The 288,358-nt window shown below is 40.5% G+C and overlaps 2 protein-coding genes, 2 long non-coding RNA genes and 2 pseudogenes across 7 annotated transcripts in view; 5 read left to right on the top strand and 1 right to left on the bottom strand.

The window, feature by feature from the left end:
- LOC112607533 overlaps window positions 1-16,158 on the bottom strand; it is a 119,147-nt gene extending 102,989 nt beyond the window's left edge. The window contains exons 1-4 of the long non-coding RNA XR_003115863.1: window positions 15,764-16,158; window positions 14,741-14,807; window positions 9,503-9,619; window positions 4,877-5,058 (exon numbers count right to left, since the gene is read on the bottom strand). This is a non-coding gene — a long non-coding RNA (uncharacterized LOC112607533). The remainder of the gene's footprint in view (window positions 1-4,876; window positions 5,059-9,502; window positions 9,620-14,740; window positions 14,808-15,763) is intronic.
- Window positions 15,893-130,740, top strand: WARS2 (tryptophanyl tRNA synthetase 2, mitochondrial). Of its 3 annotated transcripts, none has more exons than XM_025358570.1 (6): window positions 15,893-16,002; window positions 83,597-83,683; window positions 115,736-115,816; window positions 119,352-119,437; window positions 127,744-127,862; window positions 128,600-130,740. In XM_025358570.1, exons 1-6 carry the CDS (start codon window positions 15,913-15,915, stop codon window positions 129,046-129,048), a joined length of 912 nt encoding a protein of 303 aa, XP_025214355.1. In that variant the 5' UTR covers window positions 15,893-15,912; the 3' UTR covers window positions 129,049-130,740. The 3 variants fall into 3 exon arrangements, with proteins under 3 accessions (XP_025214355.1, XP_025214354.1, XP_025214356.1); XM_025358569.1 differs by having other exon boundaries at window positions 83,597-83,854; XM_025358571.1 differs by having other exon boundaries at window positions 83,597-83,854; window positions 128,571-129,285.
- On the top strand, window positions 28,975-29,764 carry LOC112607501 (annotated as a pseudogene).
- Window positions 56,215-74,816, top strand: LOC112631252 (annotated as a pseudogene).
- A 23,530-nt stretch (window positions 130,741-154,270) lies between the features above and the next one.
- Window positions 154,271-155,331, top strand: LOC112613511. Its single transcript, XR_003116956.1, has 2 exons — window positions 154,271-154,407; window positions 154,783-155,331. It is a non-coding gene; the product is annotated as an uncharacterized LOC112613511 (long non-coding RNA).
- Window positions 155,332-165,821: 10,490 nt separating this feature from the next.
- Window positions 165,822-273,843, top strand: TBX15 (T-box 15). 2 transcript variants are annotated; one of them, XM_025370369.1, is made up of 8 exons: window positions 165,822-166,321; window positions 223,330-223,543; window positions 228,867-228,968; window positions 230,653-230,824; window positions 231,870-232,037; window positions 242,542-242,606; window positions 257,770-257,867; window positions 271,373-273,843. In XM_025370369.1, exons 2-8 carry the CDS (start codon window positions 223,443-223,445, stop codon window positions 272,155-272,157), a joined length of 1,491 nt encoding a protein of 496 aa, XP_025226154.1. In that variant the 5' UTR covers window positions 165,822-166,321; window positions 223,330-223,442; the 3' UTR covers window positions 272,158-273,843. The 2 variants fall into 2 exon arrangements, with proteins under 2 accessions (XP_025226154.1, XP_025226145.1); XM_025370360.1 differs by lacking the exon at window positions 165,822-166,321 and adding an exon at window positions 167,345-168,059.
- Window positions 273,844-288,358: the final 14,515 nt, after the last annotated feature.

The following is a 288,358-nucleotide window of genomic DNA, read 5'->3' as shown; positions in this document are numbered from 1 at the left end:
AGTTTACATAGTACAGATGTCTATGAAAGTAAAAAGCAAAAGTTATTCTTTAACTCCAGAGGTAACTTATAATAGTGTTTATATGTTTTTAAAAAAATCTCAGTGAGGGAGCAGTTGGGAAATACACTGTCTTGCACTGTTGCTGGGTGTATATGTTTGTTAATATCTCTGGAGATGCACATAATCTCAGAATTAGTGATTCACTTTCAGAAATCTACTCTGCAGGTATAAGATTTATTCTCTTATATATACAAATATATATTTACAAAAGTTCACTGGAAGCATTGTTTGCATTAGTAACTATCTAAACGCAAGCCAAATGTCCACCAAAAAGAGGTTGTATAAACGAATAATAATACTCTTACTCAACAGAATACTATAAAGCTTTTTTTTTCTTAAAAGACAGGGTCTTGCCAAGATGCCCGGGGTAGATTAGAATTCCTGGGCTCAGGGGATCTTCCTGCCTGTCTGCCTCCCAAATAGCTGGGACTACAGGCATGCACCATTACACCCAGCTATTGATTTTTTTTAACTGAGGTGTATATGTTTACTAATATGTAAAGATGCTCAAAGCACAGTAAGGAGAAAAATCAAGTCACAGAGCTTGTAAGAAAGCATGTGGGTATTTGTGACATCTCTGTAATATGCATAGAATTCTTCTAGAAAGATGCACAACAAATGACTGTTTCTCTTGGCAGTGGGATTCAGGAGTTGGGGTAGTAGGTTGGAGGGCAGAACTTTTACTTTTTATTTTGTATTCTTCTTTAGTTTGAGGGTTTTTTTTAAACCATGTGAATGTATGACTTTTAAAATTGAAAAAAAATATATTTTAAAGAAGCAATTTCCATGGTCTGGACTTGACTTCTATTTACAGTCCCCTGTTAAGCAGATCATGATGCATTAGTTTCCCACTGTTTCCTGAAAATTTTTTTTCTACATCCTTTCTTTTTAATAGCCACTGTACATAATGAAAGAAAATGGTTGAATTTTGTCTAAGTTATAGTACAATTGGTAGGGAAAAGAAAAACAAGTTGGGCTTTATATTACATAATTCTTTGTTCTGTTGTGGTAACACACGTAAACTCCCAGGCAACATACCAAGATATGCTTAAGCAAAAAGGAAAAGAGCAAGAAATCTGAAGTGGAGAGCTTAGGCTGGAGACGTGTAGGACATTTGACTATCCGATACCACATTCCTAATTGTTTGTTACATGTTTACTTTCTAGATCCTGGAGACCAGGAAATAGTTTTCTCATGCCAAAATTACATTATAGTTGTAAAATGTGAATGCTTAGTTACTTAGTTTTTGGGAAAGATTTGACCACTATTTATTTGAGAAAGATCAAGAATGATTAGAACTCAGTAGATTGAGGTTTTATGAAAGAATATATTACCATCTTAGACTTACAAAATGTTTTACAGTTACACAGAGTGAAGTATAGGCTAAGTCTTGTACAGCTGGCCACAGTGAAAATCACACGGCATTGGACTGCAGGACCATCAGCTTCTGATTCTGAGAATTTCTAGCTCTATCTCAGAGTTGCAACATATTATTGCTGGTCATGTCATTCCACGGTACTGACATCTTCTAAAAGTATTGGATGGCGCATGTAAATTACAACAAAATGAATATTTAATTTCATTTTTAGAATATTTAGCAATATTTTGCAATTCCCCTGGAGAACTGGCGGCTCCATGGGCTGCTGCAAAGCCAGGGCTAGCAATCCCTGCCAGAGAAGACCACTAGCATCAACCGCTTCTAAGAAGTCAGGAATGGTATGAAATGGAAGCAGAATGTGTCACTGTCACTGTTTTGATTTGATTTTTTAAAATCAAGAATTGGCTTTCCCAAGTAGGTACCAGAACAGTGCTACTGTTCAAATATTTCTTAAAACTCTGTACTGTCGATTATGGGAAAGCAAAGCCTGGGCACTTCCCCTGCCCTCCCTGACCAATTCCAGCAAGGAAAACCATCTGTGTCCTGGCAAAGCCCAGAACAACTGAATGCTCTGTGCAACAAGAAACAGTTCCTCCCACCATTCCTCTGCCTCATCCAAATACAGCTGTTTGCTTCAGTCTGCAAGTGCCTGAATGCACAGACGGTTTCTGTGTCCGTTGTGTGAAAACCAACTAACATTTGCAACCCACTTTAGTTTTCAAAGCATTTTTCCCTCTTCTGTATCCTGTGTTCCTTCTTCACACACGACCACAAGTTAGAGGTAAACTGAAGTTTTTATGATGTACTCAAGCTTCCCCCCTCCTCAGAGTGTCAAATCAGGTTGAAAATGTAATTGGTAAATATTTATTTGAGAATTGTAGGAACATTTTTATGTTTTCTGAGAAATAATCGATTAAAATTGAATCACATCCCCGCCTTCCAAAATGAGAGTTGAACTTCTGATGTTTTAAAATTTGACCAAACTAGTATCTGTGGTGTTTTATTCTATTCAGTTCAATGGCGCAGTTATTTACTGAGCATTCACTGTGCACAGGGTATATGCCATACAACCTCAAGCAAGGCTGTTCATGGCTCTAGAAGGATCTTAGGGGTCCGTGGAGAACATTAGACAGTGAGGAAATGGGCTAGGGTGTGAGTGATCCTTTGAAAGGTGGGAGCACAGGGTGCTGAGGGAGCTCCAGGAGGGACACTAACTCCATCTTGGGAGAACATTTCTCATGCAGCTTCACATCTTCACAGTATGTTAAGGAGAAACATACTGTTTGGATTACAGACAGTGGTGTGAAAGCATCCTGTTTGGGAAAAGCAAACAAAAACATGCATATTTTCCCCCCTTGGCTTTGTCCATGTTCATCATGTTTTCCTCCAAGTTCCTCCTCTTATCTCATCATGGGCTTATGACTCCTCACGAGCTGCACAGGATGCTGGCTGTAAACAGAATCTTGGGAAAGGGTCTGAAAAGGCCTGTGTCATGCCAGGGCGTGGGAGTCAAAGAGTGAAGGGTCCAGCCGGGGACACCGGGAGAGAGGAAAAGACACCCACAACACAGCTGACTCTGGTTAGCGAAACAACCAAGGCCAGGGTAGGCAAGGCCAAAGGGCCCGAGGCTTGCTAAGGATCAGACCGCTCAATGGTGATGTTACTTTTGGGAATCTCTACTTGATCCTCTCTACCCCAGTACTGTCCTCCAAGCAGGGTTGGAGGACCCCTCTGGGCCTCTACAGAAACCTTGTTGCTCTCTCTAGTCACAAGAGGTCACAAGAGCTTCGGGTGGGGCAATCCCCTGTTCACTTGTCACTCCTATTAAGCTGTAAGTGTCCAGAGTTCAAGGCTGCTCTTTTATCTCCAGTGTCTTTCATACTACCTGGCTCAGACTAGCTTTCGGAAAATGTTTCCTTTTTTTTTTTTTCCTGAGAAGGAGTCTTGCTCTGTCGCCCAGGCTGGAGTGTAGTGGCATGATCTTGGCTCATGCAACCTCTGCCTCTGGGGTTTAAGCAATTCTCCTGCCTCAGCCTCTGGAGTAGCTGGGATTTATAGGTGTGTGCCACCATGCCTGGCTAATTTATTTTTTGTATTTTGGTAGAGATGGGGTATCACCATGTTGGACAGGCTGGTCTCGAACTCCTGACCTTGTGATCTGCCCACCTCGGCCTCCCAAAGTGCTGGGATTACAGGCGTGAGCCACCATTTTTTTAATTAAAAAAAAAAAAATACTGGGCTGGGTGCCATGGCACACACCTGTAATCCCAGCACTTTGGAGGCTGAGGTGGGAGGACTGCTTGATGCCAAGAGATCAGCCTGGGAAACACAGGGAGAACCCTTTTCTAAAATAATAAAATAAAATAAAATAAATTGCCTGGGTGTGGTGGCACATGCCTGTAGTCATAGCTATTTGGGAGGCTTAGGTGGGAGGACAACTTGAGGCCAGGAGGTTGAGGCTACAGTGAGTTATGATTTTACCTGTGCACTCTAGCCTGGGTGAGGCAGTGAGACCCTGCCTCAAAAATAATTAATTAAAACATGAAAAAATACTAGAAATCTTCAAATTAAAGCACACACAGACACTTAATCCTACTGCTTTTTTTTAAAAAAAATTACATTAAGATGTGAAAGTTCCCCTTTCATATCCTCCCTGTCTTCTTTGCTAAAACAGATATATCAATGTATACAGTAAATGTTGGTTGAGTCAATTAATAAATGAGTGAACAAACACTCTTGTCTGTGTTGAGATTAAATCCTGAAAGGAGGCTCCCAGTTTTTGCATCTGGAAGTCTAAGCATTGGTCTCAAGTTAGGTGCAAATCCTACCCCCTTGAATTCAAGGCTAGCCATTCCCTAGCCATAGCTGTAGCTGCTAGCTAGTAAGCTTCTGAGAGCACAAATTATGTTCTTTACCTCATATTACTACACACAGTGTTCCACCAAAAAAGTGGGGAGGGGTGCTCAATAGCTAATTATTAAATAATGAATCAACAAACTGTCCCCACCTTACCTGCCCAGCATTTTTCTCTGAAGATGTAGTGAATAGAAGTTGTATTAGTTTCCTATTGCTGCTCTAACAAGGTATCACAAACTTGAAGGCTTAAAACAACTCATACGGTTGAGTGCACTGGCTCAGACCTGTAATCCCAGCACTTTGGGAGGCTGAGGCAGGTGGATCACCTGAGGTCAGGAGTTCGAGACCAACCTGGCCAGCACATGGCGAAACCTCGTCTCAACTAAAAATACAAAACAATTAGCCGGGTGTGGTAGGCGCCCGTAATCCCAGCTATTTGGGAGGCTGAGGCAGGAGAATCACTTGAGCCCAGGAGGCAGAGGTTGCAGTGAGTCGAGATCGCTCCACTGTACTCCAGTCTGGGCAGCAGAGCAAGACTCCATCTCAAAGAAAACAAAAACAGAAACAAATGTATTAGCTTACGGTTCTTGGGGTAAGAAGCCCTGAAATCAAGGTGGAGGCAGGGCTGAATTCCATCTGGAGGCTTTAGGGGAGAATCCAGGCTTTTCTTTTCTACCTGCATTCCTTGGCTCTGGGTCCCCTTCCATCTTCCAACCTCTGTTTCCATCATCACATTTCCTTCTCAGCCTGACTCTCCTGCCTCCCTGTTAGAAAAACCTCTATGATTACACTGGAGAATAAACCAGGATAATATTCTCATCTCAAGATTTTTAATCACATCTGCAAAGTTCCTTCTGCCATATAGTCATCTTCAGGGCCCGTCATTCTGTCTACCATAAAGCCCTTGGGGTAGAGACACAGAAAATCTGTGCACGTTCTGGTCCACACTCTCCTAAAGAGCAGTTTAACTTCATTTGCATTCTCTTTGATCTTAGTTTCCTTATCTGTAAATAAGAAAATGTATTTAACAAATACATTACTACACATGCACATTCTGAACTTTGAGGATACGTAATAAAGCAGACAAAAGGCCATGCTCCTATGCTGCCTATATTCTAGAGGAGGAGAAAATAAAGTAAAAGATTTTAGGTGGTAACTGGTGAGCATTGGTGAGGAGACCAGCACGTCTGGAGTAGAGCAAAGCAGGGGGAAGGCAATGGGGAAAGGGCCAGAAAGAGAGGTTGGGATGGGAGATGCAGGTCACTTAGGTCTTACAGGTTTTGAGAACTCTGGATTTTTTCCAAATGACATGGAAAGCCACTGGAGGGTTTTGGGCAAAGGAGTGACCATGACCTGACTTACATTTTAATGGTGGCTGATTGAAAATACACAGAAGGGGGTGAAGGTAGAAGCAGGGAGATGTGTTGGTACCTTATTCTCTTTACTCCCACCTTTCTTTATGCCCTATTCATTTGCATGTCCTTGCTTTCTTCATGCAGTTCTCTGTCCTAAGGGCACCCTGCTCCTCTTTCCAATTCAAAATTCTATACAGACACTCCTTCAAGACTGAACTCAGTATTCATTTTAGAGCAGTAAGGAAACTTGGGGAGCTTATTCTTTGCCCCCATCTTCAGATGAGGACACTGGGGTCCAGAACTCTTAGGAAGCCTGTCCAAGGTTATACGAATAGCAAGCAGTGGGGCTAGGATTGCTCATAAAGTATGATTCTAAGGAAATCGAAAGGGCTTCCTGATACAAAGATGTTTCTCTTGAATTTTTTTCTTTTTTTTTTTTTGACAAACCCACAGCCAACATCCTATGACTTGAAATTCTGTTTGCTGTTTGCCTTCTCCCTAATTAAACTGAGATCTTGAAGAGCATGGATAGTATCCTATTCAGCTCTGTGTATTTAGCACAGTGCCTGGCACAATAGACACTCAATAAGTATTTGCTAGGTGAGTAAATAATGGAATGTCAAGCTCTTGAAAATCTGTTTGTTACTAGTCTCATGACCTCCCCAACTCCACCATTTCATGGTGTTAAATGTCAGTTGGACAGGTCTAGAAACCTATGAGCTGGGTGTTCTAGAAAAGGAGACCTTATTATTGTCTTAAAAAAAAGGAGTGGCAACATGACTAGAGTGGGGATCTTTCCAACACAGTAAAGGTCAGAGCTAGAGACCCTCTTCTTTTCTTTCCCTCCTTAATTCTCAAGCAGTTCTGAGATAAGAGGGATGACTAAGTTCTAAATGAGTGTCACTCTTTGAGGAGAAACCACAGTCCTGTGACCTTCTGTGCACTAGGCATGGTAGTCGTTTTTACTGACGTAATAACTAGCAGTGACAACGTAAGTGATAAGTGTACCCCTGCCTCTTACTTGTGTGGTGGGGTTGTGCACGTAGACCAGGAGAAAGGCCCCAAGAAGTATGTCCCTGTTTTCACTGTCAGTGGTTGTGTGGACTCATACTAAATTATCTAGTAGCTAATATTTTTAAAAATAGGGAACTTGGCTGGGCGTGGTGGCTCATGCCTGTAATCCCAGTACTTTGGGAGGCTGAGGCGGGTGGTGGATCACGTGAGGTCAGGAGTTTGAGACTAGCCTGCCCAACTTGGTGAAACCTCATCTCTACTAAAAATACAAAAATTAGCCAGGCGTGGTGGCAGGCGCCTATAATCCCAGCTATTTGGGAGGCTGAGGTAGGAGAATCGCTTGAACCCGGGAGGTGGAGGTTGCGTTGAGCCGAGATTGCAACACTGCACTCCAGCCTGGGCGATGGAGTGAGACTCTGTCTCAAAAAAATAAAATAAAATAAAAATAATAATAGGGGACTTGAGTTCATATTATCATGCTCATGCTCTGGAATGGCACCTATTTTCCTATTGTATTTCTTAAGTTTATAAGAAATCCTCCCTGCAATACTCAGCTTTTCTATGGTGGGATCCACGTTTTAATCCTCCATGGAGCGCCAGCATCCTAGACACAACCATGTTAATTGGAGTTGGTCAACACATGTGGGCAGGATGGCAGTGAGGGAGGGAGGAAAGAAAGGTGGTTTTCCAATTGCATGTCTCTGAGGTTTTGGAGTGGGAAATAGGAAACTAGAGCCAAGAAAAGGTGATACATTTGATAATACGTAAGAAGTATCGTATGTGGTACTCGGATAACATAAAAATTACCTTTTCAGTGCTTTAGTTTCATGGACATGCAGTAAGAATGCATTAAATGATTTTTTTTTTAAGTGAGTGAACAGTATGAATGAATACAAGTACTAGTGCCTTTGCCTGACAAGCTTTAGTGATAAATGGTTTTCCCATCTCTTCCAGATCTTACTCTTCCCTCCAGGCTCTCTCCCACAATACTAGCTCCCAAACTGTGCCCCCCTCCAATCCCCACCAAGAGATGCATGTAATAATATTAGAAGACTCTTTATTTCTCCTTTATTTTGAATTTATTATCTAATGTTTTCTAACAAAATTTTTTCTTCAAGTTAGTCACAATTTGATTCAATTCCTCCAACGCTAGACTATCCAAGACACGGTTTCTGGGTCTTCCACAAATTCATGATATAACAATCAAAGAATCATTGAGGTGCCAGTGGGATCCTCTATCAAAAGAGCAGGATAATTCCACTCAGTAACCTGTATTTCCAAAGTACTGGGCAGTCCTTGGGTTAGAAATGCAACAACACCTACATGAGCATAAGCTTATATGTTAATGGCTAGAAGGAACCTTGAGAGGCATTTGGTTCAAACATTCTCACTTCTTTTCAGACACATACGTGCACAAAAAGGTTCAAAAGTTGCCTGGGCCCTGTGGCTCATGCCTGTAATCCCAGCACTTTGGGAGGCTGAGGCAGGTGGATCACTTGAGATCAGGAGTTCGAGACCAATCTGGCCAACATGGTGAAACCCCATCTCTACGAAAAATACAAAAATTAGCCAGGCATGGTGGCAGGCATCTGAAATCCCAGCTACCCAGGAGGCTAAGGCAGGAGAATTGCTTGAACCCAGGAGGCAGAGGTTGCAGTGAGCCCAGATCACTCCGCTGCACTCCAGCCTGGGCAACAGAGTGAGACTCGGTCTAAAAAAAAAAAAAAAAAAAGTGGCAAAGTTAAGGACTTTCCAATGTCACTTTACTTGCTACAGCAGTGTTAGGACCGGGAATAAAGTCCCATCTTCTTTTCAGTGCACCCATTGCCTTCTGGGACACATTTTCTCCTTTTCTGCTTCAATCCTCCTAGTGGAAGTTTACCCTCTTAGATTACAACTGATATGAACAGATCCTTAAACACAGAACTGGCACACAGAGAACTTGATGATAAATTGGAAAATGATGCAAGCACAAGGACTGAATCCAGAAATAAATCATATCTTCACATAATGTTTAGAGAAATTGCATTTTGAAAAATTTCCATAGAAATTATTTTACCCACCACAGGAATGCTACTCTCTCCCACAGGGATTTGACCAAACACAAAGGGAAGCAGAATGGAGGAAGAGTAGTAATTTAGATTTATATGTGAAACATTATTTGGAACCTAAGTAATAACCCTTAACTAATCAGAATGTTTTACGCATTCTGCTTTTTAGCAGAAAGAGCAAACCACAAGAAAGCAAGCATGTAGTAGAGAATTAAAAAATGCTTCCAGGGTTTCTTAGGCTCAAAAAAAATTTTTTTCCCAACTCTCTGCACTATCTAAAATATCCCATTGCACATTTCCCTCCTCCCCCTCGCATGTGTTTTGTTCATTTAACCAATATGCCAATATTTATTGAGCTCCCTCTTTTTTTTTCTTAGTTTCCACGTACAGCACTGATGAGTCCGTCTTGGATGTGCCTAGTACTCTAAGTCAGAGATGAAGATAAAGTTCTTTCCTTTAAGAAGTTTAATGCCTGTTTAAAAAGTTATCCTAAGATGATTTTGGTTTTTATCATTTTTAGTTATATTCCTAGTTCTGTAAATAGATAGCTCTACAGTGAATATTTTCATTCGGATCCATTGTCTATCATTCTGCATTTTGTTCTGTGCATCTGGGGAAGGGGCTGGCAGAGGGACTGACCTTTACAGACTGGATAAGTCATACTCCTTTGCTCTGAGGTTCATCAAATGGGAGTAACCAAAAGATCAGAAGATCAAAGTGTGAGAGAGAGGCAGGGGTAATTTCCCACCCACCATCTCTCCAACACACATATACTTTGTTCTCCACACCTACAAGCTGTGGGTAGACAGTGGTTCCATTCCTCTTCTAAATGCCACAGCACCTGTTAGGTAGCCCTCTTCTGGAACTCTCTCTTAGGCTAGCAGCTGGTACACAAATCATTGTGACTGCCGATTACAAAAGAAGAAGCATATTTCTGAGAACAAGCCAAAAGTAATACAGTTGGGAGCTAGAGGAACTGCTACAGAGAACGAAAACAGGTCAAGATATTCTTCCCACCTACCCTTCAAAAAGAGATCTGTGGAAAGCCACTTCATATTCAGGTGGCTGAGAGTTGCATATTCTCTGTCTTTCATAAACGGAAACCTGCTATGCTAGGATGACAAGCAAGGGCAATTTCACTTGGTTGAACATAGCTTCCTGGAGCACAGTCTTGAGAAAAATTTTGAGGCCCATTCTCAGAACCTGCATCTCAGTATCTTCCACAGACATGGGGTCAGCAGATATACTCTAAAATGTGGATTCTGACTATAATACCTATTTCTGTATTTCTAAATGACTGTAATCTGAGACAAGGCAGAAACGAGTGTCTTGAAACACAAGAGTTACAATGGTGTCATGTAGCCCTCCTCTTTCTTCCCCTCACTTTACACACAAGGAAAAAGAGGCACATACACGGAAAAAGAAGCATGTGAAGGGTGAATGGTTCACAGATCAGTAATGCATGCTGATTTTCTCCAAGATCATGCTCAGTTCTACTTACTGAGGAGAAAAAGTGAAGAAAAATATGGTTGATTGCAGTTGTCAATGAATCTGGGGAAGTCCAGTGAAATCTCATGGGCTGAAGTGGAATTTGACTGAGACAGTTAGGTCAAGACCCTATTTTTAGAGAGGCAAAGATATCTTTTAATAATGTTTTTATAAATATCAAGATCTAAGCATTATGTTTTACTTTCAGTAGTCACACCTAGGATCATAGCATCATACTAGAAGACAGGGTGTTGGATGGAATCTAATGTAGTTTGATTACAAAGACAAACAGAAAAGAGCCTATCTAAAAGCCACTCGAGGGAGCTTTTTGGAGATCTTGTTAAAGTTCTTTTTGTAAAAGATAAGCTTTGAATTGCAAACCCTGCTCCCCCAAGTTATAAAGTAGCTGGGAGCAAAGGATGGTGATTTTAAAATAGAGTAAGTGTACAGATAGTATAAGGATCTTGTCTTTAGGGCCATACCAAGTAGAAAAGATACACCATGCAAAGAGAGACAACAAAATAAAATACACTTTCAAAAGTTTAATTTTGCTCATTTTAAAGTTGTATTTCCTCTATGGGATACACGTACTAAGACTGAGGATGAAAAATGGGGATAAGGAACACTGAAATAGTCTTACAATTCTCCCAAATTATTCTCTATTCTAGATCCATAGACAAGGGAGCAATTCTCTGCCTTTTTTAAAGACCTGTTCTCTAATGTTGAAATGACCATTTGTAAGAGTATGGAGAGAAAATATTAAATATAAACAGGAATCCTGGGGCCTGTAACATTGCTATGTAATCAGTATTCCTCCTGGTTCTGCACACTAACAACTCTACACGTAACGGAGTCAGTTTTCATGCATGTTATTCACTTGTATCTGTTCTGACTCTCTACCCACCTTCCCCACCTTAACTCTCATCAAAATATCTTCACTGTTGTGGGGTGGAAAACTGTCCTTAAGGCAAGAAGTCGAACCTGGCAATACAGAGTGTGGCCTTGCCCCTTAATTTTAAGAAAAAAGTACTCTGAGAAAAATCCCATTTTGCTATTCACATCACTTAGTCTCTTCTTGCATTTTGCTCTTTCTTCCAGAAATAAAGTGATAATGATGGCTCCCTAAAAAACCCTTTAAGCCTTCCCAAAGATAAGATGAGCTTCTGATTATTGTCCTTACAATAAGATGCTATAATTTGCTCTCTCCCAAAAACTACTAGGGAAAGACAACATCTTTTTACATTAGGGGTGGAGATGAGAGTATCAGCCTTTAAAAATAGGATACTTGCTTGTTCTGACTTTGAAGCCTAACACAAGGATGTGGCTTTATGTGGAACCTTTCCCCATTTGGACTGGCTCTAGCTTTAGCCTCTTCAGCTTTACCATGGTGTCAAAGTAGAACACTCATCTGGAGATGAAGGTTCTTTTTTTTTTTTTTTGAGATGGAGTTTCGCCCTTGTTGCCCAGGCTGGAGTGCAGCGGCACAATCTTGGCTCACTGCAACTGCTGCCTTCCAGTTTCGAGTGATTCTCCCGCCTCAGCCTCCTGAGTAGTGATTACAGGCACCTGCCACCACAACTGGCTAATTTTTGTATTTTCAGTAGACGGGGTTTCACCATGTTGGCCAGGCTGGTCTCAAACTCCTGACCTCAGGTGATCCGCACACCTCGCCCTCCCAAAGTGCTGGGATTACAGGCATGAGCCACTGCACCCGACTGAAGGTTGTTTTCATCCTTGCTTTTACTTGTGTGATTTTGGTCAAGGTACTTAATATCTGTGGATCAGTTTCATCAGTTATAAAATAAGAGGAGGAACTAAAGTTAAGCCAAAGGTAAAAAAAGAATAATCATTATTACAGCTTCCCACATACTTTAATGACTCTTGGAAGTTATCTCACTCAAAAGCAGGATCTGCCTCACTTTAATTTGGGTCCTTATAACAGGTCCAGCATAAGATGGCATGGTCAGAGAACATGTACAGAGAACTGTACCCCATAATTATGAAGAGAGAGGTTTGTTTGCTTTTATTATGGAATCTCTTCTATATTTGAAAAAACATATTCAATATAAATGAAAGGTCAGGGGTGAATGAATTGTGCTTTAAGTAAGTTTTGAAGACAACTGCCATCTAGTCTTTGCAGTCTGCAAAATTCTTCTTTAAGTGAATAAATGTGTAGGGCAAATCTCCATCACCTTGATCAGCATCTAATACCAACCTGACACTTAGAATTAAATTAGAGAAACAAAATTGGATACTTTGAGACTTGAGGGTTGATTATACTGCTTGAGCTAAGAATGGATTTAAACTCTTCCCTTATCCCATTTAAATCTAACTAGGTATAAACTCTCCATTACTAAGGAATAGAGGTGTGTCTGCAGAGGTGGAGGTTCCCCTTGATGTTCTTGGACAAGGAAACCTAATCCTTTCTTCTGACACACATGGTTGCAATAGAAACCATTTCCCAACTGCCAGTCTGGTTTTAATCTGTTGTTTCTAGCAAGAGAGGATTTGCAGGGAATGTTAAGGAGAGAACAAAATTACCAGAACTTACTATGAAGTAAAACTGTTGATGAGAAATCAAAATTTAAACAAGTGTTCAAAATTGTAAGCATGAACATATGCAGACACATAGTTCATGCTATAAGAATAGGACTATAGAAGTTTTTAATCTTAGGTATGTTTAAAGTCTGCTCTCAATACAACATTTATATCTCACTTTACCAAAGTTCTTTAGCTTACTCAAATGATACCAGTGGTAAAATACTGTCATTAAATACAGTGGTGCTTCATTTAAACAAGTATTCCATAGGAGAATTTTCCATATAACCAACTGCATAATACACACTTTTCTTTCTTTTTTTTTTCTCTGAGACAGTCTTGCTGTGTCACCCAGTGTGGAATGCAGTGGCTCAGTCTGGGTTCCCTGAAACCTCTGCCTCCCTGGTTAAAGCAACTCTCGTGTCTCAGCCTCCCGAGTAGCTGGGACTACAGGCGCACACCACCATGCCCGGATAATTTTTGTATTTTTCGTAGAGATGGGGTTTCACCATGTTGGCCAGGCTGGTCTGGAACTCCTGACCTCAAGAGATCTGCCCACCCCGGCCTCCCAAAGTGCTGGGATTACAGGTGTGAGCCACCATGCCCAGCCCATGATATATATACACTTTTAAATGTTAACCATTTTGTATGAAAACATTTCAAAAGTGTATTACGGGTTTTTTCTTTAAACATACATTGAATAATACATCTTTCCCAGAGGAGTCACGGTTATCATTATTAAAAACTTATTAAAATAAGTTAAATATACTGAGCTGAATATATTCCTCCTCTTAGAAGATGGTGAGCTTTGTAGTCATACTTTCCCCAACACCAAAACGCTTACTGTGAAAAAGTACAAAAGTAGACAGAACTGGTTCATTTTTAATACATCCTGTGTCTTTTCTGTTAACTTCCTTCCAGTGGTTAAAAGCATATCAATCGCTGACAATAAGCTGTGTAATTTGTTCAAATCCAATTTACTTTTAAAAGAGGTGCCTACTCTGCACAAGAGACTATTCTAGGTGCTGGGGGAGATGTTAGAAATATAAACTATAGTCCTTGTCCAAGAAGCAAGGCTGACTGAGTGACACCTGAGAGTTACCAGGTGACCACCAAGGTGCAAAACACAATTTATTACTTCTAACAAAGTCTAAAAATTAGCAAATATTTCTGATTTTAAAAATCAGGATACTGAAGTTATCAAACTTGTGGTCTGAAGTTCCACCTTTTTTAGTGGGACTATGTCTTGGAAATACGTCCCACGAAAATATTATTGGTCATGGGAGTCTGCAGATAAGACTAAGAACTACTTCTTGAAGAAATAAAGTAGGTATACACTTTGACAGCTTTTGGTGCACCAGTCTTATTGCTAGGTTTTATCTTGCTATCTAGATGGCTAAGGATGTCAGAAATCTAACCTTGCTAATTGCTAGGGTCATATAATCTAATTAATAAAATATATGTAAAAAACTGTACTATAATGCTTTGCTCTATGTATGAGTAAAACATGTAGGGCATTTATTAAACTGCATTTTACAAGGGATAACAAACATACATCCCCTTTCCCCTGGCAAGGTTTGTTTCCAAGGTCTCAGTAATACCACATTCTTTGGGTTCTACAACACCTCTTGGCTCCTTTATTCCCATCATCTGGCTGCTTTCATTCCACAAACTCTATCTGGTGGTCTCAAGGATTTCCTTGGTTTCAAGTACCATCTGTTCTGTAGTTCATATCGCTTCTGAGCTTCAGACCCATGTATCTATTTAATGGGCACCACATACTACAAGCACCTCAAATTTAACAGCCAAAACCAAACTGATGAGTTTTGTTGAAGGCTGTAACTTGATTTCCTAGTTTTTTTTTTTTTTTTTTTGCCTTCATCCCTTTTCTGCTCACTTTTCTGCTCACTTCTAAATTACACCAATTATACTTGAACTTCACCAGTACTTTGTATACCTACAAGATTATACTATACGGTTTTAATTTACTGTTTTCTTACCCTGGTAGATTTCAGCTCCTTTATAGGCATCTCTTATCTCCTACCTCTCCTTGGTAATTTTCAGTAGCTGGATGAATTATAACAAAACACATAAAGGAATCCTCATTAATTTCTTCCAGTTATATTTTTACTGAAACACTCGTAAATCTGTCTGGGCGATTTTTAGGTGAATTAACAGAAGCAGGAGAACTGTATTAAATTTTATCATAACCCCAAACAAAACAATTTCTTCCATCAGGTATAACCTTCCTGCAGTCTTTCCTAGATTAGGTTGAAACACCCCAGTCCTAACCACTCCTCCTCAAAACTTGGTGTTTGCTTCTTTAACACCTATTAAGTGTACATCATTTATTTATCCGATACTCTATTAGACTGTACACATCTTGAAGGCAAGATATGTCTTTCTCTGTACTTTCAGTGCCTAGCACATTACGGTAGGGTTCAACAAAGTTCACAGGAAGAACGAAATAAGGCCACATATGCCCAGTGCGGTGGCGCATGCCTGTAATCCTAGCACTTTGGGAGGCCGAGGCAGATGGCTTGGCTTGAGCTCAGGAGTTTGAGAGGGCCTGGGGAACATGGTGAAACCCTGTCTCTACCAAAAATACAAAACTTAGCCGGGCGTGGTGGCGCACCCTTGTGGTCCCAGCTACTCAGGAGGCTGAGGCAGAACAGCTTGAGCCTGGGAGGCGGAGGTTACAGTGAGCCGAGATCGCGCCACTGCACTTCAGCCTGGGCGAGAGTGAGACCTTGTCTCAAAGAAAAAAAAAAAAAGGGAAATGAGGCCACATACGTCTAAAAAGACCACTTACATTGCCCTCTAAAAGAACTGGGAGTTCCTAAACAAACTTTTTTAAGGTTGCCTTCACAAAGCTAAGATGAGAAAGGCTGCCTACTTGACTTTCTTCCCAGTCTAAAGCGCTGCTACTAATAATCCCCAAAGAGATTCTCCTTCCAGGAAGGCTGATGCAGACATGGAATCCAGGGAAAATCACTAAAGCCCCACCTCGTTCCTGTCCCCACCTGCTCGGTAAAAACTGCACTCCGCCTGATAGCGGCTGCGCCGCGGAGCCTGGAGGCCCGGGCCGCGCCCAGCAAGCAGGAGTCGCGAGACTGGGATTGGCTCTCTGAACAGACGTCATTACGAACAAGACGGCTCCGCCCTTCTCAAGATGGCGCTGCACTCAATGCGGAAAGCGCGTGGGTGCTGGAGGTTCATCCGGGCACTTCATAAAGGATCCGCAGCTGCTCCCGCTCCCCAGGTAACCAAAGACGGCCCTTCCCTCCACGGCTTCCCACGCGCGAGGTTCTTCTCATCCCACTGCCCTCTATTTTTCTCCTCCCGCTTCTTAGGGAAAGTACGTGCCTTCTCTCGCCTAAGGTCTACTCGCCTATGACTGCCGGCCTACTCAGAGCGTAGTGACGTTGCAAGGATACGTGATGACGTAAAGGTCCCTTGGTGGAAAAAGCGCGCCGCTTCCTGACGTCTTGAGGCCGCCCGCAGTTCTGGGAGCCGAGCGCCGCCGCTGTTGCCGGGCAACGCGGTGAGGCTACCCTAGCTGTGATGTTTTCAGAGACCGGTTGTTTTAGAGACTGCTCTTCTTATCGTGGTCCTATTACTGTTTTTACCCTCCTTACCCTAACAACAAGCTAAGGGGCTATCGGAGAGGTTAGGGAAGTCTTGTTAGGCGTTGGGAAGCTTAGGTCCGGGCAGCAGATTGGCAGTGTGGTACTTGAGCAGGTGTCAGTGCTTCTTCCATTCTGGTTGCTTCTCGTGACTCCACAGCACTGCTGTATCTAGCAGGTGAAAGAGTGACCGCAAGCTGCCACAGGGTTCGTCCTGTCCTGCGCTTGACAGCACTGCCGTTACCATTAATCTCGTCGTATGGAGACCATGTCACGGCCTGGTCTTATTGGGATTTGTCTTAAATATTTGGAATTTTACCCTCAAAGCAAAAAAGTCAGGTGGAAGGGATACTCTTTCTGTTATTCAGGCTTTTACCAAACGTCTTCCAAGTGCAGTCTCAGTGGCAAGCACTTTGACGTACGATGTCTACGGGAGATAGCTTCTGGGAACTAGAGGGAAAGGAGAGACTGTGATAATGTAATTTCCTGGCGTCGTTTGCATATTCATTGCTATAATGCGTAGGTGTGAGGATGTCACACCTATTGTAACTGATGTGTTGAGAGCTAGACTGGAAGGTAGCCTAGAGGTCAAAGGTTTGGTCTGCCGCTTGATAGCTGTGTGAGGAGTCAATCTCTTTGGGACGTTTTTTTTTCTTTTTTTTCTCATATTGAGTGGAGGAAGAGTTGGACTGATTGACATGTTAATGTTCCTTCAAGCTCTGGGAAATCTATAGTTCCATGATTATGAAGCCAAAACAAAGCCAATGAGAGTAATTATGGAAACCAAGATTTAAGTTCAACTTATTTTTCTAATCATGTCATAAATTTTTTGAACTTCCGTTTTTTATTGATGTGAGCCTCTCAAAATTCTTATAAGCTAATGTATTAATATATTACCAGAAAGCTCCTTGTCAACAAACAACTATTCAAATGTTACTTTAAATTTCAGCAGCAATGTTAGGCAAGACAATTAGATAAATTTATCAAAAATTAGATAAATTTATCAAGAATTCCTCTTCTTGCAATTTGAGGGTTTGATTCTGCAGAAGCAGAATTAGCTGATTATTTATAATTAATAGCACATTAACACCTGTGTTATCAAAGTAGCTAAGCCTTAGACCCAAACTTCCTCTTATTCCAAACTAAAGAATTGAAGATGTCTTGAGAATAGAGAATCAAAGAGAAAAAAGAAAAAAAGAAAAAAACTACAGCCTGCTAAAGACTGCCCAGGGAAGTTTAAGACACTAAGTCATTATAAATGCTAAAGAAAAAATTTCTTAAACCTCTACTATTGTTGCAGTGGCATTTATGAATAGGGCTATTAAAGTTAATTATTAATCTAGATTGTTTCAAGATGTAGAATTTCCAGTACAGATGAATGTTTCTAAACATTTAATTTAGCTTTGAGTAGAATAAGAATTAAATGTGCGAGTATTTTTTTAAAGTGTAAATCTACATATAATTTCAGTCATTGAAAATGATGGTTTGAAAAATTAATGTGGTCTTTCAAAAGACTAAGACACAAAATTGTGTTCATAGTGTTATTACAGTGTTATGTTTATATATGTGTTTATATAAACATATACGTAGAAAAAAAGACTGGAAGGGAACAAACTTTTTTAACTTTTAAATTTTGCTTTGGCCTTCCTAAATAGTGAGTTAAAAGTTATTTGTTTCCTTTTACAGCATTCCATATTTTTCACATGTCTAAATTGAAGACACACTTTTTTATAACCAGAAAAAAGTTTTGAAATCATAAATCTTTATACAAATCTTTAGTCATTCATACCATTTGTGATATTTTAGGTTTCTGGGGAAGATACTTGTCCCACAGTGCCATTATTAAAATGGCCTTAGAAAAGGACTACTAAAAATTTATGGCCACTTTTCCTGTATGTATCTTCTTTTTCTCTTGAAAAGCTTCCTTTGAAGTCAAAGGGATTTTGTGAACAGATGCAGAAATATGTGAAAGAGGCATTGGATTCTTAAACCAGATGCATTAGACATTTTTATGATATCTCATAACCTTTGTAGAAAACAAAGATTATTTTGCAAGACTAGTATAATGGGAAAAAGTGTATATTTATCATATGAATGGTTCTATCAAAAACCAAGAAATAGCCACGTTAGTTTTTATTTGCCTTGGCTGTGCACTTACTCCCTGAGTTGTGAAGCAAAAGTGAATGAGCCATAGCAGTGCTATGTTAGAAACTCTAACTAGTAAAGTATTGTGATTCCTAGGTTGTTTTAATGGTTTTTAGTGTTTTCCTTTTTAAAAACAAAATCTTGGGTAAAAAGCTTGACATAGGGCATTTTTGCTTATCTCAGATGCAGGCTTTTATCTCTCAAGGCCAGATGTAAACTGAAGTTGAAAATAAAAATTAGGGAGAAACAGGAATAACAGCACATCACTCCATACTCATTATGGGATGTCTACAATTTATATGAAAACGGTTTATTTTGCCAGGTGTTGCCTGACAGAAAACTGTTGAAATCTGACAAGATGAGCGTAGTCATAGAGTCAGAGGAATTAAGACTTGACAGGTTCTGTTTAAATGTTGATGGTATTAGGTAAATTTAAGCCTGTCATCATTGGCCAAACACAGAATCCATACTTCTTTAAGAACTAAGTCATGATGGTGTTGTGCAAAGAGTGAAATACTGATGGTTAGATTTTTGCAAAAATATTTGTTGTGATATTCAGTTGAAGTACGATAAAGTGTCCACATTTTATTGCAGTTGAACATGCTTCATTATTAGCAGTTCCTAGCCTGGGTTTGGCCAATATTCACATAATGTTCTTGCTGTTAACAATTGCCAAGTATAGCCATTAGATGAAGAATTATGCCTTTAAAAAAAGCATGGTTTAAAATTTTGGACCCTATATTTCTCACAAGACTTAAATTTTTTTAATTTAAAAATAATTTTAGATTTACAGAGTTGCAAAATTAGTACAGAGAATTTCTGTGTACCCTTCACCAAACTTTGTCTTGAATAATCATAATACAGTTATCAAAATCAAGAAATTAATGTTGGCACAAAAATAGTAATTTAGCTACAGACTTAGTTCAAATTTCACTAGATTTCCACTGTCCCTTTACTTAGTCCAAGATCAAATCCAGGATCCTACATTGCATTTTGCTTTCATGTGTTTTCTAATCTATACATTTTCTCTTTCATGACCTTGGCACTTTTGAAGAGAACTGGTCAGTTATTTTGTAGAATGTCTCTCAGTTTAGGTTTATCTGATTTTTCTTTGTGATTAGACTGAGGTTATGGATTTTTGGCAAGAATACTGCGAAGAGATATTGTTCATAACAAGACCTTGAGGCAGGTATTGCCACCTTATTTTAAACGTGAAGAAATAGTCTTTAGTTAAGTAACTTGCCCAATGTCACACAATGGTGGAATTAGGATGGTAAGATTTAATGTAGGCATTTCATTCCATATTTTGCAATTAGTATTTGTTACTGTAGGTTTCTGCATTGTTAATGACATTAAATTGGGGTAGTGTTCCCACTGACTTTTAGCTTTTCTCTGCCATGTATTGTTCATGCAACATGCAACATGAGCTAATCGGCATGGTATGTGTTCAAGAGCTACTACAACCATCTGGGAATTTTGCTAGTTGATTACTCTGACAATTTGATGAGGTTACTTCATCTCTTGTGGCAAATAAAGGTGTTGCATGGATCCACTCTAAAGCTCCTTTTAATCTCAGTCAGTGAGTCTGTTTGTTTAAAGTGTTCTTGTGGTTGGTTGCTTTTGTGAACTGACCTAGTTTATTATAAATGATAATAACATTTAAATTCTTTGCAAAATAGCTTTGAGCAGCTAATGAAAACTACTGATAGTAACTGTTGAAAATATAGACGAAAGAAGAACTGTAGCTGAATGCTAAGGATTTATGCTAGCAGATAGTATGGCTGCCATGGCCTGGAAATGCTAAAGAGAGTGATGCTGCTGACCTCCAAATTCTTGCTCAGTGTATCTTTTGAATGACTGCAAGTTATAGAAGAGTTGTCTGCAGAATCTTCTGCAACTGTATCTGCACACACACACAGAGACAAAAATATATATATTTTTGTATAAATATATTTATACACATTTATTTATTTATTTAAACATCTATTGGCCAAGCACTGTGGCTGACGCCTATAGTCCCAACACTTTGGGAAGCCGAAGCCGGTGTATTTCTTGAGCTTAGGAATTTGAGACCAGCCTGGGCAACATAGTGAGACTTGTCTCTATCAAATATTCAAAAAATTAGCCGGGCTTAGTGGCATATGCATGTAGTACCAGCTAGTCAGGAGACTGAGGTAAGAGAATCCCCTGAGTCCAGGAAGGCTGCAGTGAGCAGTGATTATGCCACTGCACAGTTAAGATCCTGTCTGAAAAGCAGACAAAAAAGCCCCCCAAACCCATCTGTCTGTCTGCCTGTCTACCTCTCTCTCTCTCTGTCTCTCTAATCTATCTGTCTATCTCTATATTCCTTGTCTTTTAGAAAAGGAACTAACAGCTAGTGCGTGCTATGTGCTAAAGCCTCATGGTATGTGTTACACATACTTTGTCTCATTTACTTCATACAACAATTTGTAAATATTATTCTTCCCATTTTATAAAAGAGGAAACTAAGGTTCAGAGAGTTTAGGTAATTTTCCCAAGTCACAGAGTAGGTAAATAGCAGTAACACAATTCAAAGCTAGTCTTGCCTATGCTTTTCCCACTTTACCAGTAGTCTTTTATCAAATGAAATCTTACATGAATCCCTGTTATATAAAACAGATAAAAGCAAAGCTTTTCTGATTTAAGAAGCAGAGGAGTATTTTTAGCCCTGCTTGTTTGATTTCCCTCTCCCCCATTACCCACCCCACTCCACAACCCATGGGCTCCTGAGACAGTGCCACACAATTTTGGATTTCTTAAGATGTAGTTTGAAAAATACTGCAGCTTCCATAAATATCCAAGTAAGTTTGTTGATCAGGACCACATATGATGGATGGATTATTTTTAAGGAGCTGCACTGTAAATGAGTTTGAGAGTATTTACTTTGATGTGTATGTATTTTATAGCTAAAAGACAGTATTCTATTGATCTTAAGCTACCTGAGAGTACATGAGATAATAGCAGTCAAACAACTTTCTTTCCTTTTCTTGCCTTCTTTCTTTTTTACAGCTTAACTTTCTGCCTAACATGCTGATCTTTGTGCCCAAAGGTAATGCTTTGGATTCACTCTGTCACTGTTGTAACTAACCTAGCCTCTAGCCTCCTCACAGAGAACACTTATTCTCGTTCTTTTCTGGACTCTATTCTACTGCCACCATTCAGGAGTTCAAGACTTTCTCTTCTGAAGATTACAATATGAGGCCTAAATCTTCCTCCTAAATTTCAACAGAGAAATTTACTCCTTTAGGGTAGACGCTGCTCAGCCACACTGTCAGACCCTTGATGCCGAGAGATAATTTATAGGTACAGAGGTGATATGCTGACTCCAGCTTGAGTTAATTTAACTCTGCTCAGGCATTTACAGTTTTCTCTCTCTACCATTTCTTAACAATATCCTATCTTTTTTTCTCCAGTTCAGAGGCTTCACAGATTTCCTTAACTTCTCTGCTTACTGAGCATAGCAAGGTCATTTATAGGTCTTCGCACTGACCCATCACCTGAGTTCTGTTAGGTTTCTACTCATTAACCAAAATTCATCTGTAGCTTTCTTTTTTTCTTGCCATACAGTCTTCTGTTTTTTTCTAGAGCTACTCCTCCATTTCTAATTGAGAAAGTTCTAATTGAACTGACTTCTGGTTGGCTAAAGAACTGTTTTTTGTTTTTGTCTTTGTTTTTTTTTTTTTTTTTTTTTTTTGCCCTTTTACCTCCTAAAAAGCAGAGTGAAGCCAATCTGATTTTTAATTCATGGATATTCTTACAACTGCCGCTTCTACATCCTTTGCATTCTTTGCAGATGCACCAAACAGCATGCAAGAATGTCAGTTTCTTCTTCACATTCTTATCTTCATGTTCTGACTGTGACTCACTGAGGATGGATCCCTGAATGACCTTGGTTAGGTTGCTTCTTATCCCATTTTCTTGAGATGATAGGTGTAGATTTTTCAGTAAGGTAGTTGAAAGTATAAAATAAAATAACATCTTACTTTGTAAAACATTTTAAAGTGGAATCTATTCTCTTTAATAATATCCTATTTTAATACAGCATTTTGTAGTTTTCAGAATGCTTCACATTCTCGTTTACTCTTGAATATAATATACAAAGTTCCTCTGTTTAGCCATCAAAAATTTTTACTCATTGATTAAACTTTTATTGTGCCTTCCCATGTTTTTTAACCAGTTTTGCAATGATGATGAATATAAAGTAAATATCCGTGTTCTTTCAAGTTTTACTTCAGCGACTATTATCCTATTTGTACTAAAATTAATTTAATGTTTAATTCATTTTTGGGCCCTGGTCTGATAGTATTGTGATAATTTCAGTTATTACTAAACATGATGGTAATGGAGGTGGTGGTGATAATAGCAAACATTCATTGGATGCTTACTATGTGCCAAGCATGGTTTTAAGTTATTTGACATTCATTAACTCATTTAATCCTCATAACTCAATGAGGTAGGTGTTATTAGCCCCATTTTGTAGATGGTGATGTTGGGAGGTTAGATAACTAACCTAAGGTTACATAGCTAGCAAGTGCCGGAACCAAAATGTAAACCCAGCTAGCCTGATTCCAAACCCTGTGCACTAACTACAATGATGATAAATTCTGAAACAAAGTACACATGTTAATTTGCTGGTAACTGCCTTGTAACTTTTAAATCTGTTCTATGAAAGCCACTTATATATCTTGCCATGGTGACATGTAGAGTAGAAATTATAAATCATCCTTTGTTGTTGCTATTCTTACAGCCTTGTTTGGCTCAATGAATTATGAGAAAGAAGCAAAGCTGTCTTGTAAATTTATCTCCATGTCTCTATTTGGCTACTACCACTAGGATTACCTTGTATAAAATAAGGGCTTTTAACACATGAGTCCCAAGGTGCATGTAGGAAGTTCTATTTATACACAGTCTATAGCTAAAAGGTCAACCTGCACAGAGCCCTGCAGGCAGAGGAGAGGTGGTGAGAGCTAAAGCTGATGGATGACCAGGGGACCAGTATCTAGGGTCTAGTTGGGATTTATGGCTAGAGTGCTTTCTTCAAGAAGTAGCAGAAGTACAAAGTGAAAAGGTGGGGAATATGAAAATAGTGTTGTGGGCCATTTCTGCAAGGGGCAAGGAAGAATTTGATTCTAAAAGATTGTCCTTTGAAGGAGTTCTTAAAGAGGTCTATAATTCATTAATTATAGAGTATTAAGGTGAGTGTATTAATATATTAGAATGATAATAAGGCTTTAAAATTAGCAATATTGAACAGAATTCATTTTATACATCAAACAAAGAGCTTCTCATGAACTTTTTGTCATGCTCCTCATGAACAGAGACTTTGCATGGAGTGGTCAACTTTATTATATGAATAAAGCCTACTCTTTATTCACCATGTTACTTTGGACCCTTTTGGGAAGCAGGAGAATATAAAAGTGAAGGAAAATGGAGCTGTTTGTTCAAATCCCAGATTTGGATTCCTGTCCTCCCATGGGGAGAATGCTCTGAGCAGCCAGTTCATAAATTTGCTGGAAAAGAGAAGAGGCCTCTTGGGCTGAGGGTGAGTGTGCAGTGCGAAGTTGGAGTCCCAAGGGAGATGTTAAGGACCAGACTGTGTGGAACCCTTGCCAGTCGTGGGGAGAGAGCCAGATTGGCCCCCCGACTATGGCTACTAGTTACCTGGCAAACTTTGGCTTTTCCCATGGCTGGCAGCCTTCTAGCTACTCCCATGCCACTAAGCTATGAGACATCCAGACTCAATAACTTATTAGAGACCCAAGTTCATCGGGGATAAACATTCACACAAACATTGTACTAAGTTGACTGGCTCTTCATTAAGAGGAAGTGTGGGAAAGTAGATCATGCATGACTATTTGGATCAGCCAGGCCTGGCTCCACCACCACATTTTAAATGTGATTCCAGGCAGTTTTTTGACCTCACTAAACCTCAGTTGTCTCATGTGCAACATGTTAATAATAATACTCACATTGTAGGAATTTTAGGTAGATTTGAAATCCTACCATATATAAAGTTCCTTGGCTACAGCACAGCACCTGGTAGGTCCTCCCTGCTTGATGATGACTTCTTCAATAATATATAATTCTATCCGGCAACCTTTCTCTTTTTATCACTCTTAGTAGGATTTTTCCCATTGCCATACTATTCTTTCCCCGCTAAAACACCCCCCAAAATCAGTCTGACTATGTTAATCTCCCAAAAGCAGGGTTCTAATTATGTTGTTCCCTTGCTGAGAAGCCTGTGGGGGTTTCTGATAAAGTCCAGACTTCCCACAGAACGTTTAAAACTTTGCACAGTCCGGATCCAAAATACCTCTCTAGACCATTGCTATCTTACATAGATCCTTTGCCCTAGAGTTCACAAAATTTCCAAGTTTCCTCAGAGCGACTCCCTTTTACTTCCTTATTAATGCCATTACCTCTTCTTGGAAAGGCCTTTCTTCTTATCCTTATCTGTCTGTATTCTATCATTCTTTAAAAACAAAACAGAAATATGTACAGCTTTCTGCAGTATCAATTATACCACAATGAAGTGTTTTAAAACAAACAGCAACAAAACAAATCTCATATATAGGTTCTAAAAACTTTGTTCTGAAGCTGGAAATGATTGCTTCCATTTTGAAATTTTACAGGACATTGTATCTTTCTTATAGAAAAAAAATACATCGTTTATATTCTGTCTTTGTGTATAGGCATTTGCTTTAAGATAGATGGAAGAGCATGCTCTTTTTCATTTGGACCTTTTGTGAATACCTCAGCAGAAAACAGTTTAGTGTGCACCATACCACAGGTACAGCATAGGTTGCTACTCAACAGGTAGACCTCACCAGGCAGTATGTTTCTAGAGGCCACCATCAGTCATGAAAGACAGGAAGATTCTTCCTGTTGAGCCCTGGCTGTGATAACTATGTGTGTGAGAAAATGAATTATTATAATAATAAAGATTTAATTCTTAAATCTTTGGTATAATAACTCCTATTACAGAAGGAGCTCAATAAGTATTTAATGAGTGAATGAATTCAGTGAAAAAAATCAATGAGACAACACATGAGACAGTGCATGGCATTGTCATCAAGGAGACTGCTGAACTTAAACCATACATTTTTGTGTGCATTTTTATTTTTTTAATTACAAAAGATGTGTAATGTTTGCTGCAGTTAATAAGTGATCTTATTGCCCCAAGTATCCACATGTTTATAAATGATTGGAAGGTCATACTAATCATTTAGAGAAAATTTAGAGAAAATTTATTTCAACAATTTTCTCTAAGAGGGTATGAATTTCAAACTTCTTGCTTAACTGACTTTTATTGCCACTCTGGCCCTAATAGTATTTTTCACAGGTACCACTAATTATACTAGGGTTTGCCACCTCTTTATATTATACTGAGGTTTGTTGCATTTGTATATAGAAAAGTGTAGACATACTCAGGATTAAGATGAAAAGATTTTAAGTATGGTTTTGCCTCAAGGAACTGTCTAGTTCATAAATGTGCCATATTATCTATATAACCACTGATGTGGTATTTGCTTTTATAATCCAGAGTATGCTTTCTTCCACTTAAAAAGCAAATAAAAAGCTCATTGATTGTATTGACATTGCCTTTTTTTTTTTTTTTCTCATTTACCTACCTTAAGCCCCGTTTAAGCAACCTATCAAACCATGCCTAGCATTTTTGCTCTGTAGATCTTGGTATGCCCTGCATAGATCAAGAAAACAGCCCTAGGTCTCACTGCACCGTTACACGATGTAGATAGGCCATTTGTAAGCTAATGCAACTTCATTTTTCTTTGCACCTTGATAAATGCAGAGAAATGTGATTCAAACAGATTTTATATCTATATAACTAAGGTTTTGCAAAGAATTTATATTTTCTTCTTTTAAAGTGGCCAGTGATATTATAGTAGTTGGTCAGGAAAGCTTTATTGCAATGCTTGCTTACCAAATTGTCATTACATGTTTAATAAAATCTTAAATCGTGCTATATCATATCTGTTAGAGAGAATGGGATTTTTTTTTTTTTTCTTTTTTTTTGAGATAGAGTATCGCTCTGTTGCCCAGGCTGGAGTGCAGTGGTGCAGTCAGAGCTCACTGCAGCCTTGATGTCCTGGACTCAAGTGATCCTCCTTGTGATACTCACCTTCCTGCGTAGCTGGGACTACAAGCACAGGCCACCACATTTGGCTACTTTTTTTGTTTTTTATTAAATGCAAGGTCTCACTATGCTGTCCAGTCTGATCCCAAGCTCCTGGGCTCAAATGGTTCTCCTGCCTCAGCCTCCCAAAGTGTTGAGATTACAGGTGTGAGCCACTCTGCCTGGCCAAGAGGACAGGTTTGGTTGCAGCACCTATCTGGTAAATCTATGTCTAACTGTATTCAGGCTGCTATAACAAAATACCATAGACTGTGTATCATAAACAACAGACATTTATTTGTCACAGTTCTGGAGGCTAGGAAGTCCAAGATCAAGGTGCTGACACATTCCATGTCTGGTGAGGGCTACCTTCCTGGTTCATTCTCTGAGATCTTTTTTATGAGGGCACTGATCACCTCCCAAAAGCCCTACCTCCTAATGCCATTACATTGGGAATTAGGTTCCAACATATGAATTTTGGGAGGACACAAACATTCTCTTGCAGTCTGTGACTACAGTGGCCAGACATCTTGTAAAATCCAGAACCAGTTATACTTTATAACCATAAATCTTTAAAGTGTCTTTGAAATTTCAATGTTTCAGCATCCACCTGACATCTCCTGCACTGTGTCTCACATGCTAAAATAGAACAAAACTTCTTTAGCAGACCACATTACCTTAACTTTGATTGAAAATATATTAACATATCTATGACTAAAATAGAGACACAGCTTGCCCTCTTGTCTGTCTTTTCCATCTAGCTAGCAGGGATTTTGGTCAGGCTTCCATTATACCTGTCTTTTTGAAAGTCAGATGCTTACCTTTAGACCAACCATGTGGATATAGGGTCAACCAGTTTCCATTTTGACCGCAAGTTAGAAGGAATGGGGAATGAGAGGGGTGGCTATTCAAAAAGGAGTAACAAAGCCATGACCACTGATGGGATTACTGTCAGCTGAATACCATTTAAATTCCATTTTCTACAGGGAGATCATTAAGAATAAAGCATGTACATTGCAGGGGTGGGGGGATGGGAGTGGGTGGGTGGCAGGGAATGTTAAATCAAGCTTTTTAAAATTTCTCTCAGTTCAAACCCTGGGGAGGAAACCAGAGTTGAGGAATTAAAAAAGGGAGACAGAGATGGCAGAAGAATCATTAGAGTGTAGATCTAAGGATTCCAAGGGGGTAGAGAATGTCAAGAAGAAGAAATGAAGAGCAAGATAGTGACATGGTAAGATAAAGACTAAAAATTATCCATTAGAATTTAACCTATAATCCCAGCACTTTGGGAGGCTGAGGTGGGTGGATCACCTGAGGAGTTTGAGACAAGCCTGGCCAACATAGTGAAACACCATCTCTACTAAAAAATACAAAAATTAGAGGCCAGTGGTTGTGGGTGCCTATAATCCCAGCTTCTCGGGAAGCTGGGGTAGGAGAATAGCTTGAACCCAGGAGGTGGAGGTTGCAGTGAGCCAAGATCGCACCACTGCACTCCGGCCTGGGCAACAGAGCAAGACTCCATCTCAAAAAAAAAAGAATTTACAGTTGGTATTATCACTAAAGACATTAGCAAACAAAAGCTTTAGAAGAGTTATTGGTGAAGAAGTTCAGTTACAATGAGAGAAAAGATGAGAAAGTGAGTATTGCTCGTTTGAAGATCCTGATTGAGAAGGGAGTGAGCAGGTGAAGGAAGCTATAAAGAATGGCCTTACCAAAAATTTTCTTGAAGGTAAGGTCTTTTGGGATGAAAGAAACTTGAACATGACTGTTAGAGCAAGTAAAGATGGAGAGATTGACGATACAGGAAAGAGATGGAAAGAAATGGGAAAAAATTTGTCCAGAGCAAATGATTGAACACTAGGAGAGTGGGAGAAAGGTAGAGGTAGGTGTGGGTCTAGGTAAGTTTGCTGAGAATGGCATGGGAAATCAAGGAGCTCCAAACACTGCTGAGCATCATTCTCTCAGATGGCTTTAGTCCTGAGGTAATGGTGTAGGTCAGTGGGTTTGTGTATGGATTCTGCAATCGGTCTCCTTGCATTCAAACCAAAGTTCTTCCATTCAATAAATGGGTATCCTTGGGCAAGTTACTGAGCCTCTCTGTACCTCATTTTCGTTTATAACATGGAGAAGAACATTGAGATAAAAGCTTGAGCTAGACTGCCAGGATTTGGAGCTAGTTAGCTGTACTGCTTACTGGCAGTGTGACCTTGTGAAGTCACTTGATTTTTCTGTGCCTTAATTTTTTTTCATCTGTAAAACAGAGACCATAATAGTATATACCTCAGTTTTTGGCTCTCTGAGCAGCACCATGGCAGTTGGCAAGAACAAGCGCCTAATAAAAGGCGGCAAAAAGGGAGCCAAGAAGAAAGTGGTTGATCCATTTTCTAAGAATGATTGGTATGATGTGAAAGCACTTGCTATGTTCAATATAAGAAATATTGGAAAGATGCTAGTCACTAGGACCCAAGGAATCAAAATTGCATCTGATGGCTTCAAGGATTGTGTGTTTTAAATGAGTCTAATTGATTTGCAGAATGATGAAGTTGCATTTAGAAAATTCAAGCTAATTACTGAAGACGTTCAGGGCAAAAACTGCCTAACATCCATGGCGTGGATCTTACCCGTGACAAAATGTGTTCCATGGTCAAAAAATGGCAGACAATGATTGAAGCTCACATTGATGTCAAGACTACTGATGTTTACTTGCTTCATTTGTTCTGTGTTGGTTTCACTAAAAAATGCAACAATCAGATATGGAAGACCTTTTATGCTCAGCACCAACAGGTCCTCCAAATCCGGAAGAAGATGATGGAAATCATGACCTGAGAGGTACAGACAAATGACTTGAAATAAGTGGTCAATAATTGATTCCAGACAGTAATGGGAAAGACATAGAAAAGGCTTGCCAATCTATTTATCCTCTCTATGATGTCTTCGTTAGAAAAGTAAAAATGCTGAAGAAGCCAAAGTTTGAATTGGGAAGACTTATGGAGCTTCATGGTGAAGGTAGCAGTTTTGGAAAAGTCACTGGGGACAAGACAGGTGCTAAAGTTGAACGAACTGATGTATATGAACCACCAGTCCAAGAATCTGTTTGAAGTTCAGACTTATAATAGTGGCAAATAAAAAGTCCTCTATTTGTGGGAAAAAAACCCAAATAGTATCTACCTCAGAGTGTTACCATGAGTGTGAGAATTCAATGAGCTAATATTTGTAACTATGTAGAACAGTGCTAGGCACACTGTAGGTATATGTAGGTTTTTAAAAAGGGTTTTATAAGCAGGGTTGAGAGCCTAATTGAAATTAGAAATTGCAAATTAGATTTGGAACAAAATTCTGCATTATTTTGAGATTTTTTTTTTTTTTTTTTTTTTCCGCCCAAAACTGCTCAGCTAGTAAGGGGTATAAGTGAATAATGAGTTCTTTACCCTTGATCCACGATTGGAGTTTTTGTCTTGGCTATTGGTACACTGTGGCAAGGGGAGCTGAGGTTGCTCGGAAGAACATAGTCCAAGTGATGACCTTGGGGCCAGGCTGGGTAGGGAAGAAGAGAAGACAGGTAGGGAGTGCTGTATCAGCAAAAAATGGAAAAATCAAAGGCTGTGATTTCTAAATAAGGTTGAAGAGCACATATAGTGGGAATTAGAGAATGAAAGAGTTAAAAGGTAGAAGGTTGCAGACTGAGTAGAATATTGACGTTTATGATTTCAAAAATGGAGAAATTCTGTGTAATGGTAAGGCCCAGGGTATAACATGGGAATAAAGGATTGAGGTTGAGGAGATGCAACAAATGTATTGAATGCTAGTGTATTGGATAGGTAGTCTACCTGATAATTGAACTCTCTTGGAGAATAGAATTTGAGGCAGAGAGACAGCCAGCTTCCTAATCCTTTAATCAGTTTAGAAGAATATTCAAGAGGTGGAAAGATAAAAACAGAGGCCTGAATAAGTGTAAATATCTACTCTTCTCTTGTTTATGTAGTCATGTAAAACTTTTTGGACCCATTGTCTTCTGAATGATTAAAAGACCCTGTTCAGTGGAGGATTATTTGAATATGTCACCTGGTGAATTCTGTCCTCATCTCTAATTCATGAGAGTAATGAAGTTGTGAGTATTTTATAGTATTGATTCAACAAGTATTTAGTGAATACTTATTGTGTGGTAGGTGTTGGAGATAGACCAGTGAAAAACAGAAATCTTAAATTCCAGTAGGAGAGACAGACAACAAGTAATTAAGATATATAGTATGTTAGATAATAGTGATATGGAGAATAAAACAAAGCAAAGCAGGAATCAGGAGGTGGGGAGCCAAAGGGTACCACAGTTGTAAATTGGGTGGTCAGCAGAGGCCTCCAAGAAGGTGACTTTTAATGGAAGACCTGAAGGTGGTGAGAACATGTACAAAGTAGATATCTGAGGGAAGAGGATGCGAGGAAGAGGAAAGAAGAATGGAAAAGCCACGAGGTGGGGGCTAAACTGTCATGTTTGAAGACCAGCATAGAGGCCAGTATGGCTGCAGGAGAGTGAGCATTTTCTATAACAAATACTATATAGCACTTACTATGTGTTGGATACTTTTCTAAATACTTCACAAGTATTAACTCATTTAATTGTTATATCAACCCTATAAGATGGTACAGATGAGGATCTGTGAAACAGATGTTAAGTAACTTGCCACACAAGCAACAGAATGCGCACAGCTAACAAGGGTGAAGAGCCAGGACCTTAACCTTGGGGTGGTTTGCATTATGCTGTTCACTATAGTAATAATATACGAAGTCAGATGGCTAATAGGAGGGTGGACGTGGGGAGGTCAGTTGTATAGAACCTTAGAATAAATTGTAAAGACTTTGACTTTTTCTGGCATTAAATTGGGAAGTCATGGGAAGGTTTTGTGTGGGAGAATAGCGTGATATGATGTAAGTTTTAAAGTCTCACTCTGGTTATCATGTTAAAAATAGAATATAGAGGAAGAAGAGTAGAAGCAAGGAGACCAGGTAAGAGGCTACAGGATTCAAGCAAGAGATGATGGTGGCTTGGACTAGGGTGAGTGGTGAAGATGGTTTCATGAGGCGTGATCAGGTTCTGGATATTTATTTTATTTTTGTATTTTATTTCATGTCATTTCATCTCATTCCATTTTTTGAGACAGAGCCTCACTCTGTCACCCAGGCTGGAGTGCAGTGGCGCTATCTCGGCTCACTGCAAACTCCACCTCCTGGGTTCAAGCGATTCTCCTGCCTCCGCCTCCCAAGTAGCTGGGACTACAGGAGAGCGCCATGCCTGACTAATTTTTGTATTTTTAGTAGAGACGAGGTTTCACTGTGTTGGTCAGGCTGGTCTCGAAATCCTGAGTTCAAGTGATCTGCCCACCTTGGCTTCCCAAAGCATTGGGATTACAGGCATGAGCCACCACAGCTGGCCATGGATATTTATTTTAAAGCTAGAGCAAATAAGATTTTCTGACTAATTAGATGGAAGATGAAAGAAACAAAAGAGTCAATGATGATTCCAAAGTTTCTGGCCAGAGCAACTGAAAGAATGAATTTGCAATTTACTGAGATAGAAAATAATGTAACAGTAACAAGATTTTGGGAGGGAAGATCAGGGGTTATCAGGAGTTAAGTTTTAGGCAAATTGAGTTTAGATGCTTCGTGAACATCTAAGTGGAAATGTCAGGTAGGCAGTTACACATGTGAGACCAAAGCTTAGGGGAGAGATATAGATGGAGATGTACATTTGAGAGTCCTCTGTATAGACTGTGCTGAAAGCCTTGAGATAGGGTGTGATTATCTGTGCAGTAGGTTTAGAAAGAGAAGAGAGGAGTGGAGGGGAAGGATGGGAGGGGAGGGTGAGAGGGGAGGGGTGGTTCCAGTACTGAGCCTGTGAACATTCCAACATTAAGAGGCTGGGATGATGAGAACCAGACAAGATCTATTATCCAGATAAGTATAAGATAAGTAGGAAGTGGTAACATGCTGGAAGCCAAGTTAGGAAAATGTTTTATAGACTAACATTAATGTGTGTGTGTGTGCGCATGCACACAAGTGCATGCTCTTGCACACAGTCAAAAACACCCTCCCCCCAACACACACATGTCTTATATGTAGATGGAATGATGAGGAGTATCAACTACTTTTCTTCAATAATTACCATAGTCTCTACTTGCAGGCAGATTTAATTGGGAAGCCAAATTATTAAGTAAGATAGCTTGATGGGTATGGAATCAGAGCAAAGGGAGTTCACTGAAGTACTTCATTGGCTAAGGTAATCAAGCTATCATTATCCAAAGATCCATCTCCAGTATGCGACACACCTGTTCCTTCAGCAACATATTGCTGGCCTGTGCCATAGTGCCAACTCACTTGGGCAGTTCTTTAAAACCCAAGGCCAAAGTTTTCCCAGTAGAGCTTCTTTTTTAAAGCTTCCACCCCTCAAGGGGACATATTCTTTCTTTAGATATGTTGATGTGCCTCATTTTGTTTCTATAAGTGTATTAAGTCTTGTCCTCAGAGTTCTTACACTTTTTGAGGGGGGAGGGTGGGGTCAGTATTTCCTTTGATTAAAATGTTGACCTCCTATCTTGAAAAATGTGTATATGCATTCTCAAAACTGCATACAGTTTCACAAGTTCATAAACCCAAGTTAAGAACTCCTACATTTTTTTTCCTATCCTCAGCTGATTTTTTCTTCTCAATTTCTCTTACTATTCTTTTTTTTTCTCCCTCACCCTCCTCGCATCCATTTCCCCAAATCCCCAGAGTCCATTCTGTCATTCTTATGCCATTGTGTCTTCATAGTTTAGCTACCACTTGTGAGAACATACTGTGTTTGATTTTCCCATTCATGAGTTACTTCACTTAGAAGAGTGGTCTCCAACTTCATCCAGGTTGATGTGAATGCCATTATTTAATTCCTTTTTATGGCTGAGTAGTATTCCATGGTATATATACCACATTTTCTTTACCCACTTGGTTGATGGGCATTTAAGCTGGTTCCATATTTTTGCGATTGTGAATTGTGCTACTGTAAACATGTGTGCCTACATGTCTTTTTCATAAAAATGACTTCTTTTCCTCTGGGCAGATATCCAGTAGTGGGATTGCTGGATCAAATGGTAGTTCTGCTTTTAATTCTTTAAGGAATCTTCATAGTGTTTTCCATAGTGGTTGTACTAGTTTACATTCCCACCAGCAGTGTAAAACTGTTCCTTCTCACCACATCCAGGCCAACATCTATTACTTTTTGATGTTTAAATTATGGCCATTCTTGCAGGAGTAAGGTGGTATCACATTGTGGTTTTGATTTGCATTTCCCTGATAATTAGTAATTTTTATTTTAGCATTTTGCCATGTGCTTATGGCCATTTGTATATCTTCTTTTGAGAATTGTCTATTCATGTCCTTAGCCCACTTTTTGATGGGATTGATTGCTTTTTTCTTGCTAATTTGCTTGAGTTCTTTGTAGATTCTGGATATTAGTCCTTTGTCAGGTATATAGATTCTGAAGATTTTCTTCCATACTGTGAGTTGTCTGTTTACTCTACTGATTATTGCTTTTGCTGTGTAGGTACTTTTTAGTTTAATTAAGTCCCATCTATTTATCTTGGTTTTTGTTGCATTTGCTTTTGGGCACTTGCTCATGAATTCTTTGCCTAGGCTAATATCTAGGAGAATTTTTCTGATGTTATCTCCTAGAGTTTTTAGGTTTCAGGTCTCAGGTTTAAGTCTTTGATCAATCTTGAGTTGATTTTTGTATAAAGTGAGAGATGAGGATCCAGTTTCATTATTCTACATGTGGCTTGCCAATTATCCCAGCACCATTTGTTGAATAGGGTGTCCTTTCCTCACTTTATGTTTTTGTTTGCTTTCTCAAAAATCAGTTGGCTGTAAGTATTTAGCTTTATTTCTGGGTTCTCTATTCCATTCCATTGTACTATGTGCCTGTTTTTATACTAGTACTATGCTGTTTTGGTAATTCTAACCTTGTAGTAGTTTGAAGTTGGGTAATGTGATGCCTCCAGATTTATTCTTTTTTCCTGGTCTTGCTTTGGCTATGTGGGCTCTTTTTTTGTTACATATGAATTTTAGGATTGTTTTTTCTAGTTCTGTGAAGAGTGTTGGTGGTATTTTGATGGGAATTGCACTGAATTTATAGATCACTTTTGGCAGTATGGTCATTTTTACAATATTGATTCTACCCATTCATGGACATGGGATGTGTTTCCATTTGTTTGTGTCATCTCTGATTTCCTTCAGCAGTATTTCATCGTTTTCCTTGTAGAGATCTTTCACCTCTTAGGGTTAGGTATATTCCTAAGAATTTTATTTTATTTTATTGCAGCTGTTGTAAAAGGGGTTGAATTCTTGATTTGATTCTCAGCTTGATTGCTATTGGTGTATAGCAGTGCTACTGATTTATGTACATTGATTTTGTATCTGAAACTTTACTGAATTCATTTATTAGATCTAGGACCTTTTTAGATGAGTCTTTTTTTTAAATTTTTTTTTTATTATACTTTAAGTTCTAGGGTACATGTGCACAACGTGCAGGTTTGTTACATATGTATACTTGTGCCATGTTGGTGTACTGCACCCATCAACTCGTCAGCACCCATCAACTCATCATTTACATCAGGTATAACTCCCAGTGCAATCCCTCCCGCCTCCCCCATCCCCATCATAGGACCCAGTGTGTGGTGTTCCCCTTCCCGAGTCCAAGTGATCTCATTGTTCAGTTCCCACCTATGAGTGAGAACATGCGGTGTTTGGTTTTCTGTTCTTGCAATAGTTTGCTGAGAATGATGGTTTCCAACTGCATCCATGTCCCTACAAAGGACACAAACTCATCCTTTTTTATGGTTGCATAGTATTCCATGGTGTATATGTGCCACATTTTCTTAATCCAGTCTGTCACTGATGGACATTTGGGTTGATTCCAAGTCTTTGCTATTGTGAATAGTGCCGCAATGAACATACGTGTGCATGTGTCTTTATAGCAGCATGATTTATAATCCTTTGGGTATATACCCAGTAATGGGATGGCTGGGTCATATGGTACTTCTAGTTCCAGATCCTTGAGGAATCGCCATACTGTTTTCCATAATGGTTGAACTAGTTTACAATCCCACCAACAGTGTAAAAGTGTTCCTATTTCTCCACATCCTCTCCAGCACCTGTTGTTTCCTGACTTTTTTTTTTTTTTTTTTTGAGACGGAGTCTCGCTCTGTCACCCAGGCTGGAGTGCAGTGGCCGAATCTCAGCTCACTGCAAGCTCCGCCTCCCAGGTTTATGGTTTCCTGACTTTTTAATGATTGCCATTCTAACTGGTGTGAGATGGTATCTCATTGTGGTTTTGATTTACATTTCTCTGATGGCCAGTGATGACGAGCATTTTTTCATGTGTCTGTTGGCTGTATGAATGTCTTCTTTTGAGAAATGTCTGTTCATATCCTTTGCCCACTTTTTGATGGGGTTGTTTGTTTTTTTCTTGTAAATTTGTTTGGGTTCTTTGTAGGTTCTGGATATTAGCCCTTTGTCAGATGAGTAGATTGCAAAAATTTTCTCCCATTCTGTAGGTTGCCTGTTCACTCTGATGGTAGTTTCTTTTGCTGTGCAGAAGCTCTTTAATTAGATCCCATTTGTCAATTTTGGCTTTTGTTGCCGTTGCTTTTGGTGTTTTAGACATGAAGTCCTTGCCCATGCCTATGTCCTGAATGGTATTCCCTAGGTGTTCTTCTAGGGTTTTTATGGTATTAGGTCTAACATTTAAGTCTCTAATCCATCTTGAATTAATTTTCGTATAAGGAGTAAGGAAAGGATCCAGTTCCAACTTTCTACTTGTGGCTAGCCAATTTTCCCAGCACCATTTATTAAATAGGGAATCCTTTCCCCATTTCTTGTTTTTCTCAGGTTTATCAAAGATCAGATGGCTGTAGATGTGTGGTATTATTTCTGAGGACTCTGTTCTGTTCCATTGGTCTATATCTCTGTTTTGGTACCAGTACCATGCTGTTTTGGTTACTGTAGCCTTGTAGTATAGTTTGAAGTCAGGTAGCGTGATGCCTCCAGCTTTGTTCTTTTGGCTTAGGATTGTCTTGGCAATGCGGGGTCTTTTTTGGTTCCATATGAACTTTAACGCAGTTTTTTCCAATTCTGTGAAGAAACTCATTGGTAGCTTGATGGGGATGGCATTGAATCTATAAATTGCCTTGGGCAGTATGACCATTTTCACGATATTGATTCTTCCTATCCATGAGCATGGTATGTTCTTCCATTTGTTTGTGTCCTCTTTTATTTCACTGAGCAGTGGTTTGTAGTTCTCCTTGAAGAGGTCCTTTACATCCCTTGTAAGTTGGATTCCTAGGTATTTTATTCTCTTTGAAGCAATTGTGAATGGGAGTTCATTCATGATTTGGCTCTCTGTTTGTCCACTACTAGTGTATAAGAATGCTTGTGATTTTTGCACATTGATTTTGTATCCTGAGACTTTGCTGAAGTTGCTTATCAGCTTAAGGAGATTTTGGGCTGAGAGGATGGAGTTTTCTAAATATACAATCATGTCATCTGCAAACAGGGACAATTTGACTTCTTCTTTTCCTAACTGAATACCCTAATTTCTTTCTCTTGCCTGATTGCCCTAGCCAGAACTTCCAACACTATGTTGAATAGGAGTGGTGAGAGAGGGCATCCCTCTCCTGTGCCAGTTTTCAAAGGGAATTTTTCCAGTTTTTGCCCATTCAGTGTGGTATTGGCTGTGGGTTTGTCATAAATAGCTCTTATTATTTTGAGATACGTTCCATCAATACCGAATTTATTGAGAGTTTTTTGCATGAAGGGCTGTTGAATTTTGTCAAAGGCCTTTTCTGCATCTATTGAGATAATCATGTGGTTTTTGTCTTTGGTTCTGTTTATATGCTGGTTTACATTTATTCATTTGCATATGTTGAACCGGCCTTGCATCCCAGGGATGAAGCCCACTTGATCATGGTGGATAAGCTTTTTGATGTGCTGCTGGATTCGGTTTGCCAGTATTTTATTGAGGATTTTTGCATCGATGTTCATCAGGGATATTGGTCTAAAATTCTCTTTTTTTGTTGTGTCTCTGCCAGGCTTTGGTTTCAGGATGATGTTGGCCTCATAAAATGAGTTAGGGAGAATTCCCTCTTTTTCTATTGATTGGAATAATTTCGGGAGGAATGGTACCAGCTCCTCCTTGTACCTCTGGTAGAATTCGGCTGTGAATCCATCTGGTCCTGGACTTTTTTTTGGTTGGTAGGCTATTAATTATTGCCTCAATTTCAGAGGTTGCTATTGGTCTATTCAGGGATTCGACTTCTTCCTGGTTTAGTCTTGGGAGAATGTAAGTGTCCAGGAAATTATCCATTTCTTCTAGATTTTCTAGTTTATTTGCATAGGGGTGTTTATAGTATTCTCTGATGGTAGTTTGTATTTCTGTGGGGTCAGTGGTGATATCCCCTTTATCATTTTTTATTGCGTCTATTTGATTCTTCTCTCTTTTCTTCTTTATTAGTCTTGCTAACAGTCTATCAATTTTGTTGATCTTTTCAAAAAACCAACTCCTGGATTCATTGATTTTTTGGAGGGTTTCTTGTTTCTGTATCTCCTTCAGTTCTGCTCTGATCTTAGTTATTTCTTGCCTTCTGCTAGCTTTTGAATGTGTTTGCTCTTGCTTCTCTAGTTCTTTTAATTGTGATGTTAGAGTGTCAATTTTAGATCTTTCCTGCTTTCTTTTGTGGGCATTTAGTGCTATAAATTTCCCTCTACACACTGCCTTAAATGTGTCCCAGAGATGCTGGTATGTTGTATCTTTGTTCTCATTGATTTCGAAGAACATCTTTATTTCTGCCTTCATTTTGTTATGTACCCAGTAGTCATTCAGGAGCAGGTTGTTCAGTTTCCATGTAGTTAGTTGAGCGGTTTTGATTGAGTTTCTTAGTCCTCAGTTCTAGTTTGATTGCAGTGTGGTCTGAGAGACAGTTTGTTATAATTTCTGTTCTTGTACATTTGCTGAGGAGTGCTTTACTTCCAATCATGTGGTCAATTTTGGAATAAGTGCAGTGTGGTGCTGAGAAGAATGTATATTCTGTTGATTTGGGGTGGAGAGTTCTGTAGATGTCTATTAGGTCCACTTGGTGCAGAGTTGGGTTCAATTCCTGGATATCCTTGTTAACTTTCTGTCTCGTTGATCTGTCTAATGTTGACAGTGGAGTGTTGAAGTCTCCCATTATTGTTGTATGGGAGTCTAAGTCTCTTTGTAAGTCTCTAAGGACTTGCTTTATGAATCTGGATGCTCCTGTATTGGGTGCATATATATTTAGGATAGTTAGCTCTTCCTGTTGAATTGATCCCTTTACCATTATGTAATGGCCTTCTTTGTCTCTTTTGATCTTTGATGATTTAAAGTCTGTTTTATCAGAGACTAGGATTGCAACCCCTACTTTTTTTTGCTCTCCATTTGCTTGGTAGATCTTCCTGCATCCCTTTATTTTGAGCCTATGTGTGTCTCTGCATGTGAGATGGGTCTCCTGAATACAGCAAACTGATGTGTCTTGACTCTTTATCCAATTTGCCAGTCTGTGTCTTTTAATTGGACTATTTAGTCCATTTACATTTAAGGTTAATATTGTTACGTGTGAACTTGATCCTGTCATTATGATATTAGCTGGTTATTTTGCTTGTTAGTTGATGCAGTTTCTTCCTAGCATTGATGGTCTTTACATTCTTGCATGTTTTTGCAATGGCTGGTACCGGTTGTTCCTTTCCATGTTTAGTGCTTCCTTCAGGATCTCTTGTAGGGCAGACCTGGTGGTGACAAAATCTCTAAGCATTTGCCTGTCTGTAAAGGATTTTATTTCTCTTTCACTTATGAAACTTAGTTTGGCTGGATATGAAATTCTGGGTTTAAAATTCTTTTCTTTCAGAATGTTGAATATTGACCCCCACTCTCTTCTGGCTTGGAGAGTTTCTGCCGAGAGATCTGCTGTTAGTCTGATGGGCTTCTCTTTGTGGGTAACCCGACCTTTCTCTCTGGCTGCCCTTAACAGTTTTTCCTTCATTTCAACTTTGGTGAATCTGAGAATTATGTATCTTGGAGTTGCTCTTCTCGAGGAGTATCTTTGTGGCGTTCTCTGTATTTCCTGAATTTGAATGTTGGCCTGCCTTACTAGGTTGGGGAAGTTCTCCTGGATGATATTCTGAAGAGTGTTTTCCAACTTGGTTCCATTTTCCCCCTCACTTTCAGGCACCCCAATCAGACGTAGATTTGGTCTTTTCACATAATCCTATACTTCTTAAAAGCTTTGTTCATTTCTTTTTCCTCTTTTTTCTTTAGACTTCTCGCTTCGTTTCATTCCTTTGATCCTCAATCGCTGATACTCTTTCTTCCAGTTGATCGAGTCGGTTACTGAAGCTTGTGCATTTGTCACGTATTTCTCGTGTCATGGTTTTTATTCCTGTCAGTTCATTTATGGCCTTCTCTGCATTGATTAGTCTAGTTATCCATTCTTCCATTCTTTTTTCAAGATTTTTAGTTTGTTTGCTCTGGGAATGTAATTCCTCCTTTAGCTCTGAGAAGTTTGATGGACTGAAGCCTTCTTCTCTTAACTCGTCAAAGTCATTCTCCGTCCAGCTTGGATCCATTGCTGGTGATGAGCTGCGTTCCTTTGGTTGGGGAGATGTGCTCTTATTTTTTGAATTTCCAGGTTTTCTGCCCTTCTTTTTCCCCATCTTTGTGGTTTTATCTGCCTTTGGTCTTTGATGATGGTGACATACTGATGGGGTTTGGTGTGGGTGTCCTTCCTGTTTGTTAGTTTTCCTTCTAACAGTCAGGACCCTCAGCTGTAGGTCTGTTGGAGATTGCTTGAGGTCCACTCCAGATGCTGTTTGCCTGGGTATCAGCAGCGGAGGCTGCCGAAGATAGAATATTGCTGCACAGCGAGTGTTGCTGTCTGATTCTTGCTCTGGAAGCTTCGTCTCAGGGGTGTATGCAGCCCTGTGAGGTGTGAGGTGTTGGGCTGCACCTAGGTGGGGATGTCTCCCAGTTAGGCTACTCAAGGGTCAGGGACCCACTTGAGCAGGCGGTCTGTCCATTCTCAGATCTCAACCTCCATGCTGCGAGATCCACTGCTGTCATCAAAGTTGTCAGACAGGGACATTTACCTCTGCTGACGTTTCTGCTGCTTTTTGTTTAGCTATGCCCTGTCCCCAGGGGAGGTGTCTACAGAGGCAGGCAGGCCTCCTTGAGCTGTGGTCGGCTCCACCCAATTTGAGCTTCCTGGTGGCTTTGTTTACCTACTTAAGCCTCAGCAATGGCAGGCGCTTCTCCCTCAGCCTCGCTGCCACCTTGCAGTTATATCGCAGACTGCTGTGCTAGCAACGAGGGAGGCTCTGTGGGCGTGGGACCCTCCTGGCCAGGTGTGGGATATAATCTCCTGGTGTGCCATTTGCTAAGACCCTTGGTAAAGCACAGTATTAGGGTGGGAGTTACCCGATTTTCCAGGTGTTGTGTGTCTCAGTTCCCCTGGCTAGGAAAAGGGATTCCCTTCCCCCTTGCACTTTCCAGGTGAGGCGATGCCTCGCTCTGCTTCAGCTTTTGCTGGTCAGGCTGCAGCAGCTGACCAGCACTGATTGTCTGGCACTCCCCGGTGAGATGAACCCGGTACCTCAGTTGAAAATGCAGAAATCACCCGTCTTCTGGGTGTCGCTCACGCTGGGAGCTGGAGACTGGAGCTGTTCCTATTCGGCCATCTTGCTCCGCCCTCCTGTATTCTTCTTGGATGAGTCTTTGGGTTATCTAGGTATGCAATCATTTCATTGCTAAAGAGCAACAGTTTGACTTCCTCATTACCAATTTGGATGCCCTTTATTTCTCTCTCTTGTCTGATTACTCTGGCCAGGACTTCCAGTACCATATTGAATAGAATTGGTGAATATGGGTATCCTTGTCTTATTTCAGTTCTCAGGGGAAATGCTTTCAACCTTTCCCCATCCAGTATAATGTAGCCTGTGGGTTTGTCATAGATGGCTTTTATTACCATAAGATATATCCCTTCTATGCCAATTTTCCTAAGGGTTTTAATCATAAAGGAATGTCAGATTTTGTCAAATGCTTTTTCTGCATCTGTTAAGATGATCATATGATTTTTGTTTTTATTTCTGTTTATGTGATATATCATTACATTTATTTACTTGTGTTATGTTAAACCAACCTCGTGTCCCTGGTATGAAACCCACTTGATCATGGTCGATTATCTTTTTGATATTGTGTTGAATTCATTTACCTACAGAAGATTTTTGCATCTGTTTTCATCAGAGATATTGGTCTGTAGTTTTCTTTTTCTTGTTATGTCCTTTCCTGGTTTTGGTATTAGGGTAATGATGGCTTCATAGAATGATTTAGGGAGGATTCCATCTTTATATTTTTCAATAGTTTGGGTAGGATTGGTACTAATTCATCTTTGAATGTCTGATAGAATTCAGCTGTGAATCCATCTGGTCCTGCACCTTTTTTTGTTGGCAACTTTTTTTTATTACTGTTTCAATCTCATTACTTGTTTTTTTTTCTTTTTTTTAAGAGTTTTTGTTTCTTTCTGGTTTAATCTAGGAGGTTTGTATATTTCCAGGAATTTATAGTTTATATAGTTTATATACTAGGTTTTGTAGTTTATGCACATAAAGGTGTTCATAGTGGTCTTGAATTGTCTTTTGTATTTCTGTGGTGTCAGTTGTAATAGCTCTCATTTCATTTCTAATTGAGCTTATTTGGATCTTCTCTCTTCTTGATTAATCTCACTAATGGTGTATTGATTTTGTTTATCTTTTCAAAGAACCAGCTTTTTGTTTCATTTATCATTTGTATTTTCGTTTGTTTCAATTTCATTTAGTTCTGCTCTAATCTTTGTTATTTTTCTTCTGCTGGGTTTGGATTTGGTTTGTTCTTGTTTCTCTAGTTTCTTGAAATGTGACCTTAGATTTTCTATTTGTGTTCTTTCAGACTTTTTGATGTAGGCATTTAATACTGTGAACTTTCATCTTAGCACTACTTTTGCTATATTCCAGAGGTTTTGATTGGTTGTGCCACTATTATCATTCAATTCAAATAATTGTTTAAATTCTATCTTGATTGCATTGTTGGCCCAAGGATCATTCAGTAACAGATTATTTGATTTGCATGTATTTGCATAGTTTTGAGGGTTCCTTTTGGAGTTAATTTCCAGTATTATTCCACTGTGGTCTGAGAGAGTACTTGATATAATTTCAGTTCTCTTAAATTTATTGAGATGTGTTTTGTGGTCTATCATATGGTCTATCTTGGAGGATGTTCCATGTGCTGATGGAAAAAAATGTATATTCTGCAATTGTTGGGTAGAATGTTCTATAAATATCTGTTAAGTCAGTTTGTTCTAGAGTGTAGTTTAAGTCCATTTTTTCATTGTTGACTTTCTGTCTTGACCTGTCTAGTGCTGTCAGTGGAGTATTGAAGTTCCCCACTATTATTGTGTCTATCTCATTTCTTAGGTGTAGTAATAATTGTTTTATGAATTTGGGAGCTCCAGTGTTAGGTGCATATATATTTAAGATTGTGATATTTTCCCGTTGAACTAATCCTTTTATTATATAATGTCTCTGTTTGTCTTTTTTAACTGTTGTTACTTTAAGGTCTGTTTTGTCTGATATAATAGCTACCTCTGCTCGCTTTTTGTGTCCATTTGTATGGAACATCTTTTTTTCCACTCCTTTACCTTAAGTTTATGTGAGTCTTTACGTGTTAGGTGAGTCTCTTGAAGACACTGGACACTTGGTTGGTGAATTCTTATACGTCCTCCCATTCTGTATCTTTTAAGTGGAACATTTAGGCCATTTACATTCAACATTAGCATTGAGATGTGAGGTACTGTTTTATTCATCACTGCTAGTTATTGCCTGAATACCTTGGGTTTTTTAAATTGTGTTACTTTTTTATAGAACGTGTGATATTTATGCTTTAAGGAAGTTCTATTTTGGTGTATTTTGAGGTTTTGTTTTCAGATTTACTGCTTTTAGCAGTTCTTGTAGTGCTGGCTTGGTAGTGGTGAACTCTCTCAGCAGTTGTTTGTCTGAAAACGGCTTTATCTCTCCTTCATTTATGAAACTTGGTTTTGCTGGATACAAAATTCTTGGCTGATAATATTTTGTTCAAGGTGGCTAAAAATAGGACCCCAATCCCTTCTAGCTTGCAGCATTTCTGCTGAGAAATCTGCTGTTAATCTGATGGGTTTTCCTTTATAAGTTACTTGATGCTTTTGCTTCACGGCTCTTAAGATGTTTTCCTTCGTCTTGACTTTAGATAAACTGATGACTATGTGCCTAGGTGATTATGTTTTTGTGATGAATTTCCCAGATGTTCGTTGAGTTTCTTAGATATTGATATCTAGATCTCTAGCAAGACCAGGGAAGTTTTACTCGATTATTCCCTCAAATACGTTTGCATACTTTTAGATTGCTCCTCTTCCTCAAGAACACCAATTACTCTTAGGTTTGGTCATTTAACATAATCCCACATTTCTTAGAGACTTTGTTCATTTTTAAAATTCTTTTTTCTTTGTCTTTGTTGGATTGCGTTAATTCAAAAGCTTTGTCTTTGAGCTCTGAAGTTTTTTCTTCTGCTTGTTCGATCCTATTTTTGATACTTATCAGTGTGTTTTGCATTTCTGTAATGTGTATTTTATTTCCAGAAGTTGTGGTAGTCTTTTCCTTACCATATCTATTTATCTGGGAACTTTTTCATCCATATCCTGTATTTTTTTTAAATGTATTTAAATTGGTTTTCACCTTTTTCTGGTGCCTCTTTGCTTAGCTTAATAATCAACCTTCTGAATTATTTTTCTGGTAATTCAGAGATTTCTACTTGGTTTGGAGCCATTTATGGGTGTTATAGAACCTTGTTTTGTCACATTACTAGAATTATTTTTTTGGTTCCTTCTCATTTGGGTAGACTGTTTCATTGGAAAGATATGGAACTGAAGGGCTGCTCTTCAGGTTCTTTGGTCCCACAGGGTGATCCACTGATGTGATGCTCTCCCCGTTTCTCTAGGGATAGGGCTTCCTGAGAGCCAGACTGCAGCTATTGTTATTGCTTTTCTGGGTCTAGCCACCCAGTGGGGCTACCAGGATCCAGGCTAGTGCTGTAAAGAGTGCTGTGATGTGACCCATCTTCAGTTCTCCCACCTGCTTTGGTAGCGGTGGCAGGGAAGTGAAGTGGACTCTGTGGAAGTCCTCGGTTGTAGTTTCATTTAGTGCACCAGTTTTCTTGAATACTGGTTATGCTCACAGTGAAGTTGTCACGTGGACAGACTTAGGACCTCTGGTTAGCCAGCGTGTTGCACATGGTAGAATTAGCTGTTGTTTTCTCTTTCTTTGGAGCAGGGTTGTTCTGCTATTAGTTGAGTTGGTTGGCCTCTAGCCAGAGGTGGCACTTTCAAGAGAGTGCCAGCTGCAGTAGTAGAAGGGGGATATAATCTTGCCCTACATTGGCCAGGATGAGTACTCCGGTTTCTCAGGTGATGGGTGGGGCCATGGAACTGCCAAGAGATTATGTCTTTTGTCTTTGGCTAACAGGGCCAGTGGAGACAAACCATCAGGTGGGTGCAGGGTTAGGCAAATCTGAACTCAGACTCTCCTTGGGTGGGGCTTGCTGCAGCCACTATGGGGGATGGTGGGGGTGGTTCTCAGGCCTGTAAAGTTGTGTTCCCAGGGGGATTATGGCTGCCTCTGCTGCATCATACAGGTCACCTGGGAAGTGGGGGAAAGCTGGCAGTGACATGCCTCACCCCACTCCCATGTAGCCAGCAAGGCCATTCTCACCTTCACCATGCCTCCCTAACTGCACTGAGTTTATATCCAGGCAGCAGGAGAGCAGAGCTGAGATCTTGCCTTGGCCTAAAAGCCTTCCAGCTGAGAAAGCAAGCAGGGCTCTCAGTCCTTACCTCCCTGCCTGCCTGAACCTTTGGCTGTGACTTCTGCGTTTATATCTGCACTTCCTGTTTACTCCTCTCTACTCCCCTGCCCTGGATTCTGCTCAGGGAAGTTTTGCTCAGTTGAAATTATTACAGAGTTCAGCTAGGAGCTTCCTTTACCCTGTGGCCTCTCCGCAGTTCCACTGGCTGCCTTCCTTCTCCAAGGACCTCTGTGAGATAAGGCCAGGAATGGCTTCCCTGGGGCCTGAGCTGAAGACTGGGAATGCCTACAGGGCTCTTTCTGCTACTTCTACTTTGATATTTCACTTGGCTCCCTAAATCCATTTTAGCTCTAAGTATGGTTAAATCCTCCTGTGATCTGGATTTTTAGGTTCCCCAGTGAGGATGTGTGTTCAGAGGCTGACTTTTTCCCCTTTCACACTTTGGGACCTCACAGTTTTTCGGCTGTCTTGTGGCACTTGCAGCAGGAAGCCACTTCTTTCAAAGGGTCTGTGAATTTTTTCAGTTTTCCTGGTATATTCCTGCGATGGTTCTTGGAGCCAAAGTTCACCATGTGAGTCTCCAGACACTGTTCTGTTCTTTCTAAGTGAGAGCTGCACGTTAGTCCTGTCTCTTACCTGCCATTCTTCTTTTCTCCCTAACAACTCCTACTTTAAGTTGACCTATCTTTGTTTTATGGAAGAACCCAGAAAGTAAACGTATTTATTTCTTTCAAATGCTGAGCTCTCCTCCTTATTGTTGCCTCCTCCACTTACTAACTATACTTACTCCACTTCCTAACTACAACGCTGGTCGGATGCTGTATACCATAGGACTTTTATGTGAATAACTAGGTATTTCTAGTATGACAGAAAGTCAAATCTTCAATAAGTAGCATCTGGGAGAGTGAGGCAGACTTTATATAATATTTCTTACTGTACAAATGTACTTAGAGTGAAGGTCTACTGTACACAGTAGCACAAACGCGTAATGCTTATGCTAGCCAATTCTGAAATCTGCCTTTAGAGAGGGTGTGAGAATCTTTCTGTAAGACAGTGCTGCCTAAACATTTGGGAACACACAAACACACACACACACACACACACACAATTTGGTTAATGTTTTGAGGGAAATCGTGAAAGAGTAAAAATATTTGCCTGAAGGGAGAGAAAAAAGCTTTCCAGGATATAAACAGTAACACCCATCTGAACTTCACAGAAAGTGTCATGGGTGTCAGTGATTAGAACTCATCAGATATTTGGCTGTCCTTTTCAACCAGAAGATCAATTTAAACCAGATTACCACATTCATGGTTTAGTTTTGAAGAGAGAAAGAAAGAGAGAGAAAACTAATTATTTGTGTCTTTGTTCAAAGGCCTTTTTGTATTGTATATCCCTGAAAAGCTCATAGGGGAGCCAGCCTTCACATCCATTAAGGTTAGTCCTGAAACTGTTGAATTTGATCTCTTCCATTTGCCATCTGGATACAGTAGAGAAAAAGCTATGCTGCATTGGGTTGCTGGACACTATCCAGAAAATAACATGTCAGGGCATCAAAGGCTTGAGGCACTTGGTCCAGTCTGTCTAATGATCACAGGCAGGGTCTGCTCTCCAGTTTTGTAATATGTTTTATTTTTTCAGTGACAGTATATATCCCAGTAAAATAGATCACAAGGGTTACTGCCAACTTGTCAAAACTAGGATACTTCCATCATAGACTTCAAAAAAAGACCATATTTTAATTGGGAAAAGCTTGATTGCCACAACTGAGGAAGCTCCATCTCCCTTATCCTAGTATATCCCCTTTCTTACAGACAGCACATACTGCAAGAAGGGTTTTGATTCATAGATTGTTTCATCCCCTCCCCAAGTCCCAAATTTAAAATCTCATTAATATTGACATTATTTAAAATTGTATTAATTATCCTGTTTGTAAGTGGGCCTAGTATCTGGCTAGTTAATGACCATACTGGCAGCTTTCCAGAAATCTGACAACCACATCTCATTATTCACACCAACTGGAGCCAATTGAAGCTGATTTTTTTTTTTCTGTTATTTTAAAATGTGGATGGGAAGCAACAGCAGTGGCATGTCTTCTAGTCTCCTCTGAGATTCGGGAGGAGGCTTGCATAATAGGACTTATAATATCAGGGAGCATATGGCTACATTTTAAGGTAGCTGGAAGCCATCTAAGCTGTGATAAAATAGGCTTTGGTTTAGTTCTCTGCAGGTTGTACTTAGGAATTCATTTATAGCTTCTGCAGTAAGCACAATTATAGGGAATTGCCATTTTGTCTCTTACACAGGAATGGGATGGCAAGAAGAGTTGCCAAATCCTAACCGTGAAAATTACTTTTCTTGTGGACAGGAATGGTCCTCAACTGTACTCTGATTACTAGGACAACTAAATCTCCTAACCTGACCCAGGAAGCTGAAGAAGCCTTGCTAAATTGTGGCTGGGTTACTAAAAGGGGTGTCGTGTACCTTGTTCAGGTTATCTGGAAGGTCCAAAGTTATTATATTCTGCTCCAAACTAATACTGTCAGTACTCCTATCTTCTCATCATTTATGAACTTTACTGAATAACTTTCTTGTTCTTCTTTTCTTCTTTTAGATCCTGGTATTGAAAACAAACAAAGTCTCCTCCAAACTATAAATCAAGCAAAGCAGTGTTAATTCTTAGCAATATTATCGCTGCTAAGCATTGTACACATACTCATAGCTTTCATTTGGCCACTTTCAGACTAGCCTGTCCCTTTCTATAGGTTGGTGACTTGTTTTTCCTTTAGTGTTTACCTGCTCTCAGATCCCCTCCCTGGTTTAAAAATAAAAGAGGAAAGACTGTGATAAGTCATTACTAGAGCCAGACTTCCTGGCCCCACCATCTCCTACCTGAGTTACTTAAACCCTTCTGTGCCTTAGTCACCTTATCTGTAAAATACGAATATTAATAGTGCCTATGTTATAGGTTTGTGTTGATAGCTAAGTAAGGTATATAAAGAAAAGGGCATAGTGTAGGAGAGTGCTCAGTACTGCGTATATTTACTATTGTTGTTTCTTATTAGATATAATTTAGAATAGACAGGTTTACTTATTTTTACCTCAAGCAAGTATTTAGCATGAATATTACTTATTGTAAATGAAAAGAGCTTCAGGTCTGCTGAAAGAATTACAGAGATTAGCAAGCAGGAGAGTTGAAGCAAGAGAGATCCTTAAAATTATATTATTGTCTTACTACAGTTGAAGAAATAGCAGAAGCATAGAGTGTTATAGTCGAACTTACCTAGAAGAAGGCAAATTCCTAACTTCAGCCTCCTCTAGCCATCCTGTCTCACCTAAGAGGGGGAGAGAGATGAAAAAATAAGCTGAAAACACTTGTGAGTTTCACAGTTCAGGGTCACAGGTTCACCAAATCACTGAGACCTAATCATAAGACTATACAACACTTCATCGCCCCCTACGACTTGCCACTACACTATTGAAAGCCTGTTTACTGAAGTTCCTTTTACCTAGTAGATTATGTCCACCTTTGAACAAAAGGTTACAAGACATACTAATGGGTCAAAAACACAATTTGAAGAGAATAAACAACCTCAGAACTAGAGTCAGATATGTCAGGTATATGAGAATTATTAGACCAGGAATTTTTTTTGACTATGATTAATATGTTAAGGACTTTAATGGAAAAAGTAGACAACATGAAAGAACAGATAGGTAATTTAAGCAGGGAGATGGGAATTCTAAGAAAGAAGTTTTAAAATGCTAGAGATCAAAAACACTATATTAGAAGTGAAGAATGCCTTTGATAGGTTCATTAGTAGGGTGGACATAGTCATTGAAAGGACCTCTGTGCTTGAGACAATAGAAACTTCCAAAACTGAAAATCAATGAGAAAAAAAAAAGATAAACAAGAAAAGAATATCCAAGAACTATAGGACAACTATGAAAGTTATAAATACACGTAATGAAAATACTTGATGGACAAGAAAAAGAGAAAGGAACAGAATCAATATTTGAAGCAAAAATGACTGAGAATTTTCTCCATATTAATGTTAGACAGCAAACACAGATCCAGGAAACTCAGAGACCACCAAGAAAGATAAGTGGAAAAGCAAACAAATAAACAAACCCCCCAAAACTATACCTAGGCGTATCATATTCAAAATGCAGAAAATCAAATATTTAAAAAAAAATCCTGAAAAAAACCAGAGGGAATAAACACCTATAGAGGAACAAAGATAAGAATTACAATTGACTTCTCTTCAGAATCCATGCAAGCAAAAAGAGAATGGAGTGAAATATTTAGTGTTAAGAGGAAAAAAAATCAATCTGGAATTCTGTACCCTGTGAAATTATTATTTAAAAGTGAAGAAGAAATAAATACTTTCTTAGACAAATAAAGATTGAGAGATTTTGTTACAGGACACCTGCCTTGCAAGAAATATTAAAAGAAGTTCTTCAGAGAAAAGGAAATTGATATAGGTCAGAAACTTGGAGCTATATAAAGAAAGAAAAAGCATCAGAGAAAGAATAAGTGAAAGTAAAATGGAAACTTTAATCTTTCTTATTCCTAATTTAGCTAATAGATAGTAATTTGTTCAAAATAATAGCAACAATCTATTTGATTACATATGCATATGTATATACTTATTTATGCTTATATATAAGGGAAATGAATGACACCAATGATACAAGGGATGGGAGGAAGGAATTAGGAATATTTTGTTATTACTAGGTATTCGTACCCCCTGTGAAGCAGTAGGTGTTATTTCAAAGTCACTTGGATTAGTTGTAAATTTATAGTGCAAAGTCTAGGGCAATCACATAGAAAAGTAAAAAAAGTATAATAGATATGCTAAAAAAGGAAAGAGAATTGAATCATATAAAATGTCCAGTTAAAAACTACATAGGCAGAAAACTATGGAAGACAAAAATAAGAACACAAGGCCACAAGTAGAAAACAGTAGCAAATATGGTAGATATTAATCCACCTATATCAATAATAATTTTAAATGTCATTGGTCTAAATATACCAATTAAAAGACAGAGATTGTTGAAGTGGATTAAAAAAACCAACAAGAATCAACTTATGTTGTCTATAAGAAATCCACTTTAAATATAAAGACACATACAGATTTAAAGTAAAAAGATGGAGATATACCGTGATAAAACTAAATGAAAGAAACTAGCTAAAAGGGGATCAACTGTGTTAATTTCAGACAGAACAGACTGAAGGTCAAGGAAAGTTATCAAGGATAAAGAGAAACATTACATAATGATAAAGAGGTCAGTTCTCTAAAAATACATGATAATCCTTAATGTGTATGTATGTGCCTAACAACAAAGTGTAAAAATACACGAGCAAAAACTGATAGAACTCCAAAGAGAAATAGATGATGCACTCTTACAGTTGGAGAAATGGACAGATCTAGCAGGCAGAAAATTAGTAAGGCCATAGTAGAATTCAACACTCCATAAATCAACGGAATACAATTGACATATATAGATGATTTGTATCTAACAACAGTAGATTGCACATCTTCTTAAGCTTACATGGAATATTCACCAAGATAGACCACATTCTGAACCGTAAAACATACCTTAACAAGTGTCAGCGAATAGAAATCTTACAATGTCTGACCTTAGACCATATGGAATTAAACTAGTAGTCAGTAACAGAAAGATAGCTGGAAAATCCTCAAATACTTGACGATTAAACAACAAACATATAATAACATGGTGGTCAAATATAAAATTTCAAGAGAAATTCTAAAATATTTTGAATTCCATGAAATTGAAGGTACAACTTATTGAAATTTGTGGGATACAGTGAAATCAGTGCTTAGAGGGAAAATTAGAGCATTAAATGAATATATTTGAAAAGAAAAAGATCTAAAATCAGTTATTAAAACTTTCACTAGCAAAATAAAAGCACATTAAGTTGAAAATAAGCAAATGAAAATGAAAAATAAATTGGAGCAGAAATCAATGAAATTGAAAATGGGAAATCAATAGGAAAAACCTACAAAACCAAAAAGTAGTTCTTTGGAAAGTTCAATAAAATCAATAACATGCCTCCCCCAAAAATAATAATAAAATCACCAACCCTTAGCCAGGCTAAGAAATAAAGAGAGATGACACAAATTACTTATATCATAAATGAAAGAAGGAATATTACTATGGATCCCACAGACATTAAAAGAATAATAAAGGGATGTTATGAACAACCCTATGCCCACAAATTTAATAACCTAAATAAAATGGGCCAATTCCTTGAAAAGCACAATTTGCTAAAACTCACAGAAGAAGAAATAGACAGTCTGAATGGGTCTAAATCTGTTAAATCAATTGAATCAATAATTTAAAACCTTACAAAATGTAAAGTACCAGGCCCAGATGGGTTCACTGATGAAATCTAATAGATGTTTTAAGAAGAAATTGTACCAATTCTCTGTAATCCCTTTCAGAAGATAGAAGCAGAGGGAATACTTCCAAACTCATTCTGTGAACCCAGGCATTACCCTATACCAACAAAAGACAAAATACAAAGACATTACAAGAAAAGAAAACTATAGATCAGTATGTCTTATGAATATGGATGCAAAAATCATCCACAAAATACTAGCAAAGTGAATCCAACAATGTATAAAAAGAATTATACACCATAATCAAGAGGAATTTATTTCAGGTATGTGAGGCTGGTTTAATATTTGAAAACCAATGAGTGCAATCCATCACATCAACAAGCTATAAAAGAAAAATCACAAGATCATACCAATAGATGAAAAAAAGCATTTAACAAAACGCAACACTCATTCACGATAAAAACTCTCAGTAAACCAGTAATAGAAGGGAACTTCCTCAACTTGATAAAGAATGCCTGTGAAAGACCTGCAACTAACATCATACTTAATGCAGAGAAACTTGAAGCTTTCTGCTCAGGTTAGAAACAAGACAAGGATGTCACCACCCCTTTTCAACATTGTGTTGGAAATCCTAACTAATGTCTCTCTCTCTCTCTTTCTATTTCTCCAGCTATAAGAGTGCATTCATCTAGAGAGAGAGAGAGCCATTATGTAGGAAATAGAAGGAGACTGTATCAGTTGACTATATATGTATGTACAGTCAAAGCAAAGGCAATACAATGGAAGAAAGAGTCTTCATCAAATGATGCTGGAATGATTAGACATCTGCTTGAAAGACACAAATCTAGACATAGACGTTACACCCTTCGCTTAAATCAAAATGGATCCTAATACTAAACAGTAAAATGCAAAACTATAAACCATGCAGGAGACAGCATAGGATAAAGTTTACATGACTTTTGGTATAGCAGTGACATCCATAAATGAAATAATTGCTAAGCTGCACTTCATTACAATTATAAACTTCTGCTCTGCAAAACACAATGTCAAGAAAATGAGAAGTCAAGCCACAGACTAGGAGAAAATATTTGCAAAAGACAAATCTGATAAAGGACTGTTACCCAAAAATATACAAAGAACTCTTAAAACTCAATAATGAGAAAATGAACAACCCAATCAAAAAACGGGCAAAAGACCTGAACAGACACTTCAACAAAGATATACAGATGACAAGTAAGTGTATCAAAAGATGTTCAACATAACTTATCATTAGGGAATTGCAAATCAAAACAACAATGAGATATGACTACACACCTAATAGGATGGCCAAAATTCAAAGCACTAATGCTACCAAATGCCGGCAAGAATGTGAAGTGGCAAGAACTCTCATTCATTGATGGTGGGAATGCAAAATAGTACAGACACTTTGGAAGACAGTCTAGCAGTTTCTTACAAAACTAAATATACTCTTACCATGCAGTCTGGCACTCATGCTCCTTGGTATTCACCCAAATCAATTGAAAACTATGTTCCAAAAACCCTGGATGTGGATATTTGTGGCAGCTTTATTTATCATTGCTAAAAGTTGGAAGTATCCAAGCTGTCCTTTAGTAGGTGAATGGATAAATAAACTGTGGTACATCCAGACAATGGAACACTCTTCAGCACTTAAGAGAAATGAACTCTCAAGCTATGAAAAGATATGGAGGAAATTTAAATGCATATTACTAAATAAAAGAAGCCAATCAGAAAACACTACATATTTTATGATTTCAACTATGTGACACTCTAGAAAAGGCAAAACTATGGGGACAGTAAAAAGCCTAGTGGTTACCCAGGCTTTGGGAAAGGGAGAGATGAATAGCCACAGCACAGAGGATTCTTAGGACAGTGAAACTCTCCTACACGATACTGTAATGGGGGATACATGTTATTATACATTTGTCCAAATCCATAGAATATACAACTCCAACTCCAAAGGGAAAACCCTAGTGTAAACTATGGAGTTTGGGTGATTATGATCTGTCAGTGTAGGTTCATTGATAACAAATGTTCCACTGTGGTGTAGGATGCCAATAGTGGGGAAGGTGATATATATGCGGGGACAGAGGATATATGGGAACTCTATTTTCTGCTCAATTTTGCCATAAACCTAAAACGTCTCTAAAAAATAAATTTATTAATTTAAAAAAACTGTTAATACTTTCTCTACTCTGACCTTCTAAAACAGCCTATTCCAAGTTGGTTTTTATTCCATTCTCTTCCTTCTACCTGTTTCTTACCTATCTTTCTTATTAAAATCTTTAGTAACCTTCACATTGCCAAATCCAGTGGTCAATATTTAGTACTTATATTCTTTGATCATTCATTAGCATTTGCAACAGTTGACTCCACCCTCCCTCCTAATACACTTTTTTTTGTTTGTTTTTGAGATGGAGTCCCGCTTTGTTGCCCAGACTGGAGTACAGTGGCTCTATCTCAGCTCACTGCAACCTCCACCTCCCAGGTTCAAGCGATTCTCTGCCTCAGCCTCCTGAGTAGCTGGGATTACAAGCGCACACTACCACACCAGCTAATTTTTGTATTTTTAGTAGAGACAGGGTTTTGCCATGTTGGCCAGGCTGGTCTCGAACTCCTGGCCTCAAGTGATCCGCTCACCTTGGCCTCCCAAAGTGCTGGGATTACAGGTGTGAGCCAATCGCGCCCAGCCTAATGTGCTTTTTTAATGCCTTGGTTTCCAGGACACCACATGCTCCTATTTTACTCCTACCTCCCTGGCTGTACTTTTTTTGTTTTGTTTTGTTTTGTTTTTCCCCCCGCATGGCACTAATCACATTCTGTACTCATCATTGTTATTTGCTTTCTTATTTTTCACATGTCTCTTTCTGGAATTTATGCTCCATAATACCAGGGCCACGTGTTAGATGCCGAACACATATTTGTTGAATGAATGACTCTCCCACTAATTTAGTGTTCTTGGGCAATTTGTTTAATTTCTTGAGACATCAGTTTTTTCATCAGAAATGTGTTGCTGTTTGCCTTTTGATTTTTAATATTCTTATGTTATATGATTCTCAAAAGGAAGAAAATGGAGGCAAGGAGACCAGTCAAAGGTTATTATAAGATTATAGGTATGAGGGGGAAAGGATCCTAATATTATGGGTATTAGATAGTTTAAAAAGAATTTGTTACATCTATATATATTGACCTGGAAGGATGTCTATGGTATATTGTAAGATGGAAATAAAAGCAGAGTAATATATGGAAATATGGAAATATATGGAAATATGGAAAGCGGAAATAAAGCCTGGCTCAGTGGCTCATGCCTGTAATCCCAGCCCTTGGGGTAGATGAGGTGGGAGGATCACTTGAACTCAGGAGCTTGAGACCAACCTGAGCAATATAGTGAGATTCTAATTAAAAATAATACATTTTTTAATTAAAAGAAAATTTTTTTTCCTTTTTAATTAAAATAAATGTATATTTTTTCTTTTAATTAAAAAAGTAGAAATAAAGTACAGAGTAATATATGATCCCAATTTTGTTTAAAAATGTGCCCTACATATGTAAATTGTTTCATATTTTTAAATAAAGGTGTAGATATATACACTTGAGTCTTAATGTTGATGGCTTTATTTAGGGATAATATGAAGGAAGAACACATTTTTTACCTTTTATTTTATATAGTTCTATATTATTTGAACTATATATACTATATAAACTACCAGAATTATTTGACAGTTTTAAAAAATCTAGTATGGTGAAGAGGAGTAAAAAGACGACATTATGGCCTGAAGTTTCAGTACGAAAAAGTTAAAGTACAAATTCTCCTTTAAACCACAGGATTCCTTTTCCAGAGCTTTTAAAGCAGCTGTTGGGGCAGTGGCATATGATAATTAAAATAGTATATTATTAACTACTAGATATGGGCCTGATATTCCCATGTCTAGCTCTTATAAACTTGATTAGGCCCAAAGCTCTTGACCCAAACCCAAATGTTGGGATGTGAATTACCACCTATCTGAGGTAATGGGTACCAGAGACCAACCTGAGCTCCTGCATGCGGGAAGAACAAGTCAAGGGCGCCAGACCTGGCTCTAGCATAGGCTTATAGGGATAACAGAAAGGGCAAGACTGCTCTGGTGAAAAAGAAACAAACAACCACACACACACATACAAAGAAAAAAACCAACCAACCAACAGACAAGCAAACAAACATGGACTAGTCATGGTCCTTGAAGCTGATCAATTCGATGAGCAATTCTTTGACACAAGTGTTAAACAAGATCAGATAAAGAAAGTAAGCTCTCTTGTTCTCTTTTCTGTGAATATTACCTGTCGTAGCAGAAAAAAAAAGTAGAAAACTGCTGCTTTAGATCCCCATTTACTAAGTAAGAATAAAAAATGAGGAATCAACAAAGACAAAATTAGAGAAATCAGAGTGTAAAATACAAACAACACAGTGTAGCTTCATGAAAATGAGAGGGGAGTGTTTTGTAGATGATAATAAGCAGTGTCAGTTGATAGATTGAAAGAGATCATTGAAGAACAGCAAGACAAAAACAGCCTATTGAATTAAAGGATTAGGAATCATTTTTTTAATTTTAGAAGAGCTTTAGTAATTCTGTGGGTAAGAAAGCAGATTTGTGGAGAGATTAAGGTAGAGGGTAGCTTATGGGGAGTTAAAGTGGTGGTGGCAGGTATGAAGTTCTTACAGGAATATTTGGGAAGAGTAGGAAAGGGAGAAATGACCCAAGATGGAGGTAAACCTTTTTATATTTCCATAGAGTAGGAAAGACTTGAAGGATCTGATAAAGAGATAAAGATTAAAGATGGAAAAAACATAAAACCTGATGGAGAAATATTCTGAAGAACACAGAAAGGATAGAATTAGTAGCACTGTGGGAAAGGGTTAATCTTAGAGGGACCCATTTCTGTGAAGTCGAGAGGATGGTTATCTATGTGGAAATATTTGGAAGTACGAAGTAGAAAAGTTGGTACAACGTACTGAATTCATTAAAGCAAGACCTGAGGTTACCTGTTAAATAGAGAGAAACTCTTGGGAGCTTAAGCAGACTGGAGATTTAAAATTAGTTCTAAGTAAAATAGAACAATGAATTAGGTGTGCTTGGCACGATCATGACTGTACAATAGACTTCTCAAGGGAATTACTATTTCATGACTGTTGTGTTCCCACTCCTCAACACAGTGTTTGGTCATGGCTAGTGCTCAATAAATGTAAATGGATGGATGAATGAATGAGGATTTGGTATTTTTATTTTAATTGAATCAAACTATTGCTCCCCCTCCCCAACCCCGGCCACTGCTTCCAACAAGGGCTTGAGTGAAGTTAAATGTAATCATTAAACTAAGTCCACAGTGGTCTAAAGTTTGTAAACAGGACTTGATACAATAGATGATATCTTTTTGATAAGCCCAAAATCGTGTGTGTTAGCTTTCTTAGGATAAAGGGTAGCAGTAATATTTTATTTTGGCAGTGCTGGATAAAAAGGGGGAGTTGTTAGATCTAGCACACATTGTTCTGCGGCTAGTAGCTCTGGAATATTTGTGGTTTCAGTGGCCCCTAAGGAGCCTGCTCTTTCCTGCTCTTGCGTCCTCATCAGAATATTCCAGTAACTTTGAGATCATTCAGATCTCCCTATTTAAAACTGAAGAAATGACTAGTATGTTTGTTAGGCTTGGGAGCTTGTGTTCAGGAATCCTGTTAGAGGTCATAAGTGAACACCAAGATTGCAGATTTGAGCACATATGGGTTTACTTCAGTAAAAGATTTTGATGAAAAAGAGGACAGGGACAGACACTGCTTGAAAACAGAAATAGGCTTATAGTCTTTTATTTTTCTGTGAGAATAAAGAAGAAAGTAATTATGAAATTTTATCATTTAATCATTTATTTAATAAGTATATATTAAGCACCTGTATTATGCAGAGAAAAATGTTAGTAAAATGTGATTTGTTAACTGGGAAACATTTTGAGTATCCTTCAAAAAAAGAATAGCATGACTCATATTATTTTTATTTTATTTTTATTTTTATTTGTACAAATTTATGGCATACATGTGAAGTTTTGTTACGTATATAATATATAATGTGAAATTTTGTTACATGTATATAATATGTAGTGATCAAGTAAGGGTACTTAGGGTGTCCATCATCCAAGTACAATGCATTTTTGTTAACTATATTCACCCTACTCTGCTGCCAAACATTGAAAGTATTCCTTTTATCGAACTGTATGTTTGCACCCTTTAACCCACTTCTCTTCATCCTCCCCTCTCACCCACACTCATCCCTCCCAGTCTCTGTTATCTATCTTTCCACTCTCTGCTTCCATATGATCAAATATTTTAGCTCCTACATATGAGTGAGAAGATGAGATGTTTGTCTTTTGGTGCCTGGCTTATTCCACTTGCCCCGAACGTGGCTCACACCTATAGTCTCAGCACTTCAGAACGCCAAGATGAGAGGATCACTTGAGCCCAGGAGTTGGAGACCAACCTGGGCAACATGGTAAAATCCCATCTCTACAACAAATACAGAGATTAACCGGGTGTGGCTGTTCAGGAGGCTGAGGTGGGTGAATCACTTGAGCTTGGGAGATCAAAGCTACATTAAGCCGAGATCAGGCCACTGCACTCCAGTCTGGGTGACAGTGAGACCCTGTCTCAAAACAAACAAAAACCCCCCAGTTCTATCCACATTGCTGTAAATGAAAGGGTTTTATTTTATTTTTTAATGTTTGTGTAGCATTCCATTGTATATATGTACACATTTTCTTTATCCATGAATCTGTTGATGAACACTTAGATTGATTCCATAGCTTTGCTATTGTGAATAGTGCTGCAATAAACATGCGAGTGCAGGCATCCCTTTGATATATTGATTTCTTTTTCTTTGGGTAGATATCCACTAGTGGGATTGCTGGATCAAATGCTAATTCTATTTTTAGTTTCTTAAGAAATCTCTGTACTGTTTTCCATAGCAGCTGTACTAGTTTCCATTCCTACCAGCAGTGTATAAGAGTTCTCTTTTTTCCACATCCTCACCAACATCCATTATTTTCTACCTTTTCTGATTTGGATAAGATGATATCTCATTGTGGTTTTAATTTGCATTTCTTTGATGATTAGTAATGTTGGAGATTTTTTGAAATACCTGTTTGCCATTTTCATGTCTTCTTTTGATGAATGTCTATTGATTTCCTTTCCCCACTTTTTAATGGGATTGATTTTCGTTTGTTTGTTTTGCTGTTGAGCTGAGTTCTTTGTATATTCTGGGTATTAGTCCCCTGTCAGATTAATAGTTTGCAGCTATCTTCTCCCATTCAACAGGTGTCTATTCACTCTGTTGATTATTTCTTAAACCAAAATTAAGCTTTTAAGTTTAATTAGGTCCTATTTGTCTATTTTTGGGTTTGTTGCCTGTGCATTTGAGGACTTAGTCATAAATTCTTTGCCTAGACCAATGTCCAGGAGAGGTTTTCCTGAGTATTATGCTAGTATTTTTATAGTTTCAGGTCTTATGTTTAAGTTTTTAATCTATTTTGAGTTGATTTCTCTATATGGTAAGAGATAAGGGTTCAGTTTCATTCTTCAATATGTGGCTCTCCAATTTTCCCAGCATTATTTATTGAAGAGCATGTCCCTTCTCCAGTGTAAGTTCGTGCTTATTCCAAATTTATTTCCTAATGAAAGTTGAAATAATTCTGATACTAAACCACACATTTATCCTCTACTAACTAGATGACATTAGGAGTTTGTTGTTTCTTCCTTACTGCTTAAGACATTAGTAAGATCAAAGCGTTTTCCTCCATATTGCTTTTGGTTCTTAGGAATCTCTGCAGTGGAAGGAAACTGTGACCCCCTTGAACCATAGCAGCAGCAGGTGAGCAGAAAAGGAACTCGATTTCAAAATATTTTGTTTTAAGATGTGTTTTGTTGTATTGAAGTCATCATACATCTGATATTGATTTTGAGATTCTTAATTCATTCTTTTTAAAGATTGAGATTAAAAAACCTAAACACATTTCCACTCAGTTTTCCCATAAATCCCATCTATTACCTCAATTCAAAACATCCTGATCCTGCAGTGTTGTGCTATGTTTCAGCCCTTGCTGAATTGGGAGTGCTCTTGGGTGTCTCGTGGGGTATGTGCAGTACTGTCTTCCAGAAAAGAGAAAATGACATTGTATTACAGGTTCAATGTATGCTCTAGCTAAGGGCAAAACTAGTCAAAAACCAAACTGAATTTATATTGAATTTCCCTATATACTTGTGAATGCCTCTTTCACAGAACATTATTAACATAAATATCAGGGCCGGGCATGGTGGCTCACGCCTGTAATCCCAGCACTTTGGGAGGCTGAGGTGGGCAGATCACCTGAAGTCAGGACCTCAAGACCAGCGTGGCGGACATGGTGAAACCCCGTTTCTACTAAAAATACAAAAATTAGCCGGACATGGTGGCATGAGCCTCTAATCCCAACTACTCGGAAGGCTGAGACAGGAGAATCACTTGAATCCAGGAGGTGAAGGTTGCAGTGAGCTGAGATCACGCCATTGCACTCCACCCTGGGTGACAGAGCAAGACTCTGTCTTAAAAAATAATAATAAAGGCCAGGCACGGTGGCTCACGTCTGTAATCCCAGCACTTTCAAAGGCCAAGGCAGGTGGATCACCTGAGGTCAGGAGTTCGAGACCAGCCTGGCCAACATGGCGAAACCTTGTCTCTGCTAAAAATAACAAAAATTAGCTGGGCGTGGTGGCAGCCTGTAATGCTAGCAACTTGGGAGGCTGAGGCAGGAGAATCACTTGAACCCAAGGGGCAGAGGTTGCAGTGAGCTGAGATCATGCCATTGCACTCCAGCCTGGGCAACAAGAGCTAAACTCTGTCTCAAAAGAAAAATAATAAAATAAAATGAAATAAAATAAATATCAGGAAATTATCACATAACATCTACTCTGAACTTTAAAGTGAGATTGCTTGCACTCTAAGGAGAGTTGAGGAACTTTATAAAGAGTTTATGAGGTAGCTTTTAAGCACTTATTATTCTAAGAGTGTTTCATTAAATTAATTTTAATGTATTAGGCATTTTTTTTGTTTCGTTTTGTTTTGTTTTGAGACAGTGTCTTACTCTGCTGCCCTGGTTGGAGTGCAGTGGAGCAATCTCAGCTCACTGCAACCTCCACCTCCTGGGTTCAAGCGATTCTTCTGCCTCAGCCTCCCGAGTAGCTTGGACTACAGGCACGTGCCACCATGTCCGGCTAATTTTTGTATTTTTAGTAGAGATAGGGTTTCACCATATTGGCCAGGCTGATCTCGAACTCCTGACCTCGTGATATGCCCGCCTCGGCCTCCCAAAGTGCTGGGATTACTGTTCTGATAGTTGTAGGTATTGTTACCTGAAAGATGGCCAGCATTTGGATAGGCAGTCTGGGAAGGGATAATTTTCCCTACTCATCTTGGCAAATGGCCCGCCTCCATCTTCATCCATTGTGGGGACTCTGAGTGTCATGGGATTTAAGATGAGACTTTAGCTCCTGCATTTCATAAGCCTCATGTAGTATTCATTTCTACTTCATTCATATGCATATATTGAATCCCTGCCCTGTTGGTGTTAGGGATAACAGCATGGTTCTTTCCCTCGAGGATTTCACTGGCTGGTGAGGGTAGTGAGCATGTAGGAAAAGTGAGTTACAGTACAACTATGTGCTATAATAGAGGGAGGACAAAGCATTGTAGTTGCTTACAGGAGCAAGTGACTCATCTTGTCCTGGGGATTTGTAGAGTGCTCCACAAATGTGGTAACAGCTGCACCGGGTCTTAAAAGATATGTTGAAATTTGTTAGGTCAAGAAAGGGATGCCAGGCAGAGAGAATTGCAAGTGCAAAGTCTTGGAAGTTAGCAAGAGTATGGAAGTAAAAGAAGTGTACAGTTCATGGAGTGGAATGGTAGAAGAAAAAGGCTGAAAAAGATAGACTTGATTCTTATTAACCCAGTAGTGCTGGTGGGGTGGGAGGTCAGCAAAAAAGTTAAAATTGTTAGAAATATGAGAAAACTTGAAAAATACTTTGTTATATAAAACATTGGATCGGTAATTGGGCTCTTTTTTCTGCTGCAGTATTTTTTTAAAAATCACATATTCCTCAAGATAGAAAATAAAGAAAATCACTTCAGTATAACTCAACTGATGACATTTCAATAGCATTGTTCTTACCCAGCTGGGGTTCCACCTGTCCACACAAAACAGCTCTGTTCCACTTGGTACATACATTTCTCACTGTCCTTTACTGTTTGATGGTCCAGACATGAGCATTTACAGTTACTTTCTCAGTAACTATAATTATTTGATAGTAACAGCAAAACAAAAGTCTATGTTATTTTTCCCAAAAATGTCCAGGAGTTTACCAGTTGAGGCAAGCAATGGTATCACCTGTGGTACCAAGTGTTTTATCATTAATAACTTTTCATGGTACAGTAATTTGTCATCTAAGTAGATGAAAATTAATGCAATTTCAAGATACATTTTCAAACCACGTGTTTGAAATTGTCAAAAATAAGAGCACTATTTTATTTTTTAAAAAGAAACATTGTAATTGTACATATTTATGGGGTGCAATTTAGTATTTTAATACATATGTATATAGTATAAAGAGCTATATTTTATTTATGCTAATTATTTTATCTGTTCAAATGTACTATAGAGAAGAATTATGTACAACATGTAAAAATTTCCAGTTGGGGAAGAAGTCTCAAAAACTCATAAGTAAAGGCATTTAAAATTTTTACAGTTTGAGTGTGAGTGTTGATTTTATGTTGACTATTAAAAATTATAAGTTATTGACTTAAAGCATATTTGCAAAAGTAGAATATACCCATATAAAGCTGTAAAATATATAAAAATCAGAATTGAAAGTGTATTGTTTACTGCAAAAGGGACATGGTAAATATTTCGCTGGTGAATAAAGTAAACTTGTTCCAGTTGTTAGAAAAGCAAAATAAGGCCGGGTGCAGTGGCTCACCCTTGTAATCCCAGCACTTTGGGAGGCTGAGCGGGGCGGATCATGAGGTCAGGAGATCCAGACCATCCTGGCTAACACGGTGAAACCCCGGCTCTACTAAAAATACAAAAATTTAGCCAAGCGTGGTGGCGGGCGCCTGTAGTCCCAGCTACTTGGAAGGCTGAGGCAGCAGAATGGCGTGCGCCCAGGAGGCGGAGCTTGCAGTGAGCCGAGATTGCGCCACAGCACTCCAGCCTGGGCGACGGAGCGAGACTCCATCTAAAAAAAAAAAAAAAAAAGAAAAAGAAAATATAAAGAAGAACATTATTTTGACCTTTACATTTACAACTTGATTACTACAAGAATGCTCATATTCCAAATGAAATAATTTACATTAGAGAAACAAAACTATGGTGCTGCATTACTTTACAAGTGAAATAAATATTTCCTCAGTGTATTAAACAATACATTATAAGCTAACTTAATAACAATTTTAAAATTGCAATCAATTTATGCAAGCAATCAGGAAACGAAAGGCTCTCTTAATTAAAGAAATGTCCTTGAATTTTATTAGGCACAATAAGACAACTGACTAGGAGTGTAGAGTTATTTTATAAACATACAGACACACAGATACACACAGAGCAAGTACAAATTAGAACCATGATGGTGTCACTAAACATGAGTGGAAGGTTCGATGTGATGGTAAAATTTTAGAGGAAGAACTAAGTACTTGATTGTGTCAAATTTTAAGGTTTACCAGTAAGTTTGAGAAACTTAAAACTCTTCAGTGCCCCCCAATACTGACACTTCCTTGATAACACCCTCTCTGCATCTCTATATAGATTGCCAGTTTCTTTAAAACTTGTATAAGAGACTCAAAGATATGACATGCAGTAAGCTGTGTGGTGTGTCAGAAATATATTGGACTACTGGCCGGGTGCAGTGACTTGCTGCTGTAATCCTAGCACCTTGGGAGGCCGAGGCGCATGGATCACAAGGTCAGGAGTTCAAGACCAGCCTGGCCAAGATGGTGAAACCCCGTCTCTACTAAAAATACAAAAATTAGCCGGGTGCGGTGGCAGGCTCCTGTAATCCCAGCTACTTGGGAGGCTGAAGCAGGAGAATCCCTTGAAACTGGGGGCGGCGGGGGGCGCGGAGGTTGCAGTGAGCCTAGATCGCCACTGCACTCCAGCCTGGGCGACAGAGTGAGACTCCATCTCAAAAAAAAAAAAAAGAAGAAAAGAAAAGAAAAGAAAGAAGTGTTTAGTTTACAGTGAAAGGAATGTTGACTTTGAAATTATGGATTTATATTAATGTCACTGTAAACCAGTGGGAATGGTAATTTTTAAACAAACTTGCTAAATATTGAGAGACTAAACTACTAAGTTAATAAATTACATATAGCAGTGTAGCTTTTTGCTCTAGATGGTGTCTCACAATGGATTTCTGTTGCTTGACTATTTTCTTAGTGAGTAGTTAAACTAAGGTAGTGACTGAGATTTAGTGATCTGGCTAAGTATTTTGAAAGACATTTTGAATAATATAGTTTAGTGTTAACAGGGAATTAAATATGATTTTTTTCTTAGTCATTTCACCTTCCCTGTACTGTATATTTGGAATTGATCATTAAAAAAACTCCAAAAGAAAAATTAATATATATAGGACTATTTGTTCCCTAACCTTATAGACTGTCATTCAGAGCTTCCAGAGATTACTGAGATGATCTTTTAAACATAAAGAGGGATAGTGAATTAATGATTGGCTGATACTGGTTTGCAAATTTGGATTTTTCTTTCTTTTTTCCTCTGAGGTTATTTTATTACATACAAGAATTCTTTGTAAAGGATGAAATGGAGAGATGTAGGTCAGAGGATACAAAGTAGTAGATATGTAGGATGAACAAGTCTAGAGATCTAAATACAACATGAGGACTATAGGTAATAAAATTGTACTGTATTTGGGATTGATACTAAATAAGAATTTAACTGCTTTTGACATAAAAACAAAAGAAATCGATAACTATGTAGGATGATGGATATGTTAATTTACTATAGTAACCTTTTTGGTATCTGTATATATCCCATAATATCATGCTGTATACCTTAAATATACACAATAACATTTATTTTTTAGAAAAGAAATTTTTATGAAGAACTTCAAAGAAAATTTAAAGGCATATTTACTTGTTTTTTTAAAGTAAAAGAAATAGTTTACTGCTTATTTAAAAAAACAAACACACACATATCTCAAAACTGTTTGGGCTGGGGTAATTATGCCAAAAAACAATCTCAAGGTTTCAAAGGGAAAAAAAAGTCCTTTGGAGAGCAATAATCGATCATGGAAGTTGAAGTAGCGCATGCCGTACTGCTTCATCTGGAAAATGGTATACAATCAATTTTTTTTTTTTTTTTTTTTTTACCAAAGGACATAAGTATTTGCGAAGTTTAAATTTACATTTTTGTGAGCAATTACAGCATAATGAAAATTTCAGGAGCTACTGTTTAAATGAAAGAAATAAATGGAGCAAAGTCAGCTATGTGCAGTAATTTTACGGAATCAATGCAAATGTGATCCTAGAACTTTGATCCCAGAACAAAGTAACAGCAAATTCATCTATGATTACAGCCCCTTAGTTGATGGCTGTTTGTTTATTTGACATGGTCTATGTAATAATGCTTCCTGCCTCTCAGCACCTCTACCTACATACAGTTGTAGTTGTGGTTATGTCAGTCACCATAACAAACAGTGCAGAATACCTTTATTCTACTCTGCATTGCCCCAGGGCTTGCACAGTCTTGGAAGAGAAGGCCAGTGTCCTGGATGTGAATTTCTTACAGAAATAGTAACCAGATTACAGATCCTGAACAACTGACCTTACTTACCTTACCAGTTTAAGACATTAGTCAAGTGTGCTGTTAATAGTTTTCTAAGGCTGCCATAACAAAATACCACAAACTGGGTGGCCTGAAAGAACAGAAATGTATTCTTTCACAGTTCTGGAGGCTACCAGTCTGACACTGAGGTGTTGGCAGGGCATGCTTCTTAAGACTTTAAGGAAGAACCCTTCCTTGTCTCTTCCTAGCTGCTGGTGGCTCTTGGCAATCCTTGGGATTTTCTTGAATTGTAGCTGCATCACTCCAGTCTCTGCCTCCATCGTCACGTGGCCCTCTTCCCTCTATGTGTCTGTGTCTTCTCTTCTTTTAAAGACACCAGTCATTGAATTTAGAGCCCACTATAATCCAGTATGACCTCATCTTAACTGATTACATCTGCGAAGATCCTATTTCCAAATAAGGTTACATTCTGAAGTTCTAGGTGGACATGAATTTTGGAGGGACATAATCCAACCCACTACACCAAGCAACAGAAGTACAGTACATTTAATTTCCTCTAGAATAATGACATGTCATTTTGTTTATGTTTTAGGCTTTAATTTATAGATCCTGAAGATTACTCAGTGGTTTTTCGGTGAATATGATACTTACTCTAGTGTTAGGATAATCAATGAAAAATAGCATGTTATAAAATGTTAAATGTAAAACTTGAACCCTGAATTTCTCATAAGACTTCTCACTTGCTTAATTAATGTTGATTCATGGGAATAATTGCCCTGACTATGTCTCAGTAATCTACATGTATTTGAAGTCAGATTATGAAGGATTTTGTACACTAAATTAAGGGTTTGGATTTGACTCTGTGAAAAAGGAAGAATCAGTGGAGATTCATTACTTTTAAATGATAGTTCAGGTAGTAGTATAAAATAAACTCTGAAAAAAGCTATTGAAACAGCACAGGTGAGATGATTGTGGTTTAGATTACATTGATGGAGATGGAGAAATGAAATTGTATTGAGAAATATTTCTGATGATTTAGTACTTGATTAGATGATGAAGATAGCTAATATTTATTAAGTATTTTCTATATGCCAGGCACCAATCTAAACACTTTTTATGTATTAATTTAATTCTTGCAATTCTCCTATAAATCAGTACTATTAAAATTTTTATTTCAGGTGATGAAACTGAGGCAAAAATACTTGCCAAAGATCACATAGCTATAATTGGAGGAGGCAGGATTCGAACCATCAGAATCTGGTAAGGGAAAGGAAGGAGTTGGAGATGAATCTTAAGGTTAGGAGATTAGGTAGATGGTTGTATCATTAGCCAGAATTGAGAATACAGTGCAGAATAGGGGAGAGTTGACCTGAAGGTCATGAGTCAGTAGATTTAGTCTGGGATATAGTATTAAGTTTGAAGAGCTACTCATGAGAAGTAGGACAGGTGATAGTAAGTACTAAAAATAATATTTGATGTTAATTAATTTTTTAGATTAATTTCCTCAATAAAGATAACATCATTTTAAATGTATACATTATGCAGCTATGGTAAAACGTGAAGAATTGGTGATGCTGTCTACTAGTCCTGAAAAGCAAGAGTGCTTTAACGGTGCAATTCCTTGTGATAACGCATTCTCATATCATCCCTACATTAAGTTAGGTAGGCAAATAACTATCTTACTTGGAACTTTGTGAATGTTTTGGTCAGTCAGAGAAAGTAGAGGAATTCCTAAGTTTGTACCCAGCCGGTCATTAGTGAATTTACTTCATTACAAATTCCCTTTACACTCTTACTCTTTGATTCACGCATCCCACCAAATATACCCCTGCATTGCTCTAACCACGGGGAATTCTAGTTCAAACTGGGCAGTTTATGGGAACTGCTTTTGTTGAAATGATTAAATAAAGAAATGCCTGTGAATTCTCCTTCCGAAGCACCGCCTGTTTTCTGTGTCATTTTGGTCTCATTAATCAGTGTTGCAGCCAGGCAGACACTGTGCTGTGTATTTTACTGTCCTCAGCACAGCGGCTTCTACGTCTCTGCTCCCAGGCCGACACATTGGGGAAAAAGAGAGAGGGAAACCATCAATCTTCCCAGTTGCACATGTCAGCAGTGATTCCTTCCCCCTTCCTGTTGGCTGTCTCTCTCACCACCTGTGTTTAGAATTAGCACTGAAGCTGCTGCCCAGATGAATGAGAACCACTGTCCTTGTCACCTGCCCTGGTACGGGCCACCACTTCTCAATGAAACAAGTATATCAAGCAGTCAGTTATCTTTAGCGTGAGCAGTGTAAGAGAATCACACACCCCTTAAAAGTTTATTATAACATAAAATTAAAATTTTAGGCCATACATTCTAGTGAATCAAAGGGACAAAAGCAAATAATTTCTTGAGTGCCTTGCTATCTTCACATAATCTCCCTCTGAAGTACATATGGCTGAAATTGATCGACCTGGGTTCAAGTCGTGGCTCCACTATTTACTAGCTATGGATGACTCATTTAACCCTTCTGTGCCTCAGTTCCTTCATTCTTGTGAAACAAGGATGATAGTACCTCAGAGTTTTTATGAGGATCAAATGAGATAATACATTTATAGCTCTTGCTATAATGCTTCCCATGTAGTAAGCACTCAATAGATGTTAGCTATTATTACCATTAACCCCATTGTCCAAATAATAAAACTGAGTTTCAGAGAGGTTACATAATATGCGAAAGGCACTAGGAGGCATAGAAGGAATCTGAACCTAGCACTGTCTGATCCTCAAAACTCATGTCCTTTAGATTACACTGCATTGTTTCTATTTTAGTTTCATTTTACAAATAACTTAATATCTGAACTTAATAAATCATTTAACATTGTCTGTGTCTTAATTTCCCATTACTTAAAATGAAAATGGTAATAACCAACATTCCTGTTAGTATGAGACTCTTTTAGTTATATATCAAGTAATTCGATCAGACCATATGCCGATAAACTAGGCCTATTTTTCTTTTGAGACAGGATCTTCCTCTGTTGCCCAGGTTGGAGTATGGTAGCACAATCATGACTCACTGCAGCCTTGATATCCAGGCTTAAGCAATCCTCCCACCTCAGCCTCCTGAGTAGCTGGTACTACAGACCTGTGCCACCAGGCCTGGCTAATTTGCCTTTATTTATTTTGTTTTGTTTTGTTTTGTTTTGTTTTATTTTATTTTATTTTATTTTATTTTTATTTTATTTTATTTTATTTTATTTTATTTTTCTGGTAGAGACAGGGTCTCCCTATGTTGCCCAGGCTGGTTTCAAACTCCTGGTTCAAGTGATCCTACCACCTCGGCCTCCCAAAGTATTGGGATTACAGGTGTGAGCCACTGCATCTGGCCCAGGCTTATTTTTAAAATTTGGTGACAGAAAAATGACATGCATTTTTAAAAATGTTAAACAATACAAAAAAGTCAAAAAGGAAGTAATTACTCCCATTTCCTTGTATAACCACTAGTAAGTTAGGTATGTAGGCTGTCTTCCTTGTCAGCATTTATCTATTTAACAAATGTCTATATAGAACCTTCAGGGGAGTACTGTCATTCCTCCCATTTTACAGCTAAGGAAGTTCCCTGTTTTGCACAAGGAAGCACAGCTGGTGCACAAGAAGGCTGGCACTGGACTCACATGTCTGACTCTAGATTTGGGCTCCTCACCTCCACCCTGTGCCAATTCTCAGTACTGAACAGGACCTACCTTCTTATTTATTCCATAGTATTTCATTATATAAAAAGAAAACTATAACTTATTTACTATTTCCCCTACTGATGGACATTAGTTACTTATAATTCTTTTTTTTTTTTTCCTTCAACTTTAAAGCTCAAGGCTACATGTGCAGGATGTGCAGATTTGTTACATAGGTAAATGTGTGCCATGGTGGTTTGCTACACAGATCATCCTGTCACCTAAGTATGAAGCCCAGCATCCATTAACTATTCTTCCTGATGCTCTCTCTCCCCAACCTGACAGGCCTCAGTGTGTGGTGTTCCCCACTATGTGTGTCCTTGTGTTCTCATCAGTCAGCTCCCACTTATAAGTAAGAACATGTGGTATTTGGTTTTCTGTTCCTGGGTTAGTTTGCTGAGGATCATGTCTTCCAACTCCATCTGTGTCCCTGCAAAGGATATGATCTCATTCCTTTTTATGGCTGCATAGAATTCCATGGTGTATATGTACCAGTATAATTCTTTCATAATTAAATAATCAGGGGGAACACCAGATCTTCTTACATTCTTGTGTGAGTATTTCTATAGGAAAGATTTCCATACATTGAATGGTTGGGTCAAAATAAAACAAAATTTTGATCTCCAGAAATGGTCAGATTACTGAGAGCTTACTCTGTGCCAGGGTTATACTAATAAACTTGTCACAGTCCTCCTAACCACCCTACAAGATAGGTACTATTATTATCCCTATTTTGTATGTGTTCAGTGCCACGTAAGTAACTGGGCAAGTCTTGAATCCCAACAGTGTGGCATTAGATTCTGCCTCTCAACCATGGTTTATAACCAAGCTAGTTATCACAATCATATTTTACTGCTTGGTTTTGTCATTCTTCTAACTTACTATAAGGTTGAGTTAACAATCTGAGCTGACAGAAGGGTCTGAACTGATGCAAATGTGGTCTGTCTACCTGTAGTCTTATATCAGTCTACAGGTTGGATGAGAAAGGGAGCCATGATTGGCTGGAACATGAGACTTACTTGCTCTTGGAAGAGGTGAAATAACAGTCAAAGAAATCCCCTTTTTTGTAAACTATTTTATGCCAGGCAAATAACTTTAGAAATGTTTTTTCCTGTTCGTATTGTGGGTACTTTGTAAGAAATTCACACTGTCTCTCAAAGGTTCAGAACACTTGAGATAGTCATGGAATTACATCATACATTATATATAAGAATTACTGGGCATCTCAGCTTCACTTACCCAAGGCCACCTGGTGTTAGTCCAGGACGTGGCCAACCAACTGAGCTAACCGTGAGACCCACTTACAGTGCTTGACTGTTGAATCCAGACTTTCTGGTAGGAAAGATCAGAAGGAAGTAGGGAGTTTGCCAAGCAGGGACATGGGTAGAAAAATATATCTATGCAGAGATAATTTTGTCTCCAATCCATTACAGTTCTGATATTGGACACTCCTCAGTGGTATTACTTCCTTGGTGATGTCCAGGCTATATATGCTTTCTAAATCCCTAAGCCATAGAGATTTATGGACTTGGACTTTGCCGAGTAAGTCTCTCTAGGCGTCAAAGATGGCGTGCCTACTTGTTGTCACAGGTGTCTTCTCTCACCAGCATAGAGGCTATGACCACAGCTTCATAATCTTCTGTCCTTCATGGCTGCCACATTAATATCCAAACTGCTGGGAGCCAAAGCGGCCTCTGCCCATATGTGATTAAATCACTGCCTTAGAGATTTCATTATCTTGAAATGTAAATTACTAGCAAGTGAACTTACTCCTCATATTTTTCGTCCTTTTATTTGTGTGTGTGTGTGTGTGTGTGTGTGTGTGTGTGTGTGTTTCAGTGTTTCCTAGCAGGTTGGCAGCTTTGGAAGATAATTATGTAGCAGTTGGCTTAGAACAGTGGTGTCTCATTCATGGCCTCATGTTAGAATCACCTGGGGAGCTTTTAAACTCCCATTGCTCACGCCAAATCCCAGACTGATTAAATCAGAATCTCTGGGGGTGATGCCCAGGCATCAGTATTTTTTAAAGCTCCCAAGTGATTACAGTGCAGCCAAGATTGAGAACTGTTGGCTTAGAAGGGACCTTCTCTTTTTCATTCATAATGTTTTTATCTGTACCTCATTTTCTGCAGTTGAAGTGAATTTTAAGAATAGATTATTGGTGCCCAAAAACCTCGCTCAAACTTTAGCATACATCAGAATCACTGGAGAGGCTTGTTAAAGCAGGGTTGCATAAATGTTCTCATTTCTTCTTCTCTGATAAGCCCCACTCTTAGAATTCTTGATTTAGTAAGTCTGGGTTGGAACCCAAGACTGCATTTTTAACAAGTTCCCAAGCCGTGATGATACTGCTGGTCCTGGGAACACACTTTGAGAGCCTCTGCTCTAATCCCTTCCTCTCACCTTCTTTCTGCTCTTTTCTTTTCCACCAGCGGTGACCAGGTCTGCCACCTCTGGCAGTCCATACAATATCAGTGTTAGGAAAGGCAATGAATGCATAAGGATGTTTAACCTGTTACCCCACCTCAAAGTAATCATACAATTTAAAAAGAATTTACTGTATATACAAATACAATTTCCTCTGCATGCATAATTGCTCCCCTTAAGTCCTTTCTAATACAAAATCAAAGCCACCACTGAATAGATTTCTGGTGTCCAAAATGGACCTTGGATTCCGCCTTCCTACAGAAACAATTTTATGGATGCTGGTTAGGTACAGATGAAATCATGCTGTTAAAACCATTCTTCAAGAATATTATAGGCTCAAAGAGACTTTGATGGTCTGCTTCCCATTTAAAGAATTCAATTTCTGAGTTTCAAAGAACCCATTTTTAAACAAACTCTTAGAATGTAACTTAACAATTGCCTGCAACTGAAACATTTGGCTTGTTTTGTTTATAGTTATTTTACCCTTTACATTTGGAGCTAAAGTATGGGAGAAAGGATTTGTCATGATTCAGTTAACATTTATTAGGGGACCACAATGTACCTGGCACTGTGCTATTTACTGGGTATATAAAGAGGGAAAACATAGCCCCTGCCCTAGAAGAGCTCATATTCTAGGCGGGAAAATAAGTCTATGGAGCAAATAAAAAAAAATTTACCAAGTTACCAATGTGATATGTTCAATAATGAAGAATTGATGAAGGAGGCATCTGTTCTTCTGAGCGAGAGAAAGAGAGACATTGATGGTGTGTGTGGTGGAGCATGGAGCATGTGTGGGTGTGTTTAGTAAGAGGAAGGAGCATGTTTAAGAGTCTTAGAATCAGGGAGAGATTGTTAGGGCCTAATAACCAAGGGGGGTTCCCCGTGCAGAAAAGAGGGTAAAGGGCATTCTAGGATGATGGAAGAGTGTGAATGAAGAGGGTAATACTCTACAGAAGAAAGGCAAGTAGTCACCTGCGTTCCCTAGGAGGTATGATTGGAGAATGACTGGGAAGGGCATTGACCACCCCACAAAGTCAGAGTCTTATCTCAGAGGAAGAAATGAGAAGAGTTATGCTAAGGCAGCATATGTGATATTTGCACCTCTAGCCCATATTTTACTATCTTTCTTCTCCTGTATATTCCCCAATATCGTGAGGAAGACAGTTTCAATTTCAACAAAATATTAGTACTTTGAAAATGTCTGAAGGTGGTTTTCAGACTGTGCTCTGAGAAGCCCCCTTGTGCTTGTCTGGGGTGAGGTCAAAAGAGCAGTCGGGACCCACCAGAGCTCCCCCACTGACTCTGCTATTATCCATCTACCTCTCAAGCTTTTCTTTGGAAAATTCCACTTATTAGGCACCTCTAAAAATATTATATTTGAAAAAGGGTATACAATTAGAAAAGTTTTAAAACCAATGTGATTTAATCCTCACATGTTTAGTAACAGTCTGCCAACTTGGTGTGGATAGCCACATCTCTCAGCTGCTGGCCAAAGGATAAATGTTCTCAGATAATTCGCTGAAGAGGGGAATCAGGCAGGTGTCAATATGGATGTGTGAGCAGTGATAATTGTTGGTATGATAAGCGTTTAGTTGGCCACAAGAGATAATGACAATATCATATACCCCCAGAATGAACACCTGAAAATCAATGTTAGAATTTTCTTATGAATGCCAGGTGCAATTGCTCACAGCTGTCATCCCAGCACTCTGGGAGGCCAAGGCAACAGGATCACTTAAGGCTAGGAGTTTGAGACCAACCTGGGCAAGACAGCAAGACCCCGCCTCTACAAGAAATTTAAAACATTAGCCAGAGTATGCACCAGGCTGCCTTGCCTGGGCACTGATACCTGAATGCTGAGCGCGAGCCTACGGAGGTGAACCCTTTTACTAAAGTGAAGCTGATCAACGAACTGAATGAGTGAGAGGTCCAGCTTGGGGTGGCCAATAAGATGTCCTAGCACTCCTAGTACAAGGACAGCACCTGGATCTTCCTGGGAGGGCTTCCTTATGAGCTGACTGAAGGGGACATCATCTGTGTGTTCTCACAATATGGAGAGATTGTTAACATTAATCTCATGTGGGACAAGAAGACTGGGAAATCCAAGGGATTCTATTTCCTCTGCTATGAAGACCAGAGGAGCACAATTCTGGCCGTTGACAATTTTAATGGGATCAAGATCAAAGGAAGAACTATCTGAGTGGATCATGTGTCTAACTACAGGGTTCTAAGAACTTAGAAGAAATGGACGATGTGACCAAAGAGCTCCAGGAGAAGGGCTGTGGGGCTCGCACCTCCTCACCAAGTTTGTCTGAGAGCTCTGAAGATGAAAAACCAACAAAAAAGCGCAAAAAAAGACAAAAAGGAAAAAAAAGAAAATAAAAAGAGAAAACTGACCGGGAGATACAGGCAGAGCAACCATCCTCTTCGTCACCCAGAAGCAAGACAGTAAAGGAAAAGGATGACCCTGGCCCTAAGAAGCACAGCAGCAAGAACTCGGAGAGTGCTCAAAAGTTAATGCCCAGGGAGGGGCGGAAGCTCCCCAAGGCCAGGACTGCCTGCTCTGGTGGGGCAGAGAACCTAGAGAGGGAGCTGAAGAAGGAGAAACCAAGCACCAGCGCAGGTCCTCAAGCAGGAGGGAGGCAAGAGAAGAAAAGACCAGGGATAAGGACAGAGGGAGGAGCTCAGACACACTTTCTAGCCCGTACAACGGGCGTTCTGAAGGGCGTAGTCATAGAAGTCGAAGCAGAAGCCGAGATAAATCCATAGGCATAAAAGGACCTGGCGCTGCCGGGAGCAGGAGTCTTCGAATCCCAGTGACTGTAGGCGTCACTGAAGACTGTTAAGCTGCTCAGTAGATTTGGAAATAATTATGTTTTCTAAATGCAGTCAAGTTCAGTTGGGTTGTTACTATTTTTGTATCTAAAGCTCCTGGGGCTGGATTCTTTTTAACCTCTTGAGTATTAGAGCCATTGAGAGGGCTGCAGTTTCAACAGCTACATATCCTGGATAGTCTTCCTACCATTCATTGTCCCTGAACCAGAGTATGTGTCCTGAATTTTGGTTCATAAATATGGCTCTTGAACCCATAGACCCCAGTTAAAGATGGAATTTTCAGGAAAGGGAAAATACCAGATAATTCTAGAATTCTAGTTTTGTGTTTGATATTTAGAGCTCAGCATCGTGGGACCTTTCCAGTTACTAGGTTTGGACAGCTTGATGTGAATCAATGGGATAGGATTTGTAACATCAACCAGCTCCATGCCCAAAACCACCTGTTTAAAAACATGTTTAATGTCTTTTCTTTTTCATTACAACTTTTTTGTTTGATAGGCCTCTTTCCAAATTTTTCCTTGCAATGTATTTATTATTTATTTGTATTGAGGTGAAATTCACATAACATAAAGTTAACCATTTTAAAAGGAACAATTCAGTGACATTTGGTACTGAAAATCCACAATGTTGTGTAACCATCGCCTCTGTTTAGTTCTAAAACATTTTTTATCATCCCAAAATGAAACCCTGTACCCATTAAACAAGAACTCTCCATTTCCTCCGTCCTCCCGTTCCCTAGCAACCACCAACTGACTTCCTGTTTATGGGTTCGCCTATTCTGAATATTTCATATAAATTGAATTATACACACACAAAAAATTAGCCAACGTAGTTGTGTATTCGTCTAGTACCAGCTACTTGGGAGGGTGGGCGAACTGCTTGAGCCTAGGGGTTTGAGGCTGCAGTGAGCTCTGATCATCCACAGTACTCCAGCCTGGGCAACAGAGAGACACCCTGTCTCAAAAAAAAAAAAAAAAAAAAAAATTCTTATGAGGAAAAACTAACTTTAAAAAACATTTTATATCATTTTTTATACTTTTAAAACTGTAGTGCTTCTTGATGTATTACCTGTACTTACTGTCCTGTTCAAGATAAAAATATGCTGTGTTAGTTAGTATGTTATGGCAAGAATATGACACTTGCTGATTTGGTTTAGCAAGTAGTGTTATTAGGAATTAAAATATTTTGCACTGCATTTAATTTTCTAATTATTTATGTCATGTTTAGATAATTGTTAATTTAGTTTTAATCATCTTTCTAAGGAAAAAAAGGACTTGCCTCCTTATTCTTTACTTACGTATAAACTTTGCGTTTAAATATAGATTAACTGCCCTGAGGTGATGATGTAATCCTTCCTGGGAGCCAAAGCTTCATGACTTTATATTTCATCATTTCTGTCTGCTGGGGAGACAGAAAAAAAGACCTGAAGAAAATAGCCCAAAGAGATGTTTAGGTACAAAAGAAATAGCTACAGGAGAAAAGAACAGTGTAAAATTAAAAACCTGGCGTCTTAGTTCACTCGTACTGCTGTAACAAAATACTACAGACTGGGTAATTTATGTAGAACAGATATTTATTTCTTACAGTTCTGGAGGCTAGGACGGCCCCAAGAGCGAGGCACCAGCTTTGGTGTGTGGTAAGGGCCGCTCTCTGCTTTCAGGATGGCACCTTGTTGCTGCATCCTCCAGCAAGGAGGAATGCTGTGTCCTTACATGGAAGGGGTGGAAGGGCAAAACAGTGTATACTTTCTCTAAAGCTTTCTTTTTTTTCTTTTTTTTTTTTGGAGATGGAGTTGTGCTCTGTCACCCTGGCTGGAGAGCAATGGTGCTATCTCAGCTCACTGCAACCTCTGCCTCCCAGGTTCAAGTGATTCTCCTGCCTCAGCTTCCTGAGCAGCTGGACTATAGCCATCTGCCACTACGCCTGGCTAATTTTTGTATTTTTAGTAAAGATAGGGTTTCACCATTTTGGCCAGGTTGGTCTGGAACTCCTGACCTCACTTGATCCACCCGCCTTGGACTCCCAAAGTGCTGCAATTGCAGGTGTGAGCCACCACGCCCAGCCTGAAGCTTCTTTTATAAGGGCATTAATCCATCCATGAGACAAAACCCTCATGACTTAACCACTTCCTAAAAGGCCCCAGCTTTTAATACTACTACAGTGGGGATTTCCAATTTGAATTTTGAGGGGGTCACACCTTCAAAACATGGCATCTGGGGAAGAACATTATGTGGTGTGGTGGGCAGGGCACTGGAGTTCTGAATTCTGGCCCCAGCTGTGCCACTAGTTGTGTGCCCTTGGCCTTTTGATTAACATCTCCATGGTACACTTTCCCCTTCTGAGAAGTGTGTTGGGGAGAGGGGTTGGGTGGGAGTGGGAAGCTTGAAGCCAGGAAGTTCTAAATTGCATGCAGTTCAATGTGATGGAAGGAATGTAGAACTTGGAGTCCAGTGGCAAGAGCTCAGATCCAGATCTGACTCACCTGCCTGTGACTTTATGCAGGTTATTTAACTTTGCAATGTCCTTCCCTAGAAAATGATGCCTATGATTCCTACCTTCACTACATGAGATGAAGTACATGAAAGGGCCAGGGCATGTTTCTGATAGCTAAATTTCATCACGAGAAGGAAAATACATCTGCAAAAGCATTCCATTATATGATAGAAGGATGGTAGGTATAGTGCATGTAAGGAAAATAGATGCGTAACTCTTGAAATTTGAAAATGGCTTAAATAAGCCTGTGGGGAATATTTTTTAAGAATTAAGTTGATTCCTTTTAAACTGTTTTACTGAACTGACAATACATATTAAGTGCTTATCATTTATGCCCTTTAGGCGCTCACAGTCTAATTGATTAGTCACTCCTTTTTCTTTCTTTTAAAAAATAATACTCCTTCAGTTTTACTTGTTGGCCTACATATTTTTTCTGACTTGGAGGTGATATAGGACCTTCTTTCTCTTATACTGAATTAATATTTACTCTATTGATTCCCAGGTCTGAGCATCTGGTTTTAGTTCTAAGCAGAAATGAACCCATTTTTCTTGGTGCTGAGTGAGCATTTCTTGACAGACCAGTACTCTCCAGTGCTTTTTGGAGGAAAGAGCTGACTATAGCAGAACAATGCTGAGGCATTGCCAAACCTTCAGAGGAGCACCTGGCTCCTCCCAGCCAGTGTCACGCCTGGTCTTCTCTGTTTCAGCTCTTCAATCCTTAATTGCCAGTAGAGGCATTTTCAAGAAAATGTTGAAGATAATTTCAGGAACTTAGGATTGAAATAGTAGGGCGATGCAAATGATAGAATTGAGAAGCACTAACAGAGCTAAGAAGTGAGAGCTTTAAACAGTATTTTTAAATTTATATACAATTAGAAGAATAAATAGACTTATAGAAATAAATAGACAATAGAAGAATAAATAGACTTTTCATCCCAATTAGCTGGGTAATGTTATTGAATATTTTTTTATTGTAATCTGTGATAAAATGCCATTTATGTAACCAATAAGACATAGTGTGGCCGTTGAGCCAAGTTTGTGGTTTACCTTTGACCGTAGTTAAAACAAATGTGATCAATGAACAATTGGTGTTACAGCTGGATACAAGCAGGACTTTGTAAGAAGAGTCTTGAAATCTTTAGCTGAAGTCTTTCTCACCACTGTACTGAAGCTGAAAGTGTTTCAAAGCTAGTAGGCAGCCTTCTTTAGATGTATCTTATTCACTTGAAATTAAAGACAGAAGCTCTCCTAATCACAAAAATTCTTTTGCCATAATTAATAACTTGGGATTTTTAAATTGCTTTTGAGTACAGTAAGAAAATTAAGGAAATTGGCCGGGCGCGGTGGCTCAAGCCTGTAATCCTAGCACTTTGGGAGGCCGAGACGGGCGGATCACGAGGTCAGGAGATCGAGACCATCCTGGCTAACACGGTGAAACCCCATCTCTACTAAAAAATACAAAAACCTAGCCGGGCGAGGTGGCGGGCGCCTGTAGTCCCAGCTACTCGGGAGGCTGAGGCAGGAGAATGGCGTAAACCCGGGAGGCGGAGCTTGCAGTGAACTGAGATCCGGCCACTGCACTCCAGCCTGGGCAACAGAGCGAGACTCCGTCTCCAAAAAAAAAAAAAATAAATAAATAAAAGAAAATTAAGGAAATTACACATTTTGGATGTGCTCAGTACCTTACAACAGGAATAGTTTCAGCTATGTCTGTCAAAATGATAGGTATGCTCTACCTTTGATTTGAATACCCACTGTCTCTTCTGGTATATATCAAATCCCAGAGCTGAAGCTCCTCAGGGATATGGTACTGCTGGTTCTGTTATAAAAATGAGTCAATAAATGTATAGGCTGGAAGTGGCATTTACCAAGGAAATATGCCTGAAATGAAATGAAGACCTACTTTCTAATGTGCTTCTTTTTTAATCCTCTGCATACTGTGATGGAATCATAGGTTGATGCTCCAGGCTTCCCCTTGAATGAATGCCTGTGGGCTAGGCTAGAAGCTGTTTTCTTTGAGGTTTGTCTCCTGTCCAAACCCATGGGAAGCCCAAGCTCCTTTCGTTTTCATTCTTTTCTAACTCTAGTGCTTTTGAACACAGAACCTCCATCCTCCCACCACCCAAACTCCACATTCCAACCCCGTGATTTCATGGTACCCGGCATGTCTCCCCTGCCATGCCGTCAGGCCGCCTGCTGACTCTTGCAGAGGGAACAGACGGGAACATAAACTCACTGCAGAAGAGCAGGACACTCTCTGTATATTTTTAAGACCAGGTATCCAGTTCCCATTTAGAGGCTGTATTTTTTTAATAGTGCCTTGAAAATTGAACAAAACACTTCTTGTTAGTCTCGTTGCTTGATAATATCATTCCCTCTGCGCTAATGTATAGAGGGAACTAGAGAATGAAAAAGATGTATTAGATCATTTCTAGCCCATTCCCACTGGTCACGATACTTTTTTCCCACAGTCTCTTCTCTAGTGCTTTTCTCTTCTAGTTTTCTCAAAGATTTGTTTTCTCCATTTCTCCTGGGGAATAATTTCTGAGTTTGAAGATGGAGAAATATATGTGAAAATATTCCTGTTTTTTTCAGCTTAAAATTCTTAGTCTTTATAATCCTTTACATTACCATAAACAGTCCCTTATCTTCCTAGGTCAAGTGTTTCAGGATGGTATTTTTTTCCTTTCCATTTATTAACTTCAGAGTTTGTTTTTCTGCTTTGCTTTCTCCCTTCATCAATCAGTCCCTAAAGCCCATTAATCATTTCTTACTGCACTGAAAATTCCTTTGCTTATTCCCATATCAGGAATCCAAAGCTGGTTAAGGTCCCTAGGTCCTGGAGGAAGCCTCAATAATAGGTACTCATTCTATGCTAACTTCTCTCTCTGTCTCAATTCTCAAGTAGGAGTTATTTTTAAAATACTGTTTCTAGATTATGATCTGGGGATTTCATCACTTGAAAGCCTTTTATGTGTGTGTTTGTGATTTTGAGTGTAAGATTATGTTTGTTCTCAATTACCTGAAGGATATTTTTCATATCCTCAAAGCCAGAAATCATTTGGGTCTCCTCCTGAGTTCTTGGATCAAGCACAATTCTGGACCATGGAACTATGATATAGCATTCTGTTTTAGGGCTGCCATCTTAGGAGTTGAGAGGAAAATAGACTGTACTTGTAGGATTTGGAATACTTGGGGAAAAGGTAGTGCCAAATTTAAGTAGCCTTGGCACTCACATATCAAAAGTAGATTAGCTCTCAGGAGCTAGCATTAGGTATAAAAAAGACTTCACATGGCTTGTGGCTTCCTGGATTGGAGGACTTAATATTATAAAGATGTCAGTTCTCCCCGAAACAATCTTTAGATGCAGTGTGATCCCAGTCAGCAACGTCAACCAACACTTGCAGCTTCTAATCTGATCTAAAAAGAAGAAGAAAAAAATGAGCAGGATTTTTTATTTTTTCCCTCTTGGGACTTGACAAGATGATTCTAAAATATATTGATACATATAAAGGGCCAAGGATGAATAAAGTACTCTTGAAGAAAAAGAAGGTGGAAAGCCTTGCTTTAGTAGGTCCCAAGATGTATTTTTAAAAAGCAATGTGATACTGACACAGTTACAGACAGATAGACTAATGAGTCAGAATTGAAAGACCAGACCCTTTCCAGATTCTTCTTACAGGGATCCTTGATTTATGATGGCGATGGCATTTCAAAGCAGTGGGAAGAGACAGTCTTTTCAATAAATGGTGCTAGAATAATCAGATATTCATATAGGAAAAAAAGAAGAAATTAGATGCTTACCTCACACCATATGCAAAAAACTCCAGATGGATACAGACCTAAATGTGAAGAGTAAAGATAAAACTTTAAGGCGCACACACACACACATTGTATATATGCATGTGTGTGTGTCTAGCTGTATATAGCCGTATATGCACACACACCACACACACACACACACACACACGTGCACCTTCATAACTGTAGGGTATTGAAAGATTTCTTCTATGATACAATAACCTATTATCAGAAGTTATGTATTTGATTCATAAAATTAAGTACTTGTCTTTATCAAAAGATAAGATAAAGAGAAGACAGCCATACAATAAGACAATATTTGCTCTACATGTAATTGAAGAATATTAGCATCTAGAATATGTACAGATTCTTAAATCAATAAAAGACAATCCAATCTGAGAAAAACAGGCAAAATAATTTAAATAGGCTTTTCATAGAAGAGGAGGTAAAAATAGCTAGTAATCATAAAAAGAGTCCCCAACTTCTTTAATAATCAAAGAAAATTAAACCATAATGAGATTCTACCTCATTTCCATCAGATTAGCTAAAAATAAAAAGATTGCTAATACCAAGTGTTGATGAGGATATGGAACAACAGGAACTTGGTAGAAAGTGTATAATGTTACATACTTAGGAATAGTTCACCACATTGAAGTACTACAGTTGAAGATACATATACATACTTTATGACTCAGCAATTCTGCTCCTAGCTATATACACTAGAGAATCTTGGCTCACTAAGATACCTGTATAATAATGGTCTTTTTTGTCCCCGTAATTTTATTTTGCAGATTTTTAAACTGACTGAAAAATTGCAAAATTAATACAATGAATATGATAACGTCTTAATAGATGGTAGCTAAGCAAAGCATAGTAGCTAGTAGAGAGAACGTACATGGGCTTTGAAGTCAGTGATATATGGCTTGAAACTTCAACTCCACCACTTACTAGCTGTGTGACCATGGGCAAGCTAATGAAATCTGTGAGCCTCATGTCTCTCATCTATAAACTGGAGGTAATAATATACCTACCATATTAGGTATTATAAGGATTAAATGCATTAATATATGTAAAGCACTGGGCATAAATGCTTGCAACATAGTAGTTCAGTAAATTATTGCTGCTTTTGTTGTTTTGTTTTCGTGGTGGTTAAAAATGATAATGATGCATTTTATTTTCTCAGGGCCTTTTAGTTACAGCATATTACTGATACATACTCATTTTTGGTTTTTCACGATGGAATGTATTACAAAATAATTCAGGGGAAAAATAGCAATTTTTTTTAGTTTGTATTGCGTTTTTTTTCTTTTCATTTTCCTATTATAACTTCAGCATTAGGAAGTACAAACCAAAGGGAAAATATGACCAGGGTGCAAATGTTTTTTATAATTTAAATAATTATATAGAATTAAAATTTCCTTTTGAAGAATTGAAAACCTAAATATGATTTTATTAATAGTAAAAGGAAACCAAGGCATAGAAAATTTAAATAACCTTATTAAGAAGTAATATTAGAAATAGAGTATACATTTTCTAATTTCTAGCCCAAGATCTCATACACTAAATTATGATATCAAAAATATAAACAAAAATCTTAAGGCAATAGCAGTAGCCTTTAGCACTAATGCTAAGGCCTTCATTTCCTTAGCTGCAAAAGAAATTAAATCACGTGAAAAACTCTCGAGGCCCCTTTAATCTCCAGTGAAATTTGATTCTATGTCTGAAGGCCTCCTCATTGACCACCAAACCTCAGTTACCTTTTCCTCTTGGGAATTCCTCTCTGAACCCTATTCTGTATCATTCCAAACTGGTCATGATCATGTTACCATGTTATACCTTTACTTGCCTTTTCATAAACAATATCGTCTATCTCCTATTACATCACATTCTCTTGGGGATGCAGATCTTTTCCTTTTTTTTCTTTCTTTCCTTTTGTTTTTTGTTTTTTGTTTTTTGAGACGGGGTCTCGCTCTGTTGCCTAGGCTAAAGTGCAATGGCATGATCTTGGTTCACTGCAGCCTCCACCTCCCGGGTTTAAAATTCTCCCACCTCAGCCTCCCAAGTAGCTGGGATTATAGGCGCACCACCATGCCCAGGTAAGTTTTGTATTTTTAGTAGAGACCGGGTTTCACCATGTTGGCCAGGCTGGTTCCAAACTCCTGACCTCAGGTGATCCACCCTCCTTGGCCTCCCAAAGTGCTGGGATTACAGGCATGAGCCACCACGCCCAGCTGCAGATCTTTTCTTATGTGTCTTTATATTTGTACACGTTTGAGTGCAAAAACATTTTTAATATCTATTTTTTTTTTGTCCCTAGTAGCACCTAGCATAGTGATTTACAGAGTAGGCCCAAAATAGATGGATGATGATGACTGTCAGATTGTAGTTTACAAAAATATAACTAGCTCCCATAGCTATGATAACATGGGCATAGGCTTCATGGGATTCTGCCTCAAAAGCAAATATGTTTGTTTTCCTTTGTTCCAGAAAGACAGCAAGAAGCGAATATTTTCTGGCATTCAACCTACAGGAATCCTCCACCTGGGCAATTACCTGGGAGCCATTGAGAACTGGGTGAGGTTACAGGATGAATATGACTCTGTATTATACAGCATTGTTGACCTACACTCCATTACTGTCCCCCAAGACCCAGCTGTCCTTCGGCAGAGCATCCTGGACATGACTGCTGTTCTTCTTGCCTGTGGCATAAACCCGGAAAAAAGCATCCTTTTCCAACAATCTCAGGTCAGCTTCTCAGATTAGAACTGAGAAAACTTTTATTTGCAGATTATTTGAGGAAAAAATGTTGAATGCTTCACACAGCCCCTGCTTGTGATTTTTAAAAAGTGTTTGAAGGTGACTTTTTCAAATGTGATTTTTTTTTTCAGCTTAATGTTTTACTTGCGTTTATATCATTAACTATCATTATATTGTAAGAGTATTTTTCAGCTTTTCCTCTACTGTATTTGGTAAGTTTATGATGCTTCATATACCAAAGAGTTGTGTTTCATGAGTACTTCTAGCCCTGGAGTTGTTTTGCTATGCTGGGTTGCTTTCAAACTGATTACTTTGTATTGTTGACTAATCTCCTTGTGATCAGGGATAGAAATTAGTGACCAATAGTTTTATGTAATTCCAATGTTGCTTTATTAGATGTTGTATTTGGAAGGTCTGTTGGATAATTCCCACTGTTCATTCTTTGTGTAATAGTTTTTTGAGAAGATTTGATAGCACAAGTTGGGAAATTGGAAGACAAAGTTTCAGTGTCTTGTGTCTAAGCCAAGAAAGGCTTCATAGTAAAGCCAAAATATTTGACTCATATCTTCACTATGGATGAATCAGTTTATTCTTGGACAGGCAGATAGTCTGGTCTAGAGACAAGGCAATCAAGATACACCCTAGAAAAAGATAAAAATTCTAACTAGATCGTGCCTTCATTATGTATCTGCTTTAACCTTAGGACAAAGCCCAGCCAAGGAATGGTATGTTATACATGCTATGGTATATGTTAACATGCGTGCATATATGTAACCTTCTTTGATTGTACATTTCTATCATTATTTTTATATATGTTTTGTTATACATAAAACTTAATGTAACGATTCTTACAGAGCAGACTGTTAAAAAATATGTGATAAATGAAAAGAGTATAATGATCCCTTGGCATCCAAAGAGTGTTGGTTCCAGGACCACCAAAGCTACCAAAATCTGCAGATGCTCAAGTTCCTTATATAAAATGGAATCATATTTGCATATAACCTACACATATTCTCTCGTATACTTTAAACCATGTCTACATTACTTGTAATAACCTAATACAATATAAATGCTATGCAAATAGTTGTTATACTGTATTGTTTTTTAATTTGTATTACTTTTCTATTGTGGTATTGTTATTTTTTGATGCCTAAATACACACTAATTTCATATATATATATTAATTTTTTAAATTTTTAGAGATTAGGAGGGTGTATGTGCAGTTTTGTCACATGAATATGTTGTGTAGTGGTGAAGTCTGAGCTTTTAGTGTCCCTGTCACCCGAATAGTGAACATTGTACTCAATAGGTGATTTTTCAACCAACATCCTCTTCCCCACTTTTGGAGTCGCTCTGTATGTCCATGTGTACCTATTGTTTAGTTCCCACTTATAAGTGAGAAGATGCAGTATTTGTTTTTCTGTTTCTGAATGATTTCACTTAGGGTAATGGCCTCTATTTCATGTTGTCCTCCATGTTGCTGCAAAAGACATGATTTCATTCCTTGTTATGATTGTGTAGTATTCCATAGTGTATATATAGTGGTGGTGTTATTTTTTATTTGTTGTTTTTTCCTAATATTTTCAATCTGCTGTTTGGTTGAGTCCATGGATGCAGAACACACAAATTCAGAGGGCCAACTCTATGTTTAAAAAATAAATGCAGTTATCAACTTTGTTGCCAGCTTGGAGATAATTTGATAAAATAATAGAATCTGATCATTAAAAGGACCATAAAGGCAATTTACTGCAACTTCATTCCTTATAGTTGGTCAGGAAGGCTTTACTTGCACATGACTTTTCAAATTCAGTGTTGGACAAATCCAGTTACTATAAAATACTTGCTTTTATTGACTGAATATCTACCTCCATATAATTTCCATTCGTTCATTTAATTTCTGCTCGGTAAAAAACACAATAAATCAACTCTGCTTCCACACAACTGCTCTTCAAATACTTGGAAAGACATTTATTATGTACCATTTGTATCTTACTCTGTAGGTCCTTACCGTATAGGTCTTTCCTTCTACAAACTAGCTATCCCAAGGTCTCTCGCCTTCTTGGTCATCCTCTCTCAAAAGCACTCTCATCTTCTTTCTGAAAAGAACGTGCCTCAAGCTTCACATCCATTGCCAGCGTTGGAGAGCTGTTCATCATTAGAGCCACTTTTTGAGTCACCTAATGCATTTTGCAAAGCACATCATCTTCACTTCATCTAAGCTGTTTTTAATACAAGCTGGCTTTTGATCCTTATCAGATATTATTTCTAAAAATTATATTCCCAGCCACAAGTACCTATTTCCATACTTCTTGTGGATGAATGTCTAATCTCCACAAAGTAACCACTTGCCAGATTGCTTTTTAAAATGGTCTTTAATATTAAAGACTTATTTACAACTACATCCCATACTTGCACTTTGAACTCAATCTCTCAGGAATGATTACCATATTATAATTTTTTTCTACTTTGTAAAGGATTTTAGCAGTGACCTTCATAAGCATCTAAAATTTGCAATAATTGAGATATTTTCTTCCATGTGGTACTTTGTTGTTCAAAATAGCAATTGAAAAAGTAACCCACTATATGGGAGACTTTGTAAAGACTTCCCCATAAAGGAGGGACAAAATTCACCTTCTCTTAAAATGGAACCTAATGAGCTCATTGGGTCTAGGTCGGAGAGTGGAAGGGGCAGAGTTGACTGGTGTGTGCCTGTCTTCTCCTTATAGCTTTAATGCAGTTGTAAAGCTGTTTAATAATTCGCCTCTTTGCCATCCCTCACTTCAGCTCCATTGTGGAGAATTTTCATAGTTTGCCAGCAAAATTTAAGGGAGGCACTCATCTTGCCTACATTATACAATTTGTCTCACAAAGGCAATATGAAAAATTTCCTCAGGTGTCTTTGTAACCTAAGATCAACTTGGTTCTTAGCCATTTCATTCTTTGACTCAGGCAACCAACCTTATTACAACTCTATGGATGGATGGATGGATGGATGGATGGATGGATGGATGGATGGATGGATGGATGGATGGATGGATGGGATATTTTATCAGGCTTTCTTTCCCCCTTTTTAAAAAAATGTAATTTAATTTAAAAATGTTTTTAACAATTTATAACAGTAGAGAGAATAGTATACTGTACCCCATCTCTTGTTAACATTTTGTTATTTATCTCACTGATGTTACTTTCTTTTCTTTTTTTTTTTTTCTTTTTTGAAAGAGAGATAGGGTCTTGCTCTGTTGCCCAGCCTGGAGTGCAGTGGTGTGATCATAGGTCACTGCAGCTTCAAACTCCTGGGCTCAACATCCTCCTACATTAGCCTCCTGAGTAACAGCTGAGACTTCAGGTGTATTCCATCATTCCTGGCTTTTTTTTTTTTTTTTTTTCTTCGAGAAATGGGTCTAACAACGTTGCCCAGGCTGGAATCAAACTCCTGGGCTCAAGTGATCCTCCCAACTTGGCCTTCCAAAGTGTTGGGATTATAGGAATGAGCCACTGTGCCTAGTCGATGTTATTTTCTTTGTTGAAGTATTTCAAAGCAGATACTGCACATCATGGCATTCCAATTCCTAAATATTTTAGCATGCCACTATAAATCCAGGAAATTTTCTTACATTACCATTATACTGTATGACACCTAACAATGATCATTCCATATTATCATCTAAAACCCAAATTACCCTGACTCTCCCAAAAATGTATTTTATAGTAGGCTTGTTTGAGTGAAGATCTACCAAGGTTCACATATTACATTTGGTTATGGATCTTAAGTCTCTTTTCTTTATGCCTTTTGATTTGTTCATCACACTTTATTTCCTGTAAAGTTAGTCCTGTGCTTAAAAATAATTAAAACTTGGATTTTTTATGCTTCTACTTTTTTTCTCACCTTTGATGTATTGATCAAGTTTTCTTTTGTTTTCTATAAAGTTAGTTCTTTTGAACTTCAAAATCTTAGTTTTTTAGTTGCTTTCTCTTTACACTAATCTGTGTTAGCTGATGGTTAGTGACTATAAACTACTGTCCCACATAATTGCTCATCACGATTTTCATTAATTTGAGTAGAAGCTGTGCTTATCTACTGCCCATGGATTACCTAGAAATGACCATTAGACATCAGCTCCATTAGAGTGGCCATAATGCTTCAGTTTGTTCATGGATGCTGATGGAAAGGTCCTCCTCATACCTTATCTTTACAGCCATGAAGGCATGTATTGGCTTTTGCTTCTTAGAACCATTTTTCAGGTAGAAGTATAAGTGAATAAACCAGTCTTCTGGAAACAGTTATTATCTTAGCCACATGACCCCATTATTTACAGAGTTCTAGTAGGTGAAAAATCATCATGGCGATGACTTAGGTTTTGTAATAAAAAAATCAATAATCAGTAACTGTCTTTTTTTCTTTTTCATTTTCTTCTTTTTAACAGGCAATGCTAGGAAGAATTTTTTCTTTTTTCTTTATTTTAAATTGACAAATAAAAATTGCATATATTTATGGTGTACAACATGATGCTTTGAAAGATGTATACATTGCAAAATGGCAAAATCAAGCTATATAACATATCTATTACCTCACATACCTATCTTTAAGTGATTTTCAGATAGACAATACATTATTATTAACTATGGTCACCATGTTGTACCAGAGATCTCTTGAACTTATTCCTCTTGTCTAACTGAAATTTTGTGTCCTTTGACCAACGTCTTCCCATTTCCTCTTGCCCCATTCTACTCTGCTTCTATGAGCTCGATTTTTTTAGATTTCACGTATCAGTGAGCTTATGCAGTGTTTGTCTTTCTGTGCCTGGCTTATTTCACTTAACAAAATGCCCTCTGGGTTCATCCATGTTGTCATAACTGACAGGATTTCCTTTTTTAAGGCTGAATAGTATTCCATTGTGTGTATATACTGTATTTTCTTTTTCGGTTCATCTGTTGATGGACACTTAGGTTGATTCCATATTTGGGCTATTATGAATAGTGCTGCAATAAACATGAGAGTACAGATGTCTCTTTGACATACTGATTTTCTTTCCTTTGTATATATACCCATTAGAGGGATTGCTGATTTATATGGTAGTTCTGTTTTTAATTTTTTTGAGGAACCACCATACTGTTTTCCATAATGGCTGTACTAACTTTCTCACCAACAGTGTGCATGGGTTCCCTTTTTGCCACATCTTTGCCAACACTTGTTCTCTTGTTTTTTGTTTGTTTGTTTTTTTGAGACGGAATCTCGTTTTGTCAGTGGCACGATCTCGGCTCACTACAACCTCTGCCTCCTGGGTTCAAGCAGTTCTCCTGCCTCAGCCTCCCAAATAGTTGGGATTACAGGCACCTGCCACCAAGCTCGGCTAATTTTTGTATTTTTACTAGAGACAGGGTTTCACCATGTTGGCCAGGCTGGTCTCGAACTCCTGACCTCAAGTGATCTGCCCACCTTAGCCTCCCAAAGCACTGGGATTACAGGCATGAGCCACCACACCTGGCTTGTTATCTTTTTAATAATAGTCATTCTAACAAGTGTGAGGTGATCAATCTGTGTAGTCTCCAATAGAGGGGCTGCTGAAAAGAAAATAATCATATTTTCAGATCTATTTTTAAAAAACATGCTTATTAGGAGACTATTTATTTATTTACGATAGTGTCTCACTCTGTCACCTAGGTTGGAGTGCAGTGGTGGAGTGATAGCTCACTGCAGCCCCAAACTCCTGGGCTCCTCAAGCAGTCCTCTTGTCACAGCCTCCCAAAGTGCTGGGAGTACAGGTGTGAGCCACTGTGCTTGGCCAGAAAACTATTTTTAAATGTGTAAGGCTGGCTGGACGTGGTGGCTCACACCTGTAATACCAGCACTTTGGGAGGCTGAGGCAGGTAGATCACTTGAGGTCAGGAGCTCCAGATCAGCCTGGGTAACAAGGCAAAACCCTGTCTCTACAAAAAATACAAAAATTAACCAGGTGTGGCATCGCATGCCTGTGCTCCCAGCTACTCAGGAGGGAGGCTAAGGCAGGAGAATTGCCTGAACCCAGGAGGCAGAGGTGGAAGTTAGCGGAGATCACGCCACTGCCCTCCAGCCTGGGCGACAGAGCAAGAACTTGTCTCAAAAAAGAAAACCACAATGTGTTAGTTTACCAAGCCATTTCATGTATATGACTTCTCTCTTAATCATCAAAACAGTCACAGGAATTAGATATTACTGTTATCTTTCACCTAATGAATAAATTAAGGCATGAAGAGATTAAGTAAATTGCAAATGTACTTAAAATGATCTTTGAGGCCGGGCGCGGTGGCTCAAGCCTGTAATCCCAGCACTTTAGGAGGCCGAGACGGGCGGATCACGAGGTCAGGAGATCAAGACCATCCTGGCTAACAAGGTGAAACCCCGTCTCTACTAAAAAATACAAAAAACTAGCCGGGCGAGGTGGCGGGCGCCTGTAGTCCCAGCTACTCGGGAGGCTGAGGCAGGAGAATGGCGGAAACCCGGGAGGCGGAGCTTGCAGTGAGCTGAGATCCGGCCACTGCACTCCAGCCTGGGCGACAGAGCCAGACTCCGTCTCAAAAAAAAAAAAAAAAAAATGATCTTTGAGCAGTATCTGGTACTTAGTAAATACTCAGCATATAGAACTTTCCCATTAGCTGCCTAAGGTCACCCAGCTCGTAGGTGGCAAAGCCAGGGCTTTTACAGTTTTCCCCTAAAGCACCACTTATGGAAGATGTACTCATGAGGCGGGAATCGTGTTCTGCCCCCTGCCTACGCACCCTACTCCAGCCGTCATGTCTCTGCCTCTGGAGATGCTGGTAGAGGGGAAGCGGGGAGTTGGAGCTGACCTCAAGGCCCTCATTATTTCTTACCTGAACAATTAAATTACCCTTTCACTCCTGCCCTAGCTTTATGGTTTGGCAGTTCATTCCCCACAAGGCAGCCATAGTCACCTTTCTACTAAAAATACATCAGCATCTCTCTCCTGCCGTCAGGTAAAAATCTAAACCCAGCTTAGCTAGAAATCCCTTAAAAAATGAAGCCCCAGAGTACACTAGACCAGTGTTTCTTCTACTACACCACTAAGTTATGCAGACCTTTTATTAGCAGTTTATTTTGTGTTTGGATGATCTGATTAACTTCTACCAATGACCCTTTAAAGCTGAAGCCAAAATACTTTCTTCTGGTTTAATTTTGAGAAGATTTGATATAAATCAGTCCTTAACTTACAAAACAGATAAATTAGATATTATTTATCTACATTTTTAAAAGGCTTTTTGCTAGTTCCTTTATACTGGTAGGTTTATAGTGTACTTAAGCATTTAATTGATCATTAAATATGTAACAGAAAGGATAAGAATTTAGAAAACAATTTTATTTAATGTTTTGGGAGCCAATTCCAGTTACATTAGTTATACCCGCCTCCCCATCACACAATTATTTACAAGTAAAATTAAGAAGTTTTGAAATTATGAGTTAGAGAAAAGTATTATTTTATGATGTGCTTTCTTCAGCTATATTCATTGTGTTAAGCCAATTACTTACAGCTAAATTATAAAGGCTATTTTTCTGTGTGCTATTGTTGAACATCAGAAAAAGTTCTAATAATGGCTTGAAATAGGGAAAGGATTTAGCTATGTTACAATGTTGACTTTTACCAGTAATTTTCATCTCCAATCCTTTGCATTCTTTCCCAGCAGTCTGACTGGAACAATTCAGACTTACTGAAGATTTTTCTCATTATTTTCTTTTTCTTTCTCTCCCACTGGCCTCTAGTCATGTGCTTCCCCTAAAATATGTTCACCATATGTGCGGAATTTTATAGACCCTCTCCGCTCAAAGGTGTGTGTGTGTGTGTGTGTGTGTGTGTGTGTGTGACAGAGAGAGAGTGAGAGAGAGAGACACGTCCTGGGAAGGGGATCGTGCCTATGTGTGTGTTTGGCAGAGGTTTCCATCCCCACGCCGGAGTCAATGGTCTTTTATTTCTAGCAAACCAGCAGGCCTGAGTGCAGATCCAATCTGAGTCCTACAGCTGCCTGGGGTACAGGCCTCTACATCTTTCATTGTTACTCTGCAGATGGAAGATAAAAAGTGGAGGACTTAACTCTAGGCACTGGATTTCTGCCAAGGCAAGGAGAAAAGGACAGTTGGGGCCACCAGATAATGGTGTTATGAGGGTCCAAAGAGACGAAGGAAAAGCGAGGGAGGAGAGGGGGATTTGCATCTCTGGAATGTGGGCTCATTCTCTAATTAGAGTTATGTTGTTTCCCAGGAAACAAAAATCAATAATGATAAAAGAAGAGAGACGATAGAGGAATTGGTTTCTGAATGATGGCCAAAGTAACTGACTACATAAATCTTGGCTTACTGTACATAATTAAAAGTTATACCTCACCAATTGTCCCTTGTCTTAGAGGTATAAAACCAAGGCCTTAAACTGGACAGAGAGTCTCGTGCTTCCCTTTATTCTGGTAATTTAGGAAACATATTTGAGTGTATTTATATTTGTTAAACTCTCAAAGTTGTTTGCTGCCAACATCAGGTGCTCTTTTAGCTCACAATGGAAAGGGAGCAAGTGTCTGCATAGATTCGTGGACTTGGAGAATATATTTGTAAAATTGGCATCACCTCCAAAGTTCCTAGGGAGAGATAAGAATCTAAATGGCCCATGGTATAAATAATAAGTTTGGAAAACTATTATATAATCAGACTCTGCATGTATTTCCTTCTCCACAGTTTCCAATAATACTACTTCCTTGCCTGGATCTATACTCCTCTGTGACATGATGAACAAGTTGCAGTACTTGTGTTACTTCTATGCTGGACATAGGAACAGGTGATAGGTTAATTATACCTTCAAGAAGAGTTCTTTTCTTGCTGTCAAAAAAATAGTGAAAAAAAAAAAATACAGGCTTTGAAGCCACATATACTCAGCTTGAATCTTACTGTCACTTCTTTTTGGTTGTGAGACTATGGGCAAGTGGCTCAAGCTCTCTGAACCCCATTTTTAATGTCTATAATAGCAATTTAAATAAGATAATATATTTTGTCTAGCAAATGTTAACTTTCTATCACCCTCCTCCACTATACACAATGCTCCCACCCTAGGCTCCTTGATACTGAGAAGGATTTATATAAGGGTAGAGTGGGATTAGAAGATGGAGATAAAGTTAATGACAATGCCTCTTTTTATCTTCAGTAATAAAGTATTTTCAGAAGAGTTTGTTGTCTAAGGTTTTTTGAGGACTTTTTAAGAAATATTTCAAACATTCATAAAAGTATGAAGATGAATGGCTGCCTTTCGAATTGCTTACCTTTTGGCATACTTGCTTCATGTGGTTTTTGTTTTTTACACATTAAACATTACAAGTATAATAGAAACTTTTCTGCTTAGCTCTAATGCCATTTTCCTCTGTGCCTTCCCAGAGGTATTATATTGATTTGATATTCATGATTCCCACAAATGTGTTTCTATTTGTTGCATATAATATAGCCATTAACAATCTATATTATTTGTTTTGCATATTTTAAAACTATGTGAATGGCATCATGCTGCCCATATCCTCTTGCATCTATTTTTTGTGTACAGTGTTACATGCTTGGGATTTATTTAGTTTGACTGCTGTATAGTATACCATTGTCTGCCTCCTTCACAGTTTATTGATTTTCCTGGCAAAGGATATTTGAATTTCTTTCTAGCTTTTTGTTACTGCAAACAGTACTACAGAGGGCATACTTTTATCTGCCTTTTGTGCACATGTGAAAGACTTTCTTTAGTTATATTAATATATGCCTAAGAGTATATTCAGGAGGATATATGATATATACATCATCAGCCTCAGTGGATGATGCCCGCTTGTTCTCCAAAATGGTATTCTAACTTACATTACCACCAATAGGAACTTCCTCGGCAAGGAAGTGTGATAAAGCTGTTCTTTTATATTATCTCTGGAATGTGGTAAGTTGTGCTTTTCACATTTAAGACTGAGTTATGTAGATCTTACAAATTCTGTCACATTTTATTTACAATATTATTAAAAATCACATTGGTTAATACCACAGCTCTCTCTCATCAGGAATGTCTTGACATATTGGAAGCTGTCTAATGCATAATGATGGATATGTTTTCCAAAATTCTAATCTATGCTGGAAAGCTGAAATGTTTATAACCAATACCTTCTGTGGGTTGTTTTCCTTGAAATACCTTTGTTCCTTTGTTTCCTCTTGATGAATTTTGTTAGACTACTCTGTTAATCATTTAGAGGATATACTTTTGATTTTGTGAGGCTCTTATTCTATCTTTGTTTTTTATTTATTTCCTTTTTTTTTTTTTGAGACAGAGTCTCACACTGTTACCCAAGCTGGAGTGCAGTGGCATGATCTCAGCTCACTGCAACCTCTGCCTTCTGGGTTCCAGCTATTCTTGTGCCTCAGCCTCCCAAGTAGCTGGGATTACCGGCACCCACCACCATGCCAGCTAATTTTTGTATTATTTAGTAGAGACAGAGTTTCGCCATGTTGGCCAGGCTAATCTCAAACTCCTGACCTCAACTGATCCGCCTGCCTCCTTTGTTTTTTATTTCATTTGTTTCATCCCCTCCTCTATTTTATTTTGTTTGAAATTATGTGGTTGTGCTTTTACTAACTTCCTGAGTGGACCTCATTAATTTTCAGCCATTCTTCTTTCTAATATAAACATTTAAGAGTGCAGTATAAATTTCCTTCTAAGTTCTGTTTTATCAGCATCGACAAAGTTGTGATATGTTATAGTATTTTCACTGTAAAGCAGTTCTGAATAATTTCTAATTTTCACCATTATTTCTTATTTGATCTATCATTTATTTAGAAGTATGTGTTTAAATTTCCAAGTACAGGGCTCTTTCTTTTAACTTAACTTTTTTAAAAAATTGATTTCTAATTTCATTACATATTAATCAAAGAATATAGTCTCAATGCTTTCAGATCTCTTGTATTTTTAGAGCTTGAATTTAGCAAATGGTGAATTTTTACAAATGTTCTATTTGTGCTTGAAAATACTTTCTATTTTCTGATTCAGTGAATTTCAAACTTTTTATTGTTTATGACTATCAGTAAAAAAATTTTGAGACTTTCCCTTAAGATAGGTATATACTGTACTTCATTGTATTAGTCTGTTTTCATGCTGCTTATAAAGACATACCCGAGACTGGGAAGAAAAAGAGTTTTAATTGAACTTACAGTTTTACATGGGGAGGCCTCAGAATCATGGCAGGAGGTTAAAGGCACTTCTTACACGCCAGCGGCAAGAGAAAAATGAGGAAGAAGCAAAAGTGGAAACCCCTGATAAACCTATCAGATCTGGTGAGACTTATTCACTGTCAATAGCATGGGAAAGACTGGCCCTCACAATTCAATTACCTCCCCCTGGGTCCCTCCCACAACATGTGGGAATTCTGGGAGATATAATTCAAGTTGAGATTATGTGGGGACACAGCCAAACCATATCATTCCAACCCTGGCCCCTCCAAATCTCATGTCCTCACATTTCAAAACCAATCATGCCTTCCCAACAGTCCCCCAAAGTCTTAACTCATTTCAGCATTGACCCAAAATCCCCAGTCCAAAGTCTCATCTGAGACAAGGCAAGTCCCTTCTGCCTATAAGCCTGTAAAATCAAAAGCAAGCTAGTTACTTCCTAGATACAATGGAGGTACAAGTCCTGGGTAAATACAGCCATTCCAAATGGAAGAAATTGGCCAAAACAAAGGGGTTACAGGGCTCATGCAAGTCCGAAATCCAGCGGGGCAGTCAAATCTTAAAGCTCCAAAATGATCTCCTTTGACTCCAGGTCTCACACCCAGGTCATGCTGATGCAAGAGGTGGGTTCCCATGGTCTTGAGCAGCTCCACTCCTGTGGCTTTGCAAGGTACAGCCTCCCTCCTGGCTGCTTTCACAGGCTGGCATTGAGTGTCTGTGGCTTTTCCAGGCTCACGGTGCAAGCTGTCAGTGGATCTACCATTCTGGGGTCTGGAGGATGGTAGCCCTCTTCTCACAGCTCCACTAGGCAGTGCCCCAGTAGGTACTCTGTGTGGGGGCTCCAACCCCACATTTCCTTTCCACAGTACCCTAGCGGAGGTTCTCCATAAGGGCCTCGCCCCTGCAGCAAACTTTTGCCTGGGCATCCAAGGCATTTCCATACATTTTCTGAAATCTAGGTGGAGGTTCCCAAACCTCAGTTCTTGACTTCTGTGCACCTGCAGGCTCAACACACATGGAAGCTGCCAAGGCTTGGGGCTTCCAGCCTCTAAAGCCACTGCCCGAGGTCTATCTTGGCCCCTTTCAGCCACAGCTGGAGTGGCTGGGACACAGGGTGCCAAGTCCCTAGGCTGCACACAGCACCAGTACCCTGAGCCTGGCCCACAAAACCACTTTTTCCTCCTGGGCCTCTGGACTTATGATGGGAGCGGCTGCCATGAAGGTCTCTGACATGGCCTGGAGACATTTTCCCCACAGTCTTGAGGATTAATGTTAGGCTCCTTGCTACTTATGCACATTTCTGCAGCGGGCTTGAATTTCTCCCCAGAAAATTCGTTTTTCTTTTCTATCACATAGTCAGGCTGCAAATTTTCCAAACTTTTATGCTCTGCTTTCCTTATAAAACTGGATGCCTTTAACAGTACCCAAGTCACTTTTTGAATGCTTTGCTGCTTAGAAATTTCTTCTGCCAGATACCCTAAATCATCTTTCTCAAGTTCAAAGTTCCACAAATCTCTAGGGCAGGGGCAAAATGCTGCCAGTCTCTTTGCTAAAACATAACAACAGTCACCTTTACTCCAGGTCCCAACAAGTTCCTCATCTCCATCTGAGACCACCTCAGTCTGGACATTATTGTCCATATCACTATCAGCATTTTGGGCAAAGCCATTCAACAAGTCTCTAGGAAGTTTCAAATTCTCCCTCATCTTCCTGTCTTCTTCTGAGCCCTCCAAACTGTTCCAATCTCTGCCTGTTACCCAGTTCCAAAGTCACTTCCACATTTTCAGGTATCTTTTCAGCAATGCCCCACTCTACTGGCACCAATTTACTGTATTAGTCTGTTCTCAGGATGCTGATAAAGACATACCCGAGACTGGGAAGAAAAGAGGTTTAATTGGACTTACAGTTCCACATGGCTGGGGAGGCCTCAGAATCATGGCAGGAGGCAGAAGGCACTTCTTACATGGAGGTGGCAAGAGAAAAATGAGGAGGAAGCAAAAGTGGAAACCCCTGATAAACCCATCAGATCTTGTGAGACTTATTCACGATCATGGGAATAGCACGGGAAACACCGGTCCTCATGATTCGGTTACCTCTCTTTGGGTCCCTCCCACAGCACATGGGAATTCTGGGAGATACAATTGAAGTTGAGATTATATGGGGACACAGCCAAACCATATTAATCATACAACTTTTCTATAAAGCAAAAATTTAAAAGATGGGATTAAGAAATGAATATAAGTAAAAGTGCTTTTTTTTTTTTTTAAATTTGCTGTGCTTCAGGAGACAGTCTTGCACAGCTTCAGAGAATCAGAAATCTCATTTTGGAAACCACTGTTTTAATTGCTCATCTCCAGTGGCCACCATGCTATCTTTGTAAGTTCAAGTAAATATTCAGAATCAGGAGACTACCATAGGTTATGTTTGGTACTAGTCTACTTAAAAGGGCATAGAACAAGAACCTTAGCTTGCCAGCAAGGTAGCTTCTCTAAACAAGAGTCCTTACTAGAGCAGTCCCTGTAGCAGTATGCAGCTAGTTCCAGGAGGTATCTTGTCTCCAGGTATACACATAGGTCTAGGAACTATTTTTTCTCCAGCTCAAATGCAAGGAGATGAGATCTACATTAGTGGGTAGTACAATCTCCCTTACCAAAGAAGCCTCATTTTTCCACAAGAGCCAATATCTATTTTTACATTTCAAGTATAGACTTTGTGGTCACTGAAAGAGATGTCCCAGTTACCAGAGTCACTCTACTCAGGAAAGCCTAAACTATGACTTTCTCTCGGGTATTCATAGTTCTCTAAGCCTAGATGTACTTTACCAGCTGGGGATTATTTTTATCATAAGCAATGTTGCCTAGCAGTGTTGTTAACACATACTGTTTTATTTGGTAAATACAGACCTAGGTTGTTGATCCAGAGTCAGAGTCTCATAGAGCAGGTGAAAGTGTTTTGTTAACCTGCTCACTCAGTTGGCTACTAGATTCCATTAATTAATAGAATCCATTAGATCAGTCATGTTGCTGCTCTTTTGATTCTCTGCTACCATTTCTGTACTTACAAACAGAGCAATAACCTGTGAACACTTTAATGCTGTAAAAATAACTACGAGGAATTAGTTTCTCCCTAAGGAAGAAGGTAGCATCCAACTTCCTGATCCTAAATATGTAGTTTCATGAGACTATGTTCCTTTATTTTTTCAATCTTCTATCTCTATCTTCCTTAAGTGGGTCAATTTCTACTGATCTGTCTTTTCATTCAGTGACTCTTCTGTCCTCCCAATCTGTGTTTAAGACTTTATAATGATATTATTTCAGATATTGTATGTTTTTATTCTAGTATGTTTATTTGCTCTTTATTATTGGTTTAAAAAATTTATCTGCTGAGATTTTCTGCTTATTCATTTCAGGAATATTTTCATTTGTATCTTTAAGCATAGTTGTAATAATCACTTCAAAAGTTTTGGTCATTAAATACACCTGGAACATCTCATGTTTGGTCTCCATTGACTGCCTTTTTTCTTAAGAATGAATTACCTATTTTGTAATATGGCTAATAAATTTGGCTAGTATCTTGAATATTTTAAATGACAAATTGAAGAGATTCTAAATTCTTTTGTATTCCTCAGAAGAATATCTTTAAAAAGAAAAAAACTGTTTTGGTTTTTTTAGCAGGCTCAAACCCCAAATTGTTTTTCTAGTAGTAAGCAATAATTGAAATATTTTGCCAGTTGTTTTAGCCATTGTTGGACAGCTTGGAGGTGACCCCATGCATGTGGAATTCAGGGATTGGCCAGATATTTGGGTAGAGTTAATACATAGAATATAAGGCTATACCACTCTGACTCTTTATTTAGAAATCTCTCTGCTTATTTTCCAGGCATTATGGTCACCCAAACTTTGTCCTCTCATTCTTCAAGCCAGTAAGAATGCAGGTTTCTATCATATTTAGATGCTTTTTAGGTCTCCAACTGAAGCCTGCCCGCAAACAGGACACTTATTCAGTGTTATCCTTTTTGTGAAAGACTAAACTACACCCCTAGTTTCTGCCTGTTTTCGACGTTCTCCAATGCCTTCAGGCTGTTGATTTTTATATTTACTCAGAGTTTAAACTTGCTATGTGTGTTAGAATTTATCCAGTAGGAGCTTGCTATCAACTGAGTTGTGTCCCTCAAAATTCATACGTTGCTCCCTTAACTCCCAATGTAACTGTATCTAGAGATAGGGTCTTTAGGAAGTAATTAAGGTTAAATTATGTCCTAAGGATGGAGCTCTAATCTGATAGGCCTGTGACCTTATAAGAAGAGGGAAAGATCTCTCTTTTTCTGTCTCTTTCTGCCTGCCATGTAGCGTTATAGCTTGAAGGCAGCCATCAGTAAGCCAGGAAGAGAGGAAGGGAGCACTCACTAGAACCCAACCATGCAGGCCCCTTCATCTCAGACTTCTAGTCATCAGAACTGTGAGAAAATTAATTCCTATTATTTCAGGAGTCCAGTCTATGGTACTTTATTATGGCAGCCCAAGAAGACTGATACCAAGCTAAGTAGCCATTACTAGAAGTGAAAACCTTGTTTTTAGATTGGAATGGAAAACTTAATATTGTTAATATGTTATATCTTTTAAACTTTTAAGTTCAAGAGTACAAGTGCAGGTTTATTACATAGGTAAACTTGTGTCTTGGAAGTTTGGTGTACAGATTATTTCATCACCCAGGTATTAAGCCTAGTACCCATTAGTTATTTTTCCTGATCCTCTTCCTCCTCCCACCCTCCACCCTTTGAAAGGCCCCACTGTGTGTGGTTCTCCTCAATGTGTCCATGTGCTCTTATCATTTAGCCCCCACTTATAAGTAAGAATATGCAGTATTTGGTTTTCTGTTCCTTTGCTAAGGATAATGGCCTCCAGCTCCATCCATCTTTCTGCAAAGGACATGATCTCTATTTTTTTTATATTGATCTATAGACTCCTCACAATCGCAATGAAAATTTCAACATATATTTTTATATAAACTGACACACTGAATCTGAAATGTATAAGACCATGCAAAGTACTTAGAATACTCAAAACAACTTTGAAAAAGAAAACACAACTAGAGGACTTATACTGCCTTTCGAAGCTTACTATACAGCTATAATAATTGAGAGTGTGGTATGGACATAAGAATAGACTTACAGGTCACTGAAAAGAAATAGGGAATCAAGAAGTAGACCCACATATATATGGTCAAATATTTTCAATGAAGGGTTCAAAGCAGTTCAGTGGGGAAAAGATAGTTTTTCAGCAAAGGACATTAGGTCTCCAACTAGATGTCCATGTGAGGGAGAACATGAACCTTGACTCTCAGCTCATAGCATTCGCAAAAAAGATCAACTTAAAACCACCATAGACTTAAATGTAAAATCTAAAGCTATGAAACTTCTGAAAGAAAATATGGGGAAAATTTTCCAGGCCTTGAGAATAGGCCAAGATTTCTTAATAGTACACAAAATCACTTAATATAAGAGAAACTATTGATAACATTTGGTTTCATCAAAAGATAAAGCCTCTGTTCTTCAAAAACGCCATTAAGAAAATGAAAAGGTAACCCATAAAGTGGGAGCAAATATTCACAGTACATATATCTGGCAAGGCTTTTATCCAGCTGTATAAAAAACTCTTATCTCAGTAATAAGGAGAGAAACTAATTTTTTTTCTTTTTTCTTTTTTTTTCTGAGATGGAGTCTTGCTCTGCATCCAGGCTGGAGAACAGTGGCGGGATTTCGGCTCACTGAAACCTCCGCCTCCCGAGTTCAAACAATCCTCCTGCCTCGGCCTCCAGAGTAACTGGGGTTACAGGCGCCCACAACCATGCCTGGCTAATTTTTGTATTGTTAGTAGAGATGGGGTTTCACCATGTTGACCAGGCTGGTCTTGAACTTCTGACCTCAAGTGATCCTCCTGCCTCAGCCTTCCAAACTGCTGGGATTACAGGCATGAGCCACTGTGCCCAGCCATGCTAATATTTTAAATAGTCACTATATTTGAGTAGACATTTCACAAACAAAGATAACAAATGGGGCCAGGCACAGTGGCTCACGCCTGTAATCCCAGCACTTTGGGAGGCCGAGGCAGGTGGATCATGAGGTCAGGAGTTCAAGACCAGCCTGACCAATATGGTGAAACCGTGTCTCTACTAAAAACACAAAATTTAACCGGACTTGGTGGTGCACACTGTAGTCCCAGCTACTCGGGAGGCTGAGGCAGGAGAATCACTTGAACCCAGGAGGCGGAGGTTTCAGTTAGCCGAGATCGTGCCACTGACTCCAGCCTGGGTGACAGTGCAAGACTCCATCTCAAAAATAATAATAATAATAGTAACAAATGGCTAATAAGCACATGAAAAGTTCAACATCATAGTCATCAGAAAAAAAACCATAGTAAGATACCAGTTCACCCACTTGGATGACCAAACTTAAAAATACTGTTAATACTATGCTTTGATAAAGTATGCTGAGAAACTGGGATTTTACATTGCTAATAACATTGCTAGTAACACTATATTTTACATTGCTAGTAACACTATAAAATGATAAATCTACCTTAGAGAACAGTTTGTCAAAGTTAAACGTATACTTACCACATGACCCAGCAATTCTACTCCTAGGTATTTACCCAAAAGACTTTACCAATAATCTACAAAAAGACTTGTACAAAACATGCTGAGTATTAAAGCCAAGCATAAGGGTTTATGTTATATAATTTCATTTAAGTGATATAGAATAAGCCAAACCAATCCACAGTAACAAAACTGATCAGTGGTTTCCAAGAGCAAAGGGTACAAAGGGACATGAGAGATCTTTTTCGGGGGAATTGAAATTTTTCTGTATCTTGATTGGTGTGTTGGTTACACATGTGTATAGATTTGTCAGAATTCATTGAACTGAACAGCTAAAACGAGTACATCTTATTGTTTATAAAGTATGCCTCACTAGGCTTGATTTACTATATATAAATATATATATTTAGTCTATATATAATATATATATAGTCTATAGTCTAAGTCTACAAATATATAGACTATATATATGGACTAAATATATACTATAAAATATATAATGTTTAAATGAATAGGCTCGTAGGATGTTGTTATATGAACCAATAGAAAGAAGGAAAGCCCATGGAACTGTGTAGTGTAGGGAACACTGCAGGTAGCTTAGTGCAGCTAAAAAATCGGTATGAGCGAGGCGTGGTGGCTCATGCCTGTAATCCCAGCACTTTGGGAGGCCAAGGCAGGCAGATCACTTGAGCTCAGGAGTTCAAGACCAGCCTGGGCTACATGGCAAAACCCTGTCTGTATTAAAATTACAAAAAAAAAAAAAAACTTAACCAGGCGTAGTGGCACTTGCCTATAATCCCAGCTACTTGGTGGGGCTGAGGCAGGAGAATCGCTTGAGCCTGGGAGGTCCAGGCTGCAGTGAGCCGAGGTCACACCACTGCACTCCAGCCTGGGCAACAGAGAAACAGAGAGAGAGAGACCCGTCTCAAAAAAAAAAAAAGTTACAGTATGAGATTTTCATCTGATCTTTGAATCATGGATTCACAATGCAGCCAAGAAACAGCCTGCTCAGAGGTTTATTCCGCAAACTAATTATTTGATTTGTTGATGTATCATGTTCCCTATACTGATAGTTCCTTTGTTTTAGTTATCAACTGCTTTTCTTTAATCCCCCAGAATTCTCCTCCAATCCATAACTGTCAGCTATTTCCTTTCAGATTTTCTTTCTCCTTTCAGATTTTCCTTCCTTCCTTCCTTCTTTCCTTCTTTCTTTCCTTTCTTCCTTCCTTCCTCCCTCCCTCCCTCCCTCCCTCCCCCGCCTCCTCCTCCTCCTCCTCCTTCTCCCTTTCTCCCTCTCTCCCCTTCTCCCTTTCTCCCTTTCTCCATTCCTCCCTTCCTCCCTTCCTTCCTTCCTGTCTTTCTTACCTTTCTTGCCTTTCTTCTCTGTTTTTTTTGTGGGGGGAGGGGAACAGAATCTCCCTCTATTGCCGAGGCTGGACTACAGTGGCATGATCTCGACTCACTATGACCTCCGCCTCCTGGGTTCAAGTGACTCTTGTGCCTCAGCCTCCCAAGTAGCTGGGACTATAGGTGCGCGCCACCATGTCCAACTAACCTTTTTGTACCACCATGCCTGACTAGCTATTTTGTATTTTCAGTAGAGACGGGGTTTTGCCATGCTGGCCAGGCTGGTCTTGAACTCCTGACCTCAAATAATCCACCTGCCTTGGTTTCCTGAAGTGCTGGGATTACAGGCGTGAGCCACCATGCCCGGCCACCTGTCAGATTTTTTTCAGCCATTTTGTTTCTCTCTAATTGTAGATTTGTATTTCCAGCTATCTTCTAGACATCTCTATGTGACTATCTTCAAAGTCTCAAGTTCAGCGTATCTGAAACCAGACCTTTCTTTTTTGCCTCAAACCAGCCCTTCCATCTGACTTTTAAAAACAATTTGTTGAAACAAAACTCACATAACATGAAATTTGCCATTTTTTCCAACTTGAGAAATATGTTTCATCTATATTTTTACATAGCTTTTTAAAAATTTTTGAAATTTATAAAACACACATTAAATTTATCATCTTAACCATTTATAAGTATACAGTTCTGTAATGTATATTCACATTGTTGAACAACCAATCTCCAGAACTTTTTTATCTTGCAGAACTGAAAATTCTATACCCATTAAACAATAACTCATTCCCCTCTTTCCCCGCCCAGTTCCTGGCAACTCCCACTTTACCTTTTGTTTCTATAAGTTTGACTACTCAAATGTATACCTCATACAGATAAATCATACAATATTGGTCTTTTTGTGCATGGCTTATTTCATTTAGTATAATGTCCTCCAGGTTCACTCATATTGTAGCATGTGTCAGAATTTTCTTACTTTATAAGGCTGAATGATGTTACATCATATGTTTTTGTCACATTTCATTTATCTAGTCATCTTATAATGGACATTTGGGCTGCTTTCATCTTTCAGCTATTGTGAGTGATGCCGTTACGGGCATGAGTGTACAAATATTCTTTGAGACCCTGCTTTCAATTCTTATGTATATATACGAGAAACGGAACTGCTGAATCATATGGTAATTCTATTTTTAATTTTCTGAGGGATCACTATGCTATTTTCCATAGCAGCTGCACCATTTTACATTCCAATCAACAGTGTACAAGAGTTCTAGTTACTCCATATCGTCACCACACTTACTATTTTCTGGGAGCTTTATATATGTGTGTGTGTGTGTGTGTGTGTATGTGTATATATATATATCAACCATCCTAGTAGATATGAGGTAATATCACATTATGGTTTTGATTTGCATTTCCCTAATTATTAGTAAGATTGGGCATCTCTTTCATGTGTTTGTTGGCCATTTGTGTATGTTCTTTGGAGAAATGTCTATTCAAATCCTTTGCCCATTTTTCAGTTGAGTTTATGTTCTGTTTTGTTTTTGCTGTTGATTTGTAGGAGTCCTTTATTTTAAATTTTAAATTTAATAATAATTATTGTTTTATTTAATAATTTATAATTAAATAAATTATAAATAATTTATATAATTTATTTAATATTATTATTAAATATTTAATCATTATTATTATTATTTGATATGGGGTATCTCTCTGTTGCTCAGGCTGGAGTGCAGTGGTGTTATCATAGCTCACTGCAGTCTTGACCACCCGGGCTCAAGCCATCCTTCTGCCTCAGCCTCCTGAGTAGCTGGGACTACAGGTACATGCCTCTATGCCTAGCTAATTAAAAAAAAAAAAATTGGTGGGGGGTGATAGATATGGGGCCTTCTTGTGTTGCCTAGGCTAGTCTTAAATTCCTGGGCTGAAACAATCCTCCTGCCTTGGCCTCCCAAGTGCTGGCATTAGTGGGGTGAGCCACCACGCCTGGCCTTAAGTGTTCTTTGTATAATCTGGATGTTAACTGCTTGTCAGACATATGATTTGCAAATATTTTTCTCCCATTTTATAGGTTGCCTTTTTACTCTGTTGATTGGGTCTCTTGATGGAGAGAAGTTTTAAATTTTGATGTAGCTCAAAAAACCTTTATTATTTTGTTGGACCTAAGTTCCTGGGGCTATCAAATATATCCACATAGAAGTTTTAAATAAAATCTTACTGAAAAGATAGGTTTGATAAAATATCAACTGTCTGCCATCAAGTTCTCTACAGGTCAGTTCTCTTATTTTTTGTCATGGTAGCTAATTTGGGGGATGTACTAGTGGTAGATTATTATTGTTCCCGATTATTCATTTTTATTTCTTGTAAGAGCAGAGATTATCAAACTTTCTGTGAAAGGATAGACAGTAAACATGTTAGACTTTGCAGGCAACACGTAGTCTCTATCGCCACTGCCATTGCTCCTATCTCTTCCCTGTTTTCTTTTTCTATTTCTTCCTCTCCTCTTTCTCCTCTTCTTCCTCCTCCATTTTTCCTCTTCTTTTTTTTTAAAAAAATTTTTGATTACTCTTATGAAATGCAAACACCATTCTCAGCACGTGGGTGGAACAGAAACAGTCCACAGGCCAGATTTGGCCTGGGAGCAGTAGTTTGCTGACCCCTGCTTGGGAGGATTGTATGTCCTCGCCCACTGCCTTGTGAATTCTCCTGTGGGAGAGGCATCTCTTTCTACCCCACTGATGTTGGACTTGTCCATGTGGTTTACTTTAGCCAGTGGAAAGTGAGTGGGCATGATGTACACCATGTCCAGGAAGAATCTTTAAGAGCCATTGCCTGTTTGCTCTAGCTCTCTTGCTCTTTTTCCTTCTGACATGAGAACAGAATGTTCAGATAGGGGCTATTTGTTCAATTTGGATCCTGAAATGAAAAGATCTATAAAGCAGAATTAGAGCCAATCTATAGGTACCAATATGTCATGTGAAAGAGGAAAAAACAATTTCTGTAAGCCACTTAAATTTGGGGGCTGTCTGTTACGCTGTATAGCCTAGCATAATCTGATGAATATATTGTTACAGGCAAACACACACGCAAGCACAATAGGCAATAGAATTTACATAGAGGTGAGTTTTAAGTCAAGAACAGCCTGACAGAAGCTGCTTATTTAACTTTGGAAGTATTAGACTAAGAAAAAGTATAGAGAACTCCAAATGTGTACGGACAGATTTATTGGCATAGTACTGAGAAGAGGAAGACCAGTTGAAGAGAGTGAGCTTATACAGAGATTCTTTAATTGAAATCAGAACTCCAAAGTTCCTCTTAAGGGGATTTGTCATGGGGATAATAAGAGTCTAATAAAAATAACTCAGCATAAATTGCTAGTTTCCAAGAGGAAGCAATAAATGAGAATTTCTGAGTCTAAATAGTCATCCAAGTGTCCTAAGTAAAACATACAGGACCCAATTCCTAGGAAGATAACATTTACATGTGAAAAAGTAAAATCTTAAGGGACACAGAGATTTGATCCAGGATTTACTGAGCCAGCTAATTGCTTGAATCAGTTGATTGATACCTAGCAGATATATCTTTCAGAATCATGCTGTCTATCCTGCACTCTTTCTGTTAAATATTTTTGAAATTTAAAAAATATTAAAAATTATCCCATCTCAAAAACTGTAAAAATACAGCGAGGGCCGGGTGCGGTGGCTCACGCCTATAGTCCCAGCACTTTGGGAGGCTGAGGCGGGTGGATCATTTGAGGTCAGGAGTTTAAGACCAGCCTGGCCAACATGGTGAAACCCTATCTCTACTAAAAATACAAAAATTAGCTGGATGGTAGTGGCATCCGTCTGTAATCCCAGCTACTTAGGAGGGTGAGGCAGGAGAATGCTTGAGCCTGGGAAGCTGGAGGTTGCAAATCGCACCACTACATTCTAGCCTGGGTGACAGAGTGAGACCTTGTCTCAGAAAAAAAAACAAAAAAAAAATTACAGCGAGATACCATCTCTTATCAGTCTGAATAGCTATTGTTAAAATGTCAAAAAATAACAGATGTGGGCCAGGTTGTGGAGTAAAGGGAACACTTATACACTGTTGACAGGAGTATAAATTAGTTCAACCATTTTGGAAAGTAGTATGGCAATTCCTCAAAGAGCTAAAAGCAGAACTACCATTCGACCCAGTAATCTCATTACTGGATATATACCCAAAGGAATGTAAATCATTCTACCATAAAGATACATGCACACGTATATTCATTGTAACACTATGCACAATAAGAAAGACAGAATCAACCTAAATGCCCATCAATGGCAGATTGAGTAAAGAAAATGTGGTATATATACTACATTTTACCATAGATTACTGTGCAGACATAAAAAAAAAATACGAAGATCATTTTCTTTGCAGGAACATGGATGGAGCTGGAGGCCATTATCCTTAGCAAACTAACACAGGAACAGACAACCAAATACCACATATTCTCACTTATAAGTGGGAGCTAAATGATGAGAACACATGGACACATAGAGGGGAACAACAGACACTGGGGCCTACTGGAAGGTGTAGAATGAGAGGAGGGAGGGGGCAGAAAAATAACTAATAGGTACTAGGCTTAGTACCTGGGTGATAAAATAATCTGTACAACAAACCCCTGTGACATGAATTTACCTCTATAACAAACCTGCACATATACCCCTGAACCTAAAATAAAGTTAAAAAAAAAAAAAGCAAAATACAGAAAATGGTAAAACATCCATATTCCCAATACCAAAAATGAATATTAATTATTTTGTCATATTTGTTTCAACTTTTTTATATTAAAAACATTATCGATGAAGTTGAGAGTTCCTTCAATTCTTTCCCTTCCTATTCCCTTTACCCCTCCTGATTGTGTCCCTTTATTCTCAGGCAACCAAAATCTTGGATTTGGTGTCAGTCTAGCCCATTTTTTATACTTGCTTTCATGTGTAATTCGCTGAACAGTATATAGTATTTTTGTTTGTATGGCTTTTAAAAATTTTTTTCATAGTTGGTATAATAGTAGAGTACTTTTTTGCAGTTTTGTTTTTTTCACACACTAGTATGTTTTTGTTATCTATTCATGTTTATTCATTTAAATCTAGCTCACTTATTTGTTGTACAGTATGCAACTATATACATATGCCACATGTTTAGACATTTCTCTATAAATGTCTAATGTTTAATTTTATGCATACATTCATTAAATATTTATTGAGTACTTACCATGCCCTAGGTACTATAGCATGATATATTAGTGAATATATGAGAGAAAAATCTTTGCTACCATACTACTTATGTTCTATTGGAGTAATATAAAATAAATACATAAGCCAAACATAAAGTATATTAGAAGGTGATAAGTGATATGGAAAAAGATTAAGGAGAATTGGGAGTGGGATTGAGGGGAACAGACTCAATCAGTGTAGTTTGGGTAAGCCCCCTTGGTAAGATGATATTAGAGCAAAAACAAAGTGAGGGAGTTAGCCAGTGAATATCTAGGGAGTCAGTGATTATCTAAGGAAGACAATTCCTATCAGAGAAAAGCCAGTGCAAGCCCTTAATGTGAGAGTGTAATTTGGTGTTTTCTGGGAACACCAGAAGGCCAGCATGGCTGGAGAAGGAGGGACAAAGGAGATAGGAGTAGGATTTGAATCACAGAGGTTACAGAGTTGAAACGGAGGAGATGACTGTGCCTCATCTTATAGGCTGTTATGAGGACTCTGGCTTTTACTCTGAAAAAATGAAAAGTACATGAAAGATTTTGAGTAGAGGAACGATGTGATCTATGTTGTGGAGGGGTCACTTAGGCCGGTATGTTAAAAATAGACTGTAGGGAGCTAGAGTGGAAGCAGGGAGATGAGTTAGGAAGTTACCACAGTGCTCTGGGGAGGGTTGATGGTGTCTCACACTGGAGTGCTAGCAACAGATGTGGTGAAAAGTGGTGAGACTGAATACATGTTGAAGGTAGAGGCAACAAGATTTGCTGATGGATTACATACAGAGTGTGAGAGAGTACAAGGAGTGAAGAATGATGCCAAGGTTTTTGCCTAAGCAACTGCAAAGTTGTCCCATCCACAGAGATGGGACATCTGTGAATAGAGCAGATTTGGGATGGAGGATCAGGAGTTACATTTTGGATGTGTTGAGCTTGAGAACCTGTTAGATATCCAGATAGAGAAGCTGAATAGGTAGCTGGATATGAGTCTGGAGGTCATCAGCAAGGTCTGACTGGAGTTATAAATTCAGAAGGCATCAGCTATACAGATTTTACTTAAAGCAGTGAGATGAGATGATATTGCAAAGGGAATGGGTATAAAAAACAATAGAAGAAACAAAGACTGAAACCTGGGTGTCAGCAATTAAGAAGTCAGGTTAAACAGGAGGAACCAGCAAAAGGAGACTGAAAAGAGAAACTATTGAAATAGGGAGAAAACATACCAAAATGTAATATCTAGGGGAGCCAAAAAGAAAATGTATCAAGGTAGAGGAGGTAATTAGTTGTGGCAAGGACTGCTGAATATGTCAAGTAAGATGATTACTTCACCTTAACCATTAGCATTGATGACAGTGGTGAGTAGTTTTAGTGGAGTGGTGGAGGTGAAACCTGTTGGAATGGGTTTAAGTGAGAATTGGGTTGGAGGATGTGGTCTCATCAAACACAGTGGCAGCTCTGATATCTTTACCTTTCTTCAATTACGGGAACCCATTCTCCCCCTTAACCATGTTGAAAGGAACTGGAGTTAGGGTTGATTTGGGGGCTACCTACTGCTGTGTGGAGTGATTTTTTTTTCATTCTATTTTCTAATTCTTTCTTCAGCTATATACACTCTAATATTAATCACATCTATTGAGTTTTCTGTTTCATGACTCCAACCTTTATATTCACATTTTCGATTTTTAATGTAAGCTTTATATTAGGTATAACAAACCTACAGAATAGTACAAAATCCTAAGCATATACAGATCAATCTATTTTTATAAACTGAACACACCTGTGTAACTAGCACCCAGAATGCCCCTAATTCTTCTTCCTTATCACTATTATCCCTTACTCTCAAGATACCCCATTTATAGAGATTATATAAATGGGATTATGCAATATATACTCCTCTCATTCAGTATATGTCGTCTGTCTTCTTTTATATGATGTTTGTGAGATTGATTCATGTTGATGCATGTAATTGTTCATTCATTGTCATTGATGTAGTATTCCATTGTATGAATATACCACAATTTATCTGTTTTACTTTATGTGGACATTTGGATTGTTCAGAATTTGGGGTTGTTACAATATGTTCTTGCACATATATTTTATGGAACATATACCCACATTTCTCGTGGATATATACCTAAAAATGGAATACTTAGGTCATAGGATATGTGAATGTTGAGCATCAGTGGATACTGTCAGTTTTCCAAAGTTGGTGTAACAATTTACATTCCTACAGCTGTGTGTGAGAGTAAGTGTTCCATTTACTCAACATCTTTGCCATACTTGATGCTGTTGGGTTCTTCACTTTAATCGTTCTGATGAATCTGTATTGGTATTGTATTGTGGCTTTAATTTGCATTTAATGCATGTAATTTGCATTTTCTGATGATTTCTGAAGCTGAATATTTTCCGATATATTAATTTGTCATTTGGAGATCTTATTTTGTGTGAATTACTTATTCCTATTTTTGGCTAATTTTATAGGTTTATCTACTTACTTGTTATAAATTCATAGGAGTCCTTCACGTATTCTGTGTACCGATATATTCTGTGTAGGTATTGCAGGTATCTTCTCCCAGTCTGTGGCTTGCTTATTCACCGTATGGTGAATTTTGATAAGGAAAAGTCCTTAATTTTAATGTAGTTTAATCTACCAAGATTTTTTGCTTTATGTTTAGTGCTTTTTTGGATCCTATTAAAGTCCTTGCTGACCAAAGGAAATTTAAAATGCAGTCAACTGATTTAACTTTTTTCTACAAATCTTTTAAATATCCATTATTACTTAGGCAGAATATTTTAGGCTACTGTAAAGAATATCAGTTTCCCCAAGAGTATAATTTATGTATCACTTGTCTCCTTTCATTCACAAAAATATCCACAAAATATCAATTCAAGTCTCATGTAACTCCACTCCATAAGGCCTTTTTTGTTCCTTCTTATCACACCCAGAAATTCTCTTGAGTATATTTCTTACCTCATTTATTTCTAATCACCCTGTCTTCTATTTTCGGAGATAACAGAGCCTGTTAGATGTGGATTCCTCTAAAGCTTTCTGTCCTCCACTCTGAACTCACATGATATGTCCTCATCTGTCTTCACTTCCCCCATCTCTCCTTTCAGTGGAAGATATGGAAGATATTTCATCATCCATTATTTTACCTCTGTTGGGTATCATTCCTTTTCCTCCTTCAGAAATATTGTTCTTTGAATTATCCCCTTTCCTGAATCTTTAGTGGCTGTCCCTCTGCTCAGTACATCGACAGTGTGTTATCCCAATTTAGAAAACAAAACAAAATGCTTATTTTCTAACTCCTATCAGTTATCCCATCTTAATCCTTCCTTGAAAAACAAATGTCTTACACATATGATTAACGTGCATAATACTAAACATACCCCACACAATTCGTGCATATAAAACTAGGGAAATCTCAATAGGGTGGAGGGATGGCATCAAATTCAGAATTTTCTTGTTGTTGAAACAGGAAAGGTTCCCTTGTCCCCCTGGCAGGATGTGTGACAGGGGAAGTGGCTCAGAGTGGCTCGTAGTGCCTCGCTGCTCACACCTCTGGAGGAGCGTACAGATGGGCAGGCTATGGGGCTCTGACCCCATGGCAGTGTCTAGGGGTGAATGTTTATTGCTGAAGCCCCAGTGGGCGTGTATTACAGGGTACTCTTTTAGTTTAGCCATCTGTAAAGGGCTTGTGTTAGCTCAATTAGACCCCTGCCTTATTGCAAGGACAGAGGGCTTTCTGTATCCCTGAGTTCCTTGGTGTACCGGAAGAATTGGATCACATGTGGGCTTGGAGAATGAGTGCAGGGTTTTATCGAGTGGAAGTAGCTCTCGGCAGATGGGGGAGCCAGAAGGGAGATGGTTTTCCCCTGGAGTTGGGCCGCTTTCCCCTGGGTGGCCAGGGTTCTCCTCCGACTGCCCCAGACAAACTCCATGTGGTTCCGCCCGTCAGTGGCCTGCTGGTGTGCAGGTGCCTGTCGAGCCCCCTATGTTTCATGTGTTCCTCCACTGATGTGCTCCCCTTTATGTCCAGCCGCCTGTGTGTCTGCCTGCTAAGGTCTCAGGGTTTTTTGTTTGTTTGTTGTGTGTTTGTTTGTTTTGAGACAGAGTCTCGCTCTGTTGTCCACACTGGAGTGCAATGGGGTGGTCTCCGTGATCTCTGCTCACTGCAGCCTTTGCCTCGCGGATTCAAGCGATTCTCCCGCTTCAGCCTCCCGAGTAGCTGGGATTACAGGCACCTGCCATCATGCCCAGCTAATATTTGTATTTTTAGTAGAGATAGGGTTTCGCCATGTTGGTCAGACTGGTCTTGAACTCCTGACGTCAGGTGATCTGCCCACCTCAGCCTCCCAAAGTGTTGGGATTACAGGCATGAGCCGTCGGTCCTGTCCAGGTCTCGGGGTTTTCATAGGCACAGGATGAGGGTGTGATTGACCAGGGTGGTCTTGGAAAATACAACATTTGGGCAGGAAAACAAAAATGTTTCTCCTCATCTAGGTCCATGGGCACAGGTCCGGGGGTGGAGCCCTAGCCATAGACCATGCCCTGCCCCTCTTTTGTATCATTTAAAGGGACCACGACCTTCCCTTCCCCACTTCTGTATCATTGTGATATTAAGCTGTAGTTATGCATGATGTTGCCATTGAGGGAAAGTGGGTTAAGGGCATATGGGATCACTCTGTATTATTTCTTACAACTGTATGTGAATGTACACTTATCTTAAAATTAAAAGTTAAAACAGAAGTATTTCTAAAAATTAGAATAATAAGAGCCACCATTTATTGAGTGGTTACTATGTGCTAGGTTCTGTTTACATACTATCAGGGGGATATTATTGTTAACCTCATCTTCTAGAGGAGAAAACTGAGACGCAAAGAGATTAAATCACTCACACAGAGTCACTCAGCAACTAAGTGGCAGAACTTGCATTCAGATCCAGGCAACCTCACTCCAAAGACAGAACTCTTAACTACTTTGCAATCCTTATTGCATATCTGTCTTTATATCTTGTCTTCTAGTCTCACTCGTCAGCCCACTGCAATTTACCTTTCATCCCAATCACTCCCCTGAAACTGCTTTTGCCTCAATCACCAAGTCTGTTGCGAAACCTAATGGTCCCATTCTTTTTACAGCCTTTCCTATTGCCAACACATTCAACAAATATTTCCTGAGACATACAATGTACCAAGTTATGTTCTACAGCTGTAAAAAAGATAGGCAAAACAGTTGCAACTGAAGAATGCACCTTTTAGAATTAGAGGTCTGAAATCTTCAGTTCTTTCTTGTTGTTTATGCTGCTGACTTGTTTATGGATGGTCAATAGGCGACTTTATTGTCCATGCCTTTGTTTTTCTGTGGCCAATCAGGTTATATAGCTAGTTTGTTTGTGGTTTTACAACATAAATGATAAAATATATTTAGATACCATTTTCCCTTTTTCCCCCAAATGGAAATCTGAACCTTTCCAAGCAATTGTCATGAATATGTACAAAGTAAGACAACCAAATCTGAAGTATTCTACTCTTCTTATATCATTATTAAAAATGAATTGTGAAAAATTAATTGCCATTGACCTTTTACCTACTTTTTCTGTGTAAGGATAATTTGAATTAATTTTATGCTCACTATTTTGGAAACACCAGGAAGATCTCTGCAGAATATTAAGTAAGTTTCATTCCATATGTCCAAATAAAAAGTTACTCCAAGGAAAATACTCAGCTTCATGGAGACCTGGTAGTAGCTTTTTGCCTATCACCAAAGCTAAGCATTTGAATCAGAGTTAAAGAGGCGTCATCTTGTCTCTTTCCACATATCCATGGTTATCTGTGTTTTCATTCCTTTCTCCCAATTCAGTAAAGAGAAGAAAAAAAAATTCTCTCCTACTTCTTCATGCCAAAAAAACAGCTCTTGTTTTATTACTTCCAATGGGAATGTATTTTCCTTGGTGATTGGAAGCAACTCTAGTCCTCTTGCCTACATCCAGGGTTAGTTACTATTTAACTATTTGTTTTCAGCAGCAGTTAGCAATTTGCATGGACAGTGTATCAATGTCACTGCCCTCAATGAAACCCAAATGCCTCTTGGAAGAAAGATGACAGATTCAGCCCACGGACTTGCAAAACTTTAAAAGTGATTCCTTGTCAAACACGCGAAAAACAACTCTTCCCTCTCTATAACTTGAGGAAAGAAATGAGAAACCATCTTACAACAGATGGTGATTCCTTGCTAGTGAAACAGGCCTGGCTGATTCAGCTCCACTCCTTTATGTTCTTTTTGCAAAACCCACAAAGAACACATTTGGGGCCATTTTTCAGAGTTGGCAACAGTCTCTGTTTTTTAAGGAAATCATGTGGACATTTAAAAAAAAAAAAAAAAAAAGCCACAGTTGATGAAGGGCTTGTAATCCCCGGAACACAGAAACAGGATGCATAGGCCTTAAATTGTAGGTCATCAAGTTTGGTAACTTGATTAAATTTGGTTGAAACAAAAACAAATTTGGGGCTGGGCGCAGTGGCTCATGCCTGTAACCCCAGCACTTTGGGAGGCCGAGGTGGGTGGATCACGAGGTCAGGAGTTCAAGAAACGCCAGGCCAAGATACCCAATATAACAAAAAAAAAAAAAAAAAAAAAAAAAAAAAAAGCCAGGCATGGTGATGGGTGCCTGTAATCCCAGCTACTTGGGAGGCTGAGGCAGATAACTGCTTGAACCCAGGAGGCAGAGGTTGCTGTGAGCTGAGATCGCGCCACTGCACTCCAGCCTGGGCAACAGAGTAAGACTCTGTCTCAAAGAAAAAAAAAAAAGGGAAAGTTGATATTTTCTTGTTGATTAGACTTCTTCTTAAAAAAAAAAAAAAAGAAAAGGAGGAAGAGAAAGATGAAAAAGAGGAGAAAGAGGAGGAACTAGAAACTATAAAAATACTCTTTGGGGTGATGGAATGATAAGGCGATCTCTAATTTTCAAATTACCCTAGATCTAAAGAATTCAATCTTTAATGTTAAGTCCAGTTCCTTTTTTCACCACTTGTATATAAAGTACTATAGCTGCTTTGATATATTTAGAAGTTATTTAGAGAAGCTTAGAACCAGTGTGTGAGTGTGCGTGAGTATGTGAGTGTGTGATAGAGAGAGAAAGAGAGAGAGAGAGTCTTCTTAATAAGCTTGGCTTTTAACAGATAGAACAGATGCCTCAGGACATCATGAAACTTTCTCATTGAAGATGTTGAAGCAGAATCTGGTGTATTGTGGAGTAGACTTAAACACTAGATTAATACTCAAATCAGTTAGCTTGTATGATTTTTTCTTCACTGAAGAGTCTATCCATCATGAATCAGAACTAAGCCCCCTTCACCTGTTCTTATAATAACCTTGATTTGGGGTATTTTCAGACATTTAGGGTAACACTTACTATTTAGTTCTTATATGCAAGAAAACACTGGCCACTTTTACTAATGTCGTATTTTATTTCTTTAGGTGTCTGAACACACACAGTTAAGTTGGATCCTTTCCTGCATGGTCAGACTACCTCGATTACAACATTTACATCAGTGGAAGGTAAATGCCAGTAATCTGATTAATAAACAGACAATAAGCTATTTTTCCCTTCCTGTTTATTTTTCTGTTAGGTTTTGGGAATCCTGAGTTTACTCTCCTCCCTGGTCTGCTACTCACTAATGGTTGGAATATCATCTTTAACCTCCCTGCTTCAGAGTATTAAAAGGAAAATAAAAGGATTTTCCAAGATTCCTCCTGACTTAAAAATGATGTTAATCATTTTTATTTGTGTACAGTTGAATGAGCGTTACCTTTGGATAGACTTGGTAATGACTTTGAACAACCACATAGTTAATAAACAATCACAGATTCTTGATTACTGGACCCTGCAGTTGCCTCCCATTTCCACTGGAATTAACTGGCAGTAAGGAAAGAATGTTTTTATTGCGGAGAGAAGAGACAACATATTATATTTAACAGTTAAACAAGTTGAGTCCAGGCAACAGTTCAAACCCACAGAATAATTAGGGCTATACTTTTTCTAAGACGTTCAACCAAGAAAGATAAATTGAATAATTCATAGTACTTTACTTCCATTTATTTTTGCAATTGGATAACCCCAGGGTAGGTAGCCCCCAACTACGTCAACACTAATTTCAATTTCAAGCTTCTTTTGAGCGTATTTTCAGGGCCATTGGTTTCCTCAAAAGCTGGTCTTTAGAAGCCTTCACGCATGCTACAGAAAGAAAAAGACAAAGCTTTAAAGTGACAGTTTCTAAATGCTGTGGTCTGAATGTGTCCCCCCAAAATTTATATGTTGAAACCTAACTCCCAAGATGACGGTATTAGGAGGTAGGGCCTTAGTAAGGTGATTAAATCATGAGGGTGGGCCGGGCGCGGTGGCTCAAGCCTGTAATCCCAGCACTTTGGGAGGCCGAGACGGGCGGATCACGAGGTCAGGAGATCAAGACCATCCTGGCTAACACGGTGAAACCCCCTCTCTACTAAAAAAATACAAAAAACTAGCCGGGCGAGGTGGCGGGCGCCTGTAGTCCCAGCTACTCGGGAGGCTGAGCCAGGAGAATGGCGTAAACCCGGGAGGCGGAGCTTGCAGTGAGCGGAGATCTGGCCACTGCACTCCAGCCTGGGCGACACAGCGAGACTCCATCTCAAAAAAAAAAAAAAAAAAAATCATGAGGGTGGTGCCCTCATGAGTGAGATTAGCGCTCTTGTTAAAGAGGCCCGAGAGAGACCGCCTGCTCCTGCCATCATCTGTGGACAGAGCTAGACGTCACTGTCCATGAACAAGGTTCCTCACCAGACACTGACTTTGCCTTCATCTTGGACTTCCCAGCCTCCAGAACTATGAGAAGTAAATTTCTGTTGTTTATAAGCCACCTAGTTGGGTATTTTGTTATAACAGCCTGAGTGGACTAAGACACTTAATACCTAAGACGGAACTGGTAATGCTGCAGATTCCTTATTTGCCACGAATTACAAACAAAGTTTCATAATGTTATCTGCCGTATTTTGGTTTTAGGCAATACTTTCCCCATAATATTCTACCATTAAGTGTAATGTTGAAATCCTTTTTATAGGAACTGAATACTAATCTAATAGGAACTATTCCCACTTTAAAACAGCATCTAAAGATCTCCTGATAGCACATTACTAGTGCATGTACTGATATTCTGGAAAAACCTTTCCATTAGTATATAATTGCTTGTTTGTAGGAAAAACATGAATTTCAAATCCCAGTCTTATCCTCAGGTATGTCACTGTTTTCTGTGGTCATTCCTTCATTAATACTAATTAAATACTAGTGATATCTTCTGTGAGTCTTACGTCTTATTAGGTGCTAGAGATAATAGCAGTCAATAAGAAGTAGCCCCCTTCATGAGGCTTATAGTCTGTTTGGGAAGAGACAATTAAATAAGTAATAAGAAAGTGTAAGAAGCGCTCTGAGGGCTGGATTCCAGTGCCATGGAGGATCTGATAAGGGCATCTAGCTTGGTTTCCACTGGGACAGCAAAAGGTAGAATAGTGGCACAGAAGGGTGGGGTGAGGGTTGCTGAGGTCAGGGTTATTTAAAGGATTAATCAGTAACATATATGTAAAACATCTGGAGCACATAATAGGTACTCAATAAATATTAATGCTCTCCACATTTTCCCTCTCCCTTGTAATTTCAAGGTCCATTAGCTAATATGAAAAGGCTATAAATTGGGATGGCAACTTTTAAAAATTGGGTTCTTTTCCAATTTGCACATTTCCAAATTAAACTTTCATTATCTTTACCTGGTGATAATTGTGAACTAGCCTTTATCATGAACTTTGTAATTAGGGGATGCAGTGAAGAGATTGTATGTTCAAACATTCAAATTTCGTTTGAATGGCCTAGAGCATTGGTTGCTATAAGCCAGAAACCACTTGAAGTATACTCAGAAAAGTTTGTAACTAAATTATGAAACACCAAAATTAAGATGACTAAGGAGAGAAGCTGTTGTGTTTTCAGATTGAGCCTTAAAAAGTGTGTCTGCACCTTGGTAGGGGTACCCCAAATTTGTAAGCTCATGAGCTTGGTCCCTGGAATAAAACAAGTTTATAAATTCAGTTGCCCAGTTCATTTTGAAATAATCAGACTTGAAGGAAATGATTCACATTAACTAAATGGGTAAGATTTGTCTACATACCAAAGCATCCATTTATTTTTACAAGAGATGCTATACCTTAGGCCTTGAAACTGCACAGAGTATTCCCATCTGATAAATAGCTCTACTCAGAGAACCAAACGACATGTCAGCAATGTGCAGCCGCAGCAAGGGAGTTAGCATCATTAGGATCATGTTTACTGAGTACACAGTAGTAGTTTATAGTCGACATCTATTGCTACCCAGTTATTAAATGTTTCTAATATCATCTCAGGTGTTTCCATCAACTTCTCCATTAAGGAACTGTTTTGGTCTATACAACCTGTACTGTTCATTGGGTCACTTGACCCTCACTGCTTCAGCATGCTTAATCACCTAAGGATCAAGACAGGTCATTAGGATTGGTTAGATGAAAATTTCTCTCACTTAGTTTTATTTTAAATGCCATGATTTTTTGTTTTTTGTTATTTAAATGTGATTTTAAGGGAACATTCCAGTTTTCTCAGTAGCATGCTGTGAGACTTTTTGGGAAGTTTCCACGTATGAACAATAGAGCTTTTGATATTAACTCAAGTTAATTTGTAGAGATTTAATTTCATGATAATTTGTGACCTTGTCTGTGAAATCTGGAATTTATCCGATTTGGAACCAATAAATGCCTGTATCCTTACTTTAATAAAATAAATAAGAAATAGTAGCAGGGCAGGATCCTTTAAAGGGGCAGTGGTGAAATGCACTGTCCTTATTCCTGCCTCAGCCTGGAGCGTGAAGACAAGCGAGCCAGAAGATGGCTAGAGTTGCTAAAAAGGAACCCACATATAATGTTATTACAGGTGGCTGCAGATCACAATTTGCTTGTTTTAAAATTTTCTTAATTTAGCAGTATAATTAGGTTCAAGTCAGATTTCAGATTTCTAACCCTCCTCTCTTTTCACCTCTCACAGGCAAAGACTACCAAGCAGAAGCACGATGGCACGGGGGGCCTGCTCACATACCCAGTACTCCAGGCGGCCGACATTCTGTTGTACAAGTAAGAAGAGAGTTCACCCTGGTCTTGTACATACTCATGGTGACTAGAGAGTGTTTTAACCTATTCAATACAGACTTGGTTCATGGGCAGGGGGAAGTGCAGAAAGGGTCAGACATCTGAATCAGTTTATATCTATTCCCCAGAAATAGGTACTACATTATAGAAGTATGTTTCTGTGAGAAACTAATAATATTAAGAGCTAACATTTAAATAGCACTTACAACGTGTTGGAAACCATTGTAAGTGCTTTACATACATCAACCCTTACAACAACCTTCTAAAATTTGCACTCTTATTGTCCCAGTTTTACAGATGGAGAAATTGAGGGACAGAGTGGTTAATAGCATGCCCAAAGTCATATAATTAGCAAAGCTTGGAGCCAGGATTTGAGTCCACGAAGTTTGGATACAGAGTCTGTGCTCATAACCAGTATGCCATATATATTTCCCCAGTGATGATTAAACTTCAAACATTTTAAATGTTGATTTTTTTATATATTCTAGATTCTAAAGCAATGCTGTCCAATAGAACTCTCTGTGTTTATGGAAATGCTCTATGTCTGTGCTAGATCCTGTAGCCAGTAGCCACATGTGTGGCTGTTGAGCACCTGAAGTGTTGCTAGTGCCACAGAGGAACTGAACTTTACCTTCTATTTAATTTTAATTAAATTTAAATAGCCACTGTATTAGACCTACAGGTTGAGAGCAAGTTTTTAAAATATGATATAGGGTACTTGTACTTTTCCTGGACCCATAATCCATCCAGTCAGCTACTGCTGCCACTTAAAGTCCTAAAAAATATATACACCTGAGGATGCTGATCCCTGCACTTGCTGTACTACTGGCCAGGGCTTCTGATTTCATCCCCCTCTCAATTCTTCCATGCTAACCCCTCATCAGCCTCCTCTGACCCCCATTTGGCCCTCTAGAGATAAAGCCTCCCAATTGGCATGCACTTAGGGCCATGCTACTGTGAAAGCTTCTGGGAAAAGAGACACTTCCCCAATGTTTTTGCATCCCTTACCCCTAAAGCTGTGAACTACAGTTCTTTGCATGGAAGTCTGATAACAGCATGAAGACGACAGTATCTGTACCTTGTGGCATGACTCCAGAGCCCTTGTGCAATTGTGATGGAAACAGCCAAAAGGGCAGCTGCTTAGCTCTACAAACAGGGAATGTCCTTGAGTACATGCAGCCTATCTTCAATTCTGATGAAAACTTGCAAGGATTATTTGTCTGTCTGTTGTATTAACTTGTATGCTAGACTCTTAATAACATTTATTATTTGTAATTAGTAGCTTTTGACTTATTTAAAAAGCTAGAACAATATTCTCCAATAAGTAACAAATGAAAGTATAATGAAAGTCTTAATAATACAATTTCTAGAGAGGTAGGATATTTGCTTGAAAAGGTTCTGTGAAGAAACTTGATTTTCTCACCTGTAAAATGGGAATAATTATTAAGCACAGGATTATTAGAGGATTAAAATGAAATATAGGCCAGGCAGTACTCTGACTAGGAGCTGTTACTTGGTTATGACTAATGATGACTATGTCTTTGATGATTACAATGTTGTCTAATTTTGTTTCAAGACCTACTTCTTTATAGAACCAAAGGCTAGCCAGGCATCGTGTTGCATGCCTGAAGTTCCAACTACTTGGAAGGCTGAGGCGGGAGGATCACTTGAGCCCAGCTGGGGCACAATAGTGAAACCTTGGCTCCAGAAACGAAAACAAAAAACAAAAGCTGAGAATTGTCAGCACTAGAGTAAGAAAACACATGAGCATGGTAGGTTTCCTTAACAGTTGAAGAGCTATAATGGGAGAGTCCTCTGAGCTTAGGGCTATGGAAAAGCGTAAACTTTAACAAGAATGACTGCACTCTTAATGATACCGTGAAGCAAAGGATGGAAAGGAGCTTTAAGGAGCCTCTTCTTTAATTCCATTGCTTTACAAGTGCAGCCCAATGTGGTTTAACAACTTGCGGGAAGTTGTGTAGCCAGTTAGTCGACTTTGGAACATCTAGGCAAGACTATGGGTCTACAGCACTTTTTCTGCTAATGTACATTTTGTATTTGTCTCATTATGTTTCTTCTCAAGTTTAGAAACTCCTAATTGCTTGATAATAAGTAGCAGAGTCAGGACTCAAACTCAGGTTTGATTTTTAGGCTATATCATTGTTTTCCCTATAACAGAGATGAAGCACTTGAGGGTATTTTTATTTGTTTTTATTTTGCTTTGTTCCAGACATTTCTGGATTTTGAAAAAGATCATTGCCAGAATGTCTCTGAATATTTGTATTATAAATGTAGATAGGTAGGATGGTAGAATGAAGGGTGGATAAAACATCTGTGTTTTTTTCCCTACCAGCAAATCTACATGTAACCTCTTCATAAAATTTTGATGCAAGCCAAATATTAGTGTTTCCTTTTATCAAAATCATCATCAGAATGAGTGGCATGGTGGGTCAGAGAACAAACATAATAGAAAGGAATGGAAGAGGAGCCATTCAGATAAGTTTATAAAAGATTTATGTAAATGTTTTGGCAGAACTTGGTAAGGAACCCAGGAATGGACAGCTGAGACCATCTTTAACTGGAGAGTATGATAAGCACAAGAAATTTGAATACAGACAAAATATTCCAATGCTCAAAAATAGCAAGTATTCATAGTTTTTATTCTGCATCTGTATTATTTTTCCAAATGCCTAATTTCAAATAGCTGACTATATATTAAGTAAATATTTCTTTCTCCTCTTTCTCTCTGTATATGTCTCTCTCTCTTTCTCTCTCTGTGTATGTATATGTGTTTTTTATATATATGTGTGTGTATATATATGCATACACACACACATACACATAAAGGCACAAACATATAATTTTTATTAATAAACAACAAATAGTTGCTAAGTACCTACAATGCCACTGATCCGGGAAAAGGCACTATACATGGCCTTGAGGGAAAGGAAAGGAAGGACTTTACATGTGTTGAGCATTATTTGCTAGTCATCTACTAACTGCTACACACTCATTATCTGTTCAGTTCTCACAATAGAGCTATAAAATAAGTGGATGGTATTATCCTCACTTTACAGATGAGGAAATGAAGTTTCAGAGAGATTCCACTAAGTTCATTCAGATAGAGATGAAAGTGAGTGTCTGGGCAAATCAGATTATCTTTCTCAAGAATTTGAAAAATTTGGGAAGAGGATAAGAAGACTGGAAACTGGCTGGGCACAGTGGCTCATGCCTGTAATCCCAGCACTTTGGGAGGCCCTGCCAGGCAGATCACCTGAGCTCAGGAGTTCCAGACCAGCCTGGCCAAAATGGTGAAACCTTGTCTCTATTTAAAATACAAAATATTAGCTGGGCATGGTGGTGTGTGCCTGTAGTCCCAGCTACTTGGGAGGCTGAGGCACAAGAATTGCTTGAACCCAGGAGGAGGAGGCCGCAGTGAGCCGAGAGCACACCACTGCACTCTAGCCTGGGTGATGAAGCGAGACTCTATCTCCCAAAAAAAAAAAAAAAAAAAAAAAAAAAAGTGCAAATGAAAGCAAAAATGATATAGAAAAATGAGACAACAGAGTCTTCAAGAAACTGCAGGCAGAAACCAAACCAAACCAAAACCCAGAAAGTATAGAGAGCAAAATGATTGCTCGGATACTTCAGGCTGGTAGAGTCAGAGAAGAGATGTCATCATAATGTCTAAGAATCAGGCTACTGCCATTGAGGACCACTGAAAATAAGCTTTTTGAGAGCTTATTATTAGTAGTATTTCTCTTTTTTTGAGACTGTCATAGAACAGCATTTGAGAGCTTTTTCTAAGAATGCTAGAGTTCCTATAGCTGCTTTGGAGACTTCCAGTTCTTGAAGTGCTTCATTCTTTGTGAGGCCAGTCGAGCCTGGATTTTTCTGAGATTCAGGAACCTGCTGCTCATTTCTGCAGTCTGCTCATATGCACGTATTCACCCACTCTACCTAAGCAACAATTTTTAATCTTTCTCTTTCCACTTTACTTCTATTAGGCAAAGGCCTATACCAAACCAGAACCCTCCTGAAAGGCAGTCTGAGAAATGTAGTTTGCAGGCTGCCAGCCCCTGAAAATCAAGAGGTAGCGTAGAAGGGAGAGAATGGTGCTGAGGTGTCAACAGATAATCCAGTGTGCTCTCCAAAGAGCAACAGGAAGCTATTTGTACATTTCAAGGATACAGCGAATTTGATATGACTCATTCTTTTAAAAGAGAATTAAAATACAGAGAATGAATTTTAGGAAGACAAGAATATCTGGGGCAATCTGTTTAGAGGCTATTTCATAGTCTAATGTGGGCCATGATGGTGACAGTGAAGAGGAAGAAAAGTAGACAAATATAAGAAACATTTAGGCGGTAAAATGGATAGGACTGCATGTGTATGAGAGGGAGGTGTCGGGGATGACCCAATGTTTCTGACTTACCCAACTGGATTGATAGCATTGCCATTCACTGAGGTAGGGGATGCTGAAGGAGGACTCGCCAGAAGAGTTCAGAGCTTCCTTGGGTATTATCTCTCCTCCTGGAGGTCTTAAATCTTTAGAAAGTAAACCTTTCATTATATATTTCACTGTGCCCAGCACCAGGTCTTTCACATCATGGGTCTTCAGTAAGTAATTGCTGAATTAGAGAGTCATTATTGCATATCCAACAAGCAACTAGTGATGAGAAATGAATCCTTTATGACAAGAAAACACCACCAAACTCCTGTCCCAGCTGGGCTGGTCAAAGGCAGCAGCACTGAAAAGTTACAAACACAGCCAAAAAAAGTAGAAAAAGAAAGAATAAGACAACAAATCTCTGTGAGCAGATATATGTAGGCAATGATTATTCATCTGGACACTAATTCTGCCAGAAGGGTGGGGTGATCTTAAGTAATCATAGATGCAAAAAGGAACTAAGCAAAAGAAAAATGGTTTAGTTACCAAAGGAGAAGATCAGAGGCCTTATTATATGACAGAAGTTATAACAATCAAAATTATGAAAGGCTTTTGTTTTATGTTGTGTCTAAGAAAGCACAGTCAGTAACTTAAAAAAGAAAAAGGAAAATAGAAAAAAGAGAAGACACATTAATATGGATATCATTATGCAGGATATAAATTTTTAAAGAGCAGCACTAAATTATTTGAAGTGAAAGGAAGACTGAGGGGAAAGGCTGGAAATATGAAGAGAATAAGGCACATAAGTGAATAGAATCAAAGACAAGATGAATTAATGTAAAGTGTAAACTCACTGGATGAGAAGTAAAGGCCAAGATAAATTATAGGAGGTGAAAGAAGCAGCAGGAGCACAGGGAGGGAAGGCGAGAAACAAACACACTAAAATCAGATGAAAAAGCCAAGTGGAGCAATAGGGGCAGGTGAAAAAGATTAAAATTTTTTAAATCCTTTTTTTAAAAAAAAGCCAACCCCCCCACCCCCCAACAGAATTGTTAGAAAAGAGGCAAGGAACCGACATCAGGCAAAGATGCATGCAGAGTCATTATGAAAACTAAATGTGTTTTCTGTTTAGTTTGCTTGCTTTGTGAATCTGGAACCATTTTGACATGTGGAAATATTCATTTTGATGTGCTTTAAGTGTATGGATTATGGTAATTGTTTTTTCTGTGTTAGTTGCAGTCCATTGCGATTTCCTATGGGCTACTGTAATTGTTTTTTAACCTGCTCTGTTGGCTAATTTGGCTTGGGGGTGTCCAGGTGACCTCTGCATGTCAGCCTAACTACAATTACAAGACAGGTGTAGCAAAGTCCACTCAAAGAAGAGAAAGTTACAAAGGTGGGGTGTCTGCATGTACATCCCAGAAAGGAGTATCATGTAGGACTATGAGTGCTTACGAAAACATAAAAAGGAATATTTTTGTTTTTGCCACTCACTGATCCAGTGGCTTTCTACTCCAGGCTGTGTGGAAGACAGCAGTGGTTATGGCCCTAACAGTTATTCTGTAGAATTTCCCACATTCACTTATTTTTTTTTTTAACTTTTTATTTATTTATTTATTTTTTGAGACGGCGTTTCACGCTTGTTGCCCAGGCTGGAGTGCAATGGTGCAATCTCGGCTCATTGCAACCTCCGCCTCCCGGATTCAAGCGATTCTCCTGCCTCAGCCTCCCAAGTAGCTGGGATTACAGGCATGCACCACTACCCCCAGCTAATTACGTATTTTTAATAGAGACAGGGTTTCACCGTTGATCAGGCTGGTCTCGAACTCCCAACCTCAGGTGACTCTCCCACCTTGGCCTCCCAAAGTGCTGGGATTACAAGCATGGGCCACTGTACCTGGTCAACATTCACTTATTGGCCTTAGAAGAAGAGAAACGCTTTCTGGGTCTGCTGTCATGGTCCTTACATTTTGCCTTTCCATTGATTGTTCTGTTCTTGTTTTCCTTAAATTAAAAGAGCTCTCAGAATTCCTGTAACATGCGATTTATATTTTGGGATTACCTGATCAGATATGTGAACTGTCAGTTTCAAGTAAGGTTTCTATGCATATCAGGATCACTGCCCAGGTCTGTGACTATCTCTGGGATTATGCGTTCTTATTTGTGGTATGTCAGCTCTGAAAAAGGAAAATGATCCGGTGTGAAAAAAGTCAGTGTACCCCTCATCAGGGTTCTTTATAGTATCTTTATTTTACCATTTTGTCCTTCATCATGTCAGATATTAATGAATGTATATATAGAGAGAGAGAAATATCAATAGCAACCATTTATAGAGCTAATTACTATCAAGTAGTATACTTGTAATCCATGAAAGAGCCATATGAGGTAAGCTCCATCATGACCCTCACTTTACAGAGGAAACGAAGGCTTAGAAAGGTTAAGAAACTTGCCTATGATGTCTCGCTACTTTTTTCACAGGGGCAATATTGTTTCTTTGATTAAAAAAACCTCAGAGCACTGTATTACTTGTATTATCAAGTATAAACTCCCAGCCAAGCATTACATATATAAAATCGCCTGTTTTTTATCCCTCCATAAGGCTTCAGTATAAAATTTTCCTCATCAAGACTTCTCTATAATGGTTCATTCTTCCCTTATTTGATGTAATAAAGTTTGCAGTGTCATGATCTGACACTGCCAACTTTACATATGGGATTAAAGTCATGATAAAGTCATTCCCTATATTCTGATATTTTTGGTTTCACATCTTCATTTCTTTTTTTTTTTTTTTTTTTTTGAGACGGAGTCTCGCTCTGTCGCCCAGGCTGGAGTGCAGTGGCGCGATCTCGGCTCACTGCAAGCTCCGCCTCCCGGGCTTACGCCATTCTCCTGCCTCAGCCTCCCAAGTAGCTGGGACCACAGGCGCCCGCCACCTCGCCCGGCTAGTTTTTTGTATTTTTTAGTAGAGACGGGGTTTCACCGTGTTCGCCAGGATGGTCTCGATCTCCTGACCTCGTGATCCGCCCGTCTCGGCCTCCCAAAGTGCTGGGATTACAGGCTTGAGCCACCGCGCCCGGCCCACATCTTCATTTCTTAATAAAATGAAATATTACAGATAAAATTCAAGTCTCCTTTGTTCTTCAGATCTATTTCCTTCCCACCTTCTCTAGAAGCAGCTACAATTATAAATTTGGGGAGGAGCTTCCAGTATGTTTTTATGCTTATTACTACAGATATATTTCCATATGCACTTATAAAATTTACATAAATGTCAATGTACTTCACGTTTTCTCCAACTTGCTTTTTGATAGCCATCTACACTGTACTTGTAGATTTTAAGTTCTCTGCAACATATTAATTGTCCTGTGATTGCAATGTACTTGAAAATGAAGCTTACTGCAAAAGAATATTGAATTACTCCCTATGTGACAGGGAGGAAAAACTCTTGCCTGAAGAACTTTCTGCCGCCTTTGATTTGAAGAGTGGGGTGGGGTGTCTTTCAAGTGTGAGCTGCAGTTCTGAGGTAAAAAGCATCTGGTCAGGCCTGGGATAATATGTGCTGACTGGGTGAGGGAATGAGGAGTAGTTTTAAAACACAATCGTACCTAGAGCATATGCTATTTAAAATCCCATTCCTCCCTCCCAGCAAGATCCTGTTATTCTGGTGTTGATGGCTGTATTCCTCTGCTATGGAAAAAACACAACTAGAGTAGAGAAACATCTCTTTGGCTTTTGTCTGATCCATAGATAAAGACTTAGGTCTAAACATTCCCTCTATAGTTGGTGAACATTTGTTGAACACCAACAGTGAAATATTCACAGGAAATGCAGCTGCTTGCAATATCATTTCTGTCTCTAAGAAAGAGCCTTGCTGTGTTTTTCTGTCTGTCTTTTATTAAAGGTCCACACACGTTCCTGTTGGGGAGGATCAAGTCCAGCACATGGAACTAGTTCAGGACCTAGCAGAAGGTTTCAACAAGAAGTATGGGGAGTTCTTTCCAGTGCCCAAGTCCATTCTAAGTAAGTAACAAACTTATAATTGTTACATCAGGGTATATTCTAAAGAGAGGATTGGACAATAGACAGGCTTGGAACTTTCTTGGGACTAACCTCAGCTTTCTTGTAGACAGGATTCAGGATCTGTAACTAGAGTCCTCATTGTTTTCTCTAGTGTAGGACTAGTAGGTAGACCACATTGGATTACTGAAAAAGATGTTGGGTTATTGGAAAGGGTAACTAAAAATATTTTAAAAGTATAGAAGAGACCAAAAATTTAAAATAATAATATTTAAAAAGTAGTACATAATTTACAAAGTATAAACGGATGCTTCTTGACTTATAATTGGGTTACATCCTGATAAAGCCATTGTAAGTTGAAAACACTGTTAATCAAAAATGCATTTAACCCACCTAACCTACTGAACATCACAGCTCAGCCTAGCCACCTTCAGCGTGCTCAAAACACTTACATTAGTCTATAATTGGGCAGAATCATCTAACACAAAGCCTATTTTACAACAAAGTATTGAATATCTCATGTGATTTATTGAATACTATACTGAAAGTGAAAAACAAAATGGTTGTGTGGGTATTTCAAGTACAGTTTCTTCTGAATGGATATCACTTTTATACCACTGTAAAGTTGAAAAATCATAATTCAAACCATTGCAAGTTGGGAACTGTCAGTATATACATCTTGGTGATTTGTTTGTTTTGTTTTTGTTTTGGGTATGTGTGTGTTGGTGTTTTTAACCTAGCATCCATGAAGAAGGTAAAATCCCTCCGTGATCCTTCTGCCAAAATGTCGAAATCAGACCCTGACAAACTGGCCACCGTCCGAATAACAGACAGCCCAGAGGAGATAGTGCAGAAATTCCGCAAGGCTGTGACGGACTTCACCTCGGAGGTCACCTATGACCCGGCTGGCCGCGCTGGCGTGTCCAACATGGTGGCAGTGCACGCCGCGGTGACGGGGCTCTCGGTGGAGGAAGTGGTGCGCCGCAGCGCGGGCATGGACACTGCTCACTACAAGCTGGCCGTGGCAGATGCTGTGATTGAGAAGTTTGCCCCAATTAAGCGTGAAATTGAAAAACTGAAGCTGGACAAGGACCATTTAGAGAAAGTTTTACAAATTGGATCAGCAAAAGCCAAAGAATTAGCATACCCTGTGTGCCAGGAGGTGAAGAAATTGGTAGGTTTTCTATAGGAAGTTTCAACGAATCACAGTAAGGCTTTTGTGCCTTGCACTCCATGCATTCTGATAACGGCAGCTTTCCTCACAAGAAAAAGTTATAGTTTTGGGACATTTAATTTGGTATAGCTGATTATTGGCTTTATTTGATGAATATTGCTTTGTAGCTTTGAAATACGACAGTGTTCCAAACCCCATCAACAAAATGCTGTGAACAACAACAAAAATAAATAAATAAATAAATAAGGCATAGCTGTCTGAATCCCCAATTATTGAGGCACACTCCTTGGCCTACACAAATGTGATTGAGGTAAGGAGTAATTTGGGAAATGGAGTGTCATTTGTGCTTCTTTCTGGAGTACTTAGTGTAACAGATGCACACTTTATCTACTTCAACTCTTTTATAAAGCAATATATAGAGTTCTTAGATGTTTAATCCTTGAGATGCCATTTGATCAGATGCTAATTTGTATTCAGATCTCATAAAAACAATTCCATTCTTATAGTTTGTTTGTCACTGAGATGGTGCCTGATTTAATATATTTAAGTTGATTAACTTGTTTTCCAAGAGATGACACCAACTGTTCCAGCAATAATTTGTTTTTTAATTCAGAGATATGGGATATGATCTTCTAAGGAGGTTGCATTATTTTGACTTGATTTATTTACTGTACAAGAGCCCAAGTCCCTGAATTATATTCTTAATAAGTACTTTCTTGCATTCATTTCAGTTTAGTCTCACCAACCCCCTATGAATTAGGAGAATTAGTGTCATTTTACACATGAGGAAAGTGAGACTGAGAGAATCCAATTAGCTTGTACGATATCACTCCATAAGAGAAGCAAATCTGAGAGTAAAACTCTTACCCCTTATTCTTAAGAATAGTGCTTGTTTCATCAGTACCAAAAAATAAAAATGCTGAAAGGTAGCATTTTTTAGACTCTAAACATTCTGATTTTGAAGGTGGGTATTGGAACGACTGATGACGTTTATATCATCAATTCAGCCAATAGATGCAAACTTAAAATCTGGATTCAGACAACCGTGGTCACATTTCCCCATCACAATCCCCAAGGCAGGTCCCAAGTTCTCTCCTCTATGCTTTTTGCAGAAACACTTTGAAATAGGTTCTGCCAGTCTACAACAGCAGTGAAGACTGATAAATCAGATATTCCCAATGACTGACAGCTTCTCATCTTGCCTCTACCTCAGTTAAGTAATGTCACCCTAAAACCTAGCTTTTCTGCACTTCTATTTCTGACACTTGAAAATGAAAATGATAATCCTGACTTATACAACAAGACCTGTTAGGAAGATCGATTTTGTAACAGAAATTGCTTATAAGTTTTTTGTCAGTAAGGACCATGATCACCATTTGTACATACCTAACTAGGTTGTTGAGCAAAGCATTTTTGCTCATGTTTCTTAAGGAAGTAGAGTGGTCCTCGTGTCAGAACACATGTAAATCCACCAAACACCACATCTCAGAATCCGAATTAAAAGATCCTTTTTAGGATTCTTGGAGCTAGCCTGGATCATGGGAAAAGGAAACATTTTGCCTTTTGTATCTTATATTGGAATGGGATGTCTATAAATCCTAGAACCTCTTTGAGCATATTTCTTACTAGCCTCTTTTTTTCCCCTTTAAAGGAAACTTTGAAAGGATTATGAATACTGGAAAATGACAAAATTAAAGGTAGATCTATTTGCCTTTTGTATCTTATATTGGAATGGGATGTCTATAAATCCTAGAACCTCTTTGAGCTATTTCTTACAGGCCTCTTTTTTTCCCCTTTAAAGGAAACTTTGAAAGGATTATGAATACTGGAAAATGACAAAACTAAAGGTAGATCTATCAAGCCAATTATCTGTTTATCTGTTTGTGTGGTTTTTTACCCCCTTGCAATACCTTTCCTCCAAAAAACTAAGGCACTATGGAAAGAATCTCAGAGGAGAAAAACAAATAACTTGTGATAACTTCCAGGGACCAAAGTCTATGCATTGGTGAGGGTGGACTTGTTTGCAACCTGTTGTTTTTTTTTTTTAAGTGACCGAACTGCTCAGGTCCAAACTTGGCCCATAATTATTAAGAGAATCTTGCCTGGTTAATCAGTATTAATCAGGATTCTTCAGAGAAACAGAACCAATAGGATATATATCTGTATATTAGAGGATTTATTATGGGGATTAGCTCACCCAATTTTGAACGCTGAGAAGTTCCATGATAGGCTATGTGCAAGCTGGACCCATGAGAGATGATGGTGTGATGCAGTCCAAGTCCTCAGGCTGGAGAACCAGGGGAACCAATGACGTAACTGTCAGTCCAAGGCTGAAGGCTTGAGAACCTGGGGGCCACTGTAAGTCCCAGAGTCTGAAGGCCTGAGAACCAGGAGCTCTGATGTCCTAGGGCAGGAGAAGGTGAAGTCCCAGCTCTAGAAGACAGCAAATTAGCCCTTCCTCTGTCTTTTTGTTCTAGTCAGTCCCTCAGCTGATTGGATGTCAGCCCACATTGATGAGGGTGTATCTCCTTTATTGAGTCTACTGATTGAAAGGCCAGTCTCTTCCAGAAACACCCTCACACACACACCCAGAGTAATGCTTTACCAGCTATCTGGATATCCCTTAACTCAGTCAAGTTGACATAAAATTATCCATCACGGCCGAGTGCAGTGCCTTACATCTGTAATCCCAGCACTTTGGGAGGCTGAGGCGGGCGGATCATTAGGTCAGGAGATCGAGACCATCCTGGCTAACATGGTGAAAACCTCGTCTCTACTAAAAATACAAAAATTAAAAGGCCATTCTGTTAGCCAAGCGTGGTGGGGGGTGCCGAGATCGCGCCACTGCACTCCAGCCTGGGCGACAGAGCGAGACTCCGTCTCAAAAAAAAAAAAAAAAAAAAAAAATTATCCATCACACCCAGTGATCTCAGGAAGTTGATTAAAGAGCCAAGCATAGAATCTAGATCTATTTTCACATCCCTTCCACCTATCGTTTACAGGACCTTCACAATCTTTCTAATGGACATGAAAAATTGGAGAGAAACTTAATTTTTATTTTTTCCTGTATGTTTTGTAGAAAGTTGAAATGGTAAAAAATATTTCAGATGGTAATAATCATGGTCATGTAACTTGGTGCTCTGAAACCCTGCTTCAAACCCACTTTGACACAACACAGTGGGGGTGTCTTGCCCTTTGTAGGTGACTCATAAACATTTATCAAAAGTACATGTCAGAAAATGGGCTAGAGATTTCTAATAAAGCTGAATTTTTTTTTTTTTGCAAAAGCCCTCCTGATGTACACCATCAAGATGCTTATAATAACACTATTGAGTTCTCATTGTTTATCAGGCACCACACTAAATGGCTTATAACAGTGTTTTTCCAAGTGTGGTCCCCAGACTGGCAACATGAGCATCACCTGGGAACTCATTAGGAATGCAGATTATCTGACTCTACCTCAGACCTATTGAATAAAAAACCTGGAGGATGAACCCAGCAATTGGTGTCTTCGCCTTCCAGGTGATACTGATGCATGCTGAACTTTGAGAACCATCGCTTTATTTGCATTCTCTAATTTAATCTATAAGCCAATAAAGTAGATACTGTTATCAACCTCAGATTGCGAAAGTTGAAACTGAGGAGGCATGGGAGGCTGCGTTACTTGCTTAAAGTAGTTCTGCTTCTAAAGGGAAGATTGTGGTTTCAAATCCAGGTCACCTAATCCAGAGCCACACTAGGCCACAGTGACCTGTATAGGTCTTTTGGTATGTATGGGGGCAACAGTGTCCAATATAGTATGTGTCCATTTAAACTGAAATAATTAAATTTTAAAAATTCCTTCCTTAGCAGCACTTTCAAGTGCCCCATGGCTTCATGTGGTTTATGCTTACCATAGTGAATAAATACAGATGGAGAACACTTCTGTCATAGAACCATCTATGGATACTGCTTCTTCAGTATTCCGTTTACTGGTTTTGCTTAATAATAGGTCAAATATTTAAAGTTCAGGACTCTTCCTAGAGAGTTATTCAACTGGGCAATTCACGAAGATAGTAAAAGGATTACTTGAGAATGACCATATAGTTTGCCAAAGAATATTAAATAATAAGAGCTATTCCAATATGTATTATATACTTGCCATATGCTGAGCACTTTATAAGTGTATTTATGTTCAATATCTTATTTCATGTTTATGTCAGCTCTATAAGATAGGAACTATTAATACCAGTTTTTAAAGTAACATTCAGCAACTTGCCAAAAGTAACATATTTATTATGAGTCTCTAGCTTCTCCTAATTAAGAATGAAGAAATATCCCTTAACTATTATGCCCAAGGGAGTAGTCTGCCGCTTTTCATTGAGTCTAGAATCTTCTCCAAGTACTTGTGATACTCTCTTGTGTGTCCCATGATATTCTTAGCCCTCACTTCTCCCTCCTTGCCTCCTTTCCCCCTCCCCTCTCCTTACTTTAATGCTGTTATAATTATTCCCCGAAAAGTTCTTCATTTGTACACAGAGCAGTCTTTAGTTTGCTTTCGAATGCAGTCTTTGATTTCTTTCAGTTCACCCTGTCAAGTGCTATGTGCCCCTGTTACAAGTTAAAGGAAATAATTGTGCATGTGAAATTCTTGGTCTCTTTCTCTTTAACACAAGGACTCTGTCTGTGTTCTCATTGACTGTGTGTCCTCCCTATGTGATCAACATTCTCTTTTCAGTCTGTCAACTGGGTGCATCTTTTGAAATGTTTTGGCTGGGAAGAGTCAATCCCTCCCTGAGACTGAGCTGAAAACAAATTGCCTATCACTAGCACTTAACACTTTCAAACCACCCCCTTTAAGAAGAACAACCTGGAGGCTTTACTGTTAGTCATTTTAAGTCCTCATATGTTAACTCTCAAGAATTCTGTTATATTGGCCAGGCAGGGATTCTCTTCTTTCTCTAGGAAGGAAACTGGGTTTCAGAGCTATAGTGACTTTATCCTTAGATAGGTAATTCAACATTATGACAAATTTTTGGGTAGGCACTGAGGAAATGCAATATGATTACAGTTTAGAGGAAGACACACAGAGATACCAGCTAGCAACTGCTGGGTGTGCCTGGGAATGAGTAATTCACAAGAATGTTCAAGGAAGGAATATGATTGATATAGGACAGGAGACAGGGCTTTTCAATAAAAAAGTAGGGCACAGAAACACGAGCGCGTTTAGGGAAAAGCAAATTCATACAATATGTGGACAAAATTAGATGGAAATATTAAGTTGAGTCATATGAAATTATAATATTTGATTATTATTTTTTACCCAAAACACTGGCAGTTCCATGTGGATTCAGCTAATATACTCAGTGAACAAGCATTTGTGGAGTGCCTGTTTTGCAGGTACAGTCCAAGCACCAAGAATTAGAAATGACACACAGTCTCTACCCTCAGGCTCCTTGTCTATGTGGAGATGGACATGGAAAGCCAGTGAGAGGTCGAATAGGAATTATAACCAAAGTCTTCTGAGTCTTGTCCCTCTCCTGTGCATTAGCTGTGGCATTTACTCTTAATTATTTGGAATGTGGCCTCTAGATGTCACAATCACTTAGTAGTCCTTGAATAAATAAAATATTTAATATTTGATATAACCATGTTGGCTCTATGGAATGCAAACTCATTTTATAATACGCCCTCCTCACTTCTACCCACCTATGCACATAGTAAAGCAGGCCTATAGTCATCCTTTTCTTCTAAGTGTTTCTAAAAATCAAATGATGTGACTTTATATGACTCTAAGATAAAATGGTCTGATTTTACAGATTTCCCTTTTTGTGAGTAATATAAAAATACAGGCTCTTCCTGGGAAGAAAGCCATGTCTCATTTCCTATCTGTAAATGTAGTGCTGAAGAAGTGCTACATGCTTGGCCTTTACCACCAGATCTCCCCACACCAGCCTGTTCTATAGGGAAACCCATTGAGAACAATTGTCAGTTCCAGTAAATAGGTTGTTCAGCGAGTTCCCTGAATTTGCAGTAGCCTCCCCCAAAAAGAGGCTTCTGTAACGATATTTTTGGTTTTAATGAGCGACTGTGTGGCTTATTCAGACATGACTGTGGGAACCAGCCCTGGGGAGAGAAGCGTTCCCGCCATGAACCAGACGGCTAGTGAGCAGGAAAGGTGGTGTTCCTCAGCAATATTCCAGAAGAAAGTTCCTGAACTGAAGGAGGAGGTGAGTACTCATGAGGATGAAGGCCACAAAATTATTTTATTATAGTTTCCTCTCTGGGGCCCCTTATAGAAAAATTAACAAATAGAATTTCTGAGGTTGCTGATTCCTCAGTAAATTATTATTATTTCATTTTTTCTGTGCCTTCCTTTTCTACTTGCTGTTTTCCAGTCATCTTTAAAGCTCCTCAAACTCAGCACAAAGACAAAGAATTCCCTGGTGATTAGTGTGCATCCACATTTATGCATAATGGTCATTTGCTTTTGCCTCTGGGGCATCCTGAATTCATCTCCTCCCCCTTCCCTGTATCTAGGTTGGTGCCCAATTCAGCTACTGCTGCCGTTTCTCTTATCTATTGCTTTTTCTGCTTTTTGCTAAAGAAACAAAACAAACCCCTTCCTGAGCCCTTTTCAACTTTGGCACTCTTCTAGCTTGGTGCTTCAGAACTCCCGCCCATGCTGTTGTTGCTGTTTGTCACGTGTAAAATGTTCCTGTCAAGCTTTTCCCTGCCTCCCATGTAGGTTACATTACTCTCTTCCATGGTCTCCCTTGATGTCTAACACCACACACTTATATTGTAAATGAGTGTCTCTTGTGCTCTTCCTCTCCTCCTGCTATTCTGCAAAACCTACCACCGTGTGTCTCACTCTTACCCACTGTCAGTCCCACTGTTCTTTCCGCCCCAGCCACTATCGAGACTTCCATTCTGGACTTCCATGCATTTCTCACACCTACAACTTCATATATTCACCAAACCATGTGTTCCTCCATGCTCCTCTAGTGAGGACAGGACATTCTCATGCTCCTTTGATATGCTGGCATATTGACATGTTGAAATAAAGGAAAGGGTCTTGCATTTAGATCCATATTAATACCAAATTAACAACATCTGTATTAAGCGTAATTGCTTCCCTATCTCAATTTCCCCCCAAAATATGTACAAATACATAGAGAACCCTTATTGTATTTATTACTCAGATTTTTTCACTTTGCACATATATTTGCCATAAAGTTTTTGTGACAGAGACTGCCAACTATCCGCCAGTATCCAGTCTCATTTTCCTCCTTTTGAAGTGGAAGAGTTCCCTGATACCTCTCGCAGGATGTGTGACAGGGGTGTGGCTCACCTGTTCGGTCACCTTACTGCTCAAATCCCTAGCCAGAGTGGGAGCATACGGATGGGCACGTGCAGGGCCCAGGGAGAGCGCTTTTGGGTCTGGCCCCACATTAGTATCTAGGGGTGGGTACCTGCAACCCCAGTACTACAAAGCTCTTTCATCTTTGCCATTGCAGACAGCTTGAATGTTAATCAGCTCAGTGGACCTGCTGCCTTTTTGCAAGGGCAGAGGGCCAGTGTGACAGCCTTCTTTATCCCAAGCTCTTGCCCAGTGTCCTGGAAGAATCAGATCACACACAAACTTGAGGATGAATGCAAGATTTTATTGACTGGTGGAGGTGGCTCTCAGTGAGATAGATGGGGAGCTGGAAGAAGGGGATGGAATGGGAAGGTGATCTTCCTCTGGAGTTGGGCCGCCCAGCAGCTGGACTCCTTTCTGACTGCCCCCAGCTGAACTTCTCTTGGCATTCAGATGTTCCTCCTCTTCTCTTTTTCTCTGCCACGTTGTTCCACCATCCATCATCTGGTCTGCTGGCTTGCTGGTCTGTCCCTGGAGCCTGGGATTCAGGGCTTATATGGGTGTAGGACAGGGGGCATGGCGGACCAAAAGGCAACTTTTGGGGCATAAAAACAGGAATGCCTATTCTCATTTAGGGCTGCAGGATCCAGGCTTGAGGCTAGGGCCTTTGCAGGGAGATCATCCTCTTCTATCCAGTATTTCGCTGTGTCCTGTCCGTATCACTTTTTAGTAATGGAACCCTCACTCTGAATTTTAGCAGAGCACATAGCCCAAGGTAGAGACTAAATTTCCCACCCTACCCCTACAGCAAAGTATGGGCCTGTAAATTAGTTCTAGCCAATGGGATATGAGCAAAAGTGATGTGTGTAATTTCAAAGTCACATCTTTTTTAAAGCAAAGTGTTCTTCTTTGCCCACACATCCTGGAACAGCATGTTTGACCTATTGCTGGAAACCAGAAAGGAAAGGTAGACAGAGTCAACCCCTCAGCCTGGGTTTCTGGACTCAGCAAGCACAGCTACCTTTCTACCCCGGACTACTCACCTATCTCTGGACTGTTGTGTGATAAATCACTTTTATCATATTTAAGCTATTTTGTCTTGGGATCTCTGAGTTCTAGTACTTTAGGTACTACCCCAACTAATATACTAATCTTACTAGACTCTTTGTCTACTGTCTTCCTTTCAAGTAGGTTGCTTCAGTTCAATGCAACCAACATTTTGTGAAAGCCTTCTATATGCTGAGGCAGCAAGTGGTTCTCCAGATATGGTTCCCAGATAAGCAGCATCAGAGTCTCCTGGGAACTCATTAGACATGCATATCCGCAGACTCCGCCCCACACCTACTGAATGAGAAGCTCCAGGAGTAGGGCTCAGTAATCAATTTTAATAAACCCTTCAGGTGATCTAGATGTACAGATGTTTGAGAATCACTGTACTGGGGTGAAGTGAGTCGGGAGCAAGAGGTGGTTGGGGGCAGAGCTAAAAATGAATAAAAACTAGCTTCTATCCTGAAGGAGTTTACATTGGAGAGAGCTACAGATAGATAATGTTATGAAGACAAAATTATTGTCTTAACTTTCTATTTCCTGCTTCCCTTTTTCATCAGATTAACTCATGATAATTTAGCCTAGATTGTTTTAGTTTTTATATGTGATTATTTATAAACAGCCTAAAATTTTAGGCCATTTGGGTCTATGCAAATCCTAAAAGGGGAAATAATTGAAGTTACATTGGTAGATAGGGTGAATAGAGATTAGATCACCAATATTCAAATCTTAGAATCAATGAGGATTTACTGAAACTAAGAATGGGGTGTTATTTTTTACAGTGGGTAGTAAAATTACAGTACTTATTACCTTGTAAAGGGTTATATGGCCTAGAAATAAAAACAGTTGAGCATGGATTAGATTTATGAGGGAGAAAGTCATAAAATTCCAATAAGCATGAGTTAGGAATGTTCAAATTATTTCTGAAAATGTCTGACATCAATATCGTAGAAGGAAACTACCATCTTTGCTGTCACCACCTCTTATTATAATCTTCAGTGTTCAGAACACTAGTCTAGACCAGACTAAACCAATGTGGTATTGGTTGTGGGCTGGCAAGTAGACTGTGTGAGAATAAAAACTCTTGTACCTAATGTGTTTTGTATAAAACCTGTGCACACTTCAGATTTGAAAGGTAGAGAAAATAAGGGAGACAATGGATGCAACTCATAAAAGAAAATAATTATGATTTGAAATTAAAGCCAGTTTGCCATTATTCTTACTAACAAGAGACAACCAAGATAATTGAAATCTGTAGATAATCTAAAACCTAAATAAAATATTATTATTACTATACACAGCAAACTAACCTACTGTCTTTGGCATAGGAGCCAAATACTTTGGACAATGCTAACACGATGAAGAAGAATTAGCACATTCAAAATCTAGCCAAACTTGGAACTTCAGTGAATCTATAATAGGTTCTTTGTCATAATGAAGACATGGCAGTTAGCATTGCCCTACTTCCCCCAAATTATGTGACTCTTTAAAAAAAGGGTTGAATTTCCCCACCTGCTGTTAGAAACACAAAAGTCTTTCTGCATAGCTGCTAAAAAGTATTTTAGCTTTGGCTCATACATTTTTTAAAATCTTGCAGTGTCTTTAAACTACTATCAGTTTGGTAAGATACAGCCACTTTATCTCTTTTTCTCCCTTCTTTTTTCTTTTAAGAATTCTTCATCCGTCTTCTTTCCAAAAATACTGCAAGTCAGGATTTCAATTCCAAATAATTTGGAATCAAAAGTATTCAACAGTCTGGAGGCAAATGAGGTTTTTATTGCATTTTTATTGAGAGCAAATTGAACTGTGTGGGCAGGCTAGAGAGGGGCTCCTCTGTAAGGCTTCAGCATGCCCCACTGTTGCACCCAGCAAAGACTCATGTTACAAGAATTACATCTGTGATCTGCTTTTATTGACTGGCTGGGCCCAACAGGCCCCTGGGCATTGCCAGACAAGTTAATTCCTTCTTAAGCCTCAGGAACCTTCCGCAGGAGGGCTTACATGGCTCCCACAGGTCTCTGTCTTTCTTCTTATAACTTTCAAATATTTTCCTAATATGAAGAAGTGTTTGGTAAACTATAACCGTATTTCATCTTCACAAACCTCTATAATACATAAGAATTACTGTCCCCATTTTACAATCAAGTTTTCCCTGAGTACTTTGTTACCAACTTATATTTTTTTTGCAGTTGAAATTTGTACCATAAATTACTATCCTTTATAAAAACTCTTATGTGTTCTTATTTGTAAGTATCTTGGAATATATATTGTTGCAAAAAGATTGAGGGCTTTTATGCATGTTTTTGTTTTTGCAAATTACTCCAATATGAATCACAACACTGAGCACAGAGTAAATGCTACATTAGTGCTTACTGATGGAAAACAACCCTGATAAGAGAGAGGTTAGAGGCTGCACATTCAAATGGCTTCACGGGAGAGGTAAGTATGTAAATCCATTAGATCATTTTACAAATACTTATTCAGTGCTTATTATATGCCATGCACTGTTCTAGTCACTGGGTGTACAGCAGTGAACAAAAAAAGACAAAAATCCCTGCCCTCTTTGAATTGACATTGTAGTGGTGAGATACAGACCATAAACCAGCCAGGAAAGGCAGGTTACCAGGTGATGAGTGCTATGTAGAAATAGAAAAAAAATGGAGATGGAGCATTATGAACTGAATTGTGTTCTCCCCAAATTTACATATTGAGGTCCTCGTCCCCAGGATGTCAGAATGTGACTCTTTTGGAAGATGGGTGCCTTAAAGAGATAATTAAGTTAAAATGAGACCATTAGGGTATATCCTAACCCAATTGGATTTATAAGCAGAGGGGATTAGGACACACAGACAGACACCAGGAGAAAAGACCATGCGGGGACATGGCATGAGGGTGGCCATCCACAAAGTCAAGAAGAGCGGCCTCAGAAGAAGTGAAACCTACCAGACCTTAATCTCAGCATTCTAGCCTCCACAACTGTGAGAAAATAAATTTCTGTTTAAGACACGAGTCTGTGGTATTTCATTATGGCAGCCCTACCAAACGAATACAGGGTGCTTCTTTTAATAGAGTTTCAAAGGATGGTTTCATTTAAGCAGAAGACTGAATGAAGTGAGAAATAAAGCAATGTGATAAGTGAGGGAAAACCAGTCCAGGCAGAGGGAACATCAAATGCAAAGGTCTTGAAGCAGAAGCATGCTTGACTTGTTTAAAGAGCAGCAAGGAGACCAATGTGGCTAGAGTCAGGTAAATGAGAGGGAAAGTGGTAGAGAGGTCAGAATGTTGATGGGGTCAAAATGTTGATGGGGGTCAAGGCTTTCCAGGCCATGGTAAGGATTTTGGCTTTTACTCTAGGGAAGTGGGATTGGGAAGTCATTGTGGGTTTAAGTCATAAAAGGTTCATGTTCGCTATTATGTTAAGAAATAGACTACAGGGGTCAGAGATGGATGTGGGAAGACTAGTTAGGTGACTATTTTAATCGACCATGCAAAAGGGAAGGCTTGGAGTAGAATAATAGAGATGGAAGTGGTAAGGCATGGTAAGATTTGGGATACCTTTTAAGGTAGAGCTGACAAAATTTGCTGATTGGTTGTGATATTTGAGAGAAAAAAATAAGTCAATGATAATTTAAAGGTTTTTGACATGAGAAGTTAAAAGAATAGATTTTCCATTTACTGAGATGGGAAAGACTGTAGAAGGAACAGATATGGACAGGTTAGGAGTTTGGTTTTGGACATTTGGAGATATTAATTCATTAGTTGTCTGCTTGAAAGTAGAAGTTAGCCAGGCATGGTAGCTCACATCTGTAATCCCAGTGCTTTGTGAAGCCAAGGAAGGGAAGTTTCTTGAGCCCTGGAGTTTGAGACCAGCCTGAGCAGCATAGTGAGACCCCCATCTCTATAAAAAATAAAATAAAAAAATAAAGTAGCCAGGCATGGTGGCACATGCCTGTAGGCCCAGCTACTCAGGAGGCCTAAGTGGGAGGATCAGTTGAGCCTGGGAGGTTGAGGCTGCAGTGAGCCATGATTGTGCCTCTGCACTCCAGCCTGGGCAAGAGTAAGAGCCTGTCTTAAAATATAATTAATATAAATAAAAGTAGAAGTCAGAGAGTGGTCCAGGCTAATTAATGAATGATTTTCAAAGTCATTAATATATAGATAGAATTTAAAGTCAGGAGTCTTGATGAAATCTCTAAATGAGTGAGCATGGACCGGGAAAAGAGGAGGTCCAAAGATTGATCCTGTTTAGAGGTAGAGAAATGAGAAAACATGCAGCAAAGAGCCTGAGGAAAGAAGCACAATATGACAAAAGGAAAAGCAGGGTAGAGCTTTGATTGCCCTGAAAGCCATGTAGAAAAGCTGTCTTCAGGAAAAAGACTAGTCTATGTCAAGTACGGTGAGGACTGAAAAAGGATCACTGGATTTAGCAATGTGTGGGTCATTGGTGACCTTGATTAAAGGAGTTTGGGTGGATAGAGGGGTAAAAAGTCTACCTGAATATATTTAAAAGGAAATGGAAGGAGAAAAATTGGAGACAGTGTTCTTAACAACCCTTTCGAGGACTACTGCTGTAAAAGGAAGCAGAAAAATGCAATAGTATGACAGTGATATGGAATCAAAAGAGGGTTTTGTTACTGTCTTAGTTCATTTTTTGTTGCTATAACAGAATACCCAAGACAGGGTAATTCATAATAAAATAGGTTTATGTAGCTCATAGTTCTAGAGGCTGGGAAGTTCATGATGAGGTAGCCGCATTTGGCAGCTTTTGGTGAGGGCCTCATTCATGTCATGTCAAAACATGGTGGAGAAATGGAAAAGGAATTGGGCTTGTGGAAAAAAGGACAAAGCATTAGAGGCCACCTCACTTTATAACAACCCACTCTTCTCTCTCAGGAGCTAATCAATTCCTGCAAAAACTAATCCATTCCAAAAAACAAAACAAACAAAAAAACAAAAACAGAGAACACTCTTGTCTGGCAAGAAAGACATTAATCTGCCTTAAACACTTAATCATGTCTTGAAGGCCCCAACTCCCAACACCATTACGTTGGCAATTAAATTTCATCATGAGTTTAGGAGGGAAGAAACCACATCAAAACCATAGCAGTTACTTTTTAGAATGAGAAAAATAATTGCATATTTGGATGGGAATGATCCAGTAGAGAGGGAGAATTTGATGACTGAGAAGTTAGAGAGGACAACTACTGAAGGAATGTCCTTGAGTAAGTATGAAGGAATGGGATCCAACCTGTTCACATGTAGACAGGATTTAGATGGGAGACCAAAGAAGAGAGAAGGAAGATATATAGACACAGAAGCAGATGGATTTTTACATGTGGTTAAAAAAAAAAAAAGCAAGAAGAAGTTCTCTTTGTTGCTTCAATTTTGTCAGTGAAATAGGAATCAAGGTCCTCAGCAGAGGATTGAGATGAGGGAGGATGTGTTGGAAGTTTAAGGAGAGAGGAGTAGGAGGTGTGAAATAGTCATCTAGGGAAGAGGGAAATGTAGTAGAACTGCCAGGCAACATTTAAGGGCTCTCTTGAGGCTAAGGGACATGAATTCACAATGAGAGCAGTCAGCACAGTTGATTGTTTTGTTCCAACCACATTCCACTGTGTGGGTGTAGGCGGAGACAGAACATAGATAGAAGTGGATTTAACCTAGAGCTGGGCTTCGCCAGGTGATCGCAACAATGGACAAAGAGGTAAAGGACCTGAGTACATATGCCGGATGCCAGGGTGTGAGTAAGGGTCATGGCATTCACACAGGGCAAGGCGGGAGGTGAGGATGTGAGGGGTGTGGAGATGTAGAACGATGATAAAAATCAGTTGATTGAAGGTCCTGGTGGTGTCAACAAATTGAGGGAGTGAACTGGAAAGACAGGCAATGTGGGTCAGAGCTTGAAATTAAGATTATGGGGGTTCAACTCTTGGTAGTGACAAAGATCAAGATATGGCCCAAGGAATGACTGTTGATATAGAGTGGAAAACATAATCCCTGGAAGAGAGAAGGTCAAGAGTCTAGGGTATTATAAAGATCATTTACTTCAATGTGAAACCACAAAAACTACGCTGGGAGAAGCACTAGAGACAATGATAATGATCCAGGAATAAAGTCTTCAAGAAATGAGGGGGAGTGGTATTGGGAGTCTGTAGACTGATAGCATCATTTCCAAAACCTGGGGCAGCAGGGAAATTAGGGAGGAGAAAGGGATAATGACCTGAAAGTATCAATAAGGAGCAAAGAGGACAATTTCTTTACCACCAGCTGCCAGTATTGTGTGTAGGCTGGAGCACAAGATTCCCCACAATTCCAGCACCAGCTAGGTAGCAGGCCTGAGCTGTGTCATGAGTGTGGAGTTTTTCTGTGGTCAGTACTTTGGAAGATTATGTTGGGGGCATTCAGAAACCTGTGGTTGGCCATGGGGCTGTAATTTCCTAAAGTACAAATGCTCTTTCATCATTGAAGTCATCAGTAAACTTTCATAATTCCACTGTTTAGCCCTACTAGTCTGATTTCTAGTCAAACACATTCATTTTTGTTTTTGTTGTTGTTGTTGTTGTTGTTGTTGTTGTTGTTGTATTTGAGAGGGAAGATGAGTAAGGAAGGGACTCACAGCTAATTTAATTATTCTTGAGAACTTCCTTAGAATATCTCAGAAACTTCCAGATAGGGCTGCTGTCCTAGAACAAGCTCTCTCTCAAATAAGGAGACCCAGAATATCTGGGTGTCCCCAGGCAGACAAAATGCCTCTAGGAATCTGCTCTGATTTCCTTTAGCAGCTTTGTTCCCAAGGTCTGCAACCACTGGATGTGGTTGGGACTGGCCCACAGTTGCTTTAGGCCACCATTTTGCTTGCTGTGTGTTCCACCTCAGTAATACCACTAAAATGACACCATTTCTCTAAGCAAAGATGCTATTCTGCTCTGGATACTCCCAGTTTTTAGAGTTAATTCCTCAGCATGAGCAGCTTTGATTTCCCAGAGCACACCCACATTAGCCAGCAAGAAGAAGAGAGCATTGAAGTAAGTGATGATGCAGAATCCCTCAAGTCATTTCCAAAAGAGGCATTCCAGAAATGTTTTGAGCAATCATTTATATAAGATATAGAATCCCAAGGTAATTTCTTAGAGGAACAACTCTCATTCGTTATAAATTGTGGCATTTTAAAAGATATATCAGCCCCATTACTCTCTACACAATTTCAATCCTTTAATTCTTTAAAATTTCTTACCTTCTCAAAAGAAAGAGCCCTGCCTAGTGACAGCTGCTGTTCACCATTACAGGTAGCATGTATGGCTGAGACAGAAAATACTTCTGATTTTGTGGATTTTGGATCAAACCCAGCATTGTGTGCCTTCTAATTTAGTCAACATTCAATTCAGCTATAGGGGGGTTTTAACATGCTAAAGCAGAAATGTAATAAATAATCAAAAGGTGAACTAGTCATTGCTAAGAAGGCCAGCATTCCATATTACACTTTACATCCTAGGTGCAAGGTGCTATTGAGATGGCAATTCAAGAACGCAGAAGTCATTATAGTTGGAAAGCCATAACTTGATCTCCAGTGCCTATGTTTGTGATGGGGAAATTTTCAACAAAAAACAAAAAAGAGGGGAAAATAGAATGCTCCTTGAAAACATATTCTATGTCTTATTACACAGTCTGGCACAGGCACATAAGACCACATGATGCCTTGGCTCCTATGGGAAAATCCAACTGATTGGCATTCCTTTTCCAAAAACATAAACTTCTGTGAAGATATATTAAGGCTGTCCCTTTCCTGATTCTCTCTGACCAAGTAGAATACATTTATAGGAAAGGGTATCATGGATGTGCTTGGAATAAGGCCAAACTAGTGCCCAAGTGGATAGAACCTCTGTGATGATCTCATTAGTATCCACACGAACTGACTGCTAACCAGTCATCATGGCTTACAACAGTGCAGCTCAACTCATCCCCTTTTCTATGCTCTCATATCCTAATAAGGTAAGATCAGGAGGGAAAAGTGGTAGTTCTGGAGAGAATGTGGGCAGGAAGAGATATCACCCAATCAAAGGAGAAGTCTGAACAGAAATTTTCCCACCCTTAGACCACTATTACCCATCTACAGGGATACTTGGCACTATCCAAGGGGATATCTGCACATTAACTTCCACTTAACATGTTCCATCATAAGCTGAATCTTCCCCTTCACCATACTCTAAGATGATTAATCAATGTACCCAGCAATATGCAAGATGTTGTATATCATGAAAGTATTAACATTGAGTCTCTGATCTCATGTTACAGTTCAGTTGGGGAGACAAAATTTAAACTGATTTAAACACAGTCCCTCACAATTTAGCAGAAATGGTCTTGCTTTGCAGGACACACATTAGTGCAAAAAACTTGTCATTTTTTAACTAAATGGAGTTAAATTGCCAATCGTGTTTGTGCTCCTTTGCTTTACATTTCTCAAACATTCAACCAACAATTATTTGTTGCTTACTGTGTGTTATAAGCAAGGCATTGTACTGAACTCAGGAAAAACCATGGTAAACACGGTAATATTCCAAAGATATTAGTACTGATTAGTAACCCCCCACACCAAATTCAGTGTGGCATTCTAAACAAATACTTTTTTTAAAATATGATTTTAATTTTAATCTTCTCTTTCCCCTCCTGGTGTGCATTTTCAATCCTAGTACAAAAGCACTGAAAGTATTTTGGTGGAGTGACGTACCAAAAAACAAACAAACAAAGTTTGCGGTGTAAAAGAAGAAATGGTATTAGCACTCTCTTCTGCCCCTGGAAACATGAGGACTCTCTGACTGCTCTGGGGGTTCCTGTTCTTTTGGAAGCCCTCAGCTGGTCTTCAGCAGCAATGATGACATTAAGGAAAATTGCATTCTGCTGCAGAATTCAGTCCCTTCATCTTTCTCCTTTCTCTAGAGCATGAAGCTAGGGGCCCATAAAGGATCTAATATCAAAAGGAAGAGGGTAATACCACTACATGGAGAAGAAAAAAAATAATTACCAAATTTCCTGAATAGTAAACAGCTTTAAAAAAGAAGAAAAAGCTGAACCCTTTGATAGCTTGGCCCTTGGTCTGCCCGTGAATGCCTTAAGGATTATATCATCAGACTGACTCCAGCAGCCCGCGCTATTGTTTCAGAAAGAGGAAACTAGAAAGAAGGGAAAAAAAGAAGAAAAGGGGATGGGTGGGAGCATGTCTGCCTACTGGGGAGGAGAGCGTTTGATTTTGGAAGTGCAGTTATCAAATGTAAGGCTAGAAAGACAAATTGAACAAATTCTCAGTGTCTGTGGGAAGGAGGTTTCTGGGGCCATTTTTTCCTTTTTTGGGGACTAACATAGCCTTTGGATTCAATAACTTTTCTATCACAGATGACATTAGCTCCGAAGAGAAATAAAGCGACCTGAGATTGCTCAGAAATGTTATTCCTGAAAACCATCACCTGGGGGCAGTCTTGGGACTGTTAATTTCCTCTGCCTCACTGGTAGATAATTCACTACTTTTTTTCCACGATGTACTGTTTCTTTATCTGTGGTTGAGGAGTGAGAAAAACGGGCAAGGGAAGAGGAGGCTTAGGCACCAGACCTTTCAGTCTCCTCAACCAGCCAGGAGGCGACCCCATGTGAATGCGCAGGACGTTCTTGAAGTCACAGAAGTTTTCCTTTGGAGCTCTGAAACGGAGAGCCTCAAAAGCTGGAGGCGGAGGGGTGAGGCCATACACACTAACAGGTCCACCGACGCTAAAGATCTCCGCGCCGGATGAGATCGAGAAGCCGGGATTCCCTGGTCCGGAGAACTAAAGGAGGTCCCACCTCCACCCCCACCCCGCACCACTGCACACACACGCCCGGGAGTTCCGGGCCCGCCGCGCCGGGCCAGCCCCTCTGTTCTGAGACCCTTGTCTCCCGCCTACTACCCCGCGGAGCCTTGTCAGCAAAGGAAGGCAGGGCGTGGCCCTTACTAGGCAGCTCACGGATTCCGGTTGAGGAAACCGCGGCTTCGGCGCCCAGGCCTCCCGTAGGTCTAGCTGCGGCCGCAGTTATAAGCTCTGGTTCACAACCAAGAGCGCTCCGTGGTTCTCTCCGGGTGCGTTTCCCGGCCCGAATCTGGGCATCCCCGGGGACCTCTCCTGGGGGTGAACCAGAGCCCTCCCTGGGCTGGGTGGGGGCCGCCGGGCTGCCAGGCGCGTGGCAGCGAAGCTGGATCCGGGCTCACTGTCCGCACCCTGAGCAGTCAGGCCCACCAGGTTACCTGAACCCTTCGTGGTGGTTCCCGTTCAAAATTAACATAGAGAGCCCCTGTTACCTTCGCGTGCCAGCGGATAGAATCTTCGAGAGGGAAGCCGACGATGGCCCTTCCCGTTTCCCGGGCTGTGCGCGGGTGTGCTGGGCCCAAGCGCCCGCGGGGCGTCGGGGCTTCGCCTTGTCGCGTGTGCCTGCGCGGGGCCCGAGCAGCGGCCAGCCCCAGCGGTGAGGCGTGCGGGCCGGAGTACAGGCACAACCCGACAGCAGGGAGGCCGAACAAAGCCAGGTCCCGCTCCGCAGAACCGCAGTGGAGGAACACTTCTCCTTCCTCCCCCACAGGGCCACCCCGCCTAAGAACGAGACACCCTCAAAAGTAGGGAAGGGACGCTTCCTGAGGGATGAAATGTCAGGCAGAGAACTCAGAGTTCTTCGAAGGGCTTGGCCTCGGCGTTAACCACGACCCGGTCCCGGGAGCCTCGGGCCCAGTCCCCACGCCCAGTGGGCGCCGCACCAGCCGTGCGACAGGAGCTCTGATGCCCAGGCGGCGGCTCCAGGGAACTCACGCGCCGCCCGTTTCTCCGGAGGTTGTGCCTACCGGGCAGGCCCTTCTAGGAAAGAAGAGAAGGGCCGTCGATTTTCAGAATCTAAATATGTTGAAACTCAAAATGGCATGGTTTTCGCCTTCCAGAAGACGGAAAAGAGGGCAATACCCGGGTTGGGGTGGACGGGGACCCTCAGCCGTTCTTCATCTCCGAGCCCCTAGAAATAAGGCGAGGTTGCCTTTTTGCCCCATCGCTGGCTGCCGAACCCACCCATGAGTCCCGCTCACCTGCGGAGGTAGCGCGGCCAGGTTACAGGGGACGACCCCCAGTTCATAAACCTCGTCAAAGGTCCCCGCGCGTCCCGGAGCGCGTGAATTCACGGGCGGCGTCGGGTCCGAGGCGGCCCACGGACCGAGCGGCGCGTTTGGGCGCAGAGCGGGCTTTCTAGAGGACCCCGGCCAGGGATCTGCCCCGCGGCTCTCCCTCCCTGCAGCCCCACCTTGCTCCGCGCGGCGGCTGCCCGCGTGCTCCGGACAAAGGCAGGCGCAGCAGCGGGTCTGCGTCTTAACATCGCAGAGTCGCTGGAGAGGCGCAATACGCCCTCGTCTTCGCCAGGTGCGGACGGAGCTTCACACGGGGGCTCTACTCTCCTCCAGGACACGAAGAATGTGCAGAACTGCGAAGTGTGTGTTGGCACCGCCTGCTTCCTGCGCTACAACGGCGGGTAGCTGTAGTCCCTTTCCCGCCTGGCTCCGGCGCGCCAACAGCCTCCCTGCATCCCCACTGGCGGCAACACTGCGGGCCCGGCTGCTGAGCTCAAGCCTGGGTAAAAAAGCTCACGGCCAGGGCTTTCCTTGAGTCATACGCAGCCGCCAGGTTAGATAATTTAGAGATCAGACGCCACGGGGGGATGCGCCTGTCTCTCCAGCACAGGTGCAGTGGAAACGATCATACGCGGTTAAGATTGAGGCTACATTCCCAAAGACTAGATGTGAAAACAAGAGCGATGTTCGAAAAGGGAAAACCCGTTTGCTTCACTAGTTTAAGGTGAAAGTGAAAATGTTTTCAACTTGATAGAGCTAGATGTTTTTTTCTGCTCTCTACTTCACTAGACAGAGCTAGGATAAACGGGCCATTAGGGAGGTAGTGTGCAGTTTTATAATGTCCTCTTCATCCGTAGAAGAAATTTGCAGTTCGCAGTGCCCTCTCCTCACTGCCTTCGCATTCAGAGAATTGTTATTTACTTCGGCCGCGGGTGCTGGGAGAGCTTGAACGCAGCGGCATCTGGATGAGTTCGGGTGGCATTCAACTGCTACCCCTTACCTTTGCCCCCGAGGCTTCTCATGCCATTATTTTCCACTGCATTCTATGGCTGGATTTTGTATTACTTAGGTTGTTTTGCCTTCCTCTCCACTCCTTTATTGTATATTCACCAATTAGACCCCAAAAATACAGAATCCCTGTATTGATGTACCTCTCTTTGCTTGGCCTGGATTCAAAGTCGCCAGTCCAGGAATGTGGTTGTACCTGCAGATTCCTATGCTAAGGCTGCTGAGCGTCTTCCACTTGCTCCGCTAGGGAGAGAGTCTGAGCATTTCATACCATGAACTATGGATTGGATTTTACCGACTATTCCATGAAGCCACAGGCAACAGGGTCATTTGTTGCTACAAGGCTGGGGTAGTGTCTGCTGTCTTGGTTACACAGACATAGCAGATAAGTTGGTAAGGGCACAATGAAAATGACTGTTTAAAAGCTAACTGACTGGTCAGTTAGGAAGAATAAGTTCAAGAGACCTGTTGTACCACATGGTGACTATTAGCAATTTTCAAGAATGTATAGTATTCATGAAAATTGCTAATAGATTTTAGATGTTCTCACCACACACACAAAAATAAGTATATGAGGTAATGCATGTTAATTAGCTCAATTTAGCCATTCTACAACGTATATATATTTCAAAACAACCTATACATGATACATATATTCCATTTTTATTTGTCAAATAAAAATTTTAAAACTAAGTGATATTTTGAGTCTACTTGTGGAGTTACTGAATTTCAAAAATAAGGAAAACTGAATCCACCCTCCCCACTCTGTCCTACTTTTTTTCTAGGTATGATTACATTCTATGTAAGTAAATTTGTATAGTCACGTGTATATTGGTGTATACATGTGCCTGTGTGTGTACATACTGTTGAAGTGTACACTTATGGAAATTGCCCTAAGTCAGTCTCTTCAATGCCATAGTCATTGAAAAGAAATCCATTGGTTGCCTGGTTATTTCCAACCTCCTTAGAACGATTCTGGAAGAGGAACAGACTTTAGGAATAGAAAGCATTATTTTAAAATGATTTAACATATTTTGCTTCTCAGCATTATCCCCAAAGGGGATAGCTGGCTGAAAGCTGGAGCTCAAGGCTATCCCCCCTCCACTTCCACAACTGCACAAGAGGAAAAGTGTGAACTTCTAGGGCACTAGCAGACTTGTTACCACCTCTGGCAATGACCCAAAGTGTGTGGTGTGTATCCTGAAGTCTGAGTCCCATCACTCAGAGTTCTGAGTTGTCTCACAAACCTGCTATGAAGCCAGATTGGAGTTTGCTGGTTGAATGTGTACTCAGACACACACACACACACACACACACACACACACACACACTCTCTCTCTCTCTCTCTCTCTCTCATACACATATTTACAAAGGAGAGCCTAGCAAAATGCCCTGTTCATGGTAGACATTCAATGATTATTTGCTGAGGGAATGCATGAACTTACGTGTATATCTATTTTGTTCAAGGCAAGGGTTTTCTTTTTAAACTAAATAAGTTTGTATGTGCATATGTAATACATATGTGACAAAGAATTGTGTGCATGGAATATAGGAAGATTTTTTTATTTGTTCCTTTTTGTCTTCTAGATCTCTTGAGTAGCCCCCTCCCCCATGTCTCTGCAGGGCCTTAGGTCTTTGCAACCAGTTGGTAAAATTATCCAACCCCCACTAAAGCCTGTCAGTCAGCCAGTAAAAGCAAATGCATTGCTTTAGTTACATCCTTGCTTTCCTCACAGATCACACTCATGTTTCTATAAAGTTTCTTGGGCTGATTTCATCCTGCACACCCGTACATTCCTTTGCAACTCTCTCTAGGAGGTATACTGATTGGGTTTCACAGGCCTGCAGACAGGCAGGTCGCCCCTGTTAGCCCACCTCAGCCTCAGTCAGCATTTTCACAGAGTGGCTGAACTTCTCAGAAAAGCTTAGAGTCTTAATTTGGGAGAGGCTTGTCAGCTCCAAAAAGGACAGAAGTTACTGTTCTCACTCTAGCTAAGACTAGTCGCACAGTCTCTGTGTGTTTTACAAAATCATGCATTTAATCACAATAGTGTGACTTCAGAAACTACAAACCTGGCACCTCGGAGAGAAGAGTTCAGTGCCAGGACTTTGGAGCTCAATGGGTCTCACTCTTGCCACCCAGAAGACCCCAGGTATTAATCCCTCTGAGGGAGTTGGAGGGTCTTCTTGACCCTAGCCAGGCCTGCTGCCACCTAGAGGATGCAGATACCCTCTTCTTTCCACCTTGCCCAGACCACACCCGCCCCCCCCCCTTTTTTTTAGAGGAAGTTTTGCTCTTGTAGGCTGGAGTGCAATGGCTCAATCTTGGCTCATTGCAACCTCCACCCCCTGGGTTCAAGCGATTCTCATCTCTCAGCCTCCCAAGTAGCTAGGATTACAGGCTCCTGCCACCACACTTGGCTAGTTTCTGTATTTTTAGTAGAGACGGCGTTTCCATGTTGGCCAGGCCGGTCACCAACTCCTGACCTCAGGTGATCCTTCCCCTTGGCCTCCCAAAATGCTAGGATTATAGACGTGAGCCACCCCTACCGGTCCAGGCCCTTTTTGACCCTTTCTGAGCTTGGAAGGAGCAGCTAGCCGTGCCCCAGTTGCTGCAGGGGAGGGAAGGAGCTAATTTCTCCCCATCAGAGCAGAATCAGTCTCCTGAATCCGGAAGACCCAAGCAAACAGGACAAATAAAGACACTTCCCTTTCTCTTTCTCCTCTGTCTCCTTTTTCTTTCCTCCACCTCTCCTCTTATACTCCTCCTTGTACTTTGGGAGTACCAGAAGTCCATGAAGGGAGTCATCTCTAAAGGCTTTGGCCCCAGAGCCACTGTCTGCTTAATCAGGAGGGTGATGGGGACAGAAAAGTATTTTAAAAGTTCAACTTAAAGCCCCACTTTGGGAAAAAAAAAAAAAAAAAAAAAAAAAAACTGGTAGCAGCTGTTGAGGCAACCTGGAATGTTTCAGATCTCATGCCCAGCCCCTCAGGAGGGACAATGTTCCTTTTCTAAATGAAATAGAACAATGATCAGGACTCAGCCTGTGTAGGGGAGAGGTGGGCAATGGAGAGGACTAACTTGCTTCTAACCCAAACAACTACAAAAAAGTCAAACTAAGGTTGCCTCTGGAACAGTTCTGCTGTGAGTACCTTCTCCTTTTCCCAGTACACTCCCTGTTGGCTCCCAGGAAAATATACCCCCCGATCCACACAGGAAACAGGAAACCCAGAGCGCAGTTCTCCCAGTGAGACCTCTGATTTGAAGCAGGAAACCTTTGAGCCTCAGTTTTCTCACCTGCCTGCCCCACCCACATCAGAGGCTGCGGCCCAGAGGGGCTTTGCTAGTTGCTAGCACTTTACTATTTATAAAGAATGAAAGTGGTGACAACCCAAAGGCATCTTAGTGCAGGGACCTCCACAGCCTGCAGCCTGCTGCCTTCTTGAAGTTCTCCAGGGGCTACTTTCAGAGTCGCCTTAAAAAAAATGAAACCAAACCCCAACTCAACAGTGTTGAATCAGCTGCTCATTCTACCTGGTCCGCCCCATGTGATCTACAGCCACAATTGCTAACGGTCACCCAGGGACAAATTAAGGAATTGAAAATGCTGAGCTTGAGAAGTCGAATTCCTTACACTATTTGGGGTCGTTAATCACCCAGCAGAAACAGCAAGCAGGGAAAGTAGCCGGAGGGACAGAAAGACAGTGTAGGTCTGTGCGCTGGTGTTAGCAGGGCTCAGGTGGTCAGATTCAAATATAGATGTGCACACGTGTCAGATGTACTGGAAATGAGCACCCAAGCCCATAGTGAACCAGTCCCAGGAACCTTTAGGCTGCCCCAATCACCCCAGTTCCACAAAAGAGGAATGCGGTCTCTGCAATTAAGAGATTGGTGCATGGTTAGGTCGTGAGTCAATGTTCCAACAAGTCCACTGGTCCACACCAACACGTGGGTGTTTCCTGAGAGGAGGTAGCGGTTTCTCACCCAAGGCAGTGAGAAAAATAAGAGATTCCCTGATCCTCTCGGGAATCTACCCCCAAGCGCGTGGGTTGAGGTTAAGGGTGGGGTGTGTGTGTGTTTGTGTGTGTGTGTGTGTGTGGTGTGTGTGTGTGTGTGTGTGTGTGTGTGTGAGAGAGAGAGAGAGAGAGAGAGAGAGAGAGAGAGAGAGAGAGTGACTGACTTCTGTGCAGACCAGGAAGGGTGAAACTTCACTATGAGCCATCTTTTAGAGTGGAGAATCCTGACAAATTGAATCTCTCCTTGCAAGGCCAGGAAACCTGGCGCTTGGGTTGGGTACCCTGTAAGGGTGTTCCAAGGCAGACGCGCTTTCTACAAGCGCCCGCCGATGCTTGATTCTGCTCCCTTGCCCACTCGGAACCCATGAGTTTAGGCCTGGATCCCCCTGCTCCTGGGGCATCGACACCTCTGGCTCAGCTTCCCGACCACGGCGCAGGGCGGCACTAAGGCGCCGCGCTCTCTCTCCTCCGTGGTCCTGACAGTGGGGGGGCTTCCGGTCACACTTTCTGGCAGGCAGGCTCTGGGGCACAGGGCCGCGCTAGAACCTGCCCTGATCTGCTCTTCGCAGCTCTATAGTTTTAGCGACAATTTGTTCAGTGAAGCTTCTCAGACAATAGAAAGTTCTGAGGTTTCCTGGACGTTGTGTTCGGGAGGCGGGGCCGGGACCCGCTGACGGCAGTTTCCCAGCCCTGTTCCCCCTCCCCTGCCCCCTCAGCCGCCGGGCAGCAGAAGGAGGCGGCCAGCCTACTCCTGCCCCTCGGCCGGACGAACTGCGGCTGCCGCGCCCGTCACCTCTGCACCTGCCTGGTTGAGGTGAGATGCCTGGCGCGCACGGTGAGGGCGGTGCGCGCAGGCCCGCACAGAGCTGTTGGGGCTGCCCCGGGGTCGATGACTTCAAATGACGGGTGGGAGAAGGGCCTGCGAGGCTAACAGAATCCCCCTCGGGGGAGTGGAAAGAACAAAAATGTTTCGGTGACCTAGGTAATAGTCCTAGCTTTGCGGCTCAGGAACCCAGGACCATTTAACGTCAAGTTGCAGGGACGTTAGTTTCTTTATCTGGAAAGGAGAATAACACTGTTGCTCCATCCTCCCAAGGGGATAGCTCCCAGATTGGAGATGCAGTCTGGTGGCAGGCTGGAGAGATGTAGAACCCAGGGTGGGAAAGAGCAGCCGCGCTCTCAGCTGTTTTAACCCATACTTCTTTAGTAGACAAATCTGAAATTTAAAACAGAAATGGCCACATAAGGACAATTCAGACGAAGCGCAGGCGGGCTGACATCGCGCACTTGGGTCTTTCCTGCAAAGACAGCCGCGCTCTAGGAGAAGCCTAGTCCTCCGGCTTCTCCCCGGGCCCGCCCCAAAGGCCGCTGGGAGCTGGGTGAGGACGTGGCGGTCCCCTTGCGCATCTTACTCCGGAGGCAGGTTCCGCAGAAAGAGCCTTCAATCTCGGGCGCTTGGCTCCAAGATAATCTCCTGGCGAAAACTGAGAGGCGGCTAGCTTATTCAGGGGACTCAGCCCCTAGACTGAGCTTCTTCCGCTGCAAAACACTCCCAAGCCCTGAGAACTCGCGGCTCGCGTCTCCCCAGGCTTCCGGCGTGAGCGTCCCAGCTACACTTTAGAGCACTTTACTTGGCCGGCATCTATCCGGTTTTCGATTAAGGAAAGCGCAATGGGGACAGAGGGAACCCCGGCCTCCAGTACCAGGCCTACGTAGTCGCCCAGGTGGCCGGGTCACAAATAAACAATTCCAGCATCAAGAACCCCGCTAACTTCTGTACTCCGCTAACCTCTGAAAACCTGATAATGATCCAGGTCTCCCAATATAATTTGAATCTCCCCAGTCCTTCCGGTGGAACAGCTCGCCTGAGCGCAAGGAAAATTGACAAGGAGCCTTCAGCTAGCCTTCTAGCTTTGAGCTTGAGTAGGGGCATGGAGACTTGGTGGCTTCTTCGCGGTTTATTGGTGTATTTGGTAACTCTACAGATCCAGATCACAGCCCCCCCCCCTACAAACATTCTCTTCCTCACCACGCCTCCCCACCTCCCCGCCCCGCCCCGCGCCCTGGGCAAGTTGGTATCTCTAGAAGAGCCTCAGGGTTCTGAGTCCCGTGGGGGGGGGGGGGGGGCGCAGAGATGGTCAAAGCAAGGTTTCTCCAGGAGCCCTGAACTCTGAAGCTACAAGTTTCCCCGCTGCGCACCCTGCGAAATTCGTGGGGAAGAGAATTTAAAATACAATGGCAAAACGCACTGTTGAGAACCCTTTGAAGTTGGGCAACCACGACTGCTCCACTCTCCCCATCTCTTTCCTCCCCACGTCCCCACTCCTCCAGATGCACCAGAAATCGGCACTTTGATCTTGTAAAGCAGCAATTTATATTTATTTAATTTTTTTTTTCCTGTAAAACGATGATTGGACCGGGGAGAAAATAATGTAACTCCACGGGCGCAGGGCTGAGCAGCGGCTGTCTAGGCCATGCCGGGGCTGAGTGAGTGCACCATGCACATCTGTTCGCCCGGGTTTGCAGCGCATTCCTCTTCGCCAGGGTTCTCTTGCGCTCTCTCTCTCTATCTCCCACTCCCCCCCACAACCCCCCCCCCCCACACACAGGGAACCGGTCGACCCAGGCAGGAAGCTAGGCTTTATTTGTCTTTGACAAAGAGATGCTGGGCGCGGTGGTGGGGGCTTGGGGAGTGCAGGAGGAAAAGTCAAGGCTGAGGCTCCAGTTCGGGAAAGTGAATTGAAGAGAGAGGAGGAAGAACTCAGAGAGAAAACCACCTCCTGCCTTGGAGTAGAAAACTCAAAAGCCATTCACCTTCTTCTCTAATAGTGGAGGGGTGGGGGCAGCTGCGGACTCAGTGGGTGGAAGGCCAATATTAGCCAGTTCTCACGTGTCTTTCCCCATACCCAGAGCACAGAGATTTACTGGAATAAGTCTGATGTGTAACCTTTCTCGGCACTTTGCCTAATAACCTCAAATTGGATTAACATTTGGGAAAATATTAACTACTTAAAGCGACAAACACCACGGCTTCCCACTAATTTCTCCCACCCTCACGCTAAGCCCAACGTCCCTCCCTCCTCTGCCTGGGTCAACCTGGCCAAACTCCCACTGCTCTGGGTCCTGCTTCTGGGTCTTCCACTCCCTAGGGCCCTAAGTCTCTTAGCCCTTTCTCCCAATAACCACGTTTTCTTTCTGCACTCTGCGATCTCTTGTCTTTGCTCTCTGGCTGCCCAGGGCATGCTGTATCCAACACATCAGTGTTTGAGAAAGGAGTTCAGGAGACCCACCCCCACCTGACCTTCAATCTGCACAGCTGATTCCTCCAGGCCCTTGACCCCCCCACCCGGCCCCCTTCTGCTTTGTGCTAGGAACCCTTTGCTGAGGCCTTTAAGCCCCAGGCAATGGGCCACCCTGGCTCTGCTATACATGATGTGATGGGCTTGCTCAGAAGACACTTTCTAGGATCCCTAGTCCTCTGCTAGTACCTCAGATTCTGATAGTCTCAAGCTGCTTGGGGAAAACGGGCCAGGGTGGGGGGCATTGACACATGCACCAGACAGAGGTGCAGCCAAGGTCTCAGTAACTGAGAGGCAGTGCTGACCACTTCCCTTCTATTTTTCTTACCCTTTGTTTCCTTTTTCCATTCCTTTTCTTTTTTCCATTCCTGTCTTTTTTTCTTAAATTCTGTCTTCTCCTTCCATTCCCTCTCATGTTTCCCTAGCTTTCATTAGCCTCTCTCTGTTCTAAATTGCTGCAACCCACATTCCTCAGGCCCACAGAGGCTGCTAGTACACTTGTCCCCTGGCATCTCCAGCCCTAGATAGAGCCCACAGAGGGTGCTGTGGGAAACTGGGAGCAAAACAGGAGCAGCTAGTGTTAGAGCCCTCAGGGGCCTCCCAGGGCCCAAGGCCCAGGTGAGGGACTCAGTGGCTCCTCCTTGCACATATCTTCCCTTTGAGCATCTAATGCTTCCACTTGCTCACCTCCCTCCCCACAGTCTTCTTCAGGAGACAGGTGCCAGCTGGGCTTCCAGTCATAGGTTAAAAAAATCAGGAAAAAATAGATGGAAAGAAAGCAAATGGTGGTCCCTGGATGATATGAGAGTCTGCTGCAGTCAGTTGGCTGGGTGAAAAATGCGTCTGTAGTACTGAAGGAAGCTCCCCCAGTGGGGCGGAGTTATTAGGGAGGACAGGAGGGAGATCCAGGAGCAGCACAGAGCAGATGCATGGGCAACATCTGCACCAAGGAAACCTGGGCAACACCACCTTACCTCAATAAGAGTTTTAATGCAGCATTTGCACAGAGCAAGACAGCCAGTGAGACTGGATTTGCCATCAAGGGGAGACAAAATGTAGCCCAAGAAAAGAGGCTGCCAACATTCCACTGAGAAGTCCAAAATGGGGAAAAGGCAAAACTAAAGAGGGGAGGTCTTCTTGCATTTCACCCTCTTCCCTTTCCTTTCTGGATTCCACAGGAAACAGTGGTTTGGGACCTGGTCCAGGGCATCCCAGGGACTGGCTTCATCCCCTCCATCCCTAAAATCTTCCTTTACTCTGGCAGCCCAGGCCCTCCTGGCCAGCCTTTGCTGGGGGCAGGTGGGAGGGGGTGGGGGTTGGGTGGGGTGGGAAAGAGCTAGGCCTGTGATCTCTGCCAGGGGAGGAGGCTGCAGCCACCCTGGCACCCAAACAAGACCGAACTCACTCCCAGAACTGGAACTCCTCTAAGCCCAGAAGTCAAGAGGGACTTTGCAGCGTGGCTGCCAAGGTTTGTCCTTTGAGGGGTGGGGACTTTGATGATGAGGCTGTCTCTCCCTCCAGCTATGTTTCCTAAGGCTGATCTGCAGCTTGACAGGAGCCCTTCAAATTAAGCCAATAGCTTTTTCTCCCAAGCCGAGATTTTTTCCTCTGAACTCTGGAGTTCTGCTCCCTTCCATTTGGCTCCAAGGACCTGTGAGGTTTCTCTGCCTGTCCTCTTTCTCACGAGGAATCTGATTTCCAAGTCCTCAGCTACTCTGATAAATAACTGACACCAATAAGTGCTCGGAACCTTAAGACAGTTTCTTATTTGCATTTCAAGTGGATCTGAGCTGTAGGGATGACAATTAAAATAAACAGAGGACCCCCCAAGTTGAGTCCTGTGAGTGTAAGTGTGTGTGTGTGTTTGGGGGCAGATGAGAGGGGAACTCAGTTTGAAAATATTTGAGGGCCCACCATAGGCAGCTTTATCTCACTAGTGGCCATGATAGAGTGATGGAGAGAGCTCCCATGCTGGGTTAACACACCCTGTCCTCAAGAAGCTCCCAACTGGCAGGCAGAAATGGTCTGCTTGGCACTGGCTACAGACCACTACTGTGAGGACAAAGTCTACTTAAGACATAATTGATGTTACCAGCCTACAAGTGGGTGGGTTTGAAGGTCCAGAAGCCTTCAGAGAACAGGTGTCTTTGGAGTTGAGCCAATAAAGGGTCAAAGCCATGTAAAGCGGATGTCTTCAGGTGAAGCTGCCCAAGCTGACTGGGCACCGCGAGAGAAGGCTGACCAGAGCTGGTCTGAGGCTGGCAATGGAGATCCTGGTGAGCAGAATAAGAGCTTAGCCGCATGATCCCAGTTGACCGCCCATAGCCCTAGGTCACTGCCTCCAGGTTGCCTTCCTGGAAGCAGCCACTGTGGCTCCTGCAGTGATACATGTTCTGTTGGGCACTTGACTGGGCTGTGCCTTGAGTAATGTCACAGTGGGAGACCCTGCCCCACTATCCTTTTGAAGACCTCTCATGTGTATGTTAGATCTGGGCAGGCAAGATTTTTTGGCCTGTGTAAGACAGTTCCATCAGTGCCCCATCTTTCCCTACTTGAGTCAGTTGCAACCAGAGAGAACTTAGGTGTGCACAGAGAAGGGCTGAGGGTGTGGGAGCAAAGAATTCCAGCTGCAGAATTCTTTTTAGAATTTTACCTGCACTAAAAGCTGTGAGACCTTTGCCAAGCTGCCTAACTCCTTGGTACCTCAGTTTTCTCATGTGTAAAATGGGACTGGTAATACTAGTTCTCAGTTTGTAGAGCTTGAAGCAGGTGACATAAGTCCATGTAAAGCACTTAGCACAGGGTGCTAAGGCATGGAGTAACAAGCTCAGTAAATGTTAGCTCTTCTTAATTTGTGCAGACTAGAAAGAGAGGAGATACAGAATGAAACTTGGTGGCAAGAGAGGAAGGCTGTGGAAATAAACACTTGTCTTGTTTTCTTTGCCTCTCCTGGAAGGAGAGACCTCTGGATAGCAAACACCATCTACTGTTTTCCGAGCTGGCTCAGAAGTTCTCATTTCCTGTGGTAAAGGCAACCAAAGATAGTAATATTGGGTGTTGGAGCTTCCATCCACCATAGTGCCACTGACCCTTGCCCCTCAGAGTCATCACGCCTTGCAGGCCCCTAATGCCACAGACATCATTGATAATTAGGAGAAAATGGATTCATGAATGGTTCCATTTTGGAAATTCCTTTATTTGCCTAGATCTGTAGGCTGTCTTACGAAGTCCTTGTGAAAGTATGGAATTCAGTATTTTTCTTGGTTACAGATGGACCACTTTCCTCCCTGCTGGCTTTCCGGGGTACTTGGCAATGGGCCAGAGTGCAATGTCTCTTGTGACTGTTTGAATGGGACCAGCAGTGGGACCGTTCTGCCCCAACTCTTCCCCAGCAGCAGCTCAAGGGACTCCGGCAATGTTTGCCTCTCAGCAGACACCCACGTATGTGTCTCTGGTCTGAAAGTACGGTCAGGTTATAAAACAACATTTTAGAATTCTATATATCAATCTATATCTACTGATTTACTTCAGCCTTCTGGAGGTCTCATTTGTCCAGGGCAACTGTGCGCCTGATCTTGGTAATCTCCTTACCCTGACTAATTTGTGTCACAGGATGCTACACCTACCTCCCAAGAGTTCTGGAATCCTTCCTATCCCCTTTGATCTGGTTTCAGGTAGAAGAGGTAGCCCATGAGTTATGAGCCAAAGTCACATAAAAGCCTCCCATGGACTAGCTCACACCCTGCTCCTCCAGCCTCATCTGCGGCTGTGGGCAGAGGCAAGAACAGTTCCAGCTGCCCCAGCTACCCTGACCTTGGCAGACTGGAGGATCTAATACCCCAGCCCCACCTGGGAGCTGCCCAGTTGTTCTAGTGTGGAGAGTTGTTTTCCAATCTCCTTGAATAATGGAGAACAGCTATTGAATAATGGAGAATAGCCACCCCGCTCTCCTTGATTAACTATTTCCACTGGTGGAGAGGGGAGATTGAGTGTAAGGAGGCTGTAAAAATCCACATTTGGGACTTTTTGGGTGACGACTCAGGGCTGGGTAAGCTCTTGAATTTCCACCTTGAACATTTTGCTTGTAGGTGGCCATTTATTAGCAACAAATGAAATTCAACCACTTCTGGAAAAAATAAAGTCATCATCAAATTAAATCCCTAATGCCTCAATTCAGCTGCCTTTAGCTGCTGGTCCTTGTGCCCCAACAGATTTCAGAGCTAGAGACCCCTCTCCCCTGCCTTCTTTCTGCCAGCCTCAGCCTCCCCACCACCACCCCGCAGAAACCTCAGGTAACCCTTTTATGTCCCAAGGTTGCTACAGAGTTAGACCGCAGGGTCTGGTGATTCTTCCCGCATAAGCTTTAGATAATTCTTCCTCTCAGTGGGAAAACTAAAGGGAGAACTCTGCTTAGCCAAGCACCTGCAAACCCAGCATGATGCGGGAGATGGAGTCACATTTAGGGGGTGAACCTGGTAAAACTGGGGCTCCTGAGACCAGAAAGAACAGGAAAGAATTCTCTGTGTAGGATTCATCTGGCTCCTAAGATTTGGCTTTTTGGCCTGAGGCCTGCCAACTAAAGGGCCAAGGGGCTGCACATGAAAGCAAGACAAAGCCCTGTTGCTCCCACTTGGCCCCACCATTTCTCACTGTCCTGTCTGTCAGTCCCTACTGAGGATCTTGGGGCTTTGGAAAAAGTCCTAGTCTCCCCCAAGAACTGGGTGGCTCTCCGGGGAGCGAGGGCTGGAAGCTGGGTACTCCTCATATTTCATTTCCTTTGTTGCTTCAGACACCTTGACCATTCAGGCAATCCCTTGCAGATAAAGGAGAGGAGGCTACAGGACAGCCACATGGATTAAGCTTCAAGAAGCCAGGGAGATCCCGGGAGAGTTATGGACTGGGGACAAGAGATGCAGCAGGAGGGATGCATGTTGATTTCTGCAGACCTTGGGGGCAACCGAGTGGGGCCAGGATGTTTCCTCACATGCCTGTGTGTGACGCTGTGTACCCACGTACGTATTGTTTCCACATTCATGTTCGATTCTAGAAAGGTACATGGATACAACGCGTCTGGGTATACGAAGTGTTTGCATGCTTATGTGTGCTGCTGGATAAACTTATGTCTTTCTGTAGTCACACATGATACGTGCATGATGCTTGCACTTAGCTTCCTATAAAACGTATATGGTAGTTGCTAATGTAGCCGTATTTTTTTCGCGGTGGGTGCACGTTGGGGCCTCAAAACTCGCTGACTTTGGATTGGGTTTTATGGTCCTGCCAAGCAATCCCGAGCTCCTGAGAGTGCAGAATGTTACCTTCCAGCATTGCGGAAGCAAGGCCGAGGAGAGGGGCTGGAGGGCTTCCCACGAAGCCCCTACACCTCGCACCCTAGGCCTGACTTTCCGCCTTGGTAACCTGAGGCAGGCTCCTCCCACATGCTCAGCGGGCCCAGCTCAGGCTCGAAGTTACGCATCCTGCATCCTACATCCTGCGAAGGCTGGGAGGGCCGGAGCTGGCGCCTGCCGCGGCGCACACTGCAGTGGAAGGTCGGGCTGCGGCGTTGCGCTAAACGCCGTGGGGAAAGAGAAGCTGGGCCTGGGGGAACAGGATTTCCTCACCTCTTGGGCGCGGCCGCTCGGGCCTGGCCACACAAGGCTCCCTTTGTGGAGGGGCCCTGCTTCTGCGCAGACCGAAGTCAGCGAACAATAGCGCAATTTTGCGGCCCGCCGGGCCCGGCTCTGCCGGCCACACCGCGGCGGCCGAAGGCGAGGAAACCGGGTGGCGCTTTTTTATAGTCACAAATATAAAATCGGGGCTTTCCCCCCCTTTTCGCTCGCCTCTTGCCCCAATGCCGATAGAAAGCAGATAAATTTATGAAGGGCAAGCTAAGAGAATAATTACAGGGTGAAGGCCGTTAAATTTTATTTCTAGTCCCAAAGGCAAAACCTGCGATTTTATTGCAAACATCTGGAAGGACCAAGGGATGGGCACGCTGCTGGTTTAAAATAAAAATAAAAGATTTTATTTCGTGAAAACAAAAAAACATCATTAAAGACCTTTCACCCCCACGGACTTTTATTTTTAAAAAGTGTGAGGGGGTGGTTGAATAGTTAACGACTTATGCGGGTCCCGCAGCTCTCTGAGACTTGAAGGAGCGACTGGAGGTGCGGTCTGCAAGAGTGGGCCCACGCCGCCTCCGCGGAACTGGCGTTGGGCGGGCGTTTCCAGAAATCCACTCCCTCTCCCCATCTCACCACGCCCGAGGGTTCCAGATCAGTTATGCTGTCCCATTTCATGCTCCTGTGTTTTTTGTTTTGTTTTGTTTTGTTTTGTTTTGTGTTGTTTTGCTTTGTTTTGCTTTAGGGGCATGGATTTGGCAAAATACGTGAAAAGTGGAATCGTTGACCTCACATTCCCAGAAGATTCGATCACAGCAATAATAAAATCTCAGGTCTGTCCGGCCCCAGGGTCGATGACCTTGCCTGCTCTTCTTAGTTGTAAAGTTTTAAGAACCCCTTCACTCTGAGGATAGGGAAACTGAGGCATGGGCCATTAATCGACTTGCCGAAGGTCACACAGTTTGGAGGTGAACCGGACCTGGTCACTAGGCTTCAAGTTCGCCTCACAGTCTATATGGTTTCTTCCCACCCCATAGACGCCTCATAATGTTTTATACCTACGTTGATGGGCGAATTCATTGTAATTCTCTCACCCCCACAGGGTGTCCTACCCACGTGTTTAAGGGCAGCCTAATATGTCCCGCTGGCCAACTATTTTAAACTTTGTTTTCAATTACTCACTCAAAACTCCGAAATCAAAGCCGGCTGGTGGTTCACCTTGGTATTGAGCATTAGCAGTGGTGTTATTTAAGGTGCTATTCAGTGTGGGGTAATGGGACGAAAAGACAGGTATGTGGAGGATGTGGGCGTATTTGTGTTTATGACTCTGATCTGTTGCCGCATGATTCTGCTCTTCCTTTGAAAAATAAAAATATCTGGACATGGTCAGTTGTAGGTGAACAGTTACTGTACTGCCTTTCTTTTTCTAACTTTTCCTCTTCCAAGACTAGGCCTGGACCTCCACTTCCCTGTAAGTCCCTGCAGGTAGCCTGTGAAACCCCAGGGCTCCTCAGACTTCCCAGGTACCCAATAACCTTCACTTCCTTTTGGGGGGGCTGCAGGGAGTAAGTGGGAGGCAGACATCTTGCTTGGTCTTTGTCAACCAGTTTCAGGCCTAAAACAGCCCTGAAATTCAGTGATTTCAGGGTGGATCGCCTGTAGGATCCACTCAGGGCGAAAAGCTGGAGCCTGTAGCAGGGAAACATAGGTAGTGCCTAGGGAATTAGCCTCATAAACTGGGTACCCCACCCCACCCATAAAGGGTAAAAGAGAGAGAAACTGGGATAATGAGGAGAGATTTTAAAAGCCCGTTGATGTAATCAGTAGAAGAAAAATTTGTATCACACTTCCAGGTTCTTACATGTAATCTCCCAAACCCTCCCTCAGCTGCACACCAGTGTACACCTAAGTACACGTATTAAGCCATCCCACTTACTCTTTCTCCAGACTTTCCTCCCCATCAGCAGAGTCACCCACCAAGGAGTGCATGCTTCTGGTAAAAACCTTACCTTAACTCCTACAGAGTCACGGGAGTTTTCACTGCTCCTCCCATTTACTTAGAGGAAACCCCTTATTTTCAAGACTGCTAAAACCCAGCCTGCTTTCATTTGGGTTCGATTGGTTTTAGTGGCCTAACCTACAATTCCAGGATATGTGTGTCTGTGGAATGGGGGTGGGAGCAGCCTATGTGCAATCTGAAGGAGGGGTGTGGGAACTCTACCCGCTGACTACTGACTCTGCTGAGAGCACGCTTCGGGAGGATGCAGATGCATGCTGTTGAAGGCATTGCTTATTCCTCTTTGTATGCCTCTCAGATGCTGTGTCCTTGGACACACAGGAACAATAGAGCCTCTAGACCTGCAATTAGGTTCCTGGATAACCAAAAAGTCCTCCTTTTTTTTTTCTTTCTATTTTTGAGAGAGGTTCTCACTCTGTCATCCAGTCTGGAGTGTAGTGGCCGGATCTCGGCTCACTTCAGCCTGGACCTCCGGGCTCAGGTGATCCTCCCATGTCAGCCTCCTAAGTAGCTGGGGCTACAGGCCCACAGCACCACACCTGGCTAATTTTTGTATTTTTTTGTAGAGATGGGGTTTCTCCATGTTGCCCAGGCTAAGTCCTCCTTTTTGATAAAATTTCATGGTCTCAGGGAGGGTGAGGCCTATGGTGTACCCGCTTCTCAGTCCAAACCAGGCCTGTGAGAGACTGTGAAAGGAAAAAGACTGCCAGAGAGAGATGGGAAATACCGGCGATGGGGAGGAGAAAAGAGCTGGGAAAGTCTAGAGGCCGGCCCTATTGCTACCCCACCTAGCTTGGTAGCTGCAGGCTCCAGCCGCAGGCGGAAAACGCCGGGCGACACCAGAGTTGGGAGCTAAGAGAGAAGCCCCAGCCGCTGGGGAAGGAAACTGCGGGTTCCGGGCTGCCTTGTCTCCAGCTTCTCTGCTGAAGCCCGGTAGCAGTGAATGCGCGCTGACTTTCAGCGACGACTCCTGGAAGCAATGCCAAATGGTGACTGAAGTGGGAGATCCTGCGCCTCTCCATCCGGGCTCCCGAAGTCCTCTGGGCAGAGCGGCAGGAGACGGGGACCGGTACCCTGCTTCCAGCTCCCTAGAGTGCATGTTCGTGCTCCCTGGGGACCTCCAAGCCTGAGACACAGGCTCCGGGGAGGTCAGGTTTGGCTGAATCACACTCATCCGGTGACTTTTCCATTGTTCTTTTTGCATTCACTGGGATGCTAGCTTCCCGACATCCTGGTTGGATCCTAATTTGAGGCGGGGGCGAAGGTGGGGGGCAAAAATAGCCTCTTGTCCAAAGAGGCCCAAGATGCATTCACAACACTGTGGTTGCCTTCAGCACCAGAGCACTTCCAACTGTAATAATAAAGACTAGATTTCCCTGGGTCCCTCCGCAGTCCGGCAGAGAATTCGGCGTTTCAGAGGCCTGACAAGTCATCTTTTCTTGCCGCAAGGTGGGAGAGCTGATTCTCCCGGGCCTCGCGAAAACAACAACAAAAAATCTTAACAGGCTGTGGGCCCGCTAACCTAAACTTTCAGGTTTGGAGACTTCTCAGGGCCTGGCTGTCGTCACGACTGGACTGGCCCCGCAGTCTGTCCCCCGCCCCCGGGACCCAGCTCTTTCCGGCTTCTTTGCAAAAGGATAGAACTGTCTCGACCAGGGCGCTAGGACTTGAAGATCGGGCTGTGTCTAGGCCGCTGTCCGCGAAATCTGAGACGTTTTTCCAGCTTGGCTAGGACCGACTTCGCCGCGGGTTTGAGCTTTCTCTGCACTCGGGGGTCTCCTGCCGTCCTCGACCAGTGGCGTAACTTGGGAAGGGGTGTGGGAATTAAGAACGGCCAGGAGCGTTGGATTTTAAATTCCTTAGAAATCCATATTGAATGCAGTCCTTAGAGATTTAAAAAGGCGGGGGACGGCCAGCGGGGAGATCAGTTGGCCGGGAAAGCCAGGCTCTTGAGGTAACGGGATTTGCAGGGAATTTTGAAAAAGCTCCTTCTCTTATGTTAAAGTTCCTAGTTGCTCTCGCCTGGCACCTCTCCATAGGTTCTCCGGAACAAGAGCCCGGAATAGGCGAAGCTCAGCACAGCGTTCGGGCCATAGGGAAAGAGTATTTATTTGCAGCGTGCGGGGCCCAGCTGGAATACGCCTGAGGAGCTCTCCCTAAACGCTGCGCTCTGCCGCCCGCTCCTTGCTCTCAAGGCGCCTGTGTCTCCTTCTCCACCAGGTAGAGCTGGAAGGAGGAAGCGGTCTTTGAATTTTCAGTTACAAGACCCTGGTTAGTAACAGAGCTTTTTGTTTGTTTGTTTGTTTCCTTTTGCCTTACCCAGATTTGCTTAGAAAACGTTCAATAGGAACATTAAAAACCTGTGCGGCGAAATCCAGGAGGAACCAGCATATTCTAAAGCACCTGGGGCTGATGCGAGATTATCATAATCGTTTTCTGGCGTTTTGGACAGGTTAACATTTTGCCAGAGTCCCCAAATTCCAGATCTGCAACTAAAGTGACTCTGGGCTTGCAGCATCTATGAGACCCAGCAGATCTGGAAGAAAAACGTATGGATTTGGGATTTGCAGGAGTTTGTAAAGGCGCAGATCAGACCCGGACTTTCAACTGTCCTACCTCCCTCTTGGAGTAACCCATGGGGAAACCGGGAAGCCAGGGGTTAAAGTCGGCCCAGGAGCATCCAGGGGACGACTGGCGCGCCGCCTTGGCCCGGGCCTCAGTCTCTCCCTTCCTCTCATTGGTTCGCGCTCTCGGGGTTTCTCTTGTTCCCTCCTCGCTATTGGTTGGGGGCTGGCTTTTTTCCCCCTCAGTCTTTTTCTTCCTCCCCCTCCCTCTCCCTCACCCCTCGGACAGGAGCGCACCGCCTGCCCCCTGTTCCTCGGGAAGGGAGGAATTCAGCGGAAAAAAAAGTTTCCCAGAAGTTTGGATCAGAGGGAGGACGGGAAGGCAGAGAGGAAGAGAGAGAGAGGGAGGAGAGAAAAAGAGAGGGAGGGGAGAGAGAGAATAATAATAATAACAAAAACAAGATGAAGTTCAGGGGACACAGCCTGTGAGCGCCTGCCCCGGTGGGTGGGAAGCAGGACTCGGGCGCTCATGCAGCGAGCGGGCGGCGCTCGGGGCGCTAGTTCCTAGCAGCTGGGCCAGCGTAGGGGCGCAGGTCCGATCCGGCAGCGGAGGGCGGAGGAGGACGCAGGGGGAGGGTGCAGAGACCCGTGAGCCGCCGCCTCAGCCTCGTCCGCCGCGCCTCTGCCTCTCCCGGGCCGGGCCCGGTGGGCGCTCCGAGCTTCAGGGCGCCGGCTGCTCCCTCGGTAACGGGGGCGAGCGGAGGCAGGGGTGTGGGCGGCTAAAATGAGTGAAAGGAGAAGATCTGCAGTCGCCCTGAGCTCGCGAGCACATGCCTTCTCCGTTGAAGCCTTGATCGGCTCAAATAAAAAACGGAAACTGCGAGACTGGGAGGAGAAGGGGCTGGACCTGTCCATGGAGGCGCTGAGCCCCGCGGGCCCACTCGGAGACACGGAGGACGCGGCGGCACACGGCCTGGAGCCTCACCCGGGTGAGTGCGTCGCAGCCGACCGCGGGAGGCGGGCGGAGAGGGGACGCCGAAGGGCCAGTCGCCAGTCGCCGGTGAGGAGCTAGGCCTTGCCGTTGACGCCCTGCCGTGACCCAATATAGGTTTCTTTTTCTTCGCGCAAATGCCCTGAGCCTCCCTAAATTTACCGGAACCAATTTTTGGGGCTGAACTGAGCCTTGCATTTTGGTCGGCAACCTAAGCAAGGAGTCCTCTTTGTTTGCATTTCCTTCTTTTGGGAGCAGAGCGCAGCTTTCTGGGTGTCCGTGGGTGAAGGGGCTGCCGGTCCCTGGGATTGGGAGGGGCGCGGACCGAAGGCAACGGCGGGAGTCGAGATCTGGGACTAGCTTCTGAGAACTCGGAAGGACTGGCGCGGCGTTCTTCAATCCAATACCTCAGTCTCGGGGGAATGACCAGTTTGTCTCATTTAGTTTTCAACCTCGTCCTTGCCCTTCTCCCACCAACTTTTCGATGGTGGAACATAATTATATTTCTACTCCTTTGGCGTTTACGGAAACAAGAATGGGTATTAGACCCCCTACTCCCTGGGCCACTCTTCAGGGCCCACATCTCTGTGTATTTAGGGTGTGGGTACGATTGATTTTTGTCTCAGGTCCTACAGTAACCCATGTATATTATGTGCACTGAACATGAAAAAAGCAGGGCGGATGTCGTGTCTGTATTTTAACAGAACCCTAGGAGGGGAGAAGCCAACTTTAACGTTTTGTGTTAAGTGCCAAGATTTCAACTGTGCAAAAACAGCCCGGGGGAACAGCTGTTGTCGGAAGAATCTTGAGTGTGCGCGCGCACGCACACACACACACAACGCTTGAAACTTGGTTTAGCGGTTTCAGAAGCTTTCCAGCTCGGACTTCTAAAACCATACTGGAAGGTGCTCCTGCTGAACAGCCAGAGCTGGGGAGTAGACCCCGCTTCGCAGGCTGGCAAGCCTGGGGAGGGGGCAGCGGCCTGCACTGGGATAGAGACGGCCTAGGGCTCAGGAACTTGGGGATCCCAACCGCAAAGCTGTCCAACTCAGAGGAGGGACAGCTGTCGCTTACATTTTCTCTTTAGGCAGTGACAGTTCAATTTCCATGCTCCCGAGGCTAATAATAATGCGATTAGCGGGTGACCTGCAGAGATAGAGTTTTATGAATTCTCCGTGTTTTTGTGGCCCGTTACGGTATTTCAGTTTAGTGCTGGGGAATTATTTTTATTAGTCGATGAAAAGAAAATTAAAAAGAGATTTATTTCGACCGTCCGAGCGTTTTCCTGTATTTGAATGCAAGTGCTTGTCCACGCGGACCCCTGCGTGGACATTCCAGAAAGGGACCCAGGGCTAATGTGTGTTTCCCTTCCCTGGCCAGACCCTATTTCCTCACCTCATTTATCTATTGTCAAAATCTCGCGTGGGCCTTCATACAGTTAGAAGTTCTTGCAGGGGTTATGACACCTTAGAATTTTTAAGTTTCTTTTATTTTCCCCACGGCGGAAAAAACAGAAGTTTTTTAGCTGCGCGTGGCAGACGTCCTGTCCCCGGGAAGTTTTCTCTTGGGAAGCCCCAGTTCGCACGGAGCCCGTCTAGGGCCTTATGTTCAAAAGGGGTAATACATGGGGTCATAATTAGAGACTCAGATCAGAGTTTGCTCTTTCTGCAGTTCTCCTCACCCTGAGCCCCATTCAGGAGGCGGAAGAGAGAAAAGTTAGGGAATGAGGCAAAAAGAGACCATTCCAGAGCGTAAACTTGGGGAGCTGAGCTCCCGAATTCTATTTACTCTCCCGCGGGATGGGGGTGGGGTGGAAGATCTAACAGAACTAACTTTATGTAACAGAGTTCGGGTGGTCATTTCCCATTACGTTATCTTTTTTTTTTTTTTAAGAAAAAGATGGGTATTTGGATTACAGAAAACGAAATATATTTGTGGGGCAAGGGTCTAGGAGGAAGAAGCTGAAAGCCCAGCACTCTCTGGCTTTCTGCAGAGCTGGGCTGCAGGCCGGGGCCTAGCCTTTTAGTGGGCCGGGGGAATCCTTAAGTTGGAGCCCCCGCAATGGCTAAGACTTTTTTTTAACGATTTGCTGATAGGATGAGAAAAGATCTTTTAGTAAAAAGGGCACCTTGGCGTGGAGACGCAGTGGTCCAGGGAGCAGAAGAGGTGGCGCTGTGGGCTCCAGACTCAGGCAGTAGCGAAAGGCGCTACCGCGGCTGGAGTTCTTTTTAGGCCTTTATTTTGCTGTAATGTAGCACCCTAACGAACACACACAGGGTCACATTTAAAGATCTGTGTATGGAGGAGTAGCGCAGACGACCCTATTGTGCCCAGGGCAGCGTCTCTTCCCGGGTGAGCGTCATTAATGTTTCAACTCTCTTCTCCTTCTTAGGGCCAAGAAGCCGCTGTGTGGCTCTCCTGCCCTAGGCCGATAACAAACCCGGAATAGGAAAAGAACAAAAAATTGTTTTGGGGGAAGAATTAAACACTCACACACACGCACACGTTCATGCCTAGAGTATTCTCACCATCTCTCATGACACGGTTTTTTAGTCCGCTCTGCCTGAGCCTCAAAATTCTGCGATCTTTAGAAAACCTTAGGGTCAGATTTTCATGTTTAACTTTCATTCAAAACGCGGCCTTTTCATTCAAAATCGCGGCCTTTTGCTTTCTCACAGCCCATTTTTCTTTCCGCGTCTGGACAGAGCTGGCTTTAGTTGGCGCCCAAGCACCCGCAGCCTGGGGCACCAACCTGCAGCAACGCGGGATCCGTCCGGCCTGCGCGTTGTAGGCATTCATTCCACAGAGGAAACTATGTATTTCGAAAGTGTTTCAAAAATTCCACCGAGCCTGGTGGCCCCGAAAAACCCCAAGGCCCGCCAGACTTTGGAGAAGGGTTTGTGAGGTACCCTCACTGTCATACCTACGCCGGCACTCGTCTTTTGGAGAAGCCGCTAGGAGTGCCTCAAGACCAGCCTCGGAGGCCTGGCTCTGGAGCCTGCTCGTCCCCTCCCTCTCCCAGAGCAACAGAGGAACTTTAGAGCTAGGATCGGCTGGAACAGCTGCTCTGGCTGCGGCCTTGCAAGTATATTTCAGGCGCTCGGCGGCGCCATCTGCGCTGGGACCTCAGCCCCGGCTCCACCCGGAGTCCTCAGCTAGGGCTTGGGCCTTTCCCGCCAAAATCTGCTGAGTGCGGCCGAAGCCGGGTCTCCCGCGGAGCGAAATAATTCAAACCTTCTGTGGAAGGATTTCCTCCTCCAGAGACTTCGGGCCGGGCCACGCAGCCGCTGCACTCCAGAGGCCTGGGGAGGTGGTGGCGCGCGCGGGTGGGCACCTAGACAGGCACACCCAAGAATACGCAGGCAGATTGACACTCCGCGTACACGTGCACACGTGGCAGGTCTCGCATTCTCGAACGCGCCCGACAGCTCAACTCCTAGTGAAATGAGACAGGAAGAGCCCGTGCAGTAAGCGCGGCCGCCCCAGGGCACTCTTTTCTTTGGAGTTATCTAGATCAAGTGGTCATATGAATTAATCTGCCAGTTTATGGTTTGTTTGCTCAAAATAAAACTCGGAGATTTTAATTCTGACATCACCTCTCTACCCACCTCCAACCCCCAATAGGGAAACAGGGTGAACACGGAGGAAGTGACTCTTCACTGACGTTTAAGTAACAAATAAAAAGGGATGAGTTCAAGCCAGCGGGGGAGAATGTGTGTGTGTTTGCGCGGGGCAAGCGCCAGCCAGGGCACAGGCCGGAGCTCAGACCGCAGGGACAGGGTGTTCCGCGAACGCGTAGAGTGAGATGCCGGAGGGTCTGCTGGGGTAGAGTCCAGGGATAAGGAACCTTGGTTCGTCTCTGCTGTGCACGCCCCTGCACTGGTGCTGGCCTGGAGGTTCGTGGCTTCGAGGAGTCAAGGGTGAGGCCTGGTGGACCTACGCAAGGCACTCGCTTGTCAGGTTAAAACGGTCTTCCGCGGAGGTCACCCTTTTGGTAAGTGACCTTGTGTGAAGGGAAGCGAGAGGGAGATAAGGCCCGAATTTGTCATGGGCCAGTGAGGAGTATTGTTCGCTGAGAGGATGACCGCCAAGGGCCTTTTTCTGCGCACTGATCTGATCTTACTAAATTAGAAGCCCTTTGGGTGCACGGGGCTGGGTTCCCGGGCAGCTGAGATGGTTATGAAGACATTCTACGTAAAACTCCGGCTCCTGCGCGGTGGCACAATACAAACCAGTAGGCAAAGGGAAGTAATTGTAACCTGTTCCCACCCAAAGAAGTGACCACGGAAAATTGCACGAGGGCAATGGGAAGTTCAGTGAATGGGAAAACCCAGATGCAGAGTTTGGACTGTGATGGGGAGGAGGTAAAATGGGCTGTGGTTTGCATTTCCAAAGGTCCCTTCCCACCCTAGGTTCCCGCGCTTCAGAAGCCAGTAATGATAGACCCAGGGATCACAAGCGGGTGTGCAGGTCTCTCCCTTTGCTGCCACGAAGTGCAGGGCGACCCCTCACCCGCCTCTGGCGTCCACCTCTGCACCTCAGAGACCCGCTGGGGAAGCACAAACCTCATGGGCAGCGAAGGCTTTCCAGGCAACTTCACACACAGTCTACGGGCGCTGCAATTCTGAATTCAGATCTTCTACTCCCAACTCAACGTTATTTCTTACTGAGCGCTATATTTGGGCTCTGAGCTTGCCACTTTGGGTATCTTGATTTGTATAGGTGAAATTCCTAGAAGGAAAGTTTCATGGGGGCAACCTTCATGCAGGGAGGAAGGGAGAATTAAATTTCTTAAGCAGGAATTCAGACTGAAATGATGGTGACACAAATTGTCTGACATTTTTCTGACACCTCCCATACCAATGACTTCAAATGGTATAAAAATCTTTTAATTATGGAAGAAAATTTGTTTAAAATAGCTTTTAATATAGACAGCATGTGAGGAGTGAGTGAAGAATGGCATGCAATGCCTAAACTGGGGACCAAAACTAAAAATACTGGGTATTGTGGTTTGTGTTCTCCATTGATCTGTATACTGTTCTTCATAAGTGTAAACATGGAAACGAGTCCCTCGTCATTAACGCTCATATTAGGCCACAAGGAGAAAGGGACAAATACATTTTGGCTTAGAAGGCCTAAACATTGTGTTCATCCAGTCCTCTCTTAGGGCACTCAATGCTATTATTGAGTGAAATATTTCAGGTCCATCGCAATCGTTCTATTGCCAAAAAAAATTACAAGATGAGAGGACTGCTTTGAGATCCTGATTATAGACTCTGGCAGAACTTTATTTCTCACACCCGGGAGAAAAACAATTACCTCTTAAATCTGTGAATTCCTTCTCAGGGTGTCTATAGTTTTTTGTTTTGTTTGTTTTTTGTTTTTTAAAGCAAGGCCAAACTGTGCAAATTCCACAGGGATAAAGGGCAGATTGCCATGCTATATACCTTTCTCCTTTCTGGAAACAGGATTCCATTCGATTATTATTCTGGGAGCATAGCCGGTTATTGCTTTCATACTCTCAAAAGATAAAGTTGTTCAATAGGAGAAAATATTTAAATGATTTTCCCATCTGAGATTTATGTTTTGACCTTTTGAGATACTTTTCACAAAAGGGAAGACTAAGGAACTGGTGGAATGTGGAATCTCTTTTCCTTATTCTTTCTCATCCGTGTAGTTTATTTTTGCTTCTCTTTTCCTGGTTTCTAGTAAGTCTGGAATTTTATATGTGCATGACTGAGATACTCAGGGGTCTGCACTGGGAACAGCAATTAGCAAATTTATAAATTAGGGTCCTGTTTACACTTCTTGGGGGAAGGATAATCATTAGTTAATTTAAGTGAGGCCCTTGCTCTAAGTGTCAGAGGTGGAAAATGTGATTTGGTAGGGAGGACCCGCTGTGAAATGGGAAAAGGGGAATTCAAGCAACTGGTGAGGACCAATCAACATTTCTTCAGTGCCATTAATGGCTTCACTTTTAGGCAAGATATCTTGCTGACTGCAAAACTGGTGATGAGCATTTGATACCAGAAGTGAAAACAGGCCTTGCAAATGACTACTTTTCATTTTATACTTTAAATATTAGCTAGTGTTTTATATATTTTATGGATAAGTGTATAAAACATATGTTCACAAATGTATGTGTTTATACACAAACTTATGTGTGTGAACACCATAATATCACCAGAACACTATATTCACATCAAAATGTCAGTTCTGAATTGGATGTAGATAAAATTTGGGACAAGAAACTGCCATTGTGTGTGTGTGTGTGGCCAGTTTAACAAATTGGGAATGTATAAAATTTGGGAGGCCAAAAGTTTTGTCACCCCTAGGTATCATGGGACGATTCTAGAGTATCCCAGTTTTGAAACTTCCAGGTAATGGGCATTGCCATTTAACTTGTAAATAAACTGATGACTGTGACCAAAGTCAGAAGTACCAGTCAAGGCCAGGCATAATCTCAGCATTTCGGGAGGCCAAGGCGGGTGGATCACGAGGTCAGGAGTTCACGACCAGGCTGGCCAAGATGGTGAAACCCTGTTTCTACTAAAAACACAAATATTAGCTGGGTGTGGTGGTGGGGGCCTGTAATCCCAGCTATTCGGGAGGCTGAGGCAGGAGAATCGCTTGAACCAGGATGCCGAGGTTGCAATGAGCCGAGATCGTGCCACTGCACTCCAGCCTGGGCGACAGAGCAAGACTCTGTCTCAAAAAAGAAGGGGGAAAAAAAAAAAAGTACCAGTCAAAATACCAGAAATTGAGACTGTACAGATGCTATTTAAAGGAACAGGGAGAGTGGAATTTTTGTAACTAAATTTAATTTTGTAATTTGTATTAATTTTGGATGGGCAGAATGGTGCTTTTTATTCTAAAAAGTGGTTTCTTGTTCTTCCATGTAGAAAGCAAACGGAATAACTAAGAAATCTTAATAATAAAAATGGCTTATAGAAATAACTAGAGAAACATCGTGATTTGGGGAAATTAATTTAAGAACATAAAGAATGTATGTAAAAGCGTCCTCTTACTTGTCGTCGTATATTTTCTACAATATAGTTGCCAAGGCTCAAATGAGCTGACAGTTTCCAAAATGTTGCCATACACTTTAGAGGATTAAAAAACAAAAACACAAACCACCCACTACAGATGGCGAGTAGAGTTCCCTTGGAAAGGGAACATTAGAGATTTAGGTATTTATTATAGACCTAGCTCGGAGCCTTGGAGTTTTTTTTAGCTCCTAGTTCTCAACTGGATGAACCGATTTTCCTAATCCCCTCACCGCTGCGTTCTCTTTTACTGTCCCACACCTGGGGACGTGTAGTTTAAGCTCCGGATAGGGGTCCGGGAAGCAGTTAACCCCCTTACTTGCCACTCACTTCCCCTCCCCCAATTTTCCTCCACGCACGATGAAAACGTCCAGTTCTTCCCCCTCTCCAAGAATTTCAGATTCCGTTTCGCCCCAGAAGGAACTGGGATTGCATCTCTTTCCGTCAGCCCATCTCTGGGAAAACAGAGCAGTTTCGGTGACCTTCACAAGTCAGAATTGGGCCGTGGCCGCGTCTGCCCGTCCTCGGCCCCTCGGCCGGGCCTTGGAGGCGCCGCGGGGCGGGAACGGCGGCCGGGTCAGGCGCGGCTGGGCTGCACCGCCTCAGTGTGCCGGCCGGAGTTCCTGTTCTCGCGCCCGGGGCTCCGCGCTGGCCCAGCCGCCTCGCCTCGCCTCGCCTCGCCTGGCCTCGCCGCGCCGCGTGCCCCCGGGGTTATCGCAGGGCCTTGGAAACCCGGGACCCGAAACCCTGAGGGATGGCCGCTGTTTTGAGCTCTATTTACATTCTGGAGAAATGTGGGGACCCTGGGCTAACCAGGAAGGCCCTGGTGAAAGACACCCCCCCCCCCCAACTAAAACAAAACAAAACAAAAACAAATCAGGAACCCGCCAACAGCAAACCAGAAATGCAAATGAACCCAAGGGTCTTACACCTCACGCCCTGAGGGGAGTTCGAGCTTTTGCTTTCATCAGGCAGAACAAATTTCCGAGGAATCAAACTGACTTCAAACATTAGCAATTAGAAACCAAAAATCCCATGGCTTGAAGAACTTTTAATCCCTAACCATTTCCAAATGGGTAAATCTAGGGTCAGTATATATCGTAGCTCGTCTGTTAAAAAGGAAAGTCATCCTGTGAGATCGTGACATGGAGGATCCCTGGGTGCCTAAGAGACAGGGATGCTCACGCCCAGAAAGCGGGCATTGCCCACCGAGACAAAGAAAATCAAATGATTGTCCTTCACGCTGCTCTTGGGGGATTAAAAAACGATGAATTCATTCTTTTATTAAAAAAAAGAAAAAGAAAAAAAAACCAACCAAGTGTAAAAGCAGAGTGAGAAGTGACTACTAGTAGCTGAAGTAACTGCGTTCTTTTAAGAAGCCAGTGGGAATGGCTTCCCTTTGAAGCGAAGTCCTGTCCCGATGCATCCTTGCTCCAAAGCTTTAATCTCTCCAGGATACAGGGCTCAGAATTGTAAACCTAGGGGCTAGGTGCCTTGGGTGTTTTAGTGCTTCCACTCTTGCTCCTGAAAAATAAATAACTGAATTTCGCAGTGGGGAGGGGCAAACATTTGAGCCAACAAGTGATTGTGAACACAGCGGTGTCTTCCCTGGGTTCAGAAAAGTTTTCTCAATTTAGAAACTTAATTAATAATTTGATTTTTTTGGCATCAAAGGGTGGGAGGGGCTATACCTATGCGCTATTTAGAAAGAAGGATTTAGTTAGACAATTACAGGTATAAACAAACTTACAGAGAAATACTGAATTGTAAAATATATCAGAAACTTTGCTTACTTATGTGGATATGTATGTCTTCACTTTCCTGCAAAGCTTTCAACACAGACCCTCATGTTCTGTATTATATCCATATTTTTATGGTAGAAAGAGGGCTGGAGGAGCTTAAGTTAGGAGTCCTAGATTCTAGTGCTAGTTTTGCAACTGATGTTGGAACCAGGGATATTTAATTTAAAACCAGATATATTAATGTTGAAAAAAGTTTCAAAATTGTTTTATAGCCACTGATGAGGCCTCAGTGCCTCATTTGTGAAATGAGGGAGATGAGGCTCAAATGACATGTGAGGCCCCTTTAGCTACAAGATTCTGTGATCTTAACTTTGGTTTTGTTTTTTGAAATATTAACATTTTCTCCTAAAGTACTTTGGCCATCACTTGACCCATCCTTACTTTGTTGGAACGAAGGAGTTTTACTGCAGTTGTAGAAATTAACAGCAATAGCAACACAAGGCCAAAAAGTTTAAAAAAGAGAGATTTTTAGAGCTAGAATTGAAAGTTTTGGTAAAGTTCTTGAAAAAGTTTTTGTATTAATATCACATGTTCAGCAGTCCTGGATCAGTGATTTCCAGTCCTTGTGTATGATGTAACCTATTGTTGCTTGCGTGAACGCTGTTGAAAGGGTTCTACGGCATTAGCGAATTTAAAGGAAATGTAAGTTATTTATGCTTTGAACATTTTCTGTGCCATTCCCAGAAATAACTGGAAAAACTCTGGATTTGAAAAATGAGGGTTGAAAAAAGCAACTTCATCACTGGTGAGTTGAATTGGTGGGCTAATAAAAATCAGTTGCCCCCTCATTACTATTTGAGCCTGATGGAAAGCACTAGCAACTATTTTCCATGTCTAGTCTGCTAAGCCGAGATCTTGATCTGGCAGAGATGTGAGAATGCTAAAAGGATGACTTAGTAACAGGCAAAACGCTTGTCAACAAGATAGATCAGAAGACAGCTTAGCATTCAAGGCCTCTATTCATAGCTGCTGAACTTGAGGGCAGGGTCAGATGCAAAACTGTGCCCAGCACACACCTAGGAGGGTTTCTTGTGTTTCTATCTGTAGGGCTTTATTTCCTTACAGACTTCTGCAGGTGGGTTCAAACTCCAGTGATGGCTCCTCACCCTCATCTGATGTCTGCATTCTGCGCAGCCCCTGTAGGCCAACGACCTTGTCCTCATTGTTTTTGTATCTCCAGAACCAAGGACAAATGGCTGTTACATAGGAAGCATTTAATAAATAATAAAACTGTAATAATGATAACATGATAAGAACCATGATAACAAACAGCAACATTTATTAAATAGGCACTCTGTGCCAGCCCCTATGCTATGTATATGTGCATATATATGTGTATATAACAATTATATGTATATCAAAACACTCACAAAATACTGTATCTTATTATCATTTCTACTTGGTGCAATGAATGAATGAATTACACAGTGTAGTGGTTAAAAGATCAGATTCTTGGGGTCAGACTGCATGTGTCTGAGCCCTGGTTTTAACGCTTGCTAGTTGTATGACCTTGGGCAAGTTAGTTAATCACCCTCAACCCTAGTTTCTGCATCTATGAAATTGGAATAATAAATGTGTTCACTAAAGGATTACCTGAGAATTACATGAGATGGTTCACATACAGGAACACAAGATTTAGCATAGTGCCTATTATTCCTATCAATTGAATTGACAGCAATTACTCATCTTAGTGAGCAGCTTGGATAAGAAATTGTTGCAAATTGTAATCTATAGCAGCCATTGCGCCTCTCCCCCATTCTTTTGCTTTAAATGGAATGTTTGGGACTTGAAGTGGAATCCCCACTTTGTTTATAGCCTATGGCTAGAAACAGTACAGAATTTGAGTACCTGTGGCTAATAAAGACGAAAGGACTTTTGACAGCTGTTGCTATTGAAGGTTCCACTGAGGCAAAATGCTAACCTGAGTGAGCATCTGGGGAAGGGGTGGGGAGTAGCTGACTGGCATACAGTAGGAAGAGGGGGTGAGCAGAAGCGGGGCTGAGGAGACTCAGCCTTACCAACTTCCCTAGGAACTCTGCTCTGAGAAGACAGGAAGGCCTTTCTGAATGCAGGGAGGTGGAATAACACAAGCATGTTTCTCTTTGGTTAGCTTTTGATATTTCTTCCCAGAGCTCAGAAATCCCTAAGAATCCAGACTTTACCTGATAGGAAATAGGAGGATTCATTCTTTGTTTGCAAAGCCATATTCCAATGTACTCCCCTCCCCCCCCCCCCCCCCCCATTCTGAGAAAAAATGAGCCAGTTGCACCAGTTAGTTGAAGCTGCAATAAAGGATTAGTAGGTGTTGCTTGGCTGAATTAAAACAACAACAACAACAACAACAAAAAGAATAAAAGAAGAAAGAGACTAAATGAAAAGAAAGCCTATAACTGAGCTGAATGTCAGGGAAGAGGAAATTGGGAAGTCTTTTTTTAGAGAAACAACAGAAACCTCAGCTCTGATTTGCCCGGTTTAGGACTGGACAACCTACATTTGGCAGCCCTGGTTTGCCCAGTTTTCTTCCTTCTGTAAAACAGAAGCCTGGATTTGATAATTTACTAATTTTTTAAAATTTTTTGTTTCACCCTAGACTTTGTTTATATTATTTCCTGGCAACAGAGGGAGAAGGTGGCTTCCCTAGGAAAGAGGAACAGAGAAGAGATCCTCTCCTCAGTCTCCTTCAAGAAGCAGCCCAGGGCCCTTAAGAAGAAGTGCTGAGGTCCTGACCATCCAGAGGAAAAGGGAGCTGCCCTTTCCTTCTGGAATCTAGGTCTCAGTGTTCAAATTAGACTCTGCCCTATGTTTTATCCCCAAGACAGATGTTCCTATACTTTTCCAATTTTCCAAGCATTATCTTTGCTCAGCGTCCACAACTCTAACCAGCAGTAGCTTTCATGAATTGAGAGCACACTCTGTACCAGGTACTGTGTGGATGGTTTTATTCACATTCTCTCATTGCATCTACCCAATAGGTCTCGAGGAAGGTAATTCTTTCCCCATTTTACAAATGAGGAAATGAAGGCTCAACGGATTAAATAGCTCACCCACCGTTGCACAGTTCCAGTATACTTTAAGTGACCCAGCCAGAATTTAAACTCAGCCGTGTGTGGCTCCAGAGTAATATCCTTAACCACTAGATTATATTGCCTGTCCTGTAGATGACTCTTAAGAGCTCTAGGGAGAATTTTGAACCTTTGTAGGTGGAAATTTATGTTTGCTGCTCACGTTGTCACCAAAACAGAAATTGTTAAATTGTGAATGAGAGAGAGGTTATTTATAGTTTCCAGGTCTTTTCCTTCCTTGCTTGTCATTATTAGTTCTTCTGCTCCTAAGGTGACTTTTCCATACCTGCTAGTAGAGGTCTCTTTGTGGCAGTGATACAGGGTTGATTTTCTAAACCGTGGTCTTTGGAATGGTGCACGTGCAGCCTTCCCAACATGACCTGCGTTTCTTTGACTTTAATGCACAAAAATCTCAGTGTCTGAAGTATAGTGACTACATATTGAATTTTTATCTAAAACCTCTCCATCCTAAATCTCCTCACGCAGTGAAATTTGGGGGAAACTTTAACTGTTCTGTTTTACCCATTCCCTTCTCCATTCACAATGGGATGGATGGAATCTTATTGGTAATTGATTCAAAATGGAACAGCTTAGAAACATATCAGTTGCAATGACGGGCAATTCGTGCATTTCTAAGTACTGTTGATTTTTTTCAAACTCAGTAATCACAGCTGAAATCCCTTTGCCATGGATTGAATTTACAAAGGAAGAGATTCTGATTTCCACAGTGGCTTCTTTTTAATGCCTTCGGATTAGGAAACTGCCTTGAGGACCCACGGCAAGTACACCCGCTGTTAGGGTAGAGGTTTTAACTTTAACCTCTGAGTGACTGCTCTGATTCATTTATTTTGTAACAGCTCTATTTAGAGTAGCCTTGTTTGGTATGGTACTCAGTTACTTGCAGAAGTCTCTCATCTCAACGAACACTTACACCCTGTGCTCTGTTACTCTTCTAATGCTGTAAGTGGATGAGATGCCAGCAGTGAGTTTCAGAGAACTCAACAACAGGTTTCATGCTTTTCTGGCGCACCTGTTCACTGTCTTTCCATCACTTTTTCTCCACTCTGAGTAACCTTCCTCTCTTAGGAAGTCTGATGTCTCCAACAGGGATTTGAAGAAAATCCAGCCCCCTGCCCCTGTTTTGGTGCGTGGATTTTAGCATTAATGTGTTTCTTGGCTCTTTAGTTGTATAGTCTGTCATATTCCTGTCTGTTGTGGCCAGTGATGAAAAAAATGGCTTTTAGAAGCGAAAAAGAGAAAGATGTAAAATCCATCTCTGTTTTAAAGCTTTGCTTTCTCCTATTGCCAGCACCACTCTATGCAGGCAACTGATTGATGGGATTTGATACGCTCCTGCAGCAACAGAAGCATATGAATCTCTGGGTCCATTTCCTTTCCCAAGGAACCCATAGAGAGCCAAATTCTTGAAATATAGAGTGTGGCAGAGGATGAGATGAACACTGCAATCTTGGGTGATTTACTGGATCTCATCCATAAGATCTATCACATTAGAAATGTAGATTCTGCAAGGTATGCAACTAGCCAGGCCTTGGTCATTTCATTTTCCCCGCAGTGTTCAGAGCACTAGTTGCATGACCAACATTAATCCTGGGAACATTAGATCCCATCTGGTACAACTGTGCATTACCCAGATTAGACTGTGACAACACAGAGATTTAAGGCATCTCTGTGATATTCTGACTGGGTGGTAGGTACTGCAGGAGGTGCTTCCTAAAGACACAGGCCAATTTGGTGGCTGTAGGGGTGAGCAGAGAGTAAGCCAAGCCTCAGCCAGTGTGTATGAGAGTGTGTGTGTGTATGTGTGTAGGGGAGTGTTGGGGGCGGTGCTGAGGGATGTTATGGAGAACTGGGTGTAACAATTCCCTAGCCTGCGTGGGTGAATTGGTTCCGGATGTTAACATTTTTTCTTTGGGGATTGACTACATTCTTCTTTTTCTTTGCCTGTCTGTTTTCCTGCCCAAATTGTTAGGCTTCCACAGCTGTGTGGCTCATTGCTGGTCAGTGCTGAGAAGGAAAAATCTGCTTTATTATAAGGGCAGTTTTTGGGCATGTATATAGGTTTAGACTTTTGAGGGATTTTTTATTCAGCACCTTTTCTGAATTCTGAGGGCTTTTTTTTTTTTGTCCATCATCTTGTCAGCTGACTACTAACCCTGCAGTGTATTCGATGGCCTCTGTTGGGAGATGAGCGTGAGTGTGAGTATGAAAGCATGAAAGCAGACAGCCTTCATGTACCAGAAGCGGAGAAAGCTGGTTGGTATGGGAAACTAAGACAGTAGATAGAGGCCAAAGAAGTAGCACTGAACTGCAGGGAAGAGTCAGGGAGACCTGATTTGAGCAACTCTTCTGGCTGTGAATTTGAACACATGACCTGGGCACACTGTACCTCAGCTGTGTACATGTCAAATGAGGGCAATAATATTGCTGCAGAGTTCTTGTGAGAATTAAGTGAGATAACAAATCTAAGGTGCTTGGCATAGTACCTGGTACATACAGCATGTCAATTAACATTTGTATCAAATTACCCTTTTCCATCTTAGAATATTCCTCTCATATTTGGTGCAAAATTAGGGAATGCTCAATATTATCATCTGTCTACCTTGCTCATAATTACACTTTTCATACATTGAGACAACTCAGACACTCTTTAGTGTTTTTATGAGAAACCATTTGGCTGGGCGCGGTGGCTCATGCCTGTAATCCCAGCACTTTGGGAGGCTGAGGCAGGTGGATCACCTGAGGTCAGGAGTTCAAGACCAGCCTGGCCAACATGGTGAAACCCCGTCTCTGCTAAAAATACAAAAATTAGCTGGGCACAGTGGTGGGCACCTGTAATCCCAGCTACTTGGAAGGCTGAGGGCAGGAGAATCACTTGAACCTGGGAGGCAGAGGTTGCAATGAGCCGAGATTGCACCACTGCACTCTAGCCTGGGTGACAAGAGTGAGACTCCATCTACAAAAAACAAAGAAAGAAAAGAAAGGAAAAGAAACTATTTGGAGAGTGTTGGCACAAGACGGTCCCTGGTCCCAAACTACCAAACTACCCTCCTTGCCTACTTTCTACTGCTGCCCTAATCACAGCTCCTCTCCACACGGCTTTTTCTCCTCCTCCATGCCATTATTGCTGCTGTCTGGAGCACCGTTCCTCCTGCTTTTTCCCATAAATTTCTTTCTAAAGAAAGTTTATTCTACTTTCAAGATCTATCTTGACACCAAATATGACAGGAGTATTCTAAGATGGAAAAGGGCAATTTGATATAAGTGTTAATTGACATGATGTATAAATCCAAACATGTAATGGCTTCAGAACATTACATATGTCCATGCAGAGCTCATATGTTTGGATATACTGTAATGGAGGAAAGTCTTTGGATTCACCAATTTTACCTTTAACTTGGAGTTGGCTAAAGGGAGCTCTTCTTTTAGGGATGTCTTTTTGGTTTCCTCTCAAAATGGTGCCAGGGTGCTTCTGTGGTTTTGTGGTCACAAAAGAGCTCCAGTTAGGTTTTCTGCAACTCTCAAAGGTGTAGCTAAGATTGTATAAATACAAGGGTCCCCCTTTGGCCATCATCATCAGCTTCTCTTGGGAGGAGGTCTTCACCAAGTAACCTGACTTGACCATTAATCAAGGCTCTTGTCCTGCCTTTATCATCATAGAATACCTGCCGGCTTTACACTATCAACAGGACAGTCATTTGGTTTTAACCTGTTATTTTCTTGGCAGGATGCACACCTGTTCGATTCCTTTTTCCCTATTAGATTGGCATTAACCTTTAGACTTCTGGGCAATTGATGCCTGTACCCAAAGGGTTGTTGGCTTTGGTTGTCCCTCTTATTCTGTGGCCATCTTTGTGCACATGTAAATGCATATACACACTCACACAATGGTTTTGGTTGATATTTTCTACATTTTAGAATTTGTCACAGATGAATGGATAAGTTACAAGCCTGTGAAAACTAGTATTTTGTACCTTTCTTATGACATCCAACATGTTTTTGCTTGAATTATAACTTTTTGGAAAAAATATTTATTTTACAAGCCCCAACTAGACTGGAAAACCCTGGAGAGCACTGTGTCTTACTCATCTTTGAATTCCTGTTGACACTCAGTTAACATTTGTAAAACTGAATTGGTGGTTGTCAAACTTTAGTGATGGGTTTTGTGACCACTACAGCCACTTTACAGATGACTTGGCTTCAAGATGATCCTTGAGCCCAGCGTGAGATGCCTGCCAGTCACCTGTAGGTGTGACCTTGAATGTGTCAGTTGATCTCTCTATATTCTGGAATCTCTATAATAGGAATAAGAATCCTGGACTTAGAGAAGAAAGAAAGGACATTTAACATTTTTGTAGATAGAAATTGTTGAATGCTCATGGAGTCTCTTTTGGAGCTTTTGCCTGATGAGGTGTTAGCATTTAGAAGCATAATTAGTTTGTGGGAACCTCTCTGCCTCCTCTTTTCCTATTTGTTTCAGGATTGTGACCACAGCAGCCTCTGTTTTCTGCCCAGCAAGGGAGGAAAAGAAATAGAATAAAAGGCAATCTGAAAATATCTAGTGTTAAACAGAAGTGCAAAAAAATCTCTAAATGAAAGACAGATTGTGTGTGTTTGCCTGAGAGAGCAGAATTGGGTTAAGCTGAAGCAGAATGACAGAAATTTTTCTGGCTTTCCCTTCCCAAGAGCAGTGGGGGATATGTGCATGAACTGACAGGAGATCCCAGCTTAGGGCTCAGCCCTATGGTACCAGGGAAGGAAGATTGTCAGGAGAAGGAAGGAGGAAAACCCTCTCCAACACAAGGTAATCACTGAGCAAAATGGAGGGTTGAGAAATGTAAGGCAGCTCTGTAAGAATGCATTAAAAAACTGCACGGTCAAAAGAGTCAGCAGCAGAGATCCACAGAGTGCCAGGTGCTTTTTGGTCCTGTCGAATTACATGTAAAATCCTTAGTACTGTTTTGGTTCTGATGCAGTTGGTCAAGGAGGAAAACAGCCTCACTTTGCTATTTCCTTTCTTCTTTTATGCCTTATGACTTGCCTTCCTGCTGTTGCTTGGAAGGAGATATTCTGACTACTATGCCAGTTGCTTTTCATGACTTGCAAGAGGGTTTCTCTTTAACCCAGATCTTGTTAACAATCCATTGGTTTAGAAGATAAAGGTCTCCTTGATTCAGTGTGAACTCTCAGCTAGTGTGCCCACAGTGACACTGGACTGCTAACGCTGACCCAGTGTCATTGGGGGTTCTGCAGGGGTGGTGGTTTCCAAGCCATTGTTATATTCTAAATCCTGCAAAGTGGAGACAGGCGTGGAGGGCCAGACTTACAAAAGGAGGCCGTATTAGTCCATTCTCACACTGCTATAAAGAACTACCTGAGACTGGGTAATTGGTTAAGAAAAGATGTTTAATTGACTCACAGTTCCACAGGCTGTATAGTAGTCATGGCTGGGGAAGCCTCAGGAAACTCATAATCATGGCAGAGGTGAAGGGGAAGCCAGCATGTCTTCACATGCCAGCAGGAGACAGAGAACACAGAGAGGAAAGTGCCACACACTTTTAAACAACCAGATATTGTGAGAACTCACTATCACAAGAACAGCAAGGGGAAAATCTGCCCCCATGATCCAATCACCTCCCACTAGGTCCCTCTCCCAACACTGAGTATTACAATTCAACATGAGATTTGGGTGGGAACATAGAGCCAAACTATATCAAAGGCCAACAGACTTAAAGTGAACGGATGCCTTGAGCTCCAAGCATGGGAAAAGCGTTTCTCTGCACTTAATATGTAAATAATCAGAATAACTTAGTCTATCTTTCTCTAGTTGAGAAACCCTGATCCTGAACCTTGGAGGATACTTCTTCAAGATACATTTGTGGGTCTCTAAATGTTATTAGCCAACAGACTCTAGGAATTGTTGAATGAGCCGGTGTCTTTTGGGAGAACGCCACTCCAACGTAGTTCTTATTCTGTATCCTCTTTAGAAAGCGAATATGACCCAGGAACTCAACCCTAGAAGGGTTGTACAAGATGACTTACCAAGATCTGATTATAGGTCATGAAGCACCCAATTTGATGCCTCTGAAAACAACAAGTCCCTTCAGATGCTGAAGTGCTTTCTGAGGATATATATTGTCCATAAAGATTTGAAAGTTCATTATTCATTCATCTGTATGCTGATCCTTAAGGCTTATAGAGTTCTCTTATAGGCTACCCTTCAGGTCTTTCATGGTCCAGAGGCCAGAATCAACAACTCCAGAGAGTAACCCCAGAAGGTCACTGCTTTGACACCCCTATAATAATCACACAGTTTGAGCTCCCCTATTTTCTGTTTCACAGTGAAGTGGGTCCTATTGAGTGAAGGAGAAGATGGGATGAACCTGAACCATAGGCTACTGGGAGATGTCTAGCCTTTGAGCTGCACTAGGTACAGGGAGTAAGTCCATTTGTCCATGATGCTAAGAAACACGGTGCAGACACTCTGGGGCAAGGGATCTTCTGACTGCTGTGCCAGTTGTTTTTCATGACTTGCAAGAAGGATTTTCTAACCCAGATCTTGTTAACAATCCATGCTAGGTGATGTATTAATTATGCCATTTGGGCTGTTCTATCTTAGGAAAACCCCAAAACCTACTTTCTAATCCCAACGGTACTTATAGTTTTCAAAGAAGCTGAAGTGCCTGGTATTTACGATGGAGACAGAGGCCTGGTGTCTTTATCAAAAGGAGGGTCTGGGCAAACAGGGAAGCTCCCTGTGCCTGGCTCTGGGGCTCACTGTAGACTGTAATCCAAGTTTCACATCATATGGTTCTCTTTAGATGGGAAGTGGAGCACCAACACCCTCTTTTGGAGCCCAAATCAGAACAGACCCTCAAACTAGTTTCCATGCTAAGAACTTCTGAGTCTTTCCTTTCTTCACCCAACAGCATTGGCAAAACAGCTGGTTAACTCACAAATGCAATATGTATATATTTGCAATATATATATGTGTGTATATATATATATGCCATTGAGAGAAAGCATTTAAGTTTGTTTTTCAGAAAATTCTTCAGACGAGTAAGACTGGGCGTGGTGGCTCACACCTGTGATCCCAGAACTTTGGGAGGCCAAGGTGGTCAGATCACTTGAGGTCAGGAGTTTGAGACCAGCCTGGCCAACATAGTGAAACCCCATCTCTACTAAAAATACAAAAATTAGTGTGATGCATGCCTGTAATCCCAGCTACTCTGGAGGCTGAGGCAGGAGAATTGCTTGAAACTGGGAGATGGAGGTTGCAGTGAGCTGAGATCATGCCATTGCACTCCAGCCTGAGTGACAGAGGGAGACCCTTTCTCAAAAAAGAAAAAAAGAGAAAGTCCTCAGATGATTTTGATGGGCAGCCAGGTTTGGAAAACACTGTTCTGTACCACTGTCTTTTTCTTAGGAATTCCCAGGAGAAAAAGACTGAGAAGTGTACATTTGGCAAAAATGGTCACAGTGTTCTGGAACCTGTATTTGTAATGCTATTGTAATAGTTCTACCAGTATACAAATAAATGTCTTAACCGAGAACATTCATTACTGTAGCTAAGTCAGAAAATTACTTTTTGTTTTAATAGGAGTGACTTGTAGCTATTGAAATAACGTGAGGGCGGTAAGTAATATCCGATTATAGGCTCCCTAAGCAAATGAGGCCTGGGATGTTTTTCTGGTTGTGGCAAATGCAGCTTGTTATTTTATAGAGGTCATGGAAAATGAAACTCCTTCAGGATTTTAACATTGACAACAGAATACCCTTCTGGAAATGAATTAAATTAGAATTAAATTTAATTTTATGCAGGTTAACTCTGGGAGCTATGCTCAACATTTGCAACTCTTAGGATGATATTTAGACCTGAATGAAACACCAAATCGAATAAAACACAAGCTTAAAAGTGAAACATTTGGGTAACCTCTTCTTTTGTCTACATGGCTTTAAACAACTGCTTTGACTGTTTTATCTTCTACTTGTCCCTTTCCTTCGCTTAACTGATGGATTTGATTTGTTGAGTTGGCAGATGAGGTGCAGTTTCTATGGAATATAGCTATCTTTTTCAGGCATAAAGAGAACACAAAATCTTAGCTCAGTGGTGGCAAACACATTGTTTTAAATCATTTCGTTTGAAATATTGCCTAATTATGCTGCTACTTATAGGTCATTTTTATGATTTTTATATAGCATTTTGACCACTGTGAAATCTTGACAATTTTAGTCTTTCATTTTTGAAATTATTCACTTAGGTGCTCGACTAAGTGAAAACAATACAAAGCAATAAATAAAAAATAAAGATTTGGTGAGTCTGCTTGTGAAGGTCAATAATGTAGGTGTCATGAGGTCAACCCTTTTCTTTTTCTCTTTTGGCACTTTGCTTGTACCTCTAATAGTATACCGCAGTGATGGTATTGGAGTACAATTATTTGTTTACATCTGTCTTCTTCACTCGATCTGGTATTTCCTACAGGTCAGGAGTCTGTCTTTATCTCTGTATGTCTAGTCTTCACACCATCCTTGGCTTGCAATAAGTGCTCTATTAATTAACGTGTGGCAATTAATGAATAATCATAGTTTTGGGTTTTGTCTGTGTTGAGCTATCAGATTAACTGTTTTGACTGAACTAGCTGGCTAGAAAATTTAGTCAAATCACTGGCTTTTCTCCAAAAAGATCACTTGCATAATACTGCTAATATTTTGTATTTGTATATTAGTTTATTTTCTCAAAGTACTGTCTGTCCCAAGATGGAAAATCATGTTGACAATTTTATTTCATTCTCTCTAAAACATAGAAGATGAAACTACTAGTCTTATCTTAGAATTGGGAAAGGAAATGAAGACAGCTTAAGCAAGATCACAGCCAGGTATGAGCAGAGCTGTTGGGATAGATCTGTTGCTTTCCTGTTAAAATGCCCAGCCTCAGTATACCTTCCTTTCCTCAGTATACTCTCCTCCTTTCCGTACCTCCTTTTCTTACCCTGGGCAGTGTGGGTGGAACTTTAGAGGATGTGCTAGAGGCAGGCCGAATACCATTTTACATTCTAAGGGCCTCTGAATGTGCAATGGGTCTTCTCCTATTGGTCCTAGGAATTGGGTTGAGGGCCAGGCCTAGAGGTACATAGTAGTGATATGGAGGGGTTCCTTCACTTTTTTTTTGAGGATCCTGTGTTTCTAAGCCCAGAATGTCTACCTTTGTGTTTCCTTAGCTGCTGCCCAGCAGGCCGAGGAGCACCTGCTCTTTACGATTTGTGAAATCGCTGCTGGGTGACAGCCCATTAGGTATCTTCTTCAGTGCATGGGCCTCCGGTTTTCCCTGAAAGACTGAATCAAAACCTTAGAGTCACAACATTGGTTCTATTCTTTTCATCTTAAAGTACCAGGTGCACCGCTGTGCCTGAGAAGATTGTGTTGGACCCAGTTTCTATTCTCTAATAGGCTGTGATACTTTTTACTTCTTCTGCTTTTTTACTTACAAATTAAAAAAATAACTCAGATAATTTGTACACTTTTAAAAATCCAAATAGCCCAAAATGAACAGTGAGAAGCATAAAGTAAAGAGCAATCTCCCATCCCTAGTTTCTGAGCTTCTCCCAGGATAACTACTGTTACCAGTTTCCTTTTGCATCATTCCAGATACATGTATGATATATATGAGTCCTTATGTACACATACACACATATGTATATGTACAAACCTTTAAAATGAAAAGAGAAATTGTGGCATAATACATATAGTACTTTAGACTTTATACTTTTAGTTTTGAACTTGTGTTGGAGACTGTCAAATAGTCATTCTTGCAGGTTCTCCACTTCCCCCTCTTTTAAAGTCTCATAGAATTCCGTCGTGTGGATCTATCGTAATGTTTATTGAACCTATTTTGATGAGCCTTCAGGTTGTTTCTGGTCATTTCCTTCTTTAAATAAGGTTCCATGATTATTTTTGGGCATTCTTGTGATAGCACTTATAGAATAAATTCTAGAAGTAGAGTTGTACAGTTGAAGTCATGGCATTTACAATTTTGATGGGTATTCCAGATTACCCTCCTGAAAGGTTGTTCAATTTACACTTCCACCCACCCACAGTGTATGACAGCCCATTTTCCTATCCATTTGCCAACAATATATTAGAAAATATTTTTGTCTTTGCTACCTAATACCCTTGTATTTGAAGGGTATAATGCTTGCAAATTGATTTCATCATAAATTCTCTTCTGTTCTCCCCCCCAACTTCCCCATTTTTTCCAGGTACAGAGCTTAAGTTTATAGATTTGTAGAGTAATTCCTTCTTCCCTTTAAACAGGCATAGGGTTTTGTTTAATATCTCAGGCTTCCCTGTTCCTCCATTTATTACTGATCATTACTTTAACTTATTCTTTTAGGATCCTGGAGTGCAAGTCTTCAGTGCCGGAGGCTTTCAAGGTGTTGAGTAAATAAGAAATGGCAGCAAACATTTCTTGTTAGTGAGGGAGAGAATAAAAGGCATGTCACTCAGGGTTTCTGGGTGCAACTTTGGTTCAATTATCTTCAGATGTTTAAAATAAAGGCTGTTTCCAGACCATTTCAAAGAACGGCAGGGCAACCTGCTGAGACCTGTGTGAAATGAACACCCTGTTACAACTAATTAGTGTTACTGTTTTCCTTGCAGTTGGGGGTGAGAGGAAATATATGAAGGGTGTTTATCTCTTCCTGTAGTAGGAAAGAATTGGAACCACTGGAAAAGCCTGGAGGGGGACCCAAACCATGACTCCAGCTGGCTATTCCCACCTTTCTCCAAAGAGTGGCTGCAAGCAGCTATGAGCCATGTGGCTGATCTGACCCAGTGCATATGCCTTCTTTCACCATGCACAGCCTTCAGGTTGTTTTTACAAGAGGCCTGAGACAAATAGCCCATTCAATTAAATTTGACAACTATTTATTGAACACTTGCAATATGTAGATGAGTAAAGAATAGTCCCTGCCCTAAAAACTTTACAATCTAGGCAGAAAGGATAATTGAGTAGATGTTTGGAGCCCCTGGAATTTTTCAAGGAGGAGAGTGGTTATGAGCTTAGGCTGGGTTTGAATTGTGACTCTAATCCTTATTAGCTCTGAAAACATGGGTAAGTTTCTTAATTTCTCTTGACCTCCATTTACCTATCTATAAAGGTTTTGTTATAAGAATTAAAGTCATCAACAATTAGTGATCTATTAATGTCAGTAACTATTACATAATCAGGGCTATGCCTTAGGAAGATTCATGTCACAGTAGTAAATAGGATGCTAAAGCATGGAATGGGGAAAGATAAGAAATGGGGAGATATCAGTTTAGTCAGGATAGGTTAGGCCCCATGGCAGTGACAAACCCTGAAGTCTTAGTGGCTTAATATAGACAAGTTTATTTCTTGCTCACTGTCTCAGTTATCAGTTTCCGCACTTAGTGTCTTAAAACCCTTAGTGACACCATTTCGTTTGCTCCTGATTCTGTGGGTCAGGTATTCAGGGCACAGCAGGATGGTTCATCTTTGCTCCATGATACATGGGGCCTCAGCTGGGGTGGCTTAAATGGCTGGCAGAGATGACCTAATAGGGGATGTATGACTATAGTTTCCATTTTGGCTGTCAGACGGTCTCCTCTTTCTCCTCCATGTGGCTTCTGTATGTTGCTAGCTTGGATTTCGTCACTGCATGTAAGCTGGACTCTAAGAGGATGTATTCTAAGAGGACAGGCTCCAGTGTGCAAACATGTATCAACCCTTGCATCATGCTTACAAAAGTCCACTTGGCTGAAGCAAGTCATGTTACTAAACTCAGCGTCAGTGTGGAAGGTGATTGTACAACAGTACAAATACTGAGAAGAAGAGTTCATTAATTTAGACCCACTGATGTAATAGTCTGTAATACTGTGAGAAATCTGGACATATTCCAGCATGGCTCTCTTCTGAGTGATGACTCAGGGACCCAGTTTGCTTTCATTTTATAGTTCCGCCATCTCAACACATGGCTTCCAATATCGCCATGGCTAGGGAAGAGGGTTACACTGGGGCCTTAGCCTGTAAGTTAAATATGTCGCAGTCCAAAGCTAATCATAGCTCTGTCTAAGTACAGAAGGCCTTAACGATGTATTCTGATGCTCAGGAGAGGGAAACAAGTAAGAATGAAACTAGAAATCTTTTCTATTGTCACTAGGGAAGATGCCTGTGGTGGTCCAGGTAAGCAGAAATGCAGGTCTGAAACAAAGCGTTTAGGAAGACATTATAAAGGAGAGGATCGATTCAATGAAAGAGCGCTTCAAATACCTGATTAGTAATAGTTTAGATTAAATGATATCCTAAATCAACTTTCTGCTGTGTTTTTTAACCTCATAAAAACACATGTTTTCTTTATTTCTGTGAGTTAATATTATAGCTGGTTTTGCTCTAAGGATGTGAGGTCCTGTCATGGATTATTTTATTTACTTAGATGTATGTTCTCTACTTTTCTTTTTCAACAAGAATGTTAGGCTTTACAGCATAAAGGTTAGAAAGACTTTCAGAGATTAGACAATGTAATGATAAACCTGAAGGATAAACTTTTAAAAGTGACTTGTTTCTTATCTCCATTTTCCAAATATGCCATCTTCCTGAAAAGCAAATTCCTTAAAAGTTTAATTCTTCCCTTTTCTAGAAAGTTTTAGTTTTAATGGAACTGAGGGGTTGTCATGAACTATTTCTGCTTTTGAGATCTCTCCTACCAACTTGTAATTTAATTATGTAATAACCATTTCTAAATTAATTCAGTTACCTAAGTGGCAGTGTTCATGATGGATATTTTCCAAAGATCATCATTGCCATCAATTTTCTAGATTCCGACTGAAGGCTTCATTGTATAGCTAAATAAACCAATAGAGTGAGGAAACTGTAAAGGGGTAGAGAGAGTCCCTTAAATCCTAGAGGTTACACTTTTTGGGGACATGAAAACTTTAGTTTAGCACTTGGTTTGGCCATTTTTGAGAGCACTTTGATATAATGCACCAGTATTTCATTACTGATTAGAGGTAGTGAGGTGGCTCACTGAAATTCATGAAGACTTATCAGTTTTCCACTTGTCCATCTAGGATATTTTGAGGTTTTGGGATGAGCATCACTGTCATTTAAATACAGAAGGGAATGTTGTTGGTTGCTTTTGGCCACAGAGACAAGAGTAAGTAGCCTGTTTTACTTTTGGGAGAAGTGATGATGGTTACCCTTCTCATCAGCTGAATTGTGATTATGCATCGAGGAAATGTAGGCATGATTTGGGGTTATGTAGGCAACCATAAGTTGAAGGCTGTTTTTAGGGTTTGTCTAAAAAAGCTATAGTCAATTTTTTATTTATCTGATATTGGAACAAATTTTAACCTCACATAGCCAAACATTTTATCAGTGCTGGTCTGTAGTAATTGACCCTTACAGAGTTTTCCTTAGAGTTCTGCAAAAAATGAATGTGCCTTTTGTGTAACACTGTCCTCATAGAAAAAAGAAATTTTGTTGGCTAGGATTTGGCCCTGATGTACTAGAACTTTTGAAAAATTGGCATATCCTCATGATATAAATGTTAATCCTGGCTTCTTGTAGTTCTTCTGGAAAGTAGAAGTTGACTGTAACTTAAAAAGTTCTTCTGTAAACATCCATATATTGGGTTGTAGGAAGACCAAAGCCATTGTCATTTGCTTCAGCATGGGTACCATAGTCTGTCTTGATTATAGGAGAGGGTCTTATCTCAGCACTTATACTGTACATACCTTGAGGACAGGGATAGTGCCTTAATCATCTTTGCATACCCCTCAGAGCTCACCAGAGAGTCCCCCAGGTAGCAGGTACCAAGGAGATATTTATGGAAGTGATTCAGCTTGTAGTGGGAAAGAATGAGGTTACACAGATGATACTCCCAGATCTGCAAGTACTGGATGGGAAATTTTGGGCAAATCACTTTTCTTCCCTAGGCCTCAGGATTCACACTTAATATGGGGATCTAGTGAGATGAAACTTCTCGTCCTTATTTGACCTCCATCATCAAGCTTCTGCTTCAGAGAGTCAGAGGAAGGTTCTAGGAACCTGAATTTTACATAGTAATTGGGGCATTCTTCTGACATCTCCCTTCCCCCCATGCACTTTGAGTAATGCTCCTTCTCCCCAGGGAAGATGGCTTCCTTATTCCCAGCAGTATTTTGCAAACACTGAGACTGTACAAGAGTACATGCTCAATTTCAGTGGAGAGAATGAATCACACTCTCATCATAGCAATAGTTGATTCACTTATTCAACAAACATGGTACTAGGTGCTGGGAGGTATAAAGATGAATAAGCACCATTCTCTGCTCTTAAGAAGACATACATAATCAGACAAATGAAACACAGGGTGATGAGTGTCTCGACAGAATATGCACAGAGTATGGAGCACAGAGCCTGAGTTAGGAAGGGGGAGCCAGGAAATTGTTTATAGTCTCTTGATTCCCAACAGGTTTCCTACAGCAGGGTCTGGATGAAGAAGGAACTTGCATGAATTCCCTGTCCTTGGGGGCCACCACTCTCCTGCAGTTCCTGTAGCTCAACACAACTGCCACCCCCTTCTTTTGCTCCCCAGCCTTTCCTGCTACTGCTGCTGCCTGCAGATCTCTATCCATGGCTGCCCAGTGTTGATGACAGCAGCAATAACAAATTGCTTCTCCCTCACACCAAGAGGATGGGTTGAGCCAAGTCCAGGATGATTAAATTGCACTTTGAGCCACTGCTGTGTTGACCAGACCTCGGCTCTGCCCTCCCTCCTCCCTTCAAAGCAACAAGTAGCAAACACTGGGGATGATTGAGTCAGAGTGGCCGCTTGTCCCTATTTCCTCACACCAGCTGGACTTTGGAACATGAAGCCCTCATCCTGAGGGAGACTCTGCCGGCTCACTCAGTAGCCTGCTTGGGAGGCTGTGTCATCTTCTATAAATTAAACCTTGTGCTTTCTACCCTGGCAGGCCTTCCCTGCAGCCCTTCCTCTCATTGTCCAGTTTGGCCTCCTGGTCGCTTAATTTTGTTGTGTAAACTTTGGTACTTTTTAGAACTGACCTCCTCTTCTGGGTCCTGGGAAGCTGGCAGCTGTGGATGTCAAAGCTTGGAGAAGCTCAGTCACTGAGTCTGGCCACCCAAGCCATTCACCTCAAAGGTTAGATGGAGGTGCAAGGGCAGTGAAGAGCTGTAGGTGTTCTCTAGGTCTGATTTGTATCCAGTTGTTTCCATTCAGCTGCAAAAAATGCATGGGGCTTTCGAAACTAGAGCTTCCTGGTGTGAATCAGATGAAACCTGAACTGAGCGGAAGGTGGCAAGTTTTCCAGTGCGAGCCTAGCGGGTGTACTTGGGTGGAAAGTCACGTCAGGCCCATAAACACAGCAAGATGGAGAGGCCGCCAAAAGCAGAGGCAGAAATAGCCAAGGGGTCCCCCATCCTGCCTCACTCAAACCACAGGCTCCGGCCAGACATTCTTCTCCCTTGCTCTGCCTTCCCTTTTCTTCTTCTTCTGCTTTTTTTTTTTCCTCTTTCTCTTCAAGTTTTGTTTTGCTCCAGTGATTCTTCAGCTAGTCCTGCAGTTGTCTTGCCAATCTCTAAGTTGCTGGGCCTTTTCTTGGAGTGCAGGAGAGTTTCAGAGAAGCTGGTCTCGGTCTAGGACTTTTCTCTGGGAAGCCACAGGAAACATGCCTCTCTGCTCCACCCCAAGGTACTATATTTCAGGTGTCTGTACAAGGAGAAGAAATTGCCTCCTAACTTTAGTTGCAATCAGAGCATCTTTGGGTGTACTGAATTTAGAGAGAGAGGGAGGAAGTGAGGGAGGGAGGGAAGAAGGGAGGGAGGGAGGGAGGGAGGTGGAACAAGGGATCAGAAATGACCCAGAGAGAAGGGCAAGTGGCTGACTCTCTTTTGAAAACACAAGAGAGATCCCATTGCAGACATTTGTGCTTATTCTGATTTTGAAGTCAGATTTCATCTCTTTCTCATTTGGTCTATATGTAGCTCCCCTTGCTCACTGAACTGAGCTCATTCAGTATTTAACAATGATGAATTAGGGGGCTGGAGTAGGACTGACACTGTTCTGGAGAACAAAGTTCTCTATTTTGCTGATGCTCAGAGTGTTAAGGTGGTTTTAGGGAAAACACAATAGCAGTGAAACAGGTGCTGCAGTGGCAGTAACTCCAGGGAAGGCTCAGTTCAGCTTGGCAGGGCTGTTGTGTTTTTTCCAGCTACAGAGACTGGAGCCCCTACAGTGCTGACAGAGGTTAGGTACTGGAAATATCAAGGACCATCATCTCTCAGGCCTGAAACACCTTGTACATTTCATGTTCAGATGCAGAAGCCTTGAACACCTGGCAGAACACAGCTGTCTGCCTTCCAAAGGAGAGCTGATGGTCTCTCTTGCAGATGTCTATAAATACATATTCTTATTCGCCTGAAGGCTTTCTGGCATGGATCAGAGTGTATCCTCCACAGCCCAGCATTCATAGTTGGGAGGATTCAGTGAGGTAATGTGGGAAGTATCTAGCACAGTTCCTGGTGCAGAGGAGGCCTTAATTGTTGACCTTTCCCACTCTATTCCACATTCCCTTTTTTCCTTTGTTCTTAATTTCTACCCTCTCCCACAAGGAATGTTAGCAGAGTATATGTTTAACTTCACACGCACATTCTCTCTCTCTCTCTTTCTATATATATATATATATATACATATATATATATAGATAGATAGATAGATATACTTTCTGATGACCACTAAGACATTTTCTTCCCAAATTAGAGAGCCTCCCTATTAATTAGTATTTATAACACTGAAACACTAAGAACGGTCTTCTACCCATCTTTTACCAATCTTCCTTCTTGTTTACTATTCCAGCCTCTGTTTTTGCTCCTTCTAGGGTGAGACAGCTGTTTAATATTTTTCTTCTTTTGAACTAGGCCATCAGAAAGCAGAGGAGGTAGTGGCCAGGTAGAGTTGGTATTAATTGGTGAGCATCTCAACATGCCTAATAAGGCAAGACATTGGTGAAATGCAGTCCCAGGAACCATGAGGATTTAGCTACTTCTCTGGGAGGTGGGAGGTGGGGCTCGTGGGAATATGGAAGGATATTGCAGTGGGAATGGAGTGCTAGACTGTGTTAGGGTAGGGCCAGGACTACGGTGAGGCAAAAATTATATCACTAATCAAGTTAAATAATATTTAGTGCAGTATTTTAAAAATTCAGAATTAATGTAAAAGAAACTATGTTGAACTAAACATCAAAATATTGAAGTGATATTGGAACCTGAAGCAAAAGGAAAAATCAGGAATACTGATCCTGTGTGTTTCAGTCTGCTCAGGTTGCCACAACAAAATACCATAGACTGGGAGACTTAAACAACAGAAATTTATTTCTCACTGCTCTGAAGGCTAAAAGTCCCAGGTCAAGGTACAGCAGGGCTGGGCTCTGGTGAGAGCTCTCTTCCTGATTTGCAGGTGTCCATCCACATGGTAGAGAGAAAGAACGAACTCTCTGCTGCCTCTTCTTATACGGCCACTAATCCCACTGGACCAGCTCCTACCCTTACGACTTCATTTAATCCTAATTACCTCCCCAAAGCCCTGTCTCCAAAAACTGCCACATTGGAAGTCAGGGTTTTGACATAAGAATTTTGTGGGGACACAAACATTCAGTCCATAGCACTATCTTTATTTTATTAAATATTTTGTGATAACTTCATTCATGGCAAATTTTTGCATTAATTTTAATTTTTAAAAATATTGCATTGAAATATTATTTATCTTGATTGCTGAATTTTTTGGTGCCCCTCAAATTTTTCACTCTAGGGCAGTGCATTGCCCCCCTCACTCCAGTCCTGGTCCTGCCCTAGAGAAACCCACCTCTTAGATTTGGAGTAGAGCAAGGGGCTGAGGCATTACTCTAAGTCAAAGGGGCAAGGTCTGACCCTCATTGGATTGGTCTGACTCTGACCAAATTCTTCATTTCCTTTTTCTTCCTTGATTATTGTCAAGTGCATGGTTGTGTTTTCAATCCTCAGTTATTTTCATTGTTCCACAATAGTTTGAATTTTATTCAACATTACAGTAATTATTTAAATATAACATTCAGTAGCCAAGTATAATTTTCTAAATTTCTCATAGGAATGGAGGTAGGCAGGAACTAGAGAACCCATTCAGAACCTTCAGCTTTGTTAGGTTGAATGTTCTTTTATTGTGACTTCTGTAATCTTGATATGTTAGTGGATTTAATCTATTTTTTAAAGGCTGTGAATATTTTTCAGCTCTCTGATGATGTGGTTATTTTTTCAAAATTTTTGGGATGATTTTCCAAAATGATTAAACATTCTTGAACTTCTAATCCTGATGTAATTTTAAGTTTACAGAAAATGTACAGTAACTATTAGAAGGAACTCCTGCATGTATACCCTTTACATAGTTTCACAAATTGTTTATATTTTGCTCCATTTGCCCTCTCTGTGAGTGTGTGTTTTTGTATAAACATTTATACATAAATGCCAAATTTTTTTCTGAACTATTTTTTAGTAAATTGGAGACTCATGCATTGATACAATCTGTTATTTAACCCAGTTGGCATTCACATTTTACCATTTGTCCTAATATCCATTACTAGTATTCTTTTTTACCTAATCTAAGAGCTAATTCAAGATTATTGTCTTAGTCTGTTCAGACTGCTAGGAAAAAATACCATGAACTGAGTAGCTTATAAACAGAAATTTATTTCTGACAGTTCTGGAGGCTGGGAAGTCCAAGATCAAGGTGCTGGAAGATTTGGGATTTGGTGTCTGGTGAGTGCCTGCTTCCTGATTCATAGATAGCACCTTCTAGCTGTGTCTCCATGTGGTAGAAGGGGTAGGGCCACTTTCTGGGGTCTCTTTTATAAGGGGCACTAATCCTATTAATTAGAGATCTTCAAGGAGGTTATGGATGGAGAAGCCAGGCATGACCCACAGCTCATAACCGTTAAGATGAGAGGTCTTTGAAGACCTAGGATAAACTCTGTGCTCATTTACCTGGCCTGGAAGGATAACTATTTGGTAGATGATCTTTTATACTTGAACTATAAATCTCCATGAGGCACACATAGGGAAGAGTGGGCTGTTGTAACTAATCCTTGGGTTTTACTAAATTTCCATACACAAGCATTCCATAAAGTCTAGAATAGTGTCAGGGAATTGAAACAGAAGAGGATGACCTTATGTGATTCTCTGCCTTTTTTCACTTTCTAATGGCTCTAGAGCAGGGAGTTCTTACTCTTTGTGAAATGGCTCTGAGAGCTCTTTTTCTAGACTGTAGCAGAAAATGTCTTGCCTCGCAGAAAAGCAGGCCAAGGTTTTTTTCTGGCTGAATAGTTTTGTATTTCCACACTAACTACACACTAGATTGCAAGAGCCTTGGGAGCAGGGCCCTGAATCATTCTTATTTGCATCTCCCATTATTCATGGATTGATTGGTTTTCTGGAACAACCCCAACTGCTTTGGGATATGTGAGATGGGAGATATAGTGAGATGCTGACTTGTGTATCAGTATAAAGTTTTTCTGTGTTAGCTTAATTTTATAACCCTGGGTGGTTCTGGAGTTTCCCTTGTACAGGCAAAATCACTATAGCAGTTCCAGACTTCACTTTTCCTAAACATCCCTTTTTAAAAAATCACATTGTTCATGTTTAAAGAGAAGATAGCCTTTTAAAAGAAGGGAGTTTCTACATATTTAAAAGCCCCTTTTAGATAAAAATAAACCTGTGGGCTAACTGATCTTCCATGGTGAGGTATAGGCAAACAGGGCAAGGGAGGCCTTCTTGGCAACCCTAAAGTGATGCCATGTAGGTGACTCCTATGCTGCCCATGAAGAGGGATTCTGGAAAGGTGGCTTACCTTCTTCACACTCCCTTTGTGGGTCTCACTCTTGGGCCCGATGAAGCCTGAAGCTTGATATATTGTAATTCTTCTAGCCAAGGTGGTGCTTGGGACTCTTCCCTCTTTATGATGGGGATAGGCTCTGAAGGAACTTGAGGGGTATGCTCAACAAAGGCCTATAAAATCATGCAGTGCTTCCAGCTGAGATGCCTGTGTGCATCAGTTGTGGAAACCAACAGTTAGATTGGGGAATTCCCCCAACCTGAAATGAATATTGGTTTGAGTTATTAATCCCAGAAATATTTCCTGTCTTTGAGATTTGCTGGAAGGCCATTCTTGCCTTAACTTAAAGGGTCAGATTTTCCTGTAAACAGTTGAGCTCCCTTGCTATTTTGGGTAATCATCTCTCCACACACATATGGTTAATCAGGAGCTGGAGTATAGTGAACTTCATTGACTTTGTCCTGTGCCTGAATTAGGATCTCCTCCTTGGCCAAGTGAATGCTCTTGATGAGTTTGCCTCCTTCTGTGATCATGTTGTAGGGCTTCTGATTAGACATTGTTGTATGTAATCCACTCTCAAGTAGACAGGCATTCCTCCAAGTAAAGATAAGATCTGGCTCGTGGTAGATGATGACTCTTTTCCTGGGATCTCCTGGGGACAGGCTGGTGCTTTTAGAACTGCCTTGTGCCTTGATCTTAATTTATCTGTTGTATTCAATATCATTGGAAGCCAGGAAAAGGCCAAATACCTGACCTCTGTTCCAGGGCTGTGATATTCCAACCACTCCAAGCTTCCTTTGATCCTTGCTTTGCCTAGCCAAGCAGGGAAACTCCTTAGCTTTCCTTGGTCTCCAGAGGTCCATCTGACTGTTGGTTTGTGATATTTAGTCTTCCTTTTAGAGTTTGATTTGATTACATGTTGGGGAAGAAGAAGGATTTGACAGCCTCTGGAAAATAGCTATTTAGAATGATGCTCTTCTAAGTGTCCACGTGAAGATTAGTGTTTCTCCCATGATCACCTGGATGTCATGTGACAAATCTTGAGGGATAGAACCTTGGCTTTATTAGGTCTTGTCTGGTTATAAGAACTTAGAAGGGTAGGCAAAGGACACTATAGATAGCTTACAATATTCTCGTTCAGTTCACTCCCTCTGCAAATAAAGACAACTTGACTGTTCATTTCAGACTGTTTATTAAAACTAATTCAGATCTGCTGAAATATTATCTACCTTTGTAGGGGGAAAAAGAATATTCATCAAAAAATTTCACGTAGTGAAGAGAATTGTTGACTTTCTTGAGAGTGAAAACCAATAAGCTTAAAAAAAGAAAAAACCTGGAACAACCCTGTGTATAAACTGTTGGTGGTGGGTTAGGAAGACATGGGTTTCAGATAATTCCCATATGTGTAACATCAAACATATTATAGGCACATGGCCCTTCTCATCTCACTTCCATTCCCATCTGAAATATTATTGTATGAGTTGTGAAATAATGAAATTTCACTTCAAAATGTGTTTTATAATTGGAATTTTGAGGGTCATTCTTACCTTTCTTTCTAATTGGAGTGAGGCTCTAAGGGTCCCAAGGCCCAGAGTGGGAGGTTGGGAATGAGTGAAACAGCGGAGACCAAATGTTTCTCTTGGGGATGTGGAGCAGTTGGAATTCGCCAAGATTCTATTTTATCTCTTCTCATATGTACATTCTATTTTGTATTTATTCTATATCTTGTATTTTATGTTTGGTTGGCTAAGTCAGGTGTTATAAGGGTTAAAATAAAAAGTAGCACTTAGAATGAGTTAAATTCCAGTGACTCATTTATGAGGGTTAGGTTCAGAGGACAACCAAAAAAATCACTAGTCTAAAAAAATACCAGTGGCCTTAATTAATTTAGTCACAAAAGCAAATCTTAAAGAGAATATGGTTAGTTGGCCACAGGTGTATTTTTTATTTTTTTCAGAAACTAGTCCTTGGCAGCATGGAAAAATGTCAGTATTGGGTTTATACATTTAAAAAACGTGAAGTGCCTCTCTTTCCTCAGTCCATATTTTCCTATTTCTATTCTGCTTTAAGAAGCCTGAGCTGTGGGTGGATCTAAATATGGGATGTACCATTCCTTCAAGTGCTAAAGACACTTGGCTGATGACAGTTTTTCCTGGTGGTTTCCTGTACTTGTTTTCCGAGATAGCAGAATTTCAAGTAAAGTAAATACTTGATTTCTGTCTCTTGTGGCTCCTAGTGTAGTTTCTTGGCCAAGGAAAAAGTCCTTATTACTTTTCTGAGCCAAAGAGTTACTATTATTTTATTGGTCAAAACTACTATGGCTAGCCCACTTGGGAAGTTTAGCCATACTTTATGCAGGTGCCTAGTCTGGGCATCTATAGGTATTTAGGGCTATGTAAGGGCAGAGTGCCTAGGAGAAGGAGAGATTAGACATCAGAAACTGATGGTTGGTCCAGGATTGTAAAATATCTTATAAAAAAAAAGGGCATAAGACTGTTGACACTCAGTGAGGGCACTGAGAGAGATGGGAACCCACATTTAAAATAACTGAGAATTTAGAGTCTTGGTTTGAATCTAAAGACATGGTTGAATTTAAGGACAGAAAATTATTTTTTTCTAAATTTTTATTTCTATATTATTGACCCTTGTAAAATGTGAAGGTTGTGATGCCGACTCCCTGTGTAGCCAAAAATCTCGATATAACTTTCAATTTTCCCAAAACTTAGTTGCTATAGACTATTGTTGACTGGAAGCCTTACCAATAACATAAACAGCTGGTTAACACATATATTGTACATGTATTGTATACTATATTTTTACAATAAGGTAAGCTAGAGAGAAGAAAATGTTAAGAAAACCTCATGAAAGAGAAAATATATTTACTGTTCATTAAGTGGCAGTGGATTATCACAGGTCTTCATCCTTATTGTCTTCACATTAAGTAGTTGAAGAGGAGGAGAAAGAGGAGGGGTTGGTTTTGCTGTCTCAGGGGTGGCAAAGGCAAAAGAAGTTCTACATATAAGTGGACCTGCACAGTTCAAACCCTTGATGTTCAAGGGTCAACTGTACTTATATCAACTTCCACTGCAGCCCTACATTCCTGCAAGCTGAAGGCACGGATAGAGAGTCACATTCAGATTTTGAACACTGGCAGAAGCAGAGCCCTCCCACCCTTACCCAGGGATGGCACAGGGAAGAGACATAACCTTGTTAGGGCTGTAGCTGTGGAGAAGCAGTGAGGCCCAGATAGGGCTGGGACACTAACATCAAGTTGGTGACCTTTTGAGTGTGTGGTGCGAATTGGCAGATAATGGGAGCAGGAAGCAATTTTGGCTCAGGTTAATGGTGACCTTTAGGTTTTGCCACCTGGAATCAGGAACAATGAGATGTTGCAACCGAGGGCATGAGGCAAAGTAGAAAAAGGCACCTGTGGTTGCGGCAGGTGACCTTTAGTGATTGCCAAGAAGAGCTCAGGAACCATTTGGAGACCTTGCCAATAAGAGAGGAAGGACCAGGGTTCTGGGACTCCACAGATCTCCTGCCTCTCCTGCCCTGGGCTCACAGCCGATGAGTGTTATTATTGTTACTCAAAACCCCTCCGCTGGACTTTCTCCAGCTGGCAGAGGTAGGGGTGGCACAGGTTACCTCTATTTCTTAGGAGAGAGTTGTCGTTGCTTCTTATTCTGGGAATTGCATGTTAGCTGCTACCTGTGTATTCCAAGAATTTAGAATGCCAAGCCAATTAGGGGAAATGTCTTCTACATTGGGAGGTAAACTCCTTTCTCATGATTTTGTTATCCTTATGACAGTTGGAGTTTGAACATTTCTGGTCTGTGGATAAAAGGAATCTTTTTTCTCCTGTCAAAGAAATTTATTTCAAGCCAGGTATTTTGTGACATTAAAGATGTAGTCATAGTTTGTAGTCTGTTTTCTGTAGTATCCTATTCTTTTTATAGCTAGCTACATGGCATCTGAATGGTGTAATGATTCTATCTTTTCTTAAAACTTTAAATTTGTTGCAGTATGAAAATTGTTCTTGTGCATTGCTCTTTGGGGGGCAGTAGATGCTAGTGTCTTTTCAGAGTGCACAGTGGCATGTTGGACTTTTTTCTTTTATCACCACTGCCTCATTTGGTAAGGAACCAAGACCACATGCTGATGTTTGGACTGACCCACCTGATCCTCCAATGAGAACTATGAGGCAAGCTTGAGAACTGAAGCTGTTTTTTTTCTTCCTTTTTTTGTGATGGTCTTTGAAATATAGCTGACATTCTGAGTTAAGCTTTCCTATCAGAGAATAATAAAGGCCCATACTTATCAAGGTGTGAATATCAGATGTTCATTTAAGAAACAGAAGAACAACAACCAAACTACATGAGAGGTCAGGCAGCTCAGTCCACTACCACTTCAACAGGCTTTTCTGGGAAGGCCGCAGCTTGGCCCTGTGCTTGGAGTTTGCTCTCAGGGAAGGTGCTTATATATTTTCTTCAGCTGATATTAGGAGATATTTTAATGGTCCAACATGGCTCTTGTCCTCATTTAAACTATGTTTAAGGCCAAAGATGAGACCACATCATGTGGCCTCTGCCCCAAGGATGCATGAAGAAAGAGCTCCTCTTTATGTCAGTGAGTCTTGGCTCAGCATGAGCTGGCTTCATCTTGGGTTCTGCATCCTCAATCCTGTCTTTGTCCACTCTCAGTGAAGCACAAGTCAGACAAGAGCCTGTGCCGATGAAGCCAGAGGCCTCAAAGCAGCAGAGAAATCTCTCCTCTACAAGCCACATATGCCTAGACCCCGAGAGTATATGACTATTAACATGAAGAGGGGATGCCTTCTGCCACTGAAAATCAGTCTTTTACAATTTCTTCCTTCACCCTCCCTATTTGCTTCTCTGAGCTGTGTCATGTAGCCAGAATTTTATCAAGTTAAAAGCAGGGTATTTATTGTGTGCCCATGGTTTTTCAAGCCAGATAGTGGGAGATTATTTTAAATGCAAATGTATCTCAAAGACCACAGAAGGGAAATAAGTACTGTCTTGGAGAATCTGGATCGGGGGATGGCTACAACTATGGATCATATAAAAGAACTTTAAGACTATTCTTTCTTCAAGGTTGTTTTGAGATTTTTGTGAAACTCACTGAGCGATCTGGAGACAACCTGAATAGTGGATCATGAGTTCAAGGTGTCTGTGTTTTTCTCCCATTTTCTCCCAGTTCTGGGGTCCTGGCAATCTGGACCATCTTAAGCCATTGAACTAGTGCTGACGGAAAGGCAGGAAAAGTAGCAGCTGCTTCTCTTATCCTCAGACTCAAGGGCCTCGGCTAAGAGGCCTCACAGCCAGGTCCCTGCCAAGGACATTGGGTTTCTTGAGTGACTTTATCACACACTGATGTTTCAAGGCTGGGTGCTCCCCAGCTGGAGCCCTGAAAATGCTTGTGTGACATCTTTGGAGAAGGAAACAAACTTGAAAGAAACTCCCGCAAAGTAAATCACCAGGACTGGATGGTTTTCATCCAAGAGTTGGGGAGGAGATGAAGTGTGAAATAGCACAGATACTGATGAAGACATTAGTTCTCCATTAAAACCACAACTGTGTCAGAGCAGAGGAAGTTTGCTAACATGATGACCTTATTTCTAGAGGGGAGAGATTAGTGGCCTCTCAGATGCCTCTGGAAAATCTGGGCCACTTGGAAAGAATAACATAAAAGATGAACAATGACACAATAGCTTTTATTTCCTGAAGGCAGTTAAGAAGGATATTGTGACAATTCATGCACAGCAGCATCCCAGTAGAGACCTTAGAAATAATATGATAATAAATATGTAATGCATATGCTGCTATTCCCTACTCCTGTGTTCATGAAAGACATCACTAATCAATCTGGTACTCTTCCCTTTGAGCTTGGATTGGGCCTCATGCTTCTGAATTTCAAGCTCTCAAATGCCACATTCAAATGGCTAGAGTTGACATGTGTGTTGAAACTCATTTGCTCTCCCTTACTAAGAGGTTGTATTTTATCCTGGTCCACACTGACTCATAGTTAAATTGTAAATAATGACAAGAAGGAGGTCTTTCACAGGTAGATTAGGAGCATGACAAGAAACATGTTACATTCTTTCTTCTAAGGACTGAGTTAGCAGAACATTTATCTCTAAATAGTAATATTTATCTTGTGTGAACTGAATTAAGATGTGTAATCACAACTCAAACCATGGTAGGGTCTTTGTAGAGGGAAGGAAAGTCACTTCCTCTGAGGCAACAAGCAGCATGTTTCAGAAGATCATTTTGAGAAATGAGAATCAATAGCAAGATCTTTCATTAGGTGTTTCTTTGTGGAGTTGAAAAACAGTTGTAAACATTGAGTCTTGCCACCACAGTGACTCTGTGAGGTAAAGGCAAAGTGAGGTATGTTTTGAGAGAAGAACAGCACTGAGGCCCAGAGGGGAAAAGAGACAGGCAGGTTGGACCCTAGAGAAGTTGCGCAACTTTATGTGAAACCTGAGGTTTCTTTGGGACTAACTTTTGTTTTAGGAGGGAGCAGAAGGCCAGCTCTGTTGCTGGTCTCAGAATCCCATAGGGTCAGTCCCTGAAACATTTTGCCATTGGATTGAGCAAAGCCTTCTTTTGCTGAAAATAATTAGAGCAATTTGGCTATACTAATTATCCTGCAGCCTAGTGGCCTTGGTATAAGAGGATATATTATAGAGCTAATCTCTTGGTGTGGACTGTAAACTGACCTTTTAAAGATGTTATCTGCCTCCCCCCATTATAAAATGGGTTATTTTGCTTGATCAGTGAAAAGTTGCTACATATGTTTCTTAACAGAGAATCAGAATATAGGAAAAGGCACTTAGCATGATGGAGACCCTGACTGTATTGTGATTCTTCATTGAGTCACCACTGGGGAGATGGCCAGGTGCTATGCTTCAGAAACCGAAGGAACAAATGGGGTCCATTGGTCAGCACACTTAGCTGCTAGTTCCCCCGCACCACAAGATAACTCATGACCTTGCTCACATCTTGCAGAATCACAGATCATGGAACAAGATGCTGGGGAGGTCATTTTGTTTAGATCTTTGTCTCATAGGAGCATGCAGTTAACGTCACCATTTTAAAAATGAGGCAAAGGTTGCTCAGCAAGAGTAAGTGAAGTACTGCTGCTGGGGGAGATAGGGACAAGATTGAGGAGACAACCCAGGGTCTCACCAAACAGGTCTTCTCACTTCACCACTTTGCTTCACCGAGTCTCAGTTTCCTCATCTCTAATGGGCACTGCATGGATTTAGCAAGTATAGATTAAGCATGGTATTTGGAGCACACTGAGAAATCTCTGCAGGGTAAATGATTAAATGTAGTAATGATAACTTACATTTTATAAGGCACTTTATAATTTACAAAGTGCTTTCCTCTGCACTATTTTATTTTGCTCGTGCCTCATTGAGTTGGGAAAGTAGTAGGTTTCCTTCTCCACTTTTCACAGATGTGTCAACTGAGGTGCCACAGGTTTCAATGGCTCCTCAAGATCATATCTCTAGGTAGAGTCAAAATCAGGACTCACACTCCTGCTTTCTGATTCCAAGCCAGGACTAACACTCCTACCTTCTGATTCTGAACCCAGAGTTCCTTTCACCATAAAATGACAAACAATGCAGAGTTGACTGTGTTTACTATTCACTTTAATGACAGCAGAGAGTTTTCAGTGTCACAGTGTGGTAAAAATAGATGTTTAGCTGTGAGGACAAGGAGGTTCTTGGTAGCAAACAAACTGAGCTCACCAAAATGTTCTTCTCATGGGCAGGCTCTGTTGCCATGGCCTTTAGGAAAGCCTTGGCAGGCCTACCGGGGGCAGCCTCACTGACTCACTGTGTCCAGCTTCCTCTGGGGAGCTGCCTCTCAACCCCACTGCCAGATGCAGACATTGCCTTAGAGGACATGAGGTGGAGGAATTTCTTCTGAGATACAGGGACCATTGACTAAGAGCACATCCCCAGTGAGGAGATGGGAGTGCAAGTCCCACAACAGCAGACTTGCTGTGCAGACTTTTGGCACACATAAAGAGAAAGAACCTGGTGAGCTTGGGGTTCCTGTGCCGCTAATGTTTTCCTGGGAGACAGGGGAAAAGAGAACCAGAGTAAAAGCAGCAAGGCCAAAGGAAAAGCCATGTTTTCATTCACTCAAAAATAATTTACAATTCATCTGCTTTCCCCAAGTAAGTAGATGAATATGGATTTTAATTTATCCAACTTATACATATGTGTATGTGTGGTTAAAATAAAGATCAATGGAAAATGAGGAACCATACAGAGAAAGTAAGATGGTCTCAGGTGGTCATTTTAATACTCACTACTACATAGAGAAACACAACCCCTTCATCTTCATAATACAGATAAAAATATATTTTATTAAGATGCAGCATTAGTATTCTGTGCCATATTCTTTTGAAGCTTTCTTTCATTGTAAGTATCTGGCTGAGGGAAAATGCATTTTGTTACAGCAGAAGAGAGCTTGGAAAGTTGGATGTTTATTACACTTGAAGAAAACCTTTCAAACCAGTGTAGTCCTTAAGGCCTTTTAAAGTCATAGATTCCTTTGAGAATCTCATAAATCCCATACATCCTCACCCCAGAAAAGCACACAAGCTTTTGCAAATGGAACTTACCATTTTAGGTGACTTGTAAACCTCCAAAGCCTGTCCATTGACTTTAGGTTAATAACCTTTTCATTTAAATAATTAAAAGTCAGTGTTTTATATATATTTTTTCTTTATAAAAAGATTCATCTCTAATTATGGCTGTAGTTAAAATGTACATGTATAGCAAGTGTCATATAAAATATTCTGATATCTATGACATTTCCTAGCCTATAGCATTTGCATTTCAAACTTGTACTCATTGCACATTCACTTATAGTTTTACTCTAGTCTTATTTTTTAAAGATGCTATATATTGTATACTTTATTGTAATTTGCATTTGATAACACTCATGTAGTACTTGGTATAAAAAAGAAAATCTGCCTTTACTCATAAATCAATGTTGATTATATGTAGAATATGGTATATAAAGTAATACTTTAATATATACAACAGCTCATACACCGTCAATAAGATCTCATCCTCCAGACTTGTAAATTCTTGGAAAAAATTACTTCCACATGTTCCTAAAAGTACTTAAAGATTTTTGACTGGTTGGTGGTCCTTGACTCTGAATATCTGACCTGTCAAAATGCCATCTTTAAACTCCAGTGATGCATAGAGGCTTGGAATTAGCCAGGGTTGAATTTATTACAGAACAAAGAGAGGTGATGATTAACACACCCATCTGAACAGTAGGGGGGGAAAATAATCCTTGAATGGATTAGATGCCATGATCCTAAAACCACATTCTCTGAGTGTTGGGTTCTTGCCCAGGAATGGGAGAGGCCAAACACTGATGCCTTTTAAATGACAGGGTGTCTCCAGGGAACTCTGGTTAGGGAAAGTGGGGTAGAGAGTTTGGGGTGAATTGAGAAAAAGCCTTTCTTTCTCCTGTGATCTATCAGATTGAGGACCTAGACCTGCTCTGTGTGCAGTAACCCTCAAAACTTATAGCCCACCTGATTAGTGTTATACAATTATCAGTCTGCCTGTGTGGGTGGAGATTAATGTGAATATATAAATAAATGGACTTAATTTTTAACCACTAACCAGAATTAACTTACAATTTTGGGGGGACTCTAGTATGCTGCTTCAAAGACTGGTATAAATGCTGCTAAGAAGATGAAGTGAATTCTTGTACACTGTCCCACTTAGTTGTGAAATAGGCTCTCTCAATTCACTGGCAATATCTGGTAGGTTCTGAATACTCCCAGGCTATGTTTTCTGGGAAATTTATCTTTGTAAGAATAGTCCATGAACAGAGTACTAAACTCATTTTCAGATTGACTTTCCTATTCTCCTCTCTTTCCCCTGCTATGTGTTGCAAACGTTATAAAAAGTATGGATTTTTAAACAGCATTGTGTAATAGCACTGATGGAGATTGACTCTGAGAAGAGGCCTCCAACAGAAGGACGCCATCCTAAGAAGGAAACAGAACATCAGAGGAAAGTCATTTTGACCCCAATTCCCTGGGAGGAGGAGTGCTTGAATCGCAAGCCCAGGTGCCCAGGAAATCTCCTGTCACTCTGAGATGGGCTGGAACATGGTGCCATGTCCAAGCTTCTAAATACAGTTCAGGCTGGGTCATCATGACAGATGCTGAACTGGCACCACTGTGGGAATTGAAGTGGGAACTCTGACAGTGCTTAAATGCCATGGCCCCTGGGCTCAAAGTCTTCCTAGGCAGGGACAGGGAGAGGCAGGGCAAAGTCTTGTGGGGAGGAGGGTAGGAGCAACTTTGGCAAGGAAATCCTGCTGTCTCGGCGACACTGCCACTCTTTCAGAAGGCAACAGACACTCAACAACACACCAGCTATTTTGGAAGCTGTCCGTTTCTGAATTGCTGACACACTTGAAGGACACTGTCTCTTCAAGGGTCATTCTGACCCTTCAAGGTAGGTAGGCCTGGGGAAAAACAGAGGCTTGCTGAAGCCAGGGTGTTGACCATGGAATGAGTGGAATTAAGTGACATGGTCAGAATGACTCAAGGAGTCGGGAATGGAGTTAAGAATAACATGTTCACTTTGCGATTCCCAAATCAGCCTTCTACACAGAAGACAGTGTAAGGCAATTGCTTACCTCACCCCACCCTCCTTTTCTTGGCCATCATAAAAAATCCACCCTGGGGTTAGCATCCTTTCATGACTCATTCCCCTTTGGGAAGAACTTTAGAGGAAAAAGAAAGACAGGAGAGACTTGGGAGGAAGACTTTTCCTGGAGGGTCTGGGAACTTGGGATGTGAGGGTGAGATTCTAAGTTTTGCAAGCATCTTAATCTGGGTTTGTTGAGTTGTAAATATAAAGACACTCAGTGATTTCATTCTCATTGATTGCCTTGTGCCCCGAAAGTGAATTTCTTTCTGCCATCAAAACATTTGATTTTAGGGTTTCTGAAGGTGGTGTGGGATGGTGGATGAGGTGAAGTTTTGAAATGGGAGAGACTTGGGTCAATTTGTTCTCTCTGATACTTCTGGGTGGGTGACAGTGGGCGTATTCCCTTGTAGAAGTCTCAAAATAGGGTTAAAATGCCTACGTTTCAGGCCTCCTGCTCATGCTCCCTGGGAGCCTCACTTAGGTACTAGATTTTTTTTCTGCCTTCCCAGTGTGTTTTCCTTATCCTGAGCCAGGTGAGTGTTTCTGACAAGGCTGTCCATCTGGAGTCAGGGCTTCCTGCAGCTTCTAAGCTCTGCCCTGTCCTTTCCACCTCTCATGGAACAATGCCTTTGAGCAGCTTCTTCAGCCTCAATTGCTCTCTCTGCTTCTCTGTTCAAGGTGAGAGTTTGCTCCCTAGCCCATTTTCCTTACTGAAAACCCAATGTACCTCTTTTCTTAGTGATCTACCTTTTTCTCTCTTCTTTTAGAAAAAGGTAGTGATCTTTTTCTCTTTTTTCTCTCTTCTTTTAGAAAAAGGTAGTGATCTACCTTTTTCTCTCTTCTTTTAGAAAAAGGTAGTGATCTACCTTTTTCTCTCTTTTCTCTCTTCTTTTAGACACTTTCCTTCTCAGATATTGTGCCAGCCATTGTGGACCAAGAGAGCATGACTCAAGCAGACCCACACAAAAGCAGGCTTCCTTACATGGCATTTTCATTGTTTCTTCTGCTTTTCCCTTTTTCTGCCTTTCCACCATTTCTCCTAACACCGTTCAATTTTGATAGTTTTGCTCTAGACCGTGAAATATTTTCTTCATCATGTGATCTTTTCCCACTCTATATTTTACATTTTCTTTAGTGAGGTTTGCATTTATTCATTTCAAAGTCGTCTTTCTGCCTCTCTGATAGGGACAGGAAAGTGACTGGGAAAAGACTTAACCCATATGATAATTTTCTGTTCCAAATGATGGAAAGCATTTATATTAAGTATATTCCTATTGTGCGCCAGGGGCTTCACTGAGACACATGGTAACCACTATCTCCATTTTAGATGAAGAAATTGGCTCAGAAAGGCTAAGTAGCTTGCCCAGTCATAATCTGGGTCTGTGGAATTCTAAAGGAGGTTTGTAATCTTTTCCCTTACTTCTCAGCAACTCTGGAAACCCCACTTCATTGCAGACAACAGAGACGCTGGATGTGTAGGGGACCTGGTGAGCACAGCAGTCATTCTGTTCCTGAAGGAGAAGGGTATCTCTGTCTCACTACCTCTCCTTTAGCATTACTAGCTCTAGCATTTGTAGAATAACTTGATCCTTTCCTTATTTTATCCTCATGACTGTAAGCGCCTTCTCTTCTTGGGTTAATGTGGAGGAGAGTTAGTATCTGAGTATTTTCTAGGTGTTTGACTGACTGCTACTCACAGAAGTGACTGAACTCTTTGAACTCAGTTGAAACCCCTGAAAGATTTTGGGTCAGACCTCGCCAATCAGTTTGACACAGCTCACAGTCATGCAAGGAAAAGCTGGTAGGATTCCAGTAGTTCAGGTTATAATGTCAGGAGGTGACCCTGGGATTTAATAGGGATTTCATTGGGAACATATCATGCAATTAAGACACCTCATTACTAGGGATATATTTATCTCCTGGAAGAAGATGAGAAGAATGGTATTCAAGATTCTTCATCTGGCTCCAGCCTACCCTCCCAGATCTTCTCTGGCTATATCTCTTCTCTTACTTTGCTAAACCTACAGCATTTCATTCATTAATTCATTCAACAAAAACACTTTATTGAGTGCATAATAGGTGCCAGACACTGTTCCAGGTGCTGAGGATATAAGAGGAATAACACTGATGTGGTCAGAATGACATAGATTGCTGCTCTCTAAATACGTTTGGTAGATTTTATTGCCATGCCTCTGCCAGAAAATTCCCTTTTCCTAGAAGACTCCTCTCTTTCTTCCCCATTTCTGCCTTTGCATCTCACAGACATATCTTCATTAGGCCCAGAAAAAAATCCCTGGACTGGGAGAGATTTCTCTCACCTCTAAATTCCCATAGGATTTTGTTGCTATTTCTCTTAGATAATAGTACCTGAAAATTAGCATTCATATGTCTGGATCTTTTTTGCTGATAAAGTATTAGTGCAAATACACATACATAGGCACCTTGTTAATAGTTCATAAAAGTTTCACAAAGTAGATACAAATGGTATCCTCATTTTACAAATGATAAAACAAAGGCTTAAGAAGTTAAGTGACTTGCTTAAGGTTAGATGGTTGGAAAGAGGAGAGATGAGCTCAAGAACTCAGTCTTTTGGATCCTAAGCCCCAGCATGCTGTCTGCTATGGTGGATTTTGACTATTCTACTTTTATTAGACTTATTTATGGATGTATCCTCTCTCCCTAAATGATTGTATAAGCTCCTGAGGACATGGATCATCTCTTATTCAATTTTGTGCCCCTAATAGCACCAAGTACATTGCCAGGCCCAGCCCAGAAAATGAATATTAGTTGCTGAACAAATGAATGATTCATTGAATGGATGAATTTTGATTACTGAAGAGGTTGTTACATTGTTGTCAGCCATGTTATATTTACTAAAGAGGATGGTTTTCTGTGTTTGCATGGTGAGTTGAGTAGATTTTAAACTTGGAGTAGTTGATGGTCTCCTGGGATCATCTGAAGGGCATTCCTGGCTGTACTCAAATGTTTATCCTACTTACATCTTTGAAACTGCCACCACCAGGGGCACTTTCTCCAGAAGTCACAGTTAAATTACACTTGTTTAGAAACTGGCTGCTTAGTTCTTCCCCTTTAGCTCATCATCATGAATTTGTTTATTTATTGGTGCTCAGTGGGAACATTCTAACAAAGTATACAGCAAATGCTTGTAGGGCCTTTGGAGAAAGGCCCACTTTTCACATCACAGAAATTAAAAGATCACTATGGCAGATATATAATGGTGCTATGACAGTGGCTGGTGTCGGAGGTGGTGGTGGGAGGTTGGAAGTAGTGGTTGCAAAGAGCAAATAAACATTGACTTGGGGATGAGGCAATGTATTGCTTCACCCAGGAAAAATGCGAAGAGCCTTAGGAAGGGGCCTGTGTTGATAGCCGCTCACCTGAAATTGACTGGTAAATCTTGAAGACCACCCAGTTTATCAGAATGAACTTTTGAAGGACCTTTGGTGCAAGAGATACTTAGGTTGAACATTTCCATGTGACTTGTGGCCAATTTTTGATTATTCCATCAAAATAAGCAAACAGTGTGATGAACACACTGTCTGTGTGTTCATGAGGAATATTTTCTAAACCAAAAGTTGGTCTCATAAACATTAATTTTGTAGGAAGAATAAAATAAAATATTTGAAATTAGGACTGTTTTAGAAAATTCAGTACCCATATTTATTTATTTATTTATTTATTTATTTCTTCCTTCCTTTCTTTCTTTCTTTCTTTTCTTTCTTTCTTTCTTTCTTTCTTTCTTTCTTTCTTTCTTTCTTTCTTTCTTTCTTTCTTTCTTTCTTTCTTTCTTTCTCTCTCTCTCTCTCTCTCTTTCTTTCTTTCTTTCTTTCTTTCCTTCCTTCTTTCTTTCTTTCTTTCTTTTTGTCTTTCTGATATGCTTGGTCATTGGCGTAGAATCTTATATGTTGATTTGACACTTTATTGTTTATGAAGTGCTTTCACATACATTATTATCAGCTGAATTCTCTTCAAGCGTAGATATCCACTTAGGACCATCAAAAACGTTTGGGTCCTACACTCTGACTTAAGTTAAGCCTAAATAAACCAAATTCTGCACAAGTAGGATCCACTTCAGTTGCCTTCTGTCTTTCAATGCTTCCATTAAAAATTTCTCAAAGTCCAAACATTTTCCAAGTACCTTGTTATGTTTTACTTATTGGTCTAGGCTAAAGCAAAAGGGTGATTTGACATTGAGAGTGATCTTCAGTGTCTATCACATTTGGATCTTTTACCTAGGTTGGATTGGGGATAGGAAGTGAAATACAGAAAAAGAGGCCTTTTATACTTGTACTTGCTTATTAATAATGTTAAGTTGATGAAGAGAGCTAAAATATTCCTGAATGTAACTGCCCTTTTACTGACAGGGGAAAATTCCCATCAGACCTTCGTTTGAATTTTCCCTTCTCAAAAAACCGACAGTTTTAATTTCCATAGAGCTAAGTTCTGATTGAGCAGCCTGAGCATTAACTCTGCATTTCTGAGTTCAGAGTAGAATGTGCACAACTCTGCAGTTCTAGTTCTGAAAAATGGGCAACAAAGTATAGTGAAAAGAGCATCAACTCTAGTGTCAGACTAATTCAATTCCCACTCTGACACCCCCCATTTATATACTGTGAGAGAAGCCTTTTATTCATGTCATGCCTCAGTTTTCTTATATATAAAATGGCAGCAATAATGCCTACTTTAAAGGTTTCTGTGAAAATTATATGAGATAATAATGTATATAAAGTGCCTAATACAGTACTTGCTACTTCTCTTCCTTTTTGTTCATTTCCAGCTTCAAAGCATGCTGGATCACTAGAGGTTGAAACTTTTGCATATTGTTCTAGGCTAAAGCAAAGTTTTTTATAATTTCAACTTTTATTTAAAATTTCAACTTTAAACAATTTTAACTTTTGTTTTAGATCTAGAGGATACCTGTGCTATCCTCTAGATATCCTTGTTACATGGGAATATTGCTTGACGCTGAGGTTTAGGGTACGAATCCCATCATCCAGGCAGTGAGCACAGTATCCTATAGGTACTTTTTCAACCCATGCCTCCCTCTTCCACCATGTAGCAGTCTTCAGTGTCTGTTGTTCCCATATTTATGTCCATGTGTGCTAAATGTTTAGCTCTCACTTATAAAAGAACATGAGATAATTGGTTTTCTATTCCTGTTTTTATTTTATTTTATTTTATTTTTTTGAGGCTAGATCTCATTCTGTTGCCCAGGCTGGAGTACAGTGATGCTATCACAGCTGGCCGCAGCCTCGACCTTCCCAGGCTCAGGTGATCCTCCCATCTCAGTCTTCCAAGTAGCTGGGACTACAGGCACGTGCCATCATGCTTGGCTAATTGTTGAATTTTTAGTAGGGATAGGGCTTTGCCATGTTGCCCAGGCTGGTCTCAAACTCCTGGGCTCAAGCGATCTGCCTGCGTCAGCTTTCCAAAGTGCTAAGATTACAGGCATGAGCCTCTAGGCCTGGCCTGCTCCTGTGTTAATTCACTTAGGATTATGGCCTCCAGCTGCATCCATGTTGCTGCAAAGGACATAATTTCATTCTTTTTTATGGTTGCATAGTATGCCATGGTATATATGTACCACATTTTCTTTTTCCAATCTACTATTGGTAGGCACCTGGGTTGATATCATGTCTTTGCTATTTTTAATAGTACAGCAATGAACATACAAATGCATGTATCTTTTTGGTTAAATGCCTAATATACAGAATCTATGGGGAACTTAAATCAATAAGCAAAAAACAACCCCATTAAAAATGGGCAAAGGACATGAACAGACACTTCTCAAAAGAAGACATACAAGTGGACAATAAACATAGGAAAAAATCCTGAGCATCACTAATCAACAGAGAAATGCAACTCAAAATCACTATGAGGTACTATTTCACACCAGTCAGAATGGCTATTATTAAAAAGAGAAAAGAACAACAAATGCTAGCAAGGCTGTGGAGAAAAAGAAATACTTATACACTGTTTGTGGGAATGCAAATTAGTCCAGCCACTGTGGAGAGCAATCTGAAGCTTTTTCAAGTAACTTAAAACAGAGGTTGAACCTTTAATGGCATTGAGGCTTTGCCAGCTCACCAAGAAATAGATATAAAAAATTACTACTACCACTTCTTTGCAAAGACTCTCTCAAAGGCTTTGATCTCAGGGATGACTTTGAGTCCTTGCTATGGTTCTATGTATCGCTGAGAGAGGTGCTGCTTGTTAAGTGGAGAGTGCTGTAGGCAGCTGGTGAGATATGATGTGCCCTTAGTCTCCTTAATTGGCTTATTGGCATGGAAATTGCAGGCTTCAGGTTACTCCCTTTTCCCAAATAGAACTTGGAGGGCATGGAGAGCTCAGAGACACCATTCCATTACTAAAGCCATCTAACAGGCTCATTTGAGTGTTTGCTATCATCATAATTTTAGTTTAATCCAACCTGGGTTATAGTTCATTCCCTTGAAGCTCCGGACTGAGTATCAAATTTGGGCTCAGTTCGTACTCAGGTCAGTGCCAAATGCTCCGCTTCTGCCATATTTAGAGTTACTCTATGAAAAGTTTCATCACCAGCATTCTCTAAGCTACCTGATAAAATCTGATAGCCCACAACCAATTTCCACTGCAGAGGTCCTCTGGAAATAGGAACTTACTTGCTTCTGGTACAGAGAGGGCTGCCTGGGTTTTAAGATTCTGGTATCTGCCCTTTTATGAATGGGAGCACTGAGATAGTCATGAGAGTTTTGGTTTTACAGGCTTTGGGATTTATAAACTAGATCAAGAAGTGGCTGTCCTACCAATATCAGATAGGAAACACCATTCAATGTGGTTGTGTACCAGTATTTGGCAGAAAAGAAAGTAAGATGAATTGTCTATCATCTGGGTTGAGTTTTTCTCCTTTAATTGTTTCAAACTATTTTCTTCCTTGGGGAAAATATGACAGCTGAGCTGCAGTCTTACAGAAGTGACACTGTGCATCCAATCTCAGAGCATTCTACATCTCTTATCTGACTCTACAGCCAGCTTACACATTTCACATAGAAACCAGGCTATCTTGCATCATTCACACAGGAGGTGTGGCAAAGCATTAAACTGAGCTTATGGAATTCATGGTCTGAATAGAAGACAGAACTATTACTACCTGCAAGTAAAAGAAAACATTAGTATGTAGATGATAAAGTCTAAACTCCATATCCTGACACCCAAGATCCTCGGCCATAAATTTGTGTTTGTTCCCTGACGTCCCAAGAGTTTAGAAGAGTGACTGGCACATAGTAAATGTTCAATATGCAGTCATTTAGTTGAGTTGAACCTGACCTTCCACCTTCATCATTTATCTTACTTCCTCTCTCCCTTTACATAATCTAAACTCTGACATACCAGTTTGTTTGTAATTCTCTAAAACTCCAAATCCTTAATCATTGTTATTCCCACTATCTGAAATTCTTTCCCTATCATTTTGTTGCTTATTGGTTTCAAATTTCTATTTCAAGACCATATTCAAATGTTAGCTCATAAAGTCTTCTCAATCATCTTATCGTTGACTTGCTTCCACTTCGAAGCTCCTCACCACTTTTCCCCACCTTTGCTGGAGTACCTGTCACAGTCAGCCTTCTTTAACAGTTTCCATGTCCTTTCTACCAAATTGTGAGCTCCTTCAGAGCAAGAACCCATTTTATTTGTCTTGGTCCATTAATATGTAATCTAGTCAAGGCAAAGCAGAAATATTTGGTGACATAAAAATGAAATTAAATGTAGTCTTCTGTGCTGGAAATCCTTAGGCAATAGAATGGATGTAACCTGGACTCTGGCATCAATAATGTATAAAATGGAGATAATAATAATAACTCTTAGGCTTGCCTGTACTAAGTGACGTTATGCATGTACAGTCTTGGCAGAGTGCCTGACAAATAGTAAGAGCTCAATAATGTTGGCCATTAACTCTTTGTGTTAGTTCTTGTGAGCTTATATTCATCTCCCTGTCCAAAGTCAATAATATTATTATCAATAGAACCATTACACTATGCTTTATCATAAATATATAACTATTTTTTTAGCAGAAAGGTATCTTATACCCCTACCCCCATGGTAAAGATAAGGAAACTGAGGCCAAGTGAACCAAAGAAACTTTAAAGATCCCACTGCTGATCAGTAGCAGAGCCACAGGAGTATATGTGCTTTGTTCACTGTGGTAACGAATAATTCCTCAAAATTAACTGTTAAGTGGAGATGCCAGGACTGTAAAATATGCTTTTAAAATGTCTAATTTTGATATTAAGTTTTTATTAGAATAAAAGTGTATGCAATTTAGGCATTTTCTATATATGGTAAACAAATAAACCTATTGTAGTTGGTTTGCTTTTGTTAGACTTGGTGGTCTCTAAGCTGTACTACTAATCCACTCATTAAACATTCAAGTTAAAAGGGACTTTATAGCACTTCTAATTAAATGTGCATGTGCTGTGCCATAAAGATTAATGAAATTGGGGACCAGAATAGTCATGTGACTTGGCCAAAATCAAACATATTTAAGCCACCTTAGTTGTGAGGATGGTTAAAATAGTTAAGGGGTGTTACAGAATTTCCAGCTGTTTTGGCTGGGTTGAACCTAGTATGCTTTTGGGGAGATCTGACCATTGGATCAGGATGGAGAAGACCTACATTCTAGTACATGTTAGTTTTCAATTTCTCTTGTTTCAATGTCCTTGTCCACAAAATAGACGTAAAAATGCATGCTATGTCTACCTTATCAATGGGAATACAATATTAGGTAACGTGTAAAATATAAATTAAAAGTTATTTCATTATTATTGCTAGAGTGAGAATTGAACTTACTCTAAGCTAAACTCAACTTTCTGTGGGAACTTAGTGTTACAGTATGCATTTTATCAAAGTGAAATAGGTCAGAGATAGAAAGTAAAATGATGGTTAAAATATCTTTTTAAAGGATTTTTTTGGGGGATGAAAATAGATATGTTGCTTTGGCCCTGTGAGTCACAAAATGTTCTCTAGTGATTTGTAACTGGCTCAGCGCAGGTTACTTAAGTTTTCTTCTTTAGCTGCCTTGGTTATGTGTAACATTTTATGCTCCTGATTTACTTAAACTTCTGTTGAAATATTATTCTGACAGTATCTGATAGCCAAGAAATTCTGCATCATTCATATGAGTTCCTAATAGTTATTTTTTGTGGACAGGAAGTCATAAATTGCCAAGAATAAATGAACTTGAAAATACAGAGGTGTTTTTTGATCTTTAAGGGACTGACTGATTATATTTCTAAATGGATGATTTAATTTGATTAAAATAACCAGCCGTGTGTTTCTTCATGACGTAGATAACTTGATTATACATCCTAATTAACAGTTAAAAATTTTGATCTGGTTAGCCAAAATATTTTCTGTAACTATGATTTAGAAATGTATTTTACAAAAGATTAAATTTTATTTTTGCCTAGCCTGTTAATCTTGACTCTGAGGTTACTATTTTAAGGGTTTTGTAGGGTTGCTTACCCCTAACTCTTCAAGAAGCTTTTTAAACAAAGCCTCTATAAAAGTAACAGTAACTTTATTTCAAGATTATAATATTTAAGAAACTATTACCAATAGAAGATTGCATGTACATTCATGTTATTGCACATGTGTGCTGTTGCTTACATTCTTGATATAAAAGTCACTGGATCCTATTTTGTGAGAGAGTGAAAATTCAGAAGTTCAGGGTATTTCCAATTAAATAAATGTCTTTGAAAATCCTCTCCATGGACGAATACTGCCTATGCCTTCACAGACTTACCCATTTCCTTTCTATGAACCCTGGGTTCCCCAGGAGTGTTCTTGCCCTCTTGGATCTCTTTCTCTTCTGGACTCCTAAGAGACGTCTGGGACAGGAAAACTGTGTGGCAGTTATTTGTGTTGCTCTCTGATTATTTTTGAATGCTCCTAGTCTCCACTGTACTGTACTTGAAGAGGGGTCCCATTGTGTACTTCGTTATTTCCCAGAATCTAGCACAGAGCTGGGCACATAGTAAGCACTCAATAAACACATAATTAATCAACACTAACTGGGAAATTTCTTAAGGTCTTAGATTCTGTTTCTAATTATCTGCATGGTACTTCATCTAAGGCCATATGCTGATAGGTGCTTATTGATTGATTTGATTGAAGCTATAAACCCTTATAGAATACCCACTCAATTATTTAACTCCTATGGTAATGTGAATCTGAGCCCCCAGTCTTTTTCCTTATTTAAACTCATCTTGTTCAAAGAATTTTAAATTTGATGTTTCTAATTGAGGTTACCTGGGTTAGCACTTGCACTGGGGAGGATTCTTACATACCGGTCATTAGAGGTGGAATCCTTAAGTTCATTCTTTCTCATTGCACATTGAGGACCTAGGCCCCCCTGTGGTTAAATGGCGTGTCTAAGGTTATTCATTAATTCATCTGATGTTACATTTTGAGTCCCTGTTTTGTTCCAGATGACATACTGAGTTAAGGGTAAAGTCTCTTATTTCATACTTCTCTAGCCATAGTCCCAATTCCAATCTCAACCTCAATTTAGCTACCATTAAATACTTATCTCTTAGTGTAGTGATACCTTTCCTTCCCTTTCCCACTTCCTAAACATACATTGGAGAAATCGTATGTCCAAAATTTCTGCTGGGTCCTACTTAAGGTGTATGTTTTCATTTTTTTTTGTAATTGTGGCACTTTATGGTGGATTTCATAGCTCTTCACTTCCAAAGCTAGGACAATAATATATTTTAAAAATCTTGTTCTGAGGAATTTTTTGAAAAATGTACACTATTCATGATAAGTGAGGAGCTCTTAAAATATCCCGGAAACAAAATAGGATTTGGGAATCTATGTCTCAGGGGACATGAATTAGTGTGTTTGGCTGAATGTGTGATGATATAATGGCTCTGCCACTGAAAGGCGTATAGAATCAGGCTAGGATATAGATTTGTCACTCAGCAACAGCTGTCATCTTAGATAAGTAGTTCTACTTTTCAGTGCTTGGAGAAGACCAAAAAATAGCTGCTGTTTAGTCCTAGGTATAAAATTATGTGCTTAGACATATAAAACCTAGTTATAAAACTTTATAGTTGTTTTTTGTTGGGGGGAGCAGAGGAGGAGGGAGAATGAAGTGACTACAGTAGTGATTATGGGTAAACTGAAGTTTTTGGTCAGAAACTTCCCCTTTATTTAGAAGTTTGGTTTGGTTCTTTAACAACCTGAATATCTTCACAAGTGACAGGTGAGGAATTGGGGAGATAGAGAGAAATGACATTTTTTCCCCTGTGGACACTTTATTCTCTGTGGGCTTTGACACAGCTGTTAGATATTCTTGCCAGAAATGCTGCCTGGGGTTGCAAGAGAAAAAAGTCAGTGACAAAAGGAAAGAAAAGTAAAGGAACCATGGAATGTATTTTTCACAGGGCTGCAAACCTGCTGCAGGTAAGTGAGGTTGGCAGCAACATGATTTGGCATTCTGTCCCGTTCTTTTTCCATCTTACTAGTGCCAAGGACTGATGCTCAAGAAGCTCTGACCCTTGACACCATTGAAAAGTCACTTGTCAGAGTACAGCACTTGGTTCCAGCCTTTACTCATGTATATATTTAAATCCAAGGAAAGCAATCAGAATTCTAGATTTAAGGGTGGGTTAAAGAAATGGATTCTTAGGCTTGACTTGCAGCATCATTTGACCTAAGAAAATTATACTAGATAATCTGAATTTGAAAAATTTTAGGACATACAATTCTTGGCATTAAGCTCCTAAAGGTAAATATTTTAAATTCTAGAAAATCTTCCCTGGTAAATCTGGCTCTAGCCTTCTGCATCAGTCAACTTCCCCTGCCCCCCAGCCCCACTTGTCTTCAGGAGTACAGAAGACACAGGAAAGGACCATCTGGCCCAGCATGCCAACTTTTTATTTGGTTGCTCAATCCCACCTTCCTGTTTGGATCACCCCTCCCCTCTGCCCATACTTCAGAAACCAATCAAGGTGTCTCCTGAACTCATTTATTCCCTTTGTTTCAACTGCCTTTTTGGGTAACTTTTTCCATATGCTTACATCCTTGACTCACAACAGAGGTTTTTTTCCCATCCAAAATGGCCTGATTAGACTCTTAGGAAAAACCATTTACTCAAATATGTGACAAAGTACTTCTAAAGATCCCAAGCAGCTTTTCATTACTTTTGATGGCCATAGCTTATGTAAGTAGAGGAAAAATTTCTGTGTTTAAAATAGCTGACAGGCAGCGACGCTGAGTGGTATGGAATTGAAGAACATATTGTTAGCACTGAATCTTTACTCGCACAAATGAAGTAGTCTAATCTAGGTTTGGACCTATAATTTATAATTATTTTAGTTTAATTTGGCATTTATTTTGTTGACCCAGTTTGGCCTCATTCCCTTCAACATGGTGACATTAGTACTATTTATATTGCCTGTTGTGGACCAATTTTCTTCAGCTGTTGCTAAAACTTACTAAAATGCCAGATGTCATGTTGGAAACACGAAACCTGAAAGAAGGTCATAAATCACAAAAACAAACCATAAAAAATAATAAAATACCCTGAGTGCTGTGCTCTGGAGCTTCCCAGCTTTAAGTCTCCTTTTGTTTACCCCTCTCCCCACTTCACTGTGTTTCCCACCCCCATCTTTTAGGGCCAGGGGTGAGGGGAGCTCAGCAGTTTCTCACCTAAGGCTTGATTGTTTATTTTGCAGATTCTGAGCAGAGCACTGGTTCAGATTCTGAGGTACTCACTGAGCGGACTTCCTGCTCCTTCAGCACTCACACTGACCTGGCCTCTGGCGCTGCAGGCCCTGTGCCTGCTGCCATGTCTTCCATGGAGGAGATTCAGGTGGAGCTGCAATGTGCTGACCTCTGGAAGCGGTTCCATGATATTGGAACTGAAATGATCATCACCAAAGCAGGCAGGTAAGGACAAATTCCTTTGAGTGGCCAGATTCAAAGAATTTGCAGAAGTAGGAGCCATTACATTCTTCCATTCTTATTTATTTGTGATGGCATCAATAAAACCAAAGCAGCTTGCACTCACTTTTCTGCATTTGGACATCTTGGTAAAGTGGTTCTGTTGTGTTTGCTGTGATTGTATTATGTTCCTCCAAGGGCCATTCAAATGTAAGTCATGTAAATCACAAACATTTTCCACCTACAAATGTATTTCAGCTAATACTGAAAGTCCATGGTATCTTAACAGCCAAAATATAAACAATTATGCTACTTTTGTGTTTTCAAAGCCAGTGTACATAATCTTACATGTCATGGGGAACAAAAATCCCATCTTACTGATTATGAGCTGTTTTCATGAACATAGCCATTTAAAGTAAAATAATATTTTGATTGGGTCCAGTTTATCTACAAGTATATAAGGAAACCTCCCAATATAATAAGATATTTCCAAGCAAGTGTTTACTTCACCATTAAATACTTTCAAGAAGTTTGCTTCCCAAATAACAACTTGCATCTTTTAAAGTATTTAAAGAAACAATGCTTTTGTAATAATTTTTAAAAAAAGAATTGGCTTGATGCATGTTCTGAGCCCTGTTGATGGTCCATTGTGTTTTATCATTGACTTGAAATTATCACACAACTTTATTGGTGACCTATGGAATTTCTTGCAAAACTGGTTTTCTAGGATTACAAAGTTTTAAAAACACAGCTTCTCTTGATATAGACACTTTTAGTTAAGTGTGTTTACTCCTTTATTGGTGTGTTTCAGCTTTCCATAGTTAAGTATCTATTTTGTGCTGGACACTCAACACACATCTTTGAAACTTACAGGAATCCTATGAGGTTGGACATAATCATCCCATATATGGATTAGGATGCAGAGGATGAAAGACATTAATTAGCTTGTCTGAGGCACATGGGTACTAAGAGGCAGTTCCAGAATTCTGCATAAACCTGTGTGGCTCTAAAACAGTGGTCTCAACTCTGAACTGTTAAGAAATGGTTGTAGTTCTTGCCCCTTGGATTCAAAATGAAACTGTTTAGATAAAATTAAATTTGGGCCAGGCATGGTGGCTCACGCCTGTGATCCCAGCACTTTGGGAGGCCAAGGCGGGTGGATCACCTAAGGTCAGGAGTTCGAGACCAGCCTGGCCAACATGGCAAAACCCCGTCTCTTTTAAAATTACAGAAATTACCTGGACGTGGTGATGGGTGCCTGTAATCCTAGCCACTTGGGAGGCTGAGGCAGGAGAATTGCTTGAAGCCAGGAGGCAGAGGTTGCAGTGAGCCGAGATCATGCCATTGCACTCCAGCCTGGGTGACAGAGCAAGACTCTGTCTCAAAAATAAAAAAATAAATAAATTTTGGACTAAGCTTTTCAGCATATAGGAATAGTTCATTGAAATTAAGCAAAACAATTATGCTACTTTTGTGTTTTCAAAGCCAGTGTATATAATCTTACATGTCATGGGGAACAAAAATCCCATCTTACTGATTATGAGCTGTTTTCATGAACATAGCCATTTAAAGTAAAATAATATTTTGATTGGGTCCAGTTTATCTACAAGTATATAAGGAAACCTCCCAATACAATAAGATATGACAAAAACATGAAGTTAAAATAAAGCTGAAATTTTGTTTATCTTCTTTCTCTTCTGGAACTCTCTTCCTTCTCTCAGTAGTGAATAAAACCATTAAAGGCTTCCTAGGGGGAGCAGCTGGGCTGGATAATTGTGTTCAATACCATCTCTTTTTTGTTGCTTGGGTCTCAGTGTACTTCTGTTCCACATTTTGGGGTGTAAAGCCTTGGAAGAAACAAAGTAACTCAAGGAAAAATTTTTTAAGGTTTTGGTAGAAGAGTTGGTTTGGAGAGAGGAGAAATATTACATTTTTTTTTTTTGTCTGTAAGATTTTCCAGTTTTCTTTTTGGGTTTTTACTTTATTACTCTTGGGTCTGTGCATTCCAGTCATGTTTGTTCCTGGCATCACTCCTTTATTCCCTGTCCTTCAGTGAATTGAGTTCATTTGAGCATCTCTTTGACAACCCTCTTGTGACTCATTTTGTAATTTCTTCTGCAGTATTTTCATTTCCGTATCTCTGATTTCACAAATTCACCTTAATATCTGGATACTCTACATATTCCCCAAGACAGACACATAGTTTGTTCTTTAGTAATAATTGAAATCATGTGTTTAAGTTTAGAAACTACATCAATGCATTCAGTTGTCTCAACTGTTGTTACTACATCTAATTCTTTTCAGGTAATTCTGAAACAACTCAGAATCATACAAATAAGGCTTTCTCTTCTGTGAATTTTCTTCATTCCTTCTCATTCCCCTGGTTGATTTCTTGCTTCTCACTCATTTTTCTTCCTGTACAGTATTGTCAGTATTATTTTCCATTTTAATTCCAAACTCCACCTTCTTAGTTATGTTAGTTATATATGGCTTTCTCTCCTTTTTCTCACTTAGATGATCTTAGTCAACATCTACCTCCTCCCACACCCCGAACTGTGATCCTATTGATTCAGAGCTACTGAAGTCTATAGAGCCCTTAGTCTTTGAGTGTACCAACCCAACCTGCATAATCAGCACCATGGACAGAGGTGCTTGCAAGGATTAATGGGTTTAGAAGACAAAAGAACTGTCCTAAATTTAGCCATAAAATTAAAACCAAACAGATCTCTTTTTATAAAACATGAAAGATTAACTTTCCTTTAGAATGTTGTGACTTCACTTGATATTCTATGCTAAAATGTGACAAAAAGAAAAAAAAAGACTTGCAAAGATTTTAAGAAGAGAATTCAAAGGTAGTCACAGAATTTTAAAGCAGGGGGGGCACCATGGAGATTATCTAGTCGATTTCCTTTGTTTTATAGGTGATGGGGTTAAATGACTTATCCAAAGTCACATAGTTCATTCATTTTAGAAGCTGGATACTGGAAAGAGATGGGTAGCTTCTCCATTGAAGGTCATATAACTGTTCCAGACAAAACAGATACTGAATTTAAAAATCTAACATTTTTCTTTGTAAAGTTATGAAGAAAAGAAGTCTCTCTTTTTCATGTAATACAGCCTCTCTAGGTGACTGGGGGAAACCATATTTTCTTATCTCAGGTAATAAGTGAGAGGACTTTTGCCCTATCTCTGGCAAGATGCCCTCCAAACATTTACATATAGAGGGAAGCTATAAATCAGTGTTATTAAGAAGGGAATTACTTATCTGTATTTAAATGTATAGATTAAGGTTGCCAAATTTTTGGAATTAATTAATGCAAATTAAAGTGCCTAACCTATAGTGAATGTTAGATTTAGTCAATATGAGTATCCCATCATCAAATTTCATTAGCCCACCATAAGACAAAAGTATGAGGCTTTTAAATAAAAATTGTGAGGGTAGGGGGAGAAATGATATTTTTAAAATGATATACCCATAGAAGCTTCTGAAGAGTAATAAGGTGAGAAAGATGAAATAGTTACATATTAATTTTGTAACTATATAACAATTAGCCACCATCTCTATTACAGGACTGTGATCCTTCTTGTGCTTTCCCTCAGATATGATTATGATGTCACTGACCTACTGCCAGGGGATATTAGCCTTTTGGGTTGCTTTTCCTGGATGAGTAGTGAGTGTTTAACTAGCACAGAGAGCCTCTCCTGTGACCAACCAGTACCTATTTGCAAGATGGCTGTCTGAGGTCAGGGTATGGTCTATGGCCATGAAATGGAGCAAAGCCAATTAGGCCATATGTGGATCAAGCCTGTGACCTTGACCTCATTAGCACTGTGCTCTGCCCAGCTTGACTAACTAGCCCCAGATGGTTAAGCTTAATGCAACATTTTGCATACAAGTAGCCTCGAGCACATTCAGGTCAATCCAAATTTTTGAACTGAGGACTTTTTATGTCCGGCTTGATACAAAAGAGCTTGAGCTTGATGTTTTTCTTCTTTCTTATGGTTAAAGAAGAATGGTGAACTTTATTCTAGACTTATTGAAACTCAATACCTCTTTTGGGCTGCTCTGTCTCCTCCTCTCTTCAATTATGAGAGAAGTTGTAAAGTGCTATATCCTGACCTCACTTGCTTTGGCAAGTTTAACAAGCCATTGTGGTAGAAACAAGGTATTGCCCAGAGGCCACGAGAATTCATTTGGTATTTGCTTCCAATTCCACAGGGTCCTTCTTCTGACACACACGTTGACAGCCTGAGAACTTGCAGAAAATTTTCTACGGTTTTACGCATTAAAAAATCTTGGTGGCTCTTTGTTTGGAGACTGGTCACACCTTCCTTTTTTCTTTTTTACTTGAGAGACTATTTTTAGAGTGGTCATTTTCAAATAAACTCAGTTGAAAATATTTTATGGCAACTTGCAATAAACTGAAAAGCTCTTTGGATTATAAGAAGAGTGTAAGTTGCTGTACTAACCTTTAAAAAGATTATAGCTATACCTGATGCAAATGATGAGTTGATGGGTGCTGACGAGTTGATGGGTGTAGCACACCAACATGGCACAAGTATACATATGTAACAAACCTGCACGTTGTGCACATGTACCCTAGAACTTAAAGTATACAAAAAAAAGAAAAGATTATAGCTAATAGGAAATGTATGCCTGGCTACACACATCCACACACATGCCTATGTATACATATATATCACAACAAAGATTAACTAAAAATACAAAGCAGGGTTGAACCCTTGGAGAGTATGAATCATCAAATAGGTCAATTTAAGTTAAGAAGAGATACTAGTTCAGTAGTATAAGTCTCCAGTATATTTCGTAGTGATAATTTCCAAAGTGAAAAAAATTGGCCAACTTTGAGAATTAGAGGACATTAGAATTTGATGTGCTTAAAGTATCTAATAAGAATACATTGTTTAGGCCGGGCACATTGGCTCACACCTGTAATCTCAGCACTATGGGAGGCCGAGGCGGGCAGATCACGAGGTCAGGAGTTTGAGACCAGCCTGACCAATATGGTGAAACCCCGTCTCTACTAAACATACACATACACACACACAAATTAGTTGAGCATGGTGGCTCATGCCTGTAGTCCCAGCTACTCGGGAAGCTAAGGCAGAAGAATCCCTTGAACCCGGGAGGTGGAGGTTGCAGTGAGCCAAGATTGTGCCACTGCACTCCAGCCTGGGTGACAGAGCGAGACTCCATATCAAAAAACAGCAACAACAACAACAACAAAAACAAAAAACATTGTTTTAGCTTTTACCCCTGCTACTTCTCCCATTCTGATTTCTGAGCTTTCTGTTTTATTCATCTATATAGGAGGATGTTTCCTGCCATGAGAGTGAAAATCACTGGCCTAGATCCACATCAGCAGTACTACATAGCAATGGACATTGTGCCTGTGGACAATAAGAGATACAGGTAACAATAACTGGGATGTGGAAATGTGGGTATCACCAGCATTCCAAGACAATTCTTCAAACTCCTTAGAGGAAATATTTTAACAATGCATACTGTACAGGGAACAAGGAATGGAGACTATGTCAATGGCCTGTGGCAGAGCACCAGGTGGAAAAAGTGTTAGCTTTGACCTGGGATTCCCTGCTATGTCTCTGGATAGAATGGGACTGTATAGTGTCTCCCAAGGTAGCAAAAATCAAGTGGATCTTAAGTCTAAATTTAATTTAATTAATATTGGAAGTGATTAACATATTGAATAATTTGGTTTGTGAAATGCTAAATAAATTGGGGTGATTTATTTTGGAAAGAGGAAGGAGAGGTGGAAAAATAAAGCATATTAAAATGTATATTTGATGGATTACCCCATAGATGATGGAGAGGAAGAACAGGAGAACTGGATAAAATTTCAGGAAGAATATCTACTTAGGGAGAATTATTATTCATTGATATGGATTGTGAGTGAGATTGTTAAGTAATTTTCCCTCAAACTGATTAAAAGCCAATGTAATCTCCATGTCTCTTGGATGGCTTATACATAGTTCTTGCCAGAAAAAAAAGTTGTGGCTTATTTGTTCTCTTGAGGTCTCACTCAAATCAGTAAATCATTACTCATTTTTGAAATATCTAAAGTCTAAGAACTTGGCCCTAAACCCATGAATAGGGAGGCAAGTGTTGATGAAAAAGGCCAGGACTAGTATGGCAAGCAGGGAGAGAGCTGGCTGAGAGAGACACGGTCTGACTTTCAGCACTTAGGAGAAAAGATGCTTCCAGCTTGTTTTAGGGAATCTTGGGAGCTGTGATTTGGACTGGGTGCCTCTATTTCTCAGGGTCCAGGTCCCATGTGGTCCTTTAGAACTGAGAAGCAGGAAAGTGCCAGATCCATGAAGATGTTTCTTCTGAACTACGAGAAAATTGGCAAAGTTGGGAAAACTGACTTCCTTTGCTACCAAACGTCTTGTTTCCAGTGACTTTGTGGGAAAATAGTGTAGAAGATGATGTTCAAAACAGGTTCATCAAAGACAATGTGAACTGCGAGTATTTCGTGGTGTTTCTGAAAAGGTTGCAGTGAGGCAAAGGCCCGTCGTAGAAATTCCTCAAAGTCCAGATTCTTAGCAAGGAAATGGTTAACCAGTGAGAGACTTGGAAGGGCTCTGCACATGGCTGCATTTTATAGGACAATATGGAAGATGTTTTTAATAAGGAACAAAATCCTGAACAAATGGCCAAGGGATTATATGGTTTGCATTTGAAAGGTGAAAGGTTGCAGTAAAATGCCTTTTCTATAGCTAGACATGTGAGTTCAGGATGCCTGTGTGCACACAGGGGTGCATGGCATGGAGAGAGGGAAGAAAGGAAGAGGGCTGTGAGAATGTTTTCCTTGCGAGGGCTGTAGATTTGATCATTAACCACAACACTTCTCTGCCCTCCCCACTCCATCTTTTTGTCCATTTCTATCTCTATTTCGTTTCCCTGCTTATCTGCCCTTCTCTTTTCCTCCTTTGATTCTCTGTTTCTTTCCCATTACTTCTCCATTCCTGTAATCTCTTTGTTTTTCTCTCCTTTCCCCTGTCTCAACTTGTTTCCTGGACCTCTGTCCCTTCTCTGCCTCTGTCTCTGAATTTTCCTCTCTTTCTCTTTATCTCAGATATGTGTATCATAGCTCCAAGTGGATGGTGGCTGGCAATGCTGATTCCCCTGTGCCCCCAAGAGTTTATATACACCCCGATTCTCTGGCTTCTGGAGACACCTGGATGAGACAGGTGGTCAGTTTTGACAAACTCAAGCTCACCAACAATGAATTGGATGATCAAGGACATGTGAGTCAAAGAATCCTGTCTCCCCTTTCTTTCTCTCTTCCCCTGTTTGTTTTAGAGCTGGCTAGCCCCTGTCTTTTACAAATAGGTAAAATAAGGAATCTCTGTGCCACTTTAAGTCATTTTAAGTAAGTAAGCATAAAAGTGTTTTTTTTTTCCAGTTAAATTCCATTTATTACAAATCTAACATTTAGCAAACATCTGTTATACATCAAGTTGTGTTTACCAGACAAAGTCCTTGTGCTCCAGAGGCTTACAGTCTAGTCAAGGAGGCAAGACAGAAAAACAAGACAAATTAACCAGTGGTAAAAGAAATCACAACATTCAGTAGAATAACCCAAAGGCCATAAAACAAGAGAAACAAGTGAATGACAGTTTCAACTAATTTGTCAAGAATTTTTTTTTTATAGGGAAGACTAAATCTTAAGGTTTTCCAGGTATAACTGGAACATGTGATGCTATTAATATATCTCTGGCAGTGAAACACATTGAATTTTCACTGAATGGCAGGACCCATACTGGGTGCTATGGGAAGATTGAATAAGTTAAAACCATTGCTTCCATCTTCAAGGAAATAACAATTTTCTGAAAGAGTGAAAACCCATATCTACCATTCGCTCTCACATAACAAAATAATGTTCACATATTCAATAATGAATGCAAATAATAGAATGTAGAAATTTAAAGACAGCATGAATACATGCTGAAAATTTGAAGCTGGAGGGAATAACTAGTCACATGGCAGAGGTTCTGAGACCTTTTAGTGATATGTTGTCCATTGATACTAGAGAAGTCATTCGGCATTATCCAATTGAAGCAAACATATTACTTTTACCATCCATGATAAGGATGTCCTGCTATTTGGTTCCATGTAATGCTATTTAATCGCTTAGTTCTTCCTGGCAAGTATACTGATTTCTAGTTTTCTGTACATCTCACCTCCAATCTGTCCTTTTCCTAGTGCTTCTACTTAGTGATGTATTTTGCATGAGAGCAAAATGTGGGTTCCTTAAAGCCAAGCCTGGTACAAGTCCCCTTTTTATTTCAGATCATTCTGCACTCTATGCACAAATACCAGCCTCGAGTTCATGTGATTCGCAAAGACTTCAGCAGCGACCTTTCACCCACTAAGCCTGTTCCTGTTGGGGATGGAGTGAAAACGTTCAACTTTCCTGAGACTGTGTTCACCACAGTTACGGCCTATCAGAACCAGCAGGTAAGAGGTGGCCCTTGAGAGTCTTCTGCTACATCTCTTTTTAAGGCAAGAAATGCTTAGTCCTGCATGGCACTGAAGAGTTAGTATGAGAGAAAAGAGTTTTTCAGTACACACAAGGCATTGGTGATAACAATATGGTAGTGCCTAGTAACAGCTTACACCATCTAGGTTTAGATCAGAGACAAGATCTTGACTGAGAAGACCAAACCTATTAAATTATTTTTATGTCTCTCTGTACTTGCACCTGTGTTCATGATCTCTACTACATCCTGGCAAATGATCCTCATCGTTTGGAATTCCTTTGCAAGTACTGAGGTTTGAGTCATGCCTTCTCTCTTATACACAATTTTCTGTGTATCCTTCCACCAGGCTACATCAAAGTCATCAGGCTATTGTGGGTCTATTTAAGACTCACCACTTCCACTTACACTTTCAGATTAAATTTACTTCTGTGTGACCACCAGCCACATCGTAACATCTGTAAGTTTATATCTGTAATACATTCATTCATTCCATAAATATTTATTGAGAACATACTATGTTCCAAGTTTAACAGAGAAATAGAGCTGATTAAGATGTATTTTTTGTTCAAGAAAAGAGGAATTTTTGTTGAATGAAAGACGTGTAAATACATAATGATAGGAAAATGAATTAACTCAATAACAGAGATGTAGGCAGAATGTTTCTTGGTTTGTGGAATAAGGTAAGTTTTCCTGGAAGAGTTGACACTTTTCTGATGTACACACACACACACACACACACACACTAGCCAGAAGAATGCAGGAGAAATATGTGTAGGAGAGGGGGAAGGAGAAGTCAAGTCTGGAATTACTGTGGGTATTCTAAACATGTTTTTTGTTTTTGTTTTTGTTTTTATATATTTTTTGGAGGAAGGTGGCTAGGTGGACTTACAAGTGGTCTCACTTTACACAACTCCCTAAAAGTTGCATAAGAATGCCATTTTTATTAATTGGATGATATTTAATTATTTGTCAAAATATGTAATTACAAAGACTCTGCAGTGAACCTTTCCAAAACAAAGAAATTTTTTGTTTATCTTGCTTGAAACTGTGCTTACTTTTATTTGGGGCCTATGGAAGCAAAGTGAATGTACACTGTTATACTCAATACCTTTTGTGTTGGATACTCTGCTTCGTGCTCTAACAGTGAAAGCAATATATAGAAAAGCATTCATTTACTAATTCTTTATCAAGTGATTATTATGTGCCAGGCAGCTGAAGGTGAATTATGTAAGTATTGACTCAGATAAAAAGGGTATTTCTATCTTTCATGGTCCTTCTGCATAAGGTTCCTTAGGTATTATTTACTTTCAGAGGAATTTGACATACAACAACCTTTAGTCCACTAAATGTTAAGTACTATACAGTGTTAGACTTCTCAGCAGCTGTAAAGTGTTTCCAACTTCAGATTTTCCTAGTGAATGCTACATTTCATCAAAAATAGAAGAAGAGCTTTAGTTTGGTTTGGGTGCTATTTAAGAAACTATTAAACTGTCTCAAATTCCTTAGATAGTAAAAATGCAGAAGCCATGGAGGATCCATACAGAAAACTGTAATAATTAAGATTTTTCAAGCTCTGATACAAGATATAGCATCAATATAGACATGGACTTTGGAGCAACCGGAACTTTGGGATTAGTTCTGTCTCAGAAGAAGGGGAGTAAGAGTCTGAGTTCTCTGGATAACTGATTAGACTTTTCTAAGAGTACTCCAGCCACCATTTAAAATAGTTAGTTTCTGATGAAGGCAGTGATGTGACAATAAATATTTCAACATCAGCATTTACTTTGTAGAACACTGAAGAACAAACATTCTACTGCCTGATTGAGATCAGTTATAGAGACCAGGAGAGCCAGTATTGTAACCCAAGTTGAAACTAGAAAGCTACAACTCACTTTGACAGTGAAAGAGGACCAAGCATGGATTTCTGACAGCCTCTTCACATCCTTTACCTTCTTTCACAGATAGTGTTCTAGTACATGAGTACATTTTATCACAGAAATATTTTGTTTACATCTGGGCTGAAGTGGGAGCAGGATACCATGGTTAAGATCATGAAATTTGGCAGCAGATAAACTAGGTTTGATTTCTGATCCTTTCATTGACACTGTGTGGCATTAATTCCTTTCAACTTGCGTTTCCGGTCTTGAAAATGTGCCTGCCTCTTAGAGCTATGAGGACTACATAAGGGAACGTGTGTAAATTCACAGATACAAACCTGACATCTAATTAATAGTAGTCAGCCTATGTTGCTCTGTGGCTGGGTCTGAACAGGCATGAAAAGTGGGGCATAGAAGCAATTTTAAAGAATAAATTGCTTATTAAGGAAAAAGTGCATTGTTGGAAATTGGAGGAGCTGCAATGGCTCTCAAAGGAATTATAATCCATAGGTAACTACTTTGATCTCTCTGTCGTCATGTCATATTGTTGAATTCATGATGTGCTGACATTCAAAATAGATGAGTCATACTCAATTCTGCCCATTTGGGATCAAGATGACAGCTTTTGCCTGTTTAACAAGCCTCTAATCCCTGGATAAATCAACAAGCATGCTTATTTAACATTCCCTTTGGCTGTGCAGATATGATTTAATATAATACAGTAACTTCTAGTAATACAAAATAACCTTGAGTCTTTCCCCCAGGGATCCTGAAGTTTGCATCCTATAGGTCAGAGCTGTTACCTAACTGTACTTTTCAGACTTGTTCTGAAGATGCCAGGTAGCATAAATTGTTCTCTTTTGTGAGCTATTTTCACCTATTACTGTGTTTTTTATTCTTCATAACCTTCTGGAATGAGAACAACCAATATGGCAAAATTATTTACTTCATCTATTTCTTTTTAAGGAAATGGTTAGTAGGCCTGTGAAACAGTAAAGAGAAAAAAATTTAGTGGTAGGTCCTTAGTGTTCTCAGGAACTTGTTTGGGGAAACACTGAAGAAAAGACAATAGAGGGAATGTAATGGAAATGGAACATTACCCTGACTTTCTAATGAAAAGCAGTGTTCTGCTTCACAGACAGCAATGAACTAGACATTCGGAGACCTGGGTTTTAGTCTTAAATTTTCTACTAGCTACACACGTTGCTCTGAGCAAGTTGTGTTTTTTTTTTTTACAATCATCACACTTCAGTTTCTTCTCTTAGAAAATGAGGAATTGGCCTGTGCTTTACAAGGTCCCTGCTAGCTCAGGAATTCTAATTTATCCCTCTTTTTTTCTGCATGATTTTTAATGAGGATTGGGAGCAATTGTTCTCAAACCAATACAATCAACACGATTTTCAGCTACTGAAAATTATTACAATGTTCATGTCTGAAAATTGTTTTTATTCACCAGATAATCTATACCAATACATTTTTAATACGTCTACACTTGAAAGGTATGAACATGGTGTTTTGTAAATAAGATATTCCCCAGTATACTGTTTATTTGTGACTCTTTTCAGTTCTCTTGCTGTTTCTAGTTTTTGTTTGTTTGTTTTTTGGGATAGGGTCTCGCTCTGTCAACCCAGGCTGGAGTGCAGTGGTGTGAACATGGCTCACTGCAGCCCTGGCCTCCTGGGATCAAGCCGTCCTCCTGCGTCAGCTTTCTGTGTAGCTGGGACCACAGGCGGGTATCACCATGCACATCTAATTATTTTGATTTTTTTTTAGAGATGGGATCTCATTTTGTTGCCCAGGCTAGTCTTGAACTCCTGGGCTCAAGCGATTCTCCCACCTCGGCCTCCCAAAATGTTGGGATTACGAGTGTGAGCCTTCCGTTGTTAAACACCGTGTTCCTGCTAACTTCCATCTTGTCACCCAGGTTGAACACCTGGCTGTCACAACATCCAGTCTGCCACTAATGTATTTTGCTTCTACTGATAGAATATTTTCTTCTTTCTAATCTAATTGATTTTGCCCTTGTTCTGTTCCTGCCTTGCCCCCGACCTTGGGTTCTTATGATAGCTTCCAGTTAGGTCACCTGGACTGCAAGCTTAATGTCTCACAAGACATCCTATACATCATTGTAAAGCACAGCGATAATTGCACCATTTCTATGCCAAAAATTGTCAATGACTCCTCAGTGCCTAGGGAGTCAAGTCCTGGACCCCGAGTCTTTCCGATAGTGTCCTCTGTAGCTAAAAACCAACTACATTTCTAGGCTCAATTTCTATTATTCCTCCTCACACATCTACAAGAGAGTTGCAATCTGGTCAGATTTTTACTGTTGCCTGAACTTTGTTGCATCCTTGCCTTTGTATGTCCCTTTTTCTTTTCTGGGAATGCCCTTCACTTTCATTTTTATCTGTCTTGATTCCTTCTACTCTTCAAAAATTCAGTGAAAATACCATCCCCTACCACTTCCTTCCTTTTTTTCAGCTGCAAATGAGCTCTCCCCAGTTAGAACTGTTAGGGGGCTGCACTCTCTCACGACCTCATCACATTGTAACTTTGGCGTGCATCCTCACTCTTCCTCTTGATATTTTGAGCTTTTTAAGAACAAAAGTTGTATCTTTTACAAATAAAGAGTATGATGTAGAAAACCTGAAGTTGGGAGTTAGGAGACTTGAGTTCTAGACCCAACTCTGCAGTTGACAGACGGTACTACTTTGACAAATCACTCTACCTTAGTATTCTCATTTACAAATTGATGATTTGGTCTGAATCAGTACTAGTCTATGGAGAAGGTTTTATGGTCCACTGAAAAATGAGAAAAATATACAAATATAGAGACTTTTATGAATGTAGACTCTCAGTTTAATAGACTTTATTTTATTTTGTCTTTCCTACTTTTTAGATATAAAAATGTCACTATTTTATGAAATTATGAGACAGGAGAGAGTAGATAGGTGTTAACTGTCTCCATTTGGTAGAATGAAAAATTGGGATGTAATGTTGATTCCTCAAATGATGGGAGGGGGATTAGAATTGGCCTAAAAAATTCTGAAGCACATCTCCATAATTCTAAGATATTTGTGTCTGACCTATATTGCATAGCACTGAATATATGTGGTTGGCAAATGACTGAAAGGAAACTAAATGAATGATTAGCCGACACGACTCTACCACTGGTTCCTTTATATATCTGGGGTTCTTTTTCTTTGGATGTAAGTAGTAGTGAAGAGAGCTTTTCTATTTTCATGGAATATGTTATGCTTTTCTTTCCCCATTTTCCATTCCTTCCTTCCATCCTTGCTTACTGCCCGATAGACTCTTAGGGCTGCTAGCATACTGAAGTTATTATTACTATTATTTGCTCTCTATATGCCAATTTGGCAGACCTGTGGCAGAGAGAAAGGTGCAGCATGCCCAGAATCTCTTCATGGGGAATAAAGTGGTAGATGTGGGAATAAAGGTGACTCAACACTTCATGCTTTTTCGGAGAAGAATCTGATGCCAACACATCCTCACAGAATTAGCAAGAAATTTCCATTGCAAAGCCTTTGTCTTCTCTAAGGGAAAAAGAATGCTGAACGTTGATTTTTGTTTTCAAACAGGAAACTAGATTTCAAAAAGACATGGCCTTGTTCTCCCCAGGTAACACAGTCTTATTTCTTGATGAGAATTGGCTACATGAACCAGATAGGAAGTCGGAAACCACATCCAGGTTTGTGCGAGCAAATCCAATAGGATTTCTGAGCCCCTCATTATGGTGTAAACTAGAGAGCCGTTTTGCTGGCTCAAATCAGTGTGGAATTTTTTTCATATGGGCTAAGATTTTTTGTTTTGTTTTGTTTTCCCCCCTATGGAAAACCTTTCAAGCAATATAGTATGAAATAAAAATAATGTAGAGTGTTAATAAGAGAAGGCCCTTTCAGCCTTGGTACTGTAAAACCATACTCAGGATATTCAAGTTTCATTTCCTTTTCAGGTTGTGCTATTTATGTCTGCCTGGTGCACTGTGAAGTATACCTCATTTATTAACTGCCTCCATGTTACTAGGCAAGAAGTCTGTGACAATGATTAACATTAATGGTGGCAAGTCAGCAACCACCCCCTTATGTGCCTCAGTGTTCTATAATTCAAACTATACAAATTAGTATAAGGTTATGGAAATAAAATCTGTAAAGTAAAATGCTTTTACAACCTCTGTATTTTCCTTGTCTTCTCATTATCATTGGGCAAAGTTTGGACATGTAGATTAGTAGGCTTGTTTTAGTCACACAGGAGGTAGTACTAATAGACCTTGTTCTCTTAGTATAGGATTTTTGTCTCTAATGCCTCTAGTGAAAGCAAATAGAATCAAGAGCATTGTTTGGTCTACATTCTCTAAAACTTATCATGGTTTTGGGATTCTTGATCCCTAGCTCTCAAATCGTCATTTACTCATTCACTCGCTCATTGAATAAATATTCATTGAGCATGTCACCCTAGATTCTGCTTAATTAAATGGTATACAAAATAGACATGGTTCCTACCTGTGGTCCAGGGGGAGTTACATTTAATAAACATATAAATACAAAAATGCATGTGTAATTACCAATTGGGCTAAGAGCAAAGATGGAATTTAAAAGGGTGCAGTTAAGAAGAGTAGCAGAATTATCCTATTTTGGAGAGATGATCAGAGATCTCTCTCAGGAGATAACATTTTGACTGAGACTTAGGACGAGGAGTCAGGTATGTGCAAAGTAGAGAAATGCGCATTTCAAATCTGGTTGTAGTGCAAATGTGAGTAGTCTGAACACAGAAAGGGCTTGGCACAGTCCAGCACTGGGAGCATCTCAGTCTGGCTGAGTTGCTCAGTCTGCCCTGAGCCTGTGGATCAAGGCAAGGGAGTGTGAATGGGTTGGAGAGGCAGGCCAGAGTAAGGGCCTGCTGGCTCTGCAAGGCTGGGCAAGGAATTTGAATTAAATTCTGAGTGGCAGTGGCCACTAAACAGAATGACATGGTCCAGTTACATGTTAACAAAGACCAATTGGGGTTCTGGGTAGGGAAGAGGTTGTACAGGGACGAGAATGGAAGAAAGATGTTCAGTTCTAATGCCGCATAGAATAGTTCAGTCAAGAGATGATGACATGGGCTAAAGTTTCTGGAATATGTGTCATTCTTTCCCACTTTGATATTCATGCTTCCATAGGGCCTTTCTTTAAAAAAAATTTAAATTAAATTTGATTTTAAGTTCCAGGATACATATGCAGGATGTGCAGGTTTGTTTCATAGCTAAACGTATGCCATGGTAGTTTGCTGCACCTATCAACCCATCACCTAGGTAGTAAGCACCACATGTATTAGCTATTTATCCTGATGCTCTTCCTCTGCCACTCCCTGACAGGCCTCAGTGTGTATTGTTCCCTTCCCTGTGTCTATGTGTTCTCATCATTCGGCTCCCACTTATAAGAGAGAACATGTGGTGTTTGGTTTTCTGTTCCTGTGTTCATTTGCTTAGGATATTGACTTCCAGCTCCATCCATGTTCCTTCCAAGGACATGATCTCATTCCTTTTTATGGCTATGTAGTATTCCAGGATGTATATGTATTACATTTTCTTTATCTGGTCTATTATTGATGGACATTTTGATTGATTCCACGTCTTTGTTATTGTGAATAGTGCTACAGTGAACATACACATGCATATATCTTTATAATAGAATGATTTCTATTTATTTGGGTATATACCCGGTAATGAGATTGCTGGGTTAAATGCTATTTCTGGTTCTAGGTATTTGAGGAATCGCCACACTGTCTTCCACAATGATTGAACTAATTTGTATTTCCACTGACAGTGAAAAGTGTTCCTATTTCTCCACAGCCTTGCCAGCATCTGTTGTTTCTTGATTTTTATTTATTTTTATTGTTTATTTCTTTATTCTTTTTTTTTGGAGACAGAGTCTCATGCTGTCATCCAGGCTGCAGTGCAGTGGTGCAATCTCAGCTCACTATAGCCCCTACCTCCTGAGTTCAAGCAATTCTCCCGCCCCAGCCTCCCAAGTAGCTGGGACTACAGGTGCATGCCACCATGCCTAGCTAATTTTTTGTATTTTAAAGTAGAGATGGGGTTTCAGTATGTTTCCCAGGCTGGTCTCAAACTCCTGAGCTCAGGCAATCCACCTGCCTCAGCCTCCCAAAGTACGAGGATTACAGGCGTGAGCCACCATGCTTGGCCTCTTGACTTTTTAATAATCACCATTTCTGACTGGCGTGAGATGGCATCTCATTGTGTTGACTTGCATTTCTCTAATGATCAGTGATGCTGAATTTTTTTTCATGTGTTTGTTGGCCACATACATGTCTTCTTTTGAGAAGTGTCTGATCATATCTTGTGTTACAGAGTGCCTTTCTTAAGAAATGCTTCCTTTGTTCTTTTTCTTCTCTTGTGTTTTCATTAAAATCCTACACATCTTTCAAGGCCTGGCTCACATGCTGTCTCTAACATGAAACCCCAGAGCCCTTCAACATGGAGTAATTCCTACTTCGTCTAAGCTCTCAGGCTACTTTGCCTTTATTGTGAACTTTATGGCCTTCTTTTTTATATTGTAATTGTTAGTGCACGTCTGCTTCTTTCTTCTAGATTATAAGCTCCTTGAGGAAGAATGGATGACACATAGCTATACACTGGCTGTACACCCCTCTGTCACCTGTGTTGCTTGTCACACTGCTTTGCACACAGAAGGCACTTGATGATAAATGATAAGTGGCACAACCATGCTCTTCATAAAGCTCTCTAATTCTCACATTAAAAGCTTTAAAACAAGTGCACAGATACTGTTTTTTCTAACATTTGAGGCATTTGCTATTAAATTTCCATGCATACCCATTGACCTGGGATCCAATGAGCTGTGGGAAATATATTTTCAACCATTTTTCCCAGGCCCATGAAGTTGAGTGCTGTTATATTTACAGGGGTCTGTGGAGACCCCCAAAACATGGCATCACAGTCATGTGTCAGAAATCCCTATCATAAATGAGTTGGACAGGATAAACCAACTTGAAAGAGAAAATAAAATATTATAACCCAAACTTGAAAAGAAAATATGGTGCATGGTTTATTGCTATGGATTATGGAGGAAGAAAGAACTGATTTTAAGTCAACACAGAAAAGCAGTGACACTCTTTAAACTCAATACAGTATTCATGTGGCAGACACTCAACTTTAGAAAGTCAAACCTTTAGGGTCCTGCTCTGGTCTATAAAATACATGCAAAATTGCTTTGCTACATTATTAGTGCTGCATAATTAGTGTGCAATTTTAAAGGCAAGGAATATTTAGGGAGAAAAATAACTTTGAAGCCTTGAAGACTCTTTCAAGTCAGAGTCTGTTCGTCAGAATCTCACATGGCTTTAAAAGACCTTTAAAGACTGCGGTCTTGGGAAATTCCACTCGGATAAAATGAGGTGAAAGAGAACTAGGAAAGATTTGCAATGTAGGAAACAACTTGAGCTGTCTTAGTGATGAGTTCTGCAATTATAAAAAATATGAAGATGATCTTAAATAATGAGATTCCCTTATTTCTAGAATCACCTTGCACTGAGAGTGCCTTCCTTCTTTCCTGAGCTCCCTAGCACCTATCCCTAAGTCTCCATTGCGCGAATGTAGTGAGTCATTAACAGTTGGTGCAGACACAAAGGTACCAAGACTGAAAGTGGAAACACTAGAGTGTATATGGAATATGTTGTTCAGGCTTGTTCTAGTCTACAGGCATGAGGGCAATGTATACAACCATGGCAGGGGTTGCCAGAACTAAGATAGGATGCAATGGATGGGGACTTATGCGTTAAGTGGAGGTTGAACCACATGTCCCCTGAGGACCAAGCTGGTGACACAATTGGATGTGCTAAGTTGGTCAGCCTTATGAAACTGGCTCTTTATTTCTGATTTGCTTGTGATTCTTGGAGACTGGATGACATGTACTGCATCCTGCCCCGTTCAGTCTCACATTGTGGATTTTCCTTTGGCTAAGACCCGGAAAAAATCTGCTTTTTCTGTCCTTTACATGAACATTTCAGGTCATTAAATGAATAATTTCTAGTGGTAGGAAGGGCGTGCCTTCAGTGAAATGGCAAATGCAGTCAAGTTTTGGGGTCTTTCAGGCTGAGGCAGATTGTCTGGTGGTCTGATTGCACCTAACTGAATTGACTGAGTCCATTATTAATTATTAACTCACTTGCACATAATTTGTTTACTAATTCATTCAACAAGCATTTTTTAAGGGTCTCCTATGTGTCATGTACTATGGATATGACCATTGACCAGTTTTCCATTTCAATATCTGTCTAGGCAAGTGATTTATCACCACTCTGGGGCAAGGAAGGTGAGTAGAAGAGAGTTTATAGAGTCACATACTGGGCAAACTTTAGTTTTTATAGAGAAGTGAGTCAGGTGGGTCAGACATCTGTGTGCCAGGCCAAGTTCTATATCCAGCTTCAAATTAAATCTCAAGCTGAAAGGAAATTAAGTAAAAGCAACAGCTGTTATTAAAAAAGTGATTTTTGTAATTTTCTAGGAGTACTAAAAAAGAAATCAGTTAATATAAAAGCAATTCATACTTATTTGTTTGTTTCTAGATTACCAGATTAAAAATTGACCGAAACCCTTTTGCTAAAGGATTCAGAGATTCTGGGAGAAACAGGTAAGAATCACCGGGGAAGAGGCACTTCTTTTCTATGTGACATTACTTCCTTCACATCCTGCTGATGGCTGATGGTTCCTGCCTTTTAGAAAACACCTGTATGCTCCGCCACTGTGTACACTTCAGCAAAGAGAAATGGATAGCTAACATAAGAATTCTTTGTTGCATAGCCTAAATCACCACATCAGATCCCTCATGCTGTTTTCTTCCCTGTATCATATTTAGTAACTGAGTCACTTAAAACAAGTTTTATGGTAATTTATTATCATTAAAAGATTGCCGTTTTTTCTCTGATATGTATTTGTAGGTGGCTTCAGCACCTGCAGTGATATCTCATCTATTTCGCATTACCAGGAAACAAGGAGTTGTAGACAAATAACATTTTTTTCAGAAAATTACTCCCTTAAGAGCTAAAACAGTGTGAAAAAAAATGTAACTGCTTTTCTCCTGGGAAATAGTTCCAAAATATATCAGATGCTTCCTGCTTTAGAAAAGAGAGTTTATAGAACCCCCCTTTCTTGATGACTTAGTCTCAGTCATTATAACTAGGTTATTATATAGTGAATCTCTTAAGAATTGCTGAAGTTTATAGGACTATTTGCTCCTGTTATAAATGTCCTTACAGACTGTGTCATTTCTCTGGATGATACTTCTTTCTGTTCTCTAAATTCTTTCTCACTCCTCCTATGTAAAATTAAAAGCTGTTACCTATGGAAAGTTAGGAGAGAATCAAAATGGGTAGGGAAACCAGCTGTATCTAAGATTATTCAATCAGAAAATTTCATCTTATATATACAATATTGAATTCACAAGTGTGACACATCTGTCCCATAAAGTGCGTAGACTTTGCAATGACTGTTTATTTTAATAGATTTTTTCCCATAATTTGAGGGCATTTATTTACATTCAAATGACAGATTACCAGGAGTTATCTTCAGTATTCTCTCTGTAAGAGTTTTCAAATCAACCAAAAACTTTTATTTAAAAACATTTTGTGAAATGTGCAGTGCATTGTATTAGAATCCAGATTTATGCTAAAAATCTGTTATGGCAATCATTTTCTTTACAAAATGATTTATGAATCACTTCTCTACTACACGTATGTATGTTTAAAATATATTTAGATTTGAATAAAATTGTATTTACCTCAGAATTTTAAAAAATTATATGCACTGAGAAAAGTAAAAATCACTTAAACTTCCAGCTTGTGGACGACAAAATTGAGCAATATATTTTTGGTCAAGCAACTACCAGTTAGTGGCAGAGCACAGTAGAACTCAGGCATGTGGACTACATGCCAAATACTTTTTCCTTTCGATCATTCGTTGTTTATAACAAGACAGAGGCCCTCATTTTCAAAATTTAGCCAGTGAGGAATGAATACCTATTACTTTCATTTCAGATGGCCTGTCCTCTTCCATCCCATTAGCTTATTTTACATGTCCAGGTCAGCAGAATGTGCTTGCAAGCCATTTCCTGTTGCCTTTTTTCCAAGGTGTTCTGCACTGTGGGCTAACTGAAGACCTTGTTAGTGATAAGGAGATCAGAAATAGAAGCTGGCCTTTTGTAGAGAAGCCCCTAGACCTGTCTTGGTGGTGATTCTTTGGGGCAGGACTTTCATGACAGGCTATTTCTGGAGGCAGGCCATGGTATGCAAGGGCTTTTAAGACCTTTAGCTTGGAGTACATGGATAGATTTTTCAGGAGTTTCAGATATTGTAGGTAAGGTTGTGTTTGGATGAATAGATGTACATTTTTCCCGGAGAGAGGTCTATACCTTTCTTCAGATTTTCAAAAAAGTCTTAAAGTTAAGAATTTCTGCTCTAGATACAACTTTCTCTCTCTCTTAAGGGTTCCAGCCTACTGGTGTTAGTTATTAAACTACTTCTTTCTTTTTCCTTCCTTCTGTATCTCCAATAGCATTTAGTATTTGCTTATTTTATTCTTGGCACTTGAAATATTTTATTTTCTTTGCTTTTTTTCTCCCATTTGAGTCCGTGTTTTTCAGAGTTTTTGTTCATTTTTCTAAAGTTGAATTTGATTTCTAAATAAGTACTTTCCTATGAACAGTCACCCATTCCTTGGAAATTGCCATCTGAATGTACTTGGACCATTTGTTGTCTGCACTGCAAAGGCATCGAGAAATATGTAGGTCAATTGTTGATAAATGCGAAGAAGAAAAATAAATCAGATTAAGAGGTAGAGTGAGAGGTGGAGACATTTTTACAGGGTGAATAGGGATGGTGTCTCTGATAAGATGCCATGAATGTTGCAAAAGAAACTGCCAGCTATGTACTCTGGGGCAGTGGAAACAGCGAGTGCAAAGACAGATGTGTGCCAGGCATGTCTATGATACATCAAGGAGGCCCTGTGACTACAAAGAATGACCCCTGCACAGGAACATGACTGAACATCATGAGAATGAAGGTGCTGAGGCATGATTTATAGCAGAAAAGTAGGCTAGATAAGCGAGTGTTGACCAGCATTAGATCTATGTTGTAGGAAATAGAGCCACTCTTTAACTTTGAGAATTAGACTGTTGTATCTTGAAGAATTTGCTGTTGGCTAGGAATTGTGATGACATCTCAGTTCAAGTACTGAGGCCCTCATTCTTCTACTGGCCTGAAGGCTGGTGACTGTCTTACTGTTCAGGGTGGACAGTTATGTGTGTGTCCTTCCTAATGAGCTCTATTCTCTCTAAGGGCTCCAGGAAAGCAGAACTATGGATCCTCATTAGCTCATTTCCCTGCTTTATTTATTTATTCTTTTCTGATAGCATGGGAATTCTTCATTATGTTCCATCAAAATCTGAGGGCTACTTTAAGTACTATCAGAAATCTTATCAGTTAATTTACTGTGTTCCAGACCTTTAATTATGTTTTCTCTAATCTTGAAAACAACTCGTATTTTACAAATGAAGCAATTGAGGCTCAGAGAGGTTGGGCAGTTTTCCTACTGTCACATAGTAAAGCTGGAGCAGGTATTAAAGCCGACTCTGCCTGACTTCAAAGCCTGAATGCTTTGTGCTTTATCATGCTAACAGTTTACACTTGGCTTATCTTCAACAGATATTGAGAACAGAATCCCAACTCTAAAAGGCAGAATCCTACCTTTTAATCTGTGTAAAAACACTATTCAAGTCACCTAGAACATTTGCTTTTCCAAGTAACACAAACTGTATATTCTTAGTTTGTCTTCGTAGTCTACTCCCCGTGACTTCATTATCAACTTTCTATCCCCGTGTAAATAAGTGTTTTCCTAGTAGACAATGGGAAGCCAGCCTGACCTTCCCTAGCAGATGAAACTATAACATTGAAGTCATGTGTCTCATGATGGGGCAAGGATGAATTACTAAAGATAGAAGCCATTTTTGTCCTTTAGCATTCTGGAAAACTGTATTAAAATAAATTGTTAAGGCAAGTAAGGGGGTCCTTGTATTTTTCTCTTTAAATATCTCAAAATTACCTGATAATCACACTTTAATTCTCACTGGCTACCCACAGGATCTGATGAGGGCAACAATTATTAATGCCACTTTGCAGGTGGGAAATATTGATAGATGAGGATATAGAGAATTATTTGCAAATCTTCTGGGAACTTGTGGTTCTGCGCCAGAATCAGGACCCAGTTCACCACCTTCCATCCAGCACCTCATCTATTGCCCTTCCGTGGTAAAAAAAAAAATTCTAATTTTTAAATTTTAAATCTAAGATCTCCCCCATGCATTTTAGACATCAAGTGACTCATGCAGAGGAGCACGGTTGATGAGTTGCATATAAATGTACCCAAAACATACGGATTGTATTTCCTATAAAAACACATGGGCTTAAAAATTAGGGGGGAAAGTGCTTGTCCAATGTTTTTTGGTTTTGCAGAACACAAAACATTTGTGGAAGACTTTGGAGTTACAGAGTTTGCCAAACCTCAAACCAAAACATGTTCAGGTTTGTCAATCTCAATACATCCTAGTACAATCCAGAGGCTCAAGAAAGAGGAATGAGAAGAAAGATGGGGAGGACGCAGCCACCCACAACACTCTCCTCAAATGCCTGTGAGAGTCTCTCTCAGCCCATAAGCCTCTCACACTCAGAACCATCCGAGTGTGGCCCCCTGGCTGACAGCTATGTCCTCTGAAGTATAGAAAAGAGTGCTTGAGGGACCTGTGGATGAGCATACTAGCTTCCCATTTTTCATATGTTGATGTAAAGAGACATCCGGCCGGGTGAGGTGGCTCATATCTGTAATCCCAGCACTTTGGGAGGCCGAGGCGGGTGGATCACCTGAGGTCAGGAGTTTGAGACCAGCCTGGCCAACCTGGTGAAACCTCGTCTCTAGTAAAAATACAAAAATTAGACGGGCATGATGGCGTGTGCCTGTGATCCCAGCTACTAGGAGTGCTGAGACAGGAGGATCACTTGAACCTGAGAGGTGGAGGTTACAGTGAGCCGAGATCATGCCACTGCACTTCAGCCTGGGCAACAGAGCGAGACTGTATCTCAAAGAAGAAAACAACAACAACAACCACAACAACAAAAACAAACCAGGGATATCCATGGAGAAGTCCTCCTGGCTTCTAGCCCCATCACTTTCTCATTCCTCTAAATGGGAACCAGATCTGATTGGTGAGTCTGGAAGAAGGAACTTCCCAGATTCTTGCCTGCTTACCTGCAGAACATACATTCCCAGCTGTCTTTCCACTATGTGGAAAGTCTAGCAGAGGAGGCCTACATTTCTGGGGCATTGGCTTATTTCAGGGGAGTTCTAGCCAGGTCATTCAGCCTTCTCACCTATGCCACAACCCCCAAACACCTTTATCTATAGTGAAAATGGTATACTGGTCTCCATGGCATTAGGCTCCTGTGCCTTCCACAGAATAGATTCTGAGCTTGGGTGAAATAAGAGGTGATATTCATTGGACTGTGTAAGACCCCAGTGGGAGCCCCAGTGAGTTCACGTTTCAGCCCTGTGGTGCCACCGTCATTAGAGCCTGTTGTAGTTCTCCCTGCTCCTTTAGGAAGTGTCAGGTGAGAAGCATGGGAAGGGCTCCACCCTTCAGACTTGACTTATGGAACTGCTACTTTCCATTACCAAGTAATTAAGCCTCTGATGAGAAGTCTTCACTGGGAGCATGCATGCATGTGTATGTGTGTGAATATTGAGTGTGCGTGTGTGTAAGTAAACCTGTATATGTGTGAGTGTGTGTCTATGTGTGTTTGTATAAGTATTGTAAGTATTCATATATGTGTGAATATGTGTGTGAATGTGTGCATGTATAAGTATACCTGTATATGACTGTGTGTGTGTGTGTGTGTGTGTGTGTGTGTGAGAGAGAGAGAGAGGAGTGGGTGTATGTGTGTGTTCACATTGTGGGGAAGAATAGCAGATGGCCATTTCTTCTGGAGTGAAATCACTGACAGATTTTGCTTCCAGGCATTGTCTCTGCAATGGGAGGGAAATTGTTTTTTTATTTTTTTTCTAAGTTGTTTCTACTTCTAGATTTCTTAGAAATTGTGTGGCCTGAATCTGGCTTTGGGTGTGTGTGTGGGAGGGGGCAGTGTTCACCTGTTATCAGGCCTATAGCTCTCAGACACAATATCCAGGGTTGCCTCTGGGAGACTTCTCCTACTGGGGGAGACAGTAACACTTGACGATTTTCAGGAAAAATTAGCTTTTCTCAGCTTGAGTTTTGTTTGTTTGTTTGTTTTTGTTTTTTGTTTTTGTTTTTTTTGATCTTGTGCTCTGTGTTCCTGGGCTCTCCCCTCTACTACAATATAAGCTCCTGGAAGACCTGGGACTGTACCTATTCCAGGTTTCTGTTCTTATATTTTTGTTTTTCATGGTGCCAGGAATACAGAATAAAATAATAATTTTTCAATTAGCCACAAAATAGTAAAAAGGTGTTGATGAGTGGCACAGAATATAAAAACCAGGAGCATTAGAGAGAGAAAGCCCTACCCCAACCAGGGGGAAATCAGGTAGAGCAGCAGTGAGGAGCTAGTTTTGAATACCACATAAGGAGGGAAGAAAGAGCAAATCTCTAAATAGGCTTAGCTTTAAAATGAATGACAATTTTGATGAAAGTCAGAGACTGATTGCTGCTGTAAGACATTGATTTAGCCTAACTGCAGATTAGACACACATACCCTTGAGGCCCTCTGATCTGGCTCTGGATAGCTGGAGCATGTCTGTGTGTTCTGGCTCCCTGGAGAAGGATACCTAGCAATTTTCAGTGCCTGCGAGCTTCAGAAAAGAAGTGGTTCCCAGAGACTGAGTTAAAGCAAAATGAAGTTTGGTTGAGAAAGGCCATGCAGTAGTGAACCAAGAGGTAAAATTATGTCTTTGAGGATGGCCACCCCAATGGGGAACCTGCACCAAGGAGAAGACAAAGATCCTGAAGCTGAAGAGGGGCAAGAGTCTTTGCGCTGGGTCTAATTTTCGAGAAGCACCCCTGGGAAGTGCATGTGCACGCATACCTGGAGAGTCCACCGTGCTCAGCTAGAGGGAGCATGACAACTGCCAAGACCCTGCACATGAAAGAGATAACCAAAGAAGTGGAAGGAAAGAGACTTTGCATCTTTCATCCCACATCTGATGTGAAAGCTTTGTCCTTGATGGGGCGGCTGCCAAGATTTTACAGAAAGCACAAGTCAGCTTGGGAAATTTTATATAATTCTCAGGGACTTCCTTCAAAGCAAACACATACATAAAAATAAGATGATTAAGATTGTGGTCTGTCTGGTTAGTGAAAGGTTCTATGAACTTGTCTTAAACGTGCTATGGAGTGAAAGACTCTGGGATTTCCTCAGAGCCTTCATCCTGTCTGTGACCTTGGGTTTTACCCTTACTCCTAGCCTCCATTGCATCTAGTACGGCTGCAGGCAGGACTGTCCCATCTGACACAGTTTCCTCCAGATATTTCCAGCTGGCATGATACCCCAAAGCCCCTGCTGTTGGTCCCACAATAGGGCCCAAGTGGAATGGCCCTTCTCTAGCCCAGGGAATTGGTACATCTTAGGAGGGTATGTTTTTCTCTTTGAAATCCACCATTGGAGGCCTGAGCCAGAACACTCAAATTCTATAACTTAGAACCTATCACAAAGGAGTCAGTGGCAGGCTCTGTATCACAAGGAAGTTTTTTTTTTTTTTTTTTTTTTTTAATGGGTAAGTAGTTTTAATGCATTGCCCCTCACTGAAGAAACAATAGGGCTTGCAGGATGAGGCGCAAGAAGACATCTGAGTCTGAGCTTATATTCTTAGAGTGTTTGCAGCCAGCAGTGCTGTTTGCTGGGAATGTGGCTGGTGGCAGTTCTTCTTGGTGCCTAGTGTCCTTTTACATAACGTGTCAGAGGATGCTGATCTAAAAATGGAGCCACTCATTGCATTACGGGAATGGATATATTTGCTCACTGAAAAAGGATGTTTAATGAGGTTGATACTTAACCTGCGAGAAATAATTTCTCTCTAATGGTGGTGGAGAAAATATCTGGGAGCAAAGAACTTTCCCATGATCACCTCTTCAGCAGCTGCTGTCCCATGGCTATGTTTATAAAGAACCACTTCTCTTGGGCACAAATAGGAGTCCCCTGTTGGAGGGCCAGCCCCTCCTCACAACATCCAATAATAGAAGGTGGAAGGTAAGGTGAGGAATCAAAGTGCCTAATATTAACAGGAGGAAAAGAAGGGACAAGGAAAAGTCAGCTAGAAATTAATCCCAGGGCCAGTTTATTTTTGCTGAAATCTGAAACAACTTGTCTTTGGGGGTGGGAGGAGAAAGGGTATACAGAGGATCTCAGTTAAAATTTGCTGATAGAGTTCTCTATTATACCAAGTAACTCAAATCTTATCTATACCTTTATCAGTTAAGTTAAACATAAAAAATACTGTATTTATAGGTCAAAAATGGCAAAATGCTAGCAATTTCATACAGTTTAACCTCATATATTTATTTTTAGCCATTCAAATAATAAGTATACAAACAATAGTAATAATTATTTCATAGAGTATCTGTGGTCCAAATTGTCCATTTTAATCTCCAAGTTGATGATGTCAATGCACCATTTCCCATTTTACTGATGGTAAGACTGAACACAATGAGGTATTAGCTTTAAGAATTTGTAAATCCAGCTAATGACAACCTACAGAGAATGATTTAACTCTCTTCTGCTAGACATAGCTTGCTCATCAACAGAAATTGTATCTTTGTCCACCTCTGGCTCCCTGTCACTCCTGAAGGCTCATATAGTGAGCTTAGAGTCAGTAAACTGACCACTTGTATTTAATTTAACCAGCATGACATCTCAAGTGTCTATCTCACTTTCAATTTCTATATTTTCATTTGGTTTCCTTAAAGCCATTGGGTATATTTTTCCAGCCAATCTCTTTCTGCTCTTTCCTGGCAATCTTACCAGCCCCCACAAATTTTGCATACCCTTTTGTTATCCCTGGCATGGGTGCCTTCTTCCATTTAGCAGATCTAAGGAAGCAATACGTGCTGGACACTACATCAGGTTCTACCACATCTACAGTTCAAGATAGCTGGCCCTGTGCTGGATTCTGGCAGATGATCCAGCTGGACTCCTGCTTTTCATGCAGGCCATAGCTGTTTATCATATTCCTTGGCTTGTGGTCTTTTAGCCAGTACTTAACATTTTTTTCTGCCTTATTTGTTCTCCCTCCCTTGTCATGAGCCTTTTCCACCATTGTCCTCCTGGCTGTGTGAACTTGCCAGAGAAAATTGGCAATCATTTTGTTATATGTGGCTTTTGCCCAGGGATGGTGTCATCGAACAGAGGGACGTCTTTTTAATGGCCAACATATTGGAGTCTGAAATCTCTGCAAGATAATGAGGCCTACAGGGACTTGAGGGACACGTTTTTGTTTCTTTGAGAAGACAATGAAAAATGGAATTAGGTACCGTATAGCTCCCTCCACATTTACTCCAGAGCCAGACGGCTGACAGAACTTTGGATTTCAGTGAAGTAAGAATATATTCTTCTATTATAGGTCACAATCTGAGCAGAATGGTTGGAATTCTTTCACTTGAGTTAGACCAATGGTCCTCAAACTTTCATTATGTTTTCTCTCTTGTTTTGATACATTTTGTCTTTAATCAGTCTGCATTTATTAAATCACAGTTAGGAGGAAGTATTATGACTATCTCCGTTTTATAGATAGGCAGACTTAGAAATGAAGAGGTTATATAACTTGGCCAAGTTTGCATTTATAGTCAGCAGGGTTGCAGTTTGAAGCCAGGTAATCTAGCCCCAGAGCCTGTGCTGTTAACCGTGATGCTAATTTGTCCCTTATGTGATTTTAGCATTACTGAATTAAAGTTAGACAATTTCAGTCAAATGCAAAGAAACTTAATATTCTAGTTAACCAACTTTGTGTGATCATGGGTTATTACTACACTTCTTGAGTCAGTGAAAACTGTTTATGGACTGCCATTGCTACTGATTCATATGCCAAGGGAGGACAGGGTTCTCAAGTTGGGAATCACTTGGTAAGGAACAATTTTAGCTCAACTCCAGGCATCTGTCCATTGGACACTTGTTCTCCCAAGCCATTGCAAGGCACGTTAATGACAGCTACTTCCTCATGTAGATGTACTTATGGTACTATTTAATGCCAAGTTTTGAATGATTGTTAGGTTTTTAGTCAATTTGCACACTTCTGCTGGGAGGTCTTTTAGAATATCCCTGGACAATAAAATTCCTGAGTAATCTGGATATTTTGATCTGAGTAATTCTATTTCAGATCCAGTGAAGGAGAAGGAAGTATGGAAGGTTTGGCCTTACCTCAACCAAGCAAGAAAATCTATGAATGTTGAGATGTGATAATTATATCTGAAGGAACAGTATATTCTAGTTATATGTCCTTTCAAATACTAGAAGGGAAAATAAAGGGGATCAGAGGCACAGCACCACCCATGGGATAAAATCTAAGCACCTAACATGGAATAAATGTTCATGATGTCTACTGCCCCTCTCCCATTCTGTACCCTAGGCTCCAGTCACCCTGAACTATGTCCTGAAAACATACTTTCTCTTGCATACCTCCAAGTCTTTGCACATACTGTTAAGTCTACTAGAAAAACTTTTCCTGCCTCTTTTCTAGATGGAAAATGGCTGAGTACTCTTTAATAGTAAGCTTAAATTACTGACCTTTTGTGGAATCTTCCTTGAGTTTTTCAGGTGTATTAAGTGATTATTGCTCAATACTCCATGGCATCTTGGCATACGTGTCTTCAGTGTAACATTTACTGCATAGTTCAGAAACTAGTCATTTATATCTTGTTCCTTTTTTAAAAAAACAAGACAGTTGTAAAGAGTAGAGACCCTGTGTCTTTTCTGTCTTTACATTTCCTGAACTTAGCATGTAAGTATTTTTTTCTGGTTGGATAACTCTTTTATTACTTCAAGACCTCTGTCTCAGTAGGCTTCCCTTAGTCTTTTTCTGTCTTCCACTGAGAGACGATCAATGACCTTATCAACCCATAGCATATGTTCCCTTTGTTACCAGTGTCACCAGCAAATAGTATGGGGAAGAGTAAAAATTAAGGAAGTCAGAACTAAAGAGAAAATAAACAAAGGAAAAATTAAAAAGCAACTCCCTATCTCAAGACAAATGAAAAGCAGAAATATGTATTGGAGTGCTACCAAGTAGGGTCATGAAAGTTATTATAATTATTGTTGTACTTATCAAATATTTGTTGAACTTTGAAGGAATGATCCTGCCATCTTTTTTGAACTGAAAATGTTGGAAGGATTTTTTTTTTTTCTGTAGTCTGACTATTTTTCCAAATAAATGGATTTCAAGGCATCATCAATTTGCAAAAGAGGTCCTTGGCTTGCTTTCTTTGCTTCCTCTTTCCCCTTCTCTTCAGCACATTCTGTTGGCTTGGCCAGTGAGCAGCCTGAAAAGCCTAAAGAGAAGAGGTCTGGAAACCAGAGAGGTGATTATAGCCAAAGCACTGAACAAAGGTGGTTTTGATACGGCCTGTGTTGTCACTGGAGCTAACAGGGAGAAATGAGCAAGAGGGGGACACTTGCCAATTTGACTCTCTCTGATTGGAAATCTCAGAGATGACATCAGGTCTCTGGTGTTCAGCAGACCTGAGAGGCTCACCATGTGGAGCACGTTAATGGCATACCGTTACCTAAGACTGCTTTTTTCACCTGTTAGACAATGAATTCACTTTTAAAAACTTGGAGATAAAATTTTACAAAACTAGGGTAAAATGATGACAAATGGATAAACAATATGTAGCACAGGGTAAATTTTGACTAGACATCCAACTGACTGAAGATGTTAGTAGGTGGTTGGCAAGAACTCTTATAAGAAAAGATGCGGGGTGAACTCATTTATAAGAAAAGATGCCCCTGCGAGGGAACTCAGACTCTGCTGAAGCTCAGAAGTTCTATGACTGGAATGGAAAAAATACAATGAAAATGCAAACCTCTCTGAGCCTGAAGTTAATAAAGGCACAATCACAATAAGCTATAGAAACAATTCTCAAATCTCTAATACTGGAGGATCTTTTCTGTCTTCAGAGACTTTATTTTACACCAAGTTGTGTTCCTAAGTTTTAGACTTAGAACAGTGAATGCTTGTTAAAGTGTAAGAATGACTCAGCAATAAAGCATTAATTCCTCTACTTATTAATTCAATGCATATCATTTGAGATCTTACCCTGTAACCAGCACTGTGCTAGAAAACTGGGCATAGAAGAACATGGGACCCAAGCCCTTGAGATGCGAACATACTAGTGGTGGAGAGAGGTGAATTGTTTAATCTTGGCATGGCACTACACCAAATATTGATTTATAGAACTAGTACCTTCTAATAATTAGATCTATCCAATGAAGCATAATAGGGTTGAGGACAAATAAAAGAGGTGGAATATGGTAAATGAATAGGATTAATTTTTCTAAAAAGCAATACACACTGAATACATAAATAAAATCAATAATATAAATCTATGAGACCAATATTATTCTCCATAGGATAATATATATTATAGGATCATTTCTATTATAGAATAATTTATATATATATGCTATGTAGGATATATTTATGAGACATACATCCACTGTGGATTAATAAGATAGTTAGGCATGTGTGGTCTTAGCCATTACTTTTTTGGGAGCCATAACCCTCCCCACACAATTCCACTACCAAATTGATCCTTGTTGTGACAGACCCCTGGATGGATTACATATGTGTCCATATGTGGCATGTTGTACATTATGTTCTTTAGCTAAGGAAGGTCTCCCTGCTGAGGATGTGGCAGGTGGACTCCTTGTGGGAAATGCCTGTCCTCTTACTATTTACTTATTGGTAATGGAACCAGAGGGTGAAAGTTATATCAGATCTATCAAAAAACTGAAAATTTTCCTGGGGATATGTATACCAACAGAGGTGGATAACCATTCAAGATGATATCATAAGAGGTATAGTAGATGACATCCAAGATTCTTCCCAGATTTAAAATCTGTGCTTTTACAACTCAGTTCTTTTAGTTGGATTTTAGATTTGAATTAATGAATAAATGGTCACTATTCTATATAGAGTTAACCGCTTAAATAAAATAAAACTGTTAACACTTTTGTCACAGTCTTCTTGCCTATTATGAAAATGAAACTGCTGTGGTTTGAACATGTTTCCCCAAGTTTATATGTTCAAACTTAATCTGCAATACAACAGTGTTGAGAGCTGCTGAGAGGTGATTAGGTTCTGAGAGCTGTGCCCCATGAATGGCTAATTAACATAGGAGTGTGTTCCTGATGAAAGAATGAGTTTGGACCCTTTCTCTTTTGCTCTTGCCCTCTCTTGACCTTCCATCTTTCACCATGTATGACTCAGCACAAAGGCCCCTACCAAGTGCCAGCACTATGCTCTTGGACTTCTCAGCCTCCAGAACTGTGAGCCAAATAAACTTTATTGTTTATAAATTACCTAGCATATGGTAGGTTATAGCAGCACAAAATGAACTAGGATAGAAAATGAAGTTCATTTTCTATTTACTCAACAAATAAAACATTGGCAGTGTATCAGTATATTATTGCAATTTCATAGTCTTCTAGCACTTTATTATGAACTGAGAAGGGACTGTTCTTTGTCCTTGAGCTAATATTTTGTCCTCATCATCAGTACATGTTCCTGGGAAGAATGAACTAGGAGGTGGAACAATAAAGACCCTGCCATTTTCAGTGAGCCTCCTGTGCCATTAAAGGGAATCCTAAGATATTCTGGTGGGTGGCCAACATTCCAAAACAAAGCAGTAAGACCTAAGCCTGGCCTATCTATTTCTTCTATCCATCCAGGCTCAGTGTGGCTTTATCTGCCTATCCCCTTATTATTCTGAACTCCCTAATTGCCTGGGCTCTTTCTCTCCACAAATAGTTTCATGTACTGTATTCAACATTAACGTAGAGTGACTATGTGGAGATGTCTCCTATTCCTACTTCTAACAGATTAACAGCTAATAAACACCATGCAACACTCTCTTGTCTGAACCTCTTCTTAAAATACAGGGTTTGGTTTGCCAACATTGGTGTATTTAAAGCCTCCAAGATTCCAGGGAAGACTTTAGAAAGTTCACTGTGCAAGTGAGGCCTGTTCAGAGAGGAAATTTTCCAACACAAAGAATCAATCAGCATATCAACAGTTCATCTGAGAACAACCTCAGGGTTTCCTATAGTTGTTGATAAGTAAAGGATATTTGTTCTCACCTAAAATAAAATGTCTTTATTCTTGTTATGTAAGGCTGAAGAGAACTCTGGAAATACATTACCAAGAAAGAAGCACAGGCAGCAGAAGTTTCATCTCAAAAGGGAAAGCTAATCCATTTCAGGAAGGGACGCCATACCACCCACCTTCCAGTGACTTTGCAAAGAAAAGATTTATGCCATCTGCTCTTTCCCATTCTCCTCCCACCTTTCTCACAAGTCCCACACTTCTCCTCCCTCTATTTAGTTAAGTGAAACAGTTTTTTTAAAAAGAAAAATCAGGTATAACTCCCAATGCAATCCTGATGTAAATGACGAGTTGATGGGTGCAGCAGACCAACATGGCACAAGTATACATATGTAACAAACCTGCACGTTATGCACATGTACCCTACAACTTAAAGTATAATAATAATAAATAAATTAAAAAAAAAAAGAAAAGAAAAATCAGTAATTAGAAGCTGTGTTCAAAGCTTCAAACAAAGCCCCAGCTGATATTTTGTTTTGAGGGTATGGATATCAGCAAGAATATGTCTGAGATAACCTCAATAATCATGTGAAAATGATGTATATCAACACTTGCATATGTATTAGAGATATAGTTAATTGAAGGGTAAAAAGACAGTATATACATGGTTCAATTTATGGAATTTCCAATATAAATGAACCAGGAGCCTTAAAAGAATGTACTTGTAAAATACTATATACTTCCTGAACTCTGACAGTTTGTGATGACCAAAGACTAGATTGATTATTAGGTTACTAAAATGCAGATGAATGTTTAGAGAAATGTATTAGTCTTTTTGCCTGAGCCATAATTTCTGAGACCAAGCCCTTTCTTTATCTTCAGGTAGGTGTTTCTTACTACAGCAGAAACCCAACTCTATTTCATTGCTTACCTCTCCTTTTATTTCTGTTGCTCTACTCATCTCTGTTGACTTAAGAAGACATTAAAACCACAGCAGTTTGACAGTTCCATTCATTCTGTACATACCCAAGGTGAGGAGCTGACGCTCAGTCAGGCTGTGTCAGTGCACTGTGGTAATGATGACGACATTGTTCTATGCTAGAGAAACAGTCAATGTTACTTTCTCCACAACTGTACTCATGATTTTAGTGGCCTTAACCTTTAGCACTTACCATGCTTTTTTTCCCCCTGCAGACCAAGCCTCCTTTAAAGGAGGGTCAGAATAAAATTCCATCATAGTTGCAGATTTGCTTGCAAATTATCTGAATTGGGTTAATTTGTTATTCCCCCTGCAGTCCAGTATCATCGTACCTTGAGTTTTTTTCACCCTAATTTACCCTGATGGTGGTAGATCTTAGTACCTATGTTTTTATTACCTGTTTAACAGTCTACCTCTGGATCTTTGAAAAGTCATTGCATTTCTTGAGATTATTTATGACTTCCCTTGCTGGCTTTTCTCTCGTCAGAACTGGACTTGAAGCCATCATGGAGACTTATGCATTCTGGAGACCTCCTGTGCGCACACTCACCTTCGAAGACTTCACCACCATGCAGAAGCAGCAAGGTAAAGCCCTGGAGCAAGGCCTCTGCTTAGTGACAGGGCCAGGGACAGAGTGGGGAGCTCAACTGAATACAGTACATCTGGCCTCAGGCCAAGATATGGGTTATACCAATTCTCCTGGAATGAAGAGAACTCAGGAGCTCTGTAAATAACCAAAGCATCACCACTTGGGTAAACAAGCTGGGTCCAAAGGCAGCATTTCATCTGGCACTCAAAATGCTCTCACCCTTCCTGACAGTGCGGTTATGTATTTATAATATCATCATTACATGATATATTATTATGAGAATGATGATATTATTATTAATATTGCGAAGCATTCACATATGCCTTGGTATTTGAAGAGATTTTCTTAATAACTTCATTTATTCCTCATGATAGCCTTCTCAGTTTTCCCTAGAATAAGAAAAGTTTTGTGATGAGCAAAATCTTCGCTCTGGACAATGGGAATAAATTGTATCAGGTCTCAAGGTGAGGAGTGGGCTGCTGCAAGCCTATCTGAACCTTGCAACTTGTGTTCTTTCCTTTTTCGCTTATATAAAACAACACCCCCCTCAGCTGGTGGACTAAATAGACGTCCCCCTCTACTGCTTTGAACTTTGTGCTTTTTATCCAATTTATAGTTTTTCTTTCCTTGCAGCTCAGGTTGGGAAACCTGTGGCCAGATGGGTCGTGACTTATTTCAGATTTTCTTAGTTTAGTCTGTAGCTTCCCCAGGCATAGCACCCATGTATTATATTACATTCTCTTTTCAGAGGAGCTTCTAACATTTTGCACACTGAATTAGGTTTGTAACCTAAATTGCTGAAATCTGTCAGGTTTTAAGATGAGCATAGTGATTAAAAGCATAGACTCTGGAGTCAGACTAGGTCTAGGCTAGGCTCTTATCACTGATCCTTTCTAGCTTTGTGACCTTGGTCAAGTCCCTCAACTTTTCTGACACCCAGTTTTATCTTCTGTATTATATGGAAAAGTAGAAACAAATAGAATTCTTGAATTAAATGAGATCGTCCATTTAAAATCATAGTAAGCATTTAATACTACTTGTTATCGTCTTCATCATCCTCATTATCTTCACCTTCAAGGCCCTTATGTCCCTGTATGTAGACACTTAAGCAAAGTTGTGTCAGGACCAGGGAATATTGCCTTTCTGATAATTAATTATTTAAAACATGATTAGACTGTTCATTTTCACAGGGATCTGGTGAAGTAAGTGATCCAGAATTTCCATCTCTTTTATGTATTCCTCCCTACAAACCTGTGATTAGAAGCAGAGTCAATAGTTGTTCAAGGTGTCGTCACGGGTTTGAAGCCCTCATGGATGGCCATTAAGAGGCAGGGGCTTAAAGGGACTCAGGAAAATCTAGGCCCTTATCTTTGATGGTCACAAATTCTCTAAATTTGAAGCAATTTAATTCTATTCCTGCATTCCAGCTTTCTCACCTACAAAAGAGGGATAATTTTTGTGTGTGTGTGAGGAAATTTATATAAACATGCTGTGTAGACAAAAATGTGTCATTGATTTGATTTAGTTCTGAGATGGCTTCTTTGCTTATCTGCCCTTGCTTTACTCATTGCCTTTCCAAGCTCTAGCTAAGCAGGAGTTTGTATCATGGAGGTTGGTCGGAGAAGGTTGGCAGTGATATTGCCGGTTTCAGAGGGCAGGCATTAATGGCAACAATTGTGTTCAATGCTGTATCCCCAAGATCTACTACAGGGCCTGGCACCCAGTACGTACCCAGTGAGTATTGAATGGGATCACTTGGTGGCACTGTGACTCAGGTGTGCAGAGCCACTCTCAGCCTTCATCTTGGAGCACAATCACCTAATGTGTATATATACATGGATATGGAGTAATCATTGAGGGTGATCGTTGGGCAGGCACAGACACAGGAAGCCTGCATGGGTTACTTAGATGTGCAGCATAGTAGGTTTTTTGGTACTTATACTAAAAATTTGCCAGTATGAAAGGTTATTATTGACATTTTGAAAACAATGGTTTCAGATAAACTGAACTTTCAAAACACTTCAGTGACCCTCATTTTTATCAGAAGAGAAGAAAGAACTTGAATTATTGGATACATATGGTGATGGGATGGGGCTAGAGAAAAAGCCAGGAGTCTATTAAATAGTTTAATTGGAATATATTTTTGAAATATCCATTGAAGTTGATCCAGATTCTCATTATTAAAAAATATGTGGCTTGGTTTCGTGACGTTAACAAAGGATGTAAACCCAACAACACCATCCGCTCTTCCCTTAAGAACTAAGAGTTTCAGTGACTCTGGACAGTATCACTCATAAAATGAAGAGAAGAGACACAACCGTGCGTGCTGAACTGCTTTGCATCTTAGAAGGAATAGAGAGGAATGAACTTCTAGTGGAAACTGCAGTGGTAGTCTATTTTTTACAGTAATTCCCTTTTAATGAGGTGAGTATTGGCAGTGTTTGCACCAAACCTAAGATTGGTGCCAAATATTAACTGACTTATCCAACTGTCCATATCACCTCATTGTTTCAAGCACATGAATATCTGTCATGTCACATAGCAGTCCTAGACAGTTTTGTGCTGCTACTGGTGAGGGTGGATCTGTCTTTCTGCATACATGAGGTTAAGGATGCTTTTTTCGTCCTGGCTTTGCTGCCATCTTTTATTTCTCTTGTCATTAAGACTCATCTGCTGATAAAACTTCGAGGAAAGCACTTGGTAAATTCTCCACAGTTTTGCAAAAATTCAAATCTTTTTATTTTTAAAATCACATTGAATAGAGTATTTTAAATAGTTGTTTTAGAGAGAAGAATGCATGAGATTAATTATCTTCTGCCTTTGACACAAAAAAGAAACTGAAGCATGATGCAGTCTAATACAGGGGTGTCCAATGTTTTGGCTTCCTTGCACCACATTGGAAGATGAAAAATCATCTTGGGCCACACATGAAATATACTAAAACTAATGATAGCTGAGGAGCTTAAAAAAACTACAAAAAATATCATAATGTTTTAAGAAAGTTTACAAATTTGTGTTGAGCTGCATTCAAAGCTATTCTTGGCTGCATGCAGCCCTTGGGCCATGGGTTGGACGAGTCTGGTCTAGTATCATATCGGTAGTTAAGCGGTGGCAGAACTAAGTTGAGAGTATCAACACAGATCTCTTATTTGACAGGACAGTTTCCTTTCCACCAGATTACGTTATTTTTCTTTTTCTTTGTTACTACAGCTTTAATTTTCCACAAAGATTTTAGTTTGCTCTTCCTATTAATGGTTTTTATTGTTCAACAACTTGAGCATTAACTCTCAATAGGTCAATATTTTATTTTTTTATAAGTTAAGTATATGGTCTTCAGATGTCTTCAGTTAGACTCAAGGACGTTTATGTGTTTGGAGAGTCTAGAGAGGCTGGAGGTTCTGGAGATGAAGATTCTAACTCAGGAATGGCTTTTGCCTGAACACTGCTAGTGATAAGGGGAAATGAACTAACCAGGCAAGTTATGCTTGGAGAAAGTGACTGAGGCAATATAAACATAGAAGGAAAAGGAAATAAAAGTCCAGGTCAGTTCTAGCTAAGTGCAATGCTGTTGTTGTTCTGATGGATATCCTTGAATAAAATATGTGCCTCAACTTCCTCATGTATATAATGGAGCTATTTGAGTGGGCAAAACTGAGAGCTTTGTCAGCAGTGACTTCAAGCTGTTTAATAACTGTTGTTCTAAAAGGAATCATTCCGGACCAATGACACCAGAACTGCCAACTTTCCATGTGTGGACATGAGGGGACCTGCCATTTACAAAAGCTCTCCATTCTCCAAGAGAGTTGGCAGACATCACTACAGAGCTCAGTACCATTGGGTGTTTCAGTGTTTGTCAGGCAGTTAAAGGGTCAGGATTATGAGTATCTCTGTTGGTGAGTGAATTTTCATCAGTTTGACTTGTATTAGTTGAGGTTGGTTAGTGAGAGGGATCAGCTACTGATCAAGTCATACAAGTAAGATACTGGGAAAGAAGGACAATTAGGTGGACGTGAGACATTGAACTGTGACGTCACTGTAATGATCACAACATAGCCGATTTACACAGATCTTATTTATCCCTGAGGTGAGGAATAATGGCCATATGTACAGCTTACCAGTGAATAATCACATAGAATTTTTTTAAAGCACTCCATTTTTAGCTATAGAAGAGCAATATCCTAATTCTGCACTATAATCATGAAGAGCTCCTGATAGGGGGTAGAGAGTATCTCAATTCAATCCATTAAAACAAACAGTAATTGATTTCATATTTTATTTTGTCTCCAAAGTTCCTTATGCTCAGCATGTCCAAAACTGAGTCAGCATCTACCTCACAGCCTGGTGCCCTCTCCACGGGGAAGGAGAACACTCGATATCCTGGAATTTTCCCTCCCTGCCCTACGCCCATGCCCAACCATTACTAAGTTCTTAAATCTGTCCACATCTCTAACCTTCCTTGCTACCATACCACTCTGCACTGATGTCGCCTCTCACTGCATGACCGTAATGTCCTCCATAGTCTCTACATTTTCTTCCAAGCCATTCCTCATGTAGAAATGAGAGTCATTTTTTCAAAACACACATCTTTGTGCCTCAACCTTCTATCTCCAGTCTGCTTAAAGCTGCTCAATGGCCACAGTTTACTTGCACCTATGAAAGACATATTCCTTAACATTGTCTCTAGACCTTGCATGTTCTGGCTTTTGCTGCCTCACCTCTAAAATAGAGATAACAACAATGAGAATTAATGAATGTAAAGTGCTTAGGAAAGAGCCTAGGATTTACTGAGTGTTCAAAAATGTTCTCTATGATCATCCTTATTATTGCTATTATTACTACTCTAGTTTCAGCCTATATCACCTCCCCTCATTCTCTCTGTTGTTTCAGCATCACTCATCTTACTTCCCTTTCTCAAACATGGTGTGCTCTTTCCTGCCACGTTGTTTTCTTTCCCTGGAAGTCTCTTTGCTACCCACTTGCCTTCTTAGTGCTATCTGTCTTTGAGATCACAGCTTAAATAGGACTTCCTTGGGGAAATTCCCTGCCATCTAGAGTAGGCCACGTCTCCTTAAGGTGAACTCTTGTTTATTTGTGTCATTCTTTCATTAATGTCTCTTATCCACATTTTTCTCACTATTTTTTCCCCACATGATTAAATCCCTGGGTCCAGACGCTCCCAGTTGGTTGAGTGTATATTCAGTACTCAAATAGTTATTGAATAAGTGAATAAACTCTGCTAGGTTTTATATCACAGGGACTAATGTCAATGTGTTTGGCAAAAATTAACCAGAGACAACTTTGGGATAAAATTTGAAGGGCATGATGATTAGAAAAGAAAAAAGAAGAAAATAATGAAGAAATTACTCTAAATTCTTTTCTTTTCTTTTTTTTTTTGAGACGAGAGTTTTGCCCTGTCACCCAGGCTGGAGTGCAGTGGTACCATCTCGGCTCACTGCAACCTCTGCCTCCTGGGTTCAAGCGATTCTCCTGCCTTAGCCTCCCGAGTAACTGGGACTACAGGTGCACACACCACCATGTCTGGCTAATTTTTGTATTTTTTGTAGAGATGGGGTTTCACCATGCTGGCCATGCTGGTCTCAAACTCCTGACCTGAAATGATTTGCTCACTTTGGCCTCCCAAAGTGCTGGGATTACAGGCATGAGTCACCACACCTGGCCCCCCAAATTCTTAAGTGAAAATAACAAGATAGTAAGTTGGGAAAAATTATTTATGGTCTCAGGAATCCGTCTGTCAGTATGTATAATATGGGGAGTAAGTAAAATGACCTTGAAGCTTTAGTACTAAGAAGTAAGAGTCACTTGTTCACTCATGCAGTCGATTAATATTAGTGTTTCTCATGCTGTTGTGGGTAATGTTAAGTCTTCTCGGGATAGAAATAATGACAAGAATAGTTAATTAAAGTGATATACTTTGAAAGAAAGAAACCCAGTACAAGAAAAAATATGAGTATTACTGTTAGGGAAGACTACAAACTTCACTTAATTTTAGGCATCCTAATGTTATTCCCACAAGATCACACCATTGTTTTTCCTGCTTTTATTTATATATTCTTCCTTTTATGTCTTATCTAACTGCATTTCACAAACCTATCAGAGAATGGTCACTTTGATGTCTTTAGATGCTCCTCTTTTATCTTCTCACCATTTGTGGGGTTATAATTGGTTTTTGAAATTGCCTTTTTGTTTAGATTTGTGCATTTCTTTCTACTGAACTTTTAGAAAAATTAAAAAAAAACAGCAGCTGTTGTTTTTCTATTCTGTACATTATATTCCTTATTTGTCATGAACACTAATATGAAAAAATCATCTTGAAAAGTTGCCAGCATTTTCACTTCATTGTTTAGCCTGTTCTTATTGATCAGAATGAGGCCAGCAACCATTTAAGAGATTATGTATATTTTTAAAGTAAAGGCACTATCTTATTAGATATTTTTTACAGAGCTAGATATCTATTTACATAGCTAAAATACCTTGTTTCTACTCATAGGTGATTTATCATGTCTTAGGAAGGAATCATCCATAGCCTCCATTTGACAAAGTGGTTCACAGTCTAGTCCTACCATTGTCATTTTTATTTCTGTCTCTTACAACTTTATCTTAATATTCCTACCCCTTCAGTTTCATAGTGGAATTACCTGTAGAATTATGGAGGTATATCAATGAGGATTCTTACTGTTGTAAATAATATAAAACCCAAATGGCAAAGCAAAAAAGAAACTCATTGGGTCATGAAACTGAAATGACTCAAATAGCCAGTTTTAGGCAAAGCTTAATGTAGGCACCCATAAAAGATCATCAACTCCATTTCTCAACTTTGCTATCATCCTGACTTTGTTTTCAGGTTCCCCATGGTATGAACATGCTTACCAGAACCCCTGGACCTACATATTTTGAGGTTTAAATCTGATGAGAAAAGGCATGTACCTTTCTCCTAAGATTTCTACCAAAATCTCATTGAGTCTAATTGCCTTTAATCGAGTCATCTCAATTTTAATTACTATGGTGGGGGTGAAAATGATGCTTTGATTGTCCAGGCCTGAGTCACGTGCCTTCCCTGAAGGTAAGGGTGAAGCAGTGAGAGTGGGAGAAAGTGTGCAGTGGTGGGAAAACTAGATACTGTTGCCAGAAAGAAGCAGATTAATTCTAAATGAAGATAACAGATGCATGCTGCGGCAAGGAAGGCAGTAAAACAAGTAGCGGAGAAAACAATTAAGTTAATGGAAAGTGAAGAAATGCTGCAGTCCACCTAAGGAATGTGGTAGGTATAAAATAGGACCATCTAAGAAGCAGAACACAGAGGACCAATGTGCAAAATGAGGATTGGATGAATATATTCAAAGCTATTTTAAAGAGAAGGAGTTTAGGTCTGTGCATTCCTTTGACTTTTATGGAGAATGATTCATTAGGAATCTTTCTAAGATTGAAACCACACGCTTCCTATTAGCACTCTAATGTTCACATTTGCATTATGAGGATGGTACTCATCTCAACTAAGTAATTCTTTTGTTGAGATGAACAGTGCTGTGCTCATTAAACTTTATGATATCTGGGTTTATTCTCTGGGATCAGTCTATAGGGTGCTGATATTTTACCTCTTACCTGTTTGAAAGCCTCAAAGAAGACTTCTCAGGGATACACAGTGAATCAGCACTCCTCAGAGACAGATGCCATTGAATTATACGAGAGAAGAGTCTGGCTCATGGAACCAAGTAATTACATGGAAATTTATTCTTTACTAGCCCAGATGGAGTTTCGCCTTACTGTTTTTCAATTTTGGGGGAGGAGGAAGAAAAGCACAACAAAATAAATTGAAAAAGAAACTGTATGTGAAAGCCCTCATATTACAATCTGGAAATGATCAATTTAGAGATGCAAAAGTCAGCAGGTTTAGTATTCAGGATTTTCATGGTCACATTTAACTTGTCTTTATAGTAAAATGAAGTGTATTCTACGTTATTGTCCTCATACGGAATTACTGCTAAACGTATCCTTTTTGGTTGTTTTGGCCATTAGCCTTGGATATTGGAGCAAGTTAATGTCATATATGAATTTTCATGTGTGCCGCCTCATGTTGGCCCATGGGTAAAATAGGATGAAGGGAGCTGGGGCTGTAGGAGATTGATCCTACAGACCCTACAGATCCTACAGGACCTACAGATCCTACAGATGCTACCGAACTCCTGAAAGTTTTAAGCTACTTAGGGCATTATATTTTAATCACTTCTCAGAAGTGAATTAAGACCTCTAAGGATAGTGGGAATGACAACAGTCTAGCTATTTGTGTTCTCTCAATTCCACTTTGCTTCATTTGAGGAAAGATGGAGACATGGGCAGCCATTCTTGTCCTGAACTGGAAGTGAGGGAGGATGGACAGATAATTCAGAGAGAAACCAGAGTTAGGTTAGCCTTTGGAAATGTGGCACAGGTAGGGCCATAGCTGCTACCTGGCCTAGTGTTCCATCATTCACAGCAATGGAGGTTCCTGTAGCATGTTACAACAAACATGTAGCTGTTGGGACATAATGCTCATCAGGGTGGGGAGAGGCCAAGATGCTTAGCTCCACAGACAGAGTCCAACACTGCAGAGCCATTCACATTAGAACCGAAGTTCCTTTCTCCTTCCTTCACTCTTCTCTCATAGAAGAGAATAGTTAATGCTTATGTGCTGAGCTAGGTGCAGTGGCTCACGCCTGTAATCCCAATGCTTTGAGGCTGAGATAGGAGGATTGCTTGAGTCCAGGAGTTTAAGACCAGCCTGAGCAACATAGTGAGGCCCCATCTCTACTAAAAATTATTTTTTAAAAAATTAATGCCTATGTGCTAAATACAGTTATGAGCACTTTGTAATATATGTTATTATATCTTATCTATTTCTCAAAACATCTCTACAAAGTAGATATCAGCAATTCCTTAATAGTGTAAAAGGCTTGGAGATGCTAACTTGCTACGGTTCTGTCCTTAATCAGTAAGACAGCTTGGATTGGAACTGGGTTTGTTTGACCCTATAGACCACCTCACCCATTAAATAAAATTTCTGTCAAGATGCTCAGAGCACTTAGGACCTGGCAGGTACAGAGGCGAGGAGGGCACAGGGAAGAGAGGCATGCTTTGCTCTGAGCGGCAGCTCTTACCCTCCTATATCAGTGTGGCCTGGCCTGGCCTCCCACCCTGCCCTAGCTTTTCTGTGATGAGAATCTCTAGTCAGCCAAGTGTTGAAAATGAACAAGGAGGATGGGCTTCCTCTTTGTGCTCATTTTGCTCTTGGCTGGAAATTCCAGTCTTATTTAACAGTTAACAAGCTGTTAGATCATAGGAGGAGAAAGACTTGTCAGTATCTTGGTTTGCTTCTCTGTAAAATGAATACCATAGTCTTCTCTTTCTATGGGGACTTTGAAAAATAGCTGTTATCTGTATTGAGTACTTTATGTGCACAAGAGCATTTTTTGTTTTTTTGGTTTTTTTTGAGACGGAGTCTTGCTCTGTCACCCAGGCTGTCATCCAGAGTGCAGTGGCCGGATCTCAGCTCACTACAAGCTCCGCCTCCCAGGTTTCCGCCATTCTCCTGCCTCAGCCTCCCGAGTAGCTGTGACTACAGATGCCCGCCACCTCGCCCGGCTAGTTTTTTGTATTATTTTAGAGATGGGGTTTCACTGGGTTAGCCAGGATGGTCTCGATCTCCTGACCTTGTGATCCGCCCGTCTCGGCCTCCCAAAGTGCTGGGATTACAGACTTGAGCCACCGCGCCTGGCCAAGAGCATTTCTTCAAAGTGCATGGAAGCAAGGTGACCTTCTCTTGGACAGGCTTGCCCCTGCTTCCTTCAAACAGTAGTTCACATGGAGGCTTCACCCACTCAAGCTCAGCAGGCCACCAAGTCTCAATTCCAGTGAATGTCATTTAAAAGCCCAAGCAAGCTGACTACAAACTTTTTAACATGTGTCTTTCATCTGCTCAGCAGAAATCCCTGTAACTTGTTAATAGTTCCACCTTCCCCCCACCTTTTTTTTTTTTTTGTAGTGAAACCAATTGAGGCCTCAAATCAGTACCACTCGTTCCATCTTGGGCCATCAGAGAAAACCATTTAGAGTTGTAGGAAGTCGTCTGTTCCACCTTATGCTTCCTGCTGCAGGGCTAGAACCAGTGCTTGATGGAATATACCTATAACAGGACAGTACGGCATGCTGAACAGGTGGTCTCCTCAGGGACCACATAAACACCAGATCAGGGAGAGCAAGGATGAACTTTCAAAGAGAAGTGATCAGATACTTATCCCGTAAAACACATATCTCTTTACAGCTGGAGTCAGGTTTCTCCATTTGTGCCATAGCATTTATTTCAGAGAAGCTCATGGCATTTAGAGTGGAAAATAAGGAAAATGTGTAGGATGCCTCAAAGAAGAACTACACACTTGAAATAAATCCTTGAGATTTCTGCAAGGCACAGAAGGCCTGGCCATTCAGCTGTATAGAAACAAGACAGATGAGATGTTCTTCCTCCTCCTTCTAGAATCTTCTCCTGCCAGACATCCTTCATTATATTAAAATAATTCCATGGAAAGTACTTGTTGGTAATTCACGCTTTATATTACTTGAAACCTCAGTTACAGATATGCTGAGAAGGACAGAAACTGAGGCCCACTGGTTCAAGTCCCTGATTTCACAGCTAATGAGAATGAAGAGGTGGCCTGCACTGGACAGAGGTTAATAAGCCTAGAATCAGACTCAGGGCTCTTTCCAACATGGCCAGCTGCTGGCTTCCTTCTCCCAGTGGTATTTACAATGTTGGCTTTGTCTCAAATTGTGGAATAAAAATCATTTTGCTTTTTTTTTTTAAAGGGATTTTTTATTTTTTATTTTATTATTATACTTTGAGTTCTAGGGTACATGTGCATAACGTGCAGGTTTGTTACATTAAGTTGAGTATTAGAAATGAGGAAGGAGAAGTTTCTGAAATGACTCTATTAAATACAATTCTTCCTTGAAAGTTCATTGGGGGAAATTCTTTTGAAATTCTTTTGTTATTAGTTAGGCTTTGTCAAAATTTACCTCTGAATAAACTATTATAACAACAAGAGCCAAATTTGTACTTCTATAGCCAGCACTACTACCTATGTCCATGGCTGTAAGCTGAATGCTTTTTTTTTTTTTTTCCTGCTAAAAATTAACCTTAGGTTCCTCTTTGAGGGCATCTGTCTCTTAATTGACACATCTGGGACCCCTGAGTCCTTAGCACACTGTGGATGGTTTCTTTGTATTTCAATGTCTCTGGAATCCTGCTTTTTTTTTTTTTTTTGAGACAGAGTTTTGCTCTTGTTGCCCAGGCCAGAGTGCAATGGCGCTATCTTGGCTTACTGCAACATCTGCCTCCTGGGCTCAAGAGGTTCTCCTGCCTCAACCTCCCAAGTAGCTGGTATTACATGCGCCCACCACCACACCTGGCTGATTTTTGTATTTTTAGTAGAGACAGGGTTTCACCATGTTGGCCAGGCTGGTTTTGAACTCCTGACCTCAAGAGATCCACCTGCCTCGGCCTCCCACAGTGCTAGGATTACAGGCATGAGCCAGTGCGCCGAGCCCCTGCTAGTTTTTATAACATTTTCTTCACTGAGAAAAACCTTATTCCTGCTCTTTTCTATCTAAAATGCCCCTTACCCTTTTATAATGCTCATCTTCTAAGAGTCCCAACACGAGTGCGTAGGTGATCTAAAGGATATTAGATTCCTTGGGGGAATCACAGCTCTTGACAATGCTGGGAAGCTCCTAACCTTGCTGTGAAGGAGGAAGTTACATCATGGAAGATTCTCTATGGAAGACAAAGCAACTGCTCTTTCCAGAATTCAAATAAAGGGCCCTGCAGCCCTAGCACTCACCCATGTCTTTAACTTCCATTGGATGAGACAGGAGGCGGATGCTACACTGCTCCTTCCTGACTTTGGGAAAGAGGAGGCTCGTAAAGGTCATTTTTGGCCTTCTTAAACTATCTGAGAACACACCGAAGTAGGTTGGATTGAACTGGTCCTCAGTCTGTTGGTGTGTCATCCACGTGTCTAGCTCTAACATTCACACGTCGTAAGATCAACTCGTTCAAACACAGATTCAGGAACTTTTGGAAATGAAAGGAATCTGGAGTTCCTCTAACCCAAAGTGTGGTCTCTGGACCATCACCTGAAAACTTGTTGGAAATGCAGATTCGTAGGCCCCACCCCAGACCTACAGAATCAGAGACTCTAGGGATGGAGTCAGCAATTTATGCTTTAACAAGCCATCTAGCTGATTCTCATACACACTCAAGTTTAGGAAGGACTATTATGAGTACTTAGAAATGAGGAATTCGGGTTGTATGATTGGTTCTTAAGCCACACTACACATCTGGGGGAGCTTTTAAAACAATACTGATATGGAGGTCCCATGCCCAGAAACTCTCCTTTGGTTCATCCGAGGCAGGATCCTGGAACACCAGCATTTTTAAAAGCTGCCAGGTCCTCTATGCCCGAGAACCACTGATCTAAGTTAATTCCTCATCTCTAGATGAAGAAACTGTAACCTGCAGAGGGTAAGTGATGTGCCCAGGGTTACCTGGGCAATTAGTGTGGCAGAGTTGTGAGCAGACCCAGATCTCCTGACTTTCAGGTCAGTTTAAGGCCTGTTTAGCTTCTTGTTCTCATAAATATCAAAACTCCAAAGACTCCATTTACAGTCTTTCTTCCAGTCTCTGAGAATGGGCATGATTTCATAAAAGGAGATCAGCAGAGCCTCTGGTTCATAATGATTTTGTTTTGGGTTGGCCTTGCTTTATTCTAATCTAGCCCTTATAATTGTGTTCCCAAATGTCTTTCATGTGATGCAACTTCAATCTCATACCCCAGGCTCCACTGCTGTGCACCCCCAGGCCTCAATTTTGACTTGGCACTCTCTTCCATTACCCCATTTCCTCTGAGATTAGGGTCCTGCTTTGGTGTCCTGCATGTTTGGCTAGAAGAATAAAAATGGCAAAGTAGGCAACAGCCCTGGAATAAAATACATATTTAATGCATTTCCATTAAGAATGGGAAGAGCTGAGCTAGTGGATTTTAATGCTGACATCAGAGGTCTCTTAGAAAGTGAATTTGATGGTGAGAAATGGCAACGTGAATCTTGGAAGGTTTATTGTTATTTTTATACAAAGGACTTACTAAGGCTCTTACAGAGAGAAACAAACAAAAGAATTTAGTGTTGTTTTTGATCACGGTCTTCTGGAATGTGTATGTGTGTGTGTGTGAGTGTGTGTGTGTGTGTGTGTGTGTGTGTATGACTGTATGACTGTGTATGTGTCCACAGGTGGAATCACTTAGCATAGGTCTGCTGAGTTAAGAGGAAAAATGGTTCTGTAAAAATCAGGCTTATCTTGGACATTTCAAGGCACCTCCAGTATGGCTTGCATATGACTTAGGCAGACTCATCTTAAAAGACTCTGTCTCAATAGTATTCACATTTTATTTTTCAGGAGGCAGCACAGGCACTTCCCCAACCACCTCCAGCACTGGGACACCATCCCCTTCGGCTTCTTCTCATCTTTTATCTCCATCCTGTTCTCCTCCAACTTTTCATCTGGCCCCCAACACTTTCAATGTGGGCTGCCGAGAGAGCCAGCTGTGTAATCTAAACCTCTCTGATTATCCACCATGTGCCCGAAGCAACATGGCTGCCTTGCAGAGCTACCCAGGGCTGAGTGACAGTGGCTACAACAGGCTTCAGAGTGGCACCACTTCAGCCACTCAGCCCTCTGAAACCTTCATGCCTCAGAGGACTCCATCCCTGATATCCGGAATACCAACTCCTCCTTCATTGCCTGGCAACAGCAAGATGGAAGCCTATGGTGGCCAGCTGGGGTCCTTCCCCACTTCCCAGTTTCAGTATGTCATGCAGGCAGGCAATGCTGCCTCCAGCTCCTCATCACCACATATGTTCGGGGGCAGCCACATGCAGCAGAGCTCCTACAATGCCTTCTCCCTTCACAACCCTTACAATCTGTATGGATACAATTTCCCCACTTCCCCTAGACTAGCTGCAAGCCCAGAAAAACTGAGCGCCTCTCAAAGCACTTTACTCTGTTCTTCTCCTTCCAACGGGGCCTTTGGAGAGAGGCAGTACCTGCCGTCAGGGATGGAGCACAGCATGCACATGATTAGCCCTTCACCCAATAACCAACAGGCAACCAACACTTGTGATGGCCGGCAATATGGGGCAGTTCCAGGCTCCTCCTCCCAGATGTCCGTGCACATGGTTTAAAGGCCAGTCCAAACACCACGGAGCATTTGGCAATCAAGGCCCCAGAGTCTCCGTGGTCAGATCCTCCTCTTTGGGAGTCCAGTGCCTTCAGAAAACAGGAACTGTGTTTTTTTTTTTCTTTTTTTCTGGAGGATGACATATCCCCAAGAACTAGAGACACCTTTAAGCCAGTGAGGGATACTTGTGGTAGAATCATCCACAACTCAGTGGCCATTCTCCTGCCTTCCCAGACCTTAGTTTTATAAAGCATTGTCTGTTCCAGAGTGTCCTTTGAAGAGACTGAATAATCACTTCGTCATGATGTTAAGGGAGATGCTAGTGTGTGGCAGCCATGAAAAGTTACACATACACACCCACATACAGACAGACCTACCAATACATACATGCGCACACACATATATATTCATACACAGTTCATACACATGCAATCATACATGCACACGGACTCTGAACTGGGTGAACTCTGTGGAGGGAGGCCCAGAATGGGTGCTTTCACCAAGAATTTGTCTATGTACAACTCTAGATGGAGTGGGCCAGCAGTAGCTGCCAGTCTCTCTCCCCTGCAGCTTCCTCTGCTTCTGGAATGAACCATGTATCCTGGAGACCCTCCCCATGGATGAGAGTGGAAAGACGTCAGTACAACTGGACTTGGCTTCCGGAAAAAGATTGCTTTTGAACTTTGGCTCTCTTCACTTGTGTGCTATCATTGATATTCCCAGTGGTGCCCGTGGAAAGAGGGAGAAAGAACAGCTGAACAGGAGAAAGACAAACAGGAAGAACAGAGAACAGGAGAGAGGTGGAGAGCAAGAGTGACAAAGAAAGTGTGAGCAATGATGAGAGTTTTAATTCACCAAGGAGATGTGTTTTGGTTTGTCCCCCCAAATGCCGCCTGCCCCACTACAGGCTATAGAAAGAATCATGGCATTACTGAGGAGTAAACATCTCTGGCACATTGAGCATGGTCAGGGCATTGGTCAGAAGGACAGAGCAAGGAATGCATCCTGAGCCTACAGCTCTGACCACTGTGATCCAGAAGAGAGGTGCACTACGTGGGAAGTGCTGATTCCACAGCATGCAGCCTGGTAGGGGAAGGGAAATAGAAGGGAGTGAAGAAGGAATAGTTTTACGATCTCGGAAGATGATACCAAGAGCAGAGGCAACAAATAGAGGCCTGACCTCCAAGTGCCGGATCCAGACACCTAACCTAGAATGCCTGCCCGCTACCCCTGTGGCAGGAAAAATCCCCTCATGTCCCAGGCAATTGCAGATGGGTCTTCTATACCTTCTACCTGCCCTTAGATCTCCATTTTTATCAAATAGTTCATTGCATTTTGAAGTTTTGGGTTTTTTCCTTCATCTTTCCCTTTCCCTTCAAATCTTTTAATGGTAAGAAAGCAAGTGAAGCTTGGTGCAAGCTAAAATTTTTAAATGGTGTGGAAATGCAAATAATACCAAGTAAAATAATACAGATATTATTAAGATTTCTGGTTTTGAGGTGTTGTAGATAAATGTATTTATGTGCCTAGTGGGGAATCCAATATTATGAATATGAAAAAGGGGGCAATAAAAGGGTATGTAAAATATGTATGAAGAAAAGGTGTATAAAAATTTGCCCTTATGCACGGAACTCTGTTTCTAAGTGCCAAGCACAGAAAGCCGCTAAATAAAATCTTTGCAATTGTTTTCTGCATGTTTGTTCATACAGAAAAATCAAATAACAGCCTTGTGCATCTTCATCGTGCGTTACAGTGAGTATAGAAGTTTTATATATGTTACTCTATGTGATCTTTATATAGACCCCATGAAGTGAATATTAGCATCCTTTTATATGTAGTAACTGCATTCCAGAGAGATTGAATGAATTTGGCAGCATTATCCAGCCTGTCACAGAGGGAATGAGGACATGAAACCAGATCTTTTGACTCTAATGGGATTTTTGCCTTCGTGTTAGCTGCAGAAACCTGTGTGAGGCTAATAGTAATTGTCATCATTACTGTGTGTCACCTGATACTATACCATGTATTTTACATGATTATCTTATCCTCCCACAATTCTGTGAGATAAGTAATATTTGAATCATCATTTTATAGATCCAGAAACGAGCTTATAGAATGTTAAATATTTGACCAAGTGGTGGAGCTGGCAATCTGACCCTATGGTCAATTAGCACTGTCATTCAGCAGTACCACGAGGCACTTGGACAGTCAGGAAATAAGACATATCTTAAGGCACTGAGGTGAGAGTGCCTCTGAGGCTGGATTTTGTTTGGTGTATTGAACAATAAGCATACACTATCCTCCTTGAATGCATCACTGCAGCATGAGGAGAGTGGTTTGGAGTTGTCATGCACTAACTGACAAGTTAGACTAATAAAGAGGCTAGGACTATGCCATTTACAAGAACTTCTGTATATTATTTCATTGGAGCCTCACAATAACCATGAAAGGTGGACAGGCCAGGAAGTATTGTTTTGCAAATGGAGAAGTAAAAGATAAACTCTGTGACCTGCCCATTCTTAAGTGGCTGGGAAGTAGCAGAGCCAGGACTTGAAACCTCCTTCTCTTGCCCTTACTCCAGACTGTTTCCTGGTGGACTGTTACACTGGTTGCTCACTGACCCATTTCACCAGGGTTTGATTTGGTGGGCTCAGGTTGCCAACCACCACAGCCATTCACTGGAAATGGAGGTTGGTTTGGGAGAGCAAAAACCTTATACATTGCTCTGGTTTTATAAATAACTACAGAGGGTGGCATGCTAGTTAATTCCATTAGCCATCAGATCATTGCCAAAATAGCTGGACAATGACTGACTGAGTACCTCTACAGATTGTAGGCTCTCTGGGCATGACATGCCTCAAAACTTAGAAAACCACTCCTATTTGGAAACCTTGCATCACCCCTTGGTTTCATAATGGTATAACAAAAACAACTACATGTGAAGCTTATGGTTATTATTATTATTTTTTAAGTTAGCAGCATACCAAACATTGTTCACTGATCTAACACCCTTTGAGGTTTGGGGTGGTAGATAATCATAGTATGCCAATCAGAAAACTTGACATAGAAATCTCCATATTTTCATCCAATAGTAAGAATCATAATTTCAGTAATCATTTAGAATATTAAATACAGAACATTTTTGTAATTTGGATTAATTAGAACAATCCAAGTTAGTTACATTGAATTATGGCATATGTTTCTATGTGTACCTGAAGAAGTAATAAAAATGTTTTTTAAAAAACAAACTGGATAAAGAATTGTGAAGAATATGCTCTATGCAATTCTCTTTCATGAAATAGTGAGCATTTATTGGAATTGGCATAGTGATTACACAAAGGGGTGTTTACTAGAAGGATTATTCTTCTATAGGCTAAGGTGCTCTACAATTGCTCATTTTTCTAGGGGAAAGGCTATCTTGTTCATCTTTGCATCCTCAATAGCTAGGACAGTTCCTGATCTATTATAGAATCTCAATACATACTTACTGTTTAATTTGTTGACCAAAGCCTTTTTTTTAAGGATGGTAAAAAATGGTTGCATGGCTAAATAATATTATTTACTCCAAGTTAAAGCTACCTAAGTTAACAAAGGTTTATTGTTTTTCATATAGTATTCTGTGGTAGATTAGTATAAATTTAAATAGTAGCTAGCAAGCATCCATTATACAGAATGAAGAGAATGAAGAGTAAAAAACACACCATGGTTTCTTTCTTGAAAGGGCTTGCTTTTTAGGCAGCCATTCACAATGAGGTTAATGATATAAAAGGCTCTGGAAATTCAAAGACGACGTTTAGGGTAAGAAGGAGAGGTTAATGGTTTTCATTGGTGAGGCAGAACTTCTATTGAACTTTTAAGGATGCTCAGAATTTTTATAGAAATAAGAAATGGTGAGCTGAGAACAAAATAAGATTTTAGAAGACAGTACAATGAATAAACATTGGAGGAAAAATAATAGCATTACAATTCAAGGAGCAATTTAATAAAGATAGAGATATCCAGAACTTTCTTACAGCCAATAGATTAGTATCTTTTTCTATGGAATATTTTTTCATTAGTGAGAGTTTTGAGAGCTGAGATCCAAGAGCAGAGCTGTTTGGTTGATGCCAAGTGTTTAATTCATTGCTTAGTACTTTGAGGATTTCAGAGAAGCTCTGTTGTACCAATTTGCATTCAGTAAGCTAAAGGAGAGTTGTCTTCCCAAGGAAACCCAGCCGCAAAGATGCATTTCACAAAAGCTTTTTTGCTTATGATCATCAACTGGAGATTTGTTCCCCACAACTATGTCAAGGTTCATCAGGTTCAGTTCAATAAATATATAATGCTCTTTGTTAAGCGCTGCTCTAGGCACTGAGAATGTAGCAATGAACAACCAGATATGTTCTTGCCTTTAAGGAACTCATGGTCTGGTGGGAGACTGATATTGAATACACTAGCAAGTAAATGAATAATTTCAGATTGCAATGATGACTTTGAGGAAATTAAAAATAATAAAATGATGGAGAATGACTGGGCAATGAAAATGAAGGCTTATTTAGATAGGAGTTTCTAAGAGGGCTGCTCTCAGAGGGTGATGTTTGAGCTGGTATAAATATAGCCATTTTCTTAGAATTGGCTTACTGTAACTTGTGCTGAGGGCAGCCATGCCTCACTGGAAGATGTGCTCAGCTGGTCTTGTATCAGCGGAGGCCAGGCATTTTTGTCTTTACAATAGCTTTGTAGTATTGATACTAATTTTTTGAAGTCTTCTTGGGACTGGAATAATTTAGAGACTCTTCAAAATGTGAATCTATCTTCTACACAGCCCGAGTAAAATAATATTTTATGACGTTCTTAGAGGATGAGAGACACCTTTCTATCTAACGTTGTGCAAGGTTAAAACTAGTGATCAACCAACCAATTCATATCAATCAGATTAATGATGAACAGTAATTAATAAGCAAAAATATTAAATATGACTTGGTAGTCTATAATGATCTGAGACATTCTGTTCTAGAAGGAGATTTTACCCTGGTTGAGGAGTCAAGCTACATGCATACAAAACAATAAAAGTATTAAATTGGTGGTAAAGACCATATATGCTGCAAAATTTCAGAAGAAAACTAGTTTTTTATTGAGTGTTTATTACGTCTTACACATTATGCAAGGTAATATCCTGTAATCCTTGCAGCCACCCTGTAGGATTTATATTTCAATCCCTATTTTATAGATAGGGAAACTGAAACTTACAGAGGGTAGCAATGTGCACAAAATCATATAGCTTGCAAGTAACAAAGGCAGGGCTCCAACCCAGACCTTTCCACTACTATATTTTTCCAAAAATGAGATTTATAGGGACTATAATAAAAAGTGGTAGGCTCATGGAGAAAGTTGAACTTGAATCGTACTTCGAAGAATTCATGGAAACTGCCTAAACTGAGGAGGAGGATGGTGTCCTGGTGCGAGGGTGGGGCCAGCACAGTAAAGACACATGTTCTCTGTGTGGTATAATGAGCTATGGTAGTGGGATTGAAACAGAGGATATTCATTTTCTTAAGTCAAATCTCATGAAGTTCTCCCTGCTGTTCCTGGCACCATGACCTCTGGGTTCCCTTTCCCTGTGTGAGATGTCCTTGCTCTGGAACTTGGGCAATTCAGGATTTCCTCCAGTGTCTCAATGGGAACCTTCAACCTGGAAAGCATCAGTAGGGCCTGGGAGGTGACGAAGAAATCAAGCTGCACCCCCCCAAACCCCCCAAAACCTCCACCCCACTCCACTCCCCCAGCTGGGGCCCCAGGGATAAGCTCAGCTGCCACACTCCCTGAGTCAGGCTCTGCACAGAGGCCCTTGCTTTTTCCAGTCAGGCACACAGTGCCACGTGGGATGGTGAAATGGGATCTTGCTGCTTAAAGCCGAGAAAACATTCATCATGTTTTCCTTCTTAGCTCATTTTACTGCTCATAGCACTCATCTTTTATGGGCCAGCCTAACGGCATTTCCCACTTCAGATGCTTCCTACTAACAGTTTCTGCTTTTATTACACTTTACTGCAGGCCCTGCAGAGGCACAGAAAACCAAAGGGGTTTTGAGTCATTTTTAGTATTTTCACCTAGTGAAGCCAAAGTGGACAAAGGGGGCTGCCAAAGGATTGCCAAGTCAACCTCTGGTAGCTCTCGTTCTCAGGGAAGCTTTTGAACTCCATGAAGAAGATTCTTGGAGTTCTCTTCATCTTGCCCACACCATGCATCCTTCTACACGTGGGCAGGTAGAGCCCCTCTTAGGCTGTGTCTAGATGAGGTAACAGATAAACTTCCAAATCTTAACATAATAATGTTCATTTCTCACTCATCTCACAACCCAATATGGAGTTTCTCATTGAGCGGCTCTTCTCCAAGCAATGATTTAGGAAAACAATCATCTTCCATTTAATGGCTTCAATATCTTCAGCCCTTAGCTCAGTACCTCTCCATTCAGCTAGCAGATGAGGAGAAAGAATAAAAACTTGTACATGGGAGATACTCATAAGCCCAGTCTGGTGTTGGTGCATGACTTCCTCTCTATTCTAACGGTTAGAACTCCAATGACCACACCTAACTGCAAGGGAAACTGGGCAATATAGTCTAGCTGAATTCATAGGAAGAAGAGGAAACAAATTTGTTAGGCATCAGGGAGTTTCTGCCAGCCCCTGAGCCAACCTAGCCTGAGCCAATCTCAATCTACTTTTCCTTTATATAAACCCAGCAGGCAAAGATAAGGCTAATTTCTAGTCCCAGCTTCTCAGATGCTTTGCAAAGCAATCTGGAACAGTTAACTTTGCCCCACTGGGGTTCAGTTCATCTGTGAGATATATCTTTTAGTAGGATTCCTTCCCATTCTCCTAAAACATCTCGAGGATTTATAAAATGCAGAGTGAGCTTTTCTCAAGTGGTAAGTATAAAACAAGAAACATTTTTCAAGTGCTTATTCATGCCAGCTTAAGTGCCTTAGATAGTACAGTGTCTTATTTAATTTCCAACAACTTTATGAAGCTGTAGTATTATTATTATACCCACATTATAGGTGAGAGAAAAATGCAGAAAGACTAAGAATCTTGCCAAAGGTCACACTCAGGCAATCTGACATTAGCGTCATTAATATTTGATAAGGCAGACTTTTAGAAAATATTTCTTTTCTTGGGCAAAATTCTGAGAATGCCACACAAGCCATGTTCCCTGGCTTAAATAAGCTTACAGTGTAATAGGAATCACCTCTTGTTTGGTTTCATTCAGAAAGAGCTCAAGTATGACTTGTATATGGAAGTCATCTCTACAGTGTCAGGATCACACTCCGCTCAGCCTGTAGTTTTTGCAGGTCGTTGCCTAACACTTCCTACTTCAAGGCAGGAGTGTGGAAGGCCTGATCATGTGACGTTATTTGCAGTCCCCAAAGATTCAGTTTGTTTGGAAACTATATTCATACATAGCTTCTATACTAAGCTTCTGGAATTAGGCTTTGTCTAACCCTGTGGCAATGCTCAGGCCTTTGACCTAAGGATGTTGCTGGTAGTGTTCCTCAGAAAGGAAGCTCACAGGGTGAGGTACCCTCTACAACAACAACAACTATCTTGGGTCCTGTCACTGATTAATCTTTACAGAGAAAAATTAGCTATCCATTCATCCAGAATGATGCCCAGAACAAATAAGCAAAATGCCACTGGTTCCATTTTCCATTACCAGAGTCTGCTGGTCTCAGGAAGGTTTTTGCTTCATCAACAGAGCCTTGTTTCTATACTCTGGTTTTGTCTCTTTGCAACGTGTGCTTACACACATCTTCTCATTAAAGCTCTCCAAATCTCATCCTAACAAGGGCTCATTCTTCTCAACCATGGCAAGGGAAATACTTTTTTAAACTGTTAAGAATTAGAGAAGATTAAGGCCCTAGTAAAATAATCAGGGCCAAAGCCAAAGGATCCAGAGTTGGAAAATCTCAGTTTTCTGCTCAAACCTCTGGGATAGAAAATCCCCCTCAGGGACGTCTTTATCATGTTCCTGAACAGAGAAAACTGGAGATATCGAGGTTGGTAAAGATTATCTCTGGGGCTCCCGGTCTATATCTGAGACAAAGGCATGCTTGTGTGTCAGTGGAGGGTGGGAAGACCATAGATAAAAAGTTGAAACAGAGGTTGAGGGGTCCATATGTCTTATCAGGCAGTTTAGTTTGGTGATGCCCATGAAACCTTACACAGACTTTTGGGAAGATTTAAGGAAGATAACACTGAAGGATACTGAGGTATAGACAAAACCGAAGGCCAACCCAGGTGGCTGCTAAATTCCTTGTCTCCTACAAGGTGAAATCATGGGGAAGTCAGTCATCCTTTCAACACCTCCCCTCCAACAAAGGCATGGTAAATAAAGTTACTCTTTGAGAGTTAAACTAATTAGCCTTTTTGCAGTGATAACTCGAGTGGGCTGTATGTCCTTCTGTCTGAGTGTCAAAACAAGTCATACTTAATATTTCATGACAGTAATATTGGCAACAGAAAGAGTCACTGGAATAGAATTAATTCACAGACCTGGAAACAATTTTTACCTTAAGCCATTCAACTAAACCTTCAACAGTGGCTCACCAGTATGTACTGAATGTGTATTTTGTGCAGGACATAGTGCTAAGCATTGATAATATGCAGATAAATGACAACTAGTCCATACAACTTAGGAGCTCTAATGTGTCTAGTGTCGTGACAGACTGAAAACAGAAACAATTACTGTAGTGAGGAAATGCTATGATAGAGGTAAACATGGATACTATGGGAGCAGTTGGGTCAGTCCAAAGTTCAGGGGAGGCTTTCTGGAGATGACAATGAGTAGTTGAAAGTGAGACTGCTTAACACAGACTGACGGTAAGCTGAGAACCAGTGATTATAATTAGGGTGGCCTGTCGTAAGGCTCCAAGGAAATGCAGAAGCCCACTGCCACATGAAGCAGTATGCCTATGGATTTCTGGAAATTTTATATAAGAGGAAAGAGCTCTGGGGTGGTATGAAATAACAACACATGGTCTAAGATTTAGAGTCTAAGGGACTAGGCACCATTAGGTATGTGGAAGCTCACTTTCATAAAAAGAGCTGTGCAGCACAAGGGGCTACACAAATCAGAACAATAGGTATACGTAGGGCATTCATCATCTTGCCATATCCTTATATCCATACTTATCCCAGAAAAGACTGCAGGAGCCTGAGCAGAGCTTCAATGTCCTTTGCGTATTTGGAGATCAATAGCACGTATATGACCATGTCATCTTCACACCAGGAACATGATGACGTGAATGTGTGCAGGCACTTAACCCACCACAGAAAAGCCAAGTACAGAGTGAAAAGGTCACTTGTGGGAAGGTGTGAGATGTGTTGGGAAAGCCAAATCACAGAAGAGTTACCCATGAAGGGGCCAAGTCAAGCAAGATTCAACAGGGGCCGTCTTGCCTGTTCAGGAATTTTATAAGCCCACACTCAAGGGTGCTAGCGGGACCGAGAGATCCAAAATTATGAGTTATTTAACTTGGCCTTCAGCATGACTAGCTCTTTTGTGACTTGGCTGTTCTTGGGGATGTCACACCTTGATTCTATTGGGCTTCACTGAAGAATATTTTTTTAGGTGCATTTTATGCTTTCAATGACACAGTCCTTTCTGTTTAGAGAAAAAATTAAAAGAAGAATCAACAGTAGGGGATATATATTAATTTCAGCTCACTATATGTTGCTTTGAAAAGAGTTGCACTACAAGAACACAGTCACAATGGGACCTCCTATTGTAAACAAAACTTCATCTTTCTCCTACTGCATTAAGCAGTAGACCCTGATTAGAACTAGGTGACATTAAGATGGAGGTGGGAGGATGGGAGAGTAACCCTTAGATTTAAATCAGTATCCATTTTTGGCTTTAGCACTCCTAATTGCCCACCACAAAAAACTCAGTGGCTTAAAGTCCAAGTTCTGTCATGTATTCAATACAGCACAGATTTCCTATGCTTGGACAGGATGGAGTGCTGCTGTGATGAGAAGAGATAAAGAAACTGGCCTGAAGACAAGATTAAAAAATCTGGAACAATGAGAAGTGAGCACAGCCTCCTGTAAGGCCTAATGGCAGCAACTCTCCAGCAGTCTGGTCTTCTAACTCTGTTTTATAGGTCAGGAGATGACAGAATGAAATACATTCTTATTTGATTTCCTTTGACTCCCCCCTGGAAACCGAGATTTTACTGGCATGTTTTGCTTCTAAAGAAGCTACAATCCTTGGGATAAATTCAGTGGTTTTTCTGCTATACTCTGGAAGGCGAAACACACAGAAAGAGCTCTAGACCTAGTTTTTTTTTGTTTGTTTTTAAGGCCTGGGTTTTAGCCTTGGTTGCATTATTTATTAGCTATAAGATAGACATCAATGCCTCCTAGACTATTAAAGATAATGTTAAAATAATGCAACCAAAAACGCTAATCTCATTGAGGGCTGTATACTAGATACTTGATAAATGCTAGTTGTGCTGGTGTTTGCCCATCTATCTTCTGGACAGAAAACAACAAGTCAGCCCAAGCTATTTAAAGAAAGACATGATTAGATTAGCAAGACTGCCTATTCCATTAATGCCAATCTGCAGAACCATTAAACCAGTGAGACTTTTACTTAGGTCAGATTGCAATTGATGAGAGCACTTTCCTGGTAAACTGGGGCACCCAGGAATGCTAGCTGGGTGTTTCACTGGGTCATTCATAACGATAAGCATGGCATGGATGGGCTGAAAGAGTAGTAGATTCACGTCCCAGCTCTGCCACTAATCACCAGTTATGACAGCCTTCAGGCTTTTCTGGGCTTCGGTTTCCTGTCTTTAAAATAGAGGTGTCAAACAAGGTGATTTCTAAGGTCTTTGCCATCTTTAATGTTCCATGAAAGATAGCTGGGTCTTGTCCATGATTTTTGGTCAATCTTTGGAGTAGATTCTGTTTAAAGAAATAAATAAGAAGAAAGATGAGTAATAATAAGCTGACAAATCTCATTTGAAAATTACACTAGAAAACTTCGGTATGTCATCTCTGCCCAGGCACTTGTAAGTGCTTCTTAATACTTAGTTATTATTGAAATATATTTTCTTTTCCTAGCGATGGCACTCTGAGAAACAGAAAACCTGAAAGAAGACACTTACCCATCAGCATTTGGTAGAGAAACTCCTGGATTTGGAATCGCAATCCAGTTCTCTCACTTGCTGACATCACTTTCTCTGCATGTCACCTTCCTTCATCTATAACACAAGAATAATGACAGTTCTTTTTGACTTATGAAAAAGAAAGGACTTGACTACTTGAGTTTGAAAAATATTTGTAAACTATCCGTATATATAGGCTCCTCTACTGGATTATGGTGCTTAAGACAGAAGTTTTTTCTTCTTTATTTTTGATGGCATATAGCACAGTTGTGGAATCACAGTAGGTGCTAAGTTAATGAGTTAATGAATTAATGAGTTGATCTGATAAGGACTAAATATTTTCTTTATATATTCACTTTTAAAATTTACAAAATGACTTCTTGCTTATTGTAACAAAATGAAATGCCAAAGTATGTTCAACAAAAATAAAAACTATCCCCAGATGTACTATTGTTAATGGTTTGGTATGTAGCTTTCCAGATTTTTTTCTCTAAACCTATTCGACATACATACTCACACATATGTTTACTCTGACAAATATATTCACATAAGTTTTTATTTCCTTCCTTCTTTTCTTTATTTGCTTTAACCAAAAAAGGAACAATACCATACATATTATTCTATACATAACCTTTGAAAAACTCAAGTATCCCATAGCTGTTGGTTGCATACTATTCCATAATATTGATGTGCCATTTTTTTTTCTTTTCTTTCCCTTTTTTTTTTTTTTTTTTTTTTTTAAGACAGAGTCTCTCTCTGTCACCCAGGCTGGAGTGCAGTGGTGCGATCTCGGGTCACTGCAAGTTCCGCCTCCTGGGTTCACAACATTCTACTGTCTCAGCCTCCCAAATAGCTGGAACTACAGGCACTTGCCACCATGCCTGGCTAATTTTTTGTATTTTTAGTAGAGACGGGTTTCACCGTGTTAGCCAGGATGGTCTCGATCTCCTGACCTCATGATCCACCCGCCTCGGCCTCCCAAAGTGCTGGGATTACAGGCGTGAACCACCTCGCCCGGACTATGTGCCATAATTTTTATGCAGTTCACTGTAGATATTTAGGTTTTTCTTATTTATTTATTTAACTCTTTATTTACTTATTTCCAGTATAAGTAATGATGAAATAGGTCCTGGTGGTGGCTCATGCCTGTAATCCCAGCACTTAGGGAAGTAGAGGGGAGAGGATAGCTTGAGCCCAGGAGTTTGAGACCTGCCTGGGCAACATAGCGACGGCTTGTTCTCCACAAAAAGAGAAAAAAGCCAAAAAATGATGAAATAAAATTTTAAAATATATTTTGACTACCTATAGGCATTAAATTTTAACTAACCCTAGCTCTAGCTCCCCATGGATCAAGTCTGCAGGAAAATTATGCAGGATTCCAAAGATAGACTTTGCTCTTAGCGGCTTATCAAGGCTTCCTCAGCTCTCTCATAATCCTAAAATGAGCAAGGCTTAGTCAACAGCTGCTACCAGCCCTGGTTTCCCCAAATGGATCATCTTGTGGGCTTCAGCAGACTTGAGTGCGAACACGTTGGATGCTGGCCTCAATAACCTCCCCCTCTTTTCCACAAATGTCCAGGGCAGGGGCGGGGTTCTCCTTGCCTCTAACCATACATAGACAATTTTAGCAACAGCTTCTCTGGCATCTGTTTTACCGGGTTCTTAATCTCAGGAGCATTAGTAATTGATACCATAAATAATATCACCGGTGAGTGGCTGGAATCTTGGGATGGGCTGAGAATTTGACCTGGAGGTTCTGGGGGATCTGACAAGAGTAGTCTTGTGGTAAAGTAATATCTGTGGCAAAAAAAAGGGTGACTCTAGCACATAGCTGAGTGGACACGCAGGTTTCCCAGCCTGGAGGTGCTCCATAAATAAGATAAAGTTTCCTGACCTATCTCTGGGATTATCTGTAGTCATGGTAACAGCATGTGGTAGCTACAAGTCTGTTCTGTGACTAGGGGAGTGGGGCTTCAGACTTCGGGCTGCAAGCCAGAGGTTGCCAACAGGTGGTATGTTGTTAGTAAGCATGTAAGTGCTAGATATTGAAAAAATAACTTGCTGAAATTTAAAGATTGAGAAATTTTGCATAGAAGTCTGGATTTCTGGTATCTCTTGGGGCAAATGCAAAAGAAGATTTGGTAATTTTGAGGTCACAGTTTTATGTGGGTACCAAGTAGGGCTGCCCTCTTGAAAGTGTCGTCAATTACCCAATTCAACAGTCTTCATGCAACCTGCTCCACTGGCATTTGAGTTTGCAACTTTTGGCTTGGCTGTAATGATATTTCCAACTCAAAAAATATGTTGCTGCTTATTGCTAAGCGGAAGAAGTAATCACTCACATGATGTAAATTTAGCGGCAAACTTCAGAACTCTTAATCCTCAATTATTTCTTCTTTTATTTACCAGAAGATAAAAATATCAACGTTAAAATTGATTTGACAATAAGTAATAGCCGACATCTGTCCTAGCAGAATTGTTATCCCCATGCTACAGATAAATAAACTGAGGGGCAGAGAGGTTAAGTACATTGCCCAAGTTCACCGAGGTGTAAGAGGTAGAGTCAGTACCAGACAGCATCTGTCCAGAAATTGTACTTGGAATCAATGGATCTCATTTCTTCAGTCCCTTCCAAAGATAACAAATGCCTCCAGGTAGAGGGAAACTTGGAGTGTTTGTCAGCTGAGACCAAAGGATAGTTAGTTGACAGCTATGCCTTCAGCTTACAGGTATGCTAGGGTATGCCCTGACGGAGGGTGGACAGGGCACTGAGAAGAATCTTCTAGTTAAAGATCAGGGCTGCACAGACGGCATGGGAAGGACCCTGATGTTCAGGAGAATGGAGTTCAAAGAATAGTGCTGATAGAAAAAAGATAATCTTAGGATAAAGAGCAAAATGTGCATCCTGAGGACTCAGGGAAACCAAGGCTCACCAACATGATTAAGGGGATTTTGGGCTACGTGTGGAGGGTGAGGTTGGAGTCAAAATAAAAATGTAAAATAAGTTGAAGCTTATGAAAAAAATAAGAAAGCTCCTTTTGCTAGAATATGCTCAGTCACATAAGGGAGTGCCTATAATGTATGACAGGCAGGAGAGGGGAGAAGCAAAGTGGCCTCAATTTCTGACAAATCCCTGTTTCCTTCACCAAGAAGTGTCTAAATACTGGCAAGTGTGGAACAGGCATAAACCAACAGGAATTGAAACCCCTAATAGGCGAGAAGAGAGTATAAGAGCCCTAGAAAAAAGGGAGGTGTGACTCAGTGGGGGCAATCTGCATTTGGGATTTAGAAAGACCTGGTTGACTCCAGCCTCAGCCTGACTCTAGCTGTATAACCTTGGTCAACTTTTCTTCTGTGAACCTCAGTTTTCCCAGGATTGCGGTTAGGATTAAATGTGCTATGTGTATTAAATGCCTGGCACGTAGCAGACCCTCAGCACAAAGCTGGGTGGACATGCAGGCTTTCCAGATTGGAGATGCTCCATAAAGGAGATAAAGTTTCCCGACCTGTTGCTGGGATGATTTGCAGTCATGGTTACAGTATTTGGTAGCTGCAAGTGCTTTCTGTGCCTCAGGGAGTGGGGCTCAAGATTTCATTAAGCTCAATTCTTCAGCCCAGATGAATCTAAATATATGGGCACTAGAGAAATGTATAGATGAGATGAGGAAATGGTTGGTAATTATTAAGAACATGGATATTGAGAGAGGTCCTGGAAAAATTGGAGAAGGGCAAACATCATTATTTGGAAAGAGAAGTTGGGAGGAAGAAATTTTAAATGCTATAGACTTGAGGTGAAACCCAGGAAATATTCTGAAATGTGTTAGTAAGCGGATGACTTGAGAGTACTTGGAAAACACAGCAGTGATGTCAAGGAGTCAGCTCAAGATCATTAAGAAACAATTATTTCAGGCAAATACCATTTTATCTTTATGTCAGAATTACTGAGCTAATTGGTTAGGAGAATGTTATCACACAGCAAATCACACAATGAATGGGACATTTGACAAAGATTTTAAGATATTTTGGGGACAAAATGGTGAGTCATGGATTGAATGACAATACTGCCCACGCTTGTAGAACTGAAATACTGTTAATGAGTTGACCACTCTAAATTCTTGAGGGAGCCCCCAGAGCTACACTACAGTGGGTTTTGTACTTAGCCTTATCTTCACCAAAATATTTGTTAGCAATTTAGAAGAAAATAGATTGTATATCAGAAAAATTTGTAATATATTATCACCGAGAGAAGAAAATAAGGCACTGAACAGGAGAATCAAGATTAAAAAGTATATTAATGGTCTTCACAATGGGTCAGTAATTAAAATTAGCGAACTTAACAGAGGTGTGTATTTATTCTTACTTTTAAATTCCGAAATGTTTAGAATGTACAGAAAAAGGGGAGAACTATGTTGAAAATCATATGTGAAAATAGATCTGTTTTTCTCTTTCTTTGTAGAGTTGTTGACTAGAATTTCAGTACAAGTCAAAGTATGCTGTGATTCTTAAAATAGCAGGTTCAATTCTAAGCTGAAGTGACTAGATTAAGTAAGAGAATACACTAGACTCCCATCAGACTATGTGTATAGTAGTGGTAATAGTAGCAGTGGTGATAGAGGTGCTGTTAGTGGTCATGGCAGCTAATATTTATTGAGCATTTCTCTACCTTACATAGTTTTTCCGTGGAAGTATTAGCTTAATATACATAGCAGCATTAGACTAAGGACTGAAAGAACTTTAAAATCTCAGTGACTTAATAGAGTAAAATTTTATTCTTGCCTCTGTTGTATACCATGGGTCAAGGGAGAGATGGGGGTGAAGAAATACAGTCATGCAGAGACTCAGGTTTTTTTAATTTTGTAGCTCCACCCTCCTGTAGGTTCTTGGAGCTGTTTCCATTCAGTAGGCAGATGGAGAAAGAGAGGGAGGATCACACACAAAAAAGATGGACTAAACCAATTAGTGGGGGAAAATAAGAATATGTGGAAATTTGCTTTTAACCTTCTTGAATGAAAAACAACAACCATTTACTCCATTTAAAAGCACTGATTTATTTGCC

The sequence above is a fragment of the Theropithecus gelada genome, chromosome 1 (genome assembly GCF_003255815.1).
Source record: "Theropithecus gelada isolate Dixy chromosome 1, Tgel_1.0, whole genome shotgun sequence".
Taxonomy (NCBI): Eukaryota; Metazoa; Chordata; class Mammalia; order Primates; family Cercopithecidae; genus Theropithecus; species Theropithecus gelada.
The sequence above is the reverse complement of the archived record's forward strand: the minus strand, read 5'-3'. Positions and strand labels throughout refer to the sequence as shown.

Coding starts and splice junctions, on each gene's coding strand:
- WARS2 (XM_025358569.1), top strand. CDS start 15,913: ATGGCGCTGCACTCAATGCGGAAAGCGCGTGGGTGCTGGAGGTTCATC. Junction 83,855..115,735: donor TCCTTTTCCAACAATCTCAG/GTCAGCTTCTCA, acceptor TTATTTCTTTAG/GTGTCTGAACACACACAGTT. Junction 119,438..127,743: donor GCCGACATTCTGTTGTACAA/GTAAGAAGAGAG, acceptor CTTTTATTAAAG/GTCCACACACGTTCCTGTTG.
- TBX15 (XM_025370360.1), top strand. CDS start 167,855: ATGAGTGAAAGGAGAAGATCTGCAGTCGCCCTGAGCTCGCGAGCACAT. Junction 223,544..228,866: donor ATCATCACCAAAGCAGGCAG/GTAAGGACAAAT, acceptor TCATCTATATAG/GAGGATGTTTCCTGCCATGA. Junction 230,825..231,869: donor AATTGGATGATCAAGGACAT/GTGAGTCAAAGA, acceptor TTTTTATTTCAG/ATCATTCTGCACTCTATGCA.